This window comes from Rhinatrema bivittatum, chromosome 17 (assembly GCF_901001135.1).
Source record: "Rhinatrema bivittatum chromosome 17, aRhiBiv1.1, whole genome shotgun sequence".
In the NCBI taxonomy this organism is placed as follows: Eukaryota; Metazoa; Chordata; class Amphibia; order Gymnophiona; family Rhinatrematidae; genus Rhinatrema; species Rhinatrema bivittatum.
The window spans coordinates 54,215,758-54,504,115 of NC_042631.1; the positions used below are offsets into that span (position 1 = coordinate 54,215,758).

The window sequence follows — 288,358 nt, forward strand, 5'->3', positions numbered from 1 at the left end:
ACTGTGCTGATACAGACAGACAAAACAGTAGCAATGTGGTACATAAACAAGCAGGGAGGCACGGGCTCTTATCTGCTCTGTCAAGAAGCAGTACAGATTTGGGCCTGGGCTCTCGAGCACTCCATGCATCTCCGAGCAACTTATCTGGCAGGCATACAAAACGTCCTGGCAGACTATCTCAGTCGGCGTTTCCATCCACACGAATGGTCTCTGGATCCCGATGTAGCGAGCAAAATCTTTCAATGCTGGGGTTGCCCAACCATAGACCTCTGTGTCCAAACTGAATCACAAAGTGAAAAGATTCTGCTCCCTCCACGGCCGTCGACAAACGTTCCCCAGGGACGCCTTTGCTCGCCCCTGGAACACAGGACTTCTATATGCGTATCCTCCGATTCCGCTCATATCCAAAACTCTCGTGAAGGTACCACAAGGCAGAGGGTCAATGATCCTCATAGCCCCGTACTGGCCTCGACAAGTATGGTTTCACATACTCTTCAACCTCTCGATCAGAGAACCAATTCGCTTGGGCACAGCACCCCCTCTCATAATTTCGAATCAGGGCAAGTTGCGTCAGCCCAACCTGCCAACTCTTGCCCTAACAGCTTGGATATTGAAAGCTTAATTCTGCAACCACTTAATCTTTCAACTCAAGTCTCTAAAGTACTCGTAGCTTCACGAAAGCCTTCCACACGTAAATCTTACCACTCTAAGTGGACTAGATTTACCAAGTGGTGCACACAAAATGGGTTTGACTCTTTCTCTTGCCCCACCTGGAATACCTGTGCCACCTTTCAGATTCTGGTCTCCAGACATCCTCTGTGTGGGTACTCCTAAGTGCCATAGCAGCATACCACAAGGGAATAGGGGGATGCACCGATAATAGCGCAACCCCTAGTGAGTCGGTTTATGAGGGGCTTACTCCACCTTAAGCCTCCCATTTGACCACCGGTTACTGAATGGGACCTAAATTTAGTGCTAGCGAGGCTAATGCGATCCCGTCTGAGCCTCTGCACTCCTGTGATGAAAAATTTCTTACAGGGAAAGTATTTTTCCTCGTAGCCATTACTTCTGCTGGGAGGGTCAGTGAGTTACAAGCGCTTGTCACATGCTCACTGTACACAAGGTTCCTGCATGACCGAGGAGTCCTTCGCACTCACCCCAAATTCCTACCAAAAGTGGTAATGGATTTTCACCTCTATCAGTCTTGCCTACTTTCTTTCCAAGGCCACACTATCACCAGGGTGAGAGAGTTTTGCACACCTTAGATTGTAAACGTGCACTGGCTTTTTACCTGAACTGCACTGCAGTCCATAGAAAATCCACCCAACTCTTCGTTTCTTTCAACAAAAATAAACCAGGAGTTGCAGAGGGAAAACACTCTCTCCAACTGGCTAGCAGACTGTATCAAATTCTGCTATGAAAAAGCAGGCATCTTCTCCAGGGGTGAGTAAAAGTGCACTCAGTAAGGGCTATGTCAACATCAGTAGCACACTATCATTCCGTGCCTATAGCTGATACCTGTAAAGCTGCAACTTGGATTTCTCTTCACACCTTTGCAGTACATTACTGTTTGGACAAGGAAGGATGACAAGATTCAGCCTATGGCCAATCTGTCTTAAAGAACTTGTTCCCAGTTTAATACCCAACTTCCACATCCAACCTGCTGTGATTTCAGGCTGCCTCATTTTTTTCCAACATCACACCAGTTGTTGTGCTTGTTGCACAAGTTGTGCGCTGTTGGTCCACAACAAAAATGACTCAGCCTGTAGCTTGCTAATCACCCACATGTGAGGACTATCATCCTGCTCGTCTTGGGATAAAGCAAAATTGCTTACCTGTAATAGGTGTTATCCCAGGACAGCAGGATGTAATACTCACGGAACCCACCCGCCACCCCGCGGAGTTGGGTCCGATGCGTTTTTTTGTTTTTTTTCGCTCGCATTTTTTATTTCTACAAACGAGACTGAATGGAGACCCCTGTGGCTGAGAGAATCATGGTTTGCTGGGCATGCTCAGTGGGCTCAGTGTGCCAGTCAAAAGTTTCTAGAAACTTTGACAGAAGTTTTCTGTGTCAGGGCTCCGTCAATGATATCACCTATATGTGAGGACTACATCCTGCTGTCCTGGGATAACACCTATTACAGGTAAGCAATTTTTCTTTACTATAAGACGAGACTGAAGGGAGACCACTGCTGCATGCAGGGTCAGTACATTGCTGGGCATGCACAGTAGGTGCCAGTCAAAGTTCTAGAAACTTTGACAAAAGTGTTCCGTGATTGGGCTCCATCCTGATGATGTCACTCATATGTGAGGACTAACATCCTGCTGTCCTGTGAGAACACCTGTTACAGGTAAGCAACTCTGCTTTATTATAGCTTTTAGTGTAGATAAATACTAGCTGAATAAGTTGAGTCAGGTTTTGGGGGCTGAGACTTATGGAACTATGAAATTTTCAAAAAGCCACTAAGTTGTAATATTGCCAATCATATAAGAACAACCATAAAAGGGCACCAGTTTTTAAATAAGCTAGTACTTTGCACAATAAATGCCAGCAAATGAAAACCAAAATATTCCAAGATCTTTAACTGTTGGACTGTGCAGGTCCTTAAGGGTAAAGAGGTCCAATCAATCTGTAAAAACAGGATATAGCCTCCCCATTTTATTCATTCATTCTTTCAGTGCACAAAGGGCCTTATGAGTGAACTTGATCAAACTCCGTCAAAGTAATGTAAACAGCCAAATAGCCAAACCATATGTTCCTTGTAAGATATACCGAGAGAGATCCTTTGAGTTCGCTACTGACTGTTACCCCGTTCTTCATTTTCATCCTCTTCCCAGTACTGAATTTCTGTGTTTATCCCATTCTATTTTGAATTCTGTTGATTCTTGTGTTCACCACTTCTTTCAGGAGGGCCTTCCAGGCATCTACTACCCTTTTGCAATAAATATTTCCTAGCATAGTTTGAGTCTAGGAGCATGATATCATAGCCTCTAGGGATGTGAATCGTTTTAGGACGATTAAAATTATCGTTCGATAATTTTAATATCGTCTTAAACCGTTATGGAACACAATACAATACAGATTCTAACGATTTATCGTTATAAATCGTTAGAATCGTGAGCCGGCACACTAAAACCCCCTAAAACCCACCCCTGACCCTTTAAATTAAATCCCCCCCCCAAATAACTTAAATAACCTGCGGGTCCAGCGGCGGTCCGGAACGGCAGCGGTCCGGAACGGGCTCCTGCTCCTGAATCTTGTCGTCTTCAGCCGGCGCCATTTTCCAAAATGGCGCCGAAAAATGGCGGCGGCCATAGACGAAAAAGATTGGACGGCAGGAGGTCCTTCCGGACCCCCGCTGGACTTTTGGCAAGTCTCGTGGGGGTCAGGAGGCCCCCCACAAGCTGGCCAAAAGTTCCTGGAGGTCCAGCGGGGGTCAGGGAGCGATTTCCCGCCGCGAATCGTTTTCGTACGGAAAATGGCGCCGGCAGGAGATCGACTGCAGGAGGTCGTTCAGCGAGGGTTCCGGCGCCTCGCTGAACGACCTCCTGCAGTCGATCTCCTGCCGGCGCCATTTTCCGTACGAAAACGATTCGCGGCGGGAAATCGCTCCCTGACCCCCGCTGGACCTCCAGGAACTTTTGGCCAGCTTGTGGGGGGCCTCCTGACCCCCACGAGACTTGCCAAAAGTCCAGCGGGGGTCCGGAAGGACCTCCTGCCGTCCAATCTTTTTCGTCTATGGCCGCCGCCATTTTTCGGCGCCATTTTGGAAAATGGCGCCGGCTGAAGACGACAAGATTCAGGAGCAGGAGCCCGTTCCGGACCGCTGCCGTTCCGGACCGCCGCTGGACCCGCAGGTTATTTAAGTTATTTGGGGGGGGGGTTCGGGAGGGTGGGGGATTTAATTTAAAGGGTCGGGGGTGGGTTTTAGGGGGTTTTAATGTGCCGGTTTTTCGATTTTTCGATTTTTCGATTTTTAACGATTTTTAACGATTTTTCACGATATTTTACCCCCCCAAACGGCAACAATACGATTCCCTCCCCCTCCCAGCCGAAATCGATCGTTAAGACGATCGAGGACACGATTCACATCCCTAATAGCCTCTAATACTACAACTTCCTTTCCATTGGAAAAGGTTTGATTCTTATGCATTATTAATACCTTCCAGGTATTTAATCTGTATCATATCCCCACTAGGATATACATATTGAGGTCCTTCAGTCTCATCTCATATGGCTTTTAGTACAGACTGCACCATTTTAGTTGCCTTTCTCTGGGCTGATTCAATCCTATCTCTATCCTTTTTGAGATACAGACTCCATAACTAAACACATTATCCTAGCTGAGGCCTCACCAATGACTGCCTCCTGTTTTCCTGCTGGTTATGCCTGTATGAAGAGTTAGCACAAAACAAAACCTAGTGAACTGATAGCCGCACAAGTGACGTCAGACCTGTGAAGAAAACGAAACTTACAGCAGACTCATTTCCTGGAAATTACAGCAAGTACAGCTGTCCCTAGTAACAAAGTACGCACACATGCACAAATTTATTAATTGGACAAGGGATAAGGGGCGGGTACACGCAGACACCTGTTGATTGGCTGAAGGTAACCCTTTATAACGCTTTGCACTAGCAGAAGAGCACTGAGTAGGCTTGAGCGTGCATCCATTGCTTGTATTGCTTGCTACTTCTGAAGAACCTCACACATTTCTTCAAAAATAAACTTCTCACTGTTTTGACTTTTAAAGCTGGTCTTTATTGGTTTTACTAGTCCGAGGTTTTCATATGGTGGGTGACTCATGACACCCCCCCCCCCTCCTCCACCGTGGGGCCCTGCGCAAGCCTCTACTGGTGGTCTGTCTCTGGTACCAGGCAGGTGGCGATCGCCCCCGCTACCGTCGGTCCCAACGCTTCGGGCATGGTTGGAGTCGGTAAGCAGCACCCTAGAGTGGTGCAACCCGGGCTGTGACACGTTCCGGCACCCGTCTGTGGGTCCGCGACTTGTTCCGAAGCCCGCCTTCTCTTATTGGCCCCCCTCCAAGATGTCGGTTGAAAGGATCCTCCAGTGACCGGTCAAGCGACGAATGCTCCCCTTCCGTGGAAGTTGGTGATTTAGTGTGGAGAAAGAACTACACACACAAGAGTTGGAAGGATCCCGTGTATGTAGGACCTTTCCCCGTCTCCGCTGTCACTCCAACTTCTGTTAAGTTGGGCCAAGATACTGTGTGGACTCACCTTAAAGACATATGCCCACAGCCACAATTGACAGATTCGGACTGCGATACAGATACTTAAGGACAATTGCCCTTATTTGAGAAGTTGGACTAAAAATGTTTCATCAGTCCCTGTTCTTTTCCTTTGACACCTGGATGTGTGTTATTCTTGTCCTGTTTATCATCTTTACTACTCTAAGTTTGTTTTTGTATTTCCAGTTTGGTATACGAGTTTTATAATCTAGAATGATGTCTAATTGCTTTACTAGGTTATTCCTTTTGGTCAGCATATCTTTGTTACCTGTATGCTGCACCACCGATCCTACCTCGTGTGTTGCTTGCATCACGATAACCATAGATGGTATGACCAAAACATCCACATTGTTATACAAAACGAGGTATGAATGTCAAGGGATTGTTACGCATTGCACATATAATTCCACCCAGTACAGTGTGTGCACATACAATGGAGAGATTACTTGTTTTGACCCTACTGAGAATCCTGCCCAGCAGTGGCTACAAGTTATTAAGTTAACCAGGGCAACTTATTGTTTAATGTAAACCGGATTGATTTGTATTGTATACAGGAATTCTGGTATATAAAAATTAAAAATAAATAAATAAATAAGTTCACAAAGGAGGTTCATCCCAAAGAGAGCTCCTAACATCTGTCCTCCTGCCCCCCCATTGACAAGCCTACCTCCCTTAACTTTGAAGTATGTTCCCTAATCCCAAACTGGGATTTTATTCAGACCTGTGGAAGTTCCCTAGAATGGCACCATACTTACATGCACAACCATAAATACATATGTCCACACAGTGGCCCCGCACCTACAGGGATAAGAGACATTGTACCTCCGCTGTAGCGCATTCCTATTGTGGATATTGGGATTGCGTGGCCTTCGCCACATGGCATACTACTTATAAATCTGCTTCCTTAACACTAGTACCAAGCCTGTCGAGCTGTGCCTTGAATACCTGTAACAAGGTTAATTTTACCCTTTTCAACCCATCTGAATTCCTCCATAAATGGGGTAACATTTTCGGTATTCAAATTTATGCCACAGGATGGGACCCTGGAGGGCTCTTCTATATTCAGAAGATTACTACTTGTAAGAGTCTGTTAGATCATTCAACTATTTTTAAGGAATTCTATCAACATGTTCAAGAACCTTTCCCTGTATCCCAGACCTCTTGAAACTTGTTTATTGACTAGGGATGTGAATCGTTTTTTGACGATTTAAAATATCGTCCGATATATTTTAAATCGTCAAAAATCGTTAGAGGCGATATTTAATAGGAATTCCCCCGATTTATGACAGGGCAAAGGTAGCGCCGGCGCCATTTCTACAACCACCGGAGGCCCGAGAGTAAAAGATCACACCGGGATCCCCCTCTGGACCCCAGGTAATTTAAGGCATTTTGGGGGGGTTCGGGAGGGTGGGGGATTTATTTTAAAGGGTCAGGGTGGGTTTTAGGGATGTTTTAGTGTGCCGGTTTTCCCTCCCTCCCCCGATTTACGATTTACACGATATTTAAAAAAACAAAACCGCGACGATCTGATTCCCTCCCCCCCCAGCCGAAATCGATCGTTAAGACGATCGATCACACAATTCACATCTCTATTATTGACCTTGTGTACGCCATTACTACCTCACAATGTTTCTAACTGTTATGTCTGCGGTGGTACCATAGAAACATAGAAACATAGAAATGACGGCAGAAGAAGACCAAATGGCCCATCCAGTCTGCCCAGCAAGCTTCACACATTTTTTTCTCATACTTATCTGTTTCTCTTAGCTCTTTGGTTCTATTTCTCTTCCACCCGCACCATTAATGTAGAGAGCAGTGATGGAGCTGCATCCAAGTGAAATATCAAGCTTGATTAGTTAGGGGTAGTAGGGGAAGTAACCGCCGCAATAAGCAAGCTACACCCATGCTTATTTGTTTTACCCAGACTATGTTATTCAGCCCTTATTGGTTGTTTTCCTTCTCCCCTGCCGTTGAAGCAGGGAGCTATGCTGGATATGCGTGTAGTATCAGTTTTTCTTCTCCCCTGCCGTTGAAGCAGAGAGCTATGCTGGATATGCATTGAAAGTGAAGTATCAGGCTTATTTGGTTTGGGGTAGTAACCGCCGTAACAAGCCAGCTACTCCCCGCTTTGTGAGTGCAAATCCTTTTTTCTTCTCCCCTGCCGTTGAAGCAGAGAGCTATGCTGGATATGCGTGAAGTATCAGTTTTTCTTCTCCCCTGCTGTTGAAGCAGGGAGCTATGCTGGATATGCATGAAGTATCAGTTTTTCTTCTCCCCTGCCGTTGAAGCAGAGAGCTATGCTGGATATGCGTGAAGTATCAGTTTTTCTTCTCCCCTGCCGTTGAAGCAGGGAGCTATGCTGGATATGCGTGAAGTATCAGTTTTTCTTCTCCCCTGCCATTGAAGCAGGGAGCTATGCTGGATATGCGTGAAGTATCAGTTTTTCTTCTCCCCTGCTGTTGAAGCAGAGAGCTATGCTTGATATGCGTGAAGTATCAGTTTTTCTTCTCCCCTGCCGTTGAAGCAGAGAGCTATGCTGGATATGCGTGAAGTATCAGTTTTTCTTCTTCCCTGCCGCTGAAGCAGAGAGCTATGCTGGATATGCATTGAAAGTGAAGTATCAGGCTTATTTGGTTTGGGGTAGTAACCGCTGTAACAAGCCAGCTACTCCCCGCTTTGTGAGTGCGAATCCTTTTTTCCACATTTCCTCTTGCTGTTGTAGCTTAGAGCGATGTTGGAGTCACAGTAACCATGTGTATGTTTATTGAATAAGGGTATTATCTCCAGGCAGTAGCCGTCATTCTGGCGAGCCACCCACTCTTTATTGACGGCCTCTTCATTTTATGGATCCACAGTGTTTATCCCACGCCCCTTTGAAGTCCTTCACAGTTCTGGTCTTCACCACTTCCTTCGGAAGGGCATTCCAGGCATCCACCACCCTCTCCATGAAGAAATACTTCCTGACATTGGTTCTGAATCTTCCTCCCTGGAGCTTCAAATTGTGACCCCTGGTTCTGATGATTTCTTTCCTACGGAAAAGGTTTGACATTGTCTTTGGATCATTAAAACCTTTCAAGTATCTGAAAGTCTGTATCATATCACCTCTGCTCCTCCTTTCCTCCAGGGTGTACATAATATACAGGGTGTACACCTCCAGGGTGTACACCCTGTATATTATGTACACCCTGGTATGTACATATTGGTATGTACACCTCCAGGGTGTACATACCAATATGAGAGACAACTGGCCATGGGAAGCCAAAGAATGGAATTGGTCCATACCACATAATGCTTAAGAACATAAGAACATAAGAAAATGCCATACTGGGTCAGACCTAGGGTCCATCAAGCCCAGCAGCCTGTTTCCAACAGTGGCCAATCCAGGCCATAAGAACCTGGCAAGTACCCAAAAACCAAGTCTATTCCATGTAACCATTGCTAATGGCAGTGGCTATTCTCTAAGTGAACTTAATAGCAGGTAATGGACTTCTCCTCCAAGAACTTATCCAATCCTTTTTTAAACACAGCTATACTAACTGCACGAACCACATTCTCTGGCAACAAATTCCAGAGTTTAATTGTGCGTTGAGTAAAAACGAACTTTCTCCGATTAGTTTTAAATGTGCCCCATGCTAACTTCATGGAGTGTCCCCTAGTCCTTCTACTATCCGAAAGAGTAAATAACCGATTCACATCTACCCGTTTTAGACCTCTCATGATTTTAAACACCTCTATCATATCCCCCCTCAGTCGTCTCTTCTCCAAGCTGAAAAGTCCTAACCTCTTTAGTCTTTCCTCATAGGGGAGTTGTTCCATTCCCCTTATCATTTTGGTAGCCCTTCTCTGTACCTTCTCCATCGCAATTATATCTTTTTTGAGATGCGGCGACCAGAATTGTACACAGTATTCAAGGTGCGGTCTCACCATGGAGCGATACAGAGGCATTATGACATTTTCCGTTTTATTCATCATTCCTTTTCTAATAATTCCCAACATTCTGTTTGCTTTTTTGACTGCCGCAGCACACTGAACCGACGATTTCAATGTGTTATCCACTATGACACCTAGATCTCTTTCTTGGGTTGTAGCACCTAATATGGAACCCAACATCGTGTAATTATAGCATGGGTTATTTTTCCCTATATGCATCACCTTGCACTTATCCACATTAAATTTCATCTGCCATTTGGATGCCCAATTTTCCAGTCTCACAAGGTCTTCCTGCAATTTATCACAATCTGCTTGTGATTTAACTACTCTGCACAATTTTGTGTCATCTGCAAATTTGATTATCTCACTCGTCGTATTTCTTTCCAGATCATTTATAAATATATTGAACAGTAAGGGTCCCAATACAGATCCCTGAGGCACTCCACTGTCCACTCCCTTCCACTGAGAAAATTGCCCATTTAATCCTACTCTCTGTTTCCTGTCTTTTAGCCAGTTTGCAATCCACGAAAGGACATCGCCACCTATCCCATGACTTTTTACTTTTCCTAGAAGCCTCTCATGAGGAACTTTGTCAAACGCCTTCTGAAAATCCAAGTATACTATATCTACCGGTTCACCTTTATCCACATGTTTATTAACTCCTTCAAAAAAGTGAAGCAGATATGTGAGGCAAGACTTGCCCTGGGTAAAGCCATGCTGACTTTGTTCCATTAAACCATGTCTTTCTATATGTTCTGTGATTTTGATGTTTAGAACACTTTCCACTATTTTTCCTGGCACTGAAGTCAGGCTAACCGGTCTGTAGTTTCCCGGATCGCCCCTGGAGCTCTTTTTAAATATTGGGGTTACATTTGCTATCCTCCAGTCTTTCAGGTACAATGGATGATTTTAATGATAAGTTACAAATTTTTACTAATAGGTCTAAAATTTCATTTTTTAGTTCCTTCAGAACTCTGGGGTGTATACCATCCGGTCCAGGTGATTTACTACTCTTCAGTTTGTCAATCAGGCCTACCACATCTTCTAGGTTCACCGTGATTTGATTCAGTCCATCTGAATCATTACCCATGAAAACCTTCTCCATTACGGGTACCTCCCCAACATCCTCTTCAGTAAACACCGAAGCAAAGAAATCATTTAATCTTTCCGCGATGGCCTTATCTTCTCTAAGTGCCCCTTTAACCCCTCGATCATCTAACGGTCCAACTGACTCCCTCACTCCTTCAGATATATTTAAAAAAGTTTTTACTGTGAGTTTTTGCCTCTACAGCCAACTTCTTTTCAAATTCTCTCTTAGCCTTTCTTATCAATGTCTTACATTTAACTTGCCAACGTTTATGCTTTATCCTATTTTCTTCTGTTGGATCCTTCTTCCAATTTTTGAATGAAGATCTTTTGGCTAAAATAGCTTCTTTCACCTCCCCTTTTAACCATGCCGGTAATCGTTTTGCCTTCTTTCCACCTTTCTTAATGTGTGGAATACATCTGGACTGTGCTTCTAGAATGGTATTTTTTAACAATGACCACGCCTCTTGGACATTTTTTACTTTTGTAGCTGCTCCTTTCAGTTTTTTTTCTAACAATTTTTCTCATTTTATCAAGGTTTCCCTTTTGAAAGTTTAGCACGAGAGCCTTGGATTTGCACACTGTTCCTTTTCCAGTCATTAAATCAAATTTGATCATATTATGATCACTATTGCCAAGCGGCCCCACCACCGTTACCTCTCTCACCAAGTCCTGTGCTCCACTGAGAATTAGATCTAAAATTGCTCCCTCTGTCGTCGGTTCCTGAACCAATTGCTCCATAAAGCTATCATTTATTCCATCCAGGAACGTTATCTCTCTAGCGTGACCCGATGATACATTTACCCAGTCTATATTGGGGTAATTGAAGTCTCCCATTATTACTGCACTACCAATTTGGTTAGCTTCCCTAATTTCTCTTAGCATTTCACTGTCCATCTCACCATCTTGACCAGGTGGACGGTAGTATACCCCTATCACTGTAGTCTTCCCTGATACACAAGAGATTTCTACCCATAAAGATTCAATTTTGTATTTAGTCTCATGCAGGATGTTTATCCTGTTGGACTCTATGCCATCCCGGACATAAAGCGCCACACCTCCTCCCGACTGCTCCTCTCTGTCATTGCGATATAATTTGTACCCCTTACTCTCTTGTTCTGCCCCCACAATTTGGCAAGGCCCGATGGATATTGGCCCACCTGGTCTATCCGTAGACCCTACACTGTGGATCACACCATGGCAGTAGGCAATTTCTCTTGCATGTCCCAGACCACCCTTAACTATACCTCTCCCACCACCATCATTTACACCCACTGGCCAAACTCATCCATGATTCCTAACCTTTGGGACACTGAGCCCCTTGCCTTGATAGGGACTCATAAGGTTCCAACCACCTGGCCTGCCCCACATGGATTGTATTGGATATGTGGACATTTCACACATGCCTCCTTGCCGAATGATTGGTTTGGAACCTGCACGGTAGGTACCATTCGACCCTCCTTTTTCTTAATCCCCCTAAAAATGGGTCAGCAACTAGGAATGCCCCTGTATAGTACATATGCAGAACTGCGCAAGAAGAGAGACCTTAAGATAGGTAATTGGAAAGATGACGAATGGCCTCCAGAATGAATTATAGCGTATTACGGCCCAGCCTCCTGGGCTCAGGATGGCTCTTGGGGTTATAGAACTCCAATATATATGTTAAATTGTATTATAAGACTGCAAGCTGTTGTTGAAATTATTACTAATGAAACTGCAAAAGCACTGAGAATATTAGCTATACAGCAAAAGGGTTTCTGGAATGCCATTTACCAGAACTGTCTAGCGATAGATTACATACTAGCTTTAGAAGGAGGACTATGTGGGAAGTTTAACCTCAATAACTGTTGTCTTCAAATAGACGACAAAGGTGAAGTGATTGAAGAGATCACCTGAAACTTGATGTCAATTGCTCATGTGCCGGTGCAAACCTGGAAAGGGCTTGATGTCAGTGATCCATTTGGATCCCTTGGATCATGGTTCTCTAGCTTAGGTTCAGGATTCAAAATTCTAATTGGCTCCAGGTGTATGATTGCCTTACTGGGACTTGTTGTTTGCCTCTGCTTGCCATGCCTTTGTATCTGCCTACGAAGATGCCACGACCAAATATCTGAAATGTTGGTAACTCAGACCAGCACCCGGATCATGCTAAATCAAGCTGAAACCTTGGACTTGATGCTTCTGGATTCCAATGATGTCAACACACCATTCCCCACCACAAATAATAGCTATCTGTGAAAAATGAGCACATTGGTACCAAAATGGGTAAGTCTCTAGCCACTAAGGAATAGCCTTGGTCAGGCGCAACAACCTAAGACAGGCAATGTGTGACGCAGATAGGTGTGAAGGGTTCCTAGGAGAAACCCTTCAAAAGGGGGGAATGTATGAATAGCCAGCATAAAATGAAATCTAGTGAACTGATAGCCGCGCAAGTGACGTCAGACCTGTGAAGAAAACAAAACTTACAGCAGACTCATTTCCTGGAAATTACAGCAAGTACAGCTGTCCCTAGTAACAAAGTACATACACATGCACACATTTATTAATTGGACAAGGGATAAGGGGCGGGTACATGCAGACACCTGTTGATTGGCTGAAGGTTACCCTTTATAAAGCTTTGCACTAGCAGAAGAGCACTGAGTAGGCTTGAGCGTGCATCCATTGCTTGTATTGCTTGCTACTTCTGAAAAACCTCATGCATTTCTTCAATAAACTTCTCACTGTTTTGACTTTTAAAACTGGTCTTTATTGGTCTTACTAGTCCGAGGTTTTCATGCCTCTTTCTATACAACCTAGCATCTCTCTGGCCCTATTCACCACCTTGCATATTGCTTTGCACTTTCAAATCATCAAATATTATCATTGCTAGGTTTCTCTCCCGATCTGTGCACATCAAGTCTCTTACCCTATCATATAAAGCTCCTTTCCCTGTATGTACCAGGATCAGTCCATACTGCTGGGTTATGCCTCCCTTCCAGCAGATGGAGTCAGAGAAAAAACTGAAAGCACCCCCTAGATATACTGGTGTGCCACCTGCAATCCTTCAGTATTTCCTCTGACTCCAGCAGATTGAGAGGCATAACCTGCGGTCCTGTCTATCCTGACTAAAAACTTTTCAGGTGTTATTTATTATTATACTGAATATACTGTCTAGATCAACTAGTTTTATTCTCTTTCTTTCTTGGTTTACAAAAAAAAAAAAAAAAAGGTAAAAGTGCTATAGGTTTTGTTTGTTCTGTTTGATCAAGTGCAGCGTAAGGGCAGGCGCTGAGAGCTCTGCTCTCACTGATTTGCCCGGAATTAGTGTGTCCCTTTTGGTCCTGGGGGTAGAGCTTACCGGTGGGCCAGTCACCCCCCCCCCCTCCCCAATACAATTATACCAGAGTTTTTTATTCTGAAGAGCGCTTTTTTCCTTTGTTTGTAAAAAAAAAAAAAAAGGATAAAGGACACGTAAGTCCTGTTGGTTGCAGGCAGTGATCTAACTTTAAGCCCTAGCCTGGCGTGCCTCTAATTGCACTGACCAGGGACTCCGGAGGGGGTGGCAGTTTTCACCCGGCTTTATTAGCGATTCTTGAGGTAACTTACTTTTGGCATGCTTTTCTCCCTTGCCTCTGGATGCCGTGTTCTTCGGCCTACACGGCCTGTGGGAGGGCGGGGGTGTGACTCTCCCGGGAGGGTCTCTGCTCCCGCTGCATTCCCGGGGGCTGAGCGCTGCCCGCAGCGACACGTTGGTGTCCTCTTCGGCGCGGCTGCAGAGGCTGTCTTCTGCACGATCGTCGGCCCCGCCTCCCAGCGAGGGAGAGCCGGCAGCCATCTTTACCACGCGGCAGCCTGCTGATTCCACGTCGGAGGATGAGGATTCTTTTCCTCTTTCACCGCCTGCATTAAGCCCGCACATGGGCTCCGATTTGGATGCTCCTCGAGCCCCCCCCCTCCGGGGCGACCCGCGGAGGGCTCAGTTAAAAGGAAAATGCCTTTTTTTTCTAAATTTGTTCTTTTAATGCACCGAGCTTTTGCAGAAGCAGGTTGGGAGCCAGATGACCCCCCCCCCCCCCCCCCCCCGCAAAGGTTCCTAAGGTGTCTCCTGTTCAGGGAAAGTCTGGGGCTCAGGACAAGGTTGGGGCCCCAGACAAAGCCGGAGCTCATTCACTAGGGGGTACAGGTGGTCCGGGGGTCCCGGATCTCACCCAGGGCTCGCTGGATGTCGCAGGAACGGAGGTCTCAGACGCTCAGGGGTCTCTTGAAGGGGACGACCCCCAGGTTTTGCACCTGTTTGGCAAAGACGAGCTTAACGTTTTGATCCTTCATGTTTTGAAGGAGTTAGAAATCCCAGCGCCGCAGCAGGAGACAGATACTTCCACAGGGGACGTAGCTATGGCGGGTCTGAGGGCCCCTCCACAAATCTTTCCTTTACATTCTAAGGTGTTACAGATCGTATCTAAGGAATGGGAGGTTCCGGAGGCATCCCTGCTCGTGAGCAGGGCAATGAATAAGTTATATCCCCTGCCCTCAGACTCTTTGGAGATCTTTAGGGTCCCTTCCGTGGATTCGGCAGTCACAGCTGTGGTTAAGCATACTACCATTCCCGTAACGGGAGGGATAGCCTTGAAAGATCTCCAGGACAGAAAGTTAGAGATACTATTGAAGCGCATTTTTGAATTAGCGGCCTTAGGGGTCCGTGCAGCGGCTTGTAGCAGTATGGTCCAGAGGGCCACTCTCCGCTGGGTCCAACAATTGCTTACCACACAGGAGCTCCCGCCGGACGAAGCGGAACAGGCCAACTGTGTAGAAGCGGCAGTCACTTACACGGCGGATGCCTTGTATGATTTACTGAGAACCTCGGCCCGCACTATGTCATCGGCAGTTGCGGCTAGGCGTTTACTTTGGCTCTGGTGTTGGTCGGCGGATGCCTCTTATAAATCGCGTCTAGCCTCCTTTCCTTTCAAGGGGAAGTTGTTGTTTGGTGAGGAGTTAGATAAACTCATCAAAGACTTGGGTGACAATAAAGTGTATAAGCTGCCGGAGGACAAGCCCCATAAATTCCGTTCTTTCGGAAATTCGCGGTCCCGTTTTCGAGGGCAACGACGGTTTCGCATGGGAAGGGGAGGTCCCTTTCCCCAGAAATAGCAGGGTCCCAGGTCTCTACCTTGGACTCCTTCCTTTCGTGGCAGGCGGCCGCAGCGATTGGGATCCTCGCAGAATTTGGCCGCCGGCAAACCTTCGCAATGAAGGCGCGCAGGCCCATTCCTCCTTCCCACGCATCGGAGGTCGGTTGTCCCTGTTTTGGGAGGAATGGGTCAAGGTCACCTCAGACCAGTGGGTCCTCGATGTTGTTCGTTACGGCTACGAGTTGGAGTTTGCTCGGCCCCTCCGGGATCTTTTTATGATCTCTCCTTGCGGTTCTCGGGAAAAACAACTGGTTATAGCCCAAACTGTGACCCGGTTACAGACCTTGGGGGCAGTGATGCCCGTTCCACCGGCCGAGACCAGGACGGGCCGGTATTCCATCTACTTCGTGGTCCCAAAGAAGAAAGGCACATTCCGGCCGATTCTGGATTTGAAAAGAGTAAACAAGGCCTTGTGCGTTCCTCAGTTTCGCATGGAGACTCTACGATCTGTGATTGCGGCCGTCCACAAGGGAGAATTTTTGGCTTCTTTGGATCTGGCCGAGGCGTATCTTCACATTGGGATCAGGGAACGTCATCAGAGATACCTGAGGTTCAGGTGTTGGGGGAACACTTTCAGTTTTGCGCCCTTCCGTTCGGTTTGGCCACGGCTCCGAGAGTGTTTACCAAAGTGCTCGTAGTAGTCGCAGCTTTTCTGCGACGTCAAGGAATTCTAGTGCATCCCTATCTCGACGATTGGCTCATCCGGGCAAAGTCAGAGGACTCGTGCCGGCGGGCAGTCCAGGTGGTAGTGAATCAACTTCAGTCGCTAGGTTGGGTGGTCAACTTTGCAAAGAGCCAGCTGGTTCCGAGTCAGCGGTTGGAGTTTTTGGGAGCACGTTTCGATACCTTGGTGGGCAAGGTATTCCTGACTCAACAGAGACTGGAAAACCTGATGTTTCAGGTACAGAACCTACTGGATCACCCGTTACCTATGGCCTGGGATTATTTGCAGGTCATTGGACATATGGTTTCTATTCTGGAAATGGTGCCGTGGGCTTTTGCACATATGCGACCTTTGCAAACGGCTCTTCTTTCTCGCTGGCACCAGAGATCCGGGGATTACTGCGTCCAGTTACCGCTGATGGAGCCGGCACGGTCAAGCTTAGCTTGGTGGTTGATCCCGGACCATCTCTTGCAGGGAGTGGACGTAGATCCTCCTCCGTGGGTTGTAGTGACGACGAATGCCAGTCTGACAGGCTGGGGAGCGGTCTGTCAATCGAAAGCGGTACAGGGGACGTGGACCCCTCGCCAGGCCTCTTGGTCCATCAACCGTCGGGAGACCAGAGCAGTACGTCTAGCCTTGTGCCACCTTCTCCCAATGGTACAGGGTCGTGTGGTAAGAATTCTTTAGGACAACGCAACCACGGTAGCATATATAAATCGCCAGGGTGGCACAAGAAGTCGACCGGTGGCGGCCGAAGCGTCGTTGTTAATGACCTGGGCGGAGCGTTATCTATCCCGCATCACGGCCTCCCACATTGCAGGCATAGACAACATTCAGGCAGATTATCTCAGTCGACAACACTTAGATCCCGGAGAGTGGGAGCTATTGGCCAAGGCAATGAGTCTCATCACCCTGAGGTGGGGGATTCCGCGCCTGGACCTGATGGTGACTCTGCTAAATGCAAAGGCAGTGCGTTTCTTCAGCCGAAGGCGAGAACACGGATCGGAAGGAGTAGATGCAGTAGTGCTTCCATGGCCTCGTCACATCCTACTCTATGTGTTTCCTCCATGGCCCCTAGTAGGCAAGGTGTTAAGACACATAGAATCCCATCGCGGTCAAGTGATTCTAGTGGCCCCAGAGTGGCCAAGACGGCCATGGTTCACGGATCTCGTCAATCTCGCGATGGACGGGCCCTTACGTCTGGGTCATCTTCCGAACCTCCTTCGACAGGGGCCCGTATTTTTCGATCTGGCGGATCGCTTTTGTCTGGCGGCTTGGCTTATGAGCGGAGGCAGTTGAGGAAGAAAGGATATTCAGAACCTGTCATTTCCACACTTCTTCATGCGCGGAGGTCATCTACTACGCTTACTTATGCTAGAGTGTGGAAAGTGTTTGATGCCTGGTGCGCTACCTCTGAAATCTCGCCACGGCGGACTTCGGTGGGTCATATCCTTACGTTTTTGCAGGATGGCTTGAAGAAAGGTTTGGCTTACAGTTCTCTGAGGGTTCAAGTAGCTGCTTTGGGTTGTTTGAGGGGTAAGGTTGAAGGGTCCTCTCTCGCGTCTCACCCAGATGTAGCCCGGTTTTTACGTGGCGTTCGGAACTTACGTCCTCCGCTAAGAGTTCCTTTTCGTTTTTGGAATTTGAACTTGGTTCTCAAAGGTCTCAACGCGGCCCCCTTTGAGCCTCTCAGACGGGCCTCCTTAAAGGATTTAACACTCAAAACGGTGTTTCTAGTGGTCATCACGTCCGCCCGTCGGGTATTGGAGCTACAGGCACTTTCGTGCAGAGAACCGTTCTTGCGTATTTCGGAGTCCGGCGTGTCGTTGCGTACGGTACCTTCGTTCTTACCTAAGGTGGTATCGGCTTTTCATGTTAATCAGACGGTGGAATTGCCTTCTTTCTCGACGATGGAGCTACAGTCTTCTCAAGGTTTAGATTTGAGGCGTTTGGATGTTCGTCGAGTACTCATGCAATATTTGGAGGTCACCAATGACTTTCAAAGGTCAGATCACCTGTTTGTCTTGTGGCAGGGCCCCAAGAAGGGGCTGCAGGCGTCCAAGGCAACTATTGCCCTTGGTTGAAGAGCTCGATCGCTTCCACGTACATTGGTTGTGGTAAGTCTGTTTCTGAAGAGCTCAAAGCCCATTCACTACATTCTCAGGCGACTTCGTGAGCGGAAAGTCAGCTGGTTTCTAGCCAGGAGATTTGCAGGGCCGCCACGTGGAAGTCGTTGCATACCTTCGCTCGGCATTATCGGCTCGATGTTCGAGGGCCATCAGCTGACTAATTTGGAAGCAGTGTAATTCGAGCGGGACTCTCTGGGTCCCACCCCATTTAAGTCGGCTTGGGTACATCCCAGCATTCTGGACTGATCCTGGTACATAAGAACATAAGAACATAAGAAAATGCCATACTGGGTCAGACCAAGGGTCCATCAAGCCCAGCATCCTGTTTCCAACAGTGGCCAATCCAGGCCATAAGAACCTGGCAAGTACCCAAAAACTAAGTCTATTCCATGTAACCATTGCTAATGGCAGTGGCTATTCTCTAAGTGAACTTAATAGCAGGTAATGGACTTCTCCTCCAAGAACTTATCCAATCCTTTTTTAAACACAGCTATACTAACTGCACGAACCACATTCTCTGGCAACAAATTCCAGAGTTTAATTGTGCGTTGAGTAAAAAAGAACTTTCTATGATTAGTTTTAAATGTGCCCCATGCTAACTTCATGGAGTGCCCCCTAGTCTTTCTACTATCCGAAAGAGTAAATAACCGATTCACATCTACCCGTTCTAGACCTCTCATGATTTTAAACACCTCTATCATATCCCCCCTCAGTCGTCTCTTCTCCAAGCTGAAAAGTCCTAACCTCTTTAGTCTTTCCTCATAGGGGAGTTGTACGTACGTACAGGGAAAGGAAAATTAGGTTCTTACCTGATAATTTTCGTTCCTGTAGTACCAAGGATCAGTCCAGATGCCCGCCCGAGTCTGTGTTTCAGGAGAGTCCGCTCAAACCCATTTCTTACCAGCTCTTTTAGGTATCCGGTGTTTTGGTCTGGTAAGTGGTTACCCATTTCTTCTCATTTTGGGTTTGGTTACTTATTGGAACAATGTTAGTGTTTACAGACTGTTTGCAGAATGTTAATCTTTAACTGTAAAGAATTTTACTACTTGATCTAGCCAGTTGCCATAGTTAAACTTTGCTTTCGGTGGCGGAGGATTTGGTTGTACATTTCTTCTGCTTTGATATCAATTATACTGAAGGATTGCAGGTGGCACACCAGTATATCTAGGGGGTGCTTTCAGTTTTGTCTCTGACTCCATCTGCTGGAGGGGAGGCATAACCCAGCAGTCTGGACTGATCCTTGGTACTACATGTTGCGATCCCCCCTGTTGCTGTGCTACAGGAGGTATCTTACCTTCCTCCCGGAGGCCGCTGCGAAGCCAGGGCCTCTCCTGTGCACCATCCGGGACTTGCTCCAGGGCCTGGGAGGCCTAGCTGTTCCTGTGGCCTGCCTGTGGCTTGCATGCATGCGTTTGGACTTCCTGTTTGGCGACGCCCTTCTCCTAGGGGCCGGCCCGCAGCTCTCTACCCCACTTATAGGGCCAGCGAGGGGCGGTCCTGGCAAACTCCTCCCAGGGAGTTGCCTACAACCTCCAGTATATAAGGACTTTCTTGTCACTTGCAACTGGCCTTCGGATCGGGCTCTACAGTTGCCTGTAACCTTCTCCTCGATCCAGGTCATCCGTGGTCTTGCCTGTGTTGATGGGGCCTTGTCCTGTTTTGATGTCTGTTCCAGTCCGTGCTTTGATATCTGTTCCTGAAGCCGCCTGTTCCTGTTCCAGTTCCGGTTGTTCTGCCCTATGTCCTCGTCTGGTTCCTGAGCCTTCTGTCCTGTTGGGCCCTGGAGTGGCCAACAGGAGGGATTCGTCCCCCGGGCTCTTGAGCTTCTGTTCCTGCCAGCCGACGGGGCTTCGGATGTCATTGGTCCCGGCATCGGAGTTCCTTCTTGACTGGACCTTTCCTGCACCCTCCTTTCCTCAGCGTGGTCCGCGACCAGCCTTCCTGGGCTGTGTAGGGCGCGTCTGGGACGGGGTGGTCCGCGACTCAGTCCCGTGGGTGGGCTGAGTAGGGCGCCCTGTTGGACAGTGCCATGTCTCCTTCCAGCCCTCCTCTTCGATGTCTGCTCCTGCCTTGTCTACGATGTCTGCACCTGCCTTGTCTACGATGTCTTCAGTGTAAAGGACTCTGTCTGCCCTCGCCTCTGTCCGGCCTGCCGCCCATTGCCGTACCCAGCGGCAGGTCCGAAAGGGCCGGGAACAGTCGGAGGACCGTTCATCAATCAACTACCCAGTGTTGGTTGCCATGGGCGTGCAGGTCCGGCTGAGGGTCAGACTCTGTGCCTGCTCCCCTGCTTCTGTACCCGCCTGGCTCACCATGCCTGCCCAGCTCACCTCCCATGGTGTGGCTTGGGGCTCCTCCTTGAGTCCTGCCGTGGCCCAAGGGCTCACCACCCGCTTGAGACGACCGCGCCCGCGCGCGCTCGTAACACTACAGGAACGAAAATTATCAGGTAAGAACTTAATTTTCCTTTAGATGTATGCACCTGTGAGGCAGTGTCCCTATATTCCCCCTTAAACCAGTGCAGGATCGGGCTAGGTGCCTGGTCCCCTTTAATTCCCCTTGTGAGAGAGAAAGCTCTGTGGGCAGGGCCTGACAGGGGAGTAATAAGAGCTGGGACCCAGCTGAGTTAGTCATACTAGACCCAGATCTCCAGGAGGAAGATAGTTCCTATAGAATATTGCTGTCCAAATACTGAGCTGGAATGAAACTATATGAGTACAGAGGGAAGCAGTACTAACTGAGTAATTGTAGTACACTGTTCAGAAGGTAAAGGCAGTCTACTAATGTGTATGTGTTAACGTGACAAATATAAAGTTTTTAAAGAGAGGCTGGAGTCAGTCCAGGTTTGTGCTAGGGAATCACTGCTCGGCCCCACATTTGGTGTTAGAAGTAGGATTTTTCTAAAGCATCACACAGGAAAAAACCCCAGTCTGCAAAGAAAGTTTGGTGTATGTGTGGCCTTCCAGAAGCAGTTTGGAGGCCAAACAGTTTGCAGAAGAGGGATGGAAGTGTCTGTTTGGAATACAGAAAGTTGTGAAGAGGACCTATTGTTGTAAAATGAAGTACAAATCACAGGGGGCCTGTGGCTCTAAAACAAAGTAGAGAGTGCAGGAATGCACAGAGCATGGTGGCTTATGAAAATGGTGTGGCTCAGAAGCTGCACTGAAGAAAAAAGTTTCAGGTAGTGAGGAAGCTGTGAGTGGATCTGGTTGCAGGGACAGCCTGAAAGTGGTAGGTTTGAACCGGTTAAAGAGAGAATCTCTGCTGGATGTAGTCAGCAATTTAAAAGGGATTCAGTTATTGCTGGTTATGCAGGCTTTTGTTAACCTTTATTTGCCTTGAGAACAGAAAAGGGAGTGAACCACTGGTGCAACAAAGCTGTTCTGAGCAGGGTGTGACCCTAGAAAAACTGTCGAGTGGGCTCTTGAGTGCGGTGAATGAGAACAGGGTGGGACCCTCTTCCTGCAAGTAAATAGTTGAACGTGTGCAGCCAGAAAAAATACCTGGAGTAGAGCAGCCAGGGTACTGCAGCAGCAGAATGCAGCAGTCTGACAGCATGACTGAAGAAATTTGGCAAGCATTATTGCAGAGTTTCTGGAACAGCACAGTAATGTACAGGAGAGCCACACAAATTGCTGGCTTGCCATAGCGAAGGGAAGAAAGAACCTGGAAGCAGATCATGCTCTTATTGATTCCTATTTAGAGAGGAATGTATGGGAGCTGAGGAAGCAACTGCAGAGAACTCAGTGGAGGCCCAGCAGCTGACTGATGCTACAGGAGGTCCTGAAGAAGACACTGTAGGGTGCCCAAACACTTCTGGCAGTCTAGAAACATCTCCCGTGAGAAGCCCAGTAAAGAACCCTGAAAGAGGGGTCACAGAGAGCCCTGGGAAGGATGACACAGACTGCCTAGGACGAGGCAGAATTGAGACGTTGGCACTACAGGAGGTCCCAAGTAATACCCAGTAGGGTGACCAAATACTACCAGCAGTCCAGAGATAACTCCCGTGAGAAGCCCAGATAGAGAGGGCATGAAAAGGCCAGTGAGAGAGATGAAATGCCAAGAGGGTGGCACTGTGCATACCCCAGTGAGAGAGGCTACAGAGGAGAACCCAGAGGGTGGTGCTGCAGAGACTCCAGCAAATGAGGCTGTGGAGGAGAACCCAGAGGAATGAAACATGGAGAGCCTAGAGGGTGGTGCTGCAGAGACCCCAGCAAGTGAGGCTGCAGAGGAACCAGCAATCAGCATGGGTGACTGGCCAGATAGTGGTGAGTGGATACCAGAGGAATCACCGATGGAGGCACCACAGCCAGTTCAAGAACTTCTGCTGGGATAGAATTTGAGCCTGGAGCCAGCAAAAAATTAGACTAAAGGACTAGGGGTACAGGAAGTACATTGGGTGGTGGTTATAGGGTGGTCTAAGGTTACCCTAGGAGGTGGGAGTGAGCATAATCCTAGAACCCTTACCCCAAGCCTAATTGTTGGGTGGCCAGTTTAGATGGGCTGGGATGGTAAGGCACTCCCCTGGGTGGGATCCATGGGGAGTGAAAATGTTCAGACCAATAAGTCCAAGCTGACAGGATGTATGTGAGACATTGCCCCATGTTCCCCTTAAACCAGTTAAAGATCAGGCTAGGTGCCTGGTCCCCTTTAATTCCCCTTGTGAGATAGAGCTGGGATCCAGGTGATTTAGTCAGACCAGGCCCAGATCTCCAGGAGGAAGGCAGCTCCTGTAGAATATTGCTGTCCAAACACTAAGTTGGAACAAAGATTTACGAGTACTGAGGGAATCGATACTAACTGTGAGCAAGTGGAGTGCACTGTTCCAAAGGTAAAGGTCGTTTACTAATATGTATGTGTTAAAGTAGCAAATAACATGTTTTAAGAAAGGCTGGAGTCAGCCCAGGTTTGTGATAGGAGTCCCCCAGCATCCTACATGCAAGAATCTGCACTTCTTTGCTTTGAATATTAATTGCCAACTATTTATTTTATTTATTTATTTTGCGGCACGTTAATAACATCACCTCGGTTCACAATCAACAGTAAATCAGCAACAAGCTTTACAATCGAAAAGAGAAAAAAACTCGTGAGTACATAATAAATCAATTAAGAACAAATTTAAAGACATAGTTAAGCACTAATCAAATTAACTTAAAGATAATCATAATCTATTGAAAATAATAATAATATAATCCCAAATGATCTATTGGAGAAGCATATAAAATCCCAAATGATCTATTGGAGAAGCAGTACAAGTAATAGGTATTTCAGAAAGTGGAGAAGATCATTGTGAGTATGCTTGTTCGAACAGCCAAGTTTTGAGGTTCTGCTTGAAGTTTTTATGGCAGGGTTCAAGACGCAGGTCAGTGGGCATTTTGTTCCAGATATTGGTTCCCGCAATAGTGAAAGCGCGGTCTCTTGTAGCAACGTGTTTGATGTGTTTAAGTGAAGAGGACGCGAGTTTGGCTTGGTGTATTTTTCTTATTGGTCTCTTTGACGTGTAGAATAAGAATTGATCGGAGAACCATTGCATATCTTGGTTGTAAATCGACTTATGGATGAGGGCGAGAACTTTGAATAGAATCCTTGAAGCTACCGGCAGCCAGAGAAGGTACATGAGCACAGGTGTCATGTGCTCATGGTGGTGGGTGTTAGTAAGTAAGCGAGCAGCTGCGTTTTGAAGCATCTGTAATGGTTGTATGGTATTTTTAGGGAGACCTAATAGGATGGCATTGCAGTAATCGATTTTTGACAAAATAGTTGCTTGTAATACTGTTCGGAAGTCGTATGGATGAAGAAGCGGTTTGATTCTTTTTAGAGTGTGTAGCTTGAAGAATCCGTTTTTAATTGTAGTTGTGATGAATTTCTTTAATGAGAATTGATTGTCAATGATAACGCCAAGGCTGCGGACTTGTTGTAAATTGAGGGAGTCTGATGATGCATGTGGGGTAGATTTAGAGTAGGGGTTATTGTGTGAAGAGATGATGAGGAGCTCTGTCTTGGTTGTATTTATTGCAAGGTAGTTTTCAGTAAGGAGATTTTTTATTTCCCCCAGAGCTGTGTCCCAGGTTTTTAGAGCATTAGGTAGTGAGTCGTTAATGGGGATTAGGATCTGCACATCGTCTGCGTAAATGAAGTGTGGAAGATCCAGTTTCACCAGCAGCTGACAGAGAGGAGAAAGGTATATATTGAAAAGAGTAGAAGAGAGCGAGGATCCTTGAGGAACACCTTGAGCTAGTTTTCTGGGTTTCGATATATTGCTGTCAGTTTTAACACTGAAAGTCCTGTCCGACAGAAATGATTGGAGCCAGGATAAGGCAGTGCCTGTAATGCCAATTTGTGCTAGGCGGCATAGGAGGGTATTGTGGTTGACCGTGTCGAATGCTGAAGAAATATCAAGAAGTGCCAGTAGGTAAGAATGACCGGAGTCGAGAGCTTTTAGAATCGTATCAGAGAGTGTTACTAGAAGGGTTTCTGTACTGTGGTTCTTACGGAAGCCATATTGGGATGGGAAGAGTAGTAGGTTTTCGTCTAAGAAGTTTGTGAGTTGCTTGTTGATGATTTTCTCAAGGATTTTAGATAAGAATGGGAGGTTAGAGACTGGACGATAGTTGGTCGGTTCAGATGGATCCAGGTCTGATTTTTTGAGTGTAGGCTTTATAATAGTGTGCTTGAGTTGCGTAGGAAATACACCTGACGATATGGATTTGTTGATGATGTTAGTAATGGGAGAGGCAATCCTTGTAGGGATGGAGAGTAGTCTTTTTGTTGGCATTATGTCAATCGGGTGCATGGCTGGTTTAATTCTTTTTAGGATCCCTTCAATTTCTGAAGCTGTTGTTGTTTCGAAATTTGTGAGAGTGGCTGAGGTGGTCAAAGTGATCGTGGAAAATAGTGATCCTAATGGCGCGGGAGTAGAAAAGCGGGCCATGATGTTAGCAACCTTGTCGTGAAAGTAGGTAGCTAACTTTTCACATTTGTTTTCATTCTCGTTATTTGGGTTAATGTTTATCGGGGGGGGGGGGGGGGGGTAATTAAGCTTGACACATATTGGAAGAGGGCACGGGGGTTGAACTGGTATTGATGTATTCTTGCTGTGTAATAGTTTTTCTTTGCTTCATCTGTGGTTTTACGATACTTGTGGAGTAGGGCTTTGTATTTTTGTAGATGAGTTGGATCTTGGTTTCTACGCCATTTCTTTTCTAGTTTGCGGAGATCAAGTTTCATAGTTCTGAGGTCTGTGGTGTACCAGGGTTTTTTATTTTTCTTCTCATAGTAGATCTCTTTAGTGAGTAGGGGGCAGAGTCGATTTGCAATGTTGCTGGTGATTAGGTGCCAGGAGGAACAGGCGGAGTTGGCGTCAACGAGGTCTAGCTTCTGGAGATCCTCAGTAAGAGCATCTATAATGTCTTCAGTCTTGCATTTTTTTTTTTTTTGACTACTTGACTATTTGATTACTCCTCAAACGTACTTAGATTACCTCATTTTGACTACTATTTGACTACTTGACTATTTGACTACTCCTCAAACTTACTTAGATTACCTCATTTTGTCTGCACCTTCAGGGATGTCCCTTGTGTTGCAGGTTTCAGTGTTCTTTGTATTGTATTGTCTTGCCTTGTCCTTGTTCAGTCGTGACCTAGTCTGTCTGTCTTGTCCAGTCCAGTCCTTGTCTGGTCTTGCCGTGCCCTGCCCAGTCCTGTCTGTTCCAGTATCCTGCCACAGCATCCTGTCCTGTCCAGGCCCTAGCATCCATTCCCTGTCCCAATTCCTGCTTGGTGCCCTGTCTAGTATCTTGCCTTGCTAGTATCTGTCCCTGGCTGTGCTCACTACTTTGCCTTGTCTCTGTCAATTGCAATTCCAGTTCTTGTTCTGCATACAGCTCCTGTACCAAGCACTGCATCATCCAGTTCTTGTACCAAGCTTTGTCTTGTCCAACTTCTGTATCAAGCCTTGCCTAATCTTACCTGTACTAAGCCTTGCCAAACCCTGCCTGCACGTTGTACCCATGCTTCCAGCCATTGTTTGTGTCCAGCCTCGAACATAACATAAGAACATAAAATATGCCACACTGGGTCAGACCAAGGGTCCATCAAGCCCAGTATCCTGTTTCCAACAGTAGCCAGTCCAAATCACAAGTACTTGGCAAGTACCCAAATATTAAATAAATCTCAAGCTACTATTGTTTATTAATTAATAGAGTTTATGAATTTTTCCTCTAGGAATTTATCCAAACCTTTTTCAAACCCAGTCATACTAACTACAGTAACCACATCTTCTGACTATAAATTCCAGAGCTTTACTATGCACTGAGTGAAAAAGAATTTTATTCAATTGTTTTAAATGAGCTACCTGCTAACTTCATGGAGTGCCCCATTGTCCTTCTAGTATCTGAGAGATTAAATAACCGATTGTTGCGCCCGTCGGTCGCAGACGGCTGCGCCCTGTCTGCCTTACTTCTTTTCTCTCTCTCCCCTCTCCTCTGGTGGCCTTACCAGCAGCTCAGACCACTGCAGTGGAGTTACAACAGCTCTGGAGACAAACCAAGGAACTGCTCCTTAAAGCAGGCCAAAGAGCCAAGAAGATCTATGATGCTCACCATAGGAAGGCAACTCAGTTTCAACCTGGAGACAAGGTTTGGTTGAATACCAAATTTCTTCATCTCAAGCTACCCTCGGCACGCTTTGTACCTTGCTACATCAGACCCTTTACCATCCTCCGATGATTAGGGAATTTGATGTACAGCCTGAATTAACCTCCATCAATAAAAATACATAATGTCTTCCATGTGGCTCTGTTAAAGCCTCTTGTTCTCTCTGAGCTTTCCAGTAAGACTCCGGAACCAGTGAATCCAATGTGGAAGAGAATATTGAACACAAAGTTGATGACATCCTGGATGTTCACAAGAGAGGCAAGACTTGGGAGTACCTTATCTCCTGGGAGGGATACGGACCTGAGGAGAATTCATGGGAACTGCTTGTCAACATCATCGACAAGGACCTGATCCGTCGTTTCCATCAGTCGCATCCTCGGAAACCCAAACCCCCTGGATGGAGGCCTGGAGGGGGCCCTTTGAAGGGGGTTACTGTTGCGTCTATCAGTAATAGACGGCTGCGCCCTCTCTGCCTTACTTCTTTTCTCTCTCTCCCCCCTCTCCTCTGGGAAAGATGGCTGCCTCCGCTTCAGTTTGCCGAACTCTCCGGCGTCCCTAGACCGGCATGGGTGATTGCGTTCGCCATGTTCCTTGAGACCTCCTAGGGCATGCGCGTGCGTGCGTCACGTTCCCTTATGAACACGACATGGTGGGAACCTTGGGGGCGTCCCCACCACATGACATCACTACCTCTGGGTACTTAGCCTCCGATCTCCAACATTGCTATGAGTTAGCAAGGATTCTGGTCCAGCTAATTTCAACTGCTTCTGAGACGCCTGCTCAGAACTCCTTCTCCTGTAACCCTCCGGGGTTCGCTGATTTCAGGAAGCTCTGGGTACCCGCTCCTCGGGGGCCCTGTAGCTCCTCTCTACCCTCTGGGGTTTTCTCGCTCACAACGGACTCAGGACACCCGCTCCTCGGGGGTCTTGCTTTCTCTTATTCTCTCCAGGTACCCTGTCTAGAAGGATGCCTAGGTACTCATTCCTCGAGGGCCTTTCCCGTTCCTGCCGCTCCTTGGGTTACCTGCATCTCACAGACCACAGCATCGGCATTTTGCCAGCCTCTCTATCTTACTACTGTGGAAGTTATCACCTTGACAGCATTTAACCAGCCTCGTGAGTACCTCATTCTTCAGTCTCTCTACCTTGTCTCACTATTGACCAGATTCTCGGCATACTCTGCCCTGCGGACCACTACCGTATCTGCCTTCGCTGTCTAAGTTCCCTGGGACTGGGTTCTTGGCCTACCATGCTCCGTGGACCACTACTGGACCTTCGCTTCCCAGCCTTGGGTGAGATTAACTTGGCACTTGTGTCACCAATGCCTGGACTGCATACTATCATCAGAGAATACTCTGGGGTGAAGAGAGCTGCCCGCTCCTCGGGCAGTGCTACCTTTCTGTACAATAAAGCTTCCTTCCCTTGTATTTGCTTACTCAAGAGTTTAGCCTATTGTTGTGGTTCTCCATGGGGCCCCTCCCCCGTGGAGGAGGAAGAGTCATCACCACAACAACCAGGGGTCCACAACCATGCCACAAACACATCACCAATTTAAAGATTTTAAAGACCTCTATCATATCCCACCTCAGTCATCTCTTATCCAAACTGAACTGCCCTAACTTCCTTAGCCTTTCCTCATAGGACAGCTGTTCCATGTTCCTTATCATTTTGGTCACCTTTCTCTGTACCTTCTCCAGTGCAATTATATCTTTTTTGAGATGCGACGACCAGAATTGCACACAGTATTCAAGATGTGGTCTCACCATGGAGCGATACAGTTGTGAATCGGAAGGTGGACCCCTGTTCCGAGGTAGAGCGAATGCTACCGAAGAGAGAGAGTCAACCCTCTAACGTAACTACTGTCGGAGGGCGAGGCCAAGTGAATCAGAAGCTGAATGAAGCTCGTGATCCCCCCAGGAGGAGCCTGTAGAGATCCAGCTGCTGGGACTTAGGAGACTCACTGAAGACTGAAGATAGTCTGGATGCAGGCGCCTCCTGCAGGTCGTGGATTCCAGACAGCTGGCGCCTCCACAGGTCATAGACAGTCCAGGAGTAGAGCTGAAGAATGGTCCGTAGCCACTCCGATGGTCGATTCCAGAAGGGGGTTGAAAGCCAGTCCAGGAGCAAGTCAGGAGAATGGTCCGAAGCCAGTCCAGGAGTAAGCCAGGAGAAGTGTTGGAAGCTGGTCCAGGGTCAAGCCAAGAGTCTGTCAGACAAGGGAGAAGAGCAGGAGTGGGACGAAGATCAGGAATGAAACCAGGGAGCCAGAGCCAGGAACGAAGATACTGGAACCACCAAGCCAGAAGCCTCATTCTCACATATGGGTGATATCATCAGGATGGAGCCCAATCATGGAAAACTTCTGTCAAAGTTTCCAGAACTTTGACTGACTCCTACTGGGCATGCCCAGCATGGCACTAACCCTGCAGCCAGCAGGGGTCCTCCTTCTAGCTTCTTTTTTCCGCACAGCAGTAGCCTCACGGTAAAGGAGCTCTGAAGAGATTCCTGACAGGAATTTTCCACACGGAATTATTAAAAGTTAAATTACCCCACTGGGGTCCCTCCTCTAACTTTCCTCAGTCCGCGGTATTCTGGTAAGTTTTTACCCATTTCCCGTCCACTACCATTGAGTTTGGCCCTTGCGGCCTACTGGCCGTCAACCGTACCGCGGCTTGATTTTTTTACATGGCCATGGCGTCGGGGTTTCGTCGATGCCTAGACTGTACCCGCACCATGTCTATCACAGACCCCCATAAAGTCTGTGTAATGTGTCTAGGACGTGAGCACGATGTCTTGACCTGCACCAAATGTGCCCTAATGACACCGAAGGGTGCAAGGTCAGAATGTCGGAACCGGCACCGTCAACTTCGCGCTAGCATCGACCACCGACCAGTGACCGACTGCCATTGATGACATCCCGGCCATCGACACCCTCTACTCCCCCTCAGTATCGAGGGGATCGCGGTGAGAAATTTTGCCACAGACATCGTAAGACTGACCATCGAGGGAGCGAAGACATCGACCTTGCTATTGTCTGAGCCGCAGTCAAAGAGGCCCCATCCAGGAAAGGCACTGACCATTCCTGCGACTGGGTCACCGAGGCAACCCTCACCCGATCGGGGATCGGGAGCTGCGACTCCGCCTTTAACGGTGGTCCCTCTGGCTATGCCTCTGCCTCCTTCTTCTGTTCCAGAGCCGGGGCTGCTTGCTCCAGGTCTCCGAGAAGAACTGGACCGGATGGTTCAGGAGGCCATCGACAAGGCGATGCAATGTCTTCAGGTTCCTCCAGCACTGACACCGGCACCGCTTGTGGAACCGATCATCGACCCAATTTCGGCAGCGCTGGTACCGCTGCTCTCCAGGATGGAAGCGCTTATGGCTGCTTTTCCACCGATGGATCCCGGGTCTCCGATGGCTCAGATGCCCTCCCCACTGACAGCATCATTGGGAGGAGAAACAATGTTCCGCATCCCTCCATTGGAAGTTCTGCCTCAGCCATCGATGCCAATACGTCCCTCACCGCCGATCCATCCATCGGTGCCGATACATCAGTCAGTGCCACCGAGTAATCCATCGATGCCCTCGATGCCTGCACCGGTGCCTCCGGTAATTCCTCTGATTCCTTCAGAGCCTAGACCGGGACCTTCAGGTATCCAACCACCCTGTCCTCCTCTAGTTCCTAGAGGAGCAGGTGCTGATCCTAACGATACCTGGGGTGATGATACGTCAGACACAGATGATTTACCTTCACCACCTTCACCCACTGAGAGTAGGAAGCATTCTTCTCCAGAGGATCTCTCCTTTATAAACTTTGTAATTGAAAGGGAACTAATTCAGACATTTCCTTCACAGATGGAACAGGATGATAGGCACCAGATGATGGAGTTGCTCCAATTCCTGGATGCCCCTAAGATAATCCACCTCTATTCCCATCCATCAGGTCCTTCTCAATCTCCTCAAGAAGAGCTGGGAACATCCTGGATCAATTGCTCCAGTACACAGGAAAGCTGACACTACCTATTTGGTAGAGTCTGCACAAAGAGAGCAAAGAGGTCAAAGCCTCATTCGTCTGTTCCTCCTGGAAAGGAACAGAAGTTCCTAGATAACATTGGTTGCTGAGTATTCCAAGGGGCCATGCTCATCTCCCGAATTGCCGCCTATCAGCTTTATATGACCCAATATAACAGGGTCATTTTTAAGCAGATACAGGACTTCTCAGATTCCCTGCCTCAGCAATTTCAAGAACAATTACAAACCCTAGTAAACAAGGGTTTTGAGGCAGGCAAGCAGCAGATTTGAACATCTTATGACATATTTGACACTTCTACCAGAGTGTCTGCAGCCGCTATTTCGGCGAGACGGTGGGCCTTGCTCAAGTCTTCTGACCTTCGCACAGAAGTACAAGACCTGCCTTGTATCTGAGATAATCTGTTTGGCGAACAGATTCAGCGAACGGTGGCAGAACTAAAGGACCATCATGAGACCCTAAGACAACTCTCTTTGATGCCTTCCGACTTCTCCTCCAAACAGCCCTTCAGAAAGGACTCTAAGAAGTCATTCTTCCTCCCAAAGAAGTCTTACCCGCCACCTACCAGATCCCGTGCCACGAGACTTTATCAAAAACCGCAGGCTCCTCAAGCCCGTAAACAAAAACCACAACCAGCTCCTCAACCAGGACCTGCTTCCGGTTTTTGACTTCCACCTAGAGAGCAGCAGCCAGATTCCTCTGTCACACATACCAGTGGGAGGTCGATTGTGCCACTTCACAACATGTGGCATTCAATCACATCCGACCAATGGGTATTGGCAATCATTGCTCAGGGTTACCATCTGAACTTTCTCGCCCCCTGCCACCGGACTCCCCACCTCTACAGACGTGGAGAAGATCCGAACATTCCATTCTTCTGAATCACGAGGTTTCCCTCCTTCTCCAGTCAAAAGCAATAGCCCGTTCCATACTCTCAGCAAGGCCTAGGGTTCTATTCCCGGTACTTTCTAATCCCCCCAAAAAATCGGGAGGCGTCCATCCTATTCTGGACCTACGGGCCCTCAACAAGTACCTCCAGTGAGAAAAGTTCAAGATGGTCACCTTGGAATCGCTTCTACTTCTTCTACAAAGAGGGGACTGGCTCTTCTCTCTGGACCTCCAGGATGCATACACCCACATTGCGATAAGTCCAGCTCATCGCAAGTACCTGAAGTTCCTAGTAGGCCTCAAGCACTATCAATATCGAGTGCTTCCATTCGGCCTAGCGTTTGCACCACGAGTCTTTACAAAATGCCTCGTAGTCGTCGCAGCCTTCCTCAGGACCCAAGGTGTTCACGCCTACCCCTGTCTGGACGACTGGTTAATCAGGGCTCCCACTCAGCAAATTGCTCTGTCGTCCCTCAATCTAACCTTACACACTCTACTTTCGTTAGGATTTCTAGTCAATTACGAAAAATCCTACTTAGTCCCATCTCAAACCTTGTCGTTCATTGGGGCAGATTTGGACACTTTAAGGGCAAAGGCTTTCCTGCCTCGACAATGAGCACTGACCCTTGTATCTCTTGCTCACCAGCTGCAGTCTCAGCACTCTGCGACTGCACGCCAATTTCTGGTCCTCCTGGGACACATGGCGTCCTCAGTCCATGTCACACCAATGGCCCGCTTTGCCATGAGACTCATGCACTGGACTCTGAGATCTCAATGAACTCAAGCTATTCAGCCTCTATCGTCCATTGTCCATGTCACTGACTCACTCCGCGTGTCTCTTGCCTGGTGGAAAAATCAGACCAATCTCCTCCAGGGATTGCCCTTCCAGGTTTCAAATCCTCAAATCATTCTCACCACCAAAGCTTCCAACCTCGGGTGGGGAGCTCATGTAGCCGATCTGCAGACACAAGGCCCTTGGTCTCCAGAGGAAGCCAAACACCAAATACATTTCCTTGAACATCGAGCAATCAGATATGCTCTCAGGTCATTTCAGGATCGCCTCTCAAATCAAGTCATCCTGATTCAGACGGACAACCAGGTGGCCATGTGGTACATCAACAAGCAGGGAGGCACAGGCGCCTTCCTTCTGTGTCAGGAAGCTGTGCAGATTTGGGCTGAAGCTCTCTCCCACTCAATGTACCTCAGAGCCACCTGGTTGCCGGGAGTGGACAATGTGCTGGCAGACAAGTTGAGTCGCGTCTTTCAACCGCACGAGTGGTCTCTCAAACCCTTGATAGCAATCTCCATCTTCCAACAATGGAGATATCCTCGGATAGACCTCTTTGTGTCCCCACAAAACCACAAAGTGGAGAACTACTGCTCTCTCATGGTTCTCTGAACCCAGAGAAGCATTCTCCCTCTCATGGGCAACTGGTCTGCTCTACGCATTCCCTCCACTTCCTCTTCTCTCGAAGATTCTCGTGAAGTTACGTCAGGAAAAGGGAACCAGGACCCTGATAGCACCTCACTGGCCATGCCAAGTGTGTTTCCAATACTTCAGGATCTCTCCAGTCGCAGGCACATTCCCTTGAGAAAAGACCCGTTTCTGATCACTCAGAACGACGAGAGCCTACGCCATCCCAATCTTCACGCCTTATCTCTGACGGCATGGATGTTGAAAGGTTAATCCTTCAACCATTTAACCTTTCTGAACCAGTTTCCCGTGTCTTGATTGCTTCACAGAAGCCTTCCATGAGAAAATCTTACTCTTACAAATGGAAAATATTCATGTCATGGTGCTCTTCTCAGTCCCTTGACCCCTTTTCCTCTCCAATCCCGAAGTTTCTGTACTATCTCTGGCATCTGAGTCAGCTCTAAAGACGTCTTCCATCAGAATGCATGTCAGTGCAGTAGCTGCCTTCCATAAAGGTGTCTGGGATGTCCCTATATCAGTACAACCCCTGGTCACACGGTTTTTGAAGGGCTTTCTCCATATGAAGCCTCCACTATGTCCTCCGGCCCCTTCTTGGGACCTTAATCTGGTTTTGGGTCGGCTCATGAAACCACCGTTCGAGCCTCTTCACTTCTGTGATATAAGAACATAATAAAATGCCACGCTGGGTCAGACCAAGGGTCCATCAAGCCCAGCATCCTGTTTCCAACAGTGGCCAATCCAGGCCATAAGAACCTGGCAAGTACCCAAAAACTAAGTCTATTCCATGTTATCATTGCTAATGGCAGTGGCTATTCTCTAAGTGAACTTAATAGCAGGTAATGGACTTCTCCTCCAAGAACTTATCCAATCCTTTTTTAAACACAGCTATACTAACTGCACTAACCACATCCTCTGGCAACAAATTCCAGAGTTTAATTGTGCATTGAGTAAAAAAGAACTTTCTCTGATTAGTTTTAAATGTGCCCCATGCTCACTTCATGGAGTGCCCCCTAGTCTTTCTATTATCCGAAAGAGTAAATAACCGATTCACATCTACCCGTTCTAGACCTCTCATAATTTTAAAACATCTCTATCATATCCCCCCTCAGCCATCTCTTCTCCAAGCTGAAAAGTCCTAACCTCTTTAGTCTTTCCTCATAGGGGAGCTGTTCCATTCCCCTTATCATTTTGGTAGCCCTTCTCTGTACCTTTTCCATCGCAATTATATCTTTTTTGAGATGCGGCGACCAGAATTGTACACAGTATTCAAGGTGCGGTCTCACCATGGAGCGATACAGAGGCATTATGACATTTTCCGTTTTATTCACCATTCCCTTTCTAATAATTCCCAACATTCTGTTTGCTTTTTTGACTGCCGCAGCACACTGAACCGACGATTTCAATGTGTTATCCACTATGACGCCTAGATCTCTTTCTTGGGTTGTAGCACCTAATATGGAACCCAACATTGTGTAATTATAGTATGGGTTATTTTTCCCTATATGCATCACCTTGCACTTATCCACATTAAATTTCATCTGCCATTTGGATGCCCAATTTTCCAGTCTCACAAGGTCTTCCTGCAATTTATCACAATCTGCTTGTGATTTAACTACTCTGAACAATTTTGTGTCATCTGCAAATTTGATTATCTCACTCGTCGTATTTCTTTCCAGATCATTTATAAATATATTGAAAAGTAAGGGTCCCAATACAGATCCCTGAGGCGCTCCACTGTCCACTCCCTTCCACTGAGAAAATTGTCCATTTAATCCTACTCTCTGTTTCCTGTCTTTTAGCCAGTTTGCAATCCACGAAAAGACATCACCACCTATTCCCATGACTTTTTACTTTTCCTAGAAGCCTCTCATGAGGAACTTTGTCAAACGCCTTCTGAAAATCCAAGTATACTGCATCTACCGGTTCACCTTTATCCACATGTTTATTAACTCCTTCAAAAAAGTGAAGCAGATTTATTTTATTTATTATTAAAGGCTTTTATATACCGACTTTCTTGATACAAATCAAATCAACTCGGTTTACAATGAACTAAGCAGAAAATATAATTAACCAATCAATTTATTAGATTTGTGAGGCAAGACTTGCCCTGGGTAAAGCCATGCTGACTTTATTCCATTAAACCATGTCTTTCTATATGTTCTGTGATTTTGATGTTTAGAACACTTTCCACTATTTTTCCTGGCACTGAAGTCAGGCTATGTTGCGATCCCCCCTGCTGCTGCGCTGCAGGAGGTCTCTTACCTTCCTCCAGAGGCCGCTCTGAAGCCAGGGCCTCGCCTGCGCATCATCCAGGACTTGCTCCAGGGCCTGAGAGGCCTAGCTGCTCCTGAGGCATGCCGGTGGCTTGCAGCCTCAGTGTTTGGACTTCCTGTTGGGCGACGCCCTTCCCTAGGGGCTGGCCCGCAGCTCTCTACCCTAGTTATAGGACCAGCGGTGGGCGGTCCTGGCAAGCTCCTCCCAGGGAGTTGCCTTCTACCTCCAGTACTTAAGGACTGTCTGTTCACTTGCACCAGGCCTTCGGATTGGGTTACACAGTTGCCTGTGGCCTCTCCCGAACCAGGTCCTCCGTGACCCCGACTCCTGCTTGTCGTCAGCCTGCCTTGACTCCGGTCCGTGACTCCGACTCCTGTTTGTCTTCAGCCTGCCTTGACTCCGGTCCGTGACTCCGACTCCTGCTTGTCTTCAGCCTGCCTTGACTCCGGTCCGTGACTCCGACTCCTGCTTGTCTTCGGCTTTCGGATTGTGCATTACAGTTGTCTGTAACCTTGCCGGTCCAGGTCCTCCCTGTTTCCTGATGTCTGCCTTGACGTGTGCCTGTTGTCTGCTCCTGTTCCTGCCAGCTGAAAGGGCTTCGGATGTGAGTATCCCAGCATCGGAGTTCCTGTTCGCCTGGGTCTTCCCCGCGCCCTCCTTCTCAGCGTGGTCCGCGACCAGCCTTCCTAGGCTGTGTAGGGCGCGTCTGGGACAGGGTGGTCCGCGACTCAGTCCCACGGGTGGGCTGAGTAGGGCGCCCTGATGGACAGTGCAATGTTCCCGTCCAGCCTTGTCTTCAGTGTCTGCTTCAGCCCTTGTCCGGATGTCTACCTATCTCTGCCTTGACCTGGTTCCTGAGCCTTCTGTCCTGTTGGGCCCTGGAGTGGCCAACAGGAGGGATTCGTCCCACGGGCTCTTGAGCTTCTGCCAGCCGAGGGGGCTTTGGATGTGAGTATCCCAGCATCGGAGTTCCCGCTTGCCTGGACCTTTCCTGTGTCTCGCTTCAGCCCTTGTCCTGATGTCTCCGTCTCGCCTCAGCCTGCTTCTGCCCCGTCTGATGTCTTCTGCTAAGGACTCTGTCTGCCCTCGCCTCTGTCCGGCCTGCTGCCCATTGCCGTTCCCAGCGGCAGGTCCGAAAGGGCCGGGAACAGTCGGAGGACCGTTCATTAGTCAACTTCCCCGTGTTGGCTACCATGGGCATGCAGGTCCGGCTGAGGGTCGGACTCCCTGCTTCTGTTCCTGCCTGCCTGGCTCACCATGACTGCTCAGCTCACCTCCCACGGTGTGGCCTTGGGCTCCTCCTGGGGTCCTGCCGTGGCCCAAGGGCTCACCACCCGCCCGAGACGACCGCGCCCGCGCGCGCTCGTAACAGGCTAACCGGTCTGTAGTTTCCCGGATCGCCCCTGGAGCCCTTTTTAAATATTGGGGTTACATTTGCTATGCTTCAGTATTCAGGTACTATGGATGATTTTAATGATAGGTTACAAATTTTTACTAATAGGTCTGAAATTTCATTTTTTAGTTCCTTCAGAACTCTGGGGTGTATACCATCCGGTTCAGGTGATTTACTACTCTCCAGTTTGTCAATCAGGTCTACCACATCTTCTAGGTTCACCGTGCTTTGGTTCAGTCCATCTGAATCATTACCCATGAAAACCTTCTCCGGTACAGGTACCTCCCAACATCCTCTTCAGTAAACACCGAAGCAAAGAAATCATTTAATCTTTCCGTGATGGCCTTATCTTCTCTAAGTGCCCCTTTAACCCCTTGATCATCTAACAGTCCAACTGACTCCCTCACAGGCTTTCTGCTTCAGATATATTTTAAAAAGCTTTTACTGTGAGTTTTTGCCTCTACAGCCAACTTCTTTTCAAATTCTCTCTTAGCCTTTCTTATCAATGTCTTACATTTAACTTGCCAACGTTTATGCTTTATCCTATTTTCTTCTGTTGGTTCCTTCTTCCAATTTTTGAATGAAGATCTTTTGGCTAAAATAGCTTTTTTCACCTCCCCTTTTAACCATGCCGGTAATCGTTTTGCCTTCTTTCCACGTTTCTTAATGTGTGGAATATATCTAGACTGTGCTTCTAGAATGGTATTTTTTAACAATGACCACGCCTCTTGGACATTTTTTACTTTTGTAGCTGCTCCTTTCAGTTTTTTTCTAACAATTTTTCTCATTTTATCAAAGTTTCCCTTTTGAAAGTTTACACGAGAGCCTTAGATTTGCACACTGTTCCTCTTCCAGTCATTAAATCAAATTTGATCATATTATGATCACTATTGCCAAGTGGCCCCACCACCATTACCTCTCTCACCAAGTCCTGTGCTCCACTGAGACTTAGATCTAAAATTGCTCCCTCTCTCGTTGGTTCCTGAACCAATTGTTCCATAAATCTATCATTTATTCCATCCAGGTACGTTATCTCTTTAGCGTGTCCCAATGATACATTTACCCAGTCAATATTGGGGTAATTGAAATCTCCCATTAATTCTGCACTACCAATTTGGTTAGCTTCCCTAATTTCTTAGCATTTCACTGTCCGTCTCACCATCTTGACCAGGTGGACGGTAGTATACCCCTATCACTATAGTCTTCCCTGACACACAAGGGATTTCTACCCATAAAGATTCAATTTTGTATTTAGTCTCATGCAGGATGTTTATCCTGTCGGACTCTATGCCATCCCAGACATAAAGTGCCACACCTCCTCCCGGGTGCTCCTCTCTGTCATTGCGATATAATTTGTACCCCGATATAGCTCTGTCCCATTGGTTATCCTCTTTCCACCATGTCTCTGAGATGCCAATTAAGTCTATGTCATCATTCACTGCTATACATTCTAATTCTCCCATCTTACTTCTTAGACTTCTGGCATTAGCATACAAACATTTCAAAGTTTGTTTTTTGTTTGTATTTTCATTCTGCTTTTTAATTGATAGGGATAAGTTAGAATTTTTTAGCTCAGGTGAGTTTTTAGTTACAGGCAGTTACATGGAAAGTGATTTTCCTTTTGGCTATCACTTCAGCTCGCAGAGTTAGTGAATTGCAGGCTCTAGTTACCTATCTGCCTTACACTAAAATTCTGCAGGACCGGGTGGTACTCCGCACTAGGGATGTGAATCGTTTTTTGACGATTTAAAATATCGTCCGATATATTTTAAATCGTCAAAAATCGTTAGAGGCGATATTTAATAGGAATTCCCCCGATTTATCGTCAAAAATCATAAATCGGGGGAAGGGGGAGGGGAAGGAGGAGGGCGGGAAAACGGCACACTAAAACAACCCTAAAACCCACCCCGACCCATTAAAATAAATCCCCCACCCTCCCGAACCCCACCAAAATGCCTTAAATTACCTGGGGTCCAGTGGGGGGGGGGTTCCCGGTGTGATCTTTTACTCTCGGGCCTCTGGTGCGTTGTAGAAATGGCACTGGCGCTACCTTTGCCCTGTCGGCGCCATTTCTACAATGCACCGGAGGCCCGAGAGTAAAAGATCACACCGGGACCCCCCCTCTGGACCCCAGGTAATTTAAGGCATTTTGGGGGGGTTCGGGAGGGTGGGGGATTTATTTTAAAGGGTCGGGGTGGGTTTTAGGGATGTTTTAGTGTGCCGGTTTTCCCGCCCTTCCCCGATTTACGATTTACACGATATTTAAAAAAACAAAACCATGACGATCCGATTCCCTCCCCCCCCAGCCGAAATCGATCGTTAAGACGATCGATCACACGATTCACATCTCTACTCCGCACTCACCCGAAATTCTTACCTAAGGTAGTTTCGGATTTTCATCTTAATCAATCCATCATACTACCTCATTTTTTCCCAGGCCCCATACCAACCCAGGAGAACAGGCTCTGCATACCCTTGACTGTAAACGGGCTCTAGCGTTTTATCTAGACGGTACAGCTGCCCACAGGGAAAACACTCAATTGTTCGTTTCTTTCCACGCTAACAAGTTAGGGAAGCCTCTGGGTAAGCAGACTCTTTCCTCCTGGTTGGCGGACTGCATATCCTTCTGCTATCAGCAAGCGGGCATTCCATTCCAAGACCGTGTTAAAGCACACTCTGTGAGGGCCATGGTGACTTCAGTACCTCACCGCAGCTTCCTGACATTTGCAGGGCTGCTACTTGGAGTTCTCTCCACACCTTTGCAGCCCACTATTGCTTGGACAAAGCCGGAAGACAAGATTCCATCTTCGGCCAGTCTGTCCTTCGTAACCTGTATACAACGTGAAGTACCAACACCCTTCCCCCTGCCCAGTGGGGTTCAGGATGCCCTTGACCAAATTCTGCCACAGTTGCTGTGCCTGTTGAACGCCTTTGGGTACATTTTGTGCATGTTCGGACATCCTCAGCTTGGTACTCATCCATATGTGAGGACTACCATCCTGCTTGTCCTGTGAGAAAGCAATATATTGCTTACCTGTAACAGTTGTTCTCACAGAACAGCAGGATGTTAGTCCTCATGAAACCCGCCCGCCACCCCACAGTGTTGGGTTTGTAACGTTTTGTTATTTTATTTTCGGCACTGTCTGTAGTTTTCAAATAAGTCTGAAGGCGGACCCCTGCTGGCTGCAGGGTTAGTGCCATGCTGGGCATGCCCAGTAGGGGCCAGTCAAAGTTCTGGAAACTTTGACAGAAGTTTTCTGTGATTGGGCTCCATCCTGTGATGTCACCCATATGTGAGGACTAACATCCTGCTGTCCTGTGAGAACACCTGTTACAGGTAAGCAACATTTTGCTTTCTCACAGGACAAGAAGGATGGTAGTCCTCACATATGGGTGACATCACAGGATGGAGCCCTGTACGGAAAACCTTTCTGTCAAAGTTTCTAGAAAGCTTTGACTGACACTGGCACACTGAGTGCACTGAGCATGCGAGGCCTGCAATTATCCCCGTGAACCACAGGTGTCTCCCTCAGTCTTCTTTTTTCCACTCTGCAGTAAGCATAGCGGTTAGGAGCTCTGTGAGAAATTATTTTTCCCCAATGGAAACACTTAAACTTTTACTTCACAAACACTTTTCCCTGCATAACCACTGTCAGTCCATGCAAGGAGCTCTAACTTCTTCATGACTCACTGTACATTTACTACCTGGGATTACTGTTACTGCCATAAATCCCTTATACAACACTTCTGGCCACCACAGTCATACTGACCTTCCTGTCCAGCATACGCACAGACATTCTAATAAATTCTTATATGTCTCTGCGCGCATTTTCCATAACCTCAGCCCCTCAATTCTTCATTGTCGAGCCATGGGGTATTTTCACTATCCACTTTCCTCATAGATCTAAAACTGCTATGGGTTAGATTCAGTGAATTTCCATTATCAGTGGGTCCAAGCTGTTCAACCGCTTTCGTCTCTCATCCATATTGCAGATCTGGAACCAAAACCTAGTCTGATTCTGCTCATGCTCGCATTTACTCAGGGTTGTAAAGTTTGACCTAAAAGCTTCTCAACCCAATATTTGTCTATTCCACTCCAGGCACAGTTTCACATGAACTTCCTGGAGCTTGTAGCCATGAGTTATACCCTTATGCCTTTCAATACTGCCTCTGCAACAAATCTTTGTGCATACAGACAGACAGCATAGGGACAATGTGCTTTCCAACACACAAGCACGCACAACCTCTTAGCTGCTCTGCAAGGAAGCTGCGCAGCTCTACCCTTGGTCCTTGCTCACTTCATGCATCCTCGGGCCATTTATCTAAGAGATTTACTTAACGCACTAGCAGACCTTCTCCATGTAGGTTTCCATCCTCTCGAATGGTCTCGGACTACATGTGTAACGGGAAAAATCTTCTAACTCTGAGGTCAACCGAACTTGCCCTCTGCATCTGAATCGAAACATAAGGTGCACAGATTTTATTCTCTACACATGGTTCCAATGCGTTCCCATAGACGCCTTTCTTCCATCAAGGGCCTCTTAAATGTGTGTCTTCTGCTGCCTCTCATAGCCAGCACTCTTCTAATGTTGAACCGGGACGGGTTCACTATTCCTCAGACCCACGTCCTGGCCGAGACCAATATGCTTCCCATACTTCTCAATCTATCACACCAGTAACCAATTTGCCTTCTCACAAGTCAGTCTCAAATCATAGACTCACTGATGTTCTCAGGTACTGGTAGCATCAGAAAACCTTCTACACAGAAATCCTACCATTCAAAATGGCATGATTTACCACATGACGCATACAAAAGGGTATTACCCTTTTTCTTTTTCTACACCACTCTTTTCTCTTGCTCCCTCGGATTCTGCTCCCCAGACATCCTCCACATAGGTACACCTCTGCTCCAATTGGTGTATCGTTTGGGAGTTGGGATACCCGATTAACGGTAAACCCCTTCTGAGTCAGTTTACCATGGATTATCCACTGATCAAGCCGCCTCTATTTTCACTAGTCACGGAATTGAACCTATATCTTATCCTTATAAGTCTCACACGTTCTCCGTTCGAGCCTTTCCATTCCTTTCATTTCACGGTTTGGCATGGGAAATTCTTTCCCTCAATGTCATTTCTGCCAACAGGGTCAGTGATTTACACACTTTGTTACATACTCATTCGACCCTGCGTTCCTCCGTGACCGAGTGGTTTTACGTATTCAACTTCATATCCTTCTTAAGGTAGACGTTGCATCTCACCTTACTCAGAATATATTCTGTCCATTTTTCTCAACACCTCTCACCAGAGCGAGAGGGTTTTTTCCACTTCTTGGACAGAACGCACTGGCGGTGGCATAGGTCGTGGGGGCGGAGAACTTCCACTCGGCCAGCAAAGAGAGTGGCAGGGCAATAATTTATTTTCACTCCCTGGCCGCCATCCATGAAGCCCTGGTTACCGGGCTTGTAGTCGACGGATTGTATCACTCTCCGGAACCATTAGATGCACTGGGGGTGCGAGTGGTGTTATCCAATGTCCTGCCCTTCCTCACTGAGGCCGGGCTCAGACAGCATCTCAGTGCCCTGGGGGATGTGCATTCATCGATCACGGTCCTGTCCCTGGGGTTTAAGACCAAGGCGATGAAGCACGTGGAGTCTCACAGGTGGCAGGCATGGTTTGTGCTTCCCAGGGGGACGGACAGTATTGAGGGGTTCCCTGTGTGAGATGGTGGCCACTCTTATAAGATCTTCTATACCACCCTGGAGGACCTGTGCTATCTCTGTAAAGAGGCGGGGCACATTCGGAGGGACTGCCTCAGAAGTGAGGACAAGCCCCGCCGGAGAGTGTGAGTGTCACCCCTGCAGCCGGTCCTCCTGGAGCCGCAGCGCTCCAGAGCGGTACCCCGGATGCCAGGACCCCTTCACCCTTGGAGAAGCCGTCTGTCGCTCCTGCTCCACGTGCTGAGCCTCCGCTGCCACGAGCTGCAATGCCTCAGCAGGACTCAAGGGACTCTCCACCATCGCCAGTGGCGGCTAGCCCTCGACATGCATCTTCTGGTACCGGAGATATGACAGGCGACCCCGGCGCTAAACGTGGCAGCCGGGAGAAGAGAACTAAACCGCCCAGTGCTGGTGGAGTGGATGATGCTCCGCCCCCCTCTGGCGCCAAGTCTGCGGCTGCAAGGCCCCCACCGAAGAGGGGGAGTGGAACCCACACTTGCTGGAAAGGTGCCATATCCAGAGAGGATGCGAAACGGGGCCCTCCCTGTTCAAAGAAGGACACCATGGATTTGAAACATGAGAGGGTTGGGAAGGCAGTACTGAGGGGAGAGGTGGGTGAGGGGAGTGTAGTATCTGACAACCTGCCTTCATCCGATACAGCGGGGAGGGATGTCTCTCTGCCTTCTCCCCTTCCGCCCATTTCTTCGCTCAGGAAGAAGGGACTCCCGGAGGACGGGTTGGGCCGCGGGGTTACCGCAGAGGGGCCGGCCTGGTCCTTTCATCCCGAGGCCGGCCCCTCCAGCCCAAAGAGGAGAGCCCCACTGCACATATCAGGCCTGCCTGCCTTAGACGCATCAGGGGCTCCTCAGCAGGTCTGGGATGCAGACAGTTTTCTTGAACTTGTCTGCGGTGGGCCTCTGGAGTCCCCCTTCCCTTTCACTCCTCTCCTGGACCTCCCCCTGTAGAGCCCGCTCCCTGCTGATGGCTCCGATGAGGCGCCTGTTGTCACATCGACCTCTCCCCGCTCAAAGCCTGAGGTGAACACACCCTCCGGAGATGTGCTGGTGGGGAGAGGACGGCCTCCGGAGTCGGAGGCAGGGATTGGCAACGACCCACAACCCTTAGAAGGGTCTCTGGTTCATAGCCCACTGCTCTAACCACTAGGTTATTCCTCCTCCCAGGTTGACACGGGGACCCCTCCCATCTGCTCGCCTCTGCCTGCTGGTCTGTTGGATGCTGCCCCAGACCTCAGGGGGAGGTCCAGTTCCCATCTAGTGGAGGTAGGGAATGAGGGTCACCCCCGGATGGGAGGGCCTGCGGATTCCGCTGAGTCCAACGGCCTCCCAGGACCCCTCATTCCCTTGGCTGAGGTGACCCTCCTCCTGTCATCTGAGGAGGTGTTCGGCCAGCCTGACTGTTTGGAGAAACAGGACCAACATGGGGCAGGCAACCCGTTGTAAGTTGCTGCCACATGCAACCATTTGCATTGCTGATGGAGAATGGCTCTGACATTCGGCACATTGAACGTCTGCGGCTGCAGGAGGGGTCTCCGGAGATACTGTGTGCTCTCCTTCCTTAAGGCGGGGGGGGGGGGGTACTCAGTGTCCTTCCTTCAGGAGACCCTTTCCACCCCAGAGACTGAGGCAGCTTGGCTCCTGGGGTGGCGCAGCAGGGTGGAGCTCAACCACTCCGTCGGGCGCTCAGGCGGGGTGGCCATCCTGCTGGCGGAATCCCTGCAGGCCAAAGTGCTGGATGTCCGACCTGTCGTGCCCGGTCGCATGCTTCACCTCCGGGCCCGGATTGAGGGCTGCACGATTAACCTAGTTAACGGTGTATGCCCCGGCCGCCGGACCCGAACGCGAAGTATTCTTTCACCAGATGTCGGCCCATTTGGACACCCTGGACGCCGACGAGGAGGTCGTGCTTGGGAGTGATTTCAATTGTACACTCGAGCGTGGCGACAGTATGGGAAGCGATTGGTCCCCCGCCTCATCGGCTGTCCTGAGGGAGGTGGTCCGTTTTCTGTCCCTGAGTCCGTTTTCTGTCCCTGGGTCTCTGGTTCATAGGGGAACACAACACCCTGGGGCATCTGACAGCCACACCTTTCTTCGGGTGCGGTTTGGACAGGTGTCTCGCTCTCGAATCGACCGTTTTTATTTCTCCTTCGGGTTGATGACACGAGCCCTTTCTAGCGCCAATGAGGTGGCGGCCTTCACGAACCACCACGCGGTGACCGTGAAGGTGAGGTTCGACCCAGTCGGGCCTCGTGCTGCCTGTTGGCACTTTATCAACTTGCTTTTAGAGGAGAAATGGCTCGTGATGGCGGTCTGGGAGTTTTGGGGAGACTGGCGCGAGCTCGAGGCGGACTTCCCCTCGCTCGCCAAATGGTGGGATGTGGGGAAGATCTGCCTCGGGCTTCTCTGTCGGCAATATGCTAGAGATGTTAACGGAGAGTGGCGTTGCGAGATGGAGCGGCTTAAGGGGGAGCTGCTCACTCTCGAGGCGGAGCTCTCTGACGCCAAGCACCAGCTGCAGGCAGAGTATGAGGAGAAGAAGCGCACCCTTCGGGCCCTCGAGGAGTGGCGAGGCCAAGGGGCTTTTGTGCGCTCGCGAGTCCAGTTCCTCCGTGAAATGGACTGCAGCTTGCGCTTCTTCTACGCACTTGAGAAGAGGAGGGGGAAGAAGGGGCAGATGACGTGTTTACTCTCCGCCGATGGAACCCCCTTCACGGCGCCAGAAAGGATCAGGGCAAGGGCACGGGAATTTTACTCTGCCTGCTTCTCTCCGGACCCTGTCGATCCCAATGCCAGCAGGGACTTGTGGGATGGGCTTCCTGCGCTCAGTCAACGTGACAGAGAGAGGCTGGAGGAGCATAAGAACATAAGAAAATGCCATACTGGGTCAGACCAAGGGTCCATCAAGCCCAGCATCCTGTTTCCAACAATGGCCAATCCAGGCCATAAGAACCTGGCAAGTACCCAAAAACTAAGTCTATTCCATGTTACCATTGCTAATGGCAGTGGCTATTCTCTAAGTGAACTTAATAGCAGGTAATGGACTTCTCCTCCAAGAACTTATCCAATCTTTTTTTAAACACAGCTATACTAACTGCACTAACCACATCCTCTGGCAACAAATTCCAGAGTTTAATAGTGCTTTGAGTAAAAAAGAACTTTCTCCGATTAGTTTTAAATGTGCTCCATGCTAACTTCATGGAGTGCCCCCTAGTCTTTCTACTATCCGAAAGAGTAAATAGCCGATTCACATCTACCCATTCTAGACCTCTCATGATTTTAAACTTCTCTATCATATCCCACCTCAGTCGTCTCTTCTCCAAGCTGAAAAGTCCTAACCTCTTTAGTCTTTCCTCATAGGGTAGCTGTTCCATTCCCCTTATCATTTTGGTAGCCCTTCTCTGTACCTTCTCCATCGCAATTATATCTTTTTTGAGATGCAGCGACCAGAATTGTACACAGTATTTAAGGTGAGGTCTCACCATGGAGCGATACAGAGGCATTATGACATTTTCTGTTTTATTCACCATTCCCTTTATAATAATTCCCAACATTCTGTTTGCCCTTTACTCTGGCCGGCCTCTCTGCCACGCTGAGTCAGATGCCCAACAATAAAACACCGGGCATCGACGGACTGAGCGTTGAGTTCTTCACCCATTTTTTTGATCTCCTAGGACCTGACCTTCTGTGGATCCTAGAGGAAGCCTGGGAGACCAGCGCCCTTCCCCTTTCCAGCCGTTGCGCGGTGCTGACCCTCTTGCTCAAGAGTGGGGACCCGCGTGACATTCGGAATTGGTGCCCGCTCTCCCTGCTATGCACAGACTATAAGATCGTAGCCAAAGCAATGTCGCAGCAGCTGGGGTCTGTGCTGGTGGGTGTGATCCACCCCGATCAGTCCTACACCGTCCCGGGCCGGACCATCTTTGACAACATTTTTTTGGTCCGGGACCTTCTTCATTTTTGCCGTAGGGCTGTTCTGTTGGTAGGCCTTTTGTCCCTTGATCAGGAGAAGGCCTTCGACAGAGTGGATCACACGTACCTCATGGGAACCCTTCAGGCATTCGGATTTGGCCCCCATTTCATGGGTCTTCTCTGTGTCCTGTACTCTTCTGCGGAGTGCCTTGTTAAGGTCAACTGGTCCTTGATGGCGCCTCTGGCATTCGGTCGAGGAGTGCGTCAGGGGTGCCCGCTCTCCGGACAGCTCTACGCCCTGGCCTTCAAGCCATTACTGTGTCTTCTGCGCAGGCGGCTCGTTGGCTTGGTGCTGTGGGCGCCAGAGATGCGGATCACCCTGTCGGCATACGCTGACGACGTACTCCTCATGGTCCAAGACCCACTTGATTTGGAGAGGGTGCGAGCCTGCCAGCGGGATTATTCATCCGCATCCTCGGCCCGAATCAACTGGGCCGAAAGCTCTGGGCTTTGGGTAGGGCCGCAACGGGTGGACGCGCACCCTAGCCAGATTGATAATTTTTCCTGGGGCAGGGGAACCCTGAAATATCTGGGTGTCCACCTTTCCGCTGCGAAGTCTGCGGCCCCGGTGAACTGGAAGGAGTTGGAGGAAAAGATCGCAGTTCGTCTGGGGGAGTGGAAGGGTCTTGTTCAGCTCATGTCCTTCCAAGGGAAGGCCTTGGTGGTGAACCAGCTGGTGTCCAGCATGCTGTGGCCCCGGCTGGCTGCCTGAGGCCGCCCTCAGAGTTCAACTCCCGGATTCAGAGGAAGTTGCTGGACATCTTCTGGGCCGGGAGGAGGCACTGGGTCTCCACGGGTGTCCTGGGGCTCCCCCTCAAGGAGAGGGGGCAGGGGGTGGTGGACATAAGGTGTAAAGTCCACACCCTGCGGCTCCAGGCCTTGCGGAGATTCCTGTACGCAGACCCGCTTCCGCAGTGGCGCCTGCTGGGGGCCTTTTTCCTCCAGCAAGTGGGCGGGTTGCGGTACGACTGGCAGCTGTTGGTGATCGATAGGGAAGAGTACGCACGCGACTTCCCGTTGCTGCCGGTCTTCTATCAAGTGTCACGATCAGGTCCCTCCGCTCAGCATGCTGTGGGGCTTTGCTGGGCTTCAGGGCTCTGGCTTCGCTCCTATGACACGTCTTGTCCCCTTGCACAGCTCAGGCATAGCGCTGCTATGGACTCCTCACAGCCTCTAGTCAGAGTGCCAGGCCCAGTCCTGGCACTCCCAAGCAGTACACAGAAAAAGGATCTTAATCAATAAGGAGTTTAATGTGGTGCTGTAGCTCAGCGGCTGCAGCCTTATATTAATGCGGGGTTGTCCTTACAAGCCCCAGGGTGCACAGCATTTAAAACACAATTCCCTTCCCGCCTGTCTCATACATCCATACAGCAATACAGGATTTACCATCCCCCAACCTCCTGGTTATTCCACCTCCATAGAGGAACAGCTGGAGCTTTCCTCTCCCCAGCTTACCTCCATCTCCTCCTCCAGAGACTCTGAGGAGCCGGGCTTTTGTGGCCAGGTCCACCACGGGGGCACGCCCTCTTCCTCAGCCTCCATAGATTCTGCTGAATCATAGGGATCAGTCCCAATTTCCTCCACCTGTTCCTGCTCAGGCTCCAGCCAGGGGTCAGGTGTTGGTTCGGGGAACCTGGGAAGTGTAGTCTTTGCTACCTTCCTCAGCGCCCTCCGGTGGCTAAGTTTGGTACCACTAGCTTCTGCTCGGCTGTGTCTCAGCTGTTTCTGCCCCGGGCCAGGTCGTACTGCATCACACAAGACATTTTCAAAGCCTGGAGTGTGGTCTCCGGAACACGAGATCCCTCGGCGCCCCTGAGCTGGGATAGTCCAGAAGAGCCCCTTATTCACAACCCCGCTCTGGTTGTGAATGCCCTGGAGTCCCCTCAGGTGCGCCGATGGCTCTTAGAGTCCAGGACCACACTGGTTGGAGATCTGAGCACAAACCGGCGATGTTGGGTGTCCCCAGAAGCGCTGGCCCAGCATATGGGCATGGGGCACCCTTACGTAGCCGGTCAACTGCTCAGAGAGATACGGGGCCTTTTTACCCCCCGGCCCCTCCAGCCCGTCCGAGGGGTCCTTCAGGCCGGGAATCCCCACCTCTACCCACCCCCCACCCCTGCTCTCCCGGACCTGCTTATCAGCCCCCCGATTTCCAAAGGACCCCCTCGACCTCCCTGTTCCCCTTCCCACAGCCTAAGCAGGCTGCATGAGTTGCGGCAGGTTCCTTTTCAGGAAGCCACGAAGACGGCCCTCACTGAACTGGTGCACCACCGTGTGCACCAGGCTACCCTCTCCAGCTGCCCAGACACACCCTGGCGGAGAGTTTTGGGCGATGAGCAGAAACCCCGGTGGGAGCAGTACTATTCGGAACTGATTCCGAAGCCCACCGGGGATTTGAGCTGGCGCATCGCCCACGGGGCCGTCGCGACAGGCAGACTGCTGGCACACATCAGAGGTTCAGGAGGGGGGTGCGGGTTCTGCGAGGATGAGGACACGTTGGAACACATTTTTCTGCGCTGTCCTCGACTTACACCCTTCCTCGCAGAGCTGAAGACCCTCCTCCTCCGATTCTGGTTACAATTCAGCCCTCATCTGTTCCTTTATGGCTGCACCACATCCAAGAACAAGAGGCTGAAGGCTAGGGACCACCTTATCAGCTATATTCTGGCCACCGCAAAATACATCATCTATAAGACCAGGACTGTGGCGTCAGATGGTGGCACCCTGGGTGTGACTGTGTAGCCTTTTTTCGAGGTGTGGTGCGGGCCAGAGTGAGGGCCGAGTACGCTTATGCTGCAGCCACGGATACGATGGACAACTTCATCTGGAGATGGGTGGTGGCAAACGTGCTCTGCACGGTTCACGATGGACCCCAGCTTTCGTTGACCTTGCACATTTAGGACTTTGTTTTCGGGCAGTGGCGCACGCCCTCCACGGAGCGTGTGTACGGGAGCAGTGAGGCGTTCCCGCCCTTACTTAGCCATGAGCCTCAGGGTCCCGCTTGGGCAAACGGGAGCAACCCCGAAGCCTCCCTGCCAGGGTTACGGTTCCCCTTCCCTCTTCCCGGTCAGTGTCCCGTTGCAGCCTCTGGGTGCATACCTGGCAGTGGCCCCCCCCCCCCCCCCCCCCCTCCTATTCAAGCTCCGAGCTTAAATGCACCTCTGAACAGCCATGTCACAATGCAGTGATTTCTGTTCGGGCCACTTTGTGTGTCCTGCGGGATGCAGGGCACAGTTGGTTCTTTGTATCTTTGTTGGGAGAGTAGGCTGACGCCCCTCTCCCAGGATGTATTTGAACGGCCTGATATATTAGCCATGTCACGACAACGTGACTTCTGTTTGGGCCACTTTGTGTGTCCTCCGGGATGCAGGGCACAGTTATTTTTTAATCTTTGTTGGGAGAGTGGGCTGATGCTCCTCTCCCGGGATGTACTTGAATGGTCTGAATTAGGCCCCCTGCTGTTCAACCCTGAGATTGTTTGTCTTCTTTTTACTCATGTTCGGCTTTCTACACCTTCAGGACGCCTGCGTGCTGCTCTTCTCATTACATAGGTTACAAATTACTAGTAATAGGTCTGCAATTTCATTTTTTAGTTCTTTCAGAATTCTGGGGTGTAAACACTCTAGTCCAGATGATTTGCCACTCTTTAGTTTGTCATTCTGCTCAATTACATCATCCAGGTTCACTTTGATTTGTTTTAGTTCTTCTAAATTATCACCAGTTATGCTGTTTCTGGCATGGAAATCTCCCCAACGTCCTCTTCAGTACACACGAAAACAAATAATTAATTTACAGGTAAATTTTAAAACCCTCACTGATTTTATAACATGCGCACTTTGCTGCACACGTTATAAAATCCGATGTAGGCGCACACATGCGTGCCTGATTTTATAACCGCACGCATGTGCGCATGGGTGCCGCACTTGCACATGCAGGCAGGGGGGAAGTTTTGTAAAAATCATGCGGTGACATGAGTAAGCCTATATCAGTTCCCTCCCAGTCCGCTCCAATTAAGGAGCGGACTGGGAGGGAACTTATCTAACCCTATCTTTCCCCTCTCTTCCCCTCTCCTCCCCAACCTCTAAACCCCACCTACCTACCCTAATTTTTTTTTGCTGCTGAACATATTCATTCCATGGAGCAGGAGTAAGTCCCGTGTGCCGGCTGTCCCCTGCCTAGACCCTGCCCCTGGCCTGCCCATCTTTTTGCAGCCCGGCACTTTCACACATACTGGGAGATACGTGTGTGGGCGGGCCAATTCAAAAATGTGCTTGGTGTGTGCATGGTCCAGCCACAAGCATATTTCCCAGGATTTGCACATGCTGAGCTTTTAAAATTGAGCCCTTAATATTTCCACTATGACCTTGTTTTCCCTATGTGCCCTTTTTACCCTCTATCATCTAACAATCCAACTGACTCCCTTTGGAGCTGTACTTTTCAGTTTTTTTCTATTTTTCTCATTTTAACAAAGTCTTCCTTTTGAAAATGAAATGTTGCAACAGTAGATTTACTTAATGTCCTCTCTTCAGTTATTAACTCAAATATGTTCATTTTGTGATCACTTTTGCCGAGCGCCCCCACTACTGTTACCTTTTGCAGCAAATCTTGCATTCCACTAAGAATTGGGTCCAAAATTTCTCAACCTCTTGTCAGTTCCCAGACCAGCTTCTCCATAAAACAGTCAATTATTATGTCTAAAAAGGTTACTTCCCTAGCATGTCCTGATATGACATTTACCCATCAAGTTGATCCACCCTATCATTGTACCCTGGTATATCACTGTCCCATTCATTATCCCAGGACAAGCAGGATGCTAGTCCTCACATATGTTTTGGGGGTGACGTCATCCACGGAGCCCTTAAGCGGGAAAACTTCTGGCAAGTTTCTAGAAGTTTTAAACTGGCTGCCTGAGGCTACTGAGCATGCTCGGCATGCCATGATATTTCCTGCCACAGGGGTCTCACTCCAGTCTTCTTTTTTCCGCGCTGCTAGCTGCATCGCGGTTTCCAGGAGCCTGTGAGTTACCTCACAACAATCTAAAAAAAAAAAAAAAAAAAAAAAAAAAAATTTTTCAAACTTCTTCCCTTTACGGGTCTTACTCGGTTTGTTACCGGCTGGTGACAAACATCCTACTTTCTTCACGAAGAAGGAATCCGAAATCATCGACGGATGTCGACCGAAAAAACTTCCGGATTTAAAAAATGTCCGGCCTGCAACCGGACTATGTCCATCACCGACCCGCACGTCGAGTGCGTCCGTTGTTTGGGAGGAGACCACGACATCGCTTCTTGTGCCCAGTGTCAAGAAATGACGGCGAAAGGTAGGAAGCTTTGCCATGAAAAAATGGCTCAGATTTTTCAAATCAGAGCACCGACATCGCCATCGACCTCGACTAGATCTTCCCCGATAGGCGTATCGAAGAAGATACTTCTCAAGAAAAGAGTCCAACAAGGTTCGGGAGATGCTTCCTCGCCAACCCCGTCTGTGGCATCGTCCAGATCCGTTTCTGAGATTCGTACCAAACATAAACACCGGAGACATCACGCGATTCCTCCGTTGCCACCGCCGGAAGAACCGGTGGCTAAACAGCGGAAGTTGTCATCGACCTCGGTAATCCCTGCAGAGGAATCGACACCGTCGACATCCGTGACGGACTTAACAGCCTTGATTAAGAAGCTTGTCGCCGATGCCATGAAAGAAGCCATCCCGGCGGCATCTCCAACACCGGCCCTGGTAGGACCGATGCCGACCTACGGGTCGATGCCGACTCCTCAGTCGATGCCGGCCATCGGGCCGATGCCGATGACTCCATCGATGCCGACTACCGAGTCGATGCCTTCCTCGATATCGATGCCGGTGCCATCGTCCATATCGATGCCAGTGCCGATGCCAACGTCATCGTCCATACCGATGCCAATCTCGGTGCCGATGACTGCTGCAGCTCTATCAATGCCGATGGACGTGCCCAGCTGCTCTTCAACGATGCCTGCTGCTCGATCGATGTCAGCAGCCTCATCGTCGATGCAAATGCACATCCTTCGATGGAATCGACTAATTTACATTCTTCAATGTCCACAAGTGCTTCCAGACCAATCTCCTCATTGATTCCCATCTCCATGTTCTCCTTTCTCACTACTTCACTTTCTACGGCTGCACAACCAGCTCCACATTATACCTTAGCTCCTTCTGCAGCTTCAAGCCGGGGAAAAAAGGCAGCAGGAAAATCCAAGCATCCAGAGATTCCCTCTGAGAAAAGACTACATGCTATCCTTACCAAAAGATATCATGATCTTTTATCTTCCTTGCCTTCATACCCTGCGGAAGAAAGTGATACCAGTGATGCGGTACCGGACATCCAGGATCCTTTACCAGGACCCTCTGGAGTTGCTCCATCTACAATTCCAAGCCATCCTTCATATCCTCAACCAGCGGATACATGGTCTGATACACAATCGGAGTATTCTTCAGAGGAATTTTTATCAGAAGGTACTCCGCCACAGACCAAGAAGCAATCCCCTCCTGAGGATTTGTCTTTTGCTTCTTTCGTTCAAGAAATGTCGGAATCCATCCCTTTTCAACTTCAGGCAGAGAAGGATGACAGACAGCAAACACTGGAGATTCTACAATTTGTAGATCCCCCAAAACATAACCTAGCAATTCCAGTACATGAAGTACTACTCCAACTTCAACAACGGATTTGGGAGCACCCATGTACAACACCGGGAGTTAATCGTAGAATTGATTCTACATATTTAGTCCAAGCAGCCCCAGGCTTTGAGAAGCCACAACTACCACACAGTTCATTAGTTGTGGAATCTGCGCAAAAGAAATCAAGAAGGTCCAGAACTCACGCTTCTATCCCTCCTGGGAAAGATAACAGATTCCTAGACCTTATGGGGCGTAAGATTTACCAGGGAGCGATGCTAAATTCGAAAATTGCTGCGTACCAACTGTATATGACGCAGCATCAAAGAAACCTGTGGAAGCAGATTGAGGAATTTCTACCCTCTCTCCCTCAACAGCAGCAGGAGGCAGCACAACAGATTGTGCAGAAAGGTCTGGATGCGGGCAAACATGAGGTGCGAGCGGCGTATGACGCGTTTGAGACTTCTTCCAGAACGGCAGCTTCAAGCATCAGTGCTCGAAGATGGGCCTGGTTGAAGGCGTCGGACCTACGTCCAGAGGTCCAGGATAAACTAGTGGACTTGCCTTGCCTGGGCGACAACTTGTTCGGAACAAAAGTACAAGATGCCGTAACGCAGCTTAGAGAGCACTCTGAAACATTAAAGCAGCTCTCTACGTTGTCCCATGACACTCCTACTCACCCTGCCCGCAGGCCGCCACGGCGAGACACCAGACGACCTTTCTTTAGGCCGAGAAGGTATTACCCCCAGACCTCAAGACCACGCTCTACAAGGCCTCCACAGCGCCCTCAGCAGAGACAGCAGAGAGCTGCAAGGCCACAGCCTCCGCCCCAAACTGCTTCCACCTCTGGCTTTTGAAAGCAGTCCCGGAGAACAGAGCCAACCAAACCCCTTTCCAGATTTACCAGTAGGGGGAAGGATTTCCCACTTTTACAACGATTGGGAAAATATCACCACAGATCACTGGGTCTTATCCATAGTTCATCAGGGTTACCACCTAGACTTCACAGCTCCCCCGCAGGAGTTTCCACCACAAAACTCCTATCTCGAACACATCCCTCAATTACAAATGGAATTATCTACTCTTCTGAAAGCAAGAGCTGTGGAACACGTACCACACTCACAGAAGGGAAGAGGATTCTATTCCCGGTATTTCCTCATTCCAAAGAAAACCGGAGGACTTCGTCCCATTCTAGATCTCAGAAATCTCAACAAATTTCTAAGAAAAGAAAAATTCAGAATGGTATCCTTAGGCACCATTCTTCCTCTCATACAAAAGGGGGATTGGCTTTGTTCTCTGGATCTCCAAGACGCTTATACTCACATACCTATTTTCCCACCTCATCGCAAGTACCTAAGATTCAAGGTGGGACACCAGCATTTCCAATACAGAGTCCTACCATTCGGCCTAGCCTCAGCTCCCAGAGTATTCACAAAATGCCTAGCAGTAATAGCAGGACATTTGCACAAACAGGGTGTTCATGTCTTCCCTTATCTAGACGATTGGCTAATAAAAAGTCAATCTCAACAAGGGGCGCTTACTTCTCTACATTACACAATAAAGGTACTGCACAAACTGGGATTTCTCATCAATTATCAAAAATCCCACCTGCAACCATCTCATCTACTCCAATACATAGGAGCAGAATTAGACACAAACCTCGCACAAGCTTTTCTTCCAGGAGACCGTGCACAAACACTGTCCCAGTTGGCGTACTCCATGTCCACACAACCGCAAGTGACAGCTCATCGGTTTCTAATCTTACTAGGCCACATGGCATCAACGGTTCATGTCACTCCGATGGCACGACTTGCCATGCGACTTACCCAATGGACTCTTCGGTCGCAATGGATCCAAGCCATTCAACCACTTCATTCTCCCATCCAAGTAACCCACCAACTTCGCTCATCGCTAAACTGGTGGACAATCAAGGACAATTTACGCAAGGGCCTGCCTTTCCAAAAGCCGATCCCTCAGATAACGTTAACTACAGATGCATCCACCTTGGGATGGGGAGCTCATGTAAACTCTCTTCAAACTCAAGGAACTTGGACAAAACTCGAAGCCACATATCAAATCAATTTTCTGGAACTTCGAGCTATACGTTATGCGCTGCATGCGTTCAAGGACTGCCTTTCACACAAGACTGTGTTAATCCAAACAGACAATACGGTTGCCATGTGGTACATCAACAAACAGGGAGGTACGGGCTCGTATCTCCTTTGTCAAGAAGCTGCGCAAATTTGGGACTGGGCCTTGAATCACTCAATATTGCTACAGGCCACTTATCTAGCAGGAATTCAAAATGTGCTAGCAGACCGACTCAGTCGGCAATTCCAACCACACGAGTGGTCTCTGAATCCCTCGATAGCGACCAAGATATTCCAACGTTGGGGACAGCCAACAACAGACCTCTTTGCGTCGCACCTGAACCACAAGGTGACCAACTTCTGTTCCCTGCACAAACAGAAGCACCAACCAGCCGAGGACGCCTTTGCTCGCCCTTGGAACTCAGGCCTACTCTATGCATATCCTCCCATACCGCTTATCACCAAGACACTGGTGAAGCTACAACAGGACAAGGGGACCATGATACTCATAGCCCCATATTGGCCTCGACAGGTATGGTTTCCCACGCTGCTAGACCTTTCAGTCAGGGATCCAATACGTCTGGGAATAGCTCCCAATCTCATTACTCAGGATCAGGGTCGGTTGCGCCATCCCAACCTTCAGTCCCTATCCCTGACAGCATGGATGTTGAAAGCTTAATCTTACAACCACTCCATCTTTCAACAAATGTTTCCCAAGTGCTTATAGCTTCCCGCAAACCTTCCACGAGAAAAAATTACTCTTTCAAATGGAAACGGTTCACATTCTGGTGCAAGCAAAATCATACAGATCCTTTTACTTGCCCCACATCTACTCTTCTAGATTATTTGTACCATCTTTCAAACTCTGGTCTTCAGACATCGTCAATCAGAGTACATTTGAGTGCAATCTCCGCTTACCATAACAAGATAGGAGATGCACCTATATCCACACAACCTCTCGTCAGTAGATTCATGAGAGGTCTAACACATCTTAATCCACCAATTCGGCCTCCAGCTACACAATGGGACCTGAATCTGGTTTTAACAGGACTAATGCGTTCTCCTTTCGAACCCATTGATTCCTGTGATCTTAAATTTCTCACATGGAAGACTATTTTCCTCATAGCCATCACATCAGCTAGAAGGGTTAGTGAGTTACAAGCACTTGTCACATATGAACCTTATACAAAGTTCCTCCATGACAGAGTGGTTCTCCGAACGCATCCGAAATTCCTTCCTAAGGTAGTTACGGAATTCCATTTAAATCAAACAATAGTCTTACCCACATTCTTTCCAAAGCCTCACTCTCACCAGGGGGAAAGAGCTTTGCACACTTTGGACTGCAAACGTGCGTTGTCCTATTACTTGAATCGCACTACGTCCCTCAGAACATCCAATCAGCTTTTTGTCTCTTATGACCCAAATAAGCCTGGTAGAGCAGTGGGAAAACATACTTTATCCAATTGGTTAGCAGACTGCATACAATTTTGCTATGCAAAAGCAGGCCTTCCTCTCCAAGGGCGAGTAAAGGCACACTCAGTAAGAGCAATGTCAACCTCGGTAGCACACTTTCGTTCAGTGCCAATCATTGACATTTGTAAAGCAGCAACATGGAGTTCTCTTCACACTTTTGCAGCTCATTACTGTTTGGACAAGGAAGGACGACAAGATTCAGCCTATGGACAATCTGTCTTAAAGAACTTGTTTCCAGCTTAATCCCAACTCCTTCTACATCCACTCTGCTGTGATCTTCGGCTGACTCATTTTCTTCAACAAAGCATCACTGCTACCTGACTCAGCCTCTAGCTTGCTAATCACCCATATGTGAGGACTAGCATCCTGCTTGTCCTGGGATAAAGCAAAATTGCTTACCTTGTAATAGGTGTTATCCCAGGACAGCAGGATGTAGTCCTCACGGAACCCGCCCGCCACCCCGCGGAGTTGGGCCTCAGACTTTATTATTTTATTTTGCTTACGCTTATTGCTACATACAAGACTGGAGTGAGACCCCTGTGGCAGGAAATATCATGGCATGCCGAGCATGCTCAGTAGCCTCAGGCAGCCAGTTTAAAACTTCTAGAAACTTGCCAGAAGTTTTCCCGCTTAAGGGCTCCGTGGATGACGTCACCCCCAAAACATATGTGAGGACTACATCCTGCTGTCCTGGGATAACACCTATTACAAGGTAAGCAATTTTGCTTTATCCTCCTTCTACCAGATCTCAGAGATGCTAATTATGTCTACCTCTTCACTCAGTGCTATACATTCTAACTCTCCCATCTTACTTTTTAGACTTCTGGCATTAGCATATAGACATTTAAAGATATATAAATATATTTTTTGGTATATACAACTTTCTTAACAGTTGACAGGAATAATTTGGAATCATTACATTTAATCTGTTATTTACTTTTAGGCATATGGATTACTTTTGCTTTTATTGGAACTTCTCTATCAGGATTCACAAGAGTGGGAACAGAGAAGAGGCTGGTAACTACAGACCGGTTAGCCTCACTTCGGTGGTGGGAAAAGTAATGGAGTCACTGTTGAAAGAGAGAATAGTGAACTATCTACAGTCAGGAGAATTGATGGACCAGAGGCAGCATGGATTCACCAGGGGAAGATCCTGTCAGACAAATCTGATTGACATTTTTGACTGGGTAACCAAGGAATTGGATCAAGGAAGAGCGCTCGATGTCATCTACTTGGATTTCAGCAAAGCTTTTGATACAGTTTCGCAAAGGAGACTGGTGAATAAAATGAGAAGCTTAAGAGTGAATGCCGAGGTGGTGGCCTGGATTGCAAACTGGTTGACGGACAGAAGACAATGTGTGATGGTAAATGGAACTCTCTCTGAAGAGAGAGCGGTTTTAAGCGGTGTACCGCAAGGATCAGTGTTGGGACCGATCCTGTTCAATATCTTTGTGAGCGACATTGCAGATGGGATAGAAGGTAAAATTTGTCTTTTTCCGGACGACACTAAGATCTGCAATAGAGTGGACACGCTGGAAGGAGTGGAGGAATGAGACAGGATTTAAGGAAGCTGGAAGAGTGGTCGAAGCTATGGCAGCTGAGATTCAATGCCAAGAAATGAAAAGTCATGCATATGGGAAGAGGAAATCCAATTGAACTGTATTTGATGGGGGGGGGGGAAGGCTGATGTGCATGGAGCAGGAGAGAGACCTTGGGGTGATGGTGTCTAATGATCTGAAGTCAGCGAAACAATGTGACAAGGCGATAGCAAAAGCCAGAAGAATGCTGGGCTGCATTGAGAGGAATATCGAGTAAGAAAAGGGAAGTGATTATCCCCTTGTACAGGTCCTTGGTGAGGCCTCACCTGGAGTACTATGTTCAGTTCTGGAGACCGTGTCTCCAAAGAGACAGAGACAAGATGGAAGCGGTCCAGAGAAGGGTGACCAGAAAGGTGGAGGGTCTTCATCGAATGACTTATGAGGAGAGATTGAAGAATCTAAATATGTACACCCTGGAAGAAAGGAGGAGCAGGGGTGATATGATTCAAACTTTCAGATACTTGAAAGGTTTTAACAATCCAAAGACAACGACAAACCTTTTCCGTCGGAAAAAAATCAGCAGAACCAGGGGTCACGAGTTGAAGCTCCAAGGAGGAAGACTCAGAACCAATGTCAGGAAGTATTTCTTCACGGAGAGGGTGGTGGATGCCTGGAATGCCCTTCTGGAGGAAGTGGTGAAGACCAGAACTGTGAAGGACTTCAAAGGGGCGTGGGATAAACACTGTGGATCCATCAAGTCTAGAGGACATGAATGAAGAGTGGATGGCTCACGGGAATGACGGCTACTGCCTGGAGATTATACCCTTATTCAATAAACATACACACAGTTAATGCGACTCCAACATTGCTCTATGCTTCAATGGCAAGAGGAAGTGTGGGAAAAAAAGGATTTGCATTCACAAAAAGCGGGGAGTAGCTTGCTTGTTACGGCGGTTACTACCCCAGACTAAATAAGCCAGATACTTTACTTTCTGTGCATATCCAGCATAGCTCTCTGCTTCTACGGCAGGGGAGAAAGTCTGATACTTCACTTTTCAACACACATCCAGCATAGCTCTCTGCTTCTACGGCAGGTGAGGAAGTCTGATACTTCACGCATATCCAACATAGCTCTCTGCTTCTACGGCAGGGGGAACTTAGAAAGGTGGATCTATATACAGACAATAACCAACAAGGACTGAGTTACATAGTCTGGGTAAACAAAGGCATGGGTGTAGCTTGCTTATTGCGGTGGTTACTACCCCAACTATGGTAGATATTCACTTAGATGCAGTTCTAACACTGCTCTCTACATTAATGGTGCGGGTGGAAGGGAAATAGAACCAAAAGGTTACTAAGAGCCAAGAGTAACAGAAGTATGAGAGAAATAAAAAAAAAAAAAAAGTGTATAGCTTGCTGGGCAGACTGGATGGGCCGTATGGTCTTCTTCTGCCGTCATTTCTATGTTTCTATGGATGCCCTAACTTCCTAATTATTTTAGTATCCTTTAAAGATACCTCCCTCCTACTATTGGTATTCCCCCATATTTTAGTTCAGGATTGGGCAATGTCAAACCTGGAGTGCCTCAACCAGGACCAGTATTCAAGATACCCATGATGAATATATATGAGGTATATTTGCATGCACTGCCTTTGTCGTATGCAAATATATCTCATGCACATTCATTGTGAATATTCTGAAAACCAGACCTGTTTTTGGCACAACAGGACTGGAGTTGCCCACCCCTTTTCTAGTGTATCTCTTTTTTAAAAGTTAGTGCCAACAGCCTGGTTCCACTCTGGTAATTTCAGTGTTTGATTTTACCCAGGTAGCAACTCGAGTAAAATCTTTTGAAAAATTCCCTCTTAATTCCTGGGAGACGTAATAGTTTGTCAAATCTACATCTGATGAACACAATAGCACATTTACATCAGATTACCCCAAAATCTGATTCTCGGTCTTTATACTAGTTTTGGAGGGTTTGTTGCCAGAAGATGTGGTTAGTGCAGTTTCTCACAGGACAAGCAGGATGGTTGTCCTCACAAATGGGTGACATCGAGGATGGAGCCCACCATGGAAAAACTTCTGTCAAAGTTTAACAGAACTTTGACTGGCCCCTACTGGGCATGCCCAGCATGGCACTGACCCTGCAGCCAGCAGGGCTCTCCCTTCAGTCTTCTTTTTTCCGCGCAGCAGTTGCCACGCGGCGAAAGGAGCTCCTATCCACGCTCCTGACAGGAATTCGGAAATACTTATTCTGAAGAAAAATTTGCCCCTCAGGGGTCTCCCTTCGACTAATTTTTCATCTCGCGGAACTCCGGTAAGTTTTTTGCCGTTTTTGGCTGACTTACGTCGAGTTTGGCCCTTGAGGCCTATCGACAGTCACCAATCCCGCGACTAAATTTTTGGCCTAAGGCCATGGCGACAGGGTTTCGTCGATGTCCGGATTGCACCCGGACTATGTCAATCACAGACCCTCACAGGGTCTGTGTTTTATGTTTAGGCAGCGAGCATGATGTCCTGACTTGCACCAAATGTGCCTTAATGACACCCAAAGGTCGCAAAGCCAGGATGGAGAAGATGGGGCTCTTCTTCCATGCTCGCACCCCAACGCCATCGATAGCATCGACGTCATCGGAACCGGCACCGTCGAAGTTGCACCATCATAGTCAACCCTCCGGTGACCGTCCACCATCGATGACTTCCCGGCCGTCGACTCCAGTCCCTTCCCCGGATGGACGAGGGGATCGACCAGAGAAACATCGCCATCGACGGCACAAGTCTCGGCCCGTCGAGGATCCAGCAGGGACCTCCGTACGGACCGAGCCACCGACTAAAAAGCCTCGATCGGACCTGGCACCGTCCACGTCTCGTTCGCAGGCACCGAGGAAACCTTCACCCCTTCGGGGTGTGGGAGCCGTGATCCCACCGGTTACGGTGGTCCCTCCGGCTCAGCCTCAGCCTCCCTCTCCCGTCGAGCCGGGTCTTGTTACCCCTGGTCTCCGGGCAGAACTGGACCGGCTGGTCCAGGAGGCCATCGAAAAGGCGATGCTGAAGTTCCAACATGCACCGGCTCCGGCACCGACTCCGGCACCGACTTCGCCACCGAGTACGGAACCGACCATCGAGCCACTAGTGGGAACACTAGCACCGCTACTACACCGTATGGAAGCGCTTCTAAAGGCCCTTCCATCGGTGATTCCAGTGGCACCGACAACATCACCGTCTCCGACTGGATTATCATCGGGAGGGGAAGCACCGTTCTTACTTCCCCCTTCAGGGGTGGTCTTATCGGTGCCTTCTCATCCCTCGCCACCGATATATCCTTCGGTTCCACCGATTCCAAGGCCGGCACCGATTCCATCGACAGCACCAATGCCCTCGATGCCATTTACAGTTCCATCTTCCGCACCGGTGCCATCGAGATTATACTCGATACCCTCGGTGGTTCCTCTTACTATCCAGGACCCTCAACCAGGACCTTCAGGGCTTCAAGCTCCGCGTGATCCCTATGATACCTGGGGTGATGATACCTCTTCTGACATGGATTTACCTTCACCACCATCCCCTACAGAGAGTAGAAAGCGTTCTCCTCCTGAGGATCTCTCGTTTATTAATTTTGTGAAGGAGATGTCAGAGATAGTCCCCTTTCAGCTACAATCAGAAACAGATGACCAACACCAGATGATGGAACTACTCCAGTTTCTGCATGCTCCCAAAATCATCGCTTCCATCCCTTTTCACCAGGTGTTTCTGGACCTTCTTAAGAAAAACTGGGAGTCTCCTTCATCAGTTTCCCCAGTTAATAAGAAAGCTGACTCCACATACCTTGTCCAGTCAGCACCGGGTTTTCAGAAGCCTCAATTGGATCATCGCTCTGTTGTAGTTGAGTCAGCTCAAAAGAAAGCTAAGCGCCTGAAGCCGCACTCTTCAACTCCGCCTACCAAGGATAACAAATTTCTGGATAGTGTAGGAAGAAAGGTATATCACGGAGCTATGTTAATTTCACGCATAGCTTCGTATCAGCTATATATGACTCAATATAACAGAGCCATCCTAAAACAAATGCAGGAATATGCAGACACCTTACCTGAGCAATATCAACCACAGCTTCAAGCCCTCCTTAACAAAGGGTTTGAGGCTGGGAAGCATGAAATTAGGACTGCATATGACATCTTCGATGCTTCCACAAAAGTTTCAGCCACAGCCATCTCAGCCAGACGTTGGGCTTGGCTAAAATCATCAGACCTTCACCCAGAGGTCCAGGACCAGCTATCTGATTTGCCCTGCCTAGGGGACAACTTGTTCGGTGACCAAATTCAACAAATAGTAGCCGAGTTAAAAGATCACCATGAGACGTTGAAACAACTCTCATCCACTCCTTCTGAGGTGACCTCCAAACAACCCTTTAAGAAAGACTCTAAAAAGTCGTTCTTTAGGCCACGTCGGTATTACCCTCCATCGGCTAAGCCTCGACCTGCACGGTCTTCCAACAGAGCTCAGCCACGTCAACCGCGGAAGCAAAGACCTACAGTAGCCCCACCCCCTGGGCCTGCGGCGGGCCTTTGACTTCCCTGTAGAGAGCACGTGCCAAACCCCTCTTCCAGCCATCCCTGTGGGAGGTCGACTGTGCCACTTTTTAGACCGCTGGCTACAGATCACCTCAGACCAGTGGGTACTAGCAATTATAGCACAGGGTTACCACCTCAACTTCACTACTTTTCCTGCAGACTCCCCGCCTCTACAGGCATGGAGCCTGACCAGCCACTTGGTTCAGTTACAACAAGAAGTATTACTACTTTTGCAATCAAACGCTATAGAACCCGTCCCTCCCTCTCAGCAGGGAAGAGGATTCTATTCCAGGTATTTCCTGATACCAAAGAAATCAGGAGGGCTTCGTCCCATCTTAGACCTCCGAGCCCTCAACAAGTACCTTCAAAAAGAAAAGTTCAAGATGGTAACCCTGGGCTCGCTTCTCCCTCTGCTGCAAAGAAGGGATTGGCTATGCTCTCTAGACCTCAAAGACGCTTATACCCACATTGCGATTACACAATCACATCGCAAGTACCTGCGTTTTCTAGTAAGCCGAAACCATTACCAATATCGAGTACTACCTTTCGGCCTGGCATCTGCACCACGGGTCTTTACCAAATGCCTCGTCGTGGTAGCAGCATTCCTCAGGAAGGAAGGTGTCCACGTCTACCCCTACCTGGACGATTGGCTAATCAGGGCCTCCACCCAACAGATTGCTCAATCCTCCCTAAAATTGACAATTCAAACACTCCTTTCCTTAGGTTTTCTAGTCAATTACGAGAAATCTTGCTTAATCCCATCTCAAACCTTATCTTTCATTGGAGCAGACTTGGACACCTTACAAGCAAAGGCTTACCTTCCTCATCAAAGGGTTCAAACCCTGATATACCTAGCTCGCCAGCTTCAGTCTCAAAACACTGCCACGGCTCGCCAATTCCTCGTTCTCCTAGGTCACATGGCATCCTCGGTTCAAGTCACTCCCATGACCCGACTAGCCATGAGAGTAACACAATGGACTCTGCGACACCAATGGATTCAAGCTTTTCAGCCTCTGTCCTCCATAGTCACAGTTACACAAGCGCTACGCCTGTCTTTAACCTGGTGGACGACTCAAGTCAACCTCCTTCAGGGCTTACCTTTTCTCCTACCAGATCCACAAGTAATCCTAACCACCGATGCTTCCCACATCGGTTGGGGGGCCCATGTGGACGATTTCCAAACTCAAGGGTTATGGTCACCAGAGGAAGCCGAACACCAGATAAATTTCTTGGAACTACGAGCAATCCGCTACGCGCTCAGAACTTTCCAAGATCATCTATCGAATCAGATAATCTTAATCCAGACAGACAACCAAGTGGCCATGTGGTACATAAACAAGCAGGGAGGCACCGGCTCCTTCCTTCTGTGTCAGGAAGCTGCGCAGATTTGGGCAGAAGCCCTCTCCCACTCCATGTACCTCAGGGCCACTTACCTGCCGGGAGTAGACAATGTATTGGCAGACCAGCTAAGCCGTGTCTTCCAACCACACGAGTGGTCACTCGATCCTCTGGTAGCGACCTCTCTGTTTCACAAGTGGGGTTCTCCCCGCATAGACCTCTTTGCGTCCCCTCAGAACCACAAAGTGGACGATTACTGCTCTCTCATTCGGAGCCAGCACTCTTGGCCAAGGGATGCCTTCTCCCTCAAGTGGACGACAGGTCTGCTCTATGCATTCCCTCCACTTCCTCTTCTGTCAAGGACTCTCGTGAAGCTTCGCCAGGACGGAGGAACCATGATCCTGATAGCACCTCACTGGCCACGCCAAGTGTGGTTTCCCATACTCCAGGATCTCTCCATCCGCAGGCACATCCCTCTGGGAACGGATCCGCATCTGCTCACTCAAAACGATGGATGCCTCCTCCATCCCAACCTCCAAGCCTTGTCCCTGACGGCATGGATGTTGAAAGGTTAGTCCTTCAGCCTTTTAACCTTTCGGATTCGGTTTCTCGTGTCCTGATAGCTTCACGAAAGCCCTCCACCAGAAGATCCTATTCATATAAATGGAAAAGGTACACATCATGGTGCACTTCTCAGTCCCTTGATCCCCTTTCCTGTCCAATCTCTAAGTTCTTGGACTATTTATGGCATCTATCAGAATCAGGTCTTAAAACCTCTTCCATCAGAATGCATGTCAGTGCAGTAGCCGCCTTCCATAAAGGTATTGAGGGTCGTCCTATCTCAGTACAACCCCTGGTAACATGCTTCCTCAAAGGCTTGCTCCATTTAAAGCCACCCTTACATCCGCCAGCCCCATCTTGGGACCTTAATCTGGTTCTGGGTCGCCTTATCAAGCCACCTTTTGAACCTCTTCAATCCTGTGACCTAAAATATCTCACATGGAAAGTGTTGTTTCTTTTGGCTATCACTTCAGCTCGCAGGGTTAGTGAATTACAGGCCTTAGTCACCTATCCGCCTTACACTAAACTCCTGCAAGACAGGGCGGTACTCCGCACTCACCCTAAATTTTTACCTAAGGTAGTTTCGGAGTTTCATATCAATCAATCCATCATACTACCTATCTTTTTTCCCAGGCCCCACTCCAACTCCGGAGAACAGACTCTGCATACCCTAGACTGTAAACGGGCTCTAGCATTCTATCTAGACCGTACAGTTTCTCACAGAAAGAGCACTCAATTATTTGTCTCTTTCCATCCTAACAAGTTAGGACAACCTGTGGGTAAGCAGGCTCTTTCCTCCTGGTTGGCGGACTGCATTTCTTTTTGCTATCAGCAAGCTGGCATTCCTTTTCAAGACCGTGTTAAAGCACACTCTGTGAGGGCCATGGCCACTTCAGTAGCACACCTTCGATCGGTGCCGCTTCCTGACATCTGTAAAGCTGCAACCTGGAGTTCTCTCCATACCTTTGCAGCCCACTATTGCTTGGACAAAGCTGGAAGACAAGACTCCATCTTCGGCCAATCTGTCTTGCGTAACCTTTTTCCAACATGATGTACCAACACCCTTCCACCTGCCCGGTAGGGTGCGGATGCCCTTTCCCAAATTCCACCCCAGTTGTTGTGCCTGTTGCACGCCGTTGGGTGCATTTGGTGCAAGTCAGGACATCCTCAGCTCGGTACTCACCCATTTGTGAGGACAACCATCCTGCTTGTCCTGTGAGAAAGCAAATGTTGCTTACCTGATGTAACAGGTGTTCTCACAGGACAGCAGGATGTTAGTCCTCACGAAACCCGCCCACCAGCCCGCGGTGTTGGGTTCGTTTTATTTTACTTTTTTGGGCACTGCCTGTAGCTTTGAAAATCAGACTGAAGGGAGACCCCTGCTGGCTGCAGGGTCAGTGCCGTGCTGGGCATACCCAGTAGGGGCCAATCAAAGTTCTGTTAAACTTTGACAGAAGTTTTTCCGTGGTGGGCTCCATCCTCGATTTCACCCATTTGTGAGGACTAACATCCTGCTGTCCTGTGAGAACACCTGTTACATCAGGTAAGCAACATTTGCTTAGTGTAGCTGTGTTTAAAAATGGATTGGAAAAGTTCTTGGAGGAGAAGTTCATTACCTGCTATTAATTAAGTTGACTTAGAAATTAGCTACTGCTATTACTAGCAACAGTAACATGGAATAGACTTAGTATTTCCATTGATAGCAGGGCTGAATTAGCCATGCTGTCATGGGAACTGTCATTCAGGGCCCGGGAGGTGGAGCTTCCTAAGCAGAATTATAGCTTTGCTCTCTGCGGCTTCGTGTGTGCTCCCACATAGGAAAGCAGAATCTCCTCAGTCTGTTTTTTCCACGCATGGGAACTCACGCGGAGCTTCGATCTCCTCAGCTTCTTTTTTTTTTTTTGTCTTTGACGAGAAAATGTCTAAAAATGCTGTGTGACCATCTGGGTTCAAACTCTGCTGTTGCGGTAAAATCATGCTGCCTGGGACCCGACCATGATCAAAGCGAATGTGAGCAATGTGGTCACAAGTCACCAAGAGCCCAGAGACAACGCACTTAAAAAATTGAAGGCCTCAAAAACATCGTGGGAGGTTCGTATGCCCCTCCATCTGAGACACATTCTTCACCGGGCCCCTCAAAACAGCAGGCCCCAACAGTTAAAGGAGCGTCCTCACTGGATCCTAAAATCTCCAGGCCTGGAGACGACACAGGATCTACAGGTACCCGTAAGAGCAGAGACCCTCACAGGTCAAAAAAGGCCCAGCTGGAAAAATCAGAAACGGGGCGGGAATCTCACCCAAGAGATACGGCGCACGGCGGAGACCATAAAACCGCTACGCAGAAAACACTGATGCCGACGCATGCGGCACGAAAGATGGTGCACCCGGTGCCGAAGATGTCATACCAGGCGCCAAAGGTGACACATCCGGCGCCGAAGCCGGTGCATCCAACGCTGAAGCCGTCACATGGTGCAGGAGATGGCGCACTCGATGCGGGAGACGGCTCTAAAGAAGACATCAATGCATTCGAACTCAGAGGGGTCAATGCTGGCACATTCTCTACAACCAGCATCAACATCGTCGCAGGGCACTGATAGAATGCATAGGCATTGACAACTGTCACTGGAGGCTGTGACCAGCCTTTCTAAGAAGCACAGTACTATCACTGTTGAAAGCCAACTCCGACATACCGGCCACAAAAGACATAGAGATGAATCTGGTGACAAAGCCCAAGCAATGTATAGCCCTCATCTCTCTCATCTCTCCAGTTCTTCCTATGGGAAACGGACACCAAGGGCCACTTCATGTTCCGAAGAAGAGTGGATGCACGTAACCTCTTCCTCTTCCTCCATCTCCTCACAGGAGTTCTCTGACATGTCATCGGCGTCAAGACCTCGTGCCTTGGGCTATCATATACCAGAACCATTACCAAAGAGAAAGAAAGTCATGGGGGATATCCTGCCGAAGGAAAACAGTCTAGAACCCCGGACTCTGACATATTATTAGCAGCAGTGCCACCACCGAGGCCGAGTCACCCGCAGATGCCGCTGCAGACCCAGCAGGCATTTTCTCATTTGTCCAAAGCATTGTCTGGTTTTTTCGAAACCCTTCAATCTACATTCACTTGCCTCATGCATCTCCATCCAGTTCTCCGGGAACACCACATTCCATGGGAGAATCATCACCAGAACCCACCATATCACCTCAACCACTCATGACTGCATCAGCAGCTCCCAGGCCTCCTTCACCCCTGAATCCAGATTCCCTCAGTCCTCATCAAGTTCCTCCACTGGGTATCCGTCAGACCTGCCAGAGGAGCCACAGGAACCGTATTCACCACCTGAGGATTTGTCTTATCCAAGATTCTTGGACAAAATGGGAGAAATATTGCACTTGGATATCAAGAAACTCCCTGATCCAAGAGCTGAGACATTGGGGTTATTACAAATTTTCGATGTTCCCGGTGAACCACCTCACTACCTCCTCATGAAGTACTGAACAAGGTACTAGAGAACTCCTGGGAAACTCCTTTCTCACAGTACAAGCAGGTTGGTAGTCCTCACATATGGGTGACATCATCAGGATGGAGCCCAATCACGGAATACTTTTGTCAAAGTTTCTAGAACTTTGACTGGCACCTACTGGGCATGCCCAGCATGGCACTAACCCTGCATCCAGCAGGGGTCTCCCTTCAGTCTCTTTTTCCACGCAGCTATAGTCACGCGGATTATTGGAGCTCTTCACAGATTCCTGACAGGAATTTTCTTATCAGGAAATTGATTTCAAAACTTGCAAAATTTATTGCCCCCTAAGGGGTCTCCCTTCTTCGCCATCGATTGCCGCGTCCGTATGGTAAGTTTACCCCGTTTTTCGGTCTGTTCCCGGTAGGGACCACTGTGGGCTTTGTCGGCACTGACCGCGACCAGCCTAAATTTTCGATGGCCATGATGGCGACGGGTTTTCGGCGGTGCCCTGACTGTCCGAGAACTATGTCAATCATGGACCCTCATTTGGTCTGTGTATTATGTCTCGGCCCGTCGCACCAAGTAGAGATGTGTACCAATTGACTCTGAAGGGCTGTTGGGCATGGTTGGAAAAATGGTGCTTTTATTTCAGTGTTCGTCTCCACAGAAGTCATCGACTCCGTCCCCGGCTAAGCAACGTCATCGCTTCGATGCTGAGGAGTCCCGATCGGTGTCTCAATCTTCATCATCCCCATCTTGGGTGCCGGAGTCGGGAAAAACTGAGTACCGTGAAAAGCACTGGCATAAGCATCGAAGGCCGGTGCCCTCGACTTCAGGAGTACCGGTGGCATCTTTGTCAAGTCTTGAGCCACCGAAGAAGAAAACCCGAGCTGAGGAGCATAGAAACATAGAAACATAGAAATGACGGCAGAAGAAGACCAAATGGCCCATCCAGTCTGCCCAGCAAGCTTCCCTCATTTCTTCTCCCATACTTATCTGTTTCTCTTAGCTCTTGGTTCTAATTCCCTTCCACCCCCGCCATTAATGTAGAGAGCGGTGATGGAGCTGCATCCAAGTGAAATATCTAGCTTGATTAGTTAGAGGTAGTAGGGGTAGTAACCGCCGCAATAAGCAAGCTACACCCATGCTTATTTGTTTTTACCCAGATTATGTTATACAGCCCTTATTGGTTGTTTATCTTCTCCCCTGCCATTGAAGCAGGGAGCTATGCTGGATATGCGTGAGGTATCAGTTTTTTTTCTTCTCCCCTGCCGTTGAAGCAGAGAGCTATGCTGGATATGCATCGAAAGTGAAGTATCAGGCACATTTGGTTTGGGGTAGTAACCGCCGTAACAAGCCAGCTACTCCCCGCTTTGTGAGTGCGAACCCTTTTTTCTTCTCCCCTGCCGTTTAAGCAGAGAGCTCTGCTGGATGTGTGTAAGGGTATTGTGGATGTGTGGGTATTGTGGATGTGTGTAAGGGTATTGTCTCCAGGCAGTAGCCATCATTCTGGCGAGTCACCCACTCTTCATTGGCGGCCTCTTAACTTTATGGATCCACAGTGTTTATCCCACGCCCCTTTGAAGTCCTTCACAGTTCTGGTCTTCACCACTTCCTCCGGAAGGGCATTCCAGGCATCCACCACCCTCTCCGTGAAGAAATACTTCCTGACATTGGTTCTGAATCTTCCTCCCTGGAGCTTCAAATCGTGACCCCTGGTTCTGCTGATTTTTTTCTTATGGTAAAGGTTTGTTGTTGCCTTTGGATCATTAAAACCTTTCAAGTATCTGAAAGTCTGTATCATATCACCTCTGCTCCTCCTTTCCTCCAGGGTGTACATATTTAGATTCTTCAATCTCTCCTCGTACGTCATCCGATGAAGATCCTCCACCTTCCTGGTCGCCCTTCTCTGTACCGCTTCCATCTTGTCTTTGTCTTTTTGTAGATACGGTCTCCAGAACTGAACACAGTACTCCAGGTGAGGCCTCACCAAGGACCTGTACAAGGGAATAATCACTTCCCTTTTCTTACTCAATATTCCTCTCTCTATGCAGCCCAGCATTCTTCTGGCTTTTGCTATCGCCTTGTCGCATTGTTTCGCAGACTTCATATCATTAGACACTATCACCCCAAGGTCCCTCTCCTGCTCCGTGCACGTCAGCCTTTCCCCCCCCCATCGAATACAGTTCATTCGGATTTCCGCTCCCCATATGCATGACTTTGCACTTCTTGGCATTGAATCTCAGCTGCCATATCTTCGACCACTCTTCCAGTTTCCTTAGATCCCGTCTCATTCTCTCCACTCCTTCCGGCGTGTCCACTCTGTTGCAGATCTTAGTGTCATCCGCAAAAAGACAAACCTTACCTTCTATCCCGTCCGCAATGTCGCTCACAAAGATATTGAACAGGACCGGTCCCAACACCGATCCTTGCGGTACACCACTTAAAACCGCTCTCTCTTCAGAGAAGGTTCCGTTTACCATCACACATTGTCTTCTGTCCGACAACCAATTTGCAATCCAGGTCACCACCTTGTCACTCACTCCCAAGCTTCTCGTTTTATTCACCAGTCTCCTGTGCGGAACCGTATCAAAAGCTTTGCTGAAATCCAAGTATATGACATCGAGCGCTCTTCCTTGGTCCAATTCCTTGGTTACCCAGTCAAAAAAGTCAATCAGATTTGTCTGACAGGATCTTCCCCTGGTGAATCCATGTTGCCTCTGGTCCATCAATTCTCCGGACTGTAGATAGTTCACTATTCTCTCTTTCAGCAGAGACTCCATTACTTTTCCCACCACCGAAGTGAGGCTAACCGGCCTGTAGTTGCCAGCCTCCTCCCTGTTCCCACTCTTGTGAAGCGGGACCACCACCGCTCTTCTCCAGTCTCTCGGCACCACTCCCGTTTCTAGGGATCTATTGAACAGGTCACACAGCGGACCCGCCAGAACATCTCTGAGCTCCCTCAATATCCTTGGATGAATCCCATCAGGCCCCATGGCTTTGTCCACTTTCAGGTTCTTTAGCTCTTCCCACACATTTTCTACTGTAAAAGGATTTTCATCTATTCCACTTCCCTCCAGTTTCTTGTTGTGTAGAGATGGTCCTTCTCCAGGGTCTTCTTTAGTGAACACAGAGCTGAAGTATTCGTTTAATATTTCTGCCATTTCTTCGTCTGTCTCCACACATTGATCATTACCACCTTTCAATTTCACTATACCACTTTGGACCTTTCTCTTTTCGCTGATGTATCTGAAAAATGTTTTGTCACCATTTTTTATCTCCTTGGCAATCCTCTCTTCTGCTTGATTTTTTGCCAACTTGATTGTTTTCTTCGTCTCCCTTATAAATTGTCCTCGAGCATAAATTGTCCTCGAAGCCGGATGCACCGAGGCGTTCCTTGTCTTCGGTGGGTGCGGCTGCCGAGACTCCACCGGGACCGGTGGACCCTTCGGCGTTGCCCGCCATGCCTCCCACTCCGGACCTGCGGCTCACCACCCTAGTGCTCCAAGAGGAATTGCACTAGATGGTACAAGAGGCAGTGGTCCAGGCTGTCCAAAGCCTCCTGAGACCACCAATGCTAGCACCGGTGCCCATGCCGGAACTGGCACTGATGCCACCAATGCTACTCCCTCTCCTCAATAGGCTTGATCTGCTTATCAGTGCCCTGCCTGGGGCACCGAGGAAATCACCAATCCCCATGGCTCCATTGACACCCATTCCGCTCTCTTCACAGGAAGAGGATGTGTCGAAGCCTGAGCCTGTTCTGGGGCCTGCGGGAGTGCCCACACCAAGGAAACTGGTGAAGTCCCCGATGCCATCGGTGCCGCTTCGCCCGACACCGATGCCGGATTTAGATTTATCGGTGCCAAGGCCAGGTCCATCAATGCCGACACTGATACCTTTAGTGCCCAGAGCTCCTTCGGCCGGGGGAGGTCCCTTTGTACCACTAAGACCCCCACTGCACGCGGGGGATCAGCCATATGATCCATGGACGGATGACACCTTGGATTCCCAGGAATCGGCTGATGTCCCATCAGAACCTTCACCTCCTGAGGAAAGGCGTAAGTCTCCGCTGGAAGACCTCTCCTTTATTAGCTTCATTAAGGAGATGGCGGAGACTATTTCCTTCACGCTGCAGACGGAGGAGGTCTCAAGGCATAAAATACTGGAGGTACTTCAATTCCTGGATCCTCCAAAGGAAATCATGTCCGTCCTGTCCATGAAATTCTACACGATTTGATGCAGCAGAATTGGGAGCATCCTGGAATGGTTCCCCCCATGAATCGCAAGATGGATGCGATCTATCTTGTGCAGCCATCCCCGGGCTTTCAAAAGACGCAATTGGTGGTGGAATCCACCCAGAAGAAGGCCAAGCGTCCAAAGCCTCATTCTTCAGCGCCACCCAGGAAGGAACAGAAGTTCCTCGACGCTTTAGGGCGCAGAGTGTTCCATGGAGCTATGCTCATTTCACGTATTGTGTCGTATCAATTATATATGACTCAGTACAATCAGAACCTCTTTAAACAACTACAGGACTTTGAGTCCCTCCCGGGGCAGCTTCAAGAACAGCTGAATGCTATCATTAAGAAAGGCTTCGACGCCGGGAAACATGAGGTCAGATCGGAGCATGATGTCCTTGATAAGGCCGCCCGATTGTCAGCGGCTGGCATCAGTGCTCGGCATTGGGCTTGGCTGAAGTCCTCAGATCTCCGCCTGGAGGTTCAGGATCGTTTGGATGATCTCCCCTGTTCAGGGGATAATCTATTTGGTGAAAAGATCCAGGAGATGGTGGCCCAGCTGAAGGATCACAGTGAAACACTCAGTCAGCTCTCGGCCGCTCATGCTGAGTTTTCGACTTCCTCCAAACAGCCGTTTAGATGGGAGACGAAACGACCAGCGTACAAAGCCCAGAGATATTATCCCCCATCAACACGAGCTTGCCAGCCATGGACTCAGAAAGCTCAACCCCCTGCCCAGCCTAGTCCTGCTGCAGGATTTTGACTTCCAGCTCAGGAGAAAAGATCATCCCCATCTGCCATACCTGCCTGTCAGCATCCGGCTCTGCCACTTCACCACCATGTGGCTAAAGATCACCACAGACCAGTGGGTTCAGTCGGTCGTAGCTCACAGTTACCATCTAAACTTCCTCTCTGTCCCATCGGACACCCCACCTCGGCTGGGGTGGACCTCCTCCTACCACTATCATCATCTGCAGGAGGAAGTAACTTCCCTTCTGCAAGCGAATGCCATAGAACCAGTTCATCTTCCCCAGAGGGGACATGGCTTCTACTCCCAATACTTTTTAAGTCCAAAAAAGACGGGATGCACTCACCCGATATTAAACCTTCGGGCTCTAAACAAACATCTTCGGAATGAGAAGTTTTGGATTGTAAATTTGGGCTCTTTACTCCCACTTCTCCAACAGAGGGATTGGCTTTGCTCTCTGGACCTGAAAGATGCATACATGCACATCGCAATTACTCTGTCTCACAGAAAATACCTCTGATTCCTTGTCGGAGACCAACATTTCCAGTACCGGGTACTTCCATTCGGCCTTGCATCAGCCCCTTGGGTCTTCACGAATTGCCTGACAGTCGTAGCTGCATACTTAAGAAGACTAGGCACTCACATCTATCCTTATCTGGATGACTGGTTGCTGAGAGCTCAGTCACTGGAAGGAGTTTATTTATTTATTTATTTGAATGTTTTTTTTTTATACCGAAGTTTGGTGTCAGCCTTCATAGAAACATAGAAATGACGGCAGAAGAAGACCAAATGGCCCATCCAGTCTGCCCAGCAAGCTTCACACACTTTTTTCTCTCATACTTATCTGTTTCTCTTAGCTCTTGGTTCTATTTCCTTTCCACCCCCACCATTAATGTAGAAAGCAGTGATGGAGCTGCATCCAAGTGAATATCTAGCTGATAAGTTAGGGGTAGTAGGGGTAGTAACCGCGGCAATAAGCAAGCTACACCCATGCTTATTTGTTTTACTCAGACTATGTTATACAGCCCTTATTGGTTGTTTATCTTCTCCCCTGCCGTTGAAGCAGGGAGCTATGCTGGATATGCTTGAGGTATCAGTTTATTCTTCTCCCATGCTGTTGAAGCAGAGAGCCATGCTGGATATGCATAGAAATAGAAGTAACAGGCTTATTTGGTTTGGGGTAGTAACCGCCGTAACAAGCCAGCTACTCCCCGCTTTGTGAGTGTGAACCCTTTTTTCTTCTCCCCTGCCGTTGAAGCAGGGAGCTATGCTGGATATGCGTGAAGTATCAGTTTTTTCTTCTCCCCTGCCGTTGAAGCAGAGAACTATGCTGTATATGCATAGAAATAGAAGTAACAGGCTTATTTGGTTTGGGGTAGTAACCGCCATAACAAGCCAGCTACTCCCCCCTTTGTGAGTGCAGATCCTTTATTCCACATTTCCTCTTGCTGTTGAAGCTAGAACGATGTTGGAGTCACAGTAAGCATGTGTACGTTTATTGAATAAGGGTATTGTCTCCAGGCAGTAGCCATCATTCTGGTGAGTCACCCACTCTTCATTGGCGGCCCTCTTGACTTTATGGATCCACAGTGTTTATCCCACGCCCTTTGAAGTCCTTCACAGTTCTGGTCTTCACCACATCCTCCGGAAGGGCATTCCAGGCATCCACCACCCTCTCCGTGAAGAAATACTTCCTAACATTGGTTCTGAATCTTCCTCCCTGGAGCTTTCAAATCGTGACCCCTGGTTCTGCTGATTTTTTTTCCTACGGAAAAGGTTTGTCGTTGTCTTTGGATCATTAAAACCTTTCAAGTATCTGAAAGTCTGTATCATATCGCCTCTGCTCCTCCTTTCCTCCAGGGTGTACATATTTAGATTCTTCAATCTCTCCTCGTACATCATCCGATGAAGATCCTCCACCTTCCTGGTCGCCCTTCTCTGTACCGCTTCCATCTTGTCTTTGTCTTTTGTAGATACGGTCTCCAGAACTGAACACAGTACTCCAGGTGAGGCCTCACCAAGGACCTGTACAAGGGAATAATCACTTCCCTTTTCTTACTCGATATTCCTCTCTCTATGCAGCCCAGCATTCTTCTGGCTTTTGCTATAGCCTTATCGCATTGTTTCGCAGACTTCATATCATTAGACACTATCACCCCAAGGTCCCTCTCCTGCTCCGGGCACATCAGCCTTTCCCCCCCCCATCGAATACTGTTCATTCGGGTTTCCACTCCCCATATGCATGACTTTGCACTTCTTGGCATTGAATCTCAGCTGCCATATCTTCGACCACTCTTCCAGTTTCCTTAGATCCCGTCTCATTCTCTCCACTCCTTCCGGCGTGTCCACTCTGTTGCAGATCTTAGTGTCATCCGCGAAAGACAAACCTTGCCTTCTATCCCGTCCGCAATGTCGCTCACAAAGATATTGAACAGGACCGGTCCCAACACCGATCCTTGCGGTACACCACTTAAAACCGCTCTCTCTTCAGAGAAGGTTCCATTTACCATCACACATTGTCTTCTGTCCGTCAACCAATTTGCAATCCAGGTCACCACCTCGGCACTCACTCCCAAGCTTCTCGTTTTATTCACCAGCTCCTGTGCGGAACCGTGTCAAAAGCTTTGCTGAAATCCAAGTATATGATATCGAGCACTCTTCCTCGATCCAATTCCTTGGTTACCCAGTCAAAAAAGTCAATCAGATTTGTCTGACAGGATCTTCCCCTGGTGAATCCATGTTGCCTCTGGTCCATCAATTCTCCGGACTGTAGATAGTTCACTATTCTCTCTTTCAACAGTGACTCCATTACTTTTCCCACCACCGAAGTGAGGCTGACCGGTCTGTAGTTGCCAGCCTCCTCCCTGTTCCCACTCTTGTGAAGCGGGACCACCACCGCTCTTCTCCAATCACTCGGCACCACTCCCGTTTCTAGGGATCTATTGAACAGGTCACACAGCGGAGCCGCCAGAACATCTCTGAGCTCCTTCAATATCCTTGGATGAATCCCATCAGGCCCCATGGCTTTGTCCACTTTCAGGTTCTTTAGCTCTTCCCACACATTTTCTACTGTAAAAGGATTTTCATCTATTCCACTTCCCACCAGTTTTTTGTTGTGTAGAGATGGTCCTTCTCCAGGGTCTTCTTTAGTGAACACAGAGCTGAAGTATTCGTTTAATATTTCTGCCATTTCTTCGTCTCCCTCCACACATTGATCATTACCACCTTTCAATTTCACTATACCACTGTGGATCTTTCTCTTTTCGCTGATGTATCTGAAAAATGTTTTGTCTCCATTTTTTATCTCCTTGGCAATCCTCTCTTCCGCTTGACTTTTTGCCAACTTGATTAATTTCTTTGTCTCCCTCAGTTGAATCAGATATTCTTCTTTGTGTTCCTCCCTTTGGGATCTTTTATATATCTTGAATGCTGTTCTTTTAGCTTTAATTTTGTCAGCCACCTCCTTTGAGAACCAGATAGGTTTCAATTTTCTTTTGCTTTTCTTTACATTTCTAACGTATAGAGCAGTTACCTTGGTGATTGCTCCTTTTAGATTGGTCCACTGCTGATCCACATCTCTCTCGTTCTCCCATCCGTTAAGTTCTTCCTCCAGGTACTTCCCCATTTCCTCAAAGTCTGTGTTTTTGAACTGTAAAACTCGGGTCTTTGTGGTTCTTTTCCCTATTCTTTTAGTGATATTAAACCATACCGTTTGATCACTGCTGCTGAGGTGGGCACCCACCTGGACATCTGAGACATTATCTGCATTAGTGAGCACTAAGTCGAGTATAGCTCCTTCTCTGGTGGGTTGCAACACCATTTGTTTGAACAAAGATACTTGCATGGCATCCACTATCGCTCTACTATTTTTAGTTTCTGCAGATGGGATTTTCCAGTCTACATTTATAACAGTTTACAGTTTATAACAACAATTTACATTAAAACATCAGAGAAACAATTAACACAAAGTAACATTGGTAAATGCTTGATAACATTGCTAATATAAGAACATTGAGTAACATTATAGGTTGATTGATAAGTTTGGTAGTATTTTATGGGTAGTTTAGCTAAATGCATTAGATATAAAAGGGTTTTCCCGGTCAGGTTTAGGATGGGGGTGATATACAGGAGGTAGGTTACTGGTTACAACGATTATTTAGTTATTTATTTATTTATTTAAATTCTTATATACCGACATTCCTGTAAGGTATACAATCACAGTGGTTTACAGTACAACAGAACCATCGCGTGGGAGCGATACAAGGAACAATAATGGAATATTTGGAATAATGGATAATGGAATGTTATAATGATAAGTTGAAATGTAGGGAGAGATATTAGGTGAATGGTTGACTGTCGGAGCTTATTGTCTTTAGAAGGGTATTGTCATCTTGATAGGTTTATCCTATCCCATCCTTGTAGGCTTGTTTGAAAAGCCAGGATTTGAGTAGCTTCTTGAACATTTTGGTGTTGCTTTGTAGTCTTAGACTGTCTCGCAGGGTGTTCCAGAGATGTGGTCCAGCTATTGAGAATGCTCTTGTGACTGATGGGATCTCTACTCGTGCTTTGTTTGTTGATCTAGTGTTGCGTTGATTGTAGTGTTTTTGGATTAAGATGTAAGATGGAGGGAGTTCTTCACTCCCTCCATCTTACAGTACGGCTACTACTATCTTTGGGATTTCTAATCAATTATCAGATGTCTCACTTAATTCCATCTCAGTTCCTCTCCTTTATCGGAGAGGATCTCACATGATCCAAGCAGACTTTTCTTCCCAGGGACCAAGCTCACGCACTGGTGTTACTGGCACCGGCTATATGGTCTCGCCAAACCACGATGGCTCTTCATGTACTTGTTTTACTGGGGTCCTCGGTCCATGTTACCCCAATGGCTCATCTGGCCATGAGAGTAATGCAGTGGACATTAAAGTCCCAGTGGTCACAGGCACATCATTCAATGTCCAACATTGTCCATATCACCAGGCAGCTTTGCCCTCTCTGTAGTGTGGTGGATCCAGGAGTCCCACCTGCTCCAAGGGCTACCATTTCAAACTCCAGAACCTTAGATGATCTTAACAACTGATGCTTCCACTCTAGGTTGGGGAGCACATGTCATCCACCTGCAGACTCAGGAAACCTGGTCGGCAGAGGAGTCACAACATCAAATACATTTTCTGGAGCTCTGGGCGATCAGACATGCTCTCTCCGCATTTCAGGATTGTTTTTACAACAAAACAATCCTGATCCAAACGGGCAACCAGGTAGTAATATGGTACGTCAACAAGTAGGGAGGAACTGGGTCCTACCTCCTATGTCAGGAGGTATCACAAATTTGGGCTTTTGCTCTATCTCAGGCCATGCTTCTCAGAGCGACCTACCTGGCGGGTGTGGACAATGTTCTAGCGGACAATCTCAGTCGAGAATTTCAGCCCCACGAGTGGTCCCTCAACCCTGTAGTGGTGGACTGGATATTTTGGAAGTGGGGTTACCCGAGCATCGACCTCTTCGCGTCGCTGCACAATCGCAAGGTGGACAACCTCTCCTCTGTACATCACAGTCACCAAGTTCCACCTCGGGATGCATTCGCCCTGTCCTGGATGAAGGGCCTCCTCTATGCCTACCCACCACTTTCTCTCATCAGCAAGACTCTAGTGAAGCTACGCACGGACAAGGGCCTAATGATTCTCATTGCCCACTACTGGTCATGACAGGCATGGTTTCCCATCCTTCAGGATCTCTCACTGCATCCGCAGATTCCCCTAGGCATGGATCCGTCCCTGATTTCTCACAGGACAAGCAGGATGGTAGTCCTCACATATGGGTGACATCACAGGATGGAGCTCTGCACAGAAAACCTTTCTGTCAAATTTTCTACAAAGCTTTGACACTGGCACACTGAGTGCACTGATCATGCTCAGCCTGCAATTATACCTGTGAACCACAGGTGTCTCCCTCAGTCTTCTTTTTTCCGCTCTGCAGTAAGCATAGCAGTTAGGAGCTCTGTGATAAATTCTAACACTTTTTCTACATGGAAACACTTAAACTTTTACTTCACAAACACTTTTCCCTGCACGGGTCTCCCTTCGCGTACGTTTATTCGACGCTCAGTGAGTACTATGCCCTGTTTTTTCGGTCGGTTCCTGTCACCTCCCTGGCCTGCCAACCGACTGCGGCCTTCCCTCTCCCTATGTTTTCAGTTAGCCACACATAGCCTGTGAGTGTCCCTCTGTGACACTGTGCCTGGTTATTAGCGCTAGTGGGACAAGGACTTCCATGGTTTCCATTGCCGCCAGGGCCCCTGTCGATTTCAGGTCCTTTGATTTCCTCGGTACCCTTGTGCAGTCGATGCCCCCATCGCTACCGTTGGTACCCCCTTTAGACCATCCTGGATTCTTCGATGCCATCAGTACCCCTCCCCTCGCAGTACACTGATGCCATCGGTCCCTGCATCATTTCTATCAGTGCCATCCATGTTTTTCACCCATGGCACTGATTTTTCCTTGGGTTTCACCGATGCCATCATTGCCCGGATGGATGCCATTGATGCACACCTTTGTCTAGTCGGTGCCATCCATGTCCGGTTCGGTGCCACCATTGCCCAGGGCACTTCCATCGATACCAGGTTCATTTCTATCAATGCCATCCTTTATTTTATCGATGTCATTGATGCCCAGGTCAATTCCATCGATGGTATCCGTGCCAGGGTCAATTCCACCGATGGCATCCATGCCAACATCGATTCCGTCGATGCCCATGTCAGTGCCATCGATGCCATTGGTGCCCAAGTCGATCCAATCAATACCGTCGATGCCTGTGGCCATGCCACTGATGCCATCGGCACCCGCCTCCATACATCGATGCCCTCGACGCCCACGTTGTATCCATCGGTGTCTTCAACGTTCCTATCTATGCGGTCATCAACTCCGTTGATGCCGGTATCATTTTTCCGATGCCAATGATGTTTTTCGATTATTCGATGCCACATCGTTTCTATAGATACCTACGCCGATGCCGTCAGTGTTTCCATCGCTGTCATCATTGCTCTGCCTGGGTCATCGACGTTTATTCATATATATTTTTGACGATACCCTTGAGGCCGCTTCAGCCGCCATCGACACCGTCAATACCAACATAGCACCTCCATGTAATGCCCTCACCTAAACACAGTGCTCCATGCTTTGGGTTCTTATTAAAGCCCTGTGTTAGTCTACGACACTACATAGTGCAAGGAGCAGTGCAGGCATGCTGACAGTCCATCATCAGTCACCCTCCGAGACAGCAAGGGCATCCATCTCGGCGCTGGGGAAAGACCGGGCCGAGCACCGTGGCACGCATCGTCACCAACACGGTGACTGTCCACTACCCATGCCATCCAGCACATCAGTGCTATCCTTCTTGGTGCTGGAGAATGCCCGGGCCGAGCAACATAACCACTGCCATTGCCACTGTTCCGCACAGTGCTGGCAGTCCTTGGTGCTCCAGAAACACCGGAACGAGTTCCAAAGAATTCTGCACTGGCGTCACAAGACATCGAGCTGCTGCAACGAGGACTGGGTTCACGAGCCAAAGATGGCTCCCCTGTTCCCGAAGCGTGCCCCTCCGACATCGGTGCGGGATTGTGGCCCTCCACAAAATTACTGTGGTAGCTCCAGCCACGCTCAGCCTGTCTCCTCTATACGTGCCACCATACCAGACATCAGAGTTGAGACGGGCATCTACATCCCACAGCCTATCCCTCGATGACTCCTGAAATCCACGGAGCCAGCAATCTTCACCGGCTCATCCTTCAGTGATCCACATCGGATGGTAAGTACCCACTTCTGCGGCATTCCCATTGAGATGTGTTCTCTAATTCGGGCCACATGGTTCGAAAGGTTCTAGGTCAAGTACCTTTCAAGAACCGTATTAATTTCACATATCACTATGCCAGCTTTGTCAGCCACAATACCAAAAGAACCTCCCTATCATTTCTTTGGGATTGCATCAGGACATCCTCCCATTTTCAGCAATGGGGCTCTGAACTGATTAATACTCTGGCTTCTGGTTCCTAATTCAGAACTAAAGTTCCAGATGCATTCGCTGATCTGCTAAACACGAGATCCAGCAAATACTACCTCAATTGCAAGTCCACCTCGAAGCCTGACAACAGGTTTCGATGTCTCCTTGTACAGCACACAGAAATGCGGGTAAGACTTTACCGCTCATGCTCCCGTGGCAGGTTACATGATATCCAGATTACATCAGCCCCTCCAGTTGGACACCTCCTGGTCTCCCAACTGGCTGGATATCAGAGCGGCTCCCCCACTTTGTACCAAGGTTCCCGGTACACTCCCCCAGATGCTACAAAGCACAGGGGGGGAGGGTTGGGGAGTTTTAATTACACTATTCTTTCTTTCAACAGAAAGTAGTTATTCTCACAGGACAAGCAGGATGGTAGTCCTCACAAATGGGTGACATCGAGGATGGAGCCCTGTACGGAAAACTTTTCTGTCAAAGTTTCAACAAGCTTTGACTGACACTAGCACACTGGGTGCACTGAGCATGCCCAGCCTGCAATTATCCCTGTGAGCCACAGGTGTCTCCCTCAGTCTTCTTTTTTCCGCTCTGCAGTCAGCATAGCGGTTGGAGCTCTGTGAGGATTTTTTTTAACTAATTACCTCATGGAAACACTTAACTTTTCACTTCAAAAAACACTTTTCCCTACACAGGTCTCCCTCCGCGTACGTTTTTACGACGCTCGGTGAGTACTAATTCTTATTTTTCGGTCGGTTTCTGTCACTATCTTAAGGCTGTTAACTGACTGAAGCCTTCCCTTCCCCCATTTTTCAGTTAGCTTTAAACAGCTTGCGAGTATCTCTGTGACACTCTGCTTGCTTATGCTAGTGGGGTAGGGATTTTTTCCTTAACTTTAGGACCTCTGTAGCTTCAAGTCCTTCGTTCCCTGGTACCCTCACGCAGTCGATACCCTATCGCTACACCGGGACCCTCCTAAACCGCCCTGGGCTTTTATATGTCATCAGCGCCCCTCCCCCCACGGTGCCCTGATGCCTTTATCCATGTTTTTGTTTTTCAGTGCTACCAGGCTTTTTCCTCCTACGCACTGTTTTTTTTTTCCTTGGGCTTCCTCGGTGCCGTCCCTACCCGGATGCATGCCATTGACGCACACGCTGTTAGTCACTGCCATGCATACTCGGGTCGCCGCCACCGCTGCCCGAGACACTTTTTAACGATCCCAGGGTCACTTCATCGATGCCACCCCCCCTTTTGGGGATGCCATCGATGCCCCATCCTCCCCACCGATGTCCAGCCCTTTTCCATCGGTGGGCATTGGTGCCACATCGATTCGTCGGTGGGCATCGATGCCGGATGGTCCCCATCGGTGGACATCGGTGCCGGATGGCTTGTCCGTCGATGGCATTGGTGCCGGATGGCCGTCCGTCGATGGCATCGGTGCCAGGTCCTTTTGCATTGATGGACACCGATGCCCAGGTGTTTCATCCATGGGCATCTATGTTAGAATGCATCCATCGAGGGCAGTCGATGCCAGGCTGCTCCCATCGGTGAAATTCAATGCCCAGGTGGGTCCCATCGGTGGGTATCCATGCCGGCTCGATTCCGTGGATGGGCGTTGATGCCAATGCCAGCCTTATGGCTGGCATCGATGCCCATGCCGATTCCAGGACTGGCGTTGATGCCGGGATGGAATTCATCGACTGGGAGATCCATGCCATCGATTCCATACGTGTCCATATCGATGCCACCGACACACGTGTCTGGGGCACCGATGCCATGTACACTTGGAAATCTGAGTCTGTCCAAATCGATACCGTCAACGTCTGTGGCCCTATAGTTGATGCCCGTGGCCATGCCACAAACGGCATAAATGCCCGCCTCCATGCATCGATGCCCTCGACACCTCCGTTTTCCTTCGGTGTCCTTGACGCCCTATTGATTCGACTTCGACTCAGTCGATGCCGGTATCTTTTTCAATAACGGCAATGTTTTTCGATTATTCGATTCCACATAGTTTCAAAGATACCTATGCCACTGCTGTCAGTGCCCGTCACTGTCATCATTCTCCTGGCCAGTCATCGACGATTTTTCATACCCATTTTGATGATATCCTCGAAGCCCCTTAGGTTGCCTTCAATATCGTCAATACCGACATAGCACCGCCACATAATACCCTCGCCTCCTCACATTGCTCCACGCTTTGGGTTCTTTTTTAAGCCCCGTATTAGCTTAAGACACTCCATTGTGTCAGGAGCAGAGCAGGCGTGCTGACAGTTCGTCATCGATCGCCTTCCAGGACGACGAGGGCTTCCATCTCGGCGCTGGGGAAAGACCGGGACGAGCACCGTGGCACCCATCATCGCCGACATCGTGATCGTCCGCCGCTGACGCCATCCAGCACATCGGTGCCATCCTTCTCCAGGCTGGACAACGCTCGGGCAGAGCGACATCACCACTGCCATCAGCACTGTTCCTACAGTTTTGGCAGTCCTTGGTGATCCAGAACTTCCGGATCCAGGTCCGACAGCTTCTGCATTGGCGTCACGACACATCGAGCCGCTGTGACGAGGGAAGGGAACATGAGTTCCGTTAGGGCTCCTCTGTTCCTGGCGTGCCCCACCGTCAAGTGGTGTGGGACTATGGCCATCTGTTACACTTAGCAGTCTAAACGCCACTCACGCCTGGCCTGTCTCCTCTGTACCTGTGCCACCATACCGGGTTTCAGAGCGAGATGGACGTTTACGTCCCCGGCCTTACCCTCGAGGACTCCGGAGACCGTCGGAGTCAACAATCTTCACCGGCTCGTCTTGCGGCGATCCACGTCGGATGGTAAGTACCCGCTTCGGCGGCATTCCCATAGAGTTGTGTTCTCCCATTCGGACCGTGGTTCGAAAAGTTCTGGGTCATGTGCCTTTTAGAACTGTATTAGTGTCACATATCGCTATGTTAGCTATGTTAGCCACAATATCAGGAGAACCCCTCTATCTTCTTGGGATTGCAGCAGGGCTTCTTCTCTTGTCAGTAACAAGTCCCTGTGCCGACCAATGCTCTGACTCTTGGTTCCCTCCCAACCAAGGTCCAGCTGCATTGGCTGATCTGCTAAACATGAGATTCAGCAACCATTGCCCCATGTACAAGTCCACCTTGAGGCCTGGCCACAGGTCTCAGTGTCTCCTTGTACAGCATACAGAAATGCGGGTACCACTTACCGCTCACACACCTGCAGGAGCCTACATGATATCCTCCATTGGGACACCTCCTGGTCTCCCATCTGGTCAGATATCAGAGCGGCCACCCCACCTTGTACCAAAGTCCCGGTACACTCCCCCAGGCGCTACGAAGTGCAGAGGGGAGAAGGGAGGGGGGTTGGGGAGTTTTAATTGCACTATTCTTTCTTTTAACAGAAAATAGTTACTCTCCGCACATCCTGGACCTAAGAAAATCCAACTTTCTTTAGACGTCACAGGTACAATGGTATCTTTGGTTACCATCACTCCATACTGCAGTAAGTACATTATTTTAATGTTTCTATGTGCTTTATGGTGAGTCAACATTACAACCCCAAGCTCTGCCGCTGGCACCAGCTTCGGTAAGTGAACTGTCTCTTGCATCACTGTTGGTGAATGCTGTTTTCTCTGCGGAGTGTAACATCATTCACTTTCCTTGCATAGACTACTGCTAACCACTTTCAGTACATGCAAGGAGCTCTCACTTTTTTCAGGACTCACTATACATTTACTAACTGGGATTACTGTCACTGCCATAAATCCCTTCTGTAACACTTCTGGACACCACAGTCTTAAGACCCTCTTGTCCAGCATGCGCACAGACATTCTGATACATTGTTATATGTCCCTGCACATATTTTCCATAACCTCAGCCTTTCAACTTTTCATGGTTGGGCTATGGGGTTTCTTCCCACTATGCATTTTTCTCATAATTCAAAACTGCTATGGGTTATATTCAGTGACATTCTATACTCAATGGACCTAAGTGGTTTCATTGCTTTCGTCCCTGATTCTTATCCCAGTTCGAACTAGGACCTAGTCTCCTTCGACTCATGCTCGCAATTCCTTAGGGTTATAAAGTTTCTCCTGAAAGCTGTCAACCCATTATGCATCTATTGCACTCCAGCATAGTTTCTCATAAACTTCCTGGACGTTGCACCCATGAGTTATGCCCTTATGCCTTCCAATACTGCTTTTGCAACAATTCTTTGTGCATACAGACAGACAGCATAGGGACAATGTGCTTTCCAACTCATAAGCACGCATTACCTCTTAGCTGCTCTGCTAGACAGCTGCACAGCTCTACCCTTGGCCCTTGTTCACTTCATGCGTCCTTGGGCCACATATCTAAGAGATTTAATGAACGCTCTATCAGACCTTCTCCATGTAGGTTCTATCCTCTCGAATGGTCTCAATTACATGTGTACAGGGCAAATCTTTTAACGCTGAGTTTAACTAAACTTTCCTCGGCGTCTGCATCATTCCATACGATGCACAGGTTCTGCTCCCTGCACATGTTTCCTATGCGTTCCCTTAGATGCCTTTTCTTCCATCAAAGGCCTCTTCAATATATCTCTTCTGCTGCCTCTCGTAGCCAGCATTCTTCTAATGTTGAACTGGGATGGGGTTCAGTATTCTTTTCCCCACTCCCTGACTGAGATCAGTATGCTTTCCCATACTTCTCAATCCATCATATCAGTAACCTTTTATTCTCTCACCAGTCAGTCCCAAATCATAGACTTACTGATGTTCTTAGGTTCTGGTAGCGTCACAAAACCTTCTAAACATAAATCTTGCCGTTTAATATGGCAGGCTTTACCTCCTGACGCTAAAAAAAAAAAAGAGGTATTACCCCTTTTACTTTTCCACCATTTTTTCTTACTCCCTCGGATTCTGTTCTCCAGACATCCTCCACATAGATACACCTTTCTCTTAGGAGGTGTATCGTTTTGGGAGTTGGGTTCCCGTTTTCGGTAATCCTCTCTGAGTCGGCTTACCATGGATTATCCACTGATCAAGCCGCCTCTATTTCTCTAATCACGGAATGAACATATATATTCTCCTTATAAGTCTCATACATTCTACGTTTGAGCCTTTCCATTCCTCTCTTCCACAGTTTGGCAAGGGAACTTCTTTCCCTCTTAATGTCATTCCTGCTAGCAGGGTCCGTGAGTTATGCACTCTTTCCATACTCACCTGACTCCGTTCCTCTGCCACTGAGTAGTTCTACGCATTCAACTTTCTATCCTTTTCAGGTAGATGTTGTATCTCCTTTCCTCAGGAAATACTCTATTAATTTTTCCTAACCTCTCTCTCTCGCCCTAGGGAGAGACTGGGTTTTCCACATTCCTGGACAGTAATGCTGCGCTTACATTCTATCTACATTGCACTGCATTCCATGTGAATTCCACTTGACTCTTTCCTTCATGCAAGGGTCAAGCTGCTACTTCCAGTGGCCACACAGACCTAATCCTTCTGATTAAGTGGTCTATATTTCCTTTCCTACCAACAAGCAGACATTTCACTACAACACTGTGGGTATCCACATACTGTTGTGTCCGTCTTAGCCTTAACAGCTTCCCTTTGGTTACTGCTGCTTGTACTTTTTTATCAGGTTGCAGCCTGGAGTCCTCTCCATACCTTCGCAGCCTATTATTGCTTACATTTGACTAGCCGGCATGCTCCATGTTTGGCCAGTCCGCCTACTCTTACTTTTTTCAATTCACTACCCAACATCCTTCCACGAACCCATTATGGTGTTGCGGATGCCCTCTGTTCCCATTTCCACCTCTGTCGTTACGCCTTTGCGCATCTGCGGTATATCTGGTGCATTCCCGGGCATCCTCAGCTCGGTACTCACCCATTTGTGAGGACTACCATCCTGCTTGTCCTGTGAGAAAGCAAATGTTGCTTACCTGATGTAACAGGTGTTCTCACAGGACAGCAGGATGTTAGTCCTCACGAAACCCGCCCGCCACCCCGCGGAGTTGGGTCTGTATACTTTTATTTTAGTTTCGCTTGCGCTTTTTAGCTATAAGACGAGACTGAGGGAGACACCTGTGGCTCACAGGGATAATTGCAGGCTGGGCATGCTCAGTGCACCCAGTGTGCTAGTGTCAGTCAAAGCTTGTTGAAACTTTGACAGAAAAGTTTTCCGTACAGGGCTCCATCCTCGATGTCACCCATTTGTGAGGACTAACATCCTGCTGTCCTGTGAGAACACCTGTTACATCAGGTAAGCAACATTTGCTTTCTCTGCCCATCCTGGACCTCAGAAATACCAACTTTCTTCAGAAGGCACAGGTAAAATGGTATCTCTCGTCACCATGCTTCCATATCGCAGTAAGTACATTACCTCTAATCTTTCTATGAGCTTCATGGTGAGTCAACAATATTACAATCCCAAGCTCTGCCGGTTGCACCAGCTTCGGCAACTAGGGTATTTCATTGAATCACTATCGGTGACAGCTGTTTCTTACGGTGTGTAATATCATTCATGCTTTCCTTGCATGGACAGCTGCATAACCACAGTCAGTCCATGCAACGAGTTCTAACTTCTTCATGACTCACTATAAATTTACTATCTGGGATTACTATCACTGCCATAAATCCCTTATACAACACTTCTGGACACCACAGTCACAATGACCTTCCTGTCCAGCAACCGCGCAGACATTCTAATAAATTCCTAAATGTCCCTGCGCGCATATTCCATAACCTCAGCCCCTCAACTCTTCATTGTTGGGCTATGGGGTTTTTTCACTATGCACTTTCCTCATAGATTCAAAACTGCTATGGGTTAGATTCAGTGAAATTCCTTTATCAGTGGGCCTAAGCTGTTCAAATGCTTTCGTCCCTCATCTATATTGCAGATCTAGAACCAAAACCTAGTCTGATCCTGCTCATGCTCACATTTACTCAGGGTTGTAAGTTTGACCTAAAATCTTCTCAACCCAATATGCGTCTGTTCCGCTCCAGGCACAGTTTCACATAAACTTCCTGGAGCTTGTAGCCATGAGTTATACCCTTATGCCTTCCAATACTGTCTCTGCAACAAATCTTTGTCGCTATGCTGTCTGTCTGTATGCATAATGTGCTTTCCAACACACAAGCACGCACAACCTCTTCGCTGCTCTGCAAGGAAGCTGCGCAGCTCTACCCTTTGCCCTTGCTCACTCTATGCATCCTCGGGCCACTTATCTAATAGACTTACTGAAAGCACTAACAGACCTTCTCCATATAGGTTCCATCCTCTCAATTGCTCTCAGACTACATGTGTGGTGAGAAAAATCTTCTAGAACTGAGGTCAACTGAACTTGCCCTCTGCGTCCGAATCGAACCATATGGTGCACATATTCTACTCCCTACACATGTTTCCAATGCGTTCCCGTAGATGCCTTTCTTCCATCAAGGGCCTCTTAAATGTGTCTCTTCCGCTGCCTCTCATAGCCAGCACTCTTCTAATGCTGAACCGGGACGGGGTTCACTGTTCCTCAGACCCACATTCTGGCCGAGACTGGTATGCTTCCCATACTTCTCAATCTATCACACCAGTAACGAATTCGCCTTCTCACCAGTCAGTCACAAATCGTCGACTCACTGATGTTCTCAGGTACTGGTAGCATCACAAAACCTTCCACACATAAATCCTACCATTCAAAATGGCATGATTTACCATATGATGCGTACAAAAGGGTATTACCCTTTTTCTTTTTCTACACCACTCTTTTCTCGGATTCTGCTCCCCAGACATCCTCCACATAGGTACACCTCTGTTCCAATTGGTGTATCGTTTGGGAGTGGGGATACCCGATTAACGGTAAACCCCTTCTGAGTCAGCTTACCATGGATTATCCCAGGACAAGCAGGATGCTAGTCCTCACATATGGGTGACGTCACTGACGGAGCCCTAATGCGGGAAAAACGTCTGTCAAAGTTTCTAGAAACTTTTGACTGGCAGCCTGGGGCTACTGAGCATGCCCAACATGCCATGATATTCTCTGCCACAGGGGTCTCACTCCAGTCTTCGTTTTTCCACGTTGCTTTCAGCACCACGGTTATAGGAGCCCTCTGAGATTCTTCTCAGTTTTTTGACTAAAAAAGTTACTCTTTTCATATAATCTCCCTCACGGGATCTCACTCCTTCTCATACTTCATCAGCTGGTGAAGTATTTTAGCGTTTAATTTTCTACAAATGCTAATCTTTTTCTCAAGTCATCGACGGACGTCGTTGACACCATGGCGTCAGGAATCAAAAAGTGCCCGACTTGTAAACACACAATGTCGATTACTGACCTGCATCTAGAATGCGTACGCTGTTTGGGTGAACAGCATGATATCCCTTCTTGCCAAAAATGCCAGGAGATGACACCTAAGGGACGAAAATTGCATCAGGAAAAAATACAACAACTTTTCAGTTTGCAGTTGATCCCTTCAACATCAACTTCATCCAAATCTTCACCGGTAGGTCCTACTAAAAAACTTTTACTTAAAAACACCGACCGGATGGCTCGGGGGATAAACCTTCACCCACACCATCGACGGCATCGATTCGTTCCACTATCGAAATTAGGCCTAAACATAAACATTGCCATCGACATGCCTCGGTCTCTCCGTCTGCATCTCCCCGAGGAGAACCGATTGAAAAATGGCCTAAGCGCACAGATACTTCGATGCTTGCAGGGCCTGTTACAGTAGAGCCACTCACATCGCAGACTGTGATATCTCCGCCTCCATTGGTATCGGTTACTTCTCCCATACCACAAGATATACAATCTCTCATAAAAGAAGCGGTTTTACAGGCTATTAAAGAACACCTGCCGGTGCTGTCACCGATGCTGGCAACAACACCGATGCCGGTGACGTCTTCCTCATCCATGACGTCACCGATGCTAGCTCAATCACTGCCTATATCTGATGTATTGCTGACGAGTGCACCAATACCGGGAACTATCCCGATGCCGGGCGCCGTCCCGATGCCGGGCGCCGTTTCAATGCCGGGCACCGTCCCGATGCCAGACACCGAACTGATGCCTCACACCGCACCGATGCCGGTCACTGTCCCTTTGTCGGGAATCGGACCGATGACAACTTCCTTCCTAAAACCGGTATCCTCCAGGATGCAGCAGGTGACACTGAGTATCTCCCCGATAACTACATCAATGCCATCTTTTTCTTTTCCTATGACATCGATGCTTACTGCAACTTCAGGTCGCGTATTGATGCTTATCGATACTACTACACCATCTTTCGCACAGCCTGGCATATCGACGATACCCTCATCAAAATCGATTCTGCAAAGGCCAACTATAACACCGACGATGCCACTTCATTCTGGACGTCCAGAAACATCTGAAGCAGCACTATACTCGATGATACAAAGAAAATACCAGGATCTGATCGATTCCTTACCCTCAGATCCACATCAAGAGGACTCTGCTACCCAGGAACCCAGGCCAGGACCATCTGGATTAGCTCCTCCTCCAATAGCAGGGAAGACACTACCAGACACTCCAGACTATGACTCATGGAGTGATACTCAGTCAGACACTTCGGAAACCTTCATGTCTGACCCTTCACCACCACACCCTAGAAAGCAATCCCCTCCTGAGGGCCTCATTTTCTCGGCTTTTCTTCAGGATATGGCAGACTCTATACCTTTTAAGTTAGTCAGAACAAGATCTCAGTCACCAAACACTTGAAGTGTTGCAATTTGTCGACCCTCCTAAACAAATTCTAGCAATCCCTATTCATGAGGTACTCCTTCAACTACAAAATCGCCTGTGGGAGCACCCTTGTTCTGTTCCCCCAATTAACAGAAAAATGGACTCTACATACTTAGTGCAAGCAGCACCTGGCTATCAGAAATCTCAACTACCACATAATTCAGTAGTTGTAGAATCTGCTCAGAAGAAAGCTAAAAGGACGAGAGTTCATTCCTCCAATCCTCCTGGCAAGGACAATAGATTTTTAGACTCTCTAGGCCGCAAGGTGTTCCAGGGTGCAATACTAAATTCCAGGATAGCATCCTACCAATTATATATCACACAATATCAGAGGAACCTCTGGAAACAGATGGAAGAATTTGTACCATCTCTGTTACGATCCCGGTCACTAGGGTAGTGACCGGGCACCTACCTTCCTCTGCTGCTCCGCGAACCGCCGGGTTCCTGGCCTCCAGGGCCGCATGGCAGCGGCGTCTCCTCGTGGAGACGCCGCCGGGGACTCCTCCCCCCATCGGGGGAACGCGCGCGCGTAGAGCCGCGTTTTGAGGCGTCTGCACCCAGATGTGCAGACACACCTCCTCTGACGTCAGACGCCGGCTAGGGTATTTAAACAGGGCCTTTCGGCGTTCCAACTTGCCTTGCAACGAGGTCTCTCTGCGGAGTTCTAGTTGCCCGTCGGATTCGTCTGCTTGCCTGGTTCCTGATCTTTGCCTGCCTGATTCTGATTCGTCTGCTTGTCTGGTTCCTGATCTTTGCCTGCCTGATTCTGGTTCATCTGCTCGCCTGGTTCCTGATCCTTGCCTGCCTGATTCTGATTCGCCTGTTTGTCGCCTGCCTTGACCTCAGCCTGTGACCTCTACTCTGCCTGCCTGCCTGCCGCCTGCCTTGACTTCAGCCTGTGACCGCTACTCTGCCTGCCTGCCGCCTGCCTTGACCTCAGCTTGTGACCTCTACTCTGCCTGCTTGCCGCCTGCCCTGACTCCGGACCGTGTCTTCATCCCGCCTGCTCGCTGCCTGCCCAGACTCCGGTTCGTATTCCTTTCCGTGGGTTCTTCAGCCTTCTCCTAAGTCCCAGCGGCCCGGGTCCCTACGGGCTCCTCCTGGGGGGATCTCAGGCTTCCAGGGCAAAGACTCCTAAGTCCTAGCAACTCGGGTCTCCACAGCTCCTCTGGAGGGATCACGGGTTTCCAGGTGAAGCTTCGTCTATATCACCGAGTTCTGCCTCCCGTCCGTCCTTTCGCGACGGTCGGTCCAAGGATCCACTTCCGGATTGGACAGTCACAACAGTTTGCAAGGTCATGGATCCGGCAGATCTCGCTGGTCTCCAGGCCATCCCGGGGCTTGCGCAACGCCTGGTACAGCAGCAACAGGTGTTGGATTCATTAGTAGCCACGGTAGAGCGCATGGCTACTCGCATGGATGCCGAGCCTCCTGCGCAGGTTCCAGTTCCTGTACCTGCTCCGGTTGTCACGCTCCAGACTCCTACGCAGCTGCCTGCTCCTTCACGATACGCAGGAGACGCCAAGGCCTGCCGTGGATTTCTCAATCAATGTTATCTACGGTTCGCTTTACTCCCCAACCAGTTTCCTACCGACTCTGTCAAGGTAGCGTACTTCTTCTCCTTGCTGGATGGCAAGGCCCTGAACTGGGCATCGCCTATGTGGGAGAAGAACGACATCACGCTCTCGAATCTGGATCTCTTTGTGGCTAGTTTCCGGGCCGCTTTCGACGAGCCTGCTCGCCAGACCTCGGCAACGTCTGAGTTACTGCAGATCCGACAGGGAGCACGCACATTGGCGGAATACGCCTTGGAATTCCGCACACTTGCACTTGAGGTGGGGTGGCATGATGATGCCCTTCGGGGGATTTTTCTCGAAGGTCTGGCAGGTCGGATTAAGGATGTGCTAGCTGCCAGAGATCTTCCTGACGACCTTGACACGCTCATTGAACTCGCTGGGCGCATTGACCAGCGCTTGCAACAAAGGGCCAGGGAGATACGGCCGCCACGACAGTTATCGCCTCTAGCACCAGCATTCTCCAGACCACTTACGCCGGCTTCCTGGTCATCGGGGGCTTCTGCAGCCTCTTCCTCTGAGGAGCCTATGCAGTTGGGGAGAACTTCCTTGACTGAAGAGGAGAAACGCCACCGCCGGACACAAGGACTGTGTTTATATTGTGGTGGGAAAGGGCATTTCCTTTCTCAATGTAAAGAACGGCCGGGAAACGCTCACGCCTAGGAGTGATGGAGGAGTGTCTCCTGGGCTGCCTTAATGCTGCTCCTCAATGTACTGTACCTGTGACTTTAAAACTTCCTGGAGGTGCTTTTGTGACATGGGCCCTGATTGACTCGGGGGCTGGAGGGAACTTCATTACTCACGCACTGGTTGAGCGTCTTCAAATAACTACACGGCCCCGTGAACCACCGTTAAGAGTCACCTCCATTCAAGGGACCCCATTGCCTGGGTGCATTTCAGTAGTTACGACTCCAATTACTCTTCAGACCGGACTACTTCATAAAGAAGTGATCTCTTTCCTCGTTTTGGAGAAGTCAACACATCCCATAGTTCTTGGCCTGCCCTGGTTACAGCAACATTCTCCTGTAATCCGCTGGGATGATTTACAAATTACCCAATGGTAGGGGTGTGCATTCGTATTGAACATAAATGTAAAACGCTACTTTTTTTTTTTTTAACTTAAAAAAGTGTGAGACATAAACGATCGGATTTCCAACTTATTCAACATAGCTATGTTGAATAAGTTGTAAATCGCGATTGTTGATCCAAAATAAAAATTTAAACCCCTCACCTTCCTTAATCCCCCCCCAAAGACTTACCACAACTCCCTGGTGATCCAGCGAGGAGTGAGGACGCCATTTCTGAAATCCTTTGTGAGGAGCACGTGACGTCGGCACCACGTCGGAGTGACGCGGCGTCACGTGATTCCCCGCGGGTTCGCGCCAGAACGCTCGTTCGGCCCAAAAGGAACTTTTGGCCAGCTTGGGGGTGTCAGGAGCCCCCCCCAAGCTGGCCAAAAGTCACGTGGCGCCGACTCACGTGATTCCCCGCGGGGTCGCTTCCGGGATCCTCGTTCGGCCCAAAAGCTTGGGGGTGTCAGGAGGCCCCCCCAAGCTGGCCAAAAGTTCCTTTTGGGCCGAACGAGGATCCCGGAAGCGACCCCGCGGGGAATCACGTGACGCCGCGTCACTCCGACGTGACGCCGACGTCACGTGCTCCTTGCAAATTTGGTCAGAAATGGCGTCCTGACCCCGCTGGACCACCAGGGAGTTGTGGTAAGTCCGGGGGGGGGGGGGGGATTAAGGAGGGTGAGGAGTTTAAATTTTTATTTGCACATATGGACATATACTCAACTCATTGAATTCTGTTTATGTCCATATTGACCGCAAATGGGACCCCCTTTGGACATATGGACATATGAACTTAAACTTTTGCTCTGCACATCCCTACCCAATGGAGTCCTTGGCACACGCTGGGCCCTTACTTCCAGCTCCATACAGCGATTATTCCGATGTGTTCTCTAAGGAAAGGGCGGAGTTACTGCCACAACATCGTCCCTTCGACTGTGCCATAGAACTTCTTCCTGGCACAACAACTCTCCGGGGTAGGGTGTATCCGCTATCCCAACCAGAGACTAAAGCTATGTCAGACTATATCAAGGAAAACCTCGCTAAAGGATTTATACGTCAGTCCAAATCTTCTGCGGGGGCAGGGTTCTTCTTTGTGGCCAAGAAGGACGGGTCACTACGGCCCTGTATTGATTACCGGGGTTTGAATAGTCTTACCAAGAAGAACCATTACCCGTTACCTTTGATCCCGGAATTGTTGGACAGACTTCAAGGGGCTCAAGTTTTCACTAAGCTGGACTTAAGAGGGGCTTACAACCTGGTGCGTATCCGACCCGGAGATGAGTGGAAGACCGCCTTCAACACCCGGGACGGACACTACGAATATTTGGTCATGCCATTCGGCTTGTGTAATGCCCCCGCAGTGTTCCAGCATCTTATGAATGAAATTCTTAGGGACCTATTGAACACCTGTGTTATAGTTTACTTGGACGATGTTCTCATCTTCTTGCAAGACCTAGACGCACATCGCCGGCAAGTTTGACAGGTTCTTCAGATTCTCCAGGATCAGCATCTCTATGCTAAACTAGAGAAATGTCTCTTTGAACAGGACTCTTTGCCCTTCTTAGGGTATATTGTTTCAGCTACTGGATTCACCATGGATCCAGAGAAGGTGTCTGCCATCAAAAAATGGCCTCAGCCTACTGGATTAAAAGCGTTGCAACGCTTCCTTGGGTTCGCGAACTTTTACAGGCACTTCATTCCGGGATACTCCCAGCTGGTCGCACCTTTGACAGCACTAACAAGGAAAGGAGCGGATGTTCGCCATTGGACTGAAGAAGCTTGTAAGGCATTTCAGGATTTGAAAGATGAATTTCTGCTGGAAACGTGCTTACGCCATCCTGATCCGTTACGCCCTTTTGTGGTAGAAGTGGACGCTTCTAGTGTGGCGGTGGGAGCAGTACTATCACAGCACTCCAGTACGGGGAATCTACTGCCATGTTCCTACTTTTCTAAAAAATTCACTCCTGCCGAGAGTAACTACGGTATAGGCGATAAGGAACTACTCGCCATCAAGTTGGCTTTTGAAGCATGGAGGCAATGGCTGGAGGGAGCTCAACATCGGGTCACGGTTTACACCGATCATAAAAACTTGGAGTTCCTTTCGCAAGCCCAGCGCCTCAATCCCAGGCAAGCTAGGTGGTCTCTGTTCTTTAGCCGATTTGATTTTGTTCTAAAATACCGACCAGCTTCTAAGAACGTTCGGGCCGATGCCCTGTCCCGAAATACTATCCTCGAGGAAAAAGATGATTCTCCACAATACATTATTGACCCGGCCAGGATCTCTCTTGCCAGCACCGGTGTATCCACGCAAGGGAGAGTGGTAGTGTCTCGAAGAGACCGAAGGAAGGTCCTGGAGTGGGCTCACGACTCACTTACAGGAGGTCATGCCGGTCAAGAAAGAACGTTAACTCTCTTGAACCAGTTCTACTGGTGGCCTCGGGTGCGACAAGATGTACAAGAATATGTGGCATCCTGCCCAGTATGTGCCAGACAGAAGCCTCTCACAGGACGGCCCTGGGGTCTTCTGCAACCCTTGCCAATTGCCACAGAACCCTGGACGCACATTGCCACAGACTTTGTGGTAGATCTACCTCCTTCTGAGGGTAAGACGGTGATTTGGGTAATTGTGGACCGTTTTTCTACCTCTGGACAAACTTCCTACAGCGCCAGAATTGGCAAATCATTTTATACAACACATCTTTCGAGTCCATGGTCTTCCACAAAGCATTGTCTCCGACCGAGGGCCTCAGTTTACAGCTCGCTACTGGCGAGCCCTTTGTAAAAAATTTGGAGTCCAGTTGAATCTCTCTACGGCTTTCCACCCCCAAAGTAATGGACAAACAGAAAGAATGAATCGGTCCCTCAAGACCTTTCTTCGCAGTTTCATTTCGGAGAAAAGAGATAATTGGGTTTCCTTACTGCCTTGGGCTGAATTTGCTTACAATAATCACGAACATTCAGTCACTGGCCAATCTCCATTTCAAACAGTCTTCGGTCATCATCTCAAGCCTCCTGTTCCACTTCCCGTGGAGGTTGCTTCACCTGCGGCTCAGACTGTAGCCACTCAACTTCATCATCTCTGGACAGCGCTTCAACCTCGACTTTCTTCAGCAGCGCAGAAAGCACAGACAACAGCGAATTGTCATCGACGTCCTGCTCCAGCTTTACTGCCCAGGACTAAGGTATGGCTAAGTACCAAAAATTTGCATTTTCCTGGTCATTCACGCAAGTTGGCTCCCAAGTTTTGTGGTCCATTCCCGGTGGCAGAGCGTATAGGATTGGTGTCCTACAGACGCCGTCTCCCATCTTTGCTGCGCATCCATAATGTGTTTCATGTGTCACTCATGAAGCCAGTTGTGCACTCCCGTTTTCATCAACTCAGTCCTGATGATCTCTCAGCTTCATCTCCTGAGGATCCGGTTTATCAAGTATACGAGGTACGTGATGTACGCTTTCACAATCGCCAATGGGAGTATTTGTTGTCCTGGGAAGGCTGTGGCTCTGAGGAGGACTCTTGGGAACCTGCTCGAAACATTTTGGACAAATCCCTGTTGACCCAATTCCATCTGGACAACCCCGGAAAGGCCGGTCCTCTACGGAGGGGGCGTAAAGGAGGGGGTACTGTTACGATCCCGGTCACTAGGGTAGTGACCGGGCACCTACCTTCCTCTGCCGCGCCGCGAACCGCCGGGTTCCTGGCCTCCAGGGCCGCATGGCAGCGGCGTCTCCTCGTGGAGACGCCGCCGGGGACTCCTTCCCCCATCGGGGGAATGCGCGTGCGTAGAGCCGCGTTTTGAGGCGTCTGCACCCGGATGTGCAGACACACCTCCTCTGACGTCAGACGCCGGCTAGGGTATTTAAACAGGGCCTTTCGGCGTTCCAACTTGCCTTGCAACGAGGTCTCTCTGCGGAGTTCTAGTTGCCCGTCTGATTCATCTGCTTGCCTGGTTCCTGATCTTTGCCTGCCTGATTCTGATTCGTCTGCTTGCCTGGTTCCTGATCTTTGCCTGCCTGATTCTTATTCGTCTGCTCGCCTGGTTCCTGATCCTTGCCTGCCTGATTCTGATTTGCCTGTTTGTCGCCTGCCTTGACCTCAGCCTGTGACCTCTACTCTGCCTGCCTGCCGCCTGCCTTGACTTCAGCCTGTGACCGCTACTCTGCCTGCCTGCTGCCTGCCTTGACCTCGGCTTGTGACCTCTACTCTGCCTGCTTGCCGCCTGCCCTGACTCCGGACCGTGTCTTCATCCCGCCTGCTCGCTGCCTGCCCAGACTCTGGTTCGTATTCCTTTCCGTGGGTTCTTCAGCCTTCTCCTAAGTCCCAGCGGCCCGGGTCCCTACGGGCTCCTCCTGGGGGATCTTGGGCTTCCAGGGCGAAGACTCCTAAGTCCTAGCAACTCGGGTCTCCACAGCTCCTCTGGAGGTATCACGGGTTTCCAGGTGAAGCTTCGTCTATATCACCGAGTTCTGCCTCCCGTCCGTCCTTTCGCGACAGTCGGTCAAAGGATCCACTTCCGGATTGGACAGTCACAACAATCTCTTCCAAATGAACTAAGAGAATCTGCACAGAACCTCATCACCAAAGCTTTTGAAGCTGGAAAACATGAGGTGCGAGCTGCATATGATTCATTTGAAACATCAGAGTTGCAGCTTCCGGTATTAGTGCCAGATGGTGGACCTGGCTAAAGGCCTCTGACCTGCGAGCAGAAGTCCAGGATAAATTGGTAGACCTCCCCTGTACAGGGGACAATTTATTTGGTGCAAAAGTACAGGAAGCAGTGTCTCAATTAAAAGAATATAATGAGACCTTACGTCAGCTCTCTGCCCTTCCTCAGGATACCACTACACATGCTTCCCGGAAAACTCAAAGGAGGGATTTCAGAAAACCTTACTATCGTCAGAAATGATTTTATCCTCCTGCAACTAGGCCCAGACAATCTAGAACTCGACATAGAACACAACCGCGTCAGCAGAGAGCACCTAGACCCCAGCCTACTATGCAATCTGGTCCTGTGGCAGGCTTTTGAAAAGATATCCAGGGAACTAAGCCATTCCATAAATCCTCGACCAGAACTCCCAGTAGGAGGCAGGCTATCCAAATTCTACAACAATTGGATAACAATAACAACGGATCAATGGGTTCTGTCAATAATATCTCGAGGATACCAATTCAATTTCCTCTCAATTCCCATAGACTTCCCACCAGCTCAGTCTTCTCTCAACACACAACACATGCCTCAACTCCAACTAGAATTATCCATCCATCTGAAAGCCAGGGCTGTCGAACCGGTGCCCTGGTCTCAGCAGGGCAGAGGATTCTACTCCCGTTATTTCCTCATTCCAAAGAAAACGGGAGGTCTACGTCCCATCCTAGACCTCAGAAATCTAAACACATTTCTCAGAAAAGAAAAGTTCAGGATGGCTTCTCTAGGCACCATGCTTCCACTTCTTCAAAAAGGGGCTTGGCTTTGTTCTCTGGATCTTCAAGACGCTTATGCACACATTCCAATATTTCCCCCTCACCGCAAGTGTCTGCGCTTCATTGTAGGTCATCAACACTACCAGTACAGAGTACTGCCATTTGGACTGGCATCTGCTCCCAGAGTATTCACCAAATGTCTAGCAGTAATATCAGCACACTTGCACAAACAAGGTGTCCATGTCTTTCCTTACCTAGACGACTGGCTCATCAGGAGTCTACAAGGAACTCTCGCTTCTCTCAATCAAACAATTACTCTACTTCACTCGATGGGCTTTCTCATCAATTATCCAAAGTCCCATCTCACTCCATCTCACATGCTTCAATTCATAGGAGCAGAATTGAACACCATCCTCTCAAGAGCTTTTCTACCCAAAAATTGAGCAGAAACACTTTCTTTACTGGCGAACTCAATTCACTCACAGAAACAAGCAACAGCTCATCAGTTTCTAACCTTACTAGGACACATGGCTTCCACAGTTCATGTCACTCCTATGGCAAGGCTCGCCATGAGAGTTACCCAATGGACTTTAAGATCACAATGGATCCAAGCCATTCAACCACTGTCCTCTCCGATTCAAGTAACCCACCAGCTGTGTTCCTCTCTACTTTGTTGGATGAACAAGGACAATTTGCGCAAGGTCCTGCCCTTCCAACAACCAGTCCCACAGATAACTTTAACTACAGATGCATCCACCTTGGGTTGGGGTGCTCACATAGACAATCTCCAAACTCAAGGAACTTGGGCAAAGCTCGAAGCAACGTTTCAAATCAATTTCCTAGAGCTATGAGCTATACGTTATGCACTGCATATGTTCAAGGATTGCCTTTCACACAAGACTGTTCTCATCCAAACGGACAACACAGTAGCCATGTGGTACATCAACAAACAGGGAGGTACAGGCTTGTATCTCCTTTGTCAAGAAACTGTACAGATTTGGGGCTGGGCCTTAACACACTCAATGTTTCTTTAGGCCACTTACTTGGCAGGAATTCACAATGTAGTTGCAGCTCGCCTCAGTCATCAATTCCAACCACACGAATGGACCCTGGATCCCTTGGTAGCGACCAGGATCTTTCAACGTTGGGGACAACCAACAATAGACCTTTTTGCATCACAACTAAATCACAAAGTGGACAAATTCTGTTCTCTACACCAACAAAAGCATCAACCAGCCAAGGACGCCTTTGCTTGCCCTTGGAATTCAGGCCTACTATACGCATATCCTCCGATACCGCTCATAACCAAAACTCTAGTGAAGTTACAACAGGACAAGGGGTCCATGATACTCATAGCCCCATACTGGCCTCAACAAGTATGGTTTACCACACTTCTAGACCTCTCAGTAATGGATCCAATTCGCCTAGGAGTAGCTCCCACTCTCATAACTCAGGATCAAGGTTGGTTGCGCCATCCCAACCTCCAATCCCTATCACTGACAGCATGGATGTGGAAAGCCTGATCTTACAACCACTCAATCTTTCAACCCATATCTCTCAAGTGCTTATAGCTTCACGTAAACCGTCCACACGTAAGAACTACGCTTCCAAATGGAAGAGATTTACTTCGTGGTGCAAGCAAACGGATATTGATCCTTTCACCTGCCCCACGACTTATCTTCTAGACTACTTATACCATCTTTCAGACTCTGGTCTTCAGACTTCATCTATAAGAGTACATTTAAGTGCAATTTCTGCTTACCATAACAAAATAGCAGATGCATCAATCTCCACACAACCTCTTGTCAGCAGGTTTATGAGAGGCTTAACTCAGCTCAAACCACCAATTCGACCTCCAGTCACAGAATGGGATCTGAATTTGGTATTAACAAGACTCATGCATTCTCCTTTTGAACCCATAGATTCTTGTGATCTAAAATTTCTCACCTGGAAAACTATCTTTCTCATAGCCATTACATCAGCTAGAAGGGTTAGTGAGTTACAAGCACTTGACACGTACTCACCCTGTACAAAATTCCTACATGACAGAGTGGTTCTCCGAACACATCCAAAATTCTTCCCCAAGGTAGTTACGGAATTCCACTTAAACCAATCCATTGTTTTACCCACATTTTTCCCAAGACCTCATTCTCATCCAGGAGAAACAGACTTACACACCTTGGACTGTAAGCGTGCACTATTTTTTATTTAAACCGCACTGCAGCCCACAGGAAATCCAATCAACTCTTTGTTTCCTATGATCCAAACAAACCGGGTAAAGCAGTGGGAAAACATACTCTATCCAACTGGCTAGCAGATTGCATCAGTAGCATACTATCGCTCAGGGCCAATCCTTGACATTTGTAAAGCAGCAGCATGGAGTTCTCTTCACACCTTTGCAGCTCATTACTGTTTGGACAAAGAAGGACGACAAGATTCAGCCTATGGACAATCTGTCTTAAAGAACTTGTTTCCAGTTTAATCCCAACTCCTTCCACATCCAACCTGTTGTAGTCTTCAGCTGATTCATTTTTCAACAACAATGCTTCAGTTTTACTTCACTACAAAATGACTTAGCCTCTAGCTTGCTAATCACCCATATGTGAGGACTAGCATCCTGCTTGTCCTGGGATAAAGCAAAATTGCTTACCTTGTAATAGGTGTTATCCCAGGACAGCAGGATGTAGTCCTCACAGAACCCACCCGCCACCCCGCGGAGTTGGGTATGTTACCTTTTATTATTCTTTTCGCTAAAGCTTATTGCTACATACGAGACTGGAGTGAGACCCCTGTGGCAGAGAATATCATGGCATGTTGGGCATGCTCAGTAGCCCCAGGCTGCCAGTCAAAAGTTTCTAGAAACTTTGACAGAAGTTTTTCCCGTGATAGGGCTCCGTCAGTGACGTCACCCATATGTGAGGACTACATCCTGCTGTCCTGGGATAACACCTATTACAAGGTAAGCAATTTTGCTTTATCCACTGATCAAGCCGCCTCTATTTTCTCTAGTCACGGAATGGAACCTATATTTCGTGCTTTTAAGTCTCATACGTTCTCCGTTCGAGCCTTTCCATTCCTCTCATTTCACAGTTTGGCATGGGAAATTCTTTCCCTCATAAATGTCATTTCTGCCAACAGGGTCAGTGAGTTACACACCTTGTTACATACTCATCTGATCCTGCATTCCTTCGTGACTGAGTGGTTTTACGTGTTCAATTTCATATCCTTCTTAAGGTAGACGTTGCATCTCACCTTACTCAGAATATACTCTGCCCATTTTTCCCAACACCGCTCTCTCACCAAAGCGAGAGGGTTTTTCCACTCCTTGGACAGTAATAGTGCACTTGCATTCTATCTAGATCGCACTGCACGCCATAGGAATTCCACCTAACTCTTTCCTTCTGTGGCAAGAATCAAGCTGCGAGTTCCAGTGGGCAAACAGACTTATTCCTCCTAATTGACGGTCTGTTTCTCTTTTCCTCCCAACAAGCAGGCATTATCCCAGGACAAGCAGGATGCTAGTCCTCACATATGGGTGACGTCAGTAACGGAGCCCTAGTGCGGGAAAACTTCTGTCAAAGTTTCTAGAAACTTTTGACTGGCAGCCTGAGGCTACTGGGCATGCCCAGCATGCAATGATATTCTCTGCCACAGGGGTCTCACTTCAGTCTTCGTTTTTCCGCGCAGCTGGACAGCAGCACGGATATCGGAGCCCTCTGAGTTACCTCAGAAATACTATACTTCTCCATTAGGGGTCTCAAATAAAACTTTTTCTCATCACCGGCTGGTGAATTAATTCGATTTTTCAAAAAAAAAAAATAAATTTTTTTTTTTCAATTCCTTTCATCGACGGCCGTCGAAGAAAGGATGTCTTCAGGGTTCAAAAAATGCCCAAAGTGCAACCGCACAATGTCGATTACTGATCCGCACGAAGACTGCGTTCGCTGTCTCGGAGACAAACATGACATTTCATCGTGTGAGAAATGTCAAGAAATGATGCCAAAAGGCCGTAAACGCCAGGAGAAGATCCAGCAGCTATTCAGCTTACAACTGACTCCTTCTCCGGCAACTTCTTCGAAATCTTCGCCATCTGGAGTATCGAAAATGGTACTGTTAAAAAGATGCCGAAATGACGGTTCCGGAGATAAATCCTCCCCTACCCCGTCGACATCGTCGATACGCTCAGCAGTAGACGTCCGGCCTAAACACAAGCATCGCCACAAACACGCCCCGACCTCACCGTCGGCACTTGACCGAGGAGAACCGTTCCCAAAACGGCCTAAAATTACTATACCCTCGGTGCCTGAAGGGCCTACTCCGACGTCACTTCCAGCGGAAGCATCAACACTTTCATCGATGGTACCGCCTTCGTCGATGCCGCAGGATATCGCAGCCTACATAAAAGAGGCAGTTTTACAAGCGATTAAGGATCAACTACCGGCACCTCAGCCGATGCCGGTGACATCTCCCTTAATATCGACTTCACCGATGCCGGTACAATCAGTACTGAAGTCTCTTCCATCGATGCTGCCAGCGATTCCGGGACTTCTCCCGATGCCGGGCGCTGACCCGATGCCGGGCACCGTCCCGATGCCACCGATTCCCTCAACAATGGAGGTTTATTCAACATCACAGACTGGATCTATTCCACTCCCTGCCGTGTCTACATCAAACATAGCACTGCAAGGCTCCATCCGGATTCCGGACTCGTTCCTTCCTCCAGTGCGAATGACGACATTCACCTCGCCCTCATTTTAAACCAGTACGCCGTCGCTGCTTCCTGCTCATTTTCGTCAAGCATCGCCGTATACACCCTCCATGGTTACGGAACAGTCATCGAGAGGCAAGACATCGATTCCAACGATGACAAAGACTAAATCCACGATGCCTTTTTCCTCTATAGAGGAACCATCATCTGAAGCAAGATTATATTCGATACTTCAAAAGAAATATCAAGATCTTCTGGATTCTCTACCTTCAAACCCGGTGGAAGAGGAGGATTCTTCACAAGAACCCATTCCAGGACCTTCTGGTGTACCTCCTCCACATCCACCTAAAAAACCAAGTCCTCATACTCCAGAATATGACTCCTGGAGTGACACACGATCTGACACATCAGAAACCTTTATGTCTGAACCGTCTCCTCCTCAACCAAGAAAGCAGTCTCCACCAGAAGACCTTACTTTCTCCTCTTTTCTCCAGGAGATGGCCGACTCTATCCCATTCAAATTACAATCTGACCAGGATCTCCGTCACCAAACTCTTGAGGTACTACAATTTGTAGATCCCCCCAAGCAAGTCATGGCAATACCTATCCATGATATTCTACTTCAACAGAGAATGTGGGAACATCCCTGTTCAGTTCTTCCCATCAATAAAAGAATGGACTCCACCTATTTAGTCCAACCTGCACCGGGATTCCAGAAATCCCAGCTACCGCATTCTTCTGTGGTCGTAGAATCAGCACAGAAAAAAGCAAAAAGATCCAGAGTGCACTCCTCTAATCCTCCAGGGAAAGATAACAGGTTCCTGGACACATTGGGAAGAAAAGTTTTTCAAGGTGCAATCCTCAATTCTAAGATTGCAGCCTACCAATTGTACATTACGCAGTACCAAAGGAACCTCTGGAAGCAGATGGAGGAATTCATACCATCTTTGCCCCAAGAATTCAGAGAACCAGCACAACATATCATCCAAAAAGCCTTTGAAGCTGGCAAACATGAAGTAAGGGCTGCCTACGACTCTTTTGAGACTGCCTCAAGAGTAGCAGCTTCTGGCATAAGTGCTCGTAGATGGGCCTGGTTAAAAGCATCAGACCTCAGGGCGGAGGTCCAAGAAAAATTAGTAGACCTTCCCTGTACGGGGGATAACTTGTTTGGCACTAAGGTTCAGGAAGCAGTCTCGCAACTTAAAGAGCATACGGAGACCTTAAGGCAATTATCTTCCATACCTCATGATACCGCTACCCACGCTGTACATCGTACCCAGCGAAGGGATATACACAGGCCCTATTACCGGCCTAAAAGATACTATCCACCGGCTACAAGGCCTCGCCAACCAAGATCCCAGAACAGGCCACAACCTCGCCAACAAAGAGCAACCAGACCTGCACCTCCTGCTCAAACAGGTCCCACAGCTGGTTTTTGAAAACATCTCCAGAGAACCCAGCCAATCTCTAAATCCTCACCCCCACTTACCGGTGGGAGGCAGATTATCCCAATTCTACAGCACATGGAACACCATAACAACAGATCTATGGGTTCTTTCCATCATACTCCACGGCTACAAGCTCGACTTTCTAACAATACCTACAGAGCTTCAAGCACCTCTGATTCCTCCCAGCAGAAATCACATTCCTCAACTTCAAATAGAATTATCCACCCTTCTGAAATCCAGGGCCTTAGAACCAGTGCCCCAATCTCAGCAGGGCAGAGGATTCTACTCCCGATATTTCCTCATTCCAAAGAAATCAGGAGGCTTACGGCCCATCCTAGACCTCCGAAATCTAAACAAATTTCTAAAGAAGGAAAAGTTCAGAATGGTATCCCTAGGTACCATGCTTCCACTCCTTCAAAAGGAAGATTGGCTTTGTTCTCTGGATCTTCAAGACGCTTATGCTCACATTCCAATATTCCCTCCTCATCGCAAATACCTGCGCTTCATGGTGGGTCATCAACATTTTCAATACAGAGTTCTGCCATTCGGACTTGCCTCTGCTCCCAGAGTGTTCACAAAATGTCTGGCAGTAGTAGCAGCACACTTGCACAAACAAGGTGTGCATGTCTTCCAATATCTAGACGATTGGCTCATCAGAAGTCAGTCTCAACAGGGAGCAATCAATTCTCTCAATCAAACCATTGCTTTACTTCATGCCATGGGATTTCTCATAAATTATCAAAAGTCCCACCTCATACCGTCTCACTTGCTCCAATTCATAGGGGCAGAGTTGAACACCATCCTTTCAAAAGCGTTTCTACCCAAGGATCGAGCAGAAACATTAGCCGTCCTAGCACGCTCGATGCTCTCAAGCACGCATACCACAGCTCATCGTATTCTAATCCTATTAGGACACATGGCCTCAACAGTTCATGTCACTCACATGGCAAGACTAGCCATGAGAGTAACCCAATGGACATTACGGTCACAATGGATCCAAGCCATTCAACCGCTACATTCTCCAATTCAGGTAAACCACCAACTGCGCTCTTCGCTCCATTGGTGGATCAACACGGACAACTTGCGCAAGGGCTTACCCTTCCAACAACCAGTTCCACAAATTACTTTAACTACAGATGCATCCACCTTGGGTTGGGGAGCTCACATAGACAATCTCCAAACTCAAGGAACGTGGACAAAACTCGAAGCAACATATCAAATCAATTTTCTGGAACTTCGAGCTATACGTTATGCACTGCATGCGTTCAAGGACTGTCTTTCACACAAGACTATTCTGATTCAAACAGACAATACAGTAGCCATGTGGTACATCAACAAACAGGGAGGTACGGGCTCGTATCTCCTGTGTCAGGAAGCTGCACAAATTTGGGGCTGGGCACTGAATCACTCAATGTTCCTACGAGCCACTTATCTGGCAGGCATACACAACGTAGTGGTGGATCGACTCAGTCGTCAATTCCAACCACACGAGTGGTCCCTGGATCCCGCAGTAGCGACCAGAATATTCCAACGTTGGGGACATCCAACGATAGACCTTTTTGCGTCACATCTCAATCACAAAGTGGACAAGTTCTGTTCTCTCCGCATACAAAAGAACCAACCAGCCAAGGACGCCTTTGCTCTGCCTTGGAACTCAGGCCTACTATACGCATATCCTCCAATACCACTCATAACCAAAACTCTTGTGAAGCTACAACAGGACAAAGGTTCCATGATACTCATAGCCCCGTATTGGCCTCGACAAGTATGGTTCTCCACGCTATTGGATCTCTCAGTCAGGGATCCAATTCGACTGGGCATAGCTCCCACTCTCATCACTCAGGATCAGGGTCGGTTACGACATCCCAACCTTCAGTCCCTCTCCCTGATGGCATGGATGTTGAAAGCTTGATCTTACAACCACTCAATCTTTCGTCCCATATATCTCAAGTACTCATAGCTTCACGTAAACCTTCCACAAGAAAGAATTACGCTTCCAAATGGAAAAGATTCACCTACTGGTGCAAGCAAAACAACATGGATCCTTTTACTTGCACCATTCCTTCACTACTAGACTACTTATACCATCTTTCAGACTCTGGTCTTCAGACTTCATCCGTAAGAGTTCATTTAAGTGCAATCTCAGCTTACCATAATAAAGTAGGAGATGCACCAATTTCTACTCAACCTCTCATCAGCAGATTTATGAGAGGTTTAATTCAACTCAAACCACCAATTCGACCTCCAGTCGTAGAATGGGACTTGAATCTGGTATTAACAAGACTTATGCGTTCTCCTTTCGAACCCATAGCCTCCTGTGACATGAAATTCCTCACATGGAAGACTATCTTCCTCATAGCCATTACATCGGCTAGAAGAGTTAGTGAATTACAAGCTCTGGTCATGTACGCGCCCTACACAAGATTTTTCCTTGACAAAGTAGTCCTCCGTACACATCCAAAATTCCTTCCCAAAGTGGTCACGGAATTCCACTTGAACCAATCCATAGTTTTACCCACATTTTTTCCAAGACCTCACTCTCACCAAGGAGAAGCGGCCTTGCATACTTTGGACTGTAAACATACTCTATCTTTTTATTTAAACCGAACTGCAGTTCACAGAAAATCCACTCAGCTCTTTGTATCTTATGATCCAAACAAACCGGGTAAAGCAGTGGGTAAACATACTCTATCCAATTGGCCAGCAAATTGTATACAGTTTTGCTATGAATCAGCAGGCCTTCCCCTCCAAGGGCGAGTAAAGGCACATTCAGTAAGAGCAATGTCAACCTCAGTAGCACACTATCGTTCAGTGCCAATTCTTGACATCTGTAAAGCAGCAACATGGAGTTCTCTTCACACCTTTGCAGCTCATTACTGTTTGGACAAAGAAGGACGACAAGATTCAGCCTATGGGCAATCTGTCTTAAAGAACTTGTTTCCAGTTTAATCCCAACTCCTTCTACAACCAACCTGCTGTTATCTTCGGCTGCATCATTTCCTCAACAAAGCATCACTGCTACCTGCATGGACAATGACTCAGCCTCTAGCTTGCTAATCACCCATATGTGAGGACTAGCATCCTGCTTGTCCTGGGATAAAGCAAAATTGCTTACCTTGTAATAGGTGTTATCCCAGGACAGCAGGATGTAGTCCTCACGGAACCCACCTGCCACCCCGCGGAGTTGGGCCTTCCTATTTTTCTACTCTTATTTTTGCTCCTGCTTATTGCTACATACAAGACTGAAGTGAGACCCCTGTGGCAGAGAATATCATGGCATGCTGGGTATGCCCAGTAGCCTCAGGCTGCCAGTCAAAAGTTTCTAGAAACTTTGACAGAAGTTTTCCTGCACTAGGGCTCCGTTACTGACGTCACCCATATGTGAGGACTACATCCTGCTGTCCTGGGATAACACCTATTACAAGGTAAGCAATTTTGCTTTTCACTACAACACTGTGTGTAACCACACTTTGTTGCGTCTGTCCCAGCCTCAATAGCTTCCCCTCGGCCACTGCTGCTTGTATATAGTTATCAGGTTGCAACCTGGAGCTCTCTCCATACCTTCGTAGCCCATTATGGCTTAGATACGACTAGCCGGCATGTTCCATGTTTGGCCAGTCTGTCTACTCTTATTCTTTCGGTTTAACTACCCAACATCCTTCCACCAACTCTTTACGGGTTTCAGGATGCCCTCCGTTCCAAATTCCACCCCCGTCATTGCGCCTTTTGCGCGTCTTGGGTGCATTTGGTGCACTCTCGGGCATCCTCAGGTCGGTACTCACCCATATGTGAGGACTACCATCCTGCTTGTCCTGTGAGAAAGCAAGTGTTGCTTACCTGTAACAGGTGTTCTCACAGGACAGCAGGGTGTTAATCCTCACGAAACCCACCCGCCACCCCGCAGAGTTGGGTCTGTATACGTTTTTACTTTTATTTTAGTTTCACTTGCGCTTTTAACTATATGATGAGACTGAGGGAGACACCTGTGGTTAACAGGGATAATTGCAGGATGAGCATGCTCAGTGCACTCAGTGTGCCAGTGTCAGTCAAAGTTTTATAGAAACTTTGACAGAAACGTTTTCCATTCAGGGCTTCATGCTGTGATGTCACCCATATGTGAGGACTAACATCCTACTGTCCTGTGAGAACACCTGTTACAGGTAAGCAACACTTGCTATCTCAGAAGAACGGACAATTACGGCACCCCAACCTTCAGGCCTTGTCACTGACAGCTTGGATGTTGAAAGGTTGATTCTACAACCGCTTAATCTTTCGGACTCTGTATCCCAGGTCCTGGTAGCTTCACGAAAGCCTTCAACTAGAAGATCTTTCATTCTAAATGGAAAAGATTTTCGTTGTGGTGAACTTCAAAGGCATTAGATCCTTTTACCTGCCCCACGAATCAGTTTTTAGACTACCTCTGGCATCTCTCGGAATCGGGTTTACAAACCTCCTCCATCAGGGTGCATGTCAGTGTGGTGGCTGCCTTCCATAGGGGTTCAGGGGATGTCTTTATCTAGACACAGCCCCTGGTAGTGCACTTTATGAAGGGCTTGCTTCACCTGAAGCCTCCTCTCCATCCACCGGCCCCGGCTTGGGACCTTAATATGGTATTAGCATGACTTATGCAACCTCCGTTTGAGCCTCTGCATTCCTGCGAGTTGCGGCATCTTACCTGGAAGGTCCTTTTCCTTCATGCGTTAAAGTCTGCTTGCAGGATCAGTGAGCTACAGGCACTAGTTACATATCCCCCTTACACGAAATTTCTTCATGATCTGGTGGTCCTTCACACTCATCCTAAATTTCTACCGAAAGTGGTATCTGAGTTTTATTTAAATCAATCCATAGTGCTGCCTACTTTCTTTCCAAAACCCCACTCACTTCCTGGTGAGCGGGCTCTGCATTCTTTGGACTGCAAACGTGTGCTGGCCTTTTATTTGGAACGCACTGCAGGCCATAGGAAGTCTACCCAGCTCTTTGTTTCCTTTGATAAGGTTAAGCTGGGAATTCTGGTAGGAAAGCAGACTCTTTCCTCCTGGCTGGCAGACTGTATTTTCTTCTGCTATCAACAAGCAGGCCTTCCGCTCCAGGGACACATTAAGGCACACTCCATTGGGGCAATGGCAACGTCGGTAGCATTCCTTTGTTCTGTACCTCTTACTGATACCTGCAAAGCTGCAACGTGGAGTTCTCTCCATACCTTTGCAGCCCATTATTGCCTGGACAAAGCTGGCGCACAAGATTCTATCTTTGGCCAGTCTGTTCTGCGCAATCTATTCTCAGCGTAATCTCCAACTTCCTTCCACACGTGCTGGGATTTTCAGGCTGTCTGTTATCCAAAGAATCACCCCTATTGTTGTGCCTGTTGCATGTATTTGTTATGATCAGGAGGGATTGTGAACCCTTGGACCGACGGGAGGTTGAAATCACCTTAGGAGATGGCTCCTTGGGTTCCCCTGTCGGGTGGTGAGGCGGAACAGAAGATGGGACTGGCTCGCCCTTCGGCGTTGAAGACTGAGACAGCCGTTGAGAGGACGAAGAGGCATGATTTCAGAGCAGAGCCAACTGGGTCTTCGCCACTGGAAGCCTGTGGTCCCCACGGGAGGAGCCCTTAGGGACCCAGGCTGCTGGGACTTAGGTGGGCCCTTGAAGATGGATGATCCGGAAGAAGTCTGAGGTTGAGGATTGCCGCTTGCCAGTCCGAGGTGACATGCCGAGGGATCACCACTTGCCAGTCCAAAGTTACACACCGAAGAATCACCGAGAAGAAGCAGGAATCAGGTCTTGAGGAACCAGAAGACTCACCGAAGCAAGCAGATTCGTAACAACAAAGTTGCCAAGTCGAGGAGTGAGTGGAGGAAGTCCACTTTTATACTTCCCTGTACCTGGCCCCTTAGGCACAGGTGAAGTCAATTTGGATGACGAGGCCCCTTTAAATCCTATGAGGAGGCACGGCCTCACGCTTAAGAAAAGGGCGGCCATCTTGGGTCCTGGGAGCAAAGCAGAGCAGCCAGACGTCGCGAGGGAAGGCCTGGAGCACCTCCCCTGCCAGCAGTCACTGCGAGGACTGGCGCCGAGGAGCAGGGGTGAACAGAGCCGGGTTCCAGTGCCCTCCCCGACATGCCGTGGCGGCCCCGATGCCGCAAATCATGTGGGGGATTGCAGCCGCCAGCAGCCACGAGGCACAACATTACCCCCCCCCCCCCCCCCCTTTAAAGCGCCTCCCCGGTGGTCTGGGTTTGGACGGATGGTCCCGATGGAATTGATCAAGAATGTTCCGATCCAGGATGCTGGCTAGTGGTTCCCATGTATTTTCTTTGGGACCGAACCCCTCCCAGGCTAGTAGGTACTTCCATCTCTTCCTATGCTTCCGAACGTCCAGCACATCTCAGACCTGGTGTTGCGATTCCGGGTCGCCCCCGGAATCGTCGCCCACCTTATCTGCACTCCGCACGGGTCCTGCGCTCCCCGGGCCTTTAGGGACTTCGGCTGCCGCAGGCCCGGCGTCTCCCCACCTCGCCCGGGCCTGCAGCTCCTTCTCCTTCTGCCTCCTTGCCGCGCCGGAGCAGCCGGCGCGTCGCGGCGGTAGGCCCCGCCCCTAGACGCGCGTGCGTCTCGGCCCAGAATTTAAAGGGGCCAGCGCGGGAATATTCGGGGACGCCTCCTGATGACATCAGACGCTGCAGGGTACTTAAGCCCTGCAGCTGGACCAAGACTCTGCCTTGCAACGAGGTTCCCAGGTTTTTTCCTGTCCCCAGTTGCTGCGTTCTTGCTTCGTTGTCTCCTACTTGGCTCCTGACCCCGGATTGGCTTACGTTTATTCTTGGCTCCTGACCCCGGACTGGCATTTGGTATTCTCTGGCTTCTGACCTCGGACCGGCTTACGTTGACCCTCTGGCTTCTGACCCCGGACCGGCTTACGTTGATCCTCTGGCTCCTGACTTCGGACTGGCTTACTGGGATCCATTGGTTCCTGACTCTGGACTGGCGAGCAACGACCCTTCGGCACTCAACCTTGGACCACAGCTGACCAGGCCCCCGCGGGTCCTCCTAAGTCCCAGCGGCCGGGTCCCTACGGGCTCCTCCTGGGGGGACTCCGGCTTCCAGGGTGAATCTCCTAAGTCCCAGCGGCCGAACTCCTACGAGCTCCTCTCGGGGGAGGATCGGTTTCCAGGGCGAAGGTTCTCTCAACACAGTGCCAGTGCCACCATCACCTTCTTCCTCGCCAGGGCTCTTGGTCGCATAGGGCTCCCAGAGTTCCGTCTTCGGCCAGCCACCAGTCTGTCCTCGCTGCCTCCCGGTCGGGGTCGCTGCTGCAACCACCTACAGCAGCTCTTCCTCCGGCTCCGATCGGCCCAAGGGTCCACGAAACCAACAGATTGCAAGGCCATGGACCCGGCGGACCTTGCCGGTCTAAAGGCCATTCCGGGCATAGCCCAGAAGCTGCAGCAACAGCAGTCCTGCCTGGATACATTGATGTCTGCCGTACAACGCCTGGCGGATCGCGTAGATGGGACCTCCGCAGCTCACCCCGCAGCCTCCACGTCTCAGGTCAACCAGGGTTCCCCTGTCCTGGTACAGATGCCAGCACCCCCTAGGTACTCGGGGAATCCGAAGGCCTGTCGGGGATTCCTCAATCACTGTTACATCCGTTTTGACCTCCTGCCTGCGCAATTCACCACGGACCGGGCAAAAACGACATACATAATTTCCCTTCTGGATGGGAAACCTTTGACTTGGGCTTCCTCCCGTTGGGAGCGCCAAGATTCCCGCTTAAATAATCTCGTGAAATTTGTCAAAGCCTTCCGGAGGATCTTTGACGAACCATCCCGGGCCTCCACCGCCGCCTCAGAGCTTCTCCAGTTGAAGCAAGGTAATCGCCCCCAAGAGGAATTTGCGATGGAATTCCAGACCCTGGCCACCGAGCTGGCCCGGACGATTTACAGGAACTCATCGAGCTGGCTGGACGCGTGGACCGGCGTATCCAGCGTCATTTCTGAGAGCGAAGGTCCATCCAGGGGCTTTCCGCCCGTCGCATCACGCCTCCTCGGGTTCGAGCGTCACCCTCCGCGGCAGCTGCCTCTCCGCCCGAGGAACCCATGCAGTTGGGTCGGGGTCCACTCTCGGCCGAGGAACGAAGGCGTCGACGCTCACAGGGACTATGTCTCTACTGCGGTGGTAAGGGGCATTTCCTGGCTCGCTGCACCGAGCGTCCGGGAAACGCCAGAACCTAGAGTCTAGGGGGGAGTTGACTCTAGGCAGTATCTCTCCAGACTCCCCATGTACGGTTCCAGCTAAACTCTCTCTCCCGGGAGGAGGGTTCGATACCCTGGCACTACTAGACTCTGGCTCTGGGGGGAATTTTATCCTCCGGGACCTGGTGCAACAATTGCACCTCAAAGTCTTGCCTCAGGAACCCCCGTTGCGAGTATCATCCATCCAAGGTGTTCCCCTTCCTGGGTCCATCACTACTCGTACGAGTCCTCTCCAGCTGCAGGTCGGGCTCTTTCATAAGGAGGAGATCTCTTTTCTCATCTTGGAGAGATCCATTCACCCGCTCATCCTCGGACTGCCCTGGCTAAGAAAACACTCGCCAGTAATAGACTGGCACTCGCTTCAGATCACGTCTTGGGGGCCAGCCTGCTTTCACAGTTGCCTTCCTGCTTGTCCGCTTCAGACGCTTCCACTTCTTACAGCTCCGCTGACAGTACCACCTCCATACCAGGCCTTCAAAGATGTCTTCTCTAAAGAAAAGGCTGAGTTATTACCTGAACATCGCCCTTTCGACTGTGTGATTGATTTTCTGCCCGATACCACACCTCCTCATGGTAGAGTTTATCCCCTGTCCTTGCCTGAGACCAAGGCCATGTCGGCTTACATTAAGGAGAATCTAGACCGAGGATTCATACGACCGTCGAAATCCCCGGCAGGGGCCGGCTTCTTCTTTGTGGCCAAAAAGGATGGGTCTCTTCGGCCCTGTATTGACTACCGGGGCCTGAACCAGATCACCCGACGAGACCGCTATCCGTTGCCCCTCATTCCAGAACTCCTGGATCGGTTGCAGGGGGCCCGCATCTTCACCAAGTTGGACCTTAGAGGGGCGTACAACCTCGTACGGATTCGACCGGGAGACGAGTGGAAGACCGCCTTTAACACCAGGGACGGTCATTATGAGTACCTCGTCATGCCATTTGGTCTCTGCAACGCCCCGGCCGTGTTTCAGAATTTAATGAATGAGGTGTTGCGCGACCTATTGTACACCTCAGTAATTGTCTACCTGGACGACGTCCTGATTTTCTCACAAAACCTGGAAGAACATCGCCAACACGTGCGCCAGGTGCTGCTAAAATTACGGGAGAATCGACTGTATGCCAAGCTGGAGAAATGCCAGTTCGAAAAGGAATCCTTGCCCTTCCTAGGGTACATCATCTCCTCGACTGGTTTCCGCATGGACCCCGATAAAGTTGCAGCTATCCGGAAGTGGCCACAGCCCATGGGAGTAAAGGCGCTCCAGCGCTTCTTAGGTTTCGCCAACTTTTACCGCCACTTCATCCCGCAGTATTCCACCTTGGTGGCCCCCCTTACGGCCCTCACACGCAAGGGCGCTGATGCCCGAAACTGGACTCCAACCGCCGTGCAGGCCTTTCAGGCTCTAAAGGAAGCCTTCCTTCAAGACACTTGTCTCCGACACCCGGATCCCGCACGCCCGTTCGTGGTAGAGGTGGATGCCTCCAGTGTGGCCGTAGGGGCCGTCCTGTCCCAGATTTCTAGAGAAGGTAAAGCCCGGCCATGTTCCTATTTCTCCCGGAAATTTTCCCCTGCCGAAAGGAACTATGGTATCGGGGACAAAGAGCTACTGGCCATTAAGCTGGCCTTCGAGGAATGGCGCCAGTGGTTGGAGGGGGCTCAACACCCAATCGTGGTGTATACTGACCACAAGAACCTGGCGTATCTATCCCAAGCACAAAGGCTCAACCCCAGACAGGCACGCTGGTCACTCTTTTTTAGCCGGTTCAATTTCTCTCTCCGGTACCGACCGGCGGCCAAGAATATTAGGGCGGACGCCCTCTCACGCACTGCAGAAATAGAAGATTCTTCTGAGCCCCCTCAGTACATCCTGGATCCTGCGAAAGTCCAGTTGGCTGCCACAGAACTAGTACCCGTTGGTAGGACGGTGGTCCCTCTCCGCTCGAGGAGAAAGGTGCTAGCTTGGGCGCACGACTCGCTGACAGCGGGTCACCCTGGAATCTCCCGGACTCTAGAACTACTAACCGAGTTCTATTGGTGGCCACGAGTAAAGGAGGACGTCCGCCTGTATGTCCAGTCCTGTCCCACGTGTGCACAACAAAAGCCGTTACCAGGCCGTTCCTGGGGGCTCCTCCAACCCCTCCCGATACCTACGGAACCATGGACTCACATCTCCACGGACTTTGTGGTAGAGCTGCCGCCGTCCCAGGGGAAAACGGTGGTTTGGGTCACCATTGACTGCTTCTCGAAGATGGCCCATTTTGTGCCACTGACCAAGTTACCTACAGCCCCGGAGTTAGCGGAGCTGTTCATCCGACACATCTTCTGCCTGCATGGCTTGCCGCTGCACATCGCCTCGGACCGAGGGCCCCAATTCACGGCGAAATACTGGCGGGCGCTCTGTCAGAAATTTGGGGTTCAGGGGACCAAGATGGCCGACGCATAGGACGTGTCGAGGGGTTGCTCCGCTCTTTGGTTTAGAAATATACCTTTTATTTATTACCTAGTCCTTAAAACCTTGTTTATCATGCCTCACACGAAGCGTAAGGCTCGACTTAAAGAAAATATATTTGTCAAGGAAGAAGGAATGCTACAACCAAAGATCGATAGATTCCTCGATCTTACCCCGAAGACGCCGGAGGCGAGGGCCGCGGGGACAGCGGTACTGGAGCTCGGCACTCTGTCCATGGCCGATGAGATCTTGCTGAGTCCGGGGGCCCCCGAGACGCCAACGCAACCGAAAGCCCGTCCGGAGGAGGAGCAGAGCGAAACATCGCGAGACTCAATGGAGAGGAGAGAGTCTCTGCACGCTGAAGTGGACGGACAGGACGAGGTGTTGTCGCCCGGAGAAGTTGGAGGAGCAGCAGCGGGAATCGCGGCTACCTCCACACCGAACCCCCAAAAGGCCAGTCTGGCAAAGAACATCGAAGGAACCACTGTGCTTCAAGACCTGGTAAAGATACAACCCAAAATGGCATTTTCCTTGCAGAAACCACCCTTAGTTACCCTGGACTCATTATGGAATGCTATGTCTTCTATTGAATCTGCAGTTACAACCTTAACTCAAGCATTCCTGGATTTAAATAAAAGAGGGTTGCAGGTAGAAAAAATTGCAAATGAAAACCAGGAGAAAATAGGAAAACTGGAGGAAAAAATTATAATAATGGAAAAGGTCCAGAGTAATTTGGTAAAAACGGACATTTCAGAAAAGAGATTTGAAAATATCGAGAATTCCTTACGATTTTTAAATCTTTGGATAGTCAATTTTCCTATTCTGAAGAAAATGTTGCCCTTGGACATGTTTAAAGAATACATAGAGGCATGTTTAAAAATTCCTAAGGAAATTACCCCAGTAATTACCAAAGCGTTCTTTGTCTCAAGAAAAGCATTGCAACCTGAACCAATGGAAATATCTGAGCAACCTTCTATGGACTTGTCTGAAATGCTTGAATTATCCATAAACTCTGAAATTAAATCTAGAGGAACTTTGCTGGTATCCTTCGCTTTTGAACAGGATAGAAATATGGTTTTAAAATTTTTCTTTCGAAATAGATCTGTTCAATACTATGGACAAAATGTTTGGATATATCCGGACATGGTTCGTAGTACTCAAGAGAGAAGGAAAAAATTTATTCTAATGAGAGACGAAGTGATTAACAGAGGAGCTAGTATGACATTAAGGTACCCCTGTAAATGTCTCCTGAAATATCAGGAGGCTAAATATATATTTCTTGAACCAGAGCAACTAAGGGATTTCTTAGATGGAAAGGCTTGAGTACAGTAATAATTAGGGATCGTCCTATGCTGATTGGTTTAATTCTTCCTTAGTATATATGATTTATTAAGAGCTCTATAAAATTCCTATCTTGGTCCCATATTGCCTGAGTAATTCGAGATCCACTGGAAATTTTATGAAAAATGATTTGTTTTTGTTGTTAATGCCTTGGATCTTTATTGCCTTGTTGATATATGATGTAATATATCTAAAACTGCATAAATAAAAAAAAAAAAAAAAAAAAGAAATTTGGGGTTTAACTGGACTTGACCACGGCATTTCACCCCCAGGGCAACGGTCAAGTGGAGCGCACAAACCAAACCCTGAAAGCATTCCTTCGAGCCTTTGTAAGGGAACAGCAGGACAACTGGGCTGCTCTTCTTCCGTGGGCAGAGTTTTCTTACAACCGCCATCGACACTCCGCCACGCAACAGTCTCCCTTCAAGATGGTGTATGGAAAGGTTCCCAAGCCACCACTACCGCTATCCGTTCCTACCCCCTCGCCTGCGGCGCAACTGACAGCCAGCCAGATTCAGCGGCTTTGGCTCTCCACTCAAGAGAAGCTCCGCCACACCACCGCACGCTTCAAGGCTTACGCGGACAAGTCTCGGCGACCCGCTCCTGTGTTTCTGCCCGGTTCCAGAGTATGGCTCAGTACTAGGAACATCCAGCTCCGGCTTCCGTCCATGAGACTAGCGCCTCGTTACATTGGTCCTTTCCAGGTAGCTGAACGTGTTGGCACGGTTTCCTACCGTCTACGCCTCCCATCTACCCTTCGCATACATGACGTCTTCCATGTCTCCCTCCTCAAGCCGGTGGTCCTCTCCCGCTTTCATCCTTTGCCACCGAAGCCTACGGCTGTCACTGCTGACCCTGGGGCCACGTACACGGTTAAAGAGGTGCTGGATGTCCGCTTCCGCCGTCGGTGGGAATACCTCCTGTCCTGGGAAGGTTATGGCCCTGAGGAGCACTCGTGGGAGCCCTCCACCCACATTCTGGATAAGGATCTCCTTCGTCAATTTCATATGGCGCATCCGGATAGGCCGCGGCCCCCCGGGAGGGGGCGTAGGAGGGGGGGGGTACTGTTGCGATTCCGGGTCGCCACCGGAATCGTCGCCCACCTTATCTGCACCCCGCACGGGTCCCGCGCTCCCCGGGCCTTCAGGGACCTCGGCTGCCGCAGGCCCGGCGTCTCCCCACCTCGCCCGGGCCTGCAGCTCCTTCTGCCTCCTTGCCGTGCCGGAGCAGCCGGCGCCTCGCGGCGGTAGGCCCCGCCCCCTAGACGCGTGCGCGTCTCGTCCCAGAATTTAAAGGGGCCAGTGCGGGAATATTCGGGGACGCCTCCTGATGACATCAGACGCTGCAGGGTACTTAAGCCCTGCAGCTGGACCAAGACTCTGCCTTGCAACGAGGTTCCCAGGTTTTTTCCTGTCCCCAGTTGCTGCGTTCTTGCTTCGTTGTCTCCTACTTGGCTCCTGACCCCGGATTGGCTTACGTTTATTCTTGGCTCCTGACCCCGGACTGGCATTTGGTATTCTCTGGCTTCTGACCTCGGACCGGCTTACGTTGACCCTCTGGCTTCTGACCCCGGACCGGCTTACGTTGATCCTCTGGCTCCTGACCTCGGACTGGCTTACGGTGATCCATTGGTTCCTGACTCTGGACTGGCGAGCAACGACCCTTCGGCACTCAACCTTGGACCACAGCTGACCAGGCCCCCGCGGGTCCTCCTAAGTCCCAGCGGCCGGGTCCCTACGGGCTCCTCCTGGGGGGACTCCGGCTTCCAGGGTGAATCTCCTAAGTCCCAGCGGCCGAACTCCTACGAGCTCCTCTCGGGGGAGGATCGGCTTCCAGGGCGAAGGTTCTCTCAACACAGTGCCAGCGCCACCATCACCTTCTTCCTCGCCAGGGCTCTTGGTCGCATAGGGCTCCCAGAGTTCCGTCTTCGGCCAGCCACCAGTCTGTCCTTGCCGTCTCCCGGTCGGGGTCGCTGCTGCAACCACCTACAGCAGCTCTTCCTCCGGCTCCGATCGTCCCAAGGGTCCACGAATCCAACACCTGGTAGGTGACGTCATCGTCAGAGGTGACGGGTTGGGGTGCTGGAGGTGTGCTGGAAGGCCAGGACAGCATCAGGGGCTTCAAAAGAGAGGTATGGAAGGTGTTATGGATTTTAAGTGACGGTGGCAATTTAAGCTGATAGGATACCGCACCAATCCGACGGATGATGGGAAATGGCCCAATGAACCGAGGAGCCAGCTGCGCCAAAGATAACTTTAGCCGGATGAACTGTGTACTCAGCCATACCTTCTGCCTGGGCCTCAGAGGAGGACACGGTTTTCGTCGACGGTCCGCATATTTTTTCGCCATCTGGCTGGCTTTGAGCAGTGCATGCCGTGTGGAGGTCCAGAGACGATGTAGTTCGTCTGCTGAGAATTGGGCCACCGGAGACGTGATGGAGATGGGAACAGGCAGCGGCGGACACTGTTGCTTCCCATAGACCAACTGGAAGAAAGAAGATCTGGTGGCAGTGGAGAAATGTGAGTTGAGGGCGAACTCGGCCCATGGAAGTAGGCTTTCCTAGTCGTCTTGCTTATCATTCATGTAGATGCGAAGGAACTGTTGAGGGTTTGATTCATCCTCTCTGCTAGGCCATTGGTTTGTGGGTGGTATGCAGAGGTGTAATCCAAGGTGACGTCAAATTTCTGGCAGAGGGCCTTCCAGAATTTTGCGGTGAATTGGGGTCCTCTGTCTGAGAGGATACTTTTGGGTAATCCATGCAGCCTGAAAATGTGCTGGACGAATAGCTGGGCTAATTGTGGTGTGGAAGGCAACCTAATTCGTGCCTAAATATAAACCGTTGTGATGGTGCATCACTTAACGACGGTATAGAAAAGTTTCTAAATAAATAAATAAATAAATACCCAAATGACAGTGTTGCTACCAGATGAAGGTAGATCGACCACAAAGTCCGTCGAGAGATGGGTCCAGGGTTCGGTGGGCACTGGCAGAGGCTGGAGCAAGCCTGGGGATGAACCTGGAATTCTCTTATGATGGGCACACGAATGGCAGGACTTCACATAGGATTGGACGTCCTTATTGACCTTGGGCCACAAATAGTAGCAGCGGTGGACCTGCAAGGTCCGATGTTGTCCTGGATGGCCTGAGCAATGGGAGTCATGGGCCCACGCCAGGACTTGTTTCTGCAGGTGCGGTGGCACCAAAGTCTTCCCAGGAGGGATAGTCTTGGTAGCGGATAGCAGGACTCGTGATGGCTCAATGATTTTATTTATTTATTTATTTATTTATTTGAGTTTTTCTATACCGGCATTCACGGAGATTCGTATCATGTCGGTTTACATAAAACAGGGGTGATCAATACATTATAAACGTGTATAAATATAACATGAGTATACATTTTATATATTTACAAATTATAACAAGTTATAACAGTGCGCAGAAAAAATCAGTTACAATAAAACAAGGATGGTTCTAACTGGGAAAAGAAGAAGAATAAGACGATAGAAATTTAACAAGAATAAGAACGTGTAGTGTTTGGTATGTCCGTATCAGTTTAGTGGGAGATAGACCGTCTTTCTGTATTTGGTGAGATCATCAGTCAGAGTCCGGAAAGGCTTTCTTGAACAGCCATGTCTTAAGTCTCTTTCTGAAGGTTGGAAGACATGGTTCCTGTCGTAATTCTAAGGGGATTGAGTTCCATAGTGGGGGGCCTGCTGTAGAGAAGGCCCTGTCTCTCAGGGTTATGTGTTGGGTGGTATTGGCGTGTGGTACCTGTAGAAGTTCTCTGTACACTTCTCTAGTGGATCTGTTGGAGGAGTGTTTTTTAAGTGCTATTTGTAGATGGAGTGGAGCTAGTCCATGGATATTTTTGAAGATTGTGGTTAGGGATTTATGGATTATCCTGAAGTGGATTGGCAGCCAGTGAAGGTCTTTAAGGACCGGCGTGATGTGATCTCTTCTTTTCTTGTTAGTTAGGATTCTTGCTGCCGTGTTTTGAATCATTTGGAGAGGTTTGGTATGGGATGATGGGAGGCCTAGTAGTATAGCGTTGCAATAATCTATTTTCGCAAAGATTATTGCTTGGAGCACTGTTCTATAATCATGGAAATGAAATAGGGGTTTTATTCTTTTTAATGTGTGTAGTTTGTGGAAGCAGTCTTTAGTTGTTTGCTTAATAAATGCTTTTAGGTTTAGTCTGTTGTCTATGGATACTCCTAGATCTCTTACTTTTGATATTTGTAAGTTGGCTGGCGGGTTCGTAGTGATTTTGCAGTTATCCGGTGAGATTAGCAGGAATTCACTTTTTGATTGGTTTAGAATTAGGTTTAAGCTGGATAGGAGGTCATTAATTTCTTTGAAACAGTTTTCTCACAGTTTTAGGGTTTTATTAATGGATTCTTGGAGGGGGATCACAATCTGGACGTCGTCGGCATAAATAAAGTTTTTTAGATTCAATTTGTTTAGAAGTTGGCAAAGTGGGAGAAGGTATAGATTGAAGAGTGTAGGTGAGAGAGAGGAGCCCTGAGGAACTCCTTGTGATGATGGGTATCTATGGGATTCTTTGTTCAGGATTTTGACTTTGAAACCTCTGTTTTCTAGAAAAGTCTTAAACCAAGTCAGCGCTGATCCTGCAATACCGATGTTAGCCAGTTGGTTTAGTAATATGGCGTGGTTTACAGTGTCAAAAGCTGCAGATAGATCTAATAAAATCAAAAGGAAGGCCTGTCCTTTGTCAAGGCCCAAAGTCAGGTAGTCCGTCAGTGATATGAGTAGTGATTCGGTATTTGAGGCTTTTCTGAAACCGAATTGAGTAGGGAATAGAATTTTGTGTTCTTCTATATAATCCGATAGTTGCGTATTTGCTAGTTTCTCCATCACCTTGGCAATGAAAGGAAGATTGGAAATTGGACGGTAACTATTAGGATCTTTGGGGTCCAAGTTTGGTTTCTTGAGAAGCGGTTTGATTGAAGCTAGTTTAAGGTCATCGGGGTAGTGACCCTGGGAGAATGAGCAATTTATGATGTCTGCAAGAGTTTTGTTTATGGTGTCCGGGATTAGAAGTAGTAGTTTAGATGGGATTTGGTCGAAGGGATGGGAAGAGGGTTTCATTTTCTTCAGAAGTGTTTGGATCTCTGCGGATGTGGTGAGTTCAAAAGATTGGAGGGTTATTTCCTTGTTGTGGAGTACATATGTGCTGGCTGTTGTGCTTGTACTGGGCTTAAGTTGTGTTAGAAGGTTCGTGATTTTATTACTAAAAAAGAGTGCTAGCTCATCCGCTCTTGATTGAGCTAGGTTAATGGTATGTCCGGTATATTTGCCTGAGTTAAATTGGAGACGAGAGTGAAAAGCGCTTTGGGGTCGTAGATGATGTCATGAATCTTGTGTGCGTAATAGTCTCTTTTTGTTTTTAAGGTGGAACTCTTGTATGAGTGGAGGGCGAGTTTGTAGATAGATAGTGTAGCAGCGGAAGGGGCTTTACGCCATTTACTTTCTTTCTGACGTAAATTAAGTTTAAGGGTTTTTAGTTCGTTTGTAAACCAAGGCTGTCTTTTTGTCGCACCTTGTTTGACTTTTTTTGTTATCAGTGGACATAGTTTGTTTGCCACTGTTTCCGTTATGGTTGACCAGGAATTTATCGCTGAATTAGGTGTCGTATAGTCTATGCGTAAGAGATCTGTGATTAGATGATTGCTGAGTTCGTCAGATGAGCATACTTTTCTGTAGATAAATGAGTGTTGAGGTGGTTGTTTGTTGCTCATTTGGGTCATCGACAAGGTTGTGGAGATTAGTGAATGGTCCGACCAGGGAACTGGTTTACATGTGTGGTGTGCTGAATTTGTTATACCTGAGTTCAGAAAGATAAGGTCCAGTGTGTGACCTGCCTTGTGTGTAGGTTCATTGATTATTTGTCTGAATCCCATTGCGGACATAGCGGTAAGGAATGTTTCGCAGCTGGTTGAGAGTGTGGGGTTGTCTACGTGTAAGTTAAAGTCTCCTAGGATTATCGTTGGGGAGTCTGGTTTGAGATAAGATGCTATAATTTCTAGGATAGGCGAAGCGTCTGCTTCTAGGAGGCCTGGAGGGGCGTATACTAGAAGGATTTGGAGAGTGTCTGATGTGAACAGGCCTGTTTCTAGTTTTGAGTCCGATTTAATTGGGTGGTGTGTGAGTCTAAAATCTTTTTTAGCTGCTAGGAGAATGCCCCCACCCCTTTTCTTCTGTCGGGGAATGGAGAAAAAGTCGTATGTTTCAGTTGGTAGCTGGTTAATCAAAGCTATATCTGTAGATTTAAGCCATGTTTCTGTTATAGCATAGAGGTCTGGATTTGAATCTAGGAGAAGGTCATTTAAGATCAGTGATTTCTTGGAAAGTGATTGTGCATTAAATAGCATCAGTGAGAAAAGAGCACATCCTAGAAGTTGGGTGATTGGGGTAATCATGATAGGTATAAGGGATTTGTAGGAGCGTTGATTGTAGAGTATTGTTGATGATTTATCTGTGAGTAGCGTTCGATGATGGAGAATCGGTATTGGGAGACCATGGCAGATTGTTTGCATTATTCGAAGTGTTGGTGGTGTTTGTAAGTAGACGTTGGGTTGTCTGAGTTGTGGCGTCTGGAAGTTGTTGTCCGAGTTGTTGTCTGAGTTGTGGCGTCTGGAAGTTGTTGTCTGAGTTGTCTGAGTTGTGGCGTCTGGAAGTTGTTGTCTGAGTTGTTGTCTGAGTTGTGGCGTCTGGAAGTTGTTGTCTGAGTTGTTGTCTGAGTTGTGGCGTCTGGAAGTTGTTGTCTGGAGGTTGTTGTCTGAGTTGTGGCGTCTGGAAGTTGTTGTCTGGAGGTTGTTGTTTGAGTTGATGTCTGAGTTGAGGGGTCTGGACGTTTCGTTTGGTTAGTTTAGTTGTCTATTTGTGCTGTACTGGTCATGTATATGATTAATGTTTGGTGTGGCTGTACTGTGTGTGCCAATTTGAGGTTGAACGTTGAAACTCGCTGGTGGGAGCTAGAGGACGGGCTGGAGTACTTTTGCTTAGCGCTGTGGAGGTCTACTCCGCTCTTAGGGGCCGCACGAAGGGGCGCACAAAGGGGCAGGCCCCTTTGTCGCGCTCCTTCGTGCGCGCGACGCCCGGCGCGCGACGCCTAGCTGCCGTTCGTCGATTTAAGCCAAAGGGGCTGTCCCCCGATTGGCTGTGCGGCTGAGCTGGCGATTGGTTCCGGCGACGGAGGAGGCGGAGAGGAGGCGCGGTTTTTATCGGGACAGCCTCGTGGTCGGCGCTGGGTCTGCCGTGGGTAAGCTGAGAATTTTTAAAGGCCTTACCCCGGCAGGTCTCGGCGCCGAATGCGCAGGCCCTCAGCGATCCCCGGAGCTCCTTCTGCAACGAAAAGGATTTTTTCAGCCTGCCGCTCGTCGATTTAAGCCAAAGGGGCTGTCCCCCGATTGGCTGTGCGGCTGAGCTGGCGATTGGTTCCGGCGACGGAGGAGGCGGAGAGGAGGCGCGGGTTTTTATCAGGACAGCCTCGTGGTCGGCGCTGGGTCTGCCGTGGGTAAGCTGAGAATTTTTAAAGGCCTTACCCCGGCAGGTCTCGGCGCCGAATGCGCAGGCCCTCAGCGATCCCCGGAGCTCCTTCCCGGCAGGTCTCGGCGCCGAATGCGCAGGCCCTCAGCGATCCCCGGAGCTCCTTCTGCAACGAAAAAAAATGAATGAATGATGAATTCAGGAGTGTCTGGAGTATCTGTAGACTCTCAAACTCAGGACAAGGCGTCGGCCTTAAGGTTCTTGATGGCCGGCCTGTAACGTAGGATGAAATTGAATCAGGTGAAGAATAACGCCCATCATGCCTGTCGGGAGTTGAGGCACTGTGCCCGATGCAGGTACTCAAGAATTTTGTGGTCTGTGTAGACTGTGAACTGATGCTGAGCTCCCTCCAACCAAGGGGGCCATTCCTCCAGGGTCATTTTGATGATCAGGAGTTCTTTATCGCCAATGGCGTAGTTTCGTTCTGCTGGGGAGAACTGGCGAGAGAGGAAGGCACATGGGTGTAGCTTGTGTTGGTCCGAAGTCTGGCTAAGAACGGCACCTACTCCTTAAGAAGATGCATCCACCTCAATGATAAGCTGTTGAGAGTCAGGATGATGAAGGCACGGCCGGTGGAGGAAGGCGGCTCTGGCTCCGGGAGGCCAGTTCTTGGAGTCAGCGCCTTTTCGAGTTAAGGCCGTCAGGGGTGCGACAATGGACACGTAATGGGATATAAATGATTGGTAGTAATTGGCGAAACCCAAAAATCGTTGAAGTTGTTTCAGCCCAGATGGTTGGGGCCATTCCCGAATGGCTTTTAGTTTCTGGGAGTCCATGCGGAATCCTTCGCTGGAGACGATATACCCCAAGAAAGGAAGGGACTCCAGCTTGAAGAGGCATTTTTCGAGCTTGGCGTACGAGTTGGTTTTCTCTTAGGCATTGTAGTACTTGGATAACGTGCTGGCAGTGAAGGAATTGGAGAAAACCAAGATGTCGTCGAGGTATATGACCACACAATGGTATAGTAGGTCTCGGAAGATCTCATTCATGGTGTTTTGAAACACTGCTGGGGCGTTGCAGAGCCCGAATGACATTACGAGGTATTCGTAATGGCCGTCTCTGGTGTTGAAGGCCGTTTTCCATTCGTCTCCCTCCTTGATGCGGATCAGGTTATACGCTCCCCGAAGGTCCAATTTGGTAAAGATTTTTGTTCCTTGAAGGCGATCGAAAAGCTCAGAGATGAGGGGCAAGGGATACCGGTCCTTGATCATTATGGCGTTCAGGCCCCGGTAGTCGATGCAAGGGCAAAGGGTTTCATCTTTCTTCCCAACGAAGAAGAAACCGGCCCCCATCGGGGAAGTTGACTTGCGGATGAGGCCCCTCTCCAGATTTTCTTTGATGTAATGGGACATGGATTGAGTCTCCGAGGGTGAAAGGGCATAGGTGCGGCCCCAAGGAGGTTCTGTGCCGGGAAGGAGATTAATGGAACAGTCAAATGGTCAGTGAGGCGGGAGTGTCTCGGCTTTCCATTTGGAAAAGACATCCGAGTAAGCAGCATAGGGGGCAGGCAAGCCTTAGAGACTGGCAAGAGCGGTCGAGCATTGCATTGGAACTACCGGTTGGAGGCAATTGTCATGACAAGTCGATCCCCATTGGGTTAACTGTAAGGTTCTCCATTTGAACTGGGGACAAAGTTTTTGGAGCCAGGGAAGTCCCAGGATGAAGGGGTGAATGGAGTGTTCCAGGATGTGGAAGGACATCCGTTCAAGGTGAAGAAGCCCAACCCTCAGTTGGACGGGTTCCATGAGGTGTGTCACTCGTCCCGGGAGGGGCTTGCCTTGGATAGATGAGATGACCAATGGAGCTTGGGCGTGGACCTATGGAATTTTCAAGTGTTCCACTAGACTCTTCATAATAAAGTTGCCCCCGGCCCCTGAGTCTACCAGAGCTAATGTATGGAACTTGCCGGGTTAGTGGAAGTGCAGGTAGGGTTAGTGGAGGTGCAGGTGATGTTAGGCCCAGGAAGAGACCTCCTTCAGGTCCTAGGCCTGGGAGTTTCCCGGCTGAACCAGGCATGCAGCTACTTGATGGCCCGCCGCGCCGCAGTAGAGGCAAAGTCCTTCTCTAATTCGCCTTTGACGCTTCTGCATGGAGAGCCTCCCTTGGCCCAGTTGCTTGGGTTCCTCAGACGGTGCGCGGGAGCCTCCTGATTCGCCTTTGGGAGAAGGCGAGCGTCGAGGATGCCTAGAAGGGAGTCCAGGTTTTCGTGATCATCTGGGCCTCTTAACGGTACTCTTGATGGCGTCTATCGATACGCCCCGCCAGATCGATGAGGGTGTTCAAGGACCTGGGTAGCTCCCGGCCTGCGAGCTCGTCCTTGATTCTAGGACTGAGTCCCTGAAGAAAGATGGTTCATAAGCAATCTGGGCCCCAACCGAGCTCTGAAGAGAGGGTTCAGAACTCGATGGCAAACTCAGCCATAGCTCTTGAACCCTGACGCAGTTGGAGAAGCTTGGTTCTGGCAGAAACCTCCTGAGTGGGATCACCAAAACTCATTCGGAAAAGCTCCCAGAATTCTCTCAACTTGCTCAGAATGGGGTCATCCCGTTCCCACAGGGGGGAAGCCCATTCCAGGGCCTTCCCTTCGAGGAGAGAGAGAAAATGAAGGTGGTCTTTCGGATAGTAGAAAGACTAGGGGGCACTCCATGAAGGTAGCATGGGGCACATTTAAAACTAATCGGAGAAAGTTCTTTTTTACTCAAAGCACTATTAAACTCTGGAATTTGTTGCCAGAGGATGTGGTTAGTGCAGTTAGTATAGCTGTGTTTAAAAAAGGATTGGATAAGTTCTTGGAGGAGAAGTCCATTACCTGCTATTAAGTTCACTTAGAGAATAGCCACTGCCATTAGCAATGGTAACATGGAATAGACTTAGTTTTTGGGTACTTGCCAGGTTCTTATGGCCTGGATTGGTCACTGTTGGAAACAGGATGCTGGGCTTGATGGACCCTTGGTCTGACCCAGTATGGCATTTTCTTATGTTCTTATGTTCTTGATAGCGTCATTGGGAAAGAGGGTTGGCTATAGACAGAAGTGCATATTGCACTGGTTAATGAAACCCCTGGAAAAGCGTGGTAGTGTAGGCAGATGGATCACCGAGTGGGCCCCGGGAGCCATGGACAGAGATGGCAAAGTGGGGTTCATGGGCCCTAACGCCTCGAAGCGTTGGTTCAGGCTCTCCACTGCAGAGACAGGGCATCGAGGGTTTTCTGCTGGTTCATCATATGCTGGTCCAAGAAAGCAAAGAGGTAGGCGATCTATGATACCGTCAGGTGAGCATAAAAGGAATAGATGCCTTAATCTTTTTCAATACTTTATTGATGCAGAGACGTTTCAAGTGAAATGCCCGACTCAGGCCGAGTTTCGCAGCTTGTAGCCGCTGCCTCAGGGGCTCCAAACTTCAAATCACTGATACTGTATAATCCACTCTGATTAAACAATATGCCATCGATGAATGAACAACTTAAATGCAAAAGGTTCAAACCCAGATTTCTGTGACAAACCGCAGAGACTGCGGTTTGTTCATTCATCGATGGCATATTGTTTAATCAGAGTGGATTATACAGTATCAGTGATTTGAAGTTTGGAGCCCCTGAGGCAGCGGCTACAAGCTGCGAAACTCGGCCTGAGTCGGGCATTTCACTTGAAACGTCTCTGCATCAATAAAGTATTGAAAAAGATTAAGGCATCTATTTCTTTTGTGCTCATCATATGCTGGGCCATTCCGGGGATGGCCTGACAGGCAGACGCCTCTGCCAGGTTAATGGACTTGGCAATCTGTTATGATCAGGAGGGATTGTGAACCCTTGGACCGGGAGGTTGAAATCACCTTAGGAGATGGCTCCTTGGGTTCCCCCATCGGGATGCAAGGCGGAACAGAAGATGGGACTGGCTGGACCTTCGGCGTTGAAGACTGAGGCGGCTATTGATAGGTCAAGGAGGCGTGAGGTTGGTGCAAGGGCCAACTGGATCTTCGCCACTGGAAGCCCGTGGTCACCCCTGGAGGAGCCCGTAGGGACCCGGGCCGCTGGGACTTAGGTGGGCCCTTGAAGATGGATGGTCCGGAAGAAGTCCGAGGTCGAGCACAGGGGATCGCCGCTTGCCAGTCTGAGGTCACACGCCGAGGGATCACCACTTGCCAGTCCGAAGTCACACACCAAAGAATCACCACTTGCCAGTCCGAAGTCACACACCGAAGAATCACCGAGAAGAAGCAGGAACCAGGAATCAGGACTCGAGGAACCGGAAGAATCACTGAAGCAAGCAGACTCGTAACAACGAAGTTGCCAAGTCGAGGAGTGAGTGGAGGAAGTCCGCTTTTATACTTCCCTATGCCTGGCCCCTTAGGCACAGGTGAATTCAATTTGGATGATGAGGCCCCTTTAAATCCTATGAGGAGGCGCGGCCTCGTGCCTAAGGGAAGGCCGGCCATCTTGGGTCCCGGGAGCGAAGCAGAGCAGCCAGACGCCGCAAGGGAAGGCCCGGAGCACCTCCCACACCGGCAGTCACTGCGAGGACCGGTGCCAAGGAGCAGGGGTGAACAGAGCCGGGTTCCGGTGGACCCGACACCGCAAATCATGTGGGGGATTGTGGCTGCCCGCGGCCGTGAGACACAACAGTATTTGGGTTTTTTTGGTACATGCGCGGGCATCCTCAGCTTGTTATTCTCCCATATGTGAGGATTACCATGCTGCTTGTCCTATGAGAAAGCAGAGTTGCTTACCTGTAACAGGTGTTCTCACAGGACAGCAGGATTTTAGTCCTCGCGAAACCCACCTGCGACCCCGCGGAGTTGGGTATGCTTGCGATTTCTTCTTTTATTTTTCTCACTCTCTTTTTACTAAAGATGTGCTTCGTTTTTTTCTACCGGGTCGTTTTTTGACTCGGATACTTCGTGGTAAAATTCGGGTTTTCTCGTTTAGTTTTTTTGAAAAACGAAATGAGGAAACCCAAAACCGGGCCAAAAAACGAAGCGGGAAACGAAGCTAAAAAAAACCCCACCCCAAGCATTTAAATTAATTTTAATACATTGCATACAAGCCCCCCCACCATCCCGATCCCTCCCCAAGACTTACTAACATCCCTGGGGGTCCAACGGGGTCCCGGGTTCCATTTGTCCCTCCGTGCCCGGTGTGCTACTGCAAGCCGTGCTCCTCAAAATGGTGCCGAATAGCCTCTGAACTACTATGTCACAGGGGCTACCGGCGCCATTAGTCAGCACCTGTCACATGGCCATCGGCGCCATCTTGTGCTCCTACCATGTGACAGGAGCTGACCAATGGCGCCGGTAGCCCCTGTAACATAGTATGGGCAAAGACTATCGGCGCCATTTTGATTACTGGCAGCCGACAACGAAATCGCTCCCGGACCCCCGCTGGACCCCCAGGGATTATTGGCAAGCCCCATCCTGACCCCCCCAAGGCTTGCCAATAATCCCTGGGGGTCCAGCGGGGGTCCGGGAGCGATTTCATTGTCGGCTGCCAGTAATCAAAATGGCACCGATAGCCTTTGCCCATACTATGTCACAGGGGCTTTTGGCGCCATTGGTCGGTTCTCCTACCATGTGACAGGGGCTGACCAATGGCGCCGGTAGCCCCTGTGACATAGTAGTTCAGAGGCTATTCAGCACCATTTTGAGGAGCACGGCTTGCAGTAGCACACAGGGCACGGAGGGACAAATGGCACCCAGGACCCCGCTGGACCACCAGGGATGTTCGTAAGTCTTGGGGAGGGATCGGGATGGGGGGGGTGTGGGTTGTATTATAGTTAATCTAAATGTTTGGGGTGGTTTGGGGTGGTTTTTAATTTAAAAAAAAAAAAATGTGCCCCTCTCCCCATGCAAACCCGAAAAAAGAAATTTCCCCGAAGTTCGGGGAAAATCCTTTTTGGGTTTCGGGGCCCCCGAACCACTACGAATTAGGCAATTTCGTTGTAATTGCCTAATTCGTGATAAACGACTGCACATCTCTACTTTTTACTATACTTAAGACTGAAGGGAGACCCCTGCTGGATGCAGGGTTAGTGCCATGCTGGGCATGCCCAGCAGGTGACAGTCAAAGTTCTAGAAACTTTGTCAAAAGTATTCCATGATTGGGCTCCATCCTGATGATGTCACCCATATGTGAGGACTAACATCCTGCTGTCCTGTGAGAACACCTGTTACAGATAAGCAGCTCTGCTTTCTCACTTCCACCATTCTCCAGAAAGAGTGATTTAAAGTTCAGGATGCACAAATCACCTTATTATTCTGTGCCACAGTTACTGCACGCATCCATAGTTGTGGAATCGGCCATGCAAAATGCTAAAAAAACAAAATTGCATGCCTGTACCCCACCTGGTCGAGATAATCGTTATTTGGTCGAGTTTGCAAAAAGAACATACCAAAACACCATGCTTGCCGCTCGCATACAGCATCATCAATTTTACGTGGTGCAATACTTGTATGAGTGGATACAGGCAACAAAGGGAATACTCATCTCCATGGCAGACACGGTCTCACAACCACTCCAAGACATGGAAGAGGGAACCAGGCATCTGCTTCGCACTATCTATGAGGGCTTTGAAACCTCTTCCAGGGCTTCAGCAGTGGCCATTGCAGCTCGACAGATGGCGTGGCTCCGAGTGAGCGTGATAAGGGAAGACCTACACGATAAGTTGGCCAATCTATCATGCACTGGTGATAATTTATTTGGGGATAGCTTTCAAGACACCGTTACCAAATTAAAAGATCAGGCGGTGGCAGTGCAATCCTTAACTGTTCCATCCACTTACTCGGGCTTTCGGTATTACTTCACATTCTCTCACCATCAACAGTTTTCCCACCGACCCTATAGGTCTTATCACCCTAATAGACCTCCAACATATCAGACGAATCAGCGTCCACAACAGCAACAACTAAAATACAGGAGAGGCAAATCGAGAAACCAATGGCCGCAAAGCCATCAATCGGCAGCCCCCACAAAACCGACCCAATCTCTTTAGGAATACCGCCTCCACCACTACATCAAGTGCCCCCGGGAAGGATTACATCTCACTTTCGAGCATGGGAAGCAATAACATCTGATTGTTGGGTTCTAGACATTGTACAGAAGGGCTATCAGCTCCAATTTACAAACAAACCCTCACTTCCTCACCTCACAGTTCAGAATGCAAGGATGCTACATCCCCAACTTGGAGAAGAGATATCATCACTTCGACAACAATGGGCAATTCGAGCCATCCCATCTGGTGCCTGGGACAAAGGCTTCTTCCCACCAAATTTCCTAATTCCCAAGAAATCCGGTGGCCTTCGTCCAATTCTGGATCTCCGCAAGTTGAACAAGTGTCTCATCAAAGAGAAATTCAAAATGGTATCCCTCAAATCCATTCTACCACTCCTTCAACCCAACGACTGGATGTGTTCAATAGATCCGAAGGATGCCTATACCCTCATTCCTATCTACCCATCGTCGTAGCGCTACCTGTGCTTCCGTTACAAGAATCAGTACTACCAATACAAGGTTCTTCCGTTCAGCCTATCGGCAGCCCCCAGAGTTTTCACCAAGTGCATGCTGGTGATGGTGGCATACCTCCGGCAACGGGACATGAGAATCTTTCCATACCTGGATGATTGGCATCTAGTAGCCTCGACTCCCACAACACTCATTGAACATCTTCAACAGGTGATCAAATATTTGGACAATTTGGGACTCATTATCAACTACCAGAAGTTGACCTTGAACCCAACACAAGTTCTGCAGTTCATAGGAGCTTGATTAGACACCACATGGAGCAGAGCATTCCTGCCAGAGGACAGGAAATGGGAGATGCAGCGACTTCTGCGCTCCCTCAAAATTACGCACCAACCTTCAGCACGTCAAATCTTAACAGTATTGAGTCACATGGCAGCAGCCATATTTACGGTACCCAACACCAGGTTGCATATGCGTCATCTGCAGTGGGGTTTGAAACGGCAATGGAAACAACATTCATAGCTGTTAACGACACTTCTATTACTCACTTCAGAAATGATGAAGGATATAGACTGGTGGCTCAGCAAATCATCACTATCCAAAGGGGTGTTGTTCATCCTTCCCCCGCATAAAGCAGTGCTTACCACCGATGCCTCTCGCAAGGGCTGGGGGGCACATCTGGATCTCTTGAAAACATAAGGACTGTGTTCTCGCCAAGAGCAGAACCTACAGATAAATTTGTTGGAACTCAGAGCAATACGAAATGTCTTGCAAACATTTCTACATCATCTGCAGGGCCGCAGGGTCATGGTATACACGGACAACCAAGTAGCAATGTTCTACATAAACAAACAAGGAGGGTCCGGTTCATGGTTCCTATGCAGGGAGGCGCTTCGCATCTTCGATCATACATTTCGGCATTTGATTCAACTGCAAGCGACATACCTTCCGGGAGTTGTCAATACCCAGGCAGACAGATTAAGCCGAATATTCCACCCCCACAAATGGTCACTCAATTAACAAGTGGCTCAGGAGATATTCGTCAGGTGGGGAGTTCCAATGATGGACTATTCGCTACAGAGACAAACGTGCAAGTTCCTCGTTTCTGTTCAATATGGCCTAGTCAGCACAGGATGCCTTTCTTGTTCCTTGGAGGGAGAGCCTAATGTATTCTTTTCCACCCATACCTCTTATCACAAGGACAATACAAAAATGCAAAACAGATGCAGCTCAGCTAATACTAATAGCTCCGGCTTGGCCCAGACAGCCGTGGTACAGCTACCTGTTACAACTCTCCATCGAAGAACCAATTCAATTCCTAGATTGACCGGATCTTTTAGAGCAGAAAGGGGGAATCCTTCTGCACCCACTACACTCAGGCCTCCATTTAACAGCCTGGAGATTGAGCAGTTCCTCCTGATGGAACAGGGCATTTCCATCGCAGCACAAGACGTCATATTGGAATCTAGGAAACTATCAACTCGAAGGAATTACAGTTTTAAATGGAAGCATTACAGAGGGCGAGAGAGAAGGAGAAGGAGAGAAGCAGCCAGTGTCAGCAGCCGCTGGAACTTGGGAAGAAGCCTTTGCCCCGACGACCAGCTGAGCCGGTCTGTGACGCTGGAGGGCGAGGCAGGAGATGGGACCGGAAGCGGCGATCACAACAGCCTACCTGTGCTCTTGAGACCTGAGGGTGAGAGAGAAGGAGAAGGAGAGAAGCAGCCAGTGTCAGCAGTCGCTGGAACTTGGGAAGAAGCCTTTGCCCCGACGACCAGCTGAGCCGGTCTGTGACGCCGGAGGGCGAGGCAGGAGGCGGGACTGGAAGCGGCGATAGCAACAGCCGGTGTGCGGTGCGCTGCAGAGCTGGCGCGCCGCTGAAGCCGCGCGCGCTAAAGTGGCACGCACCATCAGCGGGCTTTGCCGGGCTTCGCCGGATTCACTAGAATTGCCAACAGACCAGTAAGACTTTGTTCTTCTATCTCCTTCTCACTCGGGGTTATCTGTTTTAAAAAAAAAAAGTAAAGATCAAGCACTTTGAGCCCAAGTTAGATTTATTTCTTGAGGTTTCTTTTGAAATATATATAATGCCGCCCAAACGTAAGAGTGAGATAATCAAATTTGCAGATGACACAAAATTGTGCAGAGTAGTTAAATCACAAGCAGATTGTGATAAATTGCAGGAAGACCTTGTGAGACTGGAAAATTGGGCATCCAAATGGCAGATGAAATTTAATGTGGATAAGTGCAAGGTGATGCATATAGGGAAAAATAACCCATGCTATAATTACACGATGTTGGGTTCCATATTAGGTGCTACAACCCAAGAAAGAGATCTAGGTGTCATAGTGGATAACACATTGAAATCGTCGGTTCAGTGTGCTGCGGCAGTCAAAAAGCAAACAGAATGTTGGGAATTATTAGAAAAGGAATGATGAATAAAACGGAAAATGTCATAATGCCTCTGTATCGCTCCATGGTGAGACCGCACCTTGAATACTGTGTACAATTCTGGTCGCCGCATCTCAAAAAAGATATAATTGCGATGGAGAAGGTACAGAGAAGGGCTACCAAAATGATAAGGGGAATGGAACAACTCCCCTATGAGGAAAGACTAAAGAGGTTAGGACTTTTCAGCTTGGAGAAGAGACGACTGAGGGGGGATATGATAGAGGTGTTTAAAATCATGAGAGGTCGAGAACGGGTAGATGTGAATCGGTTATTTACTCTTTCGGATAGTAGAAGGACTAGGGGACACTCCATGAAGTTAGCATGGGGCACATTTAAAACTAATCGGAGAAAGTTCTTTTTTACTCAACGCACAATTAAACTCTGGAATTTGTTGCCAGAGAATGTGGTTCGTGCAGTTAGTATAGCTGTGTTTAAAAAAGGATTGGATAAGTTCTTGGAGGAGAAGTCCATTACCTGCTATTAAGTTCACTTAGAGAATAGCCACTGCCATTAGCAATGGTTACATGGAATAGACTTAGTTTTTGGGTACTTGCCAGGTTCTTATGGCCTGGATTGGCCACTGTTGGAAACAGGATGCTGGGCTTGATGGACCCTTGGTCTGACCCAGTATGGTATTTTCTTATGTTCTTATGTTCTTAGGGTTAGGGTTTTCCCTCCCTCCCTGCTTTATCCTTGTCACAACAAGAAATAACTAACTTTATGGTCTCACCTATACTTCAAAAGAAAGGCGCTGAAGATCCTGATGTACCAGTAGGCCAGGGAGGGCCATCTGTGTCGGCAGAGGAGGCTTCCTTAAGCCCTAACACTGGACTACCTCCAGTTCAGAGGGAGAGGGAAGGCTTTCTTGGTCAGACTGTGAATGAGAACAGAGATGCTGGTCTAATTGTGGGAAATTTTCGATCCTGCAAAGAAAGTTCAGCTGGGAAATCTGACAATTTGACTACCCCTCTAAATTTAGAAGGGGAAGAAGGAAAATTGTCCCAGGCAAGCCCAGTAACTGGGGAAGGTGATCTCTTGCCTATTATCCAGTCACCAAGTATTCCAACCCGCCCTCCGCTGGTAACAATGGATACCTTGTGGGATATGATGGCAGGCATGATGATAAATATAAAGACTTTGGAAGGGAAGATGGACATGTTACATGAGAAAAATCAACAAGAATTTCATATAACTCATAAACAAATTAAAGAATCCAATGATAGGTTTAGACATCTTGAAAGTCAGGAGAGGAAGGCCTTAGAATTTAATGCAGCAGTAGTTAAAGATAGGGAAGCGGTGTCTAGAAGAATAGAAATGTTTATTTATTTGTTTATTTATTTATTTATTTATTTAACAGCTTTTAATATACCGGTGTTCGTGCGAGCACATCGCGCCGGTTTACAATAAAACTTGAGAAAGGATGAGAATTACAAAAAACAGGGTGTGGGGGCTGGAGCAGGAGTGAAAAAGGGGGGGGGGGGGGGGGGGGGAGAGAGAGGGGGGAAGGAAAAGGAGGAGAGGATAGCAGCCGAGAAAAGGTAAAAGGAACGTAACATTACTCACACGGTGACTAATGTAGGATAGAACAAAGAAAACTTATAACATGTATGAGGCACTGCTGCCTTCCCTTGCAGAGGGAAGGCAGCAGTTCATTCTCCGCTCCCTCGCTCCCCGATTGGCCGGCCAATCGGGGAGCGAGGGAGCGGAGAATGAACTGGGTTTTTTTTTTACAGCGTCCGGGGGGGGGGGGGGGGGAGGAGGGAGTGACTCGAGCGAAGGCACGCTGTCCGATTGGCCGGTGCTGGGAAAGCCTTGCCCAGCACCGGCCAATCGGGCAGCGTGTCTTCGCTCGAGTTTCTTTCCTACATATGTCACGGAGTTTTTTGCCGGTCCGCGGCGCGCGCTCCCGGTCTCTCCCGCTGCCGTTGCCGCTGGGCTGTCAGCACGTTCAAGCCCAGTGGGAACGGCAGCGGTGTTGGAAGAAGCTGTGGCACCCGCGGCTGGCCTTTTCTTCTTCCCGCGCCTGCCCCCCCCCCTCCCCGAAACAGGAAGTGATACACGGAGCGGTGCGTGGGAAGGAGAAAGAGCCGTGCCGCGTCGGCTGCAGCATCGGCCCCCGAGCAATTGAACCAGCCGGCAATCGAGAAAGGAGTCAGCAGCATGAGCCTCCCGCGGCCGAAGGGATTCTTCTTTCTTGGCCTGCGGGGGGCTCATGCTGCTGACTCCTTTCTCGATTGCCGGCTGCTTCAATTGCTTGGGGACCGATGCTGCAGCCGACGCGGCACGGCTCTTTCTCCTTCCCGCGCACCGCTCCGTGTATCACTTCCTGTTTCGGGTCACGGGAGGGGGGGGGGGGGGGCGGGCGCGGGAAGAAGAAAAGGCCAGCCGCGGGTGCCACAGCTTCTTCCAACAACGCTGCCGTTCCCACTGGGCTTGAACGTGCTGACAGCCCAGCGGCAACGGCAGCGGGAGAGACCGGGGAGCACGCGCCGCGGACCGGCAAAAAACTCCGTGACATATGTAGGGGGAAGAGGAAGTGAGTAAGAGAGAGTGAGAAGCAGCCAGCCAGCCTGTGTGTGATTGAGTGGTCAGAGAGCTGATGTGTGTGTGTATGTGAGAGACAATGAAAGTGATTGCTCAGGGAGATGACTGATGTGTATGTGAGAGTGTGAGGCATTAGTCAGGGAGGTGACTGATGTGTGTGTGTGTGTGAGAGAAAAAGCATGGAAGTGAGAAGTCTGGGTATGTGGGAAAGCATGAGCATAAGAAGCCTGGAGTTGTGGGAGTGAGAAACCTGAGTGAGTGTGCATGCATGAGAGAGAGAGACTGCTTGGTAAGGTGACTGTGTGTGTGAGAGAAAAAGACTGGTGTGTGTGAATGTGAGAGAATGTGATTCAGGGAATGAGAAGCCTGTGCACGTGGAGAGTGAGCATGGAAATGAGAGAGACTGGTGTGTGTGTAACAGAGAGAAAGTGATTATGGGAACGAGAAGCCTGTGCATGTGAAGAGAGTGAGCATGAGAGTGAGAAACCTGGGTGTGTGTGAGACACAGCATGGGAGGGAGAAGCCTGTATATCTGAAAGAGAACTTGGGAGTGGGAAGCCTGTGTGTGTGTGTATGCATGAGTGAGATCAGGTGACTGGTGTGTGTGTGTGTGAGAGAGAGAGAGAGAAAGTGATTATGGGAATGAGAAGCCTGTGCATGTGAAGAGTGAGCATGGGAGTGAGAAACCCGGGTGTGTGTGAGACACATCATGGGAGGGAGAAGCCGGTATATCTGAAAGAGAACATGGGAGGTGAGAGACTGGTGTGTGTGTGGTGTGTGTGGAGAGAGAAAGAAAGTGATTTTGGGAATGAGAAGCCTGTGCATGTGGAGAGAACAAGCATGGGAGTGAGAGACTGGTGAGTGAGTGTGTGTGTGTGTGTGTGAGAGAGAGAGACAGAGAAAGTGATTATGAGAGTGAGAAGACCATATATGCAAGTAGAACACGGGAGTGGGAAGCCTGTGTGTGTGTGTGTGTGTGTGGTGTGGTGTGTGTATGGCATGAGAGAAACTGTTCAGGAAGGTGACTGGTGTGTGTGTGCCAAGACTGTTTGGGAGATGATTGGTGTGTGAGAGACAAAAACTGGTCATGGGGCATGACTGGTATGGTGTGTGTGTGAGAGACATGGGCACTAAGGAAGAGGACCATAAGTATAGAGCTTAGCCTCTACTGCTGCTTCTGGTGTGTGCCCATGGCCTGCAGGGAAGGGGAGTAGGAGAGCTGCTGGAGGGGGTAAGTAAAGGTGGCTTTAAGTTTATTTTTCTTGACTGCCATTTAATTGTGTGATGTCTGTTTTTTTGAAATATTTTATTGGTGTTTGGAGAATGTTTAATAGTTTTTATGAGTTTTTAATTGTTGGATGTTATTCTGTTCATAGCTGTTTAGAAACATTTATTCTGCTTATTAGTATAGTTTTTACAATTATTTCTGTTTGGGGATCTATAGCTGCTTGTTAGTTCTGTTTTCCTAATAAGAGGGTTGTATTGGTGTTTAGGGTCTGATGTAATATTTGTAGTGTTGCCTTTTCATAGATAGGGTTGCTCCTGTTTGAGTGTATTCCATAATACAGGTGTAACTGTGTGCGGATTAGTTTATGTGCATTACTACAGATCCTGGGAGTATGTTAGGTCGGTTCTGTGTCTGTTACCGAGATGAGATATTTTGCTAGCATGTAAGCGTTTGTATCGGTCTTATTTGTTGTGTTTTCTCAGAGGACATACATTGGTGGTAAACTGCTGTCTTTTCATAAGTAGGGCTATTGAGAACTGAGTTAATTATATTAGTCCGGCCCTCTAAAAACCATCCCAATTTCTCAGCGGCCCCATGGGAAAATTAATTGCCCACCCCTGGTGTAGAAGGTTATATAAGTAACTTATTTACAGCATTATGACAAGTTAAGGGGTAACTTGCTTAGCATTTGAAAACAGGTTGTACATTTTGATATGAATTCACAATCTTACAGTTTACACAGTCTTACAGTTTATGGAGGAGGAAGGTGTCTGGGGTGCGGAAACGGGTGTGGGAAAGGTATGGAAGAGTGGGGGGGGGGGGGGGGGGGGGGGGGGGGGGGGGGGGGGGGGGGGGGGGGGGGCAGGGTGTGAGGGGAGTGGGAGGTTGGAGAATAATACCAAACGTTTCAACCTAAGATTTCTGAATTTTCCTAGAATAGTAGGGGAGGATCCCCTTATTACCCTGAAAAAATTTATGGTTGAAAACCTTGGATTTACCTTGGAGCAATCTCCAACTATAAATAATGCTATTTCCTTCCTAAAACCAGGAATGAGAATGTAAGATCTGATATGTTTCAAGGAGATCTCTCCAATTTTTTGGAGGACTCCTCTGCTAATATAATAACTGGGGAACTTTGTTAGTAACCTTCTATTCTATTGCTGATATTAATATAATCATGAAAAGATATTTTAGTAAGTATCCAATTATATTTCAAAATAAACCAATTAAAATTTTTCCTGATTTGGCGTCCTCAACGCAATTGCGGCGGAAAGCCTTTTTAGCCCACCGCCAGGAAGTGTCAGCATTGGGATTCTCATTCGTATTATGTTTTCCTTGTAAATGTATGTTAAGAAGACAAGATGACATGTATATATTTTTCAACCACCCCGACCAATTAAAAATCTCTTGGATCAAGCTAGATTGCCTACCTCTTCCCCGGTATCCAGTTTGAATTAAGAAAAAGGTATAGGTTTGTTTGTGCTTGATGTTATTAGTTAAAATTTATTTCCTTAGAATCTCCCAAGTATGTAGAAACTGTAAACCCTCCAAGTTGATTGATATGTATTGGGAAGGTTATGGATATCATTTTTTGCAGTGTATTAAATTTAGTTGAAAATATTTCTTTGTAACCAAACCAAGCTATTTCGTAATACAATAATGTGTTATTGTATATTTTTGAAAATTGAGAAATAAAAATAAATAATAAATAAATAAATGGAAGCATTACTCCACCTGGTGCACGTCCAAAGGACTGTTCACCTTAGTCACTTCTTGACTACCTTCATACATTATATACGTCTGGCTTAGCAACTTTCTCAATCAGGGTTCACCTTAGCGCTATAGCAGGCGTATCATAGATCACACAGCAGTCAACTGATCATAAGAACATAAGAACATGCCATACTGGGTCAGACCAAGGGTTCATCAATCCCAGCATCCTATTTCCAACAGTGGCCAATCCAGGCCATGAGAATCTGGCAAGTACCCAAAAACTAAGTCTATTCCAATGATACTGTTGCTAGTAATAGCAGTGGCTATTTTCTAAGTCAATTTAATTAATAGCAGGTAATGGACTTCTCCTTCCAAGAACTTATCCAATCCTTTTTTAAAACACAGCTACACTAACTGCACTAACCACATCCTCTGGCAACAAATTCCAGAGTTTAATTGTGCGTTGAATAAAAAGAACTTTCTCCGATTAGTTTTAAATGTGCCACATGCTAACTTCATGGAGTTCCCTCTAGTCTTTCTATTATTTGAAAGAATAAATAACCGATCCACATCTACCTGTTCTAGATCGCTCATGATCTCCACTCATCCTTTGATATTTCGATTTCTCAGAGGTCTAGCCCACCTTCGACCTGCCGAACTCCAAGCCTCCGGCACCGTGGAACCTGAACGTGGTATGGAGCAACTCATGTTATTTCCATTTGAACCAATGGACTCAGCCCACATACAATACCTCACGTGGAAAGTAGTCTCTCCTCGTAGCATAACGTCCGCTCGGAAAGTTAGCGAACTACAGGCCTTGGTCCATTATGCTCCATATCTACAATTTTATCATCACAAAGCAGTTCTCCGGACTCATCCTGCCTTTCTCCCGAAAGTGGTTTCACAGTTCCACTTAAACCAATCAATAGAACTACCAAACATTCTTCCCTAAGCCACATCACAATGATAAGGAATGCTTATTATGACTTCCAGTGATGACGTCACTCGTAGCGGAGGAGGAAACTTAAGCTCCGTGGTCCCCTGCGGGTCCTCCCCCCCCGACTGCACTAAATTGACAGACATATCGAGCAACCTTTGCTTCGGGGGTTTTTTGCAGGTTGATGGACCCCCGAAGTGGTTGTTTATAGCTCCCTGGGTGGCAGATGCAGGCAGATTGAAGTCGGGATCAGAGCAAGCAACAGCGTGGCCAAGATGGCGGCCGCCATGCGGTGCGGCCCGCGCGTTCATGATCGATACAGGAGCGGCCCCAACGGCGTTTTTTGTTTAAAAAAAAAAAAAGCGGCTACCATCCGGAAGGTCAGGGAACCAGATAATGTGTTCGATGGGGCAGTGACCCAACGCGACCTGCAGGAACAGCTGCCGGGCCGGGATGGCCTCATTCTCCGGTGGTACAGTGAGTGAACACGCTGGGGAGCGGAGGCTGGAGCCTTGGGATTGTCATCAGTATTTAACACTTTGGATCTTATTCTAATCTGGGCCCATCCTCTCTTTTCTGGTGTGGAGCACAGCTGGATGGTGTTGGTTAATTGTCCCATGGCAGTTTGAAGCCCAGACTTGACAGGCCCCTGCACCAAGGGTGGTGAATATTTGCAATTTTAGGCATTTGGAATTCTTTTTCTCTGATTTCTCAGACTGTCCTCTCCAGTTTTGCTGTAATATTTTACTGACTACTTGGAAAACTTCTTCCCAGATATTTCATATTGCAATCCCAGGCCTTGCTGTTGTACTCTGCTGACTATTTGGAGCTTAGTGTAAGCTGTCTCATACTGTATTCTCTGGTTGTGATGTTACAACCCTGATGATTATTTGGAACCTTTCTTCTCAGATATCACAACCTGCAATCTCAGGTTTGCTGTTGCAATCTGCTGAATATATGGACTTTTCTTTCTCAGATGTCTCATACTGTACTCTCTGACTGAGCTGTTGCACCCTGATGATTATTTGGAACATTACTTCTCAGATATCTCATACTGCAATCTCAAGATTTGTTGTTGCAATCCGCTGAATAGACGGACCTTTCTTTCTCAGATGTTACATACTGTACTCTCTGGTTGCGCTGTTACATTCTGCTGAGTAACTGGAACATTCCTGCCTAGATTATCTCATCTTGCACTATCAGGCTTGCTGTTGCACTGCTGCCCAAGGGGTCCACCCTTAACGTTTGGAGGAAGGGGCGATGCGCCAGAAGAACGCGCGGAAGAGTGTCGTCTGTCGGTCTCTCGCATCCCTGCTGTCATGATGGCAGAGGCCCCTGCAGCGCAAAGGTTCTTGAATCGCTGTCTGCAGATGCACTTCTTCAAATCTCTCAAAGTGTCACAGCAGCCTTAGACCTTCGTCTCACACCAAAATACAGGCATCTATGGACAACAACAAATCGGCGCTGGAAGGTCAGACGAAACGGTTAGATGAAGCGGAACAATGTTCTGTCGGATCATGGAGACCGGCTGGGCGAGTCAGAGTGCAGTGTGGCAGCACTACAAGCTACCCAACGATCTTGCTGGCCAAAAATTGAAGATTTAGAAGACAGAAGTCGGAGGACAATATTGGTATTATAGGGGTGCCAGAGTCAGTCAAAGAAAGTTGTCTGAATTGTGGAATCTTGGGTTGCCGAGACACTGGGGCTGGATTTTTCTGTGACGCCGATGGTCTGAGAACGAGTTCACCTAGTTGGAATCTTATGGAAGGTGCAAACAGGCCCAGACCGGTGCTAGCGAAAATCTGAACTGGGCACAAAAAACGCAGATCATGCGAGCGTCTAAGCAGGGCGTCCATGGAATTTCAAGGCCATAAGATACTTCTATTCAATGATTTTCAGCGGCAATGGCGGCGCAACGAAAGACCATGTCCCCGGCGGTGTACAGAGTTGCATAAGCGAAGGCATCAAATTTGGGTTGCTTTATCCAGCTAAGCTGCGAGTCTTCCAGTGATAACAAGGTTCTTTTCTTCAACCTCCAGAGATGCTGCAGGACAGATTTATAGCTACCTTGCCAGCCGCAGGGGAAGAATAACGCTGATTGTTGAGGGAAGTCTTCATAGTTGCAGAACAGAGGGAGGAAGGCTGAGGATCCTGGTTCTTGTTAAGTTGCTCTTTTTCTAACCTTGGGGATCGATGAGATCTGTCATAAATTTTTGTAGCTCTGCGACACGATCTAGTCTGACTTCGCTATGGTTGCCCGAGACCTTGGAGTACAACTGGCATGTCGGGGTCCCCTTGATTGGGGGCCTCGTGGCTCTGTCAGGACTCTAAAATGCTGATAATGTTGCTTGATTCTTTGTACAAGTTACGTTGTTGGTTCGGGGGGGGGGGGGCATAGGGGGCCTAGAGGGGGCCATTTTCCCTACTGCTTCCAGGAGTGGGGGTGGGGGGAGTGGCTCTGAGCCTCTTGAGGCAGGTGTGTGGTGTTATGGGTTATGTGTGTATGTGAGTTGATATGGCTGTGGTATGTTTGGTCGAATGGTGTGCTTGGGTTGAGAAGTTTGGTCTGCTGGGACTGGGGTGGGGGGGGGGGGGGGGGGGGAATCCTGGGAGACATCCCTTTCATTTGGATGATAAGGCAGTTTTTTATGGCTATTGGCCCAGGTCTTTGGTGGTCCTTTCCTTATGATCCTGGGGGCTTAGGCTGGGGAGCCCCGGGATTTCTTTTTGTTGCCATGGCAACTTTGCCGTATCCTATTGGTAATATTTTTTAAATAACTCCGGCTATGGCTACAGTAAAATGCACATCTCTTAATGTAGATGGCATACACTCCCCTATCAAACGAAAGAAACTCCTTATGGCTTTTAAACATATGGGGTCGCAGGTTGTGTTCCTTCAAGAGACTCATTTGTCAGCGAGTGAACATATCAAATAACAAAGAGAATGGGTGGGGCAGTGTTTGTTCTCCTCATATTCGTCCAGGAAATGAGGAGTGGCTATACTCATTCAGAAACAACTGCCTTTTAAATCTGAGCGGGTATGGCACGACCCCGAGGGTCGCTATGTCATAGTCCAGGATTATGTAATCAGCAAAGAGTGGCTTTGTGTAATGTATATGCGCCTAATGTCTATCACAGCATGCGTTTTTTACTCGTCTAGTGGGGATCCTTGGTGAACTTTCTGATTGTGCACTTTTGGTGGGAGGGGATTTCAATATGGTAGCCAACAAGTTGGAAGACTGCAAACCTCCTAAATCTGTCGAACCTAATGATAGTCATAAAGGCCCTAATTTTCTGTGCCATGAATTGCGCTTGCTGGACATTTGAAGGGCGTTGCATCCTGGAGAGCAGGACTACACCTTTTTTTTCACATCCTCATGGGTCTTATTCCCGTTTGGATGATTTTTTGCTCTCGGAATTCCTGTTCCCCAGGGTGAACAACCGCTGCCATAGGCACCTTTGCCTTATCGGATCACGCGCCAGTCTCTGTTTCAGTAACATTTGGACGTAATCCTAAGCCCCCTTTTTCTTGGCGCATGTCTCCGGGGTTGTTCTTGGATAAGGAGTTTTCTCGCTACCTTGTAACCCGTTGGGAAGAATATATGCTTCTAAATAATACTTCTGATATTACACCACAGGTTCTATGGGAAGCATGAAAAGCAGTAATGCGGGGACAAATTATAGCCTATGTTGCTGTTGAACTCCGGAAGTGGAGATCCTTGGGCGCCGACCGCCCATGGAGCGGACGGGAGGCAGGACTTCAGAGCCGGAGAAGAGACTTCACCTGGAACCCGAGCCTCCCCTGGAGGAGCCGTTGGAGACCGGGTCGCTAGGACTTAGGTGGCTTCGCCCTGGAAGCCCGAGGTCCCCCCAGGAGGAGGCCCGTAGGGACCCCGGACCGCTGGGACTTAGGGTGAGGCGGCAATTCGGCAGGGAAGACCAGGACCGGACCAGAGTCAGAACATGTAGGCAGGAGACGGAATCGGTGAGACGGGCCAGGATCAAGGCAGGCAGCGGAAGACGGAATCGGTGAGACGGACCAGGATCAAGGCAGGCAGCGGAAGACGGAATCGGTGAGACGGACCAGGATCAAGGCAGGCAGCTGAAGACGGAATCAGAGAGACGGGCCAGGATCAAGGCAGGCAGCTGAAGACGGAATCAGTGGCACGGACCAGGATCAAGCAGGCAGGCAAGACGCAGGAACTGGAGAACTGGGACAGGCAGGCAGGAACGCAGGAACCAGGAGACTAGGAACAGGCAGGCAGGAACGCAGGAACCAGGAGGCTAGGAACAGCAGGCAACTAGACACAAGCGACCACGTTGCAAGACTCAGAAGGGAGTCAGATGCCGAGTTAAATCCCCCTCGGCGTCTGACATCATCCAGGAGGTGGAGCTGAGCTTTCGCGCCAGAGACCCTTTAAAAGGGCCTCCCCTGCGCGCGAGAGCCCTAAGGGCGGGGCCCAACTCCTCCGGCGGCGTCTCCCTCAAATTTAGCGTACAGGTGGTGATTACGAAGGATTTGGAGCACTTGCCGAACCTGTCGCCGATGGGAGGTCAAATTCTGTGAGTAGATGAGGACATCATCTAGGTATAACTATCACACAGGAGTTCAGCAATTCACGGAGGATCTCATTCATGAGATGCTGGAGCACTGCAGAGGCGGTACACAGTCCGAAGGCATGACCAAGTACTCGTAGTGCCTGTCCCGGGTGTTGAAAGCTGTCTTCTATCTATTCGTCCCCGGGACGGATCCACACCAGATTGTACGCCCCCCTCAAGTCCAAACTTGGTAAACACTCGGGCCCCCTGGAGTTGTCCAATAATTCTGGATTAGTGTAGCGGATAGCGGTTTTTCTTGGTAATGGCATTTAGTCCCCGATAGTCTATGCATGGTCTCAAGACCCGTCCTTCTTTGCCACAAAGAAGAATCCCGCCCCTGCGGGTGACGTTGATGGTCGGATAAACCCCTTGGCGAGGTTCTCGGCAATGTATTCAGACATTGCTTGTGTCTCGGGTTGTGATAGTGGATACACCCTGCCCTCGGGGCGGAGTTGCCCCAGCCACCAGCTCGATGGCGCAATCAAAGGGTCGATGTTGGGGCAGAAGTTCTGCTTTTTCCTTTGAAAACACATTCGCGTAATCTGCGTAATGGCTAGGAATTGCGAGACCGGGTGCGAGCCAAGGGGATGTGTTGGACTGGCAAAGGTTTGATACAGGACTGGAAGCAGTGAGCACTCCATTGGGTAATCTGCAAATCGTTCCATTGGATTATTGGAGAGTGTTGCTGAAGCCAGGGTAGGCCGAGGACCACCGATGAATTGACTTCTCCAGGACCAGGAACGAGATCTCCTCAGAGTGTAGTATCCCGGTCTGCATCGTGAGTGGTGCGGTTTTAGTAGAAATGAGGCCAGGCAGGCAGGTACCTTGAATGGACGTAATCCGCAAAGGAGGTTCCCCGGGATTGCGTGGCAAGGTGGAGCTGCTGTACAAGACTAGAAGTGATGAAGTTCCCTCCTGCCCCTGAGTCAATGAGGGCCTGTGTCTTAAAGGACCCTGCGGGAAGTCTGAGGGTTATAGGAACGGTACTTTGAGGAGCAGCATTCAGACAGCCTAGAAGACACTCCTCCTTTACTCCTAGGCGTGGGAGTTTTCCGCCCGTTCTTTGCATTGGGCGAGGAAATGACCTTTGCCCCCGTAGTACAGGCACAATCCCAGACTGCGGCGGCACCGCTTTTCTTCTGGTGTCAGGGACGCCCTTCCCAGCTGCATGGGTTCCTCGTTTGCGGCTTCGCTGGACCCGCTAGCCCCTCGAGGACCCGATGTTGAACGGGCGAGAAAAGGTCGGAGCCAGCGGGACCATACGGCGTGGCGGACGCCCCTCTTTAGCCCCTGCTGAAGGCGACGGTTGATGCGGCCAGCCACTTCGATGAGAGCGTTGAGATCCTCTGGAAGGTCCCGAGCCGCCAGTTCGTCCTTTATCCTAGCAGCAAGACCCTCTAAGAAGATCCCCGCAGGGCATCGTCCCGCCATCCGACCTCCAGCGCGAGGGTACGGAACTCCAGTGCATAGTCGGCCAGGGTCCGAGTTCCCTGCCTGAGTTGGAGCAATTCGGAGGTTGCGGAAGTCTGGCAAGGCTGGTTCATCAAAGGCTGCCTTGAAATCTCCTACGAAGACATTCAAGTCGTTCAGGGCCGGATCATTCTTCTCCCACATGGGAGATGCCCAGTTCAAACCCCGACCGTACAGCAGCGAAAAAATGTATGTCACTTTGACGGCGTCCGTGGGGAACTGGTTGGGCAGAAGGGCGAACCTTACGAAGCATTGGTTCAGGAACCCTCTGCAGGCCTTGGAATCCCCCGAGTACTGAGCGGGTGCTGGGAGCTGTGTCGGGGTGTGAAGGGTCACCACCGGAGCAGGAACCGGGTCTGGCATGGGTACTGGTGGGCCAGCATCCATCCGAGTGGCCAGTCGTTCTACGGTAGCAGCCAGGGTGTCCAAAACCTGATGTTGCTGACTAGCCGTTGGGCCAGTCTGGGTATGGCCTGAAGGCCGGCGAGGTCTGCTGGATCCATGGCCTTGCAAACTGTTGAACTCCGGAAGTGGAATCCTTGGGCCGACCGCCCGTGGGGCGGACGGGAGGCAGACTTCAGAGCCGGAGAAGAGACTTCACCTGGAAACCCGAGCCTCCCCCGGAGGAGCCTTTGGAGACCGGGTCGCTAGGACTTAGGTGGCTTCGCCCTGGAAGCCCGAGGTCCCCCCAGGAGGAGCCCGTAGGGACCCGGACCGCTGGGACTTAGGTGAGCGGCAATTCGGCAGGGAAGACCAGGACCAGACCGGAGTCAGAACATGCAGCAGGAGACGGAGTCGGTGAGACGGGCCAGGATCAAGGCAGGCAGCTGAAGACGGAATCGGTGAACGGACCAGGATCAAGGCAGGCAGCTGAAGACGGAATCGGAGAGACGGACCAGGATCAAGGCAGGCAGCTGAAGACGGAATTGGTGAGACGGACCAGGATCAAGGCAGGCAGCTGAAGACGGAATCGTTGGCACGACCAGGATCAAGCAGGCAGGCAAGACGCAGGAACTGGAGAACTGGGACAGGCAGGCAGGGAATGCAGGAACCAGGAGACTCGGAACAGGCAGGCAGGAACCAGGAGACTAGGAACAGGCAGGCAGGAACGCAGGAACCAGGAGGCTAGGAACAGCAGGCAACTAGACACATGCGACCACGTTGCAAGGCTCAGAAGGGAGTCAGACGCCGCGTTAAATCCCCCTCGGCGTCTGACGTCATCCAGGAGGCGCGCCGGAGACCCTTTAAAAGGGCCTCCCCTGCGCGCGCCCTAAGGGTGGGGCCCAACTCCTCCGGCGGCGTCTCCCTCGTGGGAGCGCCGCCGACTAGGCCGCAGCTGCCGCGGCAGCGCCGCAGCTGCCGCAGCAGCGTCGCGGCCGTGCCGCACTCGGGAACCGGGACCAGGTAGGAGGTTCGGTCGCGCTCCTCGCGACCGAAACCACAACATGTTGCTACCCAGAATAGGAAGCGTAACGCTGTGATTCTTAAACTAACCGAAGAATTGAAACAGGCAACAGCTCAGGCATATTAGTGCCATGTCAGAATCTAGCAAACGTGAAGTAGACGAGTTGCGGGAAACTCTGCAAACACTCTTGTTTCAGCGAGCATCCGAGTCTATGAGATATTATAAATATCAATTGTATCGATACAGTAATTGGCCCAGGAGTTGCTGGCTAGTTTGGATAGGGCGCGTGGCCCAAATCTTTTATAACTAGTATTAAAGATAGATCTGGGTCCAGTCCAAACTGCCTCGGCAGCAATTACGGATCGTTTTCTGGAATACTATAGTGGGCTCTATGGGAAAAAGGATAGCCATATCCCATCAAGAGAGTCTTTCTTTTCTGATCTTCCTTGGCCACACCTTACAGAGGCGCAGATTCTCTCGTTAAATATGCCTGTACTGATTCCAAATTTTATTGCCATTATACATGGCCTTAAATTGGGAAAGGTGGCTGGTCCAGATGGCCTTGGGCCGGAGTTTTATAAGATTTTGAAATTCCCCGTTTTACCTGCGCTGCGACCTTATTATAATAGCTTAGTCCAGAAGAATCTGGTTACACCCATAGAAAATCAATCCACTATAGTGTTGCTACCCAAACCTGGGAAGGACTTACAGGAAGTGGGCTCGTACAGGCCCATTTCTCTTATAAATGAGGATTTAAAAATATTGGCAGCAGTGCTGGCGGCCAGATTGAGTCTCCTTCTGCCCTCTGTGATACACGGTGACCAAACAGGCTTTATTAAGGGACGCCAAGGCGTTAAAAATGTGAGACGTCTAATTGGCCTATTAAATTTCACTCTAAAACGGAAGCCCTGGTGTTGAGCTTGGATGCTGAAAAAGCTTTTGATTCCCTTTCGTGGGATTATTTGTTTTGGGCTGTGCAAGCATATGGCATATCGGGCTCCTTTTTATCCTGGCTGCGAGCCCTGTATGCTAATCCAAGTGCCAGGTTACTTATCAATGGTACTTTTTCAGAAGCTTTCCCTATTCTATGTGGGTGTGGCCAGGGGTGCCCTTTGTCTCCTCTTTTATTTGTATTAACCTTGGAGCCTCTGGCTATTAAGTTGCGCTTGGAGGATCGGTTTTCGAGGCCTCCGCGTAGGCCGTCATCAGATGAAGTTAGCACTGTTCGCTGATGATATCTTGTTTGTGGGGCAGCCTCGGGCGAGCATCCCTATCATTATACAATGTTTTAATGTTTTTCACTCTTTCGGGCCCTGACCATTAATTTTTTCTAAATCAGAAGCGCTTGCTCTAGTCTAGACCCTGGTGATGCAACAACATTGGACGGGAGGGTTCCCATTCGCATGGGCTCAGAATAAAACTGAAATATTTGGGGCTTTGGATCTCTTGAGACCCTTTGGACCTTTATGCTCTGAATATTAGAAGCACACTGGTAGACTTGGATGCTCACTGAAGGCTTGGCAATCTACTCTACCCTTCTCCCTTTTTGGTAAAGTGCTCTTCTTAAGATGGTCCTTATGCCTAAACTTCTTTATAAATTGCATATGTTGCCCTGCTGGCTTACTAGCAGAAATTTAAAGTGGTTGCAGTCTTCTTTTCAAAAATTTCTTTGGGCGGGGAAAAAAGCGAGGTTACGCTATCAGGTGTTGATGTCTCAGAGAGGGGAGGGAGGACTTGGCTTGCCGGATGTTCGGTTATACAATGCGGCCTGCCAACTTAGATTTGTGGGGGAATGGATCCTCTATGAATATGCATACTGTGAGGATGGGCTGGTTATAAGTATGGTTGCACCTTGGTCCCCTTTGTACTTGATTCAGGCTAGTCCTGGGGCTTATCGGACCTTAAATATCCCTCGCAGTTTGGTGCAGCCATGTCGACAGGCCTGGCAATGGATAAGGTCCAGAGGAGGACTGGTGGGTCTTTCCTCTCTTTTCATGTCCTTAATGGGCAACTTGGACCTTCTTCCAGGCCGAGACAACTAACTTTTCTTTTTGATGCATGGCTACAGAAAGGTTTAGCGTTTATTTTTTGCTTCTATGTTACTGACTCGCCAATAGTGCATGATTTTGCATTTTTGGCCCGAGAATATGACTTACCAGCTAAACATTTCTATGCATATTTACAGACCCGTCACTATCTCCAATCCTTTCACTGGACTGAGGAGTCCTTTCGTCAGGAGTCAGCCTTTACAACAGCGTTTTTTTGATGGGGCTCTAAAGTGTAACTCCATCAAAGGTTGGTGTGAGTTTGGTAGAGCATATCGCTCTGTGCCGCATGTGGCCTCTTTGGCACGATACTGGACTGAGGCGTGGACCATGGATATCCCTACTTCTTACTTGCTTTCATGTTTTAAGCTTATGCCCAAAAGCCTACCAGATCTCTCTCTTCAGGAGCTACAATTTAAGATTTTGCACCACATTTTTGTGACTATGTTCGCCGCTGCCGGATGGGGGCCGGTTACCCTCCCCAAAATGTATTAAATGTCATCAAGTGACAGGCACTTTGGCAAACAATTGTTTTCTTTGTCCTGTTCTGAGAGCATTTTGGACTAAGGTGCTTGCAGTAGTAGCTCAATGTACTGGCTCTTCTATTGGCTGGTCGGGCAAGTTACTTCTTTCTGGTTTAAGGAGGAGCTGTTCCTTTTTACAAATTATCCTTGGATAAATTTGAACATACTGCAATATTACTGGCATGCGGGTGTGGTTTGGGGTGGCTGGCCTTTTCAATGCAAATGGAACGACTGGTTGCCATGGACAGTGAGCGAGAAAGGGATATGCTATACCAGTCTTGTTGGTCAAATTGTTATGGCCTACTGCCATCGGACCTTCAATCTACTTAAACCGCCGCTGGTTATCATCCCTCTTGGAAGTCGACTTGTTCTGCACTCATTGTACATTACATACTGATTGAACTTTGCAAGGGCATAGAAATTTGTTTTATTACCAATGTTGGACAGTGCTAGTTATGGAAGGGGTGTCTCCCAGGGCGGGGAGTTGTGTGTGGAATGTTAGTGACAGTTTGGTGGTGTGATTGGGTGGTGGGATATGTTTGGAGTTTAATCTGTTTCTCTGGGTCAGGAGGACCACAAAAGGAGAGTACATGGGGTGTTATAGTTGACCTCGCTATATTGGGAATTGTTCTTGAAATGTATCATACTGATAATATTTGAGTCCAATTGTGCTCTCTTCTCCTGTGTTTGGGTTATTGATTGTACCTGTGTTGCTCTCTAATAAAAAAAAGGATTTTGACAAAAAAAAAAAGGAATGCTTATTACCCACATTGGAATGCACAGCGAGTGTTGGCCTACTATAAGGAAAGGACACAATCCAATTCACATTCATCTCATTGTATCTTTCCAACCCAAATGCACTGGGCCTACCGGTGGCCAAACAAACGATCTCAATGGATCGCACAATGTATTCATTTCTTCTATGAAAAGCAAAAATTACCTCTAACTTCCCATCCAAATGCTCATCAAGTCAGAGCAGTAGGCTGCCTCAATAGCACATCTGAGACAGGTATAACCCATGGACATTTGCAAGGCGGCTACATGGTCCTCCCTACACATGTTTACATCTCATTACTGTCTAGATCAGCAGGCAGATATGATGCCAAACTAGGGCGAGCAATTCTGCATCTCTATCATCATAAACCATGTCGACTACCACCTTGACTAGATCACGCATGAACATAATGGCACATCTGGCATAGTGTGATCAGGAGCTTGGGACTCCCATGACAGCATGGCTAATTCAGCCCTGCTATCAACGGGAAAAAGCAAGTTTGCTTACCATAAATGGTGTTTTCGTAGATAGCAGGATGAATTAGCCATGCTGACCCTCCCTCCTCCTGGTTAGTCGACATTCCACACTTGTTCACACTATGCTTAATTACAGACTGAAGAGATTCTGTTTTGCTGTATGGGAGCACACACGCAGCCACAGAGAGCAAAGCTCTAACCTCTGCTTAGGAAGCTCCGCCTCCCGGGCCCTGAATGACAGTTCCGATGACAGCATAGCTAATTCATCCTGCTATATACAGAAACACCATTTACGGTAAGCAAACTTGCTTTATGGGGTACTCGCCAGGTTCTTATGGCCTGGATTGGCCATTGTTGGAAACAGGATGCTGGGCTTGATGGACCCTTGGTCTGACCCAGTATGGCATGTTCTTATGTTCTCCTTTCCTCTTTTGCCTGTATTTCCTCTGTGTGACATGGCCCGGATGCATAGATGAGAAAATCTCATTGTGGGATCAAAGAAAACACCAAATCATCAGCAACTACCACTAAACCAATTGTTAAGGCACCAAAGGCAAACAGTTCTTTTCCACTTAAATAGCAGGTGCAAAAGTATGAACACTCTAGTGATGAGATTTGCATGTGTAGCATGCTGAAAAATTCAAAGTATATTTGTTTTATGCTACTTCCTCAAAAACACCCCATTTCTGTGTGAACTAATAGCCAGTAAATGGAAGTATGCATAATATTTCTATTGACTGAAAACTTTCCATACCCATTCTTGTAGGTAAGTAGATGTGTAACTGTTTTACCCAAGTTAAACCAGACTAAGATTTTTAAAAATTGCTCCTTGTCTGTTGGGTTTCACTTTAGACGTTAACATAACAAACTTAGGGATGGATTTTCTAATGCCGCAAGGCATATTGAATCACGAGGTAACAGGGGGTGGGGGTGGGGGGTGGGGCTGCGAAAGCCGGCAGCAATCGCACCACCGAGGTGTTATCGCTGCCGTCTTTTGAACCCAATAGCGCCACCATGAAAAGTGGTGCTATTGGATGCGCTACTGGCAGAGATAAGGTGTCCTACCTTTTTGCTGTCAGCGAAGTCGTCGCAGAGTCCGTCCCGACTCCTCCCCTTCCGGTGCTGACTCTGCCCCGATTAGGTATCGCACGCGAAAAGTCCCTTTTCGCATGTGATACCTTTGGAAAATGACCCCCTTAGTAAATAATGTCAGAAAAAAACCATGTAGCCCATCTAGTCTGGCCATGAAAAAATAACCTTGGAGCAATTGTGAACAGTAGATTGGAATTCTCAGATTAGTCAAAAAGTCAAATAAAATCTTACAAATTATTCAGAAAAGAAGAGCGACTAAATTCAAGAATATCATAATGCCTCTTTAGTATCCATGGTTGAATCACACTTTAAGTATTGTGTACAATTTGACTGCCCTATCTCAAAAAAGTGTATGGAACAGCTTTTTTTTAATTTAAGAAAGGCAGTTTTTTTTCATTTTGCAAAATTGACAAATAGGATGAGTTTTACACCCTTTTGGGCAAAGGGGAGAATTGTGGCATCCTTCTGGTTTGCTCACTCTATATTGCTTTTGAGATAACATTAAGAGATTCTGCCTTTAGATAGTCATGTCAGGTTTTGAAGAACACTTTGCAAAAAAGGCTATTCTCTTAAGATTAACAATATAGATTTAGAAAAATGAAAAGACCATTTGTGCATAATGCATCTTGTACAAGCATATACTTTCATTTTCTTCTCTTAAAATTATGTTTTCTGCTAGCAGATAAGATTGCACTTTTTGAATATCACTATTATTTTAGAATATTGTTGCATGAAATTTATTCATATTCTTTTGCTTGGAAGTATCTGTATGATTAATCTGTTTTTATTCTTTTAATCTAGGTTCTGGGAATTTTTGACATATTTGGCTAACACACTACTGTTCACTATTGTTGGTATTTTGATAACTGATAAGCCATTTTATGGTGTAACAAATAATGATATATTTTATATCTTCATACTTTATTTTGGATTGAATTTGATAAGGTAGGTCTCTTTATTACTAAAATATTTTGGGGCCGATTTTAAATTTAGCGCGCGTGGGGTACATTTGTGCACGCTACCTGGCGTGCACAAATGTACACCCGATTTTATAACATGCGCGTGCTGCCGCACGCTTGTTATAAAATCCGGGGTCTGCGCATGCAAGGGGGTGCACACTTGTGCACCTTGCCCGCGCCGAGCCCTAGGGGAGGCCCGATGGCTTTCCCTATTCCCTCCAAGCCCGCTCCAAAATCGGAGCGGCCTTGGAGGGAACTTTTTTTTTGGTCCCCCCCACTTTTCCCTCCCTTCCCCTATCCAACCCACCCCCAGCCCTACCTAAATCCTCCCCCTACCTTGTTTCGTAGAGTTACGCCTGCCTCTTGCTCGCACAGGGGTAGGTTTTCGGGGGTTCTCACAGGACAAGCAGGATGGTTGTCCTCACAAATGGGTGACATCGAGGATGGAGCCCACCACGGAAAACTTCTGTCAAAGTTTAAACAGAACTTTGACTGGCCCCTACTGGGCATGCCCAGCAAGGCACTGACCCTGCAGCCAGCAGGGGTCTCCCTTCAGTCTTCTTTTTTCCGCGCAGCAGTTGCCACGCGGTGAAAGGAGCTCTCTTACCACGTTCCTGACAGGAATTCGGTATTTTTCTATCCGAAGAAAATTTGCCCCTCAGGGGTCTCCCTTCGACAAATTTTTGTCACTTTCGCGGAAACCGGTAAGTTTTTTCCCTTTTTTAATCGGCGGCCGTCGATTTTGGCCCTTGAGGCCTGTGGGAACTTACTGAGCCCGCGCCTAAATTTGGCCTTAAGCCATGGCGACGGGGTTTCCGTCGATGTCCGGATTGTACCCGGACTATGTCCATCACTGACCCCCATAGGGTTTGTGTTTTATGTTTGGGTAGTGAGCATGATGTCCTGACTTGCACCAAATGTGCCTTAATGACACCTAAGGGTCGCAAGGCCAGGATGGAGAAGATGGGGCTCCTCTTCCATGCACCCACCCCAACGCCATCGATAGCATCGACGTCATCGGAACCGGCACCGTCGAAGTTGCACCACCATCGCCAACCCGCCGGTGACCGTCCACCATCGATGACTTCTCGGCCGTCGACTCCTGTCCCCTCCCCGGATGACCGAGGAGATCGGAAGGATAAGCATCGCCATCGACGGCACAAGTCTCGGCCCGTCGAGGATCCGCAACCATCGACCTCTGAACAGGCCGAGCCACCGAAGAAAAAGCCTCGGTCGGACCTGGCACCGTCCACGTCTCGTTCGCAGGCACCGAGGAAACCCTCACCCTCCCGGGGTGCGGGGGCCGTGATCCCACCGGTTACGGTGGTCCCTCTGGCCCTGCCTCAGCCTCCCTCTCCCGTCGAGCCGGGTATGCTTACCCCTGGTCTCCGGGCAGAACTGGACCGGCTGGTCCAGGAGGCCATCGAGAATGCGATGCGAAGATTCCAGCCTTCACCGGCACCGCCTCCGGCACCGATTCCGGCACCGCCTCAGGCAACCGACCTCAGCACCGACTCTGCCACCGAGGATGGAACCGACCACCGAGCCTATAGTGGAAGCGTTGGCACCGATACTAAATCGTATGGAGGCACTTATGCGCGCCCTTCCATCGGTGATTTCATTAGCACCAACTACACCATCATCTCCGGAAGGACATTCATCGACAGGAGAAACACCGTTCCGGATTCCTCCGTCCGGTGTCGTTCCATCGGTGCCTTCACATACCTTTCCACCGATTTATCCTTCGGCTCCATCGATTCCAAGATCGGCACCGATTCCATCGGTGGCCCCGAAGCCCTCGATGCCGTTCACTGTTCCGCTTGCAGCACCGGTTCCATCGATGCCTTTGGATCCTCTACCAGGTCCTTCAGGACAGCAAAACCTTACATGATCCTTATGATACCTGGGGTGATGATTCATCTTCAGATACAGATTTACCATCCCCACCATCTCCTACAGAGAGTAGAAAACGATCTCCTCCTGAAGATCTCTCCTTTATAAATTTTGTAAAGGAGATGTCCAGAAGTTGTGCCTTTTCAGCTGCAATCTGAGACCGATGACAGGCACCAAATGATGGAGCTGCTCCAATTTCTGGATGCCCCCAAGATCATCGCTTCCATCCCCATTCACCAAGTATTTCTGGATCTTTTAAAGAAAAACTGGGAATCACCTTCATCTGTGTCACCAGTCAATAAAAAAGCTGACTCAACCTACCTCGTTCAGTCAGCACCAGGATTTCAGAAGTCTCAACTGGATCATCGCTCTGTTGTAGTTGAGTCTGCGCAAAAGAAAGCCAAGCGTTTAAAGCCACACTCTTCCACTCCCCCTATCAAGGACAACCAATTTCTTGATAGTGTGGGAAGGAAAGTGTATCATGGGGCTATGTTGATATCTCGTATAGCTTCATACCAACTTTATATGACTCAGTACAACAGAGCTATCCTTAAACAAATGCAGGACTACGCTGACACCTTACCGGACCAATACCAGCCACAGCTTCAAGCCCTCCTTCACAAAGGATTTGAAGCTGGGAAGCACGAGATCCGAACGGCCTACGATATCTTCGATGCTTCCCACGAAAGTCTCAGCTACTGCCATCTCAGCCAGACGTTGGGCTTGGTTAAAATCATCCAACCTTCGCCCAGAGGTTCAGGATCGTCTAGCCGATTTACCCTGCTTAGGGGATAATCTGTTCGGAGAACAGATTCAACAAATTGTGGCGGAATTGAAGGATCACCACGAGACGTTGAAAACAACTTTCGTCTGTTCCATCTGAGGTATCCTCCAACCACCACCTAAGAAGGACTCCAAAAAGTCATTCTTTCGGGCCACGTCGTTATTACCCTCCGTCGACTAGGCCTCGTCCGGCTCGATCCTCCACCAGACCTCAGCCACGCCAACCTCGGAAACAAAGACCTGCTGTAGCCCCACCCCCCGGGCCTGCGGCAGGCCTTTGACTTCCCGACTCGGAGCACATGCCATATCCCACTCCCCCACATCCCTGTAGGGGTCGTCTGTGCCACTTTCTACAGCATTGGATACGGATTACCTCAGACCAGTGGGTGCTGGCGATTATCGCACAGGGTTACCACCTCAATTTCATAACTCTTCCGGCAGACTCCCCGCCGCTTCAAGCGTGGAGTCTATCCAGCCATTTGGCTCAATTACAACAGGAAGTATCTCTTCTTCTGCAATCAAATGCTATAGAACTCGTTCCTCCCTCTCAACGAGGCAAGGGATTCTATTCCAGATACTTCCTAATTCCAAAGAAATCAGGAGGGCTACGTCCAATTTTAGACCTTCGAGCCCTCAACAAGTACCTTCAAAAAGAAAAATTCAAGATGGTAACCCTGGGCACGTTACTCCCTCTGCTGCAGAAAGGGGATTGGCTATGCTCCCTCGACCTCAAGGAAGCTTATACCCATATTGCGATAACACAATCCCATCGCAAATATCTGCGGTTTCTCGTAGGCCGCGACCATTATCAATACCGAGTACTGCCTTTCGGTCTGGCATCTGCTCCACGGGTCTTCACCAAATGCCTCGTAGTTGTAGCCAGGCATTCCTCAGGAAGGAAGGTGTCCACGTATACCCCTATCTGGACGACTGGCTGATCAGGGCCTCCACCCCTCAGATTGCCCGGTCCTCCCTACAATTGACAATCAACACACTCCTTTCCTTAGGGTTTCTTGTCAATTACGAGAAATCTTGCTTCGTCCCATCTCAAACCTTATCTTTCATTGGGGCAGACTTGGACACCTTACAGGCAAAGGCCTACCTTCCGCTACAAACGGGTCCAAACTCTCATGTCCCTAGCTCACCAGCTCCAGTCTCAAGACACTGCCACAGCTCGCCAATTCCTAGTTCTCCTAGGACACATGGCATCCTCGGTTCAAGTCACTCCCATGACCAGACTAGCCATGAGGGTGACACAATGGACTCTACGACAACAATGGATTCAAGCTTTTCAGCCTCTGTCCTCCATAATCACAGTCACACAAGCGCTGCGCCTATCCTTAACTTGGTGGACGACTCAGGTCAACCTCCTTCAGGGCTTACCCTTTCTTCCACCGGATCCGCAAGTTATCCTAACCACCGACGCTTCCCACATCGGTTGGGGGGCCCATGTGGACAATTTTCAAACCCAAGGGTTATGGTCCAACGAGGAAGCCGAACACCAGATCAATTTCCTGGAACTTCGAGCAATCCGCTATGCGCTCCGCACTTTCAAAGATCATCTCTTTCATCAGATAATCTTAATCCAGACGGACAACCAAGTGGCCATGTGGTACATAACAAGCAGGGAGGCACAGGCTCCTTCCTTCTGTGTCAGGAAGCTGTGCAGATCTGGGCGGAAGCCCTCTCCCACTCTATGTACCTCAGGGCCACTTACCTGCCGGGAGTAGACAATGTATTGGCAGACCGGCTGAGCCGTGTCTTCCGACCGCACGAGTGGTCACTCGATCCTCTGATAGCGACCTCTCTGTTTCACAAGTGGGGTTCTCCCCGCATAGACCTCTTTGCGTCCCCTCAGAACCACAAAGTGGACGATTACTGCTCTCTCATTCGGAGCCAGAACTCTCGGCCGAGGGATGCATTCTCCCTCAAGTGGACAACCGGTCTGCTCTACGCATTCCCCCCACTTCCTCTTGTGTCAAAGACTCTCGTGAAGCTACGCCAGGACGGAGGAACCATGATCCTGATAGCACCTTACTGGCCACGCCAAGTATGGTTTCCAATACTCCAGGATCTCTCCATCCGCAGGCACATTCCTCTGGGAAAGGACCCGCATCTGCTCACTCAAAACGACGGATGCCTCCTCCATCCCAACCTCCAAGCCTTGTCCCTGACGGCATGGATGTTGAAAGGTTAGTCCTTCAGCCTTTCAACCTTTCAGATTCCGTTTCTCGAGTCCTGATAGCTTCACGAAAGCCTTCCACAAGAAAGTCTTACTCATACAAATGGAAAAGGTACACATCATGGTGCACTTCTCAGTCCCTTGATCCCCTTTCCTGTCCAATTTCCAAATTCTTGGACTATTTATGGCATCTCTCTGAATCAGGTCTTAAAACCTCTTCCATTAGGATGCATGTCAGTGCGGTAGCCGCCTTCCATAAAGGTGTACAGGGTGTCCCTATTTCAGTACAACCCCTAGTAACACGTTTTCTTAAAGGCTTGCTCCATCTGAAGCCACCCTTACGGCCTCCGGCCCCATCCTGGGACCTTAATCTGGTTCTTGGTCGTCTAATGAAACCTCCTTTCGAACCTCTGCACTCCTGTGAGTTAAAGTATCTCACATGGAAAGTGTTATTCCTTTTGGCTATCACTTCAGCTCGCAGGGTTAGTGAATTACAGGCCCTAGTTACCTATCCGCCTTACACTAAACTCCTGCAGGACCGGGCGGTACTCCGCACTCACCCTAAATTTTTACCTAAGGTAGTTTCTGAGTTTCATATCAATCAATCCATCATACTACCTATCTTTTTTCCCAGGCCCCACTCCAACTCTGGAGAACAGACCCTGCATACCCTAGACTGTAAACGAGCTCTAGCCTTTACCTAGACCGTACAGTTTCTCACAGGAAGAGCACTCACTTATTCGTCTCTTTCCATCCTAACAAGTTAGGACAACCTGTGGGTAAGCAGGCTCTTTCCTCCTGGTTGGCGGACTGCATTTCTTTCTGCTATGAGCAGGCTGGCATTCCTTTCCAAGACCGTGTCAAAGCACACTCTGTGAGGGCCATGGCTACGTCAGTGGCACACCTTCGATCGGTGCCGCTTCCTGACATCTGCAGGGCTGCAACCTGGAGTTCTCTCCATACCTTTGCAGCCCACTATTGTTTGGACAAAGCTGGAAGACAGGACTCCATCTTCGGCCAATCTGTCTTGCGTAACCTTTTTCCAACCTGATGTACCAACACCCTTCCACCTTCCCGGTAGGGTGCGGATGCCCTTTCCCAAATTCCACCCCACTTGTACTGCCTGTTGCACGTCGTTGGGTGCATTTGGTGCAAGTCAGGACATCCTCAGCTCGGTACTCACCCATTTGTGAGGACAACCATCCTGCTTGTCCTGTGAGAAAGCAAATGTTGCTTACCTGATGTAACAGGTGTTCTCACAGGACAGCAGGATGTTAGTCCTCACGAAACCCCGCCCGCCACCCCGCGGTGTTGGGTTCGTTTTGTTTTTACTTTCTAGGCACTGCCTGTAGCTTTGAAAATCAGACTGAAGGGAGACCCCTGCTGGCTGCAGGGTCAGTGCCTTGCTGGGCATGCCCAGTAGGGGCCAGTCAAAGTTCTGTTTAAACTTTGACAGAAGTTTTCCGTGGTGGGCTCCATCCTCGATGTCACCCATTTGTGAGGACTAACATCCTGCTGTCCTGTGAGAACACCTGTTACATCAGGTAAGCAACATTTGCTTTACGTGCATATATTACACACGTAAACCTTTGAAAATCTACCCCATAGTGAAGATCTTTACTTTTGGCATACCTATATTCTGTAAAATCACATCACACTCATGTAATCCATTTGTGACACATCCAAATCATTCAGCAGTCCATCACTCATCTTCACATAACTCATGACAATACCCAACATCTATAAGAACATAAGAACATGCCATACTGGGTCAGACCAAGGGTCCATCAAGCCCAGCATCCTGTTTCCAACAGTGGCCAATCCACACCATAAGCACCTGGAAAGTACCCAAAAAACTAAAGGGCGGATTTTAAATGCCCTGCGCGCGTAAATCCGGCCGGATTTACGCACGCAGGGCCCTCTCGCGCCGGCGGCCTATTTTGCAAAATAGGCCGCCGGCGCGCGCAGAGCCCCGGGACACGCGTAAGTTCCGGGGCTTCGTAAAAGGGGTGGGAGGGGGCATGTCTGGAGGCGTGTCTGGAGCAGGGGGCGGTCTGGGGCGGGTCCAGGGGCGAGGTGACGGTTCGGGGGTGGGCCGGGAGGGTGGTCCCGAGTTCCCCAGCACTGCGGCCTATGCCGGGGCGGCACGCTCAAGTTACGCCTGCTTCAAGCAGGCGTAACTTGCCCAACAAAAGTAAGGGGGGGGATTTAGGTAGGGCTGGGGGGTGGGGTAGATAGGGGAAGGGAGGGGAAGGTGGGGGGACGCGGAAGGAAAGTTCCCTTTGAGGCCACTCTGATTTCGGAGCGGCCTTGGAGGGAACGGAGGCAGGCTGCGCAGCTTGGCGCGCACAGGCTGCCGATTTTGCGTATCTTATAAAATCTGGTGTACTTTTGTTCGCGCGCGTATGTTTTTAAAACCTACCTCTGTCTATTCTATGTTACCGTTGCTAGTAATAGCAGTGGCTATTTTCTAAGTCAACTCAATTAATTGCAGGTAATGGACTTCTCCAAGAACTTATCCAATTCTTTTTTAAACATAGCTATACTAACTGCAATAACCACATCCTCTGGCAACAAATTCCAGAGTTTAATTGTGCGTTGAGTGAAAAAGAACTTTCTCCGATTAGTTTTAAATGTGTCACCCGCTAACTTCATGGAGTGCCCATTAGTCTTTCTATTATCCGAAAGAGTAAATAACTGATTCACATCTACCCATTCTAGACCTCTCATGATTTTAAACACCTCTATCAAATACCCCCTCATCAATCTCTTCTCCAAGATGAAAAGTCCTAAACTCTTTAGTCTTTCCTCATAGGGGAGCTGTTCCATTCCTCTTGTCATTTTGGTAGCCCTTCTCTGAACCTTCTCCATCGCAATTATATCTTTTTTGAGATGCGGTGACCAGAATTGCACACAGTATTCAAGGTGCAGTCTCACCATGGAGCGATACAGAGGCATTATGACATTTTCCATTTTTTTCACCATTCCCTTTCTAATAATTCCCAACATTCTGTTTGCTTTTTTGACTGCGCAGTACACTGAACAGACTATTTCAATGTGTTATCCACTATGACGCCTAGATCTCTTTCTTGGGTTGTAGCACCTAATATGGAACCTAACATTGAATAACTATAGCATGGGTTATTTTTCTCTATATGTATCACCTTGCGCTTATCCACATTAAATTTCATCTGCCATTTTGATGCCCAATTTTCCAGTCTCACAAGATCTTCCTGCAATTTATCACAATCTGCTTGGGATTTAACTACTCTGAACAATTTTGTATCATCTGCAAATTGATTATCTCACTTGTCGTATTTCTTTCCAGATCATTTATAAATATATTGAAAAGTAAGGGTCCCAATACAAATCCCTGAGGCACTCCACTGCCCACTCCCTTCCACTGAGAAAATTGTCCATTTAATCCTACTCTCTGTTTTCCTGTCTTTTAGCCAGTTTGTAATCCACGAAAGGACATCACCACCTATCCCATGACTTTTTACTTTTCCTAGAAGCCTCTCATGAGGAACTTTGACAAAAGTCTTCTGAAAATCCAAGTACACTACATCTACCGGTTCACCTTTATCCACATGTTTATTAACCCCTTCAAAAAAGTGAAGCAGATTTGTGAGGCAAGACTTGCCTTGGGGAAAGCCATGCTGACTTTGTTCCATTAAGCCATGTCTTTCTATATATTCTGTGATTTTGATGTTTAGAACACTTTCCACTATTTTTCCTGGCACTGAAGTCCGGCTAACCAGTCTGTAGTTTCCCAGATCGCCCCTGGAGCCCTTTTTAAATATTGAGGTTATATTAGTTATCCTCCAGTCTTCAGGTACAATGGATGATTTTAATGATAACTTACAAATTTTTACTAAGAGGTCTGAAATTTCATTTTTTAGTTCCTTCAGAACTCTGGGGTGTATACCATCCGGTCCAGGTGATTTACTACTCTCCAGTTTGTCAATCAGGTCTACCACATCTTCTAGGTTCACCGTGCTTTGGTTCAGTCCATCTGAATCATTACCCATGAAAACCTTCTCCGGTACGGGTACCTCCCAACATCCTCTTCAGTAAACACCGAAGCAAAGAAATCATTTAATCTTTCCGTGATGGCCTTATCTTCTCTAAGTGCCCCTTTAACCCCTTGATCATCTAACAGTCCAACTGACTCCCTCACAGGCTTTCTGCTTCAGATATATTTTAAAAAGCTTTTACTGTGAGTTTTTGCCTCTACGGCCAACTTATTTTCAAATTCTTTCTTAGCCTGCCTTATCAATGTCTTACATTTAACTTGCCAATGTTTATGCATTATCCTATTTTTTTCTGTTGGATCTTTCTTCCAATTTTTGAATGAAGATTTTTTGGCAAAAATAGCTTCTTTCACCTCCCCTTTTAACCATGCCGGTAATCGTTTTGCCTTCTTTCCACCTTTCTTAATGTGTGGAATACCTAGACTGTGCTTCTAGGATGGTATTTTTTAACAATGACCACGCCTCTTGCACACTTTTAAATTTTGTAGCTGCTCCTTTCAGTTTTTTTCTAACAATTTTTCTCATTTTATCAAAGTTTCCCTTTTGAAAGTTTAGCACGAGAGCTGTAGATTTGCTTACTGTCCCCCTTCCAGTCATTAATTCAAATTGTATCATATTATGATCACTATTGCCAAGCAGCCCCACCACCGTTACCTCTCTCACCAAATCCTGTGCTCCACTGAGAATTAGATCTAAAATTGCTCCCTCTCTCGTCTGTTCCTGAACCAATCACTCCATAAAGCTATCTTTTATTCCATCCAGGAATAAATGTGGCATATTTTGGATCCTGTTAGGTGTTGGGTATGTATTGTCATGGGTTATTTTATTTATTTATTTATTTATTTATTTATTTATTTAAAGACTTTTAAATACCGAGGTGTGAAACATTTTTGATCCTATTAGGAATTGGTATTGTTATGGGTTACATGAAGATATGAATGATGGACTGCTGAATGATTTGGATGTGACACAAATGGATTATGTAAGTGTATAAGTTTTTATATTGGTTTTATGTGATGTGGTGCATTAGGGCTGCATGGATTAATTTTTAGTATATAAATGAATTATAAGTTGTATTTGTTGTTTAATTTTTTATATGATTTAAATTTATATTTATATCAATTTATATGTCTATTAATAAATATGGATGTATATTTGATTCCTTTGTAGTCATAGCTAGATTCTGTGACAAGGTATATAGAAATCAATTGCCAAAATGGAAAATTCTGCAATATACTTAAAATATAAAGTATTGCATTATATTGCTATCTACACAGTGAAACATAGCTATATGTTGTTGATTTTTTACTATCTATTTATTTATTTATATATTTGTTACTCCAGATACCAGTTATGTGTAATATTAAAACACTTCATTGGATCTCCTTTGAATGCTATCCCTATTTTGATGGGATTTGATTCCTTAACATACTACCTTTTCTATGAACAAACAGGAGAAGTCCAGCCACATAAGTGGGTGATGTCATCTGATGACTCTGATGTAGAATATGTGGAAAGACTTAGTCTTTCTGAGCATATGTATGTGTTCCCATGTAGCTCTTGCCTTGTGAACCTCTTCAAGTCTCTCTTCTTTCACCGAAGCGAAAAAACATGTAATTGCTTTTGCTTCAGCTGCCATATTTTTTCTGGTCTATTCTTTTTTTTTTGCTAGCTTTTTTTTTCATGTGTATGTCTTTTGAAACTTTTTAAAAAATTAAATTTTAAAAGCTACGCGCGGCATCGATATGCGCGTGCTACCCCATGCGCACACATGGATGCCTGATTTTATAACATGCATGCGCAGGTGCACCCATGTTATAAGATTGGGGGTCGGCGTGCACAAGGGGGTGTACACTAGTGCATCTTGTGCATGCCGACGCCCGCAGCCTTCACCCTTTCCCTCCCAGGCCACTCCAATTTAGGAGCGATCTGTGAGGGAATTTCCCTTCCCCCTACTCTATCCTTCCTACCCCTTCCCCACCCCCTAGCCCTATTCTAAACCTCCCTGACCTTTATCGTACCTCTTGCGCACGCCGGCACCTAGCAGGCACAAGATTATCCAACACAGCGGCAAAGGGCCACTGTGCCGGAGGTCTCTGGCCCTGCCCCGCCCCGCCCCACCCTGCCCCTTTTTCGAAGCCCCAGGACTTAGACACATCACGGGAGCCTTTATAAAATAGGCCTGGCATGCAAAAAACCCCCTATGCGCGTAAATCCTTTGAAAATCTGCCCCTAAATTTTTATTTGTTCCATTACAAAGTCAGAAGGCAGTTCCAGGGCAGATAAAAAAAACTAGAGATGTGAATCGTGTGCCCGATCGTCTTAACGATCAGGTTCGGCTTGAGGGGGGGGAAAATCTGATCGTGGGTGATCCGATTCACATCGTTATTTTTTTTTTTTTTTAGTGAGGCCCGACCCTTTAAAATTAACCCCTTACCTTCCCCCACCCTCTCGAACCCCCCCAAAACATTTTACGATTACCTGGTGGTCCAGTGGGGGCGCGGGAACCGATCTACCACTCTCGGGCCATCGGCGCTATTTTGGCTGCCATTCAAAAATGGCACCGATGGCCCGATAAAAATAAAAACCCACCCGACCCTTTAAAAACGACCCCCACCCCCACCCTCCTGAGCCCCCCCAAACATTTTAAAATTAATTGGTGCTCTAGTGGTGGTCCCGGGAGCGATCTCCCGTTCTCAGGCCGTCGGCTGCCACTCATAAAGATGGCGCCGATGGCCCTTTGCCCTTACCATGTGACAGGGTATCCCCTCCCTTCCCCTACCTAACCCACCCCCCCCCCAGCCCTATCTGAACCCCCCCTTACCTTTATTCCACGATTTACGCCTGCGAAAAGCAGACGTAAATCTGCGCGCGTCGGCCGGCTGCCCCGCTCCATGTTCCGGTCTCGGGGGCTGGATTTACGCGCGCAGGGCATTTAAAATCCACCCCTTTGTGAACAGGACGATAGACGTCAGATGATGGAGTTGCTACAATTCCTGGATGCTCCCAAGGAACATAAGAACATAAGAAAATGCCATACTGGGTCAGACCAAGGGTCCATCAAGCCCAGCATCCTGTTTCCAACAGTGGCCAATCCAGGCCATAAGAACCTGGCAATTACCCAAAAACTAAGTCTATTCCATGTAACCATTGCTAATAGCAGTGGCTATTTTCTAAGTGAACTTAATAGCAGGTAATGGACTTCTTCTCCAAGAACTTATCCAATCCTTTTTTAAACACAGCTATACTAACTGCACTAACCACATCCTCTGGCAACAAATTCCAGAGTTTAATTGTGCGTTGAGTAAAAAAGAACTTTCTCCGATTAGTTTTAAATGTGCCCCATGCTAACTTCATGGAGTGCCCCCTAGTCTTTCTACTAGGAAATAACCTCCAACCCTACTAGGAAATAACCTCCAACCCTATCCACCAAGTTCTTCTGGACCTCCTCAAGAAGAACTGGGAACATCCTGGCTCCATTGCACCAGTCCACAGAAAAGCTGACATTACCTATTTGGTGCAGTCAGCTCCAGGCTTTCAGAAGCCTCAATTGAATCACCAATCTGTGGTGGTTGAATCTACGCAAAAGAGAGCAAAAAGGTCAAAACCTCACACTTCCTTTCCCCCTGGCAAGGAACAGAAATTTTTAGATGCCATTGGTCACCAAGTCTTTCAAGGATCAATGCTGATCTCCCGAATTGCCGCTTATCAGCTTTATATGACCCAATATAATAGGGTCATTTTTAAGCAGATACAAGACTTGTCAGACTCAATGCCTCAGTCACTTCAAGAACAACTTCAAACCCTAGTTAACAAAGGTTTTGAGGCAGGCAAACATGAGATCAGATCATTTTATTTATTTATTTAATATATATTTCTATACCGGACTTCACGAATGGAATTCACATCAGGCCGGTTTACATGGAACTTAGGGGATTAACAAGTGTAACCAAACAAGAAGGCTGAAACAAGCAAAGTTACATAAAACAAGGGCATTGAACTTGGGGGCTAAAGTAGCCAGGAAGAAAGGTAGAGCGGAATTAGCAACAAATAAATAATATAAAACGGGTTATGAGATTAGTAATTATCTCATTTCTTGGGCTGAGTCCGAAGTGTCATTTTGGTCATGTTATGACATCTTTGACACTGCATCCAGAGTATCTGCAGCTGCTATTTCAGCAAGACAATGGGCCTGGCTCACGTCTTCAGATCTTCTCCCTGAAGTCCAGGACAGATTGTCTGACCTCCCCTGCGTAGGGGACAATCTCTTTGGTGAGCAGATTCAAAAAACAGCGGCTGAATTAAAGGATCATCATGAGACTCTAAAACAGCTCTCTTTGATATCTTCGGACTATCCTTCCAAACAGCCTTTCCGGAAGGACTCTAAAAAGTCATTCTTAAGACCAAAGAAGTCCTACCCGCCACCAGCCAGAACCCGTTCTACGAGACCATTTCTCAAAGCACAGTCTCGTCAGTCCCGGAAAAAAAAGCCGCAAACAGCCCCCCAGCCGGGCCCTGCTTCTGGCTTTTGACTCTCACATTGAGAGCAGCAGCCAGCTTCCATTACCCCACATACCAGTGGGAGGTCGATTGTGCTATTTCAACAACAGATGGCACTCAATCACCTCAGACCAGTGGGTTCTAGCGATTATAGCTCAAGAATATCATCTCAATTTTCTCTCCATCCCACTGGATTCCCCACCTCTAATGACGTAGAAAACATCTGACCATTCGCTGCTCCTGGAACAGGAGGTCTCCCTCCTACTCCAGTCCGCAGCAATAGAACTAGTACCATCCCCTCAGCAAGGCCTAGGGTTCTATTCCCGGTACTTTCTCAACCCCAAAAAAGCGGGAGGCATTTGTCCAATCCTGGATCTACGAGCCCTAAACATGTACCTCCAGAGAGAAAAGTTCAAGATGGTAACCTTGGGCTCTCTTCCTCCTCTTCTACAAAGAAGAGACTGGCTCTACTCTCTAGACCTTCAGGACGCTTACACTCATATCGTGATCATTCCATCTCATTGCAAATACCTGAGATTTCTAGTAGGCCAAAAGCACTATCAGTATCGAGTGCTTCCATTCGGCCTCGCGTCTGCACCACGAGTCTTCACAAAATGCCTCATTGTAGTTGCAGCCTTCCTCAGGACTCAAGGTGTTCACATCTACCCCTATCTAGACAATTGGTTAATCAGGGCTCTGACTCAGCAAGCTGCTCTGTCGTCCCTACATCTCACCTTACACACTCTCATTTTGCTCGGATTTCTCGTCAATTACGACAAATCCTGCTTAGTCCCTTCTCAAACCTTATCGTTCATTGGGGCAGACTTGGACAACTTGCAGGCAAAGGCTTTCCTACTCTCATGTATCTGGCGCATTGGCTGCAGTCTCAACACTCAATGACTGCACACCATTTTCTCATCCTCCCGGGACACATGGTGTCCTCAGTTCAGGTCACCCCAATGGCCCGCTTGGCCATGAGAGTCATGCAGTGGACTCAACGGTCACAATGGACTCAATCCATTAAGCCTCTGTCGACATTAGTCCAAGTAACCGACTCACTCCGTCTGTCTCTCGCCTGGTGGACAAATCAAATCAATCTTCTACAGGGCTTGCCCTTTCAGGTGCCAGACCCTCAAATTATTCTTACCACCGATGCTTCAAACTTCGGATGGGGAGCCCACATGGCTGATCTGCAGATACAAGGTTCTTGGTCTCCAGAGGAAGCCAAACACCAAATAAATTTCCTGGAGCTAAGAGCAATCAGATATGCTCTCAGGGTATTTCAGGATTGCCTCTCCAATCAAGTCATCCTGATCCAGATGGCAACCAGGTGGCCATGTGGGACATCAACAAACAGGGAGGGTCAGGCTCCTACCGTCTGTGTCAGTAAGCTGCACAGATATGGGCGGTGGCCCTCTCCCACTTGATGTACCTGAAAGCCACCTACTTGCTGGGAGTGGACAATATGTTGGCAGACAAGCTGAGTCGCACTTTTCAACTGCACGAATGGTCTCTCAACCCTTCAATAGCGAACTCCATCTTCCAGCAGTGGGGATATCCTCAGATAGACCTCTTTGCATCACCCCAGGATCGCAAAGTAGGCAATTTCTGCTCTCTCACTCACAGCCAACATTATCCACCAAGAGACGCGTTCTCCCTCTCATGGGCAACCGGTCTCCTATACGCATTCCTTCCACTTCCACTTCTCTCGAAGACTCTCGTGAAGTTATGTCAGGACAAAGGAACCCTGATCCTGATAGCACCCCACTGGCCGAGCCAAGTGTGGTTTCCAATACTTCAGAATTTCTCCATTCGCAGGCACATTGCTCTAGGAACAGATCCGCTTCTAATCACTCAAAACAACGGGTGCCTTCGCCACCCCAATTTTCAAGCCTTGTCCCTGACGGCATGGATGTTGAAAGGTTAATTGCTCAGCCACTTAACCTTTCTGAACCAGTTTCCCGTATCCTGATAGCTTCACGGAAGCTTTCCACGAGAAAATCTTACTCATACAAATGGAACAGATTCACGTCATGGTGCTCTTCTCAGGCCCTTGACCCATATACCTGTCCAATTACGAAGTTTCTGGACTATCTCTGGCACTTGTAAGTCAGGTCTAAAAACTTCCTCCATCAGAATGCATGTCAGTGCGGTAGCCGCCTTCCATAAAGGTGTCGGGGATGTCCCTTTCTCACAGGACAAGCAGGATGGAGGTCCTCACATATGGGTGACATCATCAGGATGGAGCCCAATCACAGAAAACGTCTGTCAAAGTTTCCAGAAATGTGACAGGCCCCTACTGGGCATGCCCAGCATGGCACTAACCCTGCAGCCAGCAGGCGTCCCCCTTCAGTCTTCTTTTTTCCGTGCAGCAGTTGCCTCACAGTAAAGAAGCTCTGAAGAGATTCCTGACAGGAATTTTCCTCACGGAATTATTAATAGTTAAGTTGCCCCACAGGGGTCCTTCTTCTACCTTTTATAAGTCCACGGTACTCCGGTAAGTTTTTACCCGTTTTCCGTCGATCACCATCGAGTTCGGCCTTCGCGGCCTACTGGCTGTCGACCGCACCGCGGCTAAATTTTTTCCATGGCCATGGCGTCGGGGTTTCATCAGTGCCCGGACTGTACCCACACCATGTCTATCACAGACCCCCATAAAGTCTGTGTAATGTGTTTAGGACACGAGCACGATGTCTTGACCTGTACCAAATGTGCCCTCATAACACCAAAGGGTCACAAGGCTAGAATGGAGAAGATGGAACTTCTCTTCCGTGATCAAACCCCAACTCCGTCCATCGCATCGACATCATCGGAACCGGCACTGTCGACTTTGCGCCAGCATCGACGACTTCTCGGCCATCGACACCCTCTACTCCCTCTCAGGACCGAAGGGATCGCAGGGACAAACATCACCATCGACACCGTAAGACTCAGACCATCGAGGGAGTGAAATCATTGACCTCGCCATCGTCTGAGCTGCTGTCGAAAAAACCCCGTCCAGGAAAGGCACCGATCATTCCTGCGACTGGGTCACCGAGGCAACCCTCACCCGATCGGGGATTGGGAGCCGCAACTCCGCCTGTAACTGTGGTCCCTCCGGCTATGCCTCTGCCTCATCCTTCTGTTCAGGAGCCGGGGCTGCTTACTCCAGGTCTCCGAGAAGAACTGGACCGGATGGTCCAGGAGGCCATTGACAAGGCGATGCAATGTCTTCAGATTCCTCCGGCACCGGCTGTGGAACCGGTCATCGACGCGATTCCAGCAGCGCTGGCACCGCTGCTGTCCAGGATGGAAGCCCTCATGGCCACTTTTCCATCGATGGATCCTGGGTCTCCGATGGCTCAGATGCCCTCCCCACTGACAGCATCATCGGGAGGAGAAACAGCATTCTGCATTCCTCCAGTTATGCCTCAGCCATCGATGCCTATACATCCCTCGCCACCGATCCAACCATCGGTACCAATACGTTTATTGGCACCACCGAGTCATCCATCGATGCCCTCTATGCCTATGCCGGTGCCTTTGATTCCATAATTGGTGCCTCTGATAATTCCTCCGATTCCTTCGGAACCTAGACCAGGACCTTCAGGTATCCAACCACCCTGTCCCCCTCTACTTCCTAGAGGAAAGGGTGTCGATCCTTATGATACATGGGGAGATGATACCTCAACAGACACCGATGACTTACCTTCTCCACCTTCACCCACTGAGAGTAGAAAGCGTTCTCCTCCAGAAGACCTCTCATTTATAAATTTTGTGAAGGAAATGACTGAATTGGTTCCTTTTCAATTGCAGATGGAACAGGATGATGGAGTTGTTCCAATTCCTGGATGCCTCCAAGGTAATAACCTCCACCAGGTCCTTCTTGATCTTCTCAAGAAGAACTGGGAGAATTCAGGAACAATTGCTCCAGTACACAGAGAAGCTGACACTACTTACTTAGTGCAGTCAGCCCCAAGATTTCAGAAGTCACAGCTTGACCACCACTCCGTCGTGGTGGAGTCTGCTCAAAAGAGGGCAAATAGGTCAAAACCTCATTCATCTACCCCTCCTGGTAAGGAACAAAAATTCCTGGACCACATTGGACGCCAAGTATTCCAAGGAGCCATGCTCATCTCCCGAATTGCTGCCTATCAGCTTTATATGACCCAATATAACAGGGCCATATTTAAGCAGATACAGGATTTCTCAGACTCCCTGCCTCATCAATTCTAGGACCAACTACAAATCCTTGTAAGCAAAGATTTTGAAGCAGGAAAGCATGAGATCAGAACATCTTATGACATCTTTGATACTTCTAGAGTATCTGCAGCTGCTATTTCAGCGAGACGGTGGGCCTGGCTCAAATCTTCTGACCTTCGCCCAGAAGTGCAAGACTGGTTGTCCAACCTGCCCTGTATAGGAGATAATCTGTTTAGCGAACAGATCCAGCGGATGGTGGCTGAACTAAAAGACCATCATGAGACCCTAAAACAACTCTCTTCGATGCCTTCTGACTTCTCTTCAAAGCAACCCTTTAGAAAGGACTCCCAAGAAGTTGTTCTACCGTCTACGAAAGTCCTACCCACCACCAGCCAGATCCCGTGTTACGAGACCTTATCAGAAACCTCAGTCTGGCCAAACCCGAAAACAGAAACCATAAGCATCTCCCCAGTCGGGGCCTGCTTCCGGTTTTTGACTTCCACTTGGAGAGCAGCAGCCAGATTCCTCTGTCGCACATACCAGTGGGATTTCGGCTGTGCCACTTTCACAACATGTGGCATTTAGACACAACCGACCAATGGGTTCTGGCAATCATTGCTCAGGGTTACCATCTGAACTTTCTCGCCCTGCCACCGGACTCCCCACCTCTGCCAACGTGGAGAATGTCCGACCACTCCGTTCTTCTGGATCAAGAGGTCTCTCTCCTACTCCAGTCAAGAGCAATAGAACCTGTTCCATACTCTCAGCAAGGCCTAGGTTTCTATTCCCGGTACTTCCTAATCCCCCAAAAATCGGGAGGTATCTGTCCTATTCTAGATCTACGGGCCCTCAACAAGTACCTCCAGTGAGAAAAGTTCAAGATGGTCACCTTGGGCTCACATCTACCTCTTCTACAAAGAGGAGACTGGCTCTGCTCTCTGGACCTCCAGGACACGTACACCCACATTGCGATAAGTCCAGCTCATCGCAAATACCTGAGATTCCTAGTAGGCCTCAAGCACTATCAATACCGAGTGCTTCCGTTCGGCCTAGCGTCTGCTCCATGAGTCTTTACAAAATGCCACGTAGTCATCGCAGCATTCCTTAGGACACAAGGTGTTCATATCTACCCCTATCTGGAAGACTGGTTAATCAGGGCTCCCACTCAGCAAGCTGCTCTGTTGTCCCTCAATCTAACCTTACACACTCTAATTTCGTTAGGGTTTCTCGTCAATTATGACAAATCCTACTTAGTCCCATCTCAAACCTTATCGTTCATTGGGGCAGACTTGGACACCTTACAGGCAAAGGCTTTCCTGCCTCGACAACGAGCACTGGCCATCGTGTCTCTTGCTCACCTGCAGTCTCAGCACACTGTGACTGCACGCCAATTTCTCATCCTCCTGGGACATATGGTGTCCTCAGTCCATGTCACACCAATTGCCCGCTTAGCCATGAGGCTCATGCACTGGACTCTGAGGTCTCAATGGACTCAAGCTATTCAGCCTCTGTTGACCAATGTCTGTCCACATTACCGACTCACTCCGTCTGTCCCTCGCCTGGTGGAAACATCAGAACAATCTCCTCCAGAGATTGCCCTTCCAGGTTCCAAATCCTCAAATCATTCTCACCACCGACGCTTCCAACCTCGGCTGGGGAGCACATGTTGCCAATTTGCAAACTCAAGGCACCTGGTCTCCAGAGGAAGCCAAGCACCAAATAAATTTCCTGGAACTACGAGCAATCAGATATGCTCTCAGGGTGTTTCAGGATCGCCTTTCCAACCAGGTCACCCTGATTCAGACAGACAACCAGGTGGCCATGTGGTACATCAACAAACAAGGAGGAACAGGTTCCTACCTCCTGTGTCAGGAAGCTGCACAGATATGGGCAGAGGCCCTTTCCCACTCGATGTACCTCAAGGCCACCTACTTGCCGGGAGTGGACAATGTGTTGGCAGACAAGCTGAATCGCACCTTTCAGCCGCACGAGTGGTCCCTCAACCCTTCAGTAGTGGATTCAATATTCCAACGTTGGGGTTATCCCCACATAGACCTCTTTGCATCACCTCAAAACTGCAAAGTAGAGAACATTTGTTCTCTCACTCGCAGCCAACACTCACAACCAAGAGATGCGTTCTCCCTCTCTTGGGCAGCCAGTCTCCTATATGCATTCCCTCCACTTCTACTTCTCTCAAAGACTCTCGTGAAGTTACATCAGGACAAGGGAAGCATGATCCTGATAGCCCCTCACTGGCCACGCCAAGTGTGGTTTCCGATTCTTCAGGAGCTCTCCATTCGCAGGCACATTCCCCTGGGGAAGGACCCGCTTCTGATTTCTCAAAATGACGGGTGCCTACGCCACCACAATCTTCAGGCCTTGTCCCTGATTGCCTGGATGTTGAAAGGTTAATTCTTCAGCCACTCAATGTTTCGGAACCAGTTTCCCATGTCCTCATTGCTTCACGAAAGCCTTCCACAAGACAATCATAATACAAATGGAACAGGTTTAAGTCATGGTGTTCCTCACTGCCCCTTGATCCTTTCACTTGTTCCACCATGAAGTTTCTAGACTATCTCTGGCACTTGTCAGAATCAGGTCTAAAAACGTCTTCCATTAGTATGCATGTCAGTGCGGTAGCTGCCTTCCATAAATGTGTTGGGGATGTTCCCATTTCGGTATAACCCCTTGTAACATGTTTTCTGAAGGCCTTGCTCCACTTCAAACCTCCACTACGCCCTCTAGCCCCTGCTTGGGACCTCAACCTGGTTTTGGTTCGGCTCATGAAACCACCATTCGAGCCTCTCCAATCTTGTGATCTTCGCTATCTCACATGGAAAGTGATTTTTCTTCTGGCAATCACATCCACTCGCAGAGTTAGTGAGTTACAGGCCTTAGTCACCTATCCGCCTTATACTAAACTTCTGCATGATAAGGTAGTACTCCACACTCACCCTAAGTTTTTGCCTAAGGTAGTATCGGAGTTTCATATCAATCAATCCATTATACTACCCACCTTCTTTCCCAGGCCCCATTCAAATCCAGGAGAACGGGCTCTGCATACCCTTGACTGTAAACATGCTCTAGCATTCTATCTAGACCGTACAGCTACCCATAGAAAATCCACCCAACTGTTTTTCTTTCCAGCCTATCAGATTGGGTCAACATGTGGGTAAGCAGACTCTCTCCTCCTGGTTATCGGACTGCATATCCTTTTGCTATCAGCAAGCAGGCATTCCACTTCAAGACCGTGTTAAAGCACACTCTGTCAGGGCCATGGCAACTTCAGTAGCGCACCTACGCTCAGTGCCGCTTCCTGATATTTGTAGGGCTGCTACCTGGAGTTCTCTCCATACCTTTACAGCCCATTATTGTTTAGACAGGGCTGGAAGACAACATTTCATCTTTGGCCAGTCTGTCTTGCACAACCTATTTGCAACTTGATGTACCAACCCCATTCTGCCTGCCCGTTAAGGTTCAGGATGCTCTCTACCAAATTTCCATCCCAGTCCTTGTGCCTATTGCACATCTTGGGTACATTTGGTGAATTTCTCGGACATCCTTAGCTCGGTACTCACGCATATGTGAGGCCTACCATTCTGCTTGTCCTGTGAGAAAGCAGAAGTTGCTTACCTGTAACAGGTGTTCTCACAGGACAGCAGGATGTTAGTCCTGACGAAACCTGCCCGCCATCCCGGGGTGTTGGGTTCTCTACATTTTCTTATTTTATTTGTTGGCACTTACTATAGCTTTTAAACAAGACTGAAGGGGGGCCCCTGCTGGTTGCAGGGTTAGTGTCATCCTGGGCATGCCCAGTAGGTGCCAGTCAAAGTTCTAGAAACTTTGACAAAAGTGTTCCATGATTTAGCTCCATCCTGTGATGTCACCCATATGTGAGGACTAACATCCTGCTGTCCTGTGAGAACACCTGTTACAGGCAAGCAACTTCTGCTATATCCTGAATAGGTTATCATGTGATCTGCATCAGACAACTGTGCTGAGAGATTGTGGAATTTAAGTTTTATAAATAAATAAATAAGAAAGATCAGATTAATAGGAGGCACTATATTTTAAGAATGGCATAGATTCTATAGGATAATGGTTCTGCAAGGAATGACTGGGTAAATGTAATTTCAGAATACCTTAGGGAGATAACGTTTCTAGATACCTTAAATGACCTCTTCAATGTATCAGCTGGTCATGGAACCGACAAGAGGGGAGACTAGTTCAGGGTATGATTAAAATAATAAGAAAATAATTATGGCTTCTCAGCTGTTTTCTCAGATAATTAAATTGGAGTCATACTTTTTTCTGAAATAAGTCCAGTTTGGAAAAAAATGCCTGTTTTCTCCTCCTAGCTGTAATAAGTGCTATCCTCCAATGTTTTTTGAACAAGGAGGAGACCCTTGTTTTAGTAATTATGACATTCAAGAATATCATCATTTAAAAATGATTTGCTTAGAATTAATATTTGTTTTTGTCTGAATTTTTATTCAGACTCCTTGTTATTGTCCTACTAAGTCCTTTGTTATCTCGTGTGGGCTATGGATTTAATTGGCGTTGGGGAGCTGTTATCGTTTGGAGTGGAATGAGAGGAGTTTTTACTTTGATTATTGGCCTTGTGGTATTCCAAACAAAAGAGCTATCTGAACGTGCTAAAAACAAGGTAAAGTACATGAGAATTATCTTGCTATTTTACATTCTTCATTTGCAAAATTGTAATGCAGTTCTTAAATGTTGATATCTGAACACAGTTTCAGTTATTGAAATTGATGCAGGCAATAGAACAGGGTGGTATGAAATTATAATTTTGAAATTCTTAAATTAGTGTTTCCAGATGGGTTTGTTTTTGCATATAAACAGGATTGGTAGAAGTACTAGGTGGCCACCTAGACCGCCACAGTTCTGGGGGTGGCAGCAGCATCTCTTTCCACTGGTGAGAGCCAGAACAAGAAGTGGTGTCTCATGGGCTCACACTGCTGGGAAGTATGAGATGCTACCACTGCTGGAAGGAGCAGAAGCAGGCTGCAGAATCAATGCATGTGACTTTAAGCCACAGCAGTAGTAGTAGTAGTAGTAGTAGGAGGAGGAACATGGGCCAACAAGGCCTAGAAGTAGCAGTAGTAGCAGGAAGCAGTGTGTAAGCTTGTAGGGCTCCTAAACAACAGAAAATGAAGAAGGAGGGGGAGGAGCAGAGAAGCATTGTTTTCCTGCAGTGGAAAAGGTCCAGGAGGAAAAACATCAAGATCAAAAGCAGCAGTCTATGCCCAGCATCCCCAAGAAAGAAGAGTCATGTGGGCCACATAGGAGGTTGTTGCTGCTTGTGCCTCCAGAGGGGCTGGACAGAACAGGGAGGGAAGGAACAGCTGTGTTTGAGTGAGCATATTTAAGAGTGTGAATGAGCTTATGTGTGTATGAGAATGGGAGCTGGAGAGAGTAACTGTAATCATGCATTCGAGAGAGTGTATGTATGAGAAATAGAAAGTGTATATGTCTTTGTGAAGAGAGAGTGTATGTGGGTGTGTATGTATATGAGTATGAGGAAAAGGGTGTGTGAGTATATGCATCTGTGAGCATTTGTGTATGAACAAGCATATATGTGAAGGAGGATAAAAGTGAGCATGCGCATGAGAGAGCGTAAATGTGGCTGAGCATGTGTATGTAAGAGAAACATAGAAACATAGAAATGACGGCAGAAGAAGACCAAACGGGCCATCCAGTCTGCCCAGCAAGCCACGCAGTTCATCCATTTATTTATTTATTTATTTTCCCACCTTTTTCTCCCTCCCACCCTTTTTCTCCCTCCCACCCATCACTATTGGCTTCCAGCATCCTCCGGCCCCAACTCCTTTCCACCCCTCCACCATGCCGAGAGCAGCGCTGTATCCGCATCCCAGTGAACATCCAGCTCTAACAGGGGTAGCAACCGCCGCAACAAGCAGGCCACACCCCTGCCCCATACTCTTACCCACCCCTGCTTTGTTTGTTTGTTTCTTGTTTTTGTTTTTTTTGGAGATGGCAGCCCTCCGTGAAGGCGGAACACCAACCACTGGCCACTGGCATCCCGCTCCGTGAATGCCTCTGTGGCTACTGCCGCTCCGTGCAGTGTTTTGCTGCCTGAAGGTGGAACCCCAACTACTGGCCACTGGCATCCTGCTCCGTGAATGCCTCTGTGGCTACTGCCGCTCTGTGCAGTGTTTTGCTGCCTGAAGGTGGAACACCTACTGGCATAGAAGGAGGATATGTATGTGTATATAAGAGAGAAAGAGGAGAATATTTGTGTGCAACTCCCCTTTTCCCTCCCAATAATCCATGGCAATCTCTGGGCATCTGAAAATTAAAAAAATATCAAAAAGGTATGAGAACCGGAATTTTTTAAAATCCTTATTACTTTTATTTATCTGGTTTTATTTGCTATGGTTGCATTATTAAATATTTTATTGGTGTTTGGAAATATAAAACTTTTATATATGATTTTAATTATTGGATGTTATTCTTTTCATCAACTGTTTTGAAATATGCATTCTTTCTATTAGGATGGTTTTACTATTGATGTCATATTTCTTGATTTTATTGTTTGCTGTTGACGGCTTGTTACAGTTTCTAGTTCAATTTTTGTCTGCACTTTTCTTTTTATTATGCATTTGGTGAGGTTCTGTCTGTGTTATACATATGTGATCAAGATGAGGATTTCTTCCAGTATGTAGTTTCTCTGTAGTGATCTATAAGAGCCTGGCTTGTTCTGTTTTCCGAATAGCAAGTGTATTAGTGTTTTAGTGCCTGATAAATATTTGCTGTGTTGTCTTTTCATAGGTAGAGCTGTTGATATTTGAATGCTGTCAGTTAGTGCTGTTTTGGTGTGGAAGGCTTACCATATTGTAAATCAGTTCCTGAATTGTAATTATAATTCATGGGTTTCTGAGGACCAAGCCCACACCCATATGTTGTAATAGACCTAATACCATTGGAGTTCCAAGTGTCTTTTATGATAAGTTTTCTGGTTGACACCACAGCAGTGTATGCAACTTCAGATTGGCAGCCCTGATGCTGCCTTGGAGGAAGAAGGTCTCATGATTGGAGAGCATCAACCGTGTGCAGCAGGAAAAGATCCTGTAGCAAGGCCCTGCTCTCCAGGTGATGCATTGTCCTTTCGCACCGAGGATATCTTCCCAAGGCCTACTGCCCAGGAGGGAAGGGTTAGGTCGGCCGTCAGAGTTGGTGCTTCGATTATTAGAAATGTAGATAGCTGGGTGGCTGGTGGGCATGAGGATCGCCTGGTAACATGCCTACCTGGTGCGAAAGTGGTGGACCTCACGCGTCACCTAGATAGGATTTTAGACAGTGCTGGGGAGGAGCCGGCTGTAGAGGTACATGTGGGCACCAACGACATAGGAAAATGTGGGAGGGAGGTTCTGGAAGCCAAATTTAGGCTCTTAGGTAGAAAGCTTAAATCCAAAACCTCCAGGGTAGCATTCTCTGAAATGCTCCCTGTTCCACGCACAGGTCACCAGAGGCAGGCAGAGCTCCGGAGTCTCAATGCGTGGATGAGACGATGGTGCAAGGAAGAGGGATTCAGTTTTGTTTGGAACTGGGGAACCTTTTGGGAAAGGGGGAGTCTCTTCCGAAGAGATGGGCTCCACCTTAACCAGGGTGGAACCAGACTGCTGGCGCTAACCTTTAAAAAAGAGATAGAGCAGCCTTTAAACTAGAACAAAGGGGAAAGCCGACAGTCGCTCAGCAGCGCATGGTTCGGAAAGAGGTATAATCAAAGGATACTAATGATGCATTAAAATTAGGACATCCCGACAGTGAGGTAACAATAATAAGAAAAGTAGTCCAAGTGCCTGTAACTAAAAACTCACCTGAGCTAAAAAATTCTAACTTATCCCTATCAATTAAAAAGCAGAATGAAAATACAAACAAAAAACAAACTTTGAAATGTTTGAATGCTAATGCCAGAAGTCAAAGAAGTAAGATGGGAGAATTAGAATGTATAGCAGTGAATGATGACATAGACTTAATTGGCATCTCAGAGACATGGTGGAAGTAGGACAACTAGGGATGTGAATCGTTTTTTGACGATTTAAAATATCGTCCGATATATTTTAAATCGTCAAAAATCGTTAGGGCCAAGATACAATACCAATTCCCCCGATTTATCGTCGAAAAATCATAAATCGGGGGAAGGGGGAGGGCAGGAAAACCGGCACACTAAAACCCTTAAAACCCACCCCCGACCCTTTAAATTAAATCCCCCACCCTCCCGAACCCCCCCCTCCCAATGCTTTAAATTACCTGGGGATCCAGCGGTGGTCCGGAACGGCCCCCTCAATTGAATCGTGTTGTCTTCAGCCGGCGCCATTTTGCAAAATGGCCGCCGCAAAATGGCGGCGGCCATAGACCAAAACGATTCGACGCAGGAGGTCGTTCCGGACCCCCGCTGGACTTTTGGCAAGTCTTGTGGGGGTCAGGAGGCCCCCCCAAGCTGGCCAAAAGTTCCTGGGGGTCGAGCGGGGTTCCGGGAGCGATTTCCTGCCGCGAATCGTTTTCCGTACGGAAAATGGCGCCGGCAGGAGATCGACTGCAGGAGGTCGTTCAGCGGGGGTTCCGGGGGTGGGTTTTAAGGGTTTTAGTGTGCCGGTTTTCCTGCCCTCCCCCTTCCCCCGATTTACGATTTTTTGACGATAAATCGGGGGAATTGGTATTGTATCGTGGCCCTAACGATTTTTGACGATTTAAAATATATCGGACGATATTTTAAATCATCAAAAAACGATTCACATCCCTAGTTGTCCTACTGCAGGAGGTCGTTCAGCGGCGGTCCGGAACCCCTGCTGAACGACCTCCTGCAGTCGATCTCCTGCCCGCGCCATTTTCCGTACGGAAAACGATTCGCGGCAGGAAATCGCTCCCGGAACCCCGCTCGACCCCCAGGAACTTTTGGCCAGCTTGGGGGGGCCTCCTGACCCCCACAAGACTTGCCAAAAGTCCAGCAGGGGTCCGGAACGACCTCCTGCGTCGAATCGTTTTGGTCTATGGCCGCCGCCATTTTGCAGAGGCCATTTTGCAAAATGGCGCCGGCTGAAGACAACACGATTCAATTGAGGGGGCCGTTCCGGACCGCCGCCGTTCCGGACCACCGCTGGATCCCCAGGTAATTTAAAGCATTCGGGAGGGTGGGGGATTTAATTTAAGGGTCGGGGTGGGTTTTAGGGGGTTTTAGTGTGCCGGCTCACGATTTTAACGATTTTCACGATAGTTTACACACCCAAACGGCAACAATACGATTCCCTCCCCCTCCCAGCCGAAATCAATCGTTAAGACGATCGAGGACACGATTCACATCTCTAAGGACAACCAATGGGACAGTGCTACACCGAGGTACAAATTATATTGCAATGACAGAGAGGAGCACCCGGGAGGTGGTGTGGCACTTTATGTCCGGGATGGCATAGAGTCCAACAGGATAAACATCCTGCATGAGACTAAATGCAAAATTGAATCTTTATGGGTAGAAATCCCTTGTGTGTCGGGGAAGACTATAGTGATAGGAGTATAGTACCGTCTACCTGGTCAAGATGGTGAGACTGACAGTGAAATGCTAAGAGAAATTAGGAAGCTAACCAAATTGGTAGTGCGGTAAAAATGGGAGACTTCAATTACCTCACACTAAACACGTTGCAAACAAATTTGAAAATTTTATGTGCTTAGGAATTTATCTCACAATGTGGACCATCATACCACCCTTGGTTGGTTTAGGCAGTAAGCCACGCTTTCAACCATAACGGGTCATATTTAATCATCGGTCCCCTCATTGGAGAAAGGGAGACCGAATTAAAAAACTGCAACAATGTGAACAACGATGGATTTTCGAATTACATACAGTGACCCCTGGCGGCCTCAACAAGGAAATTGAGTGGATTCACTTCATGTGAATCCACTCTTCTGTCAAATCAGATCACAGGTGTGGTTGGGTGATTCTATAAAATCAGCCTAGATCTCGCGGCAATTCAGCAGAATGCCGGTAAGAGCATTAGGCGACTGAACGCGGTAAGAGAAGACTACAAACGTGTTTTAGTCTATAATTCATTTGGGAGTGCTTAATCTATGTTGAGAAATATTGGTGCTAAAAATATAAGTGGCCTCATATCTATTGTCATTTTTTATAGGCATTATAATGAATTAGACGGAAGCAAATACGAAGGCATTTAAATATTGAAAGAGTTTGACGGGAACTAACCTTGTGTTCTTCTTAAGCCTAACCCTTCCAATTAGGACAGAGTCCCTGAAGCAGCACAACTGCGAAACGTACGTCGGACTACAGGAGCTCTAAGTCACACGAGCACCCTCGATCGGAATTTGCTGCCTTTTAAGCGCGGCAGCATTGAAATCGAAGTCTTGAAAGCGCGGCGGCGCTCTGCACAAGTGAGTGAAGGCACTATCTCGGAAGCGCGGAGGCGCTCCGCACAAGTAAGGCAATTCCGCTTCTTACTCCGTTAAAAACATTTTATTATAAATGGACAAAAAACGATAAAAAAAGTAAATTTAATAAAGTAGAAAATTGAAGAAATCTAAAAGGAATTTAATAGACTATTCCGGAGCGATGATTAAATATGACCCGTTATGGTTGAAAGCGTGGCTTACTGCCTAAACCAACCAAGGGTGGTATGATGGTCCACATTGTGAGATAAAGTCCTAAGCACATAAAATTTTCAAATTTGTTTGCAACGTGTTTTGTGAGACAAGTGTGGTTCGTTGCACATTTTTTCATTAACTGTTTCTGTATAGTAGACTTCAATTACCCCAATATTGACTGGGTAAATGTAATATCAGGACATGCTAGAGAGATAACGTTCCTGGATGGAACAAATGATAGCTTTATGGAGCAATTGGTTCAGGAACCGACGAGAGAGGGAGCAATTTTAGATCTAATTCTCAGTGGAGCACAGGATTTCGTAAGAGAGGTAACGGTGGTGGGGCCGCTTGGCAATAGTGATCATAATATGATCAAATTTGAATTAATGACTGGAAGAGGAACAGTATGCAAATCCACGGCTCTCGTGCTAAAATTTCAAAAAGGAAACTTTGATAAAATGAGAAAAATTGTTAGAAAAAAACTGAAAGGAGCAGCTACAAAAGTTAAAAGTGTGCAAGAGGCATGGTCATTGTTAAAAAATTAGAGTGAAAACAATAGGAATCGGATGATCAAAAGTAGCCCTTTATTACAATGCCCGACCCTGCCAAGTTTCGCTCATAGAGCTGCCTCAGGGGCAACTAAAAATGAATAAATATATCAATATCAAAATTTGAAACAACACAATTAAATTATAAAAAACAATAAAAACATAAAATACATGTATAGGTGTACATACTCAAATCATAAAATAAAATACATGTATAAGTGTACAAACTTAAATTAAATCTATATATATATATATATAAGATACATGTATAAATGTGCAAACTCTAAACATAAAATATTAAAATACATGTAAGGCTGTGTAAACTCATGGATTTCAAATAAATCACACTTTAAAATGTATTCGAACATCAAAATGGTGTAGACAGAAAAATGTAACAAATACATTATTGAATGAAACTGGAGAGGCTGACTATTCATGATTAAAATTCATAATCAAAATCTAAAATGGAGTCAATATTATTAGTGATGAAATAACCCATAATAAAAATAATAGTTATTTCAGTGATGCTTACTTCAATTAGCAGGACTAAAAATATGCCTGCTGGGCTGCTGTCACAATGTCACACTGTCACAATACCACATATGGACATATATTAGTTCCTAAATAGAAATCAACAAGGAATAAAACACAGTTTCTCATTAAAAAAATCGAAGGATTCATAAAACATTCTTTTTTTTCTTTTTTTCATAAAATCTTTTTACTCTATCTAAACCTCCAAATAGTCTAAAACATATTGGGGCAGATTTTAAAACTTGCGCGAGTGCGTACTTTTGTTCGCGCAGCAGGCACGAACAAAAGTACGCTGGATTTTATAAAATACACGTGTAGCTCTGCGTATCTTATAAAATCTGGGGTCGGCGCACGCAAGGGGGTGCACATTTGTGCAACCTGCGCGCGCCTAGTCCAGCGCGCGCTGCCTGTTCCCTCCGAGGCCGCTCCGATTTCGGAGCGGCCTCGGAGGGAACTTTCCTTCGCTCTCCCTTCCCCTACCTAACCCACCCCCCCGGCCCTATCTAAACCCCCTCCTTACCTTTGTCGGCAAAGTTACGCCTGCTTTCAGCAGGCGTAACTTTGCGCGCGTCTGCCGGCTGCCCCGCTCCGTGGTCCAGTCCCAGGGGCTGTTCCGGAGGCCGTGGCCACGCCCCCGGAACGCCCCCGGGCCGAAACCACGCCCACATCGCCGCCCCCGAAATGCCGCCCCCGCCCCCCTAAACGCCGTGTCATCCCGACACGCCCCCGACACCCCCCCGACAGGAAGCCCCGGGACTTACGCACGTCCCGGGGCTTTACGCGCGCCAGCGGCCTATGCAAAATAGGCGCGCCGGCGCGCGCGGGCCTTTGAAAATCCGCCCCATTGCTAACAAATGAATGCATATTTATTTAATGATGGATCACACAAATAACCCTTAGTTGAGTAGTGCATAAAATCAAAACTTAAAAAATTAGCTCTTGGTTGAAAAGTGTATAGGATAAAAATTATCAACAGTGTGATAAAATATTTCTAAGAGGTCCATTGCTAATCAGTAGTGCCAAAATAGCTATAAATTATGTTTTCATAACATTCTCAGGCTTATTTAAATAAAACCCAAAAACAAATGTATGCATGCTTTTTAGATGTGTTTAACATCAGAAGAGGAGCTACTATATAGCTCTGACCATTAAATCTCTCCAAAATCATGTTATCAATTACAAAACAAATCTATTTCTATGTAACCTCTGTAGTTTTTCAAACATATCTTAATGTCACTGCTAGATCCATACAACACTGCACAACACTCAACAAATCGCGCTTCTAACAAAACCTCATACCTGCGGAATGCATCGACTTTCATTCTGCTGCTGTCAACCAAAAACGCCATCAGCCCTAGTATTTCAAGCAAGGTATATATACTAGGGCTGATGGCGTTTTTGGTTGGCCATTAAAAACTCTCCAAAATCATTCATTCTGCTGCTGTCAACTGTTGGCCATTAAAAACTCTCCAAAATCATTCATTCTGCTGCTGTCAACCAAAAACGCCATCAGCCCTAGTATTTCATAGGGATGTGAATCGTTTTTTGACGATTTAAAATATCGTCCGATATATTTTAAATCGTCAAAAATAGTTAGAAGCGCGAAACAATAGGAATTCCCCCGATGTATCGTCAAAAATCGTAAATCGGGGGAAGGGGGAGGGCGGAAAAACCGGCACACTAAAACAACCCTAAAACCCACCCCGACCCTTTAAAATAAATCCCCCACCCTCCCGAACCCCCCCAAAATGCCTTAAATTACCTGGGGTCCAGAGCGGGGGTCCCGGTGTGATCTTTTACTCTTGGGCCTGCGGTGCGTTGTAGAAATGGCGCCGGCGCTACCTTTGCGCCGGCGCCGGCGCTACCTTTGCCCTGTCATATGACAGGTCAAAGGTAGCGCCGGACCCCCGCTGGACCCCCAGGGACTTTTGGCCAGCTTGGGGGGGCCTCCTGACCCCCACAAGACTTGCCAAAAGTTCAGCGGGAGTCCGGGAGCGACCTCCTGCACTCGAATCGTTTTGCCGTACAAAATGGCGCCGACCATACAGCGTATGGCCGGCGCCATTTTGTACGGCAAAACGACGTCAGGAGCGTAGGAGATCGCTCCCGGAGCCCCGCTGGACCCCCAGGGACTTTGGCCAGCTTGGGGGGGGCCTCCTGACCCCCACAAGACTTGCCAAAAGTCCAGCGGGGGTCCGGGAACGACCTCCTGCAGTCGAATCGTTTTGCCGTACGGCCGGCGCCACCTTTGTCATATGACAGGGCAAAGGTAGTGCCGGCGCCATTTCTACAACGCACCGCAGGCCCAAGAGTAAAAGATCACACCGGGACCCCCGCTCTGGACTCCAGGTAATTTAAGGCATTTTGGGGGGGGTTCGAGAGGGTGGGGGATTTATTTTAAAGGGTCGGGGTTGGTTTTAGGGATGTTTTAGTGTGCCGGTTTTCCCGCCCTCCCCCGATTTACGATTTACACGATATTTACAAAAACAAAACTGCGACGATCCGATTCCCTCCCCCCCCCCAGCCGAAATCGATCGTTAAGACGATCGATCACACGATTCACATCTCTAGTATTTCAAGCAAGGTACTAGGGCGTTTTTGGTTGACAGCAGCAGAATGAAAGTCGATGCATTCCGCAGGTATGAGGTTTTGTTAGAAGCGCGATTTGTTGAGTGTTGTGCAGTGTTGTATGGATCTTGCAGTGACATTAAGATATGTTTGAAAAACTACAGAGGTTACATAGAAATAGATTTGTTTTGTAATTGATAACATGATTTTGGAGAGTTTTAATGGTCAGAGCTATATAGTAGCTCCTCTTCTGATGTTAAACACATCTAAAAAGCATGCATAAATTTGTTTTTGGGTTTTATTTAAATAAGCCTGAGAATGTTATGAAAACATAATTTATAGCTATTTTGGCACTACTGATTAGCAATGGACCTCTTAGAAATATTTTATCACACTGTTGGTAATTTTTATCCTATTCACTTTTCAACCAAGAGCTAATTTTTTAAGTTTTGATTTTATACACTATTCAACTAAGGGCCTCATTTTCTAAAGTATCGCAGGCCTGCGATACTTTAGAAAGTCGTGCTAACGGGGGGGGCGGGGGCCAAAGCGGGGGGGCGGTCCGGCAGCGATCGCACCGCCGCGGTGCGATCGCTGCCGGCATCGAGCCCAATAACTACACCATAGAAGGTGTAGTTATTGGGCGCGAAATAGAGAGCGAAAAGGGCCTTACCTTTTCGCTTGGCGCACTGTCCTCGCGAAGTTGACCCCGGTGACGCCCCCGACTCCTCCTCTTCCGGGGCCGACTCCGCCCCGATTTTAGTAGCGCAGACCTGCGCTACTTTCGCTAGCTATCGCAGGCTTGCGCTAACAGCGCAAGCCTGCGATAGCTTTGGAAAATGAGGCCCTAAGGGTTATTTGTGTGATCCATCATTAAATAAATATGCATTCATTTGTTAGCAATGGGGCGGATTTTCAGCGCCCTGCTCGCCTAAATCCGCCCAAAACCGGGCGGATTTAGGCGAGCAGGGCCCTGCGCGCCGGTAAGCCTATTTTACATAGGCCTACCGGCGCGCGCAGACCCCGGGACTCGCGTACGTCCCGGGGTTTTCGGAGGGGGGCGTGTCGGGGGCGTGTCGGGGGCGGGCCCGGTCGACGCGGCGTTTCGGGGGCATGTCGGCCGCGTTTTGGGGGCGGGTACGGGGCGTGGCTATGGCCCGGGGGCGTGGCCGCACCCTCCGTACCCGCCCCCAGGTCGCGGCCCGGCGCGCAGCAGGCCCGCTGGCGCGCGGGGATTTACGTCTCCCTCCGGGAGGCGTAAATCCCCCGACAACGGTAAGGGGGGGGTGTAGACAGGGCCGGGTGGGTGGGTTAGGTAGGGGAAGGGAGGGTAAGGTGAGGGGAGGGCAAAGGAAAGTTCCCTCCGAGGCCGCTCCGATTTCGGAGCGGCCTTGGAGGGAACGGGGGGAGGCAGCGCGGCTCGGCGCGCGCAGGCTATACAAAATCGATAGCCTTGCGCGCGCCGATCCAGGATTTTAGTGGATACGCGCGGCTCCGCGCGTATCTACTAAAATCCAGCGTACTTTTGCTTGAGTCTGATGCGCAAGCAAAAGTAGGCTGTTCGCGCGCCTCTTAAAATCTACCCCAATATGTTTTAGACTATTTGGAGGTTTAGATAGAGTAAAAAGATTTTATGAAAAAAAGAAAAAAAAGAATGTTTTATGAATCCTTCGATTTTTTTAATGAGAAACTGTGTTTTATTCCTTGTTGATTTCTATTTAGGAACTAATATATGTCCATATGTGGTATTGTGACAGTGTGACATTGTGACAGCAGCCCAGCAGGCATATTTTAAGTCCTGCTAATTGAAGTAAGCATCACTGAAATAACTATTATTTTTATTATGGGTTATTTCATCACTAATAATATTGACTCCATTTTAGATTTTGATTATGAATTTTAATCATGAATAGTCAGCCTCTCCAGTTTCATTCAATAATGTATTTGTTACATTTTTCTGTCTACACCATTTTGATGTTCAAATACATTTTAAAGTGTGATTTATTTGAAATCCATGAGTTTACACAGCCATACATGTATTTTAATATTTTATGTTTAGAGTTTGCAGATTTATACATGTATCTTATATTTTATATATATATATATATATAGATTTAATTTAAGTTTGTATACTTATACATGTATTTTATTTTATGATTTGAGTATGTACACCTATACATGTATTTTATGTTTTTATTGTTTGTTTTTTTGGTTTTTTTAAATTTGTAATTGTTTTTATTGGATTTTCAAAAAGAGCAATACAATGATGTAAAAGAACAAAGTACAAAGACAAATATCAAGGGACAAGCAGAAAGGGACCCGTACAGCATATATCATAGCCATATTTCGGTTGAACCAACACTTTGAGGATCCAGTACTAGTCAGCCCATATCAATGGAGATAGATACTAACCCCACAGGATTGCTCTTCATTCAGGAATAGTATGTACTCCCTCCCCCCTTCCCCCCAACTTCGTCAGCTCAGAGACCAGTAAATTGCAGTGGGATAAACTTGACCATGACATGAACATCTGGACAATACAGGGATATAGCAGAACTGTTCACCGTGCGGTGTATACATTACCAGAGCAATGGGATAATAATCCACGGCATTAACGTCAACCAGTGAGTGGTGTCAGACCAGGGGCTGGGAAAAGCAAACAGAACATAATGTGGGTGAGCCAACTTCAGCACATCAAAACTATCGCAACAAATCAGAACATGGAAAAAATCACTGGGTTAAAGGGTGAAGTCCTTTGTGGCAAAAGGCATCAATGCAGTAAAAGGAGTCCAAATAGCCGCAAACTTTGCCTGCTGCATCTTCGAGGTCGCTGGGATCGATTTGCGTTCCAATAAATAAAGGTCCAGCATAGCGTCCTTCCATTCTTGCAATGTTGGGGACGAAGGGGAAATCCAATGACGTAAGATAATTTTAAGTGCCATTAAGCGGCCCTTGTGGGCTAGTAAAGACTGTGAAGCTGGAGTGAAACTGGAGTTGTCCAAAATTCCCCAACAAACAGAAGCTCGGGGAGGAATGTGCTGGGTAGCATTGAGCCACTATTGTCCAAAACTGTTGGATTACCACACATTCCCACAGACAGTGCTTTAAGGAAGCATCGGCTGGGAGCATTTAGGGCATGCTCCAGACGTTGCAATCCCCGCAAGGAAAGCCCGACGAGGCCAAATCAATAACCTGTGGAGTACCCTAAATGCAGTTCTCTCATGTATATACTAACTGCCGCCTTCCGGACCACCAGAGCACTCTTGGATAGGGCCTTACAGATATATCCTGCCCCAAGTCCTGAGACCACGTGGATCCACATGCCCTTATATATACAGTTTTGGGGAGGAATCATACAAAAATTTGTAGTACATAGAGAGTTTAACCACCTGACGTGCGCTAATATGTAGAAACCTCTGAAAGGGGCCGTTGGTAACTCCCCATGTACAGTTTGACACAATTTGTTGAATGTAACTACGAATTTGCAAATAAGTGAGATAGTCAGCTGGAAGCATATTAAGATTGGTACAACAATATGCAAACGGTTGTATAGCATTAGTTTGTAAGTTTATAAATGGTAAAAGATCAACAATCCCCTTTTCTTGAAGTCTCACCAGGGTGTTGGAAGGTATACCTGCTGGTAGGTCAGGGTTATTCAGCAATGGCAAGCTGTATGACACTTTCCATTCTAAGTGCAAAAAGTGCCTGAGAAATTTCCAAGAATTACGCATGCCCCCAGCCACTAGACTATGGGCTACATGCTTGGGAAGATTTCCACTAGGGGAGTGTACTAAAAACGCTAAATGTCTAGGATGATAGGCTGCCCTTTCCAATTGTAGAACACTGGAGGGTGGACTATAACCCAGCCATTCCCTTAAGGTGGACATTAAACAAGCAATATTATAGAATCTTAAATTGGCTGCCCCCAGACCGCCTTCTGCTCTAGGCACCATTAACTTAGCAAAGGCGATCCTCGCCTTCTTGGAATTCCAAAAAAATTTACTAAATATCCGGTGAAACAGGCGCACATCCGTGGATTTCAGGTAAAATGGAGTCATCTGTAATATGTATAATAGTTTGGGGAGTAGAATCATATTTACTAAGGCTATTCTCCCTGAGATAGAAAGAGGCAGGGAATTCCAGCTATTAGTTTTTAATTGGAATGCCTTCAGTAATGGGGTAATGTAATAGTGATACCAAAGTTGTGGGTCTTTATGGATTTTAATACCAAGATATTTAATTGTTTCCGATGCCCAAAGTAATGGAAAATCCGGCCAACTAGTTTGGAGGGCACCTGTAATGTCTAAGGCTTCGGATTTGGTGAGATTGAGTTTCAGGCCCGAGAAAGTGCCAAAGGTATGTATCATCTCTAAAAGCACAGGCAAAGTCTGCCGAGCCCTGGAAATCATCATTAACATATCATCGGCAAATAGCATCATTTTTTGTTCAGTATGGCCAGTGGTAATGCCTGTAATGAGTGCTGATTGTCGTATTTTTTGAGTCAAAGAAGGGGTGAGAGGGGGCATCCCTGTCGAGTTCCTCTTCCTAAAGTAAACATGGGAGATGTGGAACCATTGATACAAATAAAAGCTTTGGGGTCTCGATATAACAGTTTAATTGCTGTGAGAAAGGTTCCAGAAAAGCCAAATTGTTCTAGAGCGTCAAAGAGATAAGGCCAGGCCACTCTGTCGAACGCTTTCTCAGTGTCAAAGCTAACCAACAAGGGTTCAGACACTCCTTTGTGACGACAACTTTCCAGGGCTACTAACAGTCGACAAATGTTGGAAACCGGGCGTCTGCCATGCACAAACCCAGACTGTTCTTGGGAGATGAGATCCGGCAAAACAAATTTGAGTCGGTTAGCTAAAATTTTAGCATAAAGTTTGACAACTTGATTAAGCAATGAGATAGGGCGATATGACCCTGGTTCTGCCGGATCCTTTCCCGGTTTAGGTAAAATGGTAATGGCCGTGACCGTATCCGGCAGGACCTCGGAAGAGATCATGTGGTTAAAGAGCCCAGTCATCGAAGGTACAATGTTGTCATACAGGGACTTATAAAACAAAGAAGTCAGGCCGTCTGGCCCCGGTGATTTATGTAACCTAAGCTCCGAGATCACCTTAGCCACCTCCAGTGTCGTTATAGGCCTATTAAGACTGTCCCGCTGTTGACTTGATAAGATGGGCAACTGTAAATTAGCAAAAAAGGACTCTTGGTTCACAAGGTTCGGGGATTCTGATGTATACAAGTTCTTGTAAAAGTTCTGAAACACCTGTCCTATCTCCGAGGTAGAAACAGCTTGGGAGCCATCCGGCCTCTTTATGTGCATAATAAATTTGGAAGGAGACTTAGTTTTGGATAAACGAGCCAGTAATCTACCTGGCTTGTTTCCATGAAGAAATAGCTTGTGTTTAAAGGAAAATATATTTCCGGTTTGCCTTCTGATGTAAAAGATCATTCAACAGAATTCGGGTTTGCCTAAATCTGTTCTCCCATAGTACTGAGTTATGTCTGTTCCACTGGGTCTTATAATATGTCAGCTTATTTTCCAAGTTTAAAAGTTGGGCATTCTGTTGTTTCTTTTTTTGAATAGTGTATTTAAGAATATCGCCCCTTAATACAGCCTTGGCTGTTTCCCAAAAGAGAACCGGGGTGTTCATATGTTGGCCATTAAATTCCACAAACTGCTGCCACCTTGTCTCCAGGAACGCCTTAAAACCCGTGTCCATAGCGAGCCATTCCGGCATTCGCCATTGAAATAAAGAAGGTAGCCTAGAGGCCTCACCTATAGTACAAAATACTGGACAATGATCGGATATAACCAGGTTCCCAATTTCTGCATTATCAATCCCCGAGAAAAGGGATTCAGAGATCAGAAAGTAATCAATTCTTGATTTGACCAGGTGTGCTCTAGCATAGTGTGTTTAGTCCTTCTCAGATGGGTGGAGTACTCTCCAGACATCTACCAGCTGTAGTGTACGAGACAAAAAGGAGATGCCCTTCCCCTTTCCCAGAGGTGGTGTAGAAATAGTAGAGCATTTATCTATACATGGGTCCACTAGACAATTAAAATCACCAGCCAAGATAACAGAAGCAGAGCCAGCTGCTGAGATTTGGGTAACCAGTGAAGAGAAAAAACTATGATTGTATTTATTAGGGCCATATATGGAAGCCATCAATATAGGGCTGCCGTATAAAGAGCCTTTAATGATTATGCTTCTCCCCTCTGTATCCGACCATTGCGTGTCCAGTTGAAAAGGGATAGAGCCCCTGATTAGAATAGCAACAACATTATGTTTACTGGTGCCAGAGGAAAAGAATATCTGAGTATACCCCTTTTTGTTCTTCAACTTCATATGCTCACTGTCCTTCATGTGTGTTTCTTGCAGGACAATGATATCTCCCTGGGCTTTATGGCAATGTGCTAGCACCTTTTCCCTTTTAATAGGTGTACCCAAGCCTGCAACATTCCAACTCATAAATTTTACCTTGGGAATCATGACTGCACAGGGTTTGGAGGTTGCATGATATAACAAATTATATTTATAAAAAGCTGACATACTAAGGAGGGTTGATTCAATTGCCTGCTCCGGCAAGTTAGGCACACTCTCACATCCGTAATCCAAAAGAAAATTGAACAGTAGCCCCAATGAGCAAGAGCTTCCATCCCCGCATAGAACAACATCCAAATTACATAATTAACACACATCCCGTTTACCCGCATCCTAGCTGACTGACCTTGCCCCTTGTCCCCAACTTTCCTTCCCCTCTCTCCCTCCCTCCCTCCCTTGAATCCCCAAATATCCACCATAACTCATCACCTAATGCTCTCTGTAATGAGAGCCGGAGTCAGAACATGTGGTCAGGTGACCGCCTCAGTTAAGAAAAGAGATAAATGAACAAATAGTTAATGAATAGCTAATGAATAGCAAATAACGGCATCCAAGAAGAATACTTCAACCAACAGGGCCCATCTTTGCGTGTGGACAAATAATCGAGAGTTGTGCATGGTTGCCATACTGATGAAAATGAAAATCTTGTGACCGAAGTCTTACGGATTCCCCGTACGGAGTATCTGTAGTGAGATCCAAGGTATCTTCTGCCACCTCAGCGCTCAGCAAAACGGTAGAATCCGGTGCCAGGGAAGCTGCTTTAAATCAATGGTTAGGAACATGCCTGACTGAAGCAAATGTCAGCGAACCATGCCTTTTCAAATGGAGCACACACAGGTCCATCTAACAGCGGTTACTGCATCCAGGATTATGGGCAAGAGCAAAAGATTCAATTGGCTGCTGATACACCATTTCTCTCCGCTGAAATAAGAGCTTTCTGGAGGTATTTTTGAGCATCGGGTGCCGATTCGAAGGCCTGTATTTGTCCGTTTTGCCAAACCCTCAGTTTAGCAGGGTATTGTAAAGCAAAGCGCACCTGTTTGACCGCAAGTTGGGAACATACAGGCCCGAATTCCTTCCGTTTCGCTGCCACCCGCGCCAAAAAATCCTGGAAAATCCGTACTTGTTAATTATTATATTTAAGGGTGGGAGATTTTCGAGACGCCAACCAAATTCTCTGTCTATCTGCATAATCAAGGATGCGCGCTATGACAACTCGAGCTCGCTGGTTTGGGCCTGGTTTAGAGCCCAGCCGATGTGCTCGCTCTATCTTCAACGCACTGAGTTGGTCCGGAATCCCCAGGGCTGATGGAAGCCACTTCATAAGTTGATCTCCCAGATCCTGATCTGGAATAGTTTCGGGGATCCCGATAAATCTCAAATTGTTTCGTCTTGAGCGATTTTCCAGGTCATCTATCCTGTCATCCTACGCTTGTATCAGTTTCTCCCATTTTAAGAATTTACCCTTCGTGGCTAAGGCCTCGTTCTCCACCTCCCCAACTCGGAGTTCCAGTGCGTTGATCTGCGGGGGGAGCTCTAGCAATGCGGTTTGTAAAGTGGTTAATTGTTCTGAAATTTTATATAGCTTTTGGGTTAACGCTGCGGTAACCGCTTTCGTTAAAGCTTCTATTGTCCCTTCGTCCGCCAGGCTGGAAGCCGATTTTTCGGCAGCGGCCGCCATTTTGTCTTCGCCCGGTTTAGGTTTTTCTTTGTCCTTTTTTACCAATTTGGGAGGCATGGAGACCGGTGATTTGTTCATATAACGATCGATATTCATAGGCAGTACTCACAAAAGGCTTCAAGATGAATTTAGAATGTCGGATGCTTTAACTTTGCAAAGGATTCTGAGGCGGACACCTGGAGCTGGGGCAGACACGTCTATCTCAGATCACCAAATCACGTGACTCCCCTTATGTTTTTATTGTTTTTAATAATTTAATTGTGTTGTTTCAAATTTTGATATTTATATATTTATTCATTTTTAGTTGCCCCTGAGGCAGCTCCATGAGCGAAACTCGTCCAGAGTCGAGCGTTGTAATAAAGGGCTACTTTTGATCATCCGATTCCTATTGTTTTCACTCTAATACAGCCAACTGGATCGGCTTCCGCTTTGCTTTTTGGGTCCATTGTTAAAAAATACCATTCTAGAAGCACAGTCCAGATGTATTCCACACATTAAGAAAGGTGGAAAGAAGGCAAAACAATTACCGGCATGGTTAAAAGGGGAGGTGAAACATAAGAACATAAGAAAATGCCATACTGGGTCAGACCAAGGGTCCATCAAGCCCAGCATCCTGTTTCCAACAGTGGCCAATCCAGGCCATAAGAACCTGGCAAGTACCCAAAAACTAAGTCTATTCCATGTAACCATTGCTAATGGCAGTGGCTATTCTCTAAGTGAACTTAATAGCAGGTAATGGACTTCTCCTCCAAGAACTTATCCAATCCTTTTTTAAACACAGCTATACTAACTGCACGAACCACATTCTCTGGCAACAAATTCCAGAGTTTAATTGTGCATTGAGTAAAAAAGAACTTTCTCCGATTAGTTTTAAATGTGCCCCATGCTAACTTCATGGAGTGTCCCCTAGTCCTTCTACTATCCGAAAGAGTAAATAACCGATTCACATCTACCCGTTCTAGACCTCTCATGATTTTAAACACCTCTATCATATCCCCCCTCAGTCGTCCTCTTCTCCAAGCTGAAAAGTCCTAACCTCTTTAGTCTTTCCTCATAGGGGAGTTGTTCCATTCCCCTTATCATTTTGGTAGCCCTTCTCTGTACCTTCTCCATCGCAATTATATCTTTTTTGAGATGCGGCGACCAGAATTGTACACAGTATTCAAGGTGCGGTCTCACCATGGAGCGATACAGAGGCATTATGACATTTTCCATTTTATTCATCATTCCTTTTCTAATAATTCCCAACATTCTGTTTGCTTTTTTGACTGCCGCAGCACACTGAACCGACGATTTCAATGTGTTATCCACTATGACACCTAGATCTCTTTCTTGGGTTGTAGCACCTAATATGGAACCCAACATTGTGTAATTATAGCATGGGTTATTTTTCCCTATATGCATCACCTTGCACTTATCCACATTAAATTTCATCTGCCATTTGGATGCCCAATTTTCCAGTCTCACAAGGTCTTCCTGCAATTTATCACAATCTGCTTGTGATTTAACTACTCTGCACAATTTTGTGTCATCTGCAAATTTGATTATCTCACTCGTCGTATTTCTTTCCAGATCATTTATAAATATATTGAACAGTAAGGGTCCCAACACAGAACCCTGAGGTACTCCACTGTCCACTCCCTTCCACTGAGAAAATTGCCCATTTAATCCTACTCTCTGTTTCCTGTCTTTTAGCCAGTTTGCAATCCACGAAAGGACATCGCCACCTATCCCATGACTTTTTACTTTTCCTAGAAGCCTCTCATGAGGAACTTTGTCAAACGCCTTCTGAAAATCCAAGTATACTATATCTACCGGTTCACCTTTATCCACATGTTTATTAACTCCTTCAAAAAAGTGAAGCAGATTTGTGAGGCAAGACTTGCCCTGGGTAAAGCCATGCTGACTTTGTTCCATTAAACCATGTCTTCTTTTAGCCAAAAGAAGCTATTTTAGCCAAAAGATCATCATTCAAAAATTGGAAGAAGGATCCAACAGAAGAAAATAGGATAATGCATAAAGGTTGGCAAGTTAAATGTAAGACATTGATAAGACAGGTTAAGAGAGAATTTGAAAAGAAGTTGGCTGTAGAGGCAAAAACTCACAGTAAAAACGTTTTTAAATATATCCGAAGCAGAAAGCCTGTGAGGGAGTCAGTTGGACCGTTAGATGATCGAGGGGTTAAAGGGACACTTAGAGAAGATAAGGCCATCGTGGAAAGATTAAATGATTTCTTTGCTTTGGTGTTTACTGAAGAGGATGTTGGGGAGGTACCCGTACTAGAGAAGGTTTTCATGGGTAATGATACAGATGGACTGAATCAAATCACGGTGAACCTAGAAGATGTGGTAGACCTGATTGTCAAACTGAAGAGTAGTAAATCACCTAGACCAGATGGTATACACCTCAGAGTTCTGAAGGAACTAAAAAATGAAATTTCAGATCTATTAGTAAAAATTTGTAACCTATCATTAAACTCATCCATTGTACCTGAAGACTGGAGGATAGCAAATGTAATCCCAATATTTAAAAAGGGCTCCAGGGGCGATCCGGGAAACTATAGACCGGTTAGCTTGACTTCAGTGCCAGGAAAAATAGTGGAAAGTGTTCTAAACATCAAAATCACAGAACATATAGAAAGATATGTTTTAATGGAACAAAGTCAGCATGGCTTTTCCCAAGGCAAGTCCTGCCTCACAAATCTGCTTCACTTTTTTGAAGGAGTTAATAAACATGTGGATAAAGGTGAACCAGTAATGTAGAATACTTGGATTTTCAGAAGGCGTTTGACAAAGTTCTTCATGAGGGGCTTCTAGGAAAACTAAAAAGTCATGGGATAGGTGGCGATGTACTTTCGTGGATTGCAAACTGGCTAAAAGACAGGAAACAGAGAGTAGGATTAAATGGACAATTTTCTCAGTGGATGGGAGTGGGCAGTGGAGTGCCTCAGGGAACTTTTCAATATATTTATAAATGATCTGGAAAGAAATACGACGAGTGAGATAATAATTTTGTATCGTCTGCAAATCTGATTAAGAGTAGTTAAATAACAAGCAGATTGTGATAAATTGCAGGACGACCTTGTGAGACTGGAATATTGAGCATCAAAATGGTAGATGAAATTTAATGTGGATAAGTGCAAGGTGATGCGTATAGGGAAAAATAACCCATGCTATAGTTACACGATGTTAGGTTCCATATTAGGTGCTACAACCCAAGAAAGAGATCTAGGCGTCATAGTGGATAACACATTGAGATAGTTTATTCAGTGTGCTGCGGCAGTCAAAAAAGCAAACAGAATGTTGGGAATTATTCGAAAGGGAATGATGAATAAAACGAAAAATGTCATAATGCCTCTGTATTGCTCCATGGTGAGACCGCACCTTGGATACTGTGTACAAATCTGTTCGCCGCATCTCAAAAAAGATATAATTGCGATGGAGAAGGTACAGAGAAGGGCTACCAAAATGATAAGAGGAATGGAACAGCTCCCCTATGAGGAAAGACTAAAGAGGTTAGGACTTTTCAGCTTGGAGGGGGGATATGATAGAGGTGTTTAAAATCATTAGAAGTCTAGAACGGTAGATGTGAATTGGTTATTTACTCTTTCGGATAATAGACTAGGGGGGCACTCCATGAAGTTAGCATGTGGCACATTTAAAACTAATCAGAGAAAGTTCTTTTTTACTGAACGCATAATTAAACTCTGGAATTTGTTGCCAGAGGATGTGGTTAGTGCTGTTAGTATAGCTGTGTTTAAAAAAGGATTGGATAAGTTCTTGGAGGAGAAGTCCATTACCTGCTATTAATTAAGTTGACTTAGAAAATAGCCACTTCTATTACTAGCAACGGTAATATGGAATAGACAGTTTTTGAGTACTTGCCAGATTCTTGTGGCCTGGTTTGGCCACTGTTGGAAGCAGGATGCTGGGCTTGATGGACCCTTGGTCTGACCCAGTATGGCATGTTCTTATGTTCTTATGCATGTTGTAAATTTTATTTTTACCTCAGAAACCTTTTCTTTGAATATTCTTTTAAATGTAAAATCTATTTCTATAAGCGCATACATTTTAATCGTGCATGGGGAGATTTGGAGTGAGGAGGGGGCACGATGGGGTGCAAGGCTATAAGGTTCTCCTAGAGTATCTAAAATCCTTGCACTCGCACTGTGCATAAGAACATAAGAAATTGCCATGCTGGGTCAGACCAAGGGTCCATCAAGCCCAGCATCCTGTTTCTAACAGAGGCCAAACCAGGCCACAAGAACCTGGTAATTATCCAAACACTAAGAAGATCCCATGGCACTTATGCAATTACTAGCAGTGGCTATTCCCTAAGTAAATTTGATTAATAGATGTTAATGGACTTCTCCTCCAAGAACCTATCCAAACCTTTTTTGAACCCAGCTACACTAACTGCACTAACCACATTCTCTGGGAACAAATTCCAGAGCTTTATTGTGCGTTGAGTGAAAAAGAATTTTCTCCAATTAGTCTTAAATGTGCTACTTGATAACTTCATGGAATGCCCTCTAATCCTTCTATTATTCGAAAATGTAAATAACCGATTCACATCTACTCATTCAAGACCTCTCATGATCTTAAAGACCTCTATCATATCCCCCCTCAGCTGTCTCTTCTCCAAGCTGTTCCATCTGTTATGGGCGCGTCCGCCACGCCGCTGACGGGCCGAGGGTTTGGGCGCCCTTGGGTACAAGCGTAGGCGCGAGGAGCACGGCCGTTTCTAGAGCAGGTGGTGCGAGCCCTTGGGCCACAGCGAGAGCTAGGGAGGAGCCCCAGCCACACCGTGGGAGGTGGGCCGGTGCTGGCATGGTGAGCCAGGCGGGTACTGAAGCAGGGGTTAAGGAGCGGAGTCTGACCCTCAGCCGGACCTGCACGCCCATGACAACCAGCAACACAATGTTGGTTGATGAACGGTCCTCCGACTGTTCCAAGCCCTTTCGGACCTGCCGCTGGGTAACGGCAAAGGGCGGCAGGCCGGACAGAGGGCCGGACAGAGGGCAGACAGAGTCCTTAGTACACGGAAGACATCTTAGACGAAGGCTAGTGCAGACATCAGAGGCAAGGGCTGGTGCAGAGACATCAGAGGCAAGGGCTGGTGCAGAGACATGGGCACTGTCCCTCAGGGTGCCCTACTCAGCCCACCCGCGGGACTGAGTCGCGGACCACCCTGTCCCATACGCGCCCTACACAGCCCAGGAAGGCTGGTCGTGGACCACGCTGAGAACAGGAGAGCACAGGGAAGATCCAGGCGAGAAGGAACTCCGATGCCGGGACCAATGACATCCGAAGCCCCATCAGCTGGCAGGAAGGGAAGCTCCAGAGCACAGGGACGAATCCCTCCTGTTGGCCACTCCGGGGCCCAACAGGACAGAAGGCTCAGGAGTCAGACGAAGACATAGGGCAGAACATCCGGAACTAGATCAGGAACTGGATCAGGTATAGACATCAGGCAACTTCAGGAACAGACATCAAGGCAAGGTCAGGCATCAGGAATGGACATCAAGGCAAGGTCAGGAACAGACATCGAGGCAAGGTCAGGACAAGGAGCCATCAAAGCAAGGCAGACCACGGAGGACCTGGATCGGGAGAGGATACAGGCAACTGTAGAACCCAATCCGAAGGCCAGTAGCAAGTGAAATGAGAGTCCTTTTATACTGCAGGATGTAGGCAACTCCCTGGGAGGAGTTTGCCAGGACCACCCCTAGCTGGCCCTATAACTGAGGTAGAGAGCTGCGGACCGGCCCCTAGGGAGAAGGGCGTGGCCAAACAGGAAGTCCAAACGCAGCCAAGCAAGCCACAGGCAGGCCTCAGGAACAGCTAGGCCTCCCAGGCCCTGGAGCAAGTCCTGGATGGTGCACAGGCGAGGCCTTGGCTTCAAAGCGGCCTCCGGAGGGAAGGTAAGATACCTCCTGTAGCGCAGCAACAGGGGGGATCGTAACACCATCCCCTTTATCATTTTGGTTGCCCTTCTTTGTACCTTCTCCATCGCAACTATATCTTTTTTAAGATGTGGCGATCAGAATTGTACTTAGTATTCCAGGTGCGGTCTCACCATGGAGCGATATAGAGGAATTATGACATTTTCCGTTTTATTAACCATTCCCTTCCTAATAATTCCTAACATTCTGTTTGCTTTTTTGACTGCTGCAGCACACTGAGCCGACTATTTTAAAGTATTATCAACTATGATGCCTAGATCTTTTTCCTGGATGGTAGCTGCTAATATGGAACCTAAGATCGTGTAACTACAGCAAGGGTTATTTTTCCTATATGCAACTCCTTGCACTTATCCACATTAAATTTCATCTGCCATTGGATGCCCAATCTTCCAGTCTTACAAGGTCTTCCTGTAATGTATCACAATCCGCTTGTGATTTAACTATTCTCACAGGACAAGCAGGATGGTTGTCCTCACAAATGGGTGACATCGAGGATGGAGCCCAACCACAGAAAACTTCTGTCAAAGTTTCAGGAACTTTGACTGGCCCCTACTGGGCATGCTCAGCACGGCACTAACCCTGCAGCCAGCAGGGGTCTCCCTTCAGTCTTCTTTTTTCCGCGCAGCAGTAGCCATGCGGTAGAAGAGCTCTTAACCACGTTCCTGACAGGAATTTCGAATAATTAATTCTGAGAAAAATTTGCCCCTCAGGGGTCTCCCTTCAATGAATTTTTCGGTCCGCGGAACTTCGGTAAGTTTTTGCTGTCGTTTGGTCGACTTCCGTCGAGTTTGGCCCTTGAGGCCCGTTGGCATTCGACAGTCCCGCGGCTAAATTTTTGGCCTTTCGCCATGGCGTCGGGGTTCCATTGGTGTCCGGACTGTACCCGAACTACGTCAATCACAGACCCTCATAGAGTCTGTGTTTTGTGTTTAGGGAGTGAGCATGATGTTCTGACTTGCACCAAATGTGCCCTAATGACACCAAAGGGTCGCAAAGCCAGAATGGAGGAGATGGGGCTCCTCTTCCAAGCTCGTACCCCAACGCCATCGATTGCATCGACGTCATCGGAACCGGCACCGTCGAGGTCTCATCATCATCGACAACCCTTCGGTGACCGTCCGCCATCGATGACTTCGCAGCCATCGACTCCCGTTCCTTCCCCTGATGATCGAGGGGATCGGAAAGAAAAACATCGCCATCGACGTCATAAGTCTCGGCCTGTCGAGGAATCGACGTCATCGACCTCAGCACCGACCGAGCCACCGCCAAAAAAGTCTCGATCAGAAGTGGCACCGTCCACTACTGTTTCGCAGGCACCGAGGCAACCCTCACCCCCTCGGGGTTTGGGAGCCGCGATCCCACCGGTGACGGTGGTCCCTCCGGCTCAGCCTCAGCCTCCCTCTCCCGTCGAGCCGGGTCTTGTTACCCCTGGTCTCCGGGCAGAACTGGACCGGCTGGTCCAGGAGGCCATTGACAAGGCGATGCTATGGTTCCAGACTCCTCCGGCACCGACTCCGGCACCGAGAGTGGAACCGGTCACCGAGCCGATTGCAGCAGCACTGGCACCGCTGCTACACCGGATGGAGGCGCTCATGACAGCCCTTCCACCGGTGATACCTTATTTGTGTCGTTTTTTTACTATGTATGTAAATTTTTGTATATCGCTTAGACCTAACAGTGTTAAGCGATTAATAAATTTTATAAATGAAAAAAAAAAATAAAAAAATGAGTCACCGACACCGGTAAGACCGCTGTCACCGACAGGTTTATCATCAAGTGGAGAAACACCGTATCGAATTCCCCCTTCGGGAATTGTTCAATCGATGCCAGGTCGTCCCTCGCCACCGATTTCTTCTTCGGGGGCGATACGCACCTCTGCTCCACCGAGGTTTCCGATGCCGACACCGATTCCATTGAGACCGACACCGGTTCCCTCGATGCCTACACCGGCACCGATACCGGCACCGATTCCATCGAGGTTTTTCTCGATGCCCCCGGTGATTCCAACCGATATTTCGGAACCTCAACCTGGGCCTTCAGGTGTTCAGCCCCCTCGAGGTCCTGCAGGTCATCATCCAGATCCCTATGATACTTGGGGTGATGATACCTCTACTGACACCGATGATTTGCCTTCACCTCCCTCTCCTGCGGAGAGTAGAAAGAGTTCTCCCCCTGAGGACCTCTCTTTCATAAATTTTGTGAAGGAAATGTCAGAGTTGGTCCCATTCCAACTTCAATCTGAACAAGATGACAGGCACCAGATGATGGAATTGCTCCAATTTTTGGATGCCCCGAAAGTCATCACTTCTATTCCCATTCATCAGGTCTTTCTAGACCTTCTTAAAAAGAATTGGGAATCTCCCAGATCTGTTTCCCCGGTCAACAAAAAAGCTGACTCTACATATCATGTACAGTCAGCACCTGGTTTTCAAAAACCTCAGTTAGACCATCATTCTGTAGTCATAGAATCAGCTCAAAAGAAAGCTAAGCGACTAAAGCCACACTCTTCCATACCTCCTACTAAGGAAAACAAATTCCTAGATAGTATAGGTAGGAAGGTATATCATGGAGCTATGCTGATTTCCAGAATAGCTTCTTATCAACTTTATATGACTCAATATAATAGGGTCATCCTGAAACAGATGCAGGAATACACTGATGCCTTGCCTGAACAGTTCCAGCCACAGCTTCAATCCCTTCTAAATAAAGGGTTTGAAGCTGGGAAGCATGAAATACGAACAGCCTATGACATCTTTGATGCTTCCACTAGAATTTCTGCTACGGCCATCTCTGCCAGACGTTGGGCTTGGCTTAAATCATCTGACCTTCGTCCAGAGGTTCAGGACAGGATCTCTGATTTACCCTGCCTAGGGGATAATTTGTTTGGTGAGCAAATTCAACAAATTGTTGCTGAATTGAAGGATCATCATGAGACACTTAAACAGCTCTCATCCATTCCTCCTGACTTGCCTTCTAAACAGCCCTTTAGAAAGGACTCCAAGAAGTCTTTCTTTAGGCCACGAAAGTATTATCCCCCATCAACCAAGCCTAGGCCTGCACGGTCTTCCCATAAGACTCAGCTTCGCCAGACTCGTAAACAAAAGCCTACAACAGCTCCACAACCGGGCCCTGCGGCGGGTTTTTGACTTTCACTTAGAGAGCATTTGCCAAACCCCTCTTCCAGCTATACCGGTAGGAGGACGGCTGTGCCACTTCCTAGAAAAGTGGCATCAAATCACCACAGATCAATGGGTGATAGCAATCATTGCACAGGGTTACCACCTCAACTTCCTATCCCTTCCTGCCGACTCCCCACCTTTGCAGGCGTGGAGACTCACCGATCACTCTGTTCTTTTAGAGCAGGAAGTTTCTCTTCTCCTACAGTCAAACGCTATAGAACCCGTTCCTCCCTTACAACAAGGACTCGGGTTCTATTCCAGGTACTTCCTGATTCCAAAAAAGTCAGGAGGATTTCGTCCAATCCTAGACCTACGGGCCCTCAACAAGTACCTTTCCAAGGAGAAGTTCAAGATGGTAACCCTGGGCTCGCTGCTCCCTCTACTGCAAAGAGGAGATTGGCTATGCTCTCTAGACCTGAAAGACGCATATACCCATTGCAATCACAGAATCTCATTGCAAATACCTGCGTTTTCTAGTAGGCCGAAACCACTACCAATACCGTGTACTACTTTTCGGCCTGGCGTCTGCACCACGAGTCTTTACCAAATACCTCGTGGTGGTAGCAGCATTCCTCAGGAAGGAAGATGTCCACGTCTACCCCTACCTGGACGATTGGTTAATCAGGGCCCCAACCCAGCAAATAGCTCGGTCCTCCCTGACCCTAACAATTCATACTTTGCTCTCTCTAGGATTTCTTGTCAATTACGAGAAATCCTACTTAGTCCCATCTCAGACCTTATCTTTCATTGGGGCAGACTTGGACACCTTACAAACAAAAGCCTTCCTCCCTCATCAACGGGCCAAGACTCTAGTGTCCCTAGCTCGCCAACTGCGGTCTCAACACACAGCCACGGCTCGCCATTTCCTCATTCTACTAGGACACATGGCCTCCTCAGTTCAAGTAACTCCCATGGCCCGTCTGGCCATGAGAGTCACACAATGGACTCTACGACTACAATGGACTCAAGCTCTTCAGCCTCTGTCCTCCATTGTTACAATCACCAACGCACTCCGTCTGTCTCTTGCCTGGTGGACAAATCAATGCAACCTCCTACAGGGCTTGTCCTTTATTCCACCAGATCCCCTGATAATCCTCACCACCGATGCTTCCAACATCGGGTGGGGAGCCCATCTACACAATCTGCAAACTCAAGGATACTGGTCACTAGAGGAAGCCAAACACTAGATAAATTTCCTGGAGCTGCGAGCAATCCGCTATGCTCTCAGGACCTTTCAAGATTGCCTATCGAACCACGCAATCTTAATTCAAACAGACAACCAGGTGTACATGTGGTACATAAACAAGCAGGGAGGCACAGGCTCCTTCCTTCTGTGTCAGGAAGCTGCGCAGATTTGGGCGGAAGCCCTCTCCCGCTCCATGTACCTCAGGGCCACCTACTTACCGGGAGCAGGCAATGTATTGGCAGACCAGCTGAGCCGTGTCTTCCAACCACACGAGTGGTCACTCAATCCCTTGGTAGCGACCTCTCTATTTCACAAGTGGGGTTATCCCCACATATACCTCTTTGCATCCCCTCAGAACCACAAAGTGGACAATTACTGCTCTCTCATTCGGAGCCAGCACTCTCGGCCGAGGGATGCGTTCTCCCTCACGTGGACAACCGGTCTGCTTTATGCATTCCCTCCACTTCCTCTTCTGTCGAAGACTCTCGTGAAGCTGCGTCAGGACAGAGGAACTATGATCCTGATAGCACCGCACTGGCCACGCCAAGTGTGGTTTCCCATACTACAGGATCTCTCCATCCGCAGACACATTCCTCTGGGAACGGACCCGTATCTGCTCACTCAAAACGACGGATGCCTCCTCCATCCCAACCTCCAAGCCTTGTCACTGACGGCATGGATGTTGAAAGGTTAGTCCTTCAGCCATTTAACCTTTCGGATTCAGTTTCTCGTGTCCTGATCGCTTCACGAAAGCCTTCCACAAGAAAATCCTACTCATACAAATGGAAACGGTACACATCATGGTGCACTTCTCAGTCCCTTGATCCCCTTTCCTGTCCAATCTCTAAATTCTTGGACTATTTATGGCATCTATCAGAATCAGGTCTAAAGACCTCTTCCATAAGAATGCATGTTAGTGTGGTAGCCGCTTTCCATAAAGGTATCGGGGGTGTCCCTATCTCAGTACAACCCCTGGTAACCCGTTTTCTTAAAGGCTTGCTCCATTTGAAGCCACCTTTACGCCCTCCCGCCACATCTTGGGACCTTAATCTGGTTCTTGGTCGCCTTATGAAACCTCCTTTCGAACCTCTGCACTCCTGTGACCTAAAATATCTCACATGGAAAGTGTTATTCCTTTTGGCTATCACTTCAGCTCGCAGGGTTAGTGAATTACAGGCCCTAGTTACCTATCCGCCTTACACTAAACTCCTGCAGGACCGGGCGGTACTCCGCACTCACCCTAAATTTTTACCTAAGGTAGTTTCGGAGTTTCATATCAATCAATCCATCATACTACCTATCTTCTTTCCCAGGCCCCACTCTAACTCAGGGGAACAGACTCTGCATACCCTAGACTGTAAACGAGCTCTAGCTTTTTATCTAGACCGTACAGTTTCTCACAGGAAGAGCACTCAATTATTCGTCTCTTTCCATCCTAACAAGTTAGGACAACCTGTGGGTAAGCAGGCTCTTTCCTCCTGTTTGGCGGATTGCATCTCCTTCTGCTATCAGCAAGCTGGCATTCCTTTCCAAGACCGTGTTAAGGCACACTCTGTGAGGGCCATGGCGACTTCAGTAGCACACCTTCGATCGGTGCCGCTTCCTGACATCTGCAAAGCTGCAACCTGAAGTTCCCTCCATACCTTTGCAGCCCACTATTGTTTGGATAAAGCTGGAAGACAAGATTCCATCTTCGGCCAATCTGTCTTGCGTAACCTTTTTCCAACTTGATGTACCAACACCCTTCCACCTCCTGGTAGGGTGCGGATGTCCTTACCAAATTCCACCCCCAGTTGTTGTGCTTGTTGCACGCCGTTGGGTACATTTGGTGCAAGTCAGGACATCCTCAGCTCGGTACTCACCCATTTGTGAGGACAACCATCCTGCTTGTCCTGTGAGAAAGCAAATGTTGCTTACCTGATGTAACAGGTGTTCTCACAGGACAGCAGGATGTTAGTCCGCACGAAACCCGCCCGCCACCCCGCGGTGTTGGGTTCGTTTTTATTTATCTTTTCGGCACTGCCTGTAGCTTTGAAATAAGACTGAAGGGAGACCCCTGCTGGCTGCAGGGTTAGTGCCGTGCTGAGCATGCCCAGTAGGGGCCAGTCAAAGTTCCTGAAACTTTGACAGAGGTTTTCCGTGGTTGGGCTCCATCCTCGATGTCACCCATTTGTGAGGACTAACATCCTGCTGTCCTGTGAGAACACCTGTTACATCAGGTAAGCAACATTTGCTTTCTGAATAATTTTGTATCATCCGCAAATTTGATAACCTCATTCATCGTATTTCTTTCCAGATCATTTATATATATATTGAAAAGCACCAGATCCCTGAGCCACTCCATTGTTTACCATTTTCCACTGAGAAAATTGACCATTTAATCCTATTCTCTGTTTCCTGTCTTTTAACCAGTTTGTAATCCACGAAAGGACATTGCCTCCTATCCCATGACTTTTTAGTATTCTTAGAAGCCTCTCATGAGGGACTTTGTCAAACGCCTTCTGAAAATCCAAATACACTATATCCACCGGTTCACCTTTATCCACATGTTTATTAACCCCTTCAAAAAAATGAAGCAGATTTGTTAGGCAAGACTTCCCTTGGGTAAATCCATCTTAACTGTGTTCCATTAAACCATGTCTTTCTATATGCTCTACAATTTTGATCTTGAGATTAGTTTCTACTATTTTCCCGGCATTGAAGTCAGGCTCACTGGTCTGTAGTAACCGGGATCGCCCCTGGAGCCTTTTTAAAATATTGGGGTTACATTGGCCAATGGCCACCCTCCAGTCTTCAGATACAATGGATGATTTTAATGATAGGTTACAAATTTTAACTAATAGATCAGAAATTTCATTTTTTAGTTCCTTCAGTACCCTAGGATACATTCCATCCAGTCCAGGTGATTTGCTACTCTTTAGTTTGTCGATCTGGCCTACTGCATCTTCCAGGTTCACAGTGATTTCGTTCAGTTCGTCTGACTCATCACCCCTGAAAACCATCTCCGGAACTGGTATCTCCCCAACATCCTCATTAGTAAACACAGAAACAAAGAATTCATTTAGTCTTTCTGCAATGGCGTTATCTTCCCTAAGAGCCCCTTTAACCCCTCTGTCATCTAATGGTCCAACCGACTCCCTCACAGGTTTCTTGCTTCGGATATATTTTTAAAAGTTTTTATTATGAATTTTTGCCTCTATGGCCAGCTTCAAATCAAATTCTCTCTTCGCCTGTCTTATTAATGTTTTACACTTAACTTGACAATGCTTATGTTTTATCCTATTTTCTTCAGATGGATCCTTCTTCCAATTTTTGAAGGATTTTTTTGGCTAAAACAGCCTCTTTCACCTCACCTTTTAACCATGACGGTAATCGTTTTTCCTTCTTTCCACCTTTCTTAATGTGTGGAATACATATGGACTCACCTCTAAGATTGTATTTTTAAACAATGTCCATGCCTGTTGAACACTTTTTTTTTTTTTTTAATTTATTTTTGTACACGTGACAATATGAACAATAGCCACCACACGATTCCAATAGTCACATTTCCAAATTTTCAAATACATACATGTGTTCCAGAAATACAAAACAAAACAAAACATTCTCACCATATGCCATTTTCCAGCCCGACTCTTGGAAGCCGGAGAAACAGCGAAGCACAAATTCCAGAACAAACCTTACAACTCAACAACCCCCAATGTTCCCCCCTCCCCCCTCCCCCCCAGGAGATCGGTCTTACTTAATCAAAAAAAAAAAAAAAAAAAAGGAAGAAATAAGCAACCTAGGACTGCCACAAAGAATAAGAGTTAGAGATATATTCTGTAACTGTTTAGGTTATAGGTAAATCGTTAAGCAGCAAACTTCTGACAGAAGGAGAGACAGAGTTCAAGTAAGTTTCCCAGCGGTTCACAAATTGTACACAGGGGCGAAACCATTCCACTTTAAATATATATTTGTCTAGCAGGCAGGTCTGGTGGATAACATTACGTAATTGCGTTAGCGTCGGCGACTCAGGGGTCAACCACATTTGCAAAATGCATTTTTTGGCTAAGAGAATCACCAGGCGAAACCACCATCTCGTAGTTGACTTAGCGAAAAAGATGCCTCGACTGTCATCCCAAAGAAAGACATTGATATGAAACGCAAAGCGTATAGCACATAGTCTTTGAAGATAAGCATGCACGTGGCCCCAAAAGAGTCTAATTTTAGGGCAAGACCAGAACTGATGACCTAAAGTGCTCCTGGGGGCTCCACATTTGAAACAGCACCCTGTACCACCTTTCCCCATCTTACTCGCTTGCGCAGAGGCCACATAGAATCTATGGAGAAACTTAAATTGAAGTTCCTGCAAAGGAGTCGGTGCAGAGAAAAAATGGGCCCTGGAAAAACACTTTCTATAATAAGGGGTCGTGAGAGAAGTTCCCAGTTCCCGATTCCATCCAGTGACCACCCTTTCCCAAAGAGGTAAGACCCGAGAGTCCTCCAATAATTTATACCAAAAAGAAAGCCTATGACGCGTTGGGTCAACCATATCCAGATAGTCTGACAGAAACTCCCAAGCAGAGTGATGTGGATCCAGCAAGTGTAAGGCATGAATGTAATGTCTGACCTGCAAGTATGCGTAAAAATGAGATTTCGGCAAGTCATATTGGTCTTGCAATAAAGAAAAGGGAACCACCTTATTAGAATCATCTACTAATTGCCAAATAGACTTTACACCTTTCTCATACCAAAACCCAAAAATGTTACTATGCAGGCCAGGTGGGAAGTCCAAGTTTCCCTGCAGGGGTAAAAAGTGAGTCGCTGCGCGAGGGAACTGAAATTGCTGACAGGCCCATCTCCAAGCCACACAAGTGGGGCGGATTAACACACTGGTACGTAAATGAGCCGGAAGCTGGCCCAATGATTTATGTAAAATATAGGCTAGACTCAAGGGATGCACCCGGGCTTGCTCCACCCTCAAAGGGGTATAGTAAGATGTTGTCATCAGCCAGTCCGCAACATGGCGCATTTGACAGGCAATACTATAGACCCTTAGATCCGGGAGTCCCCAACCACCCCGCTTCCTAAACAAACGAAGGGTTTGCAGAGCTATCCTCGGTTTTTTACCTTGCCATAAAAATTTACGGAGCTGGGCATCCTGGGTCTGCAAATCTCGCTGGGTCCAAACAATAGGGAGGAGTCGCATTGCGTACAGCCACTTAGGAAAGATAAGCATTTTATATAAAGCTATCCGCCCCACCAGCGTGAGAGGAAGATGAGCCCAGCGAGCGAACAAGCCAGCTGTCTTCCGTAGAAGTTCCCTATGATTAACAAGATGCAGTAAATGGGGAAGTTTAGGTATGAGTACCCCTAAATATTTGATATGATGAGCCGCCTGAGGAATGGGGAAATCCTCCGGGATCCATGTGTGGGAACCAGGCATGGTCAGTAAATACAAAGACTTGTCTAAATTCAATTTGAGACCCGCCAATGAGCCATAGCTGTCCATTTCTCCCATTAACGCCTCCCAAGATGATTGTGGGGAACTAAGATGAGCCAGAAGATCATCTGCAAAGGCTACCAGCTTGTAGGGGGCTGACGCTCCAGGACGGGAGGGGATACCCCGAATCAAGGCATTCCCACGGATAGTATTCAACAAGGGCTCCAACGTAAGAATAAACAGAAGCAGGGAAAGCGGGCAACCCTGGCGGGTGCCACGACATATGGGAAACGAGGGCGTGAGTGTACCATTTAACATGATGGAGGCAACCGGATCATGATAAAGCGCCTGTAGCGCCAGGCGAAAGTAACCAGTGATACCCAAGCTGTCCAGAACTGCAAACATAAAAGGCCATCCCACCCTGTCAAACGCCTTCTCTGCGTCGAAATTAATAAGAATGGAGGGAAGATCCTGCCACTGGCAGGTTTCTAGAGAGGATAAAACTTTTCGAACATTAGAGGAGGAACTACGGTCTCTAACAAATCCCACCTGGTCCTCATGAATAAGACCCGGCAGGAGAGTCGACAGACGGGTTGCCATGACTTTCGCTAAGAGCTTCATGTCAAAATTGAGAAGGGAGATCGGTTGATAAGAAGCCGCCAGGGTGGGATCCCGTCCAGCCTTGGGTATGACTGTTATAAATGCCTGGTTGCGATACAATGGAGACGTGGGGTGTTCTATGACATCATCTAGCATTTTCGCCAAAGGTACTACTATGTGAACGGAAAGAATCTTATAAAATTCGGCCGGGTACCCATCCGGGCCCGGTGCTTTCAAAAGCTTGGCCTTCTTAATCGCTAGTTGGAGTTCTTTCGGCTGAATGGGTTGATTTAATAACTCCAATTGAGATTCAGTTAAACGGGGTAGGCCAGCCTTAGCCAAGTAGGCCACAATGGCATCCACATTGGCCGGTTCAGCGTGATACAGCTGACGGTAATAATCGCAGAAAATGGCTCCCATAGCCTCAGTCGTATTAGCCAATGTGCCATTGGGTGTCTTTAAGGCCACCACGTGTGTCCTACTGCGCCAGGACTTGGTCATATTCGCTAAAAGCCTACCCGACTTATTACCTTGGTGATAATACTTGGCCCTAAAATAAAAAGCAGATTTCCTCGCCCGGTCATAAAGCAAGGAATTTAATTCAGACATGACCGTATGCAAAAGCGATTTATGATGCGGTGTAGGAGCCCGCTCATAATCTCGCTTAGCTTTCCGCAGACGGTTTTCTAGTAGCCGAATACGCGCCAGCTGAGCTTTATGGGTACGGGCAGTATAAGCTATCAGGGCCCCCCGTAACACCGTTTTCGCAGCCTCCCAAAACAGCAAGGGGGTCGACTCATGCTGCGCATTGTATGTAACATAATCTGCCCATTGCTGCTGAAGGTAGGCACGAAAAGGTCCATCTCCCACGAGGTGACGTGGGAATCGCCAACACCGTGGAGAAGAGTCTGACGCCTCAACTAAGAAATCTAAGAGAACGGGAGTATGATCAGATATCACCAAGGGGCCCAGCTCCACTCGCAATACTCGGGCAAAGTCCAAGGCGCCAGTTAGGATATATTCAATCCTGGACCCCGTACCGTGTGCTCTGGAGAGATGAGTATATTCTAAAGCATAAGGGTGGAGCGTCCGCCAAGCGTCAAGGACATCGAGCGCCTGGCAAACTAGAGAGACTCCCTTAGACGGAGTGTCCCCCGGGCCAGCCTTTTTAGTGGAGCGGTCTTGATTGGGATCTAAAACACAATTAAAATCGCCGCCTATCAAAAGATGCCCTTTAGTATGAGTGGCCAACAAGGCTATCAACCGGGTATAGAAAGTGTGGGTATAACTGTTGGGAGCATATAAGTTACAGAGGGTATAAGTCTGACCCTGTAGCTGACATTGCAAAATAAGAAACCTCCCCTCCTCATCAGCTATCACATTATCCAACTGAAAGGAAAGCTGTTTTCCAATCAATATTGCAACCCCTGCCCCACGGGAAGAACTCTGAGCTGAGAAAACTTGCTGCACCCACATTCTACGGAGTTTCTGATGTTCTAAGGCATCAAGTTTTGTTTCCTGCAAGAAAGCGATTTGAACCCGGTGACGTTGTAATGCTTGCAAGATTTTATAACGTTTAACAACGGAGCCAATCCCAGACACATTCCAGGATCCAATTCGCATTACGGATTGGGCCATAATAAGGTAAGTGAGAAAAGAAGCAGAAAATCTGAACAAAATAGAGTCTTCCGAGTTCGGGTCTCCCAGCCTAGACCCGAACCCGTTATATCAGCTGCCTCCCGCCAAAACATAGATTGTACAGTCCTAGGACCACAAAATGACTGATTGTCCCCAATCCCCAACCCCCCCCCCCCTCCCCTTACCCCAGAACTTCCCCATCAACAAACGTACCCATTCTCTAACCATAGAGAATCAGACTTCCTTCCGCATGGATCACTCCCTCCCCCCCCCAACAATCAAAGAAGAGATGGGAAGCAATTGTAAGAAAAATAGTTCCCTAGATAACTAGACCATTAAAGTTAGTCAGTCTCCATTAAACATTGAGCAAAGCAATATGATGACTAACGAACCAGAGTCAACAACAAGAAAAATGCCCATCCCCAATAAAGGGAACAAAACACAAGCTTCTAGAGGACAAATGTGTCCAGAAAACCTCCATCAGGGCAAATCCACTCTTCATTTCTTGACGTGGTGTATCCAAATAAGAAGGCCATTCAGTCAGCCAGTCGGCAGATTGAAAGAATTCACAAACTGCTGTGCTGAGTCAGCTGACTCAAAAAATTGAGATTCGTTCTGCCAGGTAATTCTCAATCTGGCTGGGAACTGAAGCATAAAAGGAACTTTGTGGCGCGCCAATTGAGTGCAGATGGGCGAAAACGCTTTTCTTTGAGCCGCTACCAAAGCAGAATAGTCCTGAAAAATCAGGATCTGGGAGCCCTGATAGTCAATCTGCTTCTTCCTCCGGTATGCCAGCAGGACGTCCATCTTGTGAGCCGAATTAAAAAATTTAGCAATCACCGGGCGAGAACGTTGGGAATTCACTAGTTTCTGTCCCAGTCTATGCGCTCTCTCGATGCGCAAAGTGCCGTGGGCTGGCGGCAGCTCGAGGGCCTGCGGGAGCCAAGCTTCCAGTAATCCCGGTAAGTCACTGTCCTTAAGCGACTCAGGGAAGCCAATAAAGCGAAGGTTTCCCCGGCGGGAGCGGTTCTCCAGGTCGTCAAGTTTCTTAGCCTGTTTGTCAGCCTCCGCTTTGAGATCTTTTACCTGGCCCTCTAGCACATGGAGCTGATCTTCCGCCGTAGAGATCCGGGTTTCTGCCTCAGTCAGCCGCTTAGAAGATTCGGTAAATTCCCCTTCTGTTTAATGCCTTGTTCTGTCTCTTTAATAATCTTAGGAGTGCTCTCTTGATTAGGTGCAAAAGGTTGACTACTAATTGCTTCTATATCCAAAGATATTTCTGGTATGTGGATACTTTCCTGAAGTTCTTGATCTTGCCTCTGCTGGGGAATACCTGGTGAATAAATTGGAAAGAAGATCTCAAAATGTCATCATAAAACCCGGGAACATCACAATGGAAACATTGTGGGGTAGATTTTCAGACGAGCGCGAACAGCCTACTTTTGTTTGCGCTCCAGGCGCAAACAAAAGTACGCTGGATTTTAGTAGATACGCGCGTAGTCGTGCGTATCGGCTAAAATCCTGGATCGGCGCGCGCAAGGCTATCGATTTCGTATAGCCTGCGCGCGCCGAGCCGCGCAGCCTACCCCCGTTCCCTCCTAGGCCGCTCCGAAATCGGAGCGGCCTAGAAGGGAACTTTCCTTTGCCCTCCCCTCACCTTCCCCTCCCTTCCCCTACCTAACCCACCCGCCCGGCCCTGTCTAAACCCCCATCCTACCTTTGTCGGGGGATTTCCCCGCGCGCCAGCGGGCCTCCTGCGCGCCGGGCCGCGACCTGGGGGCGGGAACGGAGGGCGCGGCCACGCCCCCGTACCCGCCCCCAAAACGCTGCCGACACGCCCCCGCAACGCCGCGCGCTCCGGCCCCGCCCCCCGACACGCCTCCCGACACGCCCACTCCGAAAACCCCGGGACTTACGCGAGTCCCGGGGTTCTGCGCGCGCCGGTGAGCCTATGTAAAATAGGCTCACCGGCGCGCAGGGCCCTGCTCGCGTAAATCCGCCCGGTTTTGGGCGGATTTACGAGAGCAGGGCTCTGAAAATCCGCCCCTATGGACATATATTGCAAAATTAGATGGGTCTATAATGAAACTTGCTGATGTAGTACAGGAAACAAATATTGTGGTTAAAAGAAATTCAGAAGTGTTAGAAACTCAAAAGAAACAAATTATCAGTATAGAAAAACGTGTCACACAAATTGAAAAGGTTCAAAATTTTCAAATTAGGGCAGAAGGTGAAGTAAATAGAAAGATTGAGTTCTTAGAAAACCATATCCGTGCTTGTAATCTGAGGGTTATGAACTTTCCTAAAATGGAAAAAATAAGCCCAACAGAATTGTTTAGATCTTATGTGGTACAGATATTGGGGATACCAGAAAAATGTATGCCAACTATAACGAAAGCTTTCTATCTGAATACAATGATTAAAAGTAAAGAACCTGTAGGTTCAAAGGAGGGAGCAGTAGATACATCAATGAACCTAACTGACTTCTTGATGAAGTCGCAAGGAGATATAAATATTGATAAACGAGCCACATTATTGGTTTCCTTTGCATTTATATCAGATAAGGAAAATGTATTAAGAAATTTCTTTAGAAATAGACAGAAAAGTTTCTACGGGCAAAAAATCTGGATTTATCCGGATTTCGTTAAAACAACACAATTAAGGAGAAAGAAATTCTTAACTTACAGGAAAAGGGTAATTGAAGGTGGAGGGCAATTTTTATTAAAATACCCATGTAAATGTTTTGTTAAGCATAAAGATCATAATTATGTGTTTACGGACCCTGAACATCTTGATGCATTGCTGGGGAAAGAAAGTCAGGCTGAAGAAGAAAAATGAGGAAGGGTAACTACATGTTTTCTTATAGTCAAATTTTTACTTTATGCTCCATATGAGTACTACTCCTATGTTTCCTATTTGTATAATACAGAATAATGAATATATACGATAGATAATTTTTTGCTGATATGAAAAATTTATTTCTTTCTTTTTCTTTTGATTCTGTATTATTTTCTGTTACACAATGTGTTTATGTAACTAATTTTGAATAATTGATAAATAAAGAATTAAAAAAAAAAAAAAAAGAAGATTCGGTAAAGAGTTGGCTCATATCCTCGAACTTCTGGTATAATTTGTCAAACTTCTCATCGAGCGCCGCCACCACTGCCTCAACCACCTCTGTGACTTTCCCATCTCGATTGTCCGGGGACGAGGGGGAGCTGGCCGACGGCGCCATCTTAAGTTCTGTTTGGCGGTATTTCTCTGGGCCTCGCTGGGGAGGTTTCGTCGCCATAGCCCCACAATAGTCCTGCGGTCAGCACTCAAATATCAATTGCAAATGTCTAACGCCACAAAAGAGTAACTTACGGCGTTTAATAGAAAAAAAATCGCCACGCCGAGCTCTCAAAAAATGGTTAGGGGGGAAGGGAGGACGGAGCTCCGCAGAAACACGTCCTACTCCTCCACCATGCCACCGGAAGATGTTGAACACTTTTAACCTTTGCAGCTGCACCTTTCAGTTTTTTCTAACTATTTTCCTCATTTTATCAAAGTTTCCCTTGTGAAAGTTTAGTGTTAGAGCTGCAGATTTACTTACTTTCCCCCTTCCAGTTATTAGTTTAAATTTGATCATGTTATGATCACTGTTGCCAAGTGGCCCCACCACCGTTACCTCTCTCACCAAATCCTGCGTTCCACTAAGAATTAAATCTAAAATAGCTCCTTCTCTTGTTGGTTCCTGAACCAATTGCTCCATGAAGCAGTCATTTATTACATCCAGGAACTTTGTCTCTAGCAAGTCCTGATGTTACATTTACCCAATCAATATTGGGATAATTGAAATCTCCCATTATTATTGCACTGCCAAATTGGTTAGCTTCCCTGATTTCTCTAAGCATTTCATCATCTGTCTGACCATTTTATCCAGGTGGACAGTAGTATACTCCTATCATTATACTCTTACCCAACACGCATGGGATTTCTACCCATATAGATTCTACTGAGCATTTAGTCTCTTGTATGATCTTTATCCTGTAGATGTACCATGATAGGAATGAACCTTACTTTTGAAGGGGCCAATGCATATTAATAGCCAGTTTTAATACAGGCATTATCTACATAAAACCATAATGCTACATGCCAGGTGTACTAATGGGAAATAAAACTGGTGTTTTATGACAGATATCACTGGTGCAGTATTGTCTGATGTCAGGGCTGATAACTGCAGGACCCTCTCTCCACCAACCTCCTTGATAGCAGAATCGGGTCCCATCCCAAACTGATCACCTTCTTCTTAGGCCAATCACCCTTTCCTTATCTCCATGAAGAAGCAAATCCTTTTAATTGCAAAAAATTGTCTCCCTCCCTCTCCTCAGGCTGGTTTTTTATTGTAGTGGTTTATGGGTTCATGAAAAATCTCCTTCCTCCTGGTCTGCTAGCAGCAGAGCTTACATTGTGTTTTTCCTCAAGGGCAATATTATAGCCACTCTATAGGCCGGATTTTCAAAGGATTATGCATGTAACCGGTCATACGCACCTATTTTCGAAAGGCCCGGCGATGCGCGTAAAGCCCCGGGACATGTATAAGTCCCGGGGCTTGCAAAAAGGGGAGGTCCAGGGGTGGGGCGGGGGCACGGCCAGAGGCCTCCTCATGGCCGCTGTGCCGGGGATTGTGCGCCAGCAGTTGGCCGGCGCGCGCAACTTACTTCAGCCCCAGGGCTGAAGAAAGTTTTGCAACTCCAGCCTCTTCTATGTCTAACTCCAGAACTGGGATTTTATTTCCCATGCTATGAGAATTAAAGATGTTTAATGGAATTATGCAAATATATGTAATATACTATTGTAGCAATTTTCAGAAGCTGTGTTATGTGCACCTAAGGCCGGATTGTAAAAACCCGGCATACATAAATCCCAGGGTTTACGCATGTGGCTGGGCCTTACATGCACTGGGCCCATTTTCAAATTGGCCTAGCCATGCACGTAAACCCCCAGACGCGTGTAAGTGCTGGGGCCTTAAAGGGGGCGGTACGGAGGGCGGGGTGGTCTGGGGGGTGGGGAGGGGTAGGGCTAGAGGCACCCAGTACAGCGGCCATTTGCTGCTGTGCCAGGGGATTGTGTGCCGGCAGGGTGCCAGTGTGTGCAAAAGGTAAAATAAAAAAATAGGGGTAGCTAGGATAGGGATAGGGGGAGGGAAGGATATGGGAAGGGGAGGGGAGGTTAGGGTAGGGGTTTGAGAAGTTCCCTCCCAGTGTGCTCCTTAATTTTCAAAAAATACGCGCGTGATTCCATGGATGCACACGCGTATTTTCTGAAAATCTACCCCTTAATGTGGGTAAAATCTATTGACAATTCAATGACATATACTGAAGCAATTTTCAAAACTTGACTGTAAACTGCTTTGAAGAGCCTGAAAAAGCAGAAAATAAGTATATAGTCCACTTATTATCTTTGTTGCTTCCAGAGGTTTATGAATTTACATTTTTTAAGAAACACTTTTGGTACAACAAATACAAAAATAAGATGGGTAGGTTTTCACATATAAAAATAAAAACAGGAGATTTTTCTGGCTCGTGATTTTGCCTATCCCCTTCCCCCATCCACCACTCATATCCCTTCCATGCTGCCTCTCTCTACTTCTGTCCCTACTCCAACTCCTACTTCTTCTTCCCCTAACACTGCTGCCCTCGTTATCCCGCCTCCTTCACTCCCCCTCTTCTCCTCACGCTTCTCTTCACCTCTCTCCCCACACCTCACGCCCAATTCTCTGCACCTCTTTCACGCCTCTACTTACCACATCCATCACGCAACATCTCCACTACTCACCATCTCCTCCACTCATGATGTCCATCACTCACCACCTCTGTGAAACCTCAAGTCTTTTCCTCCTAAATAAAAAAAGTTCAGTTTAGATGATGTGATTTAGATTTTTTGGGTGCAATTTTTCTTGTTAGACACAATTGTAACATCGCTCTCCACTTTGTTCGGCGGAGTGGGGAAAAAAGTGTATTGGTTTCTGAAGGCTGGATCCTGACTTTTATGATCTGGGGAACCCATGCTGACATTGGGAATAAAGCTTCTATGGGCAAGTCCAAAAGCAAAGAACATTAAAGCAGCATTGTCTGAATTATCAGGAAGGCTGCTAACCACATAAAAATGTTGCAGTAATTTTGTTATGGGTTTGACAGTTGCTTGGTCTTGCTTGCAAGTACACTATTCTTAATATAAGGCGTGGGGGTAACCTGCATGAAGCAGCAGTTACTACCCCTTACAGATACATGGAAGTAACTTGCATAGAGTGGAAATTCCCATGCTTTGCGGATACTTGGAGGTAACCTACACAGAGTGGCAATTACTGCCAAGGGAAGCTTAGTGGGCAGACTGGATGGACCATTTGGTCTTTTTCTGCTGACAATACTATGGCCTAGATTCATCAAAATGCTATAAATATAGCAAAAATAATGCCCACAATAAAAAAAAAGGGGCATGGTTAGGATAATGTGATGGCGCATACAGTGATATTTCATCGCACGCGGCAAACTTTCATCACATGCGGCAAAATGTCAATGCACACAGCACTACATCATTGCATACCGTGTTGCATCATCACACAGCGCATTATTTTTGCAGATTATATGCCAGCCTTCCTGAAGTTGTCTATTTGAGGGTGTGGAGAGGTGTTTTTAGGGGAGAGGAGGGTAGTTGCTGTGCTGGTGGTAGGAGACAGTTTATATTATATATGTATAAATTATATATTTATATATTATATATAAATTATATATGTTTAAATGAACGCTCTTTGTATATCAATGCATCTACTAATCCTCTAATACCTTATTCATTTTGAATAACTCGTATTCGATGGATATGTTATTAATCCCCATCCTAACCTCCTAACATCTTACCCATCGAAAATTGTAAACCGTTGTGATGGCGAAACCGAATGACGGTATATAAAACTCGATAAATAAATAAATAAAATAAATGTGATTTCTGATTGCATTGTCCTGTGCTTTTCTGTGCTTCTTTTTGGGAACCTTTATCTTTGTTTTTTGTCTGTGTGTGAGTGAAAGTTTGTGTTTATTTGTGAAGTTTGTCCATTTGTCTTTTTGTGTGAAGGAGTGGAGGAGGTGGTCAGTGGAGGAGGTGGTGAGTGGTGATGAGTAGAGGAGGTGGTGAGTGGAGGAGGTGGTGAGTGATGGGCATCATGAGTGGAGGAGGTGGTGAGTGGTGGAAGAGGTGCACGATGGATGTGGTGAGTGGAGGTGTGAAAGAGGTGCAGAGAATTGGGCGTGAGGTGTGGGGAGAGAGGTGAAGAGAGGCATGAGGAGAGGAGGGAGAGGAGGTGGAATAACGAGGGCAGGAGTGTTAGGAGAAGTAGGAGTAGGGCAGGAGCAGAGAGAGGCAGCATGGAAGGGATAGGAGGAGGTGGATGAGGGAAGGGGAAAGGCAGGCAAGCAAAGAGGGAGGAGTAAGGCAGGCTAGAGATAGGCAGAGGGGAAGGGAGTTTGCAAGGCAGGGCCAGGAAGGGGGGGGGGGGGTGGGGAGGAAGGGAGGGAAGAGTGAGGACAGGGAGGGACAACTCTCCGGAAGAGGAAGTGGCATTCCCATCTGGCAGCCAGGCAACAGGACGCCTTATCTCTGTGCCATTAAGTTCAGCATCATGGATAACAAAATGATAAAAGCAGGAGTCTTGGAAAATTATGCCATGCTGTTTGGCAGTCAGGCAGCTAAAACATCAAAGGCAGACAAGTCCCACATCTGGTGAAGTTTAGCCCAGTACATCACCAGGCAGAGTGGCATACAAAGAAGCAGGGAATCCACCAGTACTGAGATATAAAGGCACAGCTTAAAGTCAAGGTGGGGCCCAAAACAAACACCAAAGAATGACAGGAGGAGAATTCCCTTATCCCATAGTCCTCACTGAAATGGAAAATCGCTTATCATAAAGGCTGGGACCAAATATATTTGAGAGAATGGATGAGTGGCTGGACACCACAAGAGCTACAGCCGGTAAGTTCATCTCACCTATAAAAGGGCAGGCAGCAACAGGTGTACACATCATTTGGCATCAGATGCTCACAATGCAAAGAAGCAAATGCACCTCTGATGCCAAAAGAAAAAAGTGTACTTACTCCCATTGTACTTATGTGTTATGTTTTATTTCCATAGTTCTCACCCAGCAACATATTGGTCCCTGCCAGGATGCCCCAGGGACCAGCCAGCAATGACCATGGACCAGCCAGCCACCACCTGCTTTTCAAAAGGCTTTTCTCATGGATGCACAGACACAGGTCAGAGCTGAGGAGGAGCAGCAGGAGCATCCAGAGGCAGCTTTGGTCTTTGTTATGCTGCAACCACTGGGTTCTCGAAGCCAACTAAATGTGTCCCTTAACCTTTCCCAGTTAATGAAGGAACATAGCCTGGAGTGGATGCCTCCAGGATCAGATGAAGGTAGAGCGAGCACACCAGAGGGCCATCCTGAACCACACTAGTCAGCCATGAGGAGGTCAGAAACCCACTAATGCCAGTTTTGCAGCCACAAGGGTCATCACCACCAACACGGTCACCGCCAGGAGCACCTACACCATCAGCATCGCCCCTCCTGAATGGTCCATACAGAAGCAGCTGCACCAGCTACAAAGGAGGCAAGTAGAACACCACAGACATGTATGGGCAGAGCTACTGGGGCTAAGAAGGGCTGTAAACAGACAAAACCGGATTTTGCAACAGCAAACAGCAGCCCAACCCCACAATGTGACTACACTGACGGGAACTATAAACACCCTTACCAATGTGCTGACACAGATTTTACAAAGGATGCCAGAACCTACATCTGAGTCCTTAGTGCCATCAATGGAATCAACACCACAGAGCAGTCCCCGTAGTGGTAGATGGGCAAGGGGTAGGCCCTCCAAATCATGCCCCCACCAACATGTCGGCCATGTCATGGCAAGGTTCCATGAAGCGAATAGCCATGTGGCCTCTAAGGTCATACAACTGCACATACATGATAACCCCGGCCTGGGCTCAGCACAGAGTTCCTGTGCCAGCTAGATGGGAAGAAGCCTGCTGGGCCCAGCCTCACTACAGAGGTCCTGTGCCGGCTAGATGGAAGAAGCCTTCTAGGCTTGTCCCTCACTACAGAGTTCCTGTGCCGGCTAGATGGAAGAAGCCTGCAGGGCCCGTCCTCATTACATAGTTCCTCTGCCGGCATGAAGAAGGTAGTTTTAACTGTGTTTTTTAGGTTCTGCAGTCTAAATGTTTTAGATGATTTTATTAATTTTATTTCTTTTATGTAATGCAATTTCACCATATTGCTATAGGAGTTATTTAATCTAATTAGTATTTTTAGTATGATTTTAGTTAAATTAAGAATTATTGATTAGAATGATATTTTAATATGTTTAGTTATGATTAATGTTTATGTAACATGGAAGGCTTAATCACAATTTTGTTAATTAATATGTGGAATGGTGTTGTTATAAATTCTGTCATTGTAAACCGACGTGAAATGAACTTGAATGTTGGTATATAAATTTGACCAAATAAATAAATGTACAGCCCTCCTCCATATTCTGTCCATAGTCCATCTTCCTTAAAGCGTTATCCTGTGTTGCAGCTGCTGCCTTTTCTCATCATGTCTCTTCTCCTGCTCTGGATGCTGATCTCTCCTCAAATCTCAATGCCGTGCTCCTGTCTCCATGCTGCTGCGTCTTCACCTGGGCCTCCTGACTCGGTGCTGCTGTGTCTTCACCTGGCCCTCCTTTCTCCATGTTGCTGCATCTTCACCTGGGCCTCCTGCCTCCATGCTGCGCTCTACTGTCCTGTTCCAGCTGCCTTAACTTGAACTTTGCTGCTATGTCTCTTAGGCTTACCCCTTTGAGTACACTCTTTCATCATGGACTGTCTGGGGCCTTATCTTGAACTTTGCTGCAATGGCCCTTAGGCTGTCCCTTTTGCACTTTTTCAACATGGATGGTCTGGGACCGTAACATGAACTTTGCTGCTGTGGCCCTTAGGCTGTCCCCTTTGAGTGCACTCTTTCAACATGTACTTTGACTTTAGAGCACATAGGAGCGGTGAATATAGCTGTTAAATTATAGCACTACTATAGCTTTATGGGTGCCACTTCCTCATTCTATGTTCTTAGTAGCAATCATGATTGTGCGTAAAGGATAACATGCAATGCCTGTATATGTCATTAAGCCATTTCAATCTATTAATGTACAGATGTTCACAGAATGTGCTGTTCTTGAAATGTGCTAAGATTTTTACTATTTGCTATCTAGTCCTTGCACAATGTGATTACCTAAGATATTGTCTTTATTTCAAACAGTGAGAGCAAACTGTGAGAGCAAACTACATGGGTTTGCTAATAAAGTGCTCACTGTTTTGAAAACACTAATTTATGGTTATGTCCTTTCATAGTGATTATGGTACCGAAGGTTTAAGGTTTGCTCTCCACATAACCGTGCATGCTACAATGGCCTTCCTCATTCTGCTTGCTCATTGAATGAGCATGCCAGACCATATGGGCTATGGCAAAACAATAAGGCCAGGTTAATAAGTGCAGGAGAATGGCACTCCTTGTTGAGTGCCTGCTCTCCCAACGCATGCCCAGCCACCTCTCCTGGGTGCTCGATTTTGTGTTTAAATGAGAGGGTCACGCTAAAAGGAGAGGAGGGTGTCAGCATGTAAAAAAAAACCAGATGCTTAATTTTCCAAGCATGGCTTTTTCGAACCCACTGACAGCCTTTGCTTATGAAAACGGACGCCGTTAAAAATGAGCATCCATTCTCCTAACCTGACCGGCTGCCACATGTTTTTTTATGACATTGGTGTTTATCTTTGCTTTTTTTTTTGTTCCTATGACTTCATATCACTAGGATACATTTGTAGCTTGCACAGTTAACCTAATACAGTGTGTACTTCCTAACTGTTCATTCACACTGTCAGCTGCTGGGTCACAAGTAGGAATGAGGGAATACCATCTGCCATACAATGTCCATGGCCAACCACTATAGGGCCTAGAGGGATGCTGCTGGTGCTGGGGATCAGGCTGACTTCAGCACTCTGGCTCCCACACCTGTACTGGCATAGCTTGGGGGTCTGTATAATATGTGTAAGGTAATGATGAGCTTACAGATAGCATCCAGATCCCAAAGGCAGGTCACTATTTGAATGTCAGTCTGTGGAAGTGTACCTGGTCCACTGCACCAGCAGCACCACTATATGTCCTGTACTCTGCACCTGTGCACATTGTTTACCACACAAAAGTCATTCACTCCTCCTTCCTATTTGTCACACAGCAAATGAAATGATTTTGAAGAGTCATCAAGTACACAACATAATGGAAGTGAATGTTTGGTTACTGTAGGAGTGAAGTTTGCACAATGTTTAGGAAACGCTGGCCCCTCCATTTGTAGGCAGATATAGGTGCAACACAGCTATATTTGCAAAGAAAATATTTTGTCCTTCATATGGGCGAAAGATGGTAGGCATACCATTCCACTATCTACACAGCATAGACTGAATATAAAAAGTAGGATAGGTGTGGCAACCTCTATGTGAACAGTGCATGATATGAGCAATGGAGAGGTGGCAAATGAGAACTGTGAGAGCAAAAAGCTACTATGTAACAGGAGTTCCATAATGCGTGTTGCACATGGCATGCCAAGTTACATCAATCACACACACCCCCTCACACACAATTATGCACCATGTTTCTCTGCACATGAGGCATGTAAAACATCATCATGCTAAGCAGTCATCACATTTGCCCCTATAGGCATAGCATTACCTAGTCCTTTACACTACTATTTCCATGCACCACAGCATTTTCACATTCACTGAGCAGTTTCTTAACCAGCGCTTCCTCCCTCCATTATTTTCCAAGTCTGTGGGCCAGGTCTAGGTGTGGGTAGACTGCACACCCCATAATAACAGCACTATTCTTCCTACTACAATTAGTTGGTGCTAAAACATCAGTGTTGGGGAGAGACCATGTTCATAACAACAGGCGAATGTTAAGTATAACATTAAATGTGAGACTGGAAAATTGGGCATCCAAATGGCAGATGAAATTTAATGTGCATAAGTGCAAGGTGATGCATGTTGGGAAAAATAACCCATACTATAGTTATATAGTATATACAAGATGGAAGCGGTACAGAGAAGGGCGACCAGGAAGGTGGAAGAGCTTCATCGGATGACATACGAGGAGAGATTGAAGAATCTAAATATGTACACCCTGGAGGAAAGGAGGAGCAGGGGTGATATGATTCAGACTTTCAGATACTTGAAAAACTTTAATGATCCAAAGACAACGACAAACCTTTTCCGTCAGAAAAAAATCAGCAGAACCAGAGGTCACGAGCTGAGGCTCCAGGGAGGAAGACTAAGAACCAATGTCAGGAAGTATTTCTTCACGGAAAGGGTGGTGGATGCCTGGAATGCCCTTCTGGAGGAAGTGGTGAAGTCTAAAACTGTGAAGGACTTCAAAGGGGCGTGGGATAAACACTGTGGATCCATCAAGTCTAGTAGGCGTAAATAAAGAGGAGGCAGCAAAACACTGCACGGAGCGGCAGTAGCCACAGAGGCATTCACGGAGCGGGATGCCAGTGGCCAGTAGTTGGTGTTCCACCTTCAGGCAGCAAAACACTGCATGGAGCGGCAGTAGCCACAGAGGCATTCACGGAGCGGGATGCCAGTGGCCAGTGGTTGGTGTTCCACCTTCAGGCAGCAAAACACTGCAAGGAGCGGCAGTAGCCACAGAGGCATTCACGGAGCGGGATGCCAGTGGTTGGTGTTCCACCTTCACGAAGTGGAAGGATGGAGGGCTGCCATCTCCAAAAAAAACAACAAAAAAACAGGGGTGGGTAAGAGTATGGGGCAGGGGTGTGGCCTGCTTATTGCAGCGGTTGCTACCCCTAATTGAGCTGGATGTTCATTTGGATGCAGATCCGGCGCTGCTCTCTACATTGGTGGTGGGGTGGAGGGGAATTAAGCCTGGAGGGTACTGGAAGCCAATAGTAACAGGTGAGAGAGAGTAAAAGATTTAAAAAAAAATTTTTTAAATTAAAAAAAAAGGATAAACTGCATAGCTTGCTGGGCAGACTAGATGGGCCATTCGGTCTTCTTCTGCCGTCATTTCTATGTTTCTATATGATGTTAGTTTCCATATTAGGAGCTACCACACAGGAAAGAGCGTCATAGTGGATAATTCATTGACATCGTTGGCTCAGTGTGCTGTGGCAGTCAAAAAAGCAAACAGAATGTTAGGAATTATTAGGAAGGGAATGGTGAATAAAATGGAAAATGTCATAATGCCTCTGTATCGCTCCATGATGAGACCACACCTTGAATACTGTGTGGATTACAAACTGGTTAAAAGACATGAAACAGAGAGTAGGATTAAATGGTCAATTTTCTCAGTGGAAAAGGGTAAACAGTGGACTGCTTCAGGGATCTGTACTTGGACCGGTGCTTTTCAATATATATATAAATGATCTGGAAAGGAATACGACGAGTGAGGTTATCAAATTTGCGGATGATACAAAATTATTCAGAGTAGTTAAATCACAAGCGAATTGTGATACATTACAGGAGGACCTTGCAAGACTGGAAGATTGGGCATCTAAATGACAGTTGAAATTTAATGTGGATAAGTGCAAGGTGATGCATATGGGGAAAATAACCCATGCCATAGTTACACAATGTTAGGTTCCATATTAGGTGCTACAACCCAAGAATGAGATCTAGCCGTCATAGTGGATAACACATTAAAATCGTCGGTTCAGTATGCTGTGGCATTCAAAAAAGCAAACAGAGTGTTGGGAATTATTAGAAAGAGAATGGTGAATAAAACAGAAAATGTCATAATGCCTTTGTATCGCTCCATGGTGAGACCTCACCTTGAATATTGTGTACAATTCTGGTCGCCGCATCTCAAAAAAGATATAATTGCGATGGAGAAGGTACAGAGAAGGGCTACCAAAATGATAAGGGGAATGGAACAGCTCCCCTATGAGGAAAGACTAAAGAGGTTAGGACTTTTCAGCTTGGAGAAGAGACGGCTGAGGGAGGATATGATAGAGGTGTTTAAAATCATGAGAGGTCTAGAACGGGTAGATGTGAATCAGTTATTTACTCTTTCGGATAATAGAAAGACTAGGGGGCACTCCATGAAGTTAGCATGGGGCACATTTAAAACTAATCGGAGAAAGTTCTTTTTCACTCAATGCACAATTAAACTCTGGAATGTGTTGCCAGAGGATGTGGTTAGTGCAGTTAGTATAGCTGTGTTTAAAAAAGGATTGGATAAGTTCTTGGAGGAGAAGTCAATTACCTGCTATTAATCAAGTTGACTTAGAAAATACCACTGCTATTACTAGCAACGGTAACAGGGAATAGACTTAGTTTTGTGGGTACTTGCCATGTTCTTATGGCCTGGATTGGCCACTGTTGGAAATAGGATGCTGGGCTTGATGGACCCTTGGTCTGACCCAGTATGGCATGTTCTTAGTACTGTATTTCAAGTACAGTATACTGGTGCATTGTGAAGATGAATGCTGAGTAGCCATACATGGTTTAGGTAACAGGATAACCACTGACAGGAAGAAAAGGGATAGCAAGGAGAGCAGCAGCTAACTGGCCTCTGGCGCACCTTCCTTGGAAGGGGAAATGGTAGGTAAGGGCTATCAGGCAAAGTGTCTTTGTATAAGGTTTTGCCAAATCTGGCTGCCACTCAGTGTGCTCTCCTGGGCTCCTGCAGGGAGACATGGGGAATCCGGGGAGAGATTGGGATATACAGCCATTGGTATTCCATGGCATACAGTCAGATTATGGAATACACAGCAGAGCAACACAATCCTTGCAACTTTGGGTGGGGCATACATTAAAGCTCCACCCGTCTTGTCCAAACAGTGAAAACAACTTTTCAGAAGATGCTTTCTATGACACAGAAGGTAGACATTAGGCCTCATTGTACCTTGTCTCTGTCGGCATGTTGGGAATGGCAATGGAGGCGAGAAGCCAGGGCCTGCAACCATATCTTGAATCTCCTGTGCCAATGACAAAACAAACACATGAATCATAGCATTGACACTTGCAGATGTGACTGCCAAACCACAGCATACAATAAGACTGTATAAGGTAGCCTGCACTTTTGTTGAGCGTTAAAGGGTGATTGGCATGCCAAAAATGCCTTTCAAAATGTTGTTGCCCACTATATGTGCTGGATAGCTGTAGGGTAAAGGAGTTCATCTGTACATGAGTAGTAAATCTAATGTGCCTCCCAACCCAGCAAAGGCTATTGGTGTGTAGCTGGCTACCAAAGTCACACAGATACATAAGAGGTGACACACCTGGGTTAGCAGCAAAAGTCATATCTCATGCTGTGCATCCGAATGTGGCAGCTATGCATTCTGTCCTCCAAAGAAACCAATTAGTAAGCCCACAAACAGGGAATATGGCAACCCACCACCATGCACAAAATAATGGGCGTGGAACCAGTGTGTCAGTCTGTACAGAAATAATGTGCAATAAACTCCCAGATACATCCGTAACAGCCCAGATGTTATGGTGCTGTGGCGGCGGTGTGGATGGGTGAAGCTAGAGATTAACCAGTGACATTGTGAAACCTTCCAAGCTTAGGATAGGAATGGGTCCTTTTGGATAATCTAGATATGCTAAGTGTATAGCGCTTCCTCACACAGCAAACTTTACATCACATGCATTGTTTGCACTGACTGATTTTTTCAGCCTGTGAAACATGGGGACAAAAGGGCATGGCCTGGTCGAACGGCCACAATATGTGAATACAAGTCACTTAAGAACATAAGAACATAAGAAATTGCCGTGCTGGGTCAGACCAAGGGTCCATCAAGCCCAGCATCCTGTTTCCAAAAGAGGCCAAACCAGGCCACAACAACCTGGCAATTACCCAAACACCAAGAAGATCCCATGCTACTGATGCAATTAATACTCCAACCTTCACCAATACAAGGGAATACTTGTGTTGTGGTGTTTCTCCTGTACGGTGGCTCTGTTTAAGGACAACCAATTTTTAATTGGCCTTTTCATTCGCCCCGTCTATTACTCTTTATTATTGATATCTTGTAAAGAATTAATTTTTATTTTTTCTTCTTTTAACTATTTTCATAAAATCCCACCTCCCTGTTTGCTGAGGCGACCCATCAGTTAATTCTTGTATTTGAATACTTATCAAGGCTGCCGTTTCTGTTCCTTCTCACTGGGTCGCATCTGCCTGCCCGACATGGGCCATGTTTCGGCACTGAGTGCCTGCTTCAGGGGCTACGGGGGGGGGGGGGGGGGGAAACTGCTGTGTCCTCACCGGGTACACAGCGCCTGTAGTGTCTCCAGCTATAAAAACCAAAGCATTTAGCTCTTACTTAATCGTTATTGTAACTCAGCTCGTTTGTTATTTACCACTTATCAAATCTGTAACACTTACGTTTGTTGTGGTTATTCAGTTATACGTGGACGGCGCCTTACTTCCATGTCTAAGGCGCGTGTGCCTATACTGCACTTTTATACTTACCGTGGGTTAACTCCTCCCTTCACTCAACCGAGGCTAACGCCGGTGTGTTTAATTAGGGTGATTAGTGACCTATCCGGTATCTCAAAAAAAACTGTGCATTCATCGTAGTGTACATTCTCTACACCTCAGCTCCATAGAATATGAGGTGCTGTCTTCTATCTAAGCTGATGGCGCCAGTCCCTCATAATAAATTCAATTGATCAATAAATCATTGCTTCGCGCATTGTCATGCGGACCTGATGGGAGACTGAACACTCCCACGTCCGCTTGTAGTCTATTTTGGCTAACTAAGGAGACCGACCCTTCCGATTACCCTAAATCTTGTTATCCATGTGATTTTATACCCGGGCTCCATATTATTAAATGTTGCTCTGCTTAGTTATGTAAAATCCCCTCGTTCTCTATATTCTCTATGAGACCATATCTCCTCCTCTTACTTTGTGGTGCGGACCTATTGTAGACCTACCTCCTCTCACGTCTGCTGCTGTCTTCAACTTAATGGGCGGGGTTCCATCAATGGTACGGGGGGTGGATCCATCAAATACTTATTAAACTTTAATAATTCCTATCGGGGTCACTGGTTGGTTTAAAAGTATTGCTGTATCTACCCACCTCCCTTATGCTACAGTGATGGTTTTTTTTTAAAAAACTCTGTATTTTTATTACTTCATCTCTGGTTCACTCTGTTGACTCCATATGTTTTTCACTACGTTTCTGGTTCACTTTATTGATGCTTACTAAAAAATTCCACGGGGTCTTCCAGAGTCATATTTTTGCGTCAACTTTAGTCCCGTATCTCTAATCCTATCTGTTAGTTAGTCCTGGAGTGTTGCTCACTATTTGTTTACCATACTAGCCATTAGTGTTCACTAGGATCTGAAGGAAGGATAGATATCTGCCTTATATATGTGTTGTTTTTAAACTGTCTAAACTACCTTATATGCTTTACCCAATGCTGACATATGAAGATGGGTTATTTCTGCTGTATGTATACTATGATCCTTGTCTTTCCGAAAATTATCATTTTTTGTTAACCCTGAAAAAGTGGAGAAAACATTTAATGTTGATATAGGAGTGCTGTCTACTGTCTATGTGTGTGTGTTTTTCTCTCTCCTAAAATTTCTTACTCTTATGTAAAAACTGTCCAATCTATTTCCCGGTTCAGCCCATGGGGGGCTGTAGTGTTCCATGTGTAGATACATTTCTGTTCTATCTGTGTCAACTTTGAGTTCAGGTCTCCACCTCTTGGATGTTCTTGTAACTGATAAATTACTGCCACTTGGAGGTCCTCTGGTGGGTGGCCCAGTTCTTTCCAATGGTCGGTGAGTGGTGCCCCCTCTACTTGGTGTCTAAGACGGCTCACATGCTCCTGAATTCTGTTTTTTTAACTTTCTCATGGTCTTGCCTATATAGACTTTGTGGCAGGAACACCAAAGTGCATATATAACCTTTGTTGAATCACAGCTATATTCCTGAAGAAAATAAAACTTCTTTCTTCCTGGTATAGTGAGTGATGTACCTTCATACACATAGCTGCATGCGCTGCACTTCCCACATTTCTTTTGATTGCCTTCTTGATAAGTCTGTGCTTCTCTTAGAGGTAACAGATTAGAGTGAACCGTTAGATCCTTCAGATTTTTGGCTTTTGTTAGGGCAAACATTGGTTTCTCCCTAAAACCCGAATGGATTTGCAAGATGGGCCAATGTTTTAAAATGCTTCTTTTCAACATCTGTGTTTGCGGTGTGTACGGAAGAACACAGACCATCCTTTCATTTTTCTGTGGAGTTTTAGATTCAAGAAGAAAGTCTCTATTTGCCCATCTTGCCCTTTTGTATGCTCTCTTCACTACAGAGGGTGGATATCCTCTTTGTAAGAAACTGTTAGTCATGTCCTCAGATTGTGCCTTAAATTCTGCTGTTGTAGAGCATAATCTTCTGAGTCGCAAAAATTGACCTATTGGCAAATTGTCTCTTAGATGATTAGGATGAAAAGAGGAATAGTGCAATAAGGTGTTGCGGTCTGTGAGTTTTCGGAAGATGGCCACCCATAAAAAACTCATTCGAACAGAACTACATGCAGGCACTCTGATTGAATACTGTCGTATACAAAGGATTCCAAGAGGACTACGCGTACAGAAGGAACCAAGACTGTATGCAGAAGACCCGGAATTTGTACAAAACTGGAATAAAATACTTAATAAGTGTTCGCTGGATCTGATGATCTTAATCATTGAAAAAGCACAGACCACAGCGGTCCAAACAAAGGAAGAAATAGATAAAACCCTAGAGGAGATACATCAGGAAGAGCCAGAAGAGAAGTACCAGCAATCACTCACAGATCTCCAAGAGCAGATGGATAAATTTCGGGAAGAATTGAAACAATTCAAACTAACAAAATTTACAAGAGATGAAGGTGATTATAAAAAAGGTAATGTGTACCTTTGGATGTCAAACCAGAGATACCGGAAACCTAAGGTAACTTTCGCCGGCTCCTCCGATGACTCCTCAGAAGAAGATCAGAGATCAGGGAGAGGTACGACCGCAAGAACCAGTGAAGAGCAAGTCCCAGAAACAGACTCCCATTTTTTAGGACAATCCACTGCATGCAAGGACGACAAATGAATAAAAGACAACCAAAACAGCACAAGACGTCCTTACGGTCGCACCAGACAAACCAGGAACAAACAGTAGGAGCCCCGCAAGCGGGAGCCATTAACATATCTTCAATACCCCTTACAGCAGCTCAAGTATCAGTGTTAAATAAAGGGCTTTCATTCGCTCCAGTTAATCAATACACAGCATTTGAAGGGGAGAAGTTTTTACATCGATTCATCAGACAACTACGATTAAAATTGTTTTTTGCAAATACTGGAGAACAAATATCACGAAAGGATGAATTGGCGCCCCGGTCCACATGGGTACCACCAGGACCCATAGATCCAGTCATCTACACGTTTGCAGAGGTGGTCCGCAAAGAAAGTTTTAATAGAGTGATCCATTACCCGTCACGTCAACACAACCTAACACCAGCTGAAGTACAGGCACTTCAAGAGATTCGGTAAAATGCAGAAATCATAATAAAACCAGCGGATAAAGGAGGGTCAGTAGTGGTACAGGATAGATCGGCATATATCAATGAAGTAGAACGACAACTAAATGACAGCGAATACTATCAAAGACTTGATGCCGATCCAACTACAGTGATTAAAAGAGTAATTGATGCAAGAATAGATGAGGCATTGAAGGCCAATTGGATAACGGACAAAGAAGCAAGGTTTCTCACGGTGAAATATCCAGTGTGTCCGGTCTTCTACACAGTAGCTAAGATCCATAAATCCTTACAACAGCCACCGGGACGACCCATAGTATCATCAAAGGGATCACTTCTAGAACCACTTTCACAGTTCGTAGATCGTTCTTTGCGTAAATTCATACCAAAGATAACATCATACATACGTGATTCGGCCCATCTTATGACAATTTTACAAGAACTTCATCCAGATCCAAAATCCACTATATTGGTCACAGTAGATGTAATGGCGTTATACACCTCGATTCCGCAAATTGAGGCTATAGAAGTTATCATGAACACTCTCACCACGGTACAGGCACCACAAAGGATTCCAAATGAGTTCATTGTAGAATTGGCAAGCATAGCATTGCAAGAAAATTATTTTATGTTCTTAGGGAATTTCTATAAACAAATCAAGGGTACAGCAATGGGGGCCACTATGGCCCCTGACCTGGCAAATCTATACATGTCAGCATTTGAACAAAAGTGGGTGTATCAAAGTCCATATTATACACACGTGGAAGAGTGGAAAAGGTTCATTGATGATATATTTTTTATCTGGACAGGAGGAGAAGATGAACTTAATGCGTTCATTAGTTGGCTAAACAACTGCAATCCACATCTACGATTCACCAGTCAACATGATTCTCATACTATTTCTTTTTTGGACATTCAGATCTCATTAACAGATGAAGGATTTCATTTCACCATCTTCCGAAAACCCACAGACCGCAACACCTTATTGCACTATTCCTCTTTTCATCCTAATCATCTAAGAGACAATTTGCCAATAGGTCAATTTTTGCGACTCAGAAGATTATGCTCTACAACAGAAGAATTTAAGGCACAATCTGAGGACATGACTAACAGGTTCTTACAAAGAGGATATCCACCCTCTGTAGTGAAGAGAGCATACAAAAGGGCAAGATGGGCAAATAGAGACTTTCTTCTTGAATCTAAAACTCCACAGAAAAATGAAAGGATGGTCTGTGTTCTTCCGTACACACCGCAAACACAGATGTTGAAAAGAAGCATTTTAAAACATTGGCCCATCTTGCAAATCCATTCGGGTTTTAGGGAGAAACCAATGTTTGCCCTAACAAAGCCAAAAATCTGAAGGATCTAACGGTTCACTCTAATCTGTTACCTCTAAGAGAAGCACAGACTTATCAACAAGGCAATCAAAAGAAATGTGGGAAGTGCAGCGCATGCAGCTATGTGTATGAAGGTACATCACTCACTATACCAGGAAGAAAGAAGTTTTATTTTCTTCAGGAATATAGCTGTGATTCAACAAAGGTTATATATGCACTTTGGTGTTCCTGCCACAAAGTCTATATACAATTACCCAAATAAGGAGAACCTTATATCATATAACAAACGTCATTTAAAACACACATTTATTTAAGAGAGACACCACTTGATATAAACCCACATATACAGTCACATATTTAAAAACATCACAAACATGAACGTCATATAGGCAGAGAAATATTTATAAATATGATATCATCATAAACATTATAACCTCCAAATAAATTGTATTAAAGTGCTTCAGAGTGCCAGTTCTCGTAGCTTTCAGCTTCACAGATTGTTTCCATTAAATTCTCATAATATTTGAGCTTCACAGTTCTTCTTCAATGATCACTGCCATAATGAAATTCACTCAAATACTGCCCGTCACCACTCCCGATACTGATCCCGACGAAGATCTCCGTTTCACCTGACAAGCAGGCTTCTTCAGGGGAAACGTCTAATATCTCTGCAACAATCAGACATAACCATTTACCTCCTCCACATAAAACAAATAACCCCATATTGTTTAAACTATAAATCCTTACCATGTGAATCCAACCACGGGACACACAAAAATCGTTTATCCAAAACACGAATTTCTTCAAAATTCTTTAATTCACTTTAACTTCATCAAAACTTCATATCATTTCTTCAAGCTGGTCACAAAACTGCAAACCAAAAACGTTATTTCCAATCATCAAAACTTTAGAAATATAAGAAATGGAAGACAGCATACGACCTGAGCAAACGCTACCACCACGTACCTTCAAAAGTGGAAGTGACATCATCACTTCCTTTCTGCAAGGATCTCCATACTGCACACCCAATGCTCTGCCTACTCTATATATAGTCCTCAACCACCGCGATTACCAATTAAGGAACTTAAATGAATTCACTCACTCATCAACCCTATTCCAATGCTACAAACACCAGCGAAAACCACACAATCAACTTATGGCAACAAATCTGCACCAAAGCCCTTGAATAAGATCGACAATAAACTTCAACAAAACCAGAATAACTTCCAACCCTTCAATTATTTAATGAAAGCTCCCCACTCAATTGGACCATTGAGTCCATGTGGACTCACAGTGCCCCAATTGAAAATATAACGTTGTTCAACCCGTCTTAGAATAGCTGATAAATCACCCCCAAACTGCAATTTAATCTTTTTAATAATAAAGAATTTTAATTCTTCTATCGAATGACTATTATCACTCCAGTGTTTGACTAATGGAGCATTCTCAACACCTAACCTAATCCTGCTTCTATGTTCCCCAATACGTAATTTAATAGCTCTGGTAGTTTGCCCAATATAAATGAGCTGACATGGACAAATGATTGCATAAATCACGCCATTAGAAGTACAAGTAAACCTTTCTGGAATCACATAAGGCTGACACAAATTCGGATGATGAAACACTTTCAAAGGTAACACATGTTCACAAACAGAACAAGATCCACAGGCAAATTGACCCCATTCAGAAACCACTCCACTATCCAAACTCCCACCAAGCTTTAAATTATCATATAAGTTTTTCCGTTTTTTCAAAGAAAAAATAGGTTCCTCAACAAAAATATTTAATGGAGATAATACATGCCAATATTTTTTAACAATGTCTCTAATCTGGGCAGCCTTAGTTGAATAAGGAATAGTACAAACTAATCGGGAAAGAGGCTCCTTCTGCGAATTGATCAACAAATTCTCCCTGTTAGAAAACAGAGCACGTTTGTATGCTTTTTTTAAAACAGAGTTTGAATAACCACGGTTCTTAAATCTGGTCTTCAATTTTTCAGATTGTATTTTAAATTCATTAGTGGAGGTACATAGGCGTCTGTATCTAAGGAACTGTCCCACAGGTATATTATTTTTCAACTGCAGCGGATGAAAGCTACGAGAATGCAAAAGTGTGTTTTTATCCGTGGGTTTTCTGTATACAGAAGTCATTATCTGAAAATCCTGTAGAAATACCTTCATATCTAAAAAAGAAACCACATGTTTATCCATAGTCACTGAAAATTTCAAATTTGGATCACCACAATTAATGTCATGAAAAAAATTTTTAAGGTCCTCAACTTCCCCTCTCCAAACCATAAAAACGTCATCTATATACCTTCCCCACCAAAGAACCTGTGTATACCAATTGGACGAATAAACTACTCGTTGTTCAAATGCTGCCACATAAAGACATGCTAAAGTGGGCGCAATAGGTGAACCCATAGGGATTCCTTTGATTTGCAGAAAAAATCGAGATTTATATGAGAAATAACTATTGAATAATGTAATCTCTGCTATAGTCAACAAAAATTGTAATTTTTTCCCCGAAAAATCCATGGCCCCAAGTAGATCTTTAATAATATCAAGGGCAGCGGACTGTGGAACATTAGTATAAAGGGCAGTGATATCTGCTGTAACCAAAAGCCAATCTGATTCAACCTTGGGAAGTAACTTTAATTGGTTAAGAAAATGAATCGAATCCTTTATATACGAAGGAATAAGAAGTGCTCGAGGTTGTAAGATCTTATCTAGATATTTTGACAGTGGCTCAAAAATTGAACCTATCCCGGACACTATAGGTCGACCCGGCGGGGACTCAAGAGACTTATGAATTTTTGGCAAAATAAAAAAATGTGGAATACATGGACAAACCACTGTAAGATAATTAAACTCTTTGCTAGAAATAATCTTTTCCTTAAATGCTGTCTGTAAAATATTGTTAATCCGCGTGTGAATGTCACACGTGGGATCGGTATCTAAAGCTGTATAATATTCAGTATCTTCTAACTGTCTGAGCACCTCAATGTCATAATCCACTTCATCTAGCTCCATTAGTCAAACACTGGAGTGATAATAGTCATTCGATAGAAGAATTAAAATTCTTTATTATTAAAAAGATTAAATTGCAGTTTGGGGGTGATTTATCAGCTATTCTAAGACGGGTTGAACAACGTTATATTTTCAATTGGGGCACTGTGAGTCCACATGGACTCAATGGTCCAATTGAGTGGGGAGCTTTCATTAAATAATTGAAGGGTTGGAAGTTATTCTGGTTTTGTTGAAGTTTATTGTCGATCTTATTCAAGGGCTTTGGTGCAGATTTGTTGCCATAAGTTGATTGTGTGGTTTTCGCTGGTGTTTGTAGCATTGGAATAGGGTTGATGAGTGAGTGAATTCATTTAAGTTCCTTAATTGGTAATCGCGGTGGTTGAGGACTATATATAGAGTAGGCAGAGCATTGGGTGTGCAGTATGGAGATCCTTGCAGAAAGGAAGTGATGATGTCACTTCCACTTTTGAAGGTACGTGGTGGTAGCGTTTGCTCAGGTCGTATGCTGTCTTCCATTTCTTATATTTCTAAAGTTTTGATGATTGGAAATAACGTTTTTGGTTTGCAGTTTTGTGACCAGCTTGAAGAAATGATATGAAGTTTTGATGAAGTTAAAGTGAATTAAAGAATTTTGAAGAAATTCGTGTTTTGGATAAACGATTTTTGTGTGTCCCGTGGTTGGATTCACATGGTAAGGATTTATAGTTTAAACAATATGGGGTTATTTGTTTTATGTGGAGGAGGTAAATGGTTATGTCTGATTGTTGCAGAGATATTAGACGTTTCCCCTGAAGAAGCCTGCTTGTCAGGTGAAACGGAGATCTTCGTCGGGATCAGTATCGGGAGTGGTGACGGGCAGTATTTGAGTGAATTTCATTATGGCAGTGATCATTGAAGAAGAACTGTGAAGCTCAAATATTATGAGAATTTAATGGAAACAATCTGTGAAGCTGAAAGCTACGAGAACTGGCACTCTGAAGCACTTTAATACAATTTATTTGGAGGTTATAATGTTTATGATGATATCATATTTATAAATATTTCTCTGCCTATATGACGTTCATGTTTGTGATGTTTTTAAATATGTGACTGTATATGTGGGTTTATATCAAGTGGTGTCTCTCTTAAATAAATGTGTGTTTTAAATGACGTTTGTTATATGATATAAGGTTCTCCTTATTTGGGTAATTGTGTATATTGGGGAACCAATTTTTGATTATTTTCCCTCAGTTATTGTATAACAAAGTCTATATAGGCAAGACCATGAGAAAGTTAAAAAACAGAATTCAGGAGCATGTGAGCCGTCTTAGACACCAAGTAGAGGGGGCACCACTCACCGACCATTGGAAAGAACTGGGCCACCCACCAGAGGACCTCCAAGTGGCAGTAATTTATCAGTTACAAGAACATCCAAGAGGTGGAGACCTGAACTCAAAGTTGACACAGATAGAACAGAAATTTATCTACACATGGAACACTACAGCCCCCCATGGGCTGAACCGGGAAATAGATTGGACAGTTTTTACATAAGAGTAAGAAATTTTAGGAGAGAGAAAAACACACACACATAGACAGTAGACAGCACTCCTATATCAACATTAAATGTTTTCTCCACTTTTTCAGGGTTAACAAAAAATGATAATTTTCGGAAAGACAAGGATCATAGTATACATACAGCAGAAATAACCCATCTTCATATGTCAGCATTGGGTAAAGCATATAAGGTAGTTTAGACAGTTTAAAAACAACACATATATAAGGCAGATATCTATCCTTCCTTCAGATCCTAGTGAACACTAATGGCTAGTATGGTAAACAAATAGTGAGCAACACTCCAGGACTAACTAACAGATAGGATTAGAGATACGGGACTAAAGTTGACGCAAAAATATGACTCTGGAAGACCCCGTGGCATTTTTTAGTAAGCATCAATAAAGTGAACCAGAAACGTAGTGAAAAACATATGGAGTCAACAGAGTGAACCAGAGATGAAGTAATAAAAATACAGAGTTTTTTTTAAAAAAAACATCACTGTAGCATAAGGGAGGTGGGTAGATACAGCAATACTTTTAAACCAACCAGTGACCCCGATAGGAATTATTAAAGTTTAATAAGTATTTGATGGATCCACCCCCCGTACCATTGATGGAACCCCGCCCATTAAGTTGAAGACAGCAGCGGACGTGAGAGGAGGTAGGTCTACACTAGGTCCGCACCACAAAGTAAGAGGAGGAGATATGGTCTCATAGAGAATATAGAGAACGAGGGGATTTTACATAACTAAGCAGAGCAACATTTAATAATATGGAGCCCGAGTATAAAATCACATGGATAACAAGATTTAGGGTAATCGGAAGGGTCGGTCTCCTTAGTTAGCCAAAATAGACTGCAAGCGGACGTGGGAGTGTTCAGTCTCCCATCAGGTCCGCATGACAATGCGCGAAGCAATGATTTATTGATCAATTGAATTTATTATGAGGGACTGGCGCCATCAGCTTAGATAGAAGACAGCACCTCATATTCTATGGAGCTGAGGTATAGAGAATGTACACTACGATGAATGCACGGTTTTTTTTAGAGATACCGGATAGGTCACTAATCACCCTAATTAAACACACCAGCGTTAGCCTCGGTTGAGTGAAGGGAGGAGTTAACCCGCGGTAAGTATAAAAGTGCAGTATAGGCACACGCGCCTTAGACATGGAAGTAAGGCGCCGTCCACGTATAACTGAATAACCACAACAAACGTAAGTGTTACAGACTTGATAAGTGATAAATAACAAACGAGCTGAGTTACAATAACGATTAAATAAGAGCTAAATGCTTTGGTTTTTATAGCTGGAGACACTACAGGCGCTGTGTACCCGGTGAGGACACAGCAGTTTTCCCCCCCGTAGCCCCTGAAGCAGGCACTCAGTGCCGAAACATGGCCCATGTCGGGCAGGCAGACGCGACCCAGTGAGAAGGAACAGAAACGGTAGCCTTGATAAGTATTCAAATACAAGAATTAACTGATGGGTCGCCTCAGCAAACAGGGAGGTGGGATTTTATGAAAATAGTTAAAAGAAGAAAAAATAAAAATTAATTCTTTACAAGATATCAATAATAAAGAGTAATAGATGGGGCAAATGAAAAGGACAATTAAAAATTGGTTGTCCTTAAACAGAGCCACTGTACAGGAGAAACACCACAACACAAGTATTCCCTTGTATTGGTGAAGGTTGGAGTATTATTGCTGAAAGGGAAGAGGTTGGTTAATGTATATTGATGCAATTAATAGCAGTGGCTATTCCCTAAGTAAACTTGATTAATAGCCGTTAATGGACTTCTCCTGTTATCAGTGGACCCTTGGCCCGGCGCGAGAAGTCACCCACCTGAAGAACCTGGTGCCTCTCGTCTCCGGAAGGTGGAATCCAGAAGGAACCCCTCAGTATCTCTGGGCCAGAGTCACGGCAGGGAGATACAGGCCAGGAACCTGACCACGGTGATGGTTCCAGGCAGGGGTCGGTGTAGAATCCGGTACTAGATAGGCAGTGGACAAGCAGGGTCAAAGTCCAATCCGGGTCTAGGCAGGCAGCAGGCAAACAGGGTCAAAGTCCAGTCCGGGTCTAGGCAGGCAGCAGGTAAGGCAGGGTCAAAGTCCAATCCGGGTCTAGGCAGGCAGCAGGCAAGGCAGGGTCAAAGTCCAATCCGGGTCCAGGCAGGCAGCAGGCAAAGCAGGGTCAAAGTCCAATCCGGGTCTAGGCAGGCAGCAGGCAAGGCAGGGTCAAAGTCCAATGCGGGTCCAGGCAGGCAGCAAGCAAGGCAGGGTCAAAGTCCAATCCGGGTCCAGGCAGGCAGCAGGCAAGGCAGGGTCAAGAAGGCAGGAGTCCGAACACAACACCGGTAACGAGCAAAGCAAAGAACCTATTGAAAGGCAATCAGCTGCTCACAGAGTCGCCCTTAAATCTCCCGCCCTGGCTGACGTCATCTTCCGGGGACGGCCTCTCTTCCGCGCCTCGACCCCTTTAAGGGGCATAGCTAACTTTGTCCCTGCTGATGCTGCTCCTCGGGGGGACGCCATCTTGGTGCCGCGGCCGGAGCGCCGTGGCCCGCGCACAAGCGAAGTCGGAACGGACCCGCTGGAGAAGGTAGGGGGGCCGGATTGCATGTGGCCGCGATCGGGAAGCACAACAGTACCCCCCTTCTTACGCCCCCTCCTGGAGGGGCCAGGTTTCTCCGGGTGTGCGAGGTGAAAGTGGTGAAGCAAGGACTTATCCAATATATTAGCCATCGGTTCCCAGGAGTTCTCCTCCGGACCGAAACCCTCCCAGGCGATCAAATACTCCCATCTCCTATGGTGGCGACGACAATCAAGGACTTCACGAACTTGATAGATAGCATCCTCCTCTGCCTCTACGGTAGGGTCTTGGCGAGGAGTCATATGGAACGGAGAGGTAATCAGAGGCTTCAAAAGAGAAACATGAAAAGAGTCGTGAATTCGAAGACTATGGGGAAGTCGAAGCCGGTAGGTTACTGGTCCCAGACGTTCACGGATGAGGAAGGGCCCGATGTACTGGGGAGCGAGCCTCATGGAAGGAACCCGAAGGCGTAAATGACGAGTAGAAAGCCAAACCCGGTCCCCCGAAAGGAATTGCGGAGCGGGACGACGATGCTTATCTGCCATCCGTTTAGCAGTCGCAGCCGCTTTGTGAAGACGCTCATTAGTAGCCTCCCACAGGTCATGAAGCCTCTGGGCCGAAAGCTGAGCTGCAGGCGAAGCCACCGTAACAGGCAACGGGAGAGGAGGTCGGGGCTGCTTCCCAAAGACGACCTGGAAGGGAGACTGCCCAGTGGCGGAATGCACATGTGAGTTATGGGAAAATTCAGCCCACGGTAAGAGACTGGCCCAATCATCCTGACGATGGTTCACAAAAAGGCGTAAAAACAACTTTAAACCTCTATTGACCCGTTCAGCCTGACCATTTCCTTGCGGGTGGAAGGCAGTGGTAAAGTCCAGATGGATGCCGAACTTCAGAATCTGGCCGTAAACTGAGGCCCCCTGTCAGAGGTGATGTGGAGTGGGAGCCCGTGAAAACGGAAGACATGGGAAGCAAATAAGTCCGCCAATTCAGGAGCAGAGGGCAATTTGGGTAACGGGACAAAGTGGGCCATTTTGGAAAAACGGTCGACCACAACCCAGATAACCTGGTTCCCACCAGACGTAGGTAAATCAACAACAAAGTCGGTGGAAATGTGAGTCCAAGGCTCGTGAGGAGGGGAAAGGGGTTGGAGGAGCCCCCAAGGTCGACCCGGTAACGGCTTCTGCTGGGCACACTTAGGACAGGAAGAAACATAGGCCCGTACATCCCCCTTCATCTTAGGCCACCAGTAATATTGAGCCAATAGTTCCCAGGTCTGTCTACTCCCAGGGTGTCCTGCTGCCAGAGAGTCGTGAGCCCAAGACAGTACTTTGGGGCGTAATTTGAGCGGTACCACCGTCCTTCCAGGGGGGACTGTGTTGGTGACTGCCAGAATCAGTTTGGCGGGGTCAATAATGTGGTTCAGAGTCTCCGGAAGATCGTCTACCTCGAAAGATCGAGAGAGAGCATCAGCCCGTCCATTCTTGGTAGCTGGATGAAAACGAAGGACGAAGTCAAATCGGGAGAAGAACAGTGACCAGCGGGCTTGGCGGGGATTGAGGCGTTGAGCCCTGTTAAGATATTCTAGATTTTTATGGTCAGTGTAGACCGTGATGGTGTGTTGTGCTCCTTCCAACCACTGTCTCCATTCGTCAAAAGCCATCTTAATGGCCAGTAACTCCTTATCGCCAATTCCATAATTCTTCTCTGCGGGAGAAAATTTCCGAGAGAAAAAGGAGCAGGGAAACAACACACCTCGGGTAGAGTGTTGGCTGAGAACAGCACCAACAGCTACTTCAGATGCGTCTACCTCCACGATAAACGGACGACTTGGGTCCAGATGATGCAGACATGGTTTCTCTAAGAAGGCTGTCTTTAATTCTCTAAATGCTTGTATGGCCTCCTGGGACCAAATCTTGGTGTCTGCCCCCTTCCTGGTCAAGGCGGTAATAGGTGCAACGATGTGAGAATAGTGTGGGATAAAATTCCGATAAAAATTGGAAAAACCCAGGAACCGCTGTATGGCCCGTAGTCCCTTGGGTTGTGGCCAATCTTGAATACAGGCCACTTTCTCTGGGTCCATCTGAAACCCCGTGGTGGATACAATAAATCCCAAGAAAGGTATGGATTGTCTTTTGAAGAGGCATTTCTCTAGTTTAGCAAACAGGTGATTCTCTCTTAGTCGTTGGAGAACGAGTTTAACATCTCTGCGATGGGTATCCAAATCCTTAGAATAAATGAGAATATCGTCCAGGTAAATGATCACTTGTTTATTAGGGATTGTGAATCGTTTTTTTAACGATTAAAATTATCGTCCGATAATTTTAATATTGTCTTAAATCGTTATAGAACACAATACAATAGAAATTCTAACGATTTATCGTTAAAAATCGTTAAATCGTGTTAGTGCGCACTAACAGAAAATGATACAAATTGACACTTTCCAGGTCAGTTAGGAATGAATATGTATTCCTATTGGCTGGCTGCCCTCTTATCTATTGATGTTACCAAGGTTCTCACTGAGGTGATGGTTTGGGGGGATGGGAAATGGAAACTGTTGGTAGTTGACATAAAAAGTAATGTGATCAGTCAATATGACTAGAACTTGTGCCCTATTCCTGATACCAGGGGTGTTGTGATCTTCCTGCACTCAGTGCCCCTATCCCTGATACCAGGGGTGTTGTGATCTTCCTGCACACAGTGCCCTAACCCTGACACCAGGGGTGTTGTGATCTTCCTGCACACAGTGCCCTAACCCTGATACCAGGGGTGTTGTGATCTTCCTGCATGCAGTGCCCTATCCTGCCTGCATTACTAGTGAGAGGCTGGCTTCACAGACAGGGGGAGCTGCCTGACCCTCACTCCTGACTTCCCCCATGTCCCAGCCAGTGAATGGTGTGTGGGTGAGGGGGGGGAGGGGAGGATGGTGAAGTCTGAGACAGCTCCCTCCCTGCATTACTAGTGAGAGGCTGGCTTCACAGACAGGGGGGGAGCTTCCTGACCCTCACTCCTCCCCTCCCCCATGCCCCAGCCAGTGAATGGTGTGTGGGTGAGGCGGGGGGGGGGGGGGGGGAGGATGGTGAGGCTGAAACAGCTCCTTCCCTGCATTACTAGTGAGAGGCTGGCTTCACAGACAGGGGGGGAGCTGCCTGACCCTCACTCCTGACTTCCCCCATGTCCCAGCCAGTGAATGGTGTGTGGGTGAGGGGGGGGGAGGATGGTGAAGTCTGAGACAGCTCCCTCCCTGCATTACTAGTGAGAGGCTGGCTTCACAGACAGGGGGGAGCTGCCTGACCCTCACTCCTGACTTCCCCCATGTCCCAGCCAGTGAATGGTGTGTGGGTGAGGGGGGTGGGGGGGGGAGGATGGTGAAGTCTGAGACAGCTCCCTCCCTGCATTACTAGTGAGAGGCTGGCTTCACAGACAGGGGGGAGCTTCCTGACCCTCAGTCCTCCCCTCCCCCATGCCCCAGCCAGTGAATGGTGTGTGGGTGAGGGGGGGGGGGGGGGAGGATGGTGAGGCTGAAACAGCTCCTTCCCTGCATTACTAGTGAGAGGCTGGCTTCACAGACAGGGGGGAGCTGCCTGACCCTCACTCCTCCGGGGTATTGTGATCTTCCTGCACACAGTGCCCTATCCCTGATACCAGGGGTGTTGTGATCTTCCTGCATGCAGTGCCCTATCCCTATTAATACCAGGAGTGTTGTGATCTTCCTGCACACAGTGCCCTATCCCTAATACCAGGGGTGTTGTGATCTTCCTGCACACAGTGCCCTATCCCTAATACCAGGGGTGTTGTGATCTTCCTGCACACAGTGCCCTATTCCTGATACCAGGAGTGTTGTGATCTTCCTGCATGCAGTGCCCTATCCCTGATACCGGGATGTGTGCAAGAAGATCACAACACCCCCCGGTATCAGGAATAGGGCACTGTGTGCAAGAAGATCACAACACCCCCGGTATCAGGAATAGGGCACTGCGTGCAGGAAGATCACAACACCCCCGGTATCAGGAATAGGGCACTGTGTGCAGGAAGATCACAACACCCCCGGTATCAGGAATAGGGCACTGTGTGCAGGAAGATCACAACACCCCTGGTATTAGGGATAGGGCACTGTGTGCAGGAAGATCACAACACTCCTGGTATTAATAGGGATAGGGCACTGTGTACATGAAGATCACAACACCCCTGGTGCCAGGGTTAGGGCACTGTGTGCAAGAAGATCACAACACTCCTGGTATTAATAGGGATAGGGCACTGTGTGCAGGAAGATCACAACACCCCTGGTGTCAGGCTTAGGGCACTGTGTGCAGGAAGATCACAACACCCCTGGTGCCAGGGTTAGGGCACTGTGTGCAGGAAGATCACAACACTCCTGGTATTAATAGGGATAGAGCACTGTGTGGAGGAAGATCACAACACCCCCGGTATCAGGAATAGGGCACTGTGTGCAGGAAGATCACAACACCCCTGGTATTAGGGATAGGGCACTGTGTGCAGGAAGATCACAACACTCCTGGTATTAATAGGGATAGGGCACTGTGTACATGAAGATCACAACACCCCTGGTGCCAGGGTTAGGGCACTGTGTGCAGGAAGATCACAACACCCCTGGTATCAGGGTTAGGGCACAAGTTCTAGTCACATTGACTGATCACATTACTTTTTTTGTCAAGCTACCAACTGTTTCCATTTCCCATCCCCCATATATTGTCAGTGAGAACCTTGGTAACATGAATAAATAAGAGGGCAGCCAATAGGAATACATATTCATTCCTAAACTGACCTTAACTGACCTGAAAAGTGTCAAATTGTATCATTTTCTGTTAGTGCGCACTAACTCCCGTTAGTGCGCACTAATCGGAAAAAAAACGATTTTTTAACGATTTTTTTAACTAAAAAATCGTGCCTAACACGATTTTCTTTCTCCTGCCAGACGATTTCTATCGTTAAGACGATATGGAACATGATTTCACATCCCTATTGTTTATATAACCATGTCCCGAAATACTTCATTCATCAGGTTCTGGAAAAACCGCAGGTGCGTTACACAAGCCAAAAGGCATGACCAGGTTATTCATAATGACCATTGCGGTATTAAAAGCGGTCTTCCACTCATCACCGGGCTTGATCGGACCAAGTTATAGGCACCTCGTAGGTCGAGTTTCGAGAATACCTTAGCACCATGCAGTTGGTCTAGTAGTTCGGGTATCAAGGGCAACGGGGTAACGATCCTTGCGAGTGATAGCATTAAGTCCTCTGTAGTCGATTTGCATGGCCTTAATGACCCAGCAGGAGATGTGGAAGGTCAGATGAAACCCCGAGCGAGATTCTCTTCGATATATTCGGCCATGGCCTGTGATTCAGGTCCCGAAAGTGGGTAAATCCTCCCTCTAGGTGGGATGGCGTTAGGTAGTAGATTAATTGCACAGTCAAATCTACGGTGGCAAGGAAGAATCTCCGCTCCTTCTTTAGAAAAGACATCCAAGAATTTGGAGTATTGATGTGGCAGCCCGATCTTGGTAGCGGTCATCGGTATCACTGGTTGATGAGACCAGTGAATACAGACCTCCTGACATTCTGGCCCCCAGGCTGCAATCTGCAGGGTCCTCCAGTCCATGACTGGAGAGTGTTTTTGTAGCCATGGTAGGCCCAGGACCACTGGATGGACTGCTTTTTCTAAAAAAAAAAAGATATCTCCTCTCTGTGCAAAATTCCAGTGAGTAGCACTATAGGAGCGGTTTTACAGGTAACTCGTCCAGGCAAGTTCTCCCCTTAAATGGAAGAAATAAACAGCGGGATCTGGCAAGGCTGTGTGGGAATCTGGAGTTGATGAACCAGTTCGGCCAGTATAAAATTCCCTCCTGCTCCGGAATCAACCAACGCTTGAGTGGTGAATGATCCATGCCCTCCTTGCAACATAACAGGAACCACAAACTGAGGAGCTGGATCTCCCCCTAGTGTCTGCTCCTCAGAAATGCCTAGGATCGGTAGTTTCCCGGACGCTCGGGACATTGGGCGAGAAGATGACCCTTGTTGCCACAGTATAAGCAGAGGCCCATCCTTCTTCGGCGTTGTTTCTCTTCTAGCGTCAGATGACTCCTACCAAGCTGCATGGGCTCTTCTTTGGACTCCGTAGAAACCTCCGTGGTGGCGGGAGCCACCAAAGGATGGGAGAAGTGGGGAGCCAAGGGTACCAGACGACGAGGAGGTCTGGATTCCTTGACCCGTTTTTGAATCCGTCGGTCTATGCGACCTGCCAAATCGATAAGTGCGTCTGGGAGGTCTCGTCCCGCCAGTTCGTCTTTGATGCGAGGAGACAGTCCTTCCAGGAAAATACCTCGAAGGCAGTCAGATTGCCATCCTAATTCAGAAGCCAAGGTGCGGAAGGCAATAGCGAAGTCAGCCAAGGTCCCTGACCCTTGACGTAGATTAAGAAGTTCCGACGAGGCAGTAGAAAGTCTTCCAGGTTCGTCGAATACTTGGCGAAAGATGGAAACGAATCTTGTTAAGTCGTTTAAAATCGCATCTCCTCTCTCCCAGATGGGTGATGCCCAGGCCATAGCTTTCCCGTCCAGTAAAGATATGATGAAGGAAGTTTTTGTCCGATCATTGGGAAACTGTGGTTCTTGCAAGGAGAAACGGATGAAGCATTGGTTAAGGAAACCTCGACAATTCTTAGCCTCCCCAGAGAAACGAGGTGGTGCTGGTAAATGTGAAACTGAGGCTGAGTTACTGGGCGGAGGAGGTGGTGGAGCTGCCACTTCGGCTCCACGAGGAACCTCCAACCGCCGCACCAATCTGTCCACGGTAGCCGTTCATGCCTCTAAACTCAATTGCTGCTGCTGTCGCTGCTGCATCAACTGTTGAGCAAGGCCGGGAATTGCCTGAAGACCGGACAGATCCACCGGGTCCATGGCCTTTCAATCTGTTATCAGTGGACCCTTGGCCTGGCGCGAGAAGTCACCCACCTGAAGAACCTGGTGCCTCTCGTCTCCGGAAGGTGGAATCCAGAAGGAACCCCTCAGTATCTCTGGGCCAGAGTCACGGCAGGGAGATACAGGCCAGGAACCTGACCACGGTGATGGTTCCAGGCAGGGGTCGGTGTAGAATCCGGTACTAGATAGGCAGTGGACAAGCAGGGTCAAAGTCCAATCCGGGTCTAGGCAGGCAGCAGGCAAGGCAGGGTCAAAGTCCAATGCGGGTCCAGGCAGGCAGCAGGCAAGGCAGGGTCAAAGTCCAATCCGGGTCAGGCAGGCAGCAGGCAAGGCAGGGTCAAGAAGGCAGGAGTCCGAACACAACACCGGTAACGAGCAAAGCAAAGAACCTATTGAAAGGCAATCAGCTGCTCACAGAGTCGCCCTTAAATCTCCCGCCCTGGCTGACGTCATCTTCCGGGGACGGCCTCTCTTCCGCGCCTCGACCCCTTTAAGGGGCGGAGCTAACTTTGTCCCTGCCGATGCTGCTCCTCGGGGGGACGCCATCTTGGTGCCGCGGCCGGAGCGCCGTGGCCCGCGCACAAGCGAAGTCGGAACGGACCCGCTGGAGAAGGTAGGGGGGCCGGATCGCATGTGGCCGCGATCGGGAAGCACAACATCTCCTCCAAGAACTTATCCAAACCTTTTTTGAACCCAGCTACTAACTGCACTAACCACATCCTCTGGCAACAAATTCCAGAGCTTTATTGTGCATTGAGTGAAAAAGAATTTTCTCTGATTAGTCTTAAATGTGCTACTTGCTAACTTCATGGAATGCCCCCTAGTCCTTCTATTTTTCGAAAGTGTAAATAACTGATTCACATCTACTCGTTCAAGACCTTTGCTGTAGTTACACGATGGTAGCTCCTAATATGGAACCTAACATCGTGTAACTACAGCAAGGGTTATTTTTCCCTATATGCAACACCTTGCACTTGTCCACATTAAATTTTATCTGCCATTTAGATGCCCAATCTTCCAGTTTTGCAAGGTCCTCCTGTAATGTATCACAATCCGCTTGTGATTTAACTACTCTGAATAGTTTTGTATCATCCGCAAATTTGATAACCTCACTCGTCGTCGTATTCCTTTCCAGATCATTTATATATATATATATTGAAAAGCACCGGTCCAAGTACAGATCCCTGAGGCAGTCCACTGTTTACCCTTTTCCACTGAGAAAATTGACCATTTAATCCTACTCTCTGTTTCATGTCTTTTAACCGGTTTGTAATCCACAAAAGGACATCGCCTCCTATCCCATGACTTTTTAGTTTACATAGAAGCCTCTCATGAGGGACTTTGTCAAATGCCTTCTGAAAATCCAAATACATTACATCTACCAGTTCACCTTTATCCACATGTTTATTAACCCCTTCAAAAAAATGAAGCAGATTTGTTAGGCAAGACTTCCCTTGGGTAAATCCATGTTGACTGGCCACCAATCGTGTACTCCACCACATGCACCCCCCCTCCCACCCATTTTGGTGCCATCATGCACATACATATAGGTAGACAGGTATCTTAGAAAGAAAAGTGTATCATGGCTACAATCCAACCGTCACTATACAGGCCAGCCTCAAAATTGTCAAAGAGCCCTGATTGCCTAAATATAAAGGAATCATGTGTGGCTCCTGGGTTTCTGGCCACCATGTCCAGGATGTGCATTCCAGCATCAAAGACCACTTGGATGTTGATGGAGTGGAAGAGCTTTCCATTGTGATTCGTCTCCCTCTCTGATGGAGTGGATTGATGGCCACGTGAGTGCATTCGTTAGCTCTGACAACATTTGGGAAGTGTGCGAAGGCATAGAAACCTCCCTTCAAGTCCATCAACTCCTGACGGTCACATGGAAATTTGATGTAACGATTAATGCAGTCAGTGGCTTCTTCAATGACCTGGTCGAGACAGCTTGAGAAAATGGTTTGGGACATCCCCCCCAGGACCCCTACTGTGGTTTAGAAGGAGCCACTTGCCGTAAAATGAAGAACAGCCAGGAGTTTGGTGAGGCCAGGGATAGCGTGGGACCTTTGGGTGACCGGATCCAGATCCCCTTGGAGGTCTTCATATAATTCCTGGATTGCTCGAGAGCTGAGGCAATACATGCTAACCCCAAAGTCCTCTGACATGCCCAGCAGGAAGTTGTGTGGTGGAAATATACACTCCCTGTATCTCCAAGGCCTGTGTGCTGGATGCTCGAGCAGGCCCTGAGCCGGCGGTACCACAGCCTCTGCCACTGGTGCTGGTACTTCCATGAAAAGTCTTGGAAGTAGCTTTGGCTGTTGTTCACATTATTCTTCTTCCACGTATTCTTATCTGCAGTGAGCCTGGCCAGGCATCATGTATGCCTCTACAAGTACACTTGACACAAACAAAATTACTTTAATAACCCAGTTAAAACAAGCATTTTTATTGGTCCAGGAAGGCATGGTAGGAGTGTGTGTTATGTTTGGAGTTTTTTTTGCGCGTGATACATACCACAATAATACCGTGCTGCGCGTTAACAGGTGAAATAATTATTTTTTGGCCCTTAATACTAAGAAAAAGGTGTAGTTATTTCCTGCAAAAAAAGCCCGTGATAACGTGCGATAGGTATCACACACAGTGCTACCACCCCCTACTTTACATTTATCCCGCCCACATCCTGCCTACTTTTATATTGCTAAATTTGCATACACAATTTGCGATATGCTGTTTATTGCATGCGTTAGACTGAGACCTGGTCCATACTTCTGCCAGAGAGATGGTTTCAGTGATAGTGGCCAGACATCAACTCTGAAATTGCATCGACCAACCAATTCCACAGACAAAGTCTAATCTTATGAAATTGCCTTTTAAAGGATCACTCTTATTTGAGAGTGAGTTAGAAAAAATGGCTGATAAGTGGGAAGGGTTTTAGGTTCCTCGGTTGCCAGAAGATAAGAAGCAGGCACTGTGCCCGTTTGGCATGAGAGGCCGTACTAGGGGTTTCAAATGATTTCAACCCTGCAGAGGAGCAGCTTCGCAGAGGGCTAGGCTTTTGGTTAAGTCTCAGTCCTTTTGGCCCAGGCAGCCCAGATGGGGTGTAGCTTGGGTAGTGGTGCTTCCCAACCCCTTCAATGAAGGTGAACCACCTCCCAAAGCAGGAGATAGGGGGTCGTCTATCTCTGTTTTATTGGAAGTGGGTCAGAATCATGTCAGACCACTTGGTTCTGGAGGTAATAAGGGAAGGCTGTGTTGTGGAATTTCTCAATGTTCCTCAGGATGTCTTCATGGAGTTTCCCTGCAGCTTCCCACAAAAGAGGCAGGCAGTGGAGTTTACGTTGTCAAGGCTCCTGAGCATGCAGGCCATGATTCCAGTGCTCAAATCATAAGAAAATATGGTCCGTTATTCCATTTATTTCATTGCGCCCAAGAAGGAGGGGTTTTTTCATCCCATCCTGGACTTGAAGGGAGTCAATTGTCATTTACGAGTGATTCAGTTCCCTGATGGAAACAGTGATAATGGTAGTAGCAGCAGGGAAGTTTCTTATGACTCTGGATTTGTCAGAGGCATACCTATATATTCCCATTCGTCTGGTGCATCAATGATTTATGCAGTTCACCATTTTGGGGTGACATCAGTTTAGAGCACTCCCCTTAGATTTGGTTACCGCTCCCAAACTTTTTCCAAGTCATGGTGGTGGTAGCGGAAGCATTGAGAAAGGATGACATTCTGTTCATCCAATATCTGAACAACTGGCTAATTTGGGCCAAAAGCTTGGAAGAGAGTCTTCAGGCCTCGTGCAAGGAGCTAGGTGCAGGAGCTAGGCTGGGTGGTGAACTTGTTCAAGAGCAATTTATAGCCAGCCCACACACTGGAGTATCTCAGTGTTGATTACAACATAAAGCAAGGCAGGGTTTTTCTTCCGGAGATTCACATTCAGAAGCTATTGATGAAAGCAGTTCGCCCAACTTATGGCCTTACCTGTAGGTGCTCAGTTTGATGACGGCCATCCTAGAGATGGTTCCATGGCAAGAGTGCGTATGCATTCTGTTGAAAGCACTATGCTTGCCTGGTGGAGTCCACAGTCTTAGGACTATTTGATACAGCTTCAGTTATCAGTGGAGATTGGCATCCAACTGAATGGTGGCTGTAGGCAGATCATCTAAGGAAGGGAGTTTCCTTGCAGGCTCTGGACTGGCTGATGCTCACAATGGATGCAAGCCTCCAGGGTTGGGGGGCTCACTGTTAGGCGTTGACTGTGCAGGGGCACTGGAGTGCAGAGGAGTCGCTCTCGAGCATCAATCATCTGGAAGCGCATGCTGTTTGGTTGGCATGCTTGCGGTTTGCTGACCGCTTGCAGGGTCAAGTGGTCTGAGTGACGTCAGATTGCGGGCCGGATTTTAAAAGGATTATGCACGCCGGGCCTATTTAAAAAAGACCCGGTGACGCGTAAGTCCCGGGTCTTGCAAAAAGGGGTGGGGAGGGGGCGGGACCAGAGGCCTCTGACAGAACGGCCATTGCCACTGTGTCGGAGGATCACGTACCGGCAGGCTGCCGGCGCACGCATCTTATGCCTGCCCGGAGGCAGGCGCAAAAGGTAAAATAAAATTTTTGGGGGTGTTAAGAGTAGGGCTAGGGGGAGGAAAGGTAAGGGGAAGGGGTGGGAAGGTCAGGTTAGGGGGAAGGGAAGTTCCCTTCCAGGCTGCTCTGATTTCGGAGCAGCCTAGGAGGGAATGGGGGAAGGCTGCGTGGCTTGGAACATGCAAGGTGCACAATTGTGCACCCCCTTGTGCATGCCAACCCCGGATTTCATAACTCGCGCGCGCGCCTGCAAGTTATAAAATCGGGTGTACATGTGCGCACACATGTACGCCCACTCGCACCTTTTTAAAATCTACCCCAGTGTGATGACAGTGGCTTAGATCAATCACCAGGGAGGAACCAAGTGTCAACAAGTGTCACAGGAAATAGATCTCCAGGAGATCTCTGCCTTCCACATTGAGGGAAAAGACAATATGAGAGCTGATTTTCTCAGCAGACAGTCTGTATCCAGGAGTATGGGAATTGTTGGATGGAGCTTTCCAATTCATAGGGGGCCACTGGGGCCTACACATCTAGACTTGCTAGTGACATCGCGCAATGTGAAGGTACCTCGTTTCTTCAGTCGTAGGTAAGATCTAAAATCTCTGGGCATTGATGCTGTAGTGCAGGAGTAGCCAAAGGGCAAAATTCTGTATGCCTTCCCCCAAGGCCCTTGTTGGGCAGGTTTGTTTGAAGGATCAAGAGGCACATGGAGATGGTGCTTCTGGTGGCTTCCAACTGGCCGAGAATGCCATGGTAAGCAGATCTGCGGAGACTCTTGCCTGGCTCTCCCCTCCGGTTTCCACTCCAATCAGATCTGTTGTGACAGAGGCCTATTAGTCACGAGGATTTGAATCAATTTTGTCTCATAGTACGATCCTTGAAAGGGCTCAGTTGCTGAAGCATGGATATTCCACTGCTGTGATTTCCATCTTGCTTCAAGCTTGGAAGTTCTCAACCTCCTTAACCTGTGTTTGGGTTTGGCAAGTGTTTGAGGCTTGGTGTGAGGAATGAGGAGTTTATCCTTAGTCGATTAAGATCCCATTCATTTTGGACTTTTTGCAGGATGGGTTGATTAAAGGCTTGGCCCTTAATTCCTTGAAAGTACAGGTGAGGGCTATTTCCTGTTTCCAGGGCCAAGTGAATGGTGGATTCTTGTTGGCCCATCCGGATGTGACCTGGTTTTTGAAAGGGGCGAAGCATCTTCATCCTCCGTTGCAGTTGCTGATGCCCTTGTGAAGCCTAATCTGGTTCTGGATTTTCTAGCGGGTTCCACCTTTTGGCCACTGCATACCCTCTCCTTGAGATTATTTATTTATTTAAAATTTTTATATACCGACATTCATCCAGGATATCATATTGGTTCACATTGTAACATAAACAGGCGCCAGGCATGGCGCTTTACATTGAACGATTAAAACATGTAAACAGGGTATTAACAGAGGGTGGGAGATATCATGGGAAAGTTTGCGTTAAATAATAAACAACGTTTGCAATTATATACATATGTACAATGGAAAAAAAAAAACTATGATGTGAGAGTTTCTAGGCAGGCTAGTAAGAGAAAAAGGGGAGAGAGAGGAGAGAGGAGAGTGGAGAAGGAGGGAGGACGGGGGAAAGAGGTAGGAGAGGGGAGAGAGGGAGAGGAGAGAGGGGCAGTGAAGGAGGAGTGGAGGGGCGGTGAAGGGGGGAGAAAGTGGAGGGGAGAGTGGAAGGTGGAAAAAATGGATAGGAAAGAGTGAAAGATTAGGTGTATGCTTTAGCAAAGAGCCATGTCTTAAGCTTCCGCTTGAAAGATTTGAGGCATTCCTCTTGCCGTAATTCAACTGGCATTGTATTCCAGAGGGTCGGCCCGGTTATCGATAGTGCGCGGGCTCTCGTGGAAGTAAGTTTGTAGAGTTTAGGAGAAGGGATAGGCAATGGTTGCAAGGTTGTGCATGTCTGGTAGGCTTATTAGCCTGATGTAAACGGAAGGAATCATTAAACCAGTTCATTTCAGGGTTGTATAAGGCCTTGTGGATGAGAGAGAGAGCCTTATATTGTATGCGGGAGGCTATTGGAAGCCAATGAAGATCTTTTAGAACAGGGGTAATATGGTCATGTTTACGTAAATTGGTCAATATCCGGGCTGTGGTGTTTTGCAGAATTTGAATAGGATGGATGGCATTGTTAGGTAGGCCGAGAAGTAGGGAATTGCAATAGTCAGTTTTGGCGAAGATTGTAGTTTGAAGCACTGTACGGAAATCAGGCGGATGGAGTAAGGGTTTGAGTTTTTTTAGTGTGTGGAGTTTAAAGAACCCGTCTTTTAGTATGTTATTGATGAATTTCTTCAGTGTGAAATGACCATCAAGGATGATACCCAGATCACGGACTTGTTGGGCAAATTGGAACTGCGAAGTAGGGGGGAGGATCGGTTGGTTTTGGGGTGAGATAAGCATGATTTCAGTTTTCGTGGTATTAAGAGCTAGGTGGATGGAAGAAAGGAGATTGTTAATGGAATGGAGGGTTTCATTCCAGAAATCCATAGTTTTCGATAGCGAGTCGGTGATGGGTATGAGCAGCTGAACATCATCAGCGTATATGTAATGAGGGAGATTTAGACTGGAAAGGAAGTAACAGAGAGGTAGGATGTAAATATTGAATAGGGTAGAGGATAGGGAAGAACCTTGAGGGACCCCTCGGTTGAGGGGGATGGCCTTGGATACGTGATTTCCTAGCTGAATTTTGTAATCTCTGTTGCTGAGGTAGGAATTGAACCAGTCGTGTGCAACACCTGTAATACCAATTTCAGTCAACCGCTGTAGGAGAATGGGATGGCTGACGGTGTCAAATGCACATGAGATGTCAAGGAAGGCAAGAATGTATGATTGCCCTTTCTCAAATCCTTTAATAATGTGGTCTGTCAGGGAAAGTAAAAGAGTCTCAGTGCTATGAGATTTCCGAAAACCGTATTGTGCGGGGGCAAGGATATGATTATCTTCAAGGTATTCTGTAAGTTGCTTGTTGACAGTTTTTTCAAGGAGTTCAGAAATGAATGGAAGATTGGATATAGGGCGATAATTAGCTGGATCAGAGGGATCAAGTCTGGGCTTCTTTAGAATAGGTTTGACAATTGCCTGTTTCAGGGGGAGGGGTACCTGCCCGGAGTTAATGGACAGGTTAATGATTTTTGTTAAAGGTTTGGCGATGATATTGGGTATTGTGAGAAGATGTTTAGTGGGTATAGTGTCAGATGGGTGAGTGGAAGGTTTGGCTTTCTTGATAAAGGTTTCTATTTCTAATGTTGAAGTGCAGTCTAGGGAGGAGAGAACTTTAGTGTAGTTACTTGTCTTTGTTTGGTTGATGTCCGAATCGAAGTGGTTGTTGGGATTAGGGGAGGAGGAGAACTTGGATAGCAATTTATCTACTTTGGTTTGGAAGAACGTGGCAAGTTCTTCGCATTTGGATTTGGCTACTGCATCAGGGATGTCAGGGGTAGTTGTCTTGGTGAGGGAATTCACGTAGTCGTATAGTACTTTAGGATTGTATTGGAATTGGTGTATTTTGTTGGCATAGAAGTCTCACTTTGTCATGTTAAGTTTGTCACTATAGAGATTTAGAGAGAATTTAAATTGTGCCAGGTGAGTATGTGTGGGATTCTTACGCCAGATCTTTTCAGATTTCCGAAGTTGTTGTTTAAGGTTTTTTAGCTCTTGGGAGTACCATGGTTTCTTACTCTTGTTGTTTTGCGGACAGACACGTTTAGATTGCAGCGGACAGGTGGTGTTAGCTATGCTGTTGGTAATGTCGTGCCATGAAGCAAGTGCTGTATCTGCATTGGTGAGCTCTAGGTGGTCAAGTTTGTTGTCGAGAGCTGATATAAGGTCGTCTCCAGTACAATGTTTTCTGTAATGAATGGTTTTGTTTGTGTTGTCATGGCAGGAGGGTATCTTAATGGAGAGAGAGGTTTTAATGAGGTGATGATCTGACCAGGGGATGGGTGTGTGAGAAGGGGGGTCAGTTTGTATGAGGGCATTGGTGAAGAGTAGGTCGAGGGTATGGCCCGCCTTGTGAGTAGGAAAATGGATTGATTTCTTATAGCCTAAAGCATTTAATGATTCAAGAATAGCATCACATGAAGGGGTGCGGGGGGAGCTATCAACATGCAAGTTGAAATCCCCAAGTATGATGGCTGGAGTGTCAATGGAAATGTTCGTTGCAAGGTATTCTATGAGGGTCGACTGGTTGTTATGTAGGGTACCTGGGGGAGCGTAAATGAGACATAATTGTAAAGAGGGGGATTTGAAAAGGCCTATTTCAATTTTCGGAGGGGGAGGGGTAGGGTGGAGAATCATGTGAAATGTTTTCTTTATGATTAACAGTAATCCTCCACCTTTCCTTTTTGGCCTGGGGATGGAGAAAGTGTCGTATGTTTCGGACGGAAGCTGATTTAGGAGAACAGTGTCGGAATCCTTTAGCCAGGTCTCAGTTAAAGCACAGATATCTGGGTCTTGGTCGGTGAGTAGGTTGCAGAGAAGAGGTATCTTTTTGTTTAGAGACTGGACATTGAGGAGTACAAGGAATAGAGCAGTGAGACCGATAATTTGGGTAAGAGGGGGGGAGATCAATGTTCCCTCTAAGCTGCGCAATCGCGCGGCCGCGCACAAGTTAAATTCCTGCCGCGTACATGTTTTAATCTGCCGCGCAAAAAAAACGCCCATGTCTGCTTCCATTTTCCCCGGAAAGAGGGAGGGATAGAAGCCGCCCGCCACCCACCGCAGCGACGCCACTGACTACGGAGACACTACTGGGCGTTGCTTCCGCAGAGCCATGACCTCTTGCGTGACCCACCGAGGCTCTGATCACATTTCCGTTTCCTGTTTTCCGTTTGATTGTGTGGTGTGGTGAACGGCGTTCATGAGAAAAGGTACAAGCTGACAGAAGATAGCGGAAAAATATGTCTAAACGTGAATTCAAAGACGGAAGAAACGATAAACGTTTGAATAAGAAAGCGAGATTGAACTTTAAAGTCGAATGGCTCAAGGAATATGTAGAAGCCGATATGCCGGAGTGCGTCATCAAACAGCGAACGATTCTTGGAAATATTTTTAAGTTCAACTCGGAGAACTCTGTTGTCTGTGACATTTGCAAACATGCGAATGCTCATTGTGCTTTCGCCCAAGGAAAACAGTGGGACGAATGGAAACTGGATTATTTAAAGCGACATTTACTCCAGAAAGTTCATGTTCAGTCTGTCGATTTGCTAAGAAGTCAGTGTCGGGGAACACTTCGGGCATTGCTGAAGGAAACTACTGAAGAAAAGAAGACAAAAACTGAAATTTCTGAAAGAAAGTCTGCTTCCAGTGAGGAGGTAAAAATTCTAATTGATAATGTCCTCCTTGCCATAAAATTGAATTCTTCGATGCTATCTGTTCAGGAAATTCACAATCACATTGGAAAATATGTAAAAATACCGGAATCTTGGAGAAGTAAAAATTATGCGTTTGAATTTCTAGAGTGCATAAACTCAGTAATACAAAGAGATATGATAAATGATTGGCGCCAGTCGACATTCCACACTCTCATAATTGATGAGAGTACAGACATCACCGTGACAAAAATGTTAATTCTTTATGTAAAATTTCGAAAAGAAGATGAAGCTGCTTACTGTACTTATTTTGCTGGAATTCTGAAGCTGACAGAATGTAACAGTGCAGCTATTGTGACAGCCATTACCAATTTCTACCAAGAGAACAATCTTGACTTGAGCAAAATGGTAATGTTCACATCAGACGGGGGCTTCTGTGATGCTCAAGAACTACGATATGCTGATTCAATATTGCAGAGAACGGATAGAAGAAGACGATGACCCAATACACAAATACTGCTTAGACAAGTTGACAAAACCTGAGTATCATGTTACCATCTTTACTTCAGAGGAGCAATCAAACAACTGTAGAGGCGTTCCAGATGACAAAAGCCAAAATAATGAAACTTCGATCACAGTATCTTGGTGACACCATTCATTTCTCAGGGGAAACACGTGAAATTGAAACACCAATGTTTGTGAGTCGCATAGATGACAAAGGAAGCTTAACTGTTTGCATGTTGCAGAAGGTCTGCATGATGTGCACGAATGTCACACTTACAAAATTGACAGATGATAAAAGCCAAAATAATGAAACTTCGATCACAGTATCTTGGTGACACCATTCATTTCTCAGGGGAAGTTCGTAATGTTATAGCAACGTATCCTTCTGTCAACACCACTGCTGTCATCCATTTCATAGAACGTGTCTGTGATCACTTTAGCAGTAGATTTCCTGAAGATGAACTTGGCGAATGGTCAGTCTTTGATAAAGATTCCTTTGCATCTGTTGAAAATGTTAAGAATTTTTTATTTGGTTCTGACAAAATTGAAATACTGGCAGCTAGATACTGCACCTTGCTAAACAAGCCAGAAGTTGTTCTTAAGAAAGGACGACAAAATACTTCTACGGTTGATGTAATGTAATGTTTTCTCTTTCAGCTTTCTGCAAATGTTCATATTTGAATCATATGTTGAGAAATTTTGCACAATAAAATTGACATGTGAAAGTTTTGCACATTAGTTTCAATTTTTGCACACATGCCACCAAACCTTAGAGGGAACATTGGGGGAGATCATGGAGGGGAGGATCGTTTTTATATGAGAGTGGTGTCGTGGGTATAGGGGGGTGTTGGGCCTGCATTTGTTATATTTGAGAATGGTGATCTGGTGTTGATGCATTTTGTAAGGTGAGGTGTTGGGATGTGGTGTGAGAAAGGAAAAAGAGAGGATAATGAGGAATTATTAGGTGGTTTTAAGCAGAAGAGTTGAGGACAGCGCCGAGGTGGCAGTGCGAATTGGAGATTGTGTAGCGAGGGGTAATGGGGTACTGGTGGTATTTGGTAAGACACGACCTGTTTTTTAAAGGGAATGAAGGGGGAAGGAGGGTACGTGTAAAATTAGTTGGCAAACGTACAATAATTAAGAGGAGCATTAATTGGAGCATTAATATCTAGATTACTTTGAACTTCAAGGAGACAGCACAACTACAGATACTTGGGGAGAGCTAAGGAAAAAAATGTTTAATTTATCCTTGTTTTAAAGGTTTCTTGCTTATATTTTTCTGTGTTTTGTGTAGTGCTAGCCTTATATTCTCTATATTGTCTTAGATATTGAGATTGCTGCATTAAATTGCTGTGTGTTTGTTTAAGCAAAAACAAATAAGGCAGTGGGATCCTCAGCTTTGGGCGGGTGAATCATAGTGCATTGCAGGGGGCAATCAAGTTTTCAGTCTGCTTTGAACTTCAAGGAGACAGCACGACTACAGATTCTTGGGGAGAGCTAAGGAAAAAAAGTTGAATTTATTCTTATTTTAGAGGCTTCTTGCTTATATTTTTCTGTGATTTGTGTAGTGCCAGCCTTATATTCTCTATATTGTCTTAGATATTGATATTGCTACATTAAATTGCTGTGTGTTTGTTTAAGCAAAAAAAAAAGGGAGTGGGTTCTTCAGCTTTGGGCAGGTGAATCATATTGCATTTGTTGTGTTTGTGGCATGGTTGTGGACCCCTGATTACTGTGCCAATGACTCCTCCCTGGGGAGTGGCCCCATGGGGAGTCACAGCAATAGGCTGACTCTCAGTAAGCAACACAAGGAAGGAGAAAGCTTTATTATATGGCAATAAAGAGATACCCAAGGAGCGGGCAGCTCTCTCCGGTCACAGATTAGTCTCTGATGATAGTGTTAAGTCTGGGCACTGATGACAAGTGCAGAGTAGATCTCACCCGATGCTGGGAACGGAGGGTCCAGTAGTGGTTTGCGGAGCAGGGTAGGCCGAGAACCCAAGCCCAGGGTTTGTAGACAGTGATGACAGATCCGGTAGTGGTCCGCAGGGCGGAGTAGCTGAAAATCTGGTAAGTGGTGAGACAAGTAGAGAGTCTGAAGAAAGAGGTACTCACAAAACCAGTAAGGCTGCCGAGGAAGTAGCTTCCGCAGTAGAAGTAGTGAGTCAGGCCAAACGCCGGTGCCATTGTCCTTCAGACGCAGGTAATCCAGGAAGTAGATAGGAATGGGCAAGGCCCTTGAGGAGCGAGTACCTGGGCGTCCCTCTAGGCAGGGTACCTGGTGAGAGATAGAAGAAAGCAAGACCCCCGAAGAGCGTGTGTCTTGAGAGTCTTTGCTTGAGCGAGAAACCCTGGAGGGTAGGTAGCAGTGGCAGGGCTCCCGAGGAGCAAGTACCCAGAGCATCCTGGAATGAGTGTAACCCTGGAGGGCTGTAGGAGTAGGTACTCTGAGCGAGCATCTCAGAAGTGGTCGAAATTAGCTGGACCAGAATCCTTGCTAACTTGTAGCAGTGTTGGAAATCGGAGGCTAAGTTCCCGGAGGTAGTGATGTCATGCAATGGGGACGCCTCTGAGGTTCCCGCCATGACGTTTTCAAAAGGAAGGGCGGTACGCGCGCATGTGCCCTAGGAGGCCTCAGGGAGAACATGGCAAATGCAATCACCCATGCCAGTCCGGGGACGCCGGAGGGGTCGGCAAGGTGAGGTGGAGGCAGCCATCTTTCCCAAAAGAGAAGAGAGAGAGAAAAAAGAGGCGAGAGTTACGGGCACAACAGTACCCCCCTTCAAAGGGCCCCCTCCAGGCCTCCTTCCAGGGGGTTTGGGTTTCTGAGATGCGTCTGATGGAAACGACGGATCATGTCTTTGTCGATGATGTTGACAAGGGGTTCCCATGAATTCTCCTCAGGTCCGAATCCCTCCCAGGAGATAAGATACTCCCAAGTCTTGCCTCTCTTGTGATCGTCCAGGATGTCATCAACCTTGTATTCAATGTCCTCCTCACATCTAGATTCGCTGGTTCAGGAGTCTTACTGGAAAACTCAGAGATTAAAAGCGGTTTTAACAGAGCCACATGAAAGGCGTTGTGTATTTTCATGGATGGAGGTAGTTTCAGGCTGTATGTCAAATTCCCCAATCATCGGAGGATGGAAAAGGATCCAATGTAGCAAGGTGCAAAGCGTCCTGAAGGTAGCTTGAGGCGGAGAAATTTGGTACTCAACCAGACCTTATCTCCAGGTTGAAATTGAGGTGCCTTCTTATGGTGGGCATCGTAGGTTTTCTTGGCTCTTTGGCCTGCTTTGAGGAGCAGTTCCTTGGTTTGTCTCCAGAGCTGTTGTAAATCTGCTGCAGTGGCCTGAGCTGCTGGTGAGGCCACAGATAAGGGTAACAGCAGAGGAGGTAGTGGTTGACGGCCATAAATGACTTGGAAAGGCGTGACAGAATGTGAATTTATGGCAAACTCTGCCCACAGTAGCAATTCTGCCCAGTCACTTTGCCTTGTGTTCACATAAGATCGCAAGAATTGTTTAAGTGTTCTGTTCATTCTTTCGGTTTGCCCATTGGATTGGGGTGATAGGCAGAACTTAAATCCAGTGAAATGTCAAATTTCTGACAAAGTGCTCTCCAGAATTTTGCGGTGAATTGAACACCTCTGGCGGACAAGATGTGTTTGGGCATCCCATGGAGGCGAAAAATGTACTTGATAATGAGCTTCGCTAGTTCAGCGGCGGACGGTAAATCTGGCAGAGCCACAAAATGTGCCATTTTAGAGAAGCGATCGATGGTGACCCAAATTGTATTGTTTCCACCGGAGGGTGGCAAATCCACTACGAAGTCGGTCACGATATGCATCCAAGGTTCTTCAGGAACCGGCAGAGGTTGTAAGAGGCCCCAGGGACGTCTGACAGGAGGCTTCTATCTTCCACAGGTGGCACAGGAAGACACATAGGCTTGAACACCCTCCTTCATCATAGGCCACCAATAGTAACGTTGGAGCATGGCGAGTGTATGGCTCTGCCCAGGATGGCCTGCTAAGTGGGAGTCATGTGCACATTTCAATAGTTTTTTCCCCAGATTCTGAGTCACTACAGTCTTCCCAGGAGGAACTTCATGTGTGGCCGCACATCTTCCGGAGAGAATGAACATGACAGGGCATCCTCTCGGATGTTTTTGTCTTCTGGACGGTACTTGAGAATGAAATCAAATCTGTTGAAGAACAGTGACATCTGACCTGTCGGTGGTTAAGCCGTTGTGCATGCCGAAGATACTCCAAGTTCTTGTGATCAGAGAATACTAGAATTTGATGTTGAGCGCCTTCCAGTCATGGGTGCCACTCTTTGACAGCCAGTTGATTGATTTTATTTATTTATTTATTTTATTTATTTAGCATTTTTTTCTAGACCGATATTCGTTGGGAACATCACATTGGTTTACACGGACCATGAATGCAGCTTAAAAGGCTTTACAGGGAATTAAAATTCAAACATTTTATAACTAATTTGGAACAGTAACTGTGAGAAACAGTGTCTAAAAATTTATAGTACAGTGTCCAGATATTTACAGTAACAAAAGGTATAGCAATAGAGGGGAATGAATATGTATGATAAGGATTGGGTTTGGAGGTGAGGTAAGGCTGGCTGCAGAGAGCTGTGGAAGCTGTAGGCAATGTAGAGAGCTGCAGGCACCGGCAGGGACGGCCTCCCTGCCGGGTGAGGACCCAGACTGCAGCACGGGCACCGGCAGGGACGCCCTCCCTGCCGGCTGAGGACCCCGGGAGCGACAGAGCACGCCTGGGAGAGCCAGGAGAGACAGCGGGGGTCCAGGCCGCGAGGGAGAGCTCGCGGTGGGTCAGCCCCGCTGCATGGCACAGGAGACGGCCGGGGAGGAGCCCGGAGTCCGCGGCAGGACCACCGCAATGGCAGCAGCGTCAGCGGCCCGGCTGGCCGCACAAGGGTAAGAGCCTGCCCGCGCTCCTCGCGGGCAGGATCACAACAGGTGGGGCCTGCGATGAATAGAGCTCTTTATCTGGTGCAAGTGTGGTGTGCAATTTTAAGAGTGGGGGTGTGGAGAGTTCCTGTGAGGGCGGTTCTGGTAGGAAGACTGGAGGATCGGAAACGGATCGGCTCTTCGAGCCAGGAGTGATTGTGGTTGTGCAGGGAGTTTTGAATAATAGTGAGGGTTTTGTATCTGATACAGGAGATGGGTAGCCAATGGAGCTCTTTAAGAATGGGGGTGATGTAGTTGGCTTTGCGAGTGTTTGTGAGGATTCTGGCCATAGCATGCTGTAATATTTGCAGGGGTCTAATTGTAGAGTAGGGGAGGCCTAGAAGTAGGGAGTTGCAATAATCCAATTTTGATAGCATAGTCGCTTGTAGGACTGTGTGGAAGTCTTGAGTGTGGAGCAGGAGTTTGAGTTTTTTGACGATGTGGAGCTTGTAGAAACCTCCCTTTATGATTGTGTTGATGTGGTTTTTGAAGTTTAATTGTTGGTCAAGGGAGATACCAAGATCTCGCACGGAGAGGTGAAAAGCATATGAGGGGAATGTGAGGTTGTTAGCCGGAGGGGGGGGGGGGGAGGGGGCATGTGTTCCAGGTGATTAGATATAATGAGGAGTTCAGTTTTTGAGGGATTTAAAGCAAGGTGGAGGTTGGAGAGGAGGCTGTTAATAGAGGCGAGGCATGTTTCCCAGAAATTGAGGGATTTGGTGAGAGATTCTTGAATGGGGATGAGGATTTGGACGTCATCAGCATATAGGAGAAACTTAAGACCAAGGTCGGAGAGAAGATGGCAGAGAGGTAATAGGTATATATTAAAGAGTGTGGAGGATAGGGAGGAGCCCTGAGGGATGCCTTGAGCAATGGGGATGTGTGATGATTCGGATTTTGCCATTCTTAGAGTGTAACCTCTATTGTAAGAGGAGAACCAGTGGATGGCAGTGCCTGAGATGCCAATCTCAGTAAGATGGGTAAGGAGGATTTTGTGACTGATTGTGTCAAAGGCAGACGAAATGTCAAGGAGGGCAAGGATATAGGATTGACCGTGGTCCATGCCCTTGAGGAGGGTGTCAGTGAGTGAGAGTAAGAGGCTTTCAGTATTTCGAGATTTTCAGAAGCTGAATTGAGAAGGGTGGAGGATGTTGTGGTCTTCCAAATAGTGGGAGAGCTGGAAGTTGACTACCTTTTCCATAATTTTGGATATGAGGGGAAGGTTAGATATGGGGCAGTAGTTTGAGGGGTTAGTGGGGTCAAGGGTAAGTTTTTTGAGTAGCGGCTTAACAACTGCAAGTTTGAGGGGGTCTGGGATTTGCCATGGGAGAGGGAACAGTTGATAATGTCGGCTAGGGGTTTTGTGATGGTAGAGGGGATGGAGAGGAGTGCTTTAGTGGGGATGGTGTTGGAGGGGTGGGTGGCAGGTTTGATTTTTTTTTAGAATGGATTCAATTTCCTTGGCAGAGGTTAATTCGATGGATCCAAAGTTGGAGTGAGGAATATTTTTGGGGAGAGGAATGGCTGGGGTGGGGTTAGTGGGGAAGCTTAGGAGGATGTTTGATATTTTATTTTTGAAGTACAGGGCGAGTTCTTCGCATTTACTATTGTCTTGTTCATCTGTGGCATGGGGGGGGGGGGGGGGTGTAGATTTAGTGAATTCAGCCACATACGAGAAAAGAGCATTTGCATTGAATTGTTAATCATGGATTTTTGCAGAGTAGTAGTCACTTTTAGTTTGGAGTGTGGAGCGTCTGTAGGCGTGCAGTGTGGATTTGTAAATGGCTGCGTGCTTAGGAGTAGGATTTTTACACCATATTCTCTGTTTACTTCTAAGGTTGTTTTTTAGATTTTTTAGGTCAGTGGTGTACCAGGGTTTTTTTTAGCTGTGTGAGAGTGGGATATTTCTTTATCAATGAGAGGGCAAATTTCATTGGCTATGGAGGTGGTGAGGTTATTCCAGGAGGAAAGGGCAGCATCAGGGTTGGTGAGGTCTAGGGTGTTAGTTGAATTGTCGAAAGCAGAAATCAGGTCCTCAATAGCTCAGGGTTTGCAAAATGAAATTTATTACTATAAGTGGGGGAGATAGAGGAGGGGACTTTTATGGAGAGAAGTACATTAATAAGAGAATGGTCTGACGATGGGACGGGGATGCTTTCAGGTGAGTGGGGAGAGTGTATACAAGAGTTGACAAAGATGAGGTCAAGGGTATGACCCGCTTTATGTGTGGAGGAAGAGATAAGTTGTCTGAAACCAAGGGCACTTAGGGAATTAAGGAAGGTCTCACAAGATGAGACTTCAATACCACTATAATACTAGGAGACTTCAACCTCCACAGGAGGTTGAAGTCTCCTAGTATTATAGTGGGGGTGTCAATATTGAGATTGTCAGATATAAATTCAATGAGGGGGGATGGGTCATGTTCCAGTAGGCTAGAGGACGTATGTGAAGCAGATTTGTAGCTCTTTAGATTTAAATAGGGCAATTTCAAATTTGTGGGGGGCCTTGATGTTTAGTAGTTTGAGTTTAAGGTGTTTTTTTGTGGCAAGGAGGAGGCCACTATCTCTTTTTTTAAGTCTTGGGATGGAAAAAAGGTCATAGGCATGCATAGATAGCTGGTTTATGAAGACATGGTCAGTGTCCTTGAGCCAGGACTCTGTGACAGCACAGATATCGGGGCTAGAGTCAGTAAGTAGATCATGGAGTATGGGAGCTTTTTTTTTTAAAGTGATTGAGCATTAAAGAGAGATATAGTAAGGGTGGTGAGGCCAATAAGCTGTGTGAGTGGAGATGTCATGATTGGTAGCAATGATTTGCGCTGAGCAAGAGCGCAGAGGGGAGAGGATGTGGGATGTCTGTAGGAGGGGTGGAAGATGTGAGGCCTGGGGTACATATTCAGTAGGGCCAGTCCAATGGGGATAAAGGGGGGGCAGGGTGAGGTGAGTAGCGGGGACACTAATGGGCGACACTAAGGAGAGCACAAGGGGCAAGCTCCTTGGTCGCGCTCCTTAGGCGCGCGACGCACAGCGTGCAACGGCTAGAGACATGGGCCTTAAAGTAGAGCAGTTCGATGGGAACGCCTCCGGATGATTTCACCATGTGGAGGGGTGGTCCTCGGCTGGTGGGAGATTCAGCTTCGGTTGGTGCGGCCAGCTCCGGACCCCAATGGGTCACTCGCCGATCGGGGCAGGAGTCAGTAAGTAGGTCATGGAGTATTGGGAGCAATGGGCCAGGGATGGATCGGTCGGGAAGGCAGCAAAGCAGCGGCGAAAACAAAGTAAGTAGGGTAGGAGCCTTACTTTAAAGCAGTTCGATGGGACCGCCTCCAGATGATGTCACCACGTGGGGGGAAGTCCTCAGCTGGTGGGAGGTTCGGCTTCGGTCGGTGCGGCCAGCTCCGGACCCCAACGGATCACTCGATAATCGTGGGAGCAAGGGGCTGGGGATGGACCGGTCGGGAAGACACCGAAGCAGCGGCGAAAAGAAAGTAAGTAGGGCAGAAGCCTTACTGTTGCGGCTAGACTGCCGTGAGGGTAGATGGTGGACCCTTGGGCCGGCCTACCGGTGACCACAGGGCAGGCCGGGAGGCGGAGGCATGATCTGGCAAGGTTTCACCCGGAACTTAGGGTCGCCCCGGGAGGAGCCCATAGAGACCCAGGCCCTTGGGACTTTGGGCACTGCTGAGAATGTCCAGAAGAGTTAGTGCGTAGAGAAGGCAGGAAGCCCACAAGCTGAGCTGGCTAGAGGTTTGTCAGAGAGTCAGCGAGACAGGCCGGGTCAGGAAGCGGGCCCGGAAGGTAACACTCGGGACCAGAGCCGGCGGCCAGTGGTAAGGAAGTCTGTGGCAACCCGGGTCAGGGCAAGCGGCGGGCTGTAGTGAAGTCAGAAGCAAACTGGAGTCAGGGCAGGCCGCAGGCTGTAGCGAAGTCAGAAGCAAACCGGAGTCAGGGTAGGCCGCAGGCTGTAGCGAAGTCAGAAGCAAACCGGAGTCTAGGCAGGCAGCAGGCTGTAGCGAAGTCAGAAGCAAACTGGAGTCTAGGCAGGCAGCAGGCTGTAGCAAAGTCAGAAGCAAACCGGAGTCAAGGCAGGCAGCAGGCTGTAGCGAAGTCAGAAGCAAACCGGAGTCAAGGCAGGTATCAGAGAGACAACAGGAAACGCAAACAGGAAGCAACTAGTCAGCTAGGAACCTCGTTGCAAGGCGTTTAGTGAACGACTGAATGCCGGTTATATCGGGAGCAGAGCGTGACGTCAGCCGAGGAGGCGGAGCCGGGCTTCCGGGAGCTGGACGCACAAGAGGAGCCTCCTCGCACACGCGTGAGGCCGGAGGAGAACAGGCCTGCAATGGCGTCCGCCATGAGGGAACCGCGCGGACAGAGGACCTCCCGGGACCTGGCCTGGGCGGAATCCCGCGGCTGCCGGAGCAGAGGTAGGCGGGCCTGAGCCCAATCAGGAGAGGGGCGGTTGGGACCGCAACAGTACCCCCCCCTTTACGGCCCCTCTTCAGAGGACCGGGTTTCTCAGGGTGGTCAAGATGAAACTGCTGAAGGAGGGACTTGTCCAGGATGTTACGGCTTGGCTCCCAGGTGTTGTCCTCGTCGCCGCAACCCTCCCAGGCGAGGAGGTACTCCCATCTTCGGTTGTAGAATCGCACGTCCAGTACTTTGCGTACTTGGTACGTGGGATCATCAGCTATGGGAGTAGCGGAAGAGTCCGGAGGCTTGCGGTGGTAGCGGGAGAGGACCAGAGGCTTTAGCAGTGAGACGTGGAAGACGTCGTGGATCCGCAGCTAGGAAGGCAACCTCAGTCGGTAGGAAACGAGCCCCACCCTTTCGGCAACCCGGAAGGGTCCACAGAATTTGGGCGTAAATCTTCTAGAGGGAAGTCTCAGATGGATGTTCTTCATACTGAGCCAGACCCGGTCTCCAGGCTGATACATGGGTGCCGGGCGTCGGTGGCGATCAGCTGCTCGCTTGGCGGAGGAGGCCGAGACAGCTAACGTGTCCTGGGTTGTGTGCCAAAGAGTTTGCAGTTGCTGAGCCGTTAGCTGAGCGGCCGGGGAAATGCTGGGCGTGGAAATGGGGAGCGGAGGCTTAAGCTGCTTTCCATATACCAGCTGGAAGGGTGAGTGTCCGGTGGTGGCATGACACTGGTTATTATAGGCAAACTCGGCCCAGGGTAGGAGCTCAGTCCAGTTGTCCTGCCTTTCATTGATGAAGGCACGCAGGAAGGTCTTAAGGGAGCGGTTCATCCTTTCGGATTGACCATTGCTCTGAGGGTGGAAAGCGGTGGAGAAGCTGAGCTGAACCTTGAAGCATTTGCAGAGAGCCCTCCAGTACCACGTGGTGAACTGCGGCCCTCGGTCAGAAACGATATCCTCGGGAAGCCCATGAATCCGGAATATGTGTTGGGCGAAAAGATGGGCCAGTTCAGGTGCGGATGGCAGCTTGGGCAGCGGCACAAAGTGCGCCATTTTGGAGAAACGGTCGACGGTGACCCAGATTACCGTTTTCCCGTGTGACGGCGGTAGGTCGACCATAAAGTCTGTAGCGAGGTGGGTCCAAGGTCTGTGGGAACTGGGAGAGGCTTACAGAAGACCACATGGAGGACCAGGACTGGGTTTTTGTCAGGCACAGGTGGAACACGAGCTTACATAGGTGCGGACGTCCTGCCGAATGTTGGGCCACCAGTAGAACCGGCTGAGGAGTTCCAGTGTTCGCTCCCGCCCCGCGTGGCCTCCAGTAAGGGAGTCGTGGGCCCAGCACAGGGTCTTTAGTCGGTCTCGTCGGGGAACCACAGTTCTACCTTGAGAAAGGACCGTCAGGGCTGATAGACGGACCTTGCTGGGGTCCAGAATGTATTAGGGAGGCTCGAGGTCCTCTTCAGACATGGAGGTCCGGGACAGGGCGTTGGCCCGAAGGTTCTTTGCTGCAGGGCGGTATTGCAGGGTGAAATCAAAGCGGCTGAAGAACATAGACCACCGGGCATGACGGGAGTTTAACCGCTGAGCTTGGGACAGAAACTCCAAGTTCTTGTAGTCAGTGTATACGGTGACCGGGTGTTTAGCTCCCTTGAGCCACTGCCTCCATTCCTCGAAGGCGAGTTTGATTGCTAAAAGTTCCTTATCTCCAATGGAGTAATTTGCTTCGGCTGGGGAGAATTTCTTGGAGAAATACAAGCAGGGTAATAATTGTCCTGAAGTGGAATGTTGGCTGAGGACCGCCCCAACGGCCATGCTGGAGGCGTCGACCTCGACGATGAAGGGTCTTGCCGGGTCCGGGTGGCGGAGACAGGTTTCGGCCAAGAATGCCTCTTTCAAATCGGAGAATGCCTTGACGGCGGCGTCGGGCCAGCACTTGGCGTCGGGCTCCCTTTCTGGTTAGGGGCAGTGAGGGGAGCAACCCGATGGGAAGTAGCGAGAGATGAAATGTCTGTAGAAGTTAGCAAACCCCAGGAATCTTTGAAGAGCTTGAGACCCAGGGGCTGGGGCCACTTGGTTATGGCCGAGACCTTCTCGGGGTCCATCCGGAAGCCAGTGGACGAGATGATGTACCCCAGAAAGGGCAAGGACTCTGCCTCAAAGACGCACTTTTCTAGCTTAGCATAGAGGCGGTTATCCCTCAGAGCCTGTAGGACCTGCCTGACGTGCTGGCGGTGAGATTCCAGGTCCTTTGAAAAGATGAGCACGTCATCAAGGTACACGATGACATGAGAGTGTAGCATCTCGCGTAAAACCTCATTCATGAGGTTCTGGAAGACGGCCGGGGCGTTGCAGAGTCCGAAGGGCATTACCAAGTACTCGTAATGCCCATCCCTGGTATTGAAGGCCGTCTTCCATTAATCTCCAGGACGTATACGGACAAGGTTGTAAGCCCCCCCGAAGGTCTAATTTAGTAAATACTTGGGACCCCTGGAGGCGGTCCAAAAGTTCAGGGATCAGCGGAAGGGGGTAGCGATCCCTCTTGGTAATGGAGTTCAAGCCTCGATAGTCTATACAGGGGCGAAGTGAGCCGTCCTTCTTGGCCACAAAAAAGAAGCTGGCTCCAGCGGGGGAACGAGAAAGGCGAATGAAGCCCTTGGCAAGGTTCTCTGTAACGTACTGGGACATGGCAGCCGTCTCAGGCAGGGACAGCGGATAAAACCCGGCCTCGAGGGGGGTGTAGGTACCAGGCAATAAGTCAATAGGGCAGTCGAATGGCCGGTGTTGAGGGAGAATCTCTGCCATCTCCTTGGAGAACACGTCGGCGAAGGCTTGATACGGCTCCAGTAAGAGAAGAGATGAGCAAAGCTGGAGCGGCGGTGGAGGATACGGGACCTGCAGGCAGTGTGCAAAGCAGAAGGGACTCCACTGGGTCAGCTGGAGGGTGTCCCATTGAATTACCGGGGAGTGGCGCTGCAGCCACGGCAGTCCGAGGACCAGAGGATGCACTGCCCGCTCCAGAACCAGCAGGGAGATCTCTTCAGAATGGAGCAGTCCAGTCTGAAGGGTCAAGGGGCCCGTGCAGCAGGAGATGGTCCCAGGGAGCAACATACCTCGGATGGAAGAGATACGTAGTGGGGGAACCTTGGGCCGCGTGGGGAGCGATAGCTGGTTTACCAGGTCCGCTACTATGAAGTTGCCCTCGGCCCCAGAGTCGATGAAGGCATGAGTTGGAGTTCCCCTCCAGGGTATTTAAGAGTCACTGGTATAGTGCATTGAGGAGCTGAGCCCGCAAAGCCTAGGAGTAGCTCCTCAGGGTAACCTAGGCACGGTCATTTCCCGGACGCTCCGAGCAGTTGGCGAGGAAATGCCCCTTGCCGCCACAGTAGAGGCAAAGGCCCTGCGAACGACGTCTCCTCCTTTCCTCTGTGGTCAGTGGGGATCTGCCCAACTGCATAGGCTCTCCGGGGGCGGCAGAAGCGGGTGGTATCTTGGGTGCTGAGGACCGGGTGGTATTCTGGGGAAGTGGTGGAGCCCTTCGATAGGAGCGTGTCTCCTTGTCTCGACGGTCCACCCTTCCGGCAATATCAATTAAGTCATTGAGGTCATCCGGGAGATCACGACCCGCTAGCTCATCCTTGATACGGCTAGCTAGGCCCTCCAGGAAGATCCCCCTAAGGCAGTCGTCCCGCCAACCAACCTCCATGGCGAGAGTGCGAAAGTCTATAGTATAGTCTGCCACTGAGCGCACCCCCTGCCTGAGGTGCAAAAGTTCAGAGGTGGCCGTAGTTTGGCGTGCAGGGTCGTCGAAAGCTAAGCGGAAGTTGAGAATGAATTCCTGAAGGTTCTGTAACAATGGATCTTGGCGCTCCCACATGGGAGAAGCCCAGTCGAGTGCTTTGCCATCCAGCAGCGAGAATATGTAAGCCACCTTGACTGTGTCCGAGGGGAACTGTGCTGGTAAGAGAGTGAAGCGGACATAGCACTGGTTCAAGAAGCCCCGGCATGTCTTGATATCCCCGGCATAGCGAGTCGGTGCAGGCAACTGGGTTACCGACGCGGGGCTGGGGTTGGAAGCAAGAGGTGAAGCTGGAGGTGGGACCAGTGGGGAAGCTTCCAGGCGGCTGACCAGCTGTTCCACGGTGGCAGCAAGGGTGTCGATGCAATGCTGTTGCTGTTGGAGGCGTTGTGCCATCCCGGGTATGGCCTGTAGACTGGGAGCCTCTGCCGAGTCCATGGCCTTGCAAAGTGTTGCGGCTAGACTGCCGTGAGGGTAGATGGTGGACCCTTGGGCCGGCCTACCGGTGACCACAGGGCAGGCCGGGAGGCGGAGGCACGATCTGGCAAGGTTTCACCCGGAGCTTAGGGTCCCCCCGGAGGAGCCCGTAGGGACCCAGGCCCTTGGGACTTGGGCTCTGCTGAGAATGTCCAGAAGAATTAGTGCGTAGAGAAGGCAGGAAGCACACAAGGAGCTGAGCCGGCTAGAGGTTTGTCAGAGAGTCAGCGAGACAGGCCGGGTCAGGAAGCGGATGTTGACAAGAGGTTCCCATGAATTCTCCTCATGTCATCAACCTTGTATTCAATGTCCTCCTCAGCATCCAGATTCACTGGCTGAAGTGTCTTGCTGGAGAACTCAGAGAGTACAAGCGGCTTTAGCAGGGCCATATGAAAGGCATTGTGTATTTTCATGGATGGAGGTAGTTTTAGGCTGTACGTCAAATTCTCCAGTCGTCGGAGGATGGCAAAGGGTCCGACGTAGCAAAGTGCAAAACGTGCTGAAGGTAGCTTGATGCAGAGACATTTTGTACTCAACCAGACCTTATCTCCAGCTTGAAATTGAGGTGCCTTCCTATGATGAGCATCAGGTCTTCTTGGCTCTTTGGCCTGTTTTAAGGAGCAGTTCTTTGGTTTGTCTCCAGAGCTGGTGTAACTCCGCTGCAGTGGATTGAGCTGCGGGTGAGGCCACAGACAGTGGTAGCAGCAGAGGAGGCAGTGGTTAGCGACCATACGACTTGGAAAGGGGTGGACCCTGTAGCCATGACAGGATGTGAGTTTATGGCAAACTCTACCCACAGTAGCAATTCTGCCCAGTCGCTTTGTCTTGCATTCACATAAGATCGTAAGAATTGCTTAAGTGTTCTGTTCATTCTTTCAGTTTGTCCATTGGATTGTGGGTGATATGCATAGGTAAGTCCAGTGAAAGTCAAAATTTTTGACAAAGCGCTCTCCAGAAATTTTGCGGTAAATTGGACACCTCTGTCAGACAAGACGTGTTTGGGCATCCCATGGAGCAAAAAATGTGCTTGACAAAGGCTTCGCTAGTTCAGCAGTGGATGGTAACCCTGGCAGGTCCACAAAATGTGCCATTTAGAGAAATGATCGACGGTTACCGAAATTGTATTGTTTCCACCAAGGAAAGGCAGATCCACACGAAGTCAGTCACAATGTGTGTCCATGTTCCTCAGGGACCAGCAAAGTTGTAAAAGGGCCCAGGAGCATCCGACAGTAGAGATGTTGAATCGTGTGATCGATCGTCTTACGATCGATTTCGGCTGGGAGGGGGAGGGGAATCGGATTCGTCCGCAGTTTGGGTTTTTTAAATATCGTGTAAATCGTGTAAATCGTGTAAATCGAAAACCGGCACACTAAAACATCCTAAAACCCCACCCGACCCTTTAAAATAAATCCCCCACCCTCCCGAACCCCCCCAAAATGCCTTAAATTACCTGGGGTCCAGTGGGGGGGAGGGGAAGGGGGAGGGCGGGAAAACTGGCACACTAAAAACAACCCTAAAACCCACCCCGACCCTTTAAAAATAAATCCCCCACCCTCCCGAACCCACCCAAAATGCCTTAATTACCTGGGGTCCAGAGGAAGGGTCCCGGTGTGATCTTTTACTCTCAGACCTCCGCTGCGTTGTAGAAATGGCGCCGGCGCTAACCTTTGCCTTGTCATATGACAGGTCAAAGGTAGCGCCGGCGCCATTTTGTTTTTTTGTCCCTCGACGTCAGGAGCGTAGGAGATCGCTCCCGGACCCCCGCTGGACCCCCAGGGACTTTTGGCCAGCTTGGGGGGGGGCCTCCTGACCCACAAGACCTTGCCAAAAGTCCAGCGGGGGTCCGGAACAACCTCCTGCAGTCGAATCGTGTTGCCGTACGGCCGGCGCCATTTTGCGCTGGGGGTCCAGCGGGGGTCCGGGAGCGATCTCCTACGCTCCTGACGTCGGGGGACAAAAAACAAAATGGCGCCGGCGCTACCTTTGACCTGTCATATGACAAGGCAAAGGTAGTGCCGGCGCCATTTCTACAACGCAGCGGAGGTCCGAGAGTAAAAGATCACACCGGGACCCTTCCTCTGGACCCCAGGTAATTTAAGGCATTTTGGGGGGGGGTTCGGGAGGGTGGGGGATTTATTTTAAAGGGTTGGGGTGGGTTTTAGGGTTGTTTTAGTGAACATAAGAACATAAGAAAATGCCATACTGGGTCAGACCAAGGGTCCATCAAGCCCAGCATCCTGTTTCCAACAGTGGCCAATCCAGGCCATAAGAACCTGGCAAGTACCCAAAAACCAAGTCTATTCCATGTAACCATTGCTAATGGCAGTGGCTATTCTCTAAGTGAACTTAATGGCAGGTAATGGACTTCTCCTCCAAGAACATATCCAATCCTTTTTTAAACACAGCTATACTAACTGCACGAACCACATTCTCTGGCAACAAATTCCAGAGTTTAATTGTGCGTTGAGTAAAAAAGAACTTTCTCCGATTAGTTTTAAATGTGCCCCATGCTAACTTCATGGAGTGTCCCCTAGTCTTTCTACTATCCGAAAGAGTAAATAACCGATTCACATCTACCCGTTCTAGACCTCTCATGATTTTAAACACCTCTATCATATCCCCCCTCAGTCGTCTCTTCTCCAAGCTGAAAAGTCCTAACCTCTTTAGTCTTTCCTCATAGGGGAGTTGTTCCATTCCCCTTATCATTTTGGTAGCCCTTCTCTGTACCTTCTCCATCGCAATTATATCTTTTTTGAGATGCGGCGACCAGAATTGTACACAGTATTCAAGGTGCGGTCTCACCATGGAGCGATACAGAGGCATTATGACATTTTCCGTTTTATTCATCATTCCTTTTCTAATAATTCCCAACATTCTGTTTGCTTTTTTGACTGCCGCAGCACACTGAACCGACGATTTCAATGTGTTATCCACTATGACACCTAGATCTCTTTCTTGGGTTGTAGCACCTAATATGGAACCCAACATCGTGTAATTATAGCATGGGTTATTTTTCCCTATATGCATCACCTTGCACTTATCCACATTAAATTTCATCTGCCATTTGGATGCCCAATTTTCCAGTCTCACAAGGTCTTCCTGCAATTTATCACAATCTGCTTGTGATTTAACTACTCTGAACAATTTTGTGTCATCTGCAAATTTGATTATCTCACTCGTCATATTTCTTTCCAGATCATTTATAAATATATTGAACAGTAAGGGTCCCAATACAGATCCCTGAGGCACTCCACTGTCCACTCCCTTCCACTGAGAAAATTGCCCATTTAATCCTACTCTCTGTTTCCTGTCTTTTAGCCAGTTTGCAATCCACGAAAGGATATCGCCACCTATCCCATGACTTCTCACTTTTCCCAGAAGCCTCTCATGAGGAACCTTGTCAAACGCCTTCTGAAAATCCAAGTATACTATATCTACCGGTTCACCTTTATCCACATGTTTATTAACTCCTTCAAAAAAGTGAAGCAGATTTGTGAGGCAAGACTTGCCCTGGGTAAAGCCATGCTGACTTTGTTCCATTAAACCATGTCTTTCTATATGTTCTGTGATTTTGATGTTTAGAACACTTTCCACTATTTTTCCTGGCACTGAAGTCAGGCTAACCGGTCTGTAGTTTCCCAGATCGCCCCTGGAGCCCTTTTTAAATATTGGGGTTACATTTGCTATCCTCCAGTCTTCAGGTACAATGGATGATTTTAATGATGTTACAAATTTTTACTAATAGGTCTGAAATTTCATTTTTTAGTTCCTTCAGAACTCTGGGGTGTATACCATCCGGTCCAGGTGATTTACTACTCTTCAGTTTGTCCATCAGACCTACCACATCTTCTAGGTTCACCGTGATTTGATTCAGTCCATCTGAATCATTACCCATGAAAACCTTCTCCATTACGGGTACCTCCCCAACATCCTCTTCAGTAAACACCGAAGCAAAGAAATCATTTAATCTTTCCGCGATGGCCTTATCTTCTCTAAGTGCCCCTTTAACCCCTCGATCATCTAACGGTCCAACTGACTCCCTCACAGGCTTTCTGCTTCGGATATATTTAAAAAAGTTTTTACTGTGAGTTTTTGCCTCTACAGCCAACTTCTTTTCAAATTCTCTCTTAGCCTGTCTTATCAATGTCTTACATTTAACTTGCCAATGTTTATGCTTTATCCTATTTTCTTCTGTTGGATCCTTCTTCCAATTTTTGAATGAAGATCTTTTGGCTAAGATAGCTTCTTTCACCCGCCCTTCCCCTTCCCCTCCCCCTTCCCCCGATTTACGATTTTTTGACGATAAATCGGGGGAATTGTTATTGTATCGCGGCTCTAACGATTTTTGATGATTTAAAATATATCGGACGATATTTTAAATTGTCAAAAAACGATTCACATCCCTATCCGACAGGCAGCTTCTGTCTTGCACAGGTTGCACAGGAAGACACATAGGCTTGTATGTCCTCCTTCATCGTAGGCCACCAATAGTAACGTTGGAGCATGGCGAGTGTGCGGCTTTGCCCAGGATGACCGGCCAAGCGGGAGTCATGCACCCATTTTAGTAGTTTTTTCCTCAGAATCCAAGCCACTACTGTCTTACGGGGAGGAACTGCATGGGTGGCAGCGAGGACCACTTTCTCGGGGTTGATGATGTGGCAAGGTTCATTGGGCACGTCTTCTGGAGAAAAAGAGCGTGCATCTGCTCGGACATTTTTGTCTCCTAGACATTACTTGAGCAAGAAGTCAAATCTGTTGAAAAACAGTGACCATCTGACCTGTTGGTGGTTAAGTCACTGTGCATGTCAAAGATACTCCAAGTTATTGTGATCGGTATATACTAGAATTTGATGAGTGCCTTCCAGCCAGGGGTGCCACTCCTTGAAAGCTAACTTAATAGCGAGTAGTTCTTAGTCTCCAATTCCATAATTTTTTTCAGCAGGAGAAAAACATCTCGAGAAGAATGAACAAGGATGGGAGAACATTGGAGTCGCTGTGCTGACTTAAGACTACTTCCACGCGTCGACCTCAATGATGAATGGGCGATGAGGGTCTGGGTGGCAAAGACAAGGTTTTTTTTGGAAGGCTTCTTTGAGAGTCTAAAATGCTGCCACGGCCTCAGGAGACCATTTGGAAGGGTTGGCTCCTTTCTTGGTCATGGCTGAGTGGAACTGTCAAGGTGGAATAATTCTTGATAAATGAAAGGTAATAGTTCATGAAGGCAAGGAAGCGGCATAGCACCTTTAACCCTGTGGGTTGAGGCCATTCTTGAATGCTTTTCATCTTTTGGGGGTCCATCTGAAAACCCTCCTTGGAGACGATATAACCCAGGAAGGGTACGGATTCCTAGTGTAATGCACACTTCTCAAGTTTCACGTACAGATGGTTCTCTCGTAACCTCCGCAAGGGCGTACATTCTTTGTCCCACGCTGGGGAGTGCTCCCTAGTGCTCCCTTCCATCCTCAGCGCAACACTAGCCAAATGGCCATGCTGGCACCCCCTCTCTCCTGGAGTGGGTGAGGAGAATATGGCCTCATGCATTGTAAGCTAACATTCTACCTTGAGCTGACACTGTTTATTCATTCAGGGGTTAAGAACATTGGCAGTGTAAGAGCTCAGATATCCACTGCCACTTTGTTGGATGAGTTGAATCTGGCTGTATTTGGCACTATGTAGCCACATCCTGACAAATCCCACAATGCAGCATGGCCACTGTGCCACAAAGGCAGAGACATGCATACTTATGAGGCAAAGTGGCAACTGTGTGAGTAATTTAGTGGTCTGGGAGGTTATCAGTGGCTTTACAGCTGTGCTGCCAAAGTCAATCACACTTTGCCCCAATATCTGTCTTCCGAGGTCAAATAGCCCTAGCTTTACTTGTGCCATGCAAGCATATGGTATGGTAGTAGCACACCTGTAGCATCAGCTTTCAATGTGTTGCAAGGTAGCAGAACTGAATAGGGATGTGTATTCATTTCAAACAAATAAAAAAAAAAAAGGACGAATAAGGGCAATTTGTTTTATTTGGGGGCTCCAAAATAAATCAGCAGGTCCCCAGAAAGAAACAAACCTTATTCGTTACATTCACTTGAAATTAATTCATTGGGCCTAAGTCTAGTTCTGAAGCCTGGGCCTCACATAAAGTGTAGGCCAAGGCCCAAAGTAGGGGCCACGGCCTATACCTTAGTGTGATACTGACGCCTCGGCCAAGGCCTAGGCCAGAAGCCGGGGGCCTTGCTTTGCCGAGGGCATATGCCGAGGCCCAGGTTGGGGGGGGGGGGGGATGCAACATAGGCCCGAGTGCGATATCAGGGTCTCTTATCTGATTCATTGGGGGTATCCGATGGCAAGTATTTGCCACAGGTTCCTAAGTCTAGACCTAGACTGGCCCCAGACTTGACACTGTGACCCAGCCCGGAGGATGGGTTCTGAAACCTGGGCCTCGCAGTCTGGTTCCAGTCCCAAAGCCATGGCCCAGCCCGGAGGTCAGGTCCTGATGCCTGGGCCTTGGGTCAGACCCAGGTTCAGAGACTAGGCCTCAGGCTGCTCCCTTGTCATCCTCTTCTTTCTTCTAATGCTGTTCACTGGGGTTGCACCGGAATTAATTAGCTCTGGTGCATTTACTCCACGGCAATGCAGTACATCAAAATGGCGCCATCTAGTGGGATGAATGTGCCAGAATTAATTAACTCTGGTGCAACCCCAGTGGATAACATCAGAAGAAAGAACAGGAGGATGAAGGAGCAGAGTGAGGACTGGGATTCTGGCCTGGGCCTGACCCAAGGTCAAGGCCTAGGCACTGGGACCCGGCCTACAGGCCAAGCTCTGGAATCAGGCCTGGGTCTGGGCTCTGGCCTAGGCCCAGGTCCAGGCATCATGACCCAGCCTCCTGACCAGGTCACTGCTTTGGGTCTGGGCCCAGCCAAGGCTGTGGCATCAGGCCCTGACCTCTGGGCTGGGTCACAGCCTTAGTCCTGGGTCTGGGCCTAGGCTGAAGCCCAGGTGTCAGGATTCAGCCTTCGGGTCAGGTCACAGCATCGGGCCTGGGTTTGGGCTCTGGCCTAGGCTCAGGTCCTGGTGTTGGGACTCAGTTTATGGGCCAGGCCCCGGCATTGGGCCTATGTTTGCTGAGATATCAGCCTTGCATAGGCTGCAGGTGCGGTAGGTTGCCGCGACCTATGCCTATGCAAGGCTGAGGCCGACCTAGGCCTCACCAGCGGATCTTCTCCAGACCGGATAAATAGGGGCCAGGGGGTATCCTGGCCCCGATATTTTCTGGGCAGGCAGGAGCCCCCATTTTTTATTTTTGGCCATTGTTTGGGAGTTTTTTTATTGCTTGATACATTATTTTTTCATGAGTTAAATGAATCAAGCAATCCATGAATTGAAATTTGTGGGAAAAAAAACTCCTGAAAATGAACCAAAAATGAAAACCAATAATTTCCCCCTGCACATCCCTAGAACTGAACTGTGTCCTGCTGCTGTGAAACACATTGAAAGCATGTAAGCCTTGCCTGCATCTTAGACAGCTGTGAACATGATATTTGAATATACTAGACACCACCTTCCCTATACCATTATATAATATATCCTGAGGTCCATCCTCATAAGCCATTTAGATGGTCAACTGTAAAGTTGCTACTCTAAACCAGTAATGTGCCACAGCCACTTAAGAACATAAGAACATAAGAAAATGCCATACTGGGTCAGACCAAGGGTCCATCAAGCCCAGCATCCTGTTTCCAACAGTGGCCAATCCAGGCCATAAGAACCTGGCAAGTACCCAAAAACTAAGTCTATTCCATGTTACCATTGCTAATGGCAGTGGCTATTCTCTAAGTGAACTTAATAGCAGATAATGGACTTCTCCTCCAAGAACTTATCCAATCCTATTTTAAACACAGCTATACTAACTGCACTAACCACATCCTCTGGCAACAAATTCCAGAGTTTAATTGTGCGTTGAGTAAAAAAGAACTTTCTCCGATTAGTTTTAAATGTGCCCCATGCTAATTTCATGGAGTGCCCCCTAATCTTTCTACTATCCGAAAGAATAAATAACCGATTCACATCTACCCGTTCTAGACCTCTCATGATTTTAAACACCTCTATCATATCCCCCCTCAGTCGTCTCTTCTCCAAGCTGAAAAGTCCTAACCTCTTTAGTCTTTCCTCATAGGGGAGTTGTTCCGTTCCCCTTATCATTTTGGTAGCCCTTCTCTGTACCTTCTCCATCGCAATTATATCTTTTTTGAGATGCGGCAACCAGAATTGTACACAGTATTCAAGGTGCAGTCTCACCATGGAGCGATACAGAGGCATTATGACATTTTCCATTTTATTCACCATTCCCTTTCTAATAATTCCCAACATTCTGTTTGCTTTTTTTGACTGCCGCAGCACACTGTACCGACGATTTCAATGTGTTATCCACTATGACACCTAGATCTCTTTCTTGGGTTGTAGCACCTAATATGGAACCCAACATTGTGTAATTATAGCATAGGTTATTTTTCCCTATATGCATCACCATGCACTTATCCACACTAAATTTCATCTGCCATTTGGATGCCCAATTTTCCAGTCTCACAAGGTCTTCCTGCAATTTATCACAATCTGCTTATGATTTAACTACTCTGAACAATTTTGTGTCATCTGCAAATTTGATTATCTCACTTGTCGTATTTCTTTCCAGATCATTTATAAATATATTGAAAAGTAAGGGTCCCAATACAGATCCCTGAGGCACTCCACTGTCCACTCCCTTCCACTGAGAAAATTGCCCATTTAATCCTACTCTCGGTTTCCTGTCTTTTAGCCAGTTTGTAATCCATGAAAGGACATCGCCACCTATCCCATGACTTTTTACTTTTCCTAGAAGCCTCTCATGAGGAACTTTGTCAAACGCCTTCTGAAAATCCAAGTATACTATATCTACCGGTTTACCTTTATCCACATGTTTATTAACTCCTTCAAAAAAGTGAAGCAGATTGTGAGGCAAGACTTGCCCTGGGTAAAGCCATGCTGACTTTGTTCCATTAAACCATGTCTTTCTATATGTTCTGTGATTTTGATGTTTAGCACACTTTCCACTATTTTTCCTGGCACTGAAGTCAGGCTAACCGGTCTGTAGTTTCCCGGATCGCCCCTGGAGCCCTTTTTAAATATTGGGGTTACATTTGCTATCCTCCAGTCTTCAGGTACAATGGATGATTTTAATGATAAGTTACAAATTTTTACTAATAGGTCTGAAATTTCATTTTTTAGTTCCTTCAGAACTCTGGGGTGTACATTCTAGCCATATAAGTTATTATCTGCCTGTAGTTTATAACCCCCACCCCCCACCCCCACCACCACCACTACCACCTGACACTCTTCCACCCAGTGCCTTTAGAGGGTCTATTTGTTTTAGAATTTGGGGGTATTGGTGGTTGGGAGAGCTGCCAGGGAGTAAAGGGCATTTTAGGAGGGCATTAGATGATGTTAACTTATTTGGGGGATGCAGGAATGGAGGGAAGGTGGAGGGCAAGTTCCGGTGTGATGCCATCTACTTTCATGTTCACAGGATAAAGGGGTTCGGGGAGGGGTGTGGCCAGGGTGGTGATGATACCTGTGGAGGGTGTGGCAGGCCACCTGTAACCCTGAACCCTATTTTATGGTATGCATTTCTAGATAGAGCACTATTTACCCACATATCTGTAGAAGATATCCTGGTAGGTAGACAGTGAACCAGCCACACATGGCCAGATCACTTTATGCTTACTCAGCCAAATTTACACGCTGGCCGATTAGACCTACAATTACTTGGCCTTATATAGCTGCATATATTTATGGTGAATAGATTAGGTGGCACATGTATCCTGTTGAGTATAGGGGACAAGATCTGCTGCTAAATGTAGCCACGTCATTTGTCCACTACCCAGCCTTATGATTATGGATCTTTGTGTACTTGCAGCCTGCTCAAACACAGTATCATCCCAGAAAGTAGCCTCTATGTAAAACTCATAGATCTGGCTCTGTGCCAATTGAGGAGTCACAGAAATATGGAGGTTAGAGAGTTCCCACTGCCTAAGAATAGAAAGTAATGAGGACTGCTGTTGCTTGGAAACAGGCAAAGTCTTATCACTGTGTTGTTAATGTCTCTTATTGGCATACATTACTTACAAGGTCATGGAAGCAAGAGATTAAATAATATTTGCCAATAAGGGACATTAACAGCATAGAGATCAGACTTTGGCTGGTCCCAAGCAACAGCATTCCTCATCACTTTCTGCTCTTAGGCAGAGGGGACTCACTATCCTCCACACCTCAATGACTCCTCAGTTGGCACACAGCAGGCTTTATGTGCTTTACAAAGAAGCTACTTTCTGAGATTACTCTGAGTTCGAGCAGACTGCGAATAGATTTCATATATTTGAAACTGTCCTACCTAAAAAAGCTAATGTAATTCCTGTCTTTTAGGTGGAGTGAAGACAAATATAAGGGCCCCAATGTTATCTATTGTGGTGTCATTTGCATTATTCCACCTAAGACCAGACAAGAGTTACATGTACACTATCTACTCTCTGGGCCTGACACCTGCAGCTGCAAAATTCTGCTCATTATAGATGAACAAGACTAAGTGGTGAATATAATTTCCAAATATGATTCTGACTAAATATAGAAACATAGAAACATAGAAACATAGAAATGACGGCAGAAGAAGACCAAATGGCCCATCCAGTCTGCCCAGCAAGCTTCCCTCATTTCTTCTCCCATACTTATCTGTTTCTCTTAGCTCTTGGTTCTAATTCCCTTCCACCCCCGCCATTAATGTAGAGAGCGGTGATGGAGCTGCATCCAAGTGAAATATCTAGCTTGATTAGTTAGAGGTAGTAGGGGCAGTAACCGCCGCAATAAGCAAGCTACACCCATGCTTATTTGTTTTTACCCAGATTATGTTTATACAGCCCTTATTGGTTGTTTATCTTCTCCCCTGCCGTTGAAGCAGGGAGCTATGCTGGATATGCGTGAGGTATCAGTTTTTTTCTTCTCCCCTGCCGTTGAAGCAGAGAGCTATGCTGGATATGCATCGAAAGTGAAGTATCAGGCACATTTGGTTTGGGGTAGTAACCGCCTTAACAAGCCAGCTACTCCCCGCTTTGTGAGTGTGAATCCTTTTTTCTTCTCCCCTGCCGTTGAAGTTATGCTGGATATGCGTGAAGTATCAGTTTTTCTTTTCCCCTGCCGTTGAAGCAGAGAGCTATGCTGGAAATTCGTGATGTATCAGTCTTTCTCCCATGCCGTTGAAGCAGAGAGCCATGCTGGATATGCGTCGAGAGTGAAGTATCAGGTACATTTGGTTTGGGGTAGTAACCGCCGTAACAAGCCAGCTACTCCCCGCTTTGTGAGTGCAAACCCTTTTTTCTTCTCCCCTGCCGTTTTAAGCAGAGAGCTCTGCTGGATGTGTGAAGTAACAGTTTTTTCTTTTCCCCCTGCTGTTGAAGCAGAGAACTATGCTGGATATGCATTGAAAGTGAAGTATAAGAATGGAGTGATCAAGCTAGTTGAAAGGCATCAGGAATAGAGGAAGGTGGAGGTAGTAATTTGGATATTTGGTTTGGGGTAGTAACCGCCGTAACAAGCCAGCTACTCCCGTCTTTGTGAGTGCAAATCCTTTTTTCCACATTTCCTCTTGCTGTTGAAGCTTAGAGTGATGTTGGAGTCACAGTAACCATGTGTATGTTTATTGAATAAGGGTATTGTCTCCAGGCAGTAGCCATCATTCTGGCGAGTCACCCACTCTTCATTGGCGGCCTCTTGACTTTATGGATCCACAGTGTTTATGCCACGCCCCTTTGAAGTCCTTCACAGTTCTGGTCTTCACCACTTCCTCCGGAAGGGCATTCCAGGCATCCACCATCCTCTCCGTGAAGAAATACTTCCTGACATTGGTTCTGAATCTTCCTCCCTGGAGCTTCAAATCGTGACCCCTGGTTCTGCTGATTTTTTTTCTTATGGTAAAGGTTTGTTGTTGCCTTTGGATCATTAAAACCTTTCAAGTATCTGAAAGTCTGTATCATATCACCTCTGCTCCTCCTTTCCTCCAGGGTGTACATATTTAGATTCTTCAATCTCTCCTCGTACGTCATGCGATGAAGATCCTCCACCTTCCTGGTCGCCCTTCTCTGTAAAGAGCTATGTGATGACAGCATTCAGTGCTAGACCAAGAGAGAAGACCTATTGTTTGGTCAGAGGTGATATATTTTCACAATGGAAGAGGCCAATGGTTTGCTATAGCTGCTCTATGGCACGAGCATAGCTATAAGACCTAGTGCTTATCAACAGAGTGAAGACTTTGCTACATTACCTCTAGCCAAGCTTCTCTATATTTAGTCCACTTGACTGCATATGAAGATGAACACTAGCTAGATAGTGCCCATCTCAGATACAGGCCCATGTGCCCAATAGTTAGCAAAGAGTATGCTCTCTGGAGAAGGCAAAACAAGTCACTAATGAAGTTAGGAGTTTCATGTTTTGCTCTAACTGCTCTTCCTTGGGAGTATATCATGAGCTTTCCTTTTTAAGGCCTAGATCACATGGCCCTGCATGTGAGAAATTTTGCTAGTTAGAATAATCAGTGGTACTCTTGCATGTAAAGTAATGTGGGTACCAAACCTCTAACCTAGGGAAACCTTAAGTCAAAAACCATATAATAAAAAGACACAACTAGAAAGTAATGTTTCAAACTATGCGACCATTTTATTAAAGAACATTTGTAATCACAACATTCAAAGCAATAAAACATCTTTGGTAATCTCTTTCTGCAAGGACAAGGTCTCAAATAGTACATGATATTCTAATTGAAAGAACCAGTACATTTTGAGTATACATATAATTACATCGTTACAAATGGCAACACCTCATATACAGAAAAATAATCTGATCCTTTGTCAAAATGATGATTACAGCAACGAACCTAAAAAGTGGAAGTGTCAACCCAATTTCTACAGTATAGCTCTAATATTAGAATTGATGCCAGCACAACAATGTGATAGCAAGTAAAACCCCAAACATTCCATGTTGAAAGAGTGCACTCAAAGGGACAGCTAAGGGCCATGACAGCAACCTTGATATAGCAGGCAGCAGGACTAGGACTAGAGAGTGCAGCATGAAGGCAGTAGCAGGATGAGATGATATGAGACAGTAGCAGCTCAGCAGATGAGACAGCAGCATGGAGGCAGCAGCAGGATGAGATGAGATGAGACAGCAGCAGGACCAGGAGATGAGACAGCAGCATGGAGTTCAGCAACAGGATTTGATGAGAAGAGACAGCAGTAAGACCAGGTAATGAGACAGCAGCATGAAGGCAGCTGTAGGATGACTTGAGAACAGCAGCAGGAGCAGGAGATGAGACATGATGAGAAGCAACATCAGCTGGACTGTGACTAGAGACCACATCAAGGAGGCAAGGGGAAGAACATAAAAGAGGGCATAAGAAGGGAGCAGCAGGACAATACTTGCAGACAGTAGACCACAACATTAGCAAGTTGGCACAGGAATTCTGTAGACAGGACAGGCCCAGCAGTTCAATCATCAGTGTCAGGATGACTGGGCAAGGGGCTCCTCCTCCTGTCTGGTGCATGTATTTGTTTTTACTTGCCATCTTATTCTTTAACTGTGCCTTCACGTCTCTGTAGTAGTGGGTCACCTGTTTCCAGTCTTATTGATACTGCTGTGTTGGGATATGATCTGTGCGATGGGCCACAATATCTGGCCTTTGGATGCCCTGGAGGTCATTACAACCTGGTTATCAAACAGCAGGTAGAAGGCGAGTAAATGCAGTCAAGCTGCTGCCTGGCTGCCAGAGGATCCGGTTACCATTTCCATTTCCAGAGAGGTGATACTATCCTTACTCTATCTCCTACTCCCCACTCCCCTCCCTTCCTCCCCTTGCATCTTCCCTGACAACTCCCTCACCCTCTGCCCTCTCTGACTAGTTCTACCCTGCTGTCCTCCTCCCGCCACACTCACCTGTCTAGCTCTTTCCCCCTCCCACCTCATTCTATCTTTTCCCGCCTCCCTATTTCTAGTCCTACTTCCCCTACTACTCTTCCTCTTACTACTTCCATCCTCCTCTCCTCCCTCCTGCCCTCCTCTTCCCTCCTTTTCCCTACATCTGTCCCTCTTCTTCTCTCACCTCTCCACTCTCCCCAGGCCATCCTCTCCTGCTCCACACCACTCCTCCACCATTCCTCTCCTCAGCACTCCTCCACCACATCTCTCCACACCACTTGTCAACAAAAAGTGACAAATAGACAAGACAAACTCACAAAAACCTCCACACACAGATAAAGACAAAGGTAAAGGAAAAGAGATGAGAACCGTAAACAGGACAAATCATGCAGGTAATCACTAGGAAAAGCTTCTAAACTCCATATAGCCGTCTACTCACCTCCTCTGCTCTCTCTCCAACACCTGACACACCCTTAAAGAGGCAGTTGCAGGAAGCCAGTATATATAAACAAAGAAAATAACATGCCATATTTAAAATGATGTACATGGCATAAAATGACGCATGAGGCATTAAATGATGCGTGACACGAAAAAGTATCATGCAGCGCAATACTTACATATATGGTGTGGTCTGTCATTAATTATCCTAACTACGCCCATCTTTTTATAGCAGGATGATAATGCCCATATTTCTGCTATATTTATAGCGATTTGATGAATTTAGGCCTTAGTATGATAAATGAGTATATATGTGTATTTGCAAAATATAATATGAAATAAGCCATTCACTTATAAGAATGACTGTCAGTACAAACAAGGAAAACAAGTTATACAAGTACTATGAGCAAAGTAAATATCTTCCCCCTCCCCCAGCTAAAAGAGATAATTGTAAATGCAAATAGCCTAGGAATAAGCAGTCACTTTCCTGTAAGAGCATAATATGGGTAGCCAGGACTGACTTTTCTCCCAGCACCCACCCTTTCACAAGTCAATAACAAGCAATGCAATCGATAACATCAACGAGACTTAGGCAAAAGTGGGATCAAACAGGCCGCAACTTTATATACAACAATTAGGTGCCCGAGCCAGTACTTTACATCTTCTTCTCTGCACACCCGCCAGCAAGGTGCGCAGATACCCACGACCCCCGCCACCATCAGCAAGGGGTTGTGACCACCAGCTCCCGCCACCTGCAGCAAGGAGCCTCCCGCAGGACAACTGCACCCGATTGCCCTGCCATCAACTCATTGCCTCTCAATCAGCTCGGGCAACCCGCCACCGGCACAGGATGGACCCATCCTGTGACACCCCCCCCCCCCCCAAAGATGCGGCCTAGTTCCCTACCGCAGTAACGCTTCCAAGGCATCCTGAAATGAATTTAGGAACAAGTCCTGTCCTATAAAGAATAGATGCACTCCGTCTGGGCGAAATAGCCCTTTCCTGCATTCCCATGACCACTCATGACAAATGTGACGACCCCCAATTAATGTAAGCCAGGAACCAATTTGCCTGTTTGTCTTGGCCCAGCAGCATTTCCAAATCTTTCTATTCATTTCAGCAGGCCTTGGAATGATGTCTCACCAACAAATTACTATAGACGGTAGCAAGACCGTGGAAGATATCAAGTCCTTCCGTACCATAGTGATAAACTGGCGTCCCGACATCGAACCCCAATCATTACCATCTGGGTGGATAATCAGAATCTGTGGTTGCCCAAATCGCACTTCGCTCCTCTGTAGGCAGGGAAACAATTCATCCCATCCCATGCCCCTGCGTCCCAGCCAATGGATTGTCGCGTTATACTGTGTTAAGTCCAAATGCACCCCATAAGGACGCTCCTGGGCATGCTTGAAAGCCCACGTGATGAAAGAGTGTCCCACAATCCATATTCGGTGGCCCCAACTTCTAGGACCTGAAAAGAGAGAAGTGTTAGTATATTGCATTGTTTATTGATGTCCCGGGCATATGTAACCTTTGAAGGCGCCCGATTTCCAGCACCTGATCCGCTGAATTACACCTCCCGATAATCCAGCTTGAGTGGCTGAGGTAGCTGAACCTATTTGGAACGAATGTGTTCTGAAATGGGACGAGTCCAAACCGAGGTGTAGCACCGCATCGAACTGAAATTTGGTGAGCGGTCTGCCATCTGAGTGAACCAAAAATCTGGATCCCTCAGAGAGGCGAAGTTCTATGAAAGCCCTGTAGTTAGCCAAAGGACAGGTCCTGCAGTTAGGGTTGGTGCAAAGGACTATGTATGAACCTTTTCCCATTTGATCTGTTTTGGAACGATATATAAACAATATGATGGAATCTGCCTCCCGGGTGACATACTGTGAGCGCAAACCGGAACACTCCCAACCTTTGGTGGCCCTAGCCACTAGTTTGCTGACCCGAAAAGCTCCAAAGAATGCAAAAACAAAAGCTATGCAAAACAAGCATGTTTCGTATTCAGAACTACTTATGTTTGCTAAACAGTCCCATAGTCTCTGTAGAGTATTTATTTATTTATTTATTTTTAATTTTTATATACCGGAATTCCTGTATGCAATACAAATCAATCCGGTTTACATGTAACAAAAAGGTTGCCCTGGTCTGGGAGGTTAGACCGGGGTTTTTTACATAGAACATTGAACAATAACAATCAACCAATGAACATTAACATTAACATTATTACAAGGAACAATGAGAGTATCAGTAATATTTAACAAATAATAAATAACCTTGTTCGTGTTTTGAATGGTATGTGTGTGTTGGGTATGGTGTATGGTGGGTGATGGGATGTTTCCCCTCTACCGCTTGTGTTCCCTC

The 288,358-nt window shown here is 47.6% G+C and overlaps 2 long non-coding RNA genes across 2 annotated transcripts; one reads left to right on the forward strand and one right to left on the reverse strand.

The window, feature by feature from the left end:
- Positions 1-233,867: 233,867 nt before the first annotated feature.
- On the reverse strand, positions 233,868-234,370 carry LOC115079055. The gene is made up of 3 exons (XR_003853180.1): positions 234,323-234,370; positions 234,104-234,226; positions 233,868-234,024 (listed from the first exon to the last, which is right to left on the reverse strand). It is a non-coding gene; the product is annotated as an uncharacterized LOC115079055 (long non-coding RNA).
- Positions 234,371-236,809: 2,439 nt separating this feature from the next.
- On the forward strand, positions 236,810-237,329 carry LOC115079054. The gene is made up of 3 exons (XR_003853179.1): positions 236,810-236,857; positions 236,954-237,076; positions 237,156-237,329. It is a non-coding gene; the product is annotated as an uncharacterized LOC115079054 (long non-coding RNA).
- The last annotated feature ends 51,029 nt before the right edge of the window (positions 237,330-288,358 follow it).